This window comes from Choloepus didactylus, chromosome 10 (genome assembly GCF_015220235.1).
Source record: "Choloepus didactylus isolate mChoDid1 chromosome 10, mChoDid1.pri, whole genome shotgun sequence".
NCBI lineage: Eukaryota > Metazoa > Chordata > Mammalia > Pilosa > Megalonychidae > Choloepus > Choloepus didactylus.
The window spans coordinates 47939191-48213622 of NC_051316.1; the positions used below are offsets into that span (position 1 = coordinate 47939191).

At 40.3% G+C, this 274432-nt stretch overlaps 3 protein-coding genes and 2 pseudogenes across 3 annotated transcripts; 2 read left to right on the top strand and 3 right to left on the bottom strand.

The window, feature by feature from the left end:
* Positions 1-5883: 5883 nt before the first annotated feature.
* LOC119545580 lies at positions 5884-10239 on the bottom strand (annotated as a pseudogene).
* A 6387-nt stretch (positions 10240-16626) lies between these two features.
* Positions 16627-21290, top strand: TMEM252 (transmembrane protein 252). Its single transcript, XM_037851237.1, has 2 exons — positions 16627-16957; positions 19290-21290. The coding sequence occupies exons 1-2, from the start codon at positions 16680-16682 to the stop codon at positions 19522-19524; spliced, it is 513 nt and encodes a 170-aa protein (XP_037707165.1). The 5' UTR covers positions 16627-16679; the 3' UTR covers positions 19525-21290.
* A 3359-nt stretch (positions 21291-24649) lies between these two features.
* On the bottom strand, positions 24650-193101 carry PGM5 (phosphoglucomutase 5). Its single transcript, XM_037798108.1, has 11 exons — positions 192397-193101; positions 171301-171463; positions 166560-166706; positions 163686-163811; positions 160300-160490; positions 159535-159689; positions 88601-88716; positions 73935-74070; positions 69625-69808; positions 52992-53126; positions 24650-26117 (listed from the first exon to the last, which is right to left on the bottom strand). Exons 1-11 carry the CDS (start codon positions 192655-192657, stop codon positions 26028-26030), a joined length of 1704 nt encoding a protein of 567 aa, XP_037654036.1. The 5' UTR covers positions 192658-193101; the 3' UTR covers positions 24650-26027.
* A 27713-nt stretch (positions 193102-220814) lies between these two features.
* LOC119505459 lies at positions 220815-221723 on the top strand (annotated as a pseudogene).
* A 37324-nt stretch (positions 221724-259047) lies between these two features.
* LOC119545183 (forkhead box protein D4-like 1) lies at positions 259048-260358 on the bottom strand. Its single transcript, XM_037850752.1, has one exon. The coding sequence runs from the start codon at positions 260356-260358 to the stop codon at positions 259048-259050; it is 1311 nt and encodes a 436-aa protein (XP_037706680.1).
* Positions 260359-274432: the final 14074 nt, after the last annotated feature.

A 274432-nucleotide genomic window follows, 5' to 3' on the forward strand; every position in this document is an offset into this window, starting at 1 on the left:
GCAAGTCCAAACCTCCCAGAATATTTCCAATAGTGATACTCCATTTTCAGGAAATCAGGTGTCCTTTTAAAAATAGAAAATCAAAATTGGCCAACAAAGTTGTTTAAATAAATAGCTTACATACAGTTTCCTTCATTTATCTGTTCAAACACTAATGATTGTGCCACAGCAGTACACCAGACCCTGGGCTTCATCAAGGTGAAGAGGCAAGGCAGATACAAACTTTGCCTTGATGTATTATATATGGTCTGGAATATAGACATTAGAACAAATAATTACAGTTGTGTTGTATGTTATGCTAGAAGGACCTAACCTTATTTAGGAATCAAGGGAAGTCACCCTAAGGAGGTAATAGACTTCGGTGAATAAGGGAGAGTTGGATACAAGAAGAGATAAGGAAAGAAGAGAGTTCATGGTAAGAAAACCATGTCCAAAAACCAAAACATGACAAATTATGGCCTAAATGGAAAACTTAAAGCAGTCTTAGGTGGGAGGCAATGAGATGTAGGCAGGGAGATGGTCAGGGACCAGTTATACAGGGCCTTTCAGGCCAGGTTACTGACTTGTGGTTTTACATTTAGGGAAGTGACATGATTAATAGATCCCTCTGCCTGCAGAGAGAATGGCTAGAAAAGGGGGAAGAGATGGCATAGAAAGGCAAGTTAGGAAGCAAATGCCCTTGGTGAGAAGAGAAATGACAGTCACTTGGATCAGAGTGGTAGCATGTAATGGAGAGCAGTGAAAATATTTGGAAGGTATTTAGGAATAAAATATACAAGACCTGGAGACAGAAAATGTTAGGTGTGAAGGAGAGGAAAGAGTCAAGAATGATGCCCAGGGTTCTAGCTTGCCTAGTTGGATAGATGTGGTGACTTTTTCTAATGCAGTAAATACAGGAGGAGGAGGTTTGGAATAGCAGTGGGACAAAGAAAGGCTTGAAAGGGACGATAGTGTGCCTAGCTCTGATTTTGAACTGCTCTAAAATTTCTGACTGGACATGTCAAATAGGCAGCTGAAGATAAGGGCTTGGAACTGATAAAGAGATAAAGATTTGAGAGTCATAGAAATAAATGGGACCATATATACCTGTGGCACTCAAACTTTTCTGATGAAGATCTATAATAAGAAAGATATTTTACATAATATACACACACTCAGAACAGAAACAAAAGCTATCCAGGTCAATTCTTACCCTTATCGTGTGTGATGTTCTATGATGCTCTGCACTTTTTCAATGCTCATAACAACCGTCTATGTTGATTTAATAATCTTAAATAATAAATTGCTATTTATAGTTTGAAAAGTTTAATTTAGAGAATACAAAACCAGAAGAAAAGAAGGTCCAAAATAGTGCCCTAAGGTATTACATAACTTAGGGAGTAAACTAGAGGAGTTGTGCCTACAATAAAAGACAGAAGGGAACCGACAGAGATGCGTGAAAAGGACCCAAGGGCCAGCAAGGTCTCTCCTTATACTTAAAAAAAAAATACATCACCTCTGAGGATCATATCCTCACAAAATAACATCCAAAGCCAAGAAAGGGCAGGCCTTCCCCTTGGGCCCCTTTAAAAGAGCAAGGGTGTTCTTCCTAAAGGCCTCCAACAACTTTCCCTTTTATCTCACTGACCAATGTTCATCAGACACCATCCAAACCAATCACTGGCAAAAGGAACAGAATTATCTTGGTTATTATGGGTTAATTAACATTCTCACCCAGAGTGACTGCAAAGTGGTTACTCTCCTTAAGCAAACGTGAAACCCTGAACATCAGGGCTGGAAAAGCAAGGAAGGGGCTCCGAGAAACTGTTTCCTAGACTCCTTTCTACTTAAAGAGCAGGAGAGGGACCATCACCACTGGGACCTCTTGGGAGCTGCTTAGAGGTACAAAATTTCACACACCACCCAGACTCACTGAATCAGAACCTGCTTGTTCATGAGATCTCCACTGATTCATACTGACATACAGATGGAGAAGCACTGGCCTGGACCACCAGCAGCGTATGCCATACTGCCTTACATTGCCCTTTTCTCTATCCTCTTCCTGTCTCACTTATTATTCTGTCACAAAGCCCAGAGTGCCAAACATGCTTTGCAAGGTTTTTCTTAACTTACTCTAACAGGTCTTTTTATTTTCTGCAGAAGGAGGCAGAACAGGGTTTTAGTATAAACTCAGCAACCTTCCAGTTGTGACCATCCTGGGCCTTTTGTATTCTCCCTTCAGATCTCTAGTTCCTACATGGACTGTCTAGACCAGAGCCAACTTAATGTCACTTGGTTGCTGTAAAGTTCTATATTCTTTAACAGCCCTAGGAAGGCTTTTGCTTATTGTTTTTAGTATAGCCCTTTTCACCAAGTCCACAAGACTGCAATCGCTATATCAGGAGTTCTACATGCAGGGACTATGAGGTAATTCTCTCCCCCACATCCCAAGCAAATATCAAGCAATGGGCCAAGCTCTCATTTAGTGTGTTCTCTCCAGTGTTGGAGGCTCTGAGACTCTAAGAGATGCACGGAGGGCCTAGAAAAGTTTCAGAGAAGAACAAAAAATTAGCTAACAGATTGGAAGACCAAATCTAGGAGGAAATGTCAAAGGAATTAATATATCTTAGATTGGAGAATTAAACAGGAAGAATCAGATGATGTATTTTGAGCTTCACCCAGCAGATCTATTTGAATTTCTTTTCTCTCTTTCTTTAAAAAAAAAATCAGGTGTGGGTACTAAGAAAATTTGATAATCATGAAAAGATAAACATATAATGCCTTTCTTAGCTTTCTTCCTACACAGTCATTCATTCATTAACATTTATTGATTGCTCTCTACACAGTAGGTACTCTGTGCTCTGACAGTCTTGTCATTTTATTCTAATTGGCATGAGAACATATTTTTCTAAGAAACGTATATATTTCAAGATAGAACACTAACGTATTTGAGAAATCTCTGATATAGTTCTGGAAAAGGTACTGGAATGTGGCAAACTCAATATAAAAGGCACTGCTTCCTTATATGGCTTTCAAACTTCTATGGTGTGTCCCCAAATGACTTTTACAGTCTCTTATTTCATCACTTGCCTCAACCCATCTGCCTTTCCTGTCCTATCACTCTACCCGTTTTTGCCTAAACATGCCATACCCTTTCATGAGAATCCCTTATTCTGAATGCTTTCTCCTAAAATATCCTTCCGCACTTAGAAACCTGTCAAGTTTTTAAGGTTCAACTGTAATTTCCTCTGCAAAGGCTTTTGTGATCTGATCATTTAAAATTAATCATTCTTTCTTCCGTGCTCCTATAAAATGATGCTTACACAGCAATTTAGGACTTACTCTCTCTTGTGTTGCTTGTTTGTATGTCTCCTGGTAAGTTTTCTAAGTCCAAGGCTATGCCTTATTCTTTGTGCTCCCCCAGAACTTAGCTTCATGCCTGATGACGGAGAATTTAATGCTGTTCACCAAATATTTCTGGCTTTGAGAGTCTTCTGTGCCTAGAATAGACTGGCCCCTTTGGGTGATTGGGGACAAGTGACCAATTATTGCTAATGAGCATAAGCCAAGTGATATGTAACATTTTGGGGCCAAAATTTTATTTGTCAATGCAAGACCCTTCAGCATCATCTTTTCTCTCTGCTACTATGACTTGTTCCAGATAACAGCTATTACCTCAGCTGGGTCGTAAAGTGAGGATAATGACAACATACAGCAGAGCCCCAGCTGATCCCTAATGGACACACAGAATGAACAAGAAATAAAGTGATGTTATTTAAAGCCACTGAGAGCTGGAGTTGTTTGCTACAAAGCAAAGCCTAGTCTACCCTGATTGACACACTTGGCAAATGGTGGGTACTCAGTCAATACTGTTAAGTCTATTATTTTTTAATTTAAATTCATTAGACTAGATTTAGGGCTGTGCCCCTGGGATTGTGGGTAAGGACAGCCCAGAGGGGACCCTTGAGACCAAATGAAGGTTATAAAAAAATTCCTTTAGAAGCAGCAATTAATAATGTTATCATCAATTATAAATTCAGGATGTAAAATTGCCAACCTTTAACTCAGCAGTCAAGAGAGGCACTGTGATGTCAGACAAAGAGTGTAGGATCAAGAGGCAGTTAGCTGTGGGTTTGCAAACTGGCTCTAGATGACCTTGGGAAGGTCACTGATCCTCTCAGAACTCAGAGTCTTCCAATCTCAACTGGGGATTATAATATCTACCCTGTAAAATTGTTGAGAAAATTAAAGATAGTAAATGAAAAGTACCTGGCACATGGTGGTACTCATAAATTATTATGAAGATTTATTTAGATGTATTGTTCACCTCAGACCAGCTAAAATGTGAGAAATGTGATGTTCTAGTTTGCTAATGCTGCCGCAATGCAAAATACCAGAAATAGATTGGCTTTTATAAAAGGGGGTTTATTTGGTTACACAGTTACAGTCTTAAGGCCATAAAGTGTCCAAGGTAACACAACAGCAATTGGGTACCTTCACTGGAGGACGGCCAATGGCATCTGGAAAACCTCTGTTAGATAGGAAGGCACGTGGCTGGCATCTGCTCCAAAGTTCTGCTTTCCAAATGGCTTTCTCTCAGGAAGTTCCTCTCTAGGCTGCAGTTCCTCAAAAATGTCACTCTTACTTGCACTTGGGGTATTTGTCCTCTCTCAGCTTCTCCGGAGCAAGAGTTTGCTTTCAACAGCCGTCTTCAAACTGTCTCTCATCTGCAGCTCCTGTGCTTTCTTCAAAGTGTCCCTCTTGGCTGAAGCTCCTCTTCAAAACATCACTCACAGCTGCACTGCGTTCCCTCTGCCCGTCAGCTCATTTATATGGCTCCACTGATCAAGGCCCACCCTGAATGGGTGGGGCCATGCCTCTATGGAAATATTTCATCAGTGTTGGGTGGGTCACAACTCCATGGAAATCTAATCAGCACCAAAACGTCTGCCCCACAAGACTGCGTCAAAGAATATGGCTTTTTCTGGGGGACATAATACATTCAAACTGGCACATGTGAGAAACTATATTTCACTTTAAACCAAGGTACTCACTGCTACCCTTTCCTATAAATCAGAAGCCCTTTGTCCCCTCCATCCTTCTTTCGCCCATTTTTCAAAATTAAATAAATAAATTTGTGCCCCTGTTGGTTTTTTTAAAAAATCTTATGAGACCACTATATGTGAAAATATAATAATTTACATTTAAATCCTACTTTCTCATTCAGAGAAAGGAATACTGTTAATGAATTAAGAGCCCGCACGCACACACACACCAGTGCTAGAGAACACTGAAACACATTAAATAAACAGATTCATTGAAAACAGGAAAAAGAAAAAAATAAGACCCAGGATTTGTCTTTCTGCTTTTATGGATAGAAAATGGGAATCATATGATTTTGAGGCACTCAAATTTACTTTTTAAAAATGAGTCTGGGTTTAAGAAATTTTTAGAGGATGATAAATCTCCTATGTGAATTTAATGCTGTACTGTGCCTTTGTGTTTGGATTTCAAACAACACCTTTAAGAAAAGGTTTCTAATAATTTTAACATCATGCTATCCTGATAGTTGATGATTACTGCCATGGTGTGTTCACGCACTTGATTACACTTCTGGCTGTGAAGAGACATAACTTCAGTTCCTCTTCTGAAAGAGAGAAAGTGACTTGTTTTCTGAGGCAGTAAATAGCAACTTGGGTAGATCAATACCATCTTTATACTCTTATTAAACCTGGAACTTAGAAACACATCCTCTCAGAAATATTTTATACATATTGCAGTATGTGTTGACAGGAACATTGGGTTCCAAAAATAGGTTCTTGTTTCTAGAGCTTTAATAAGAGGGAGGAAAATGGCAACATCCATATATCCCAACCTAATTAAGGATTCACTTCCGTAATAGCAGCCAAAAAGTAGGTGAGAGGATGAAAATCAAAAGATGGGATTTTTTTATACAGTCTTCTCGTCTCCCCAAATCAACTTCTCCTGGCTTCACTACCCAACTCCTAAGTCTCTGTCTTGGTCCTCACCTAATCAACTGAAAAAAAAAAAAAAAAACAGATTGAATCAGGAACACTTATAGAGCTACTACATGCCAGACATTTCATTTTAGGTCTTAAGGATCTAAAAAGCCAACATTTTCTGTCTTCAACAACCTTATCATTTAGTGGGAAAGAAATAAAAGAAAAATAATAATTATTCTCCAGTATTATGAATCCCATAAAATGCTTACAAAATATGCAATCATTAAAAATATTATTTTCAAAAAGTATTTGTGGACCTAGTAAAAAAAAGCCAAACTACAAAACTATGTATACAGTGAGATCCTAATTTTGCACATTATATCCACTCACTCTTTATACAGTTAGGAAAACATTTGGGATCAAATTGGCAGAAAGCACATACCCATCTGCTTCCTCTTCTTCCCTTAATTCTACTGAAACGCCAAACAAGAAAAATTACATTCAGAGATCTGAAACGTTGAAGAGTTCCTGCAACACGGAATTGGATTAACAGAGAAATAAAAGCAGAAAGAAAAAAGAAGCCAAAAGATACCAACTGCAAAGGTAAGAGAGTTTGGTACACTAAAGTTCCAGAGGTACTTGAAGCACAGGGTTAACCAATACAGTGGGGGGAGGAGACCTTGTCAATAATTATCTGGTCAATAAATTAGAGGACTGCATCATGAATTGCTGGGCCTGTCACAGTCCTCTTGTCTCCCTCATATGCTGAAGTTCTGGCAATATGACTTTTGGTTTTAACATGGTGTTTGCTCCATGTAAAAAGTCTCAGTAATTGCTTTAAACAGCTGTTAGGTAAATGAGTCAAAGATGGCCTCTGTGTAGTGGCTTAACTACTGAAAATTGGCTCAGCTTTGCTAAGAGATGCTTCTGTACTGCTTGGTCCCCACCCCACCCCCTACCCCCACTTCCCCTGGAATGGACCTCCTCAGTTAGCAGGTATCCTCATGGAACAGGCCTAAGGCTTTCACACTGTTGGTGGGTGCTACCTGGTGGGAACCAGTTAATCTTCCCCATCATTCGGGTGGTAAATGCCCTGTAGTACATGCTGAGTCAAGGCATAGAAGGTCTAAGATCTGTCACAGCTGACTTAATTAAAGGAGTACTGATTCCTGCCACTCGCCTTTCAATTCCCTGGTATGGCCTGTGCTCAAAGCTGCTACTAAGGAGAGGAGGCTAACTGTAGACTACAGAGAGGTAAACAAGACAGTTCCCTTTATAAAAGCACCTCTGCCAAGCATCATCACCTTAAAGGATGATGCTCAAAACAACATGGGGAGAGGGTTTGTAGTTACAGATTTGGCTAGCATGTTCTGTTTAGTTAAAATTTCACAGGAGAGTCGAGCACAATTTACCTTCACCTTTGAGGGCCAATAGTACACACCCTTCCCCAGCTGCCTACAGGGTACTTCAATAGCCCTGCAATTGCACATGGGCTTTGCTGACAGGACCTGATGCCTGCCCTGCACTTCCACCAGCAACTCGGCAAGGGTATTCTACTGAGGACATCCTAGCCTAGATAAACAAAAGGAGGCTGTTACTTTGGCTCTCCTACTAGTGCCTAGGGACGAGACTTACAATTAGAAGTTTCCACCATCTCCAAATTTTGTTTCCTGGAGCCTCTGGACCAAATGGACAGGTAAACACCTACCCATGGGCTTTTGGTATAAGAAGTTCCCAGATAAGCCCAAATTCACCACTAAGGAGCCAACTCCCAGCAGTAAACTGGACACTTACAAATACTGAAGCCCTTACTGGAAGAGAGAAATTACCCCATGAACTGAGTTGCCTTTTATGCCCTGGGGAATAGAAAAGGTTCCCTGTAAAACTGGTTTGGCAACAAAGATCTCCTTATTAAAATGGAAATGGTATCTACAGGACTGAGCAAAATCTGGCCCTATTGGAGAATGGAAAATTCCGTGAGGAAATAGCCACATACCCTACCACTGAGGTTAATTTGCCAACCCCCTCAGAAATGCCTCCACCTCTTGCTCAAGGAGAACCGGAAGGAGGATGGTCAGCACTTTCTAAACAAGAAAAGCAATGGTCTGTCTTTACCAATGGAGCGAGCATAGGGTATAAGAGAGCCAGACAATGGACAGCAGCAGCCTAGCACATCTATTCAAACCCTTCAATTCCCTATGAGGAATAAGTCAAAGTGCCCAGTGGACTGAGCTGCATGTGATACTTCCAGCAGTAAAGGGGGGAAGGGTGGCACTGCTGGCATCTGCTGTTAAATATCATACAACGCACAGGGCAGTCCCCACAACAAAGAATCATCTAGCTCCAAATGTCAATAGGGCTAAGGCTGAGAAACCCTGAGCTAGTGGAAGCCCCTTTAAGTTGGCTCCTATATCTCTTAGGCATAACCCCAAGAGTCTTTGCCAGCGTCCTTCCTTTTTGGTTAGATCTTAAGTCCCAGGTTCTAGGTCTCCTGTCTGAGACCTACAATCAGCCATTTTTGCCAAGATACTTCATTTCTTTTGGTGGGAAATATTATCTAGAGACCACAATCTGGGTACTATAAGTGCTCATTGCTACTGGGTTGTCACTGCTTTTAAAAGCCTTTTCAGGACTAATTTATATCAGAAGTAGCAAAATAACTAATGAATTCATAATGATGTTTAATTCAAATTGAAGTTTATACAGATTTTTCTTTGATTTTATTTGCATCTCCTCTTACGCTGAAAATCTTGGTCCATACTGACATTAACATGCTCAGTTTATTTTACAGTAATGGTTTGAAAATAATAGCCAATATTATTACTAACAATAAGATGACTGATTTTTTTTTTTAGAATTTACTTGTAGTTTTTTTTAAACCTTAGATCCTCCCCACTAAGACAAAATATTGCATCTTAATTTTAGTTAACATAATTTTTTTCTTTATGGTATGACACCAACTTGTTGGAGAGTTAGGTTCCTTTCCTTTGTTTTTTCAAATGGCTTTTTCTGTTTAATTTTGTTATGCAAAAACATGTACAGGACTCTAATAAAACTTTTTAAGCATTTATCACAACCTTTTAATTTTATAATTAACATTAAAAACTCTCTCAATAAAAGCAACCCAATATTTTCAATTGATCATGTGAAAGATATTTAGGAGCCATCTTGCATCCATTTTTGTTTCACACCTCACATGCAATCCGTCAGCCCATCTGCCATCAACGTCTTCAGTATCTCCAAAATCAGACCAGTTGTTTCTCACCATTCGCAATGCTAGCATCCTGGTCCAAACCACCATTATTTTCACATATACTGTTGTAGTAGCTTTTAATCTTTTTTTTTTTTTCCTGATACCACTCTACATAACAAGGAAAGCTATCCTTTAGAAATATACAATGGATCATGTCACTGCTTTGCTCAAACCCCCCCAATATCTTCCATCTCTCTAGAAATAAAAGTCAAAGTCTTGATAATGAGCTGCACAACAGAACTATTTTTAAAAGGCACATTCAGTAAAGTCTACCTTCCAACTCGGTCTCTTTTACCGTTGCCTCTGTTTCGTTTTTGAAAACAGAGGCACGAACATTGTCCCCCACCCCCCCTTTTTTTTTCAGCTGACACCCGTCACTTTATTAGTGGAAGGACTCACCTTGGTCTGGGAGTGGAAAGGCTGGGAAGGACAGAACCAGCACCGTCTTGGGGAATCTTCCCGGGTATTAGTCCCATGCACACTTAGAGGAAACACCGTCATCGATGAAACGCCCACCTCCCACACACACACCTCACTGAAGGACAGCGCTGCGACAGGGGCGCCGTATGCACAGCTGGGGCCCTGAGACAGCAGGGCCTCTGTGTCGGCTCAATGTCCACGGTTGGGAATCGGCCACTGAACCTGCACTGAGCACATTGTCGGGGCAACCAAGAACCTCTCGAAATTCCAGGCGACGTCGTGGCGGCACACGGGAAGACAGGTGATGAGCTTGGGGTGTGTCGTGAGGCAGGGGCATCTTCGCTGGACGCGGGCAACACTGCCCGCTGGAAGGCCAAGAGCTAGTGTGCCTGTGCGCCATTCACCTCACACAGCTGGAAGAGCGTGAAGTTGGGCCTGCACCCGCCTCCCGGTGCAACGGATTTGGGAGAACTCAGCATCTCTTTGTTCTTGGCAGACTCCTGAAGCCCGAACTGGTTGTGCGGGAAGCCGAGCACAACCAGACCCAGGGGCCCGAGGCGCCGCGGCATCTCAGAGCGACGCCAGACCCATGATGCACAGCCCCCTTCTTCAGCAGCGCAGCAAGCCCAGAATCACAGCTTATTACCTTCCGGGTCAGATGATGCACCGAAAAAGGCGGGGAGCTCCCCGGCGCCGGGGTGAACTCCCCGAGTGGAGCGGCGTGCGTGACGCACGTGACGTGCGTGGTGCACGCGATGCGCGTGGTACCGAGGCGTGAAAGTCTGAGTGGTGCCGGGTGAACCTTGGAAACAGAGCCGCTCTTCTGTTCATCTTTCTACGCTGCGAACACTGTTTTAATTTTGCCTTTTATCAGTATGTCTTGGGGCTCATTGAATATAGACATTGTAAAATAATACGGTACTCATTCCTTTTTGCAGTTTTATAACATTGTTATGTGGGTGTGCCTTTGTTTTTTCAATTGGTTCCTTAGTCAGGGAGATTTTAGTATATCCAGTCTTTTATTACAAATAGTGCTGTCACAATGAATAGTTCTGTGCATATATAATTTTGTACTTTTGCCAGTGTCTCTTTGGAATAGATTTCCAGAAGTGTTATTGCTGGTTCAGAAGGGAAATGCAAATGTAATTTTGAGAGATTTCATATTCCCACGGGCAACACATGAGAGTACCTTTTCCCTACAACCTTGCCAACAGACTTGTCATAACTTTTGTCAGACTTTTAGATATTTGCCAGTTTTGTTGATGATAAATTGTATTTTAGTGTAATTTTAATTGTTGTTTCTGTTTACAATGATGTTGAACATCTTTTCATTATTTAAGGGCTATTAACATTGTTTCTATCATTTAACTGTTCATATCTTTTGTTTATTTTAATATTAGGTAAAAATATTTATTATTTGGAAATGAATGACAATGGAAGCTTGCCATCAAAACCTGTGGGATTTGAGTCAAAGTGACACAATAGAAGAAAATGTGTATCCCTAATTGTATTTATTAAAAAACAATTAAGATTGAAAATAAATTAGGCATTCTTTCTGAAGATACTAGAAAAAGAATGATAAAAACAACCTTTAAAAGTAGACTGAAGGACTTACTAAAGATAAAAGGAGAAGTTGACAAAATATACGACTAATAAAGCAAAACAAAACCATTAAAAATGCACAAAGGCCTGAATAGTAAACCAAAACCTGGCTCTTGGAAAAGACTAGTACATGAGCCTGTAGCTTTGAAAAGACTTAAGAGTGCTTTGGCTGGTGTGCTCCAGAAAAAGGAGTAAAAACACTCATAACAATGCTAAGAATTGGAAAGGTAACAGACCTAGAGTCAGAGGTTATTTAAAAACTGAATACTACATATGTATATTCGAAGCAAGAAAATTGGTAGGTAAATAGATGGAATGTTTTCTAGGAAATTTTAAATTACAAAAATGGATTCAAAATGAAAAGAAAACCTTAATTAGAAGAATTTGAAAAATAATCAAAATTTACCCATAAAAAATGGTGCTAAGGATGTTTTGCTTCTGCTTAGGATGCAGAAACCTGGAAAGGGCATTGCTGTCACTCTAAAACAAGAAAAATCCTGAAAATTACAAAACCATAACTTTTCCTGAGTTCATCAGAGACTAACCAAGTAGTCTGAAATCTAAGGAAAGACAAGTCCCTCCAAGAAAGCTGGGAAATAGCTACTGGCTCAACTGTGACGGCATAGGCAGAAGCAGGTAAGAAGAATTTAGCTAAAATTTGTGATGAATTGTTAAATGCCAAATGTAGGCAAACATGAGAGTTGCAGACACTGGGCAGTTTGCACTCTCTTCTAGGCTTTTCTGCATGACCTCCACCAAGAATTAATGAGAAAGATTGGAGTCAGGTTGGAGTCAGAACGACGAAGCCTCCTTGGTAGAGGTGGCCCAGGCGTGGAAGAGGGGATGGCTGCTGCTACGGGAAAGTGTCAGAACGCCACCAGGACCCTGTTAAGCAGCTGGGGTAAGGTCAGCAAACCCTGTTGTCCCAGGTCACAGGTGAAACCCCTTGAGCTAGGAAGAGGGCAAAAAAAAAAAATCCCTTTACTTCTAGGCTAGAGTCAAGAAACCATCAGGAGCCTGGACCATTACAGGCCACTAGTGCTGGGGGAGTGGGAGGCCCACTGAGAAAGCCCCCACACTCCAAGACCCAGGATTTCAGGGCCTGCCTAACACTGAGGTGGCCCAGGGCAACAGAGAAACCCCTTGCCTCCACCACCCAGCTAGCAAGCATCAAGTAACAAGCAATAGCCACCTGTAGCTGAGGTAAAGAAGAGAATGTGAAGCAAGAGACCTTGTAAGGTGAAAGTACACAGTGAAGGCCTGAAGCTGAGGGTGGAGGACCAACATTGAGATAAACCCTCCAACCTTCACCCTAAACACAGATTAACAGTAGTGCACCCAAGATAACCATAGTAATGACAAAACCCAAACTCGGTTCCAATTCCCACTGGACTGACTCAGTCCTTCTCACTGAAGGCTGAACACTGGAAGACGAGTGCTGTTTCCAGGCATAAATGCTAGTTATCTCAGTCTCTACTGTCCTACCCAAGATATCTGGCATTCATTCAAAATGAGATGCAAAAGAGTTCGGAGAAAAAGAGCCTCCAGTAGATTTGTGAGTTCTTCCAAATCTTTCTGGAACATGTAATTGTGCTATCATTTAAGCTATTCAAGAGTATTAAAAATGGGAGTCAGGGGTGGAGAGAAGATCAATATTAATGAAAATTTCATGAGGTAGGACACGGAATCCACTTCGGAAATTAAGACAAAATTTTGCCCCAACCCGAGGCTTCCACTGTAATCAGAAGTGACCACAGGAATATGTTTCAGTTTTCCAAGGGTCCACAAAGAAATTAAATCTGTTCTGGCTTGTTTGTGTATTAAAACAGAAGGTGAGCCTTCTCTAGAACAGAATCTGTCTTCTTGTATGATCCATAAACATGACCCAATTTCCTCAGCAAAACTTTACTTACAGAAACAGGCAGCCAGCCCAAGAGCTGCAGTTTGCCAATTTAATTTTTTACAACATGGCTTTAAAATATTTATCTAGATTACTAAGATTCTTGGCACCCCCTTAAATTCTGCACTCCAGCTGAGTGCCTCCTGGGCTCCAGCCTGGCCGTGGCCTTGCTCAGAGTCCTCGGGCCTGGACACTTACTGGGTTCCTTCCAGAATGAGTGTGAGCCCTGCCTGTTGCTCTAACATTGCCCTATCCTATATGGCCCTGTATCTTCTGAGGAGCTATTTGTTGTCTGCCAACCCAACATTGCTTTCATTTACATCTCCCTGAGTGAGGGAAGGGCAAAGGAGAGGTGGGAGGAAAAGCTCAAAAGCTAAGGAAACGAGGAAGGAGGAGGAAGTGGCCATGCTCAGTGAACCCTCAAGTGTGAAAGGCTAATCCAGAAATCACTCACTGATCACCACCGTGAAATCAGCCTGGGGTGACATCTGTTACGCATGTAACTCACCTTCTCCACCTCTTGCTTCCTACAGCGAAGTGACCTGAAGTCTGGCCACTCTGCTTCAGACCTTGGCCCTATGCCTCTCGTATGCCAAAGCCTCTGCACACCATTAGCTTCCTTCCAAAGTCCCCATCTACTTCTCATTCAGACCAAAACGTGTTTCCTGTTTTCAAGAGAAGGGTATTGGCCCGTGCTCCCAGTAAACAAAAACTCGAGTGCATAGGGCTGTCAGAATTTCTGAGGTATTTACTTATTGCACAGACCAGTTTGAAAGAGAAGTGAGGCTTCAGGGGGCTCTGACGTGAGCAGGAAGGCCGATTGGAACTCAGTGTTCAGAACAGCCTCCTTGGATCTGTTATGCTCAAAGGAATAGAGTGTTGAAAAAGTGATTATGCTTTAAGATAGTTTGGCTGTCACCCAAATAAAACGTTAATACCTCCTGCCAACAAGTCAGACACTTTTGCTGATGCTGAAATTTTAAGACTAAATTTTAAAAAGCTGGTTTAAAAGTAAGGCATCATTTTCTAAGTGTTTCTCTTGTAAAGGGGATGGGAGTCAGGTAGGAAGGCTTTGGCTTGGCTTCCACTGGGTCCCGTAACTTTTCTCTGTATAGAGTGTGGGCATCTGTCCATCCTCACCACCACCCCCTACTGAGGATGCCCATCTTCCCATCAGTTAACCCCACTTTTAAATGGAGTCAATATTATTGGCCCCTTGCTCCCGTAATCCGGGATGGGTAGTGGCAAGATGGGAAAGAAAAGAAGAGTTGGCTTGGAGTGCAGGCAAGCCCAGCCAGAGGTCAAAGTTCTCTTGAAATTGACCCTTTAAGGCCACTTCTTGGTGTTTGACTGGCTCTTTATTGGTTTCCTTTTTATTTTTCCCCAGTTCTGAGTATTTGGCTTGCTTTTCTGTTATTATAACTGCTGTTTTGCCTGGGTTTCTGCCCTTCAAGTCTGATGAAAAACAGGGAGTTCTTCCTCCACGTCTGTGCTCTCTTACCATCACTGAAACAAGCAGACGTCTCCTTTCATCTTTTTCCCTGAAATATTTTTACTGCTAGTAATAATGGGAAGAGAGGAGATGCCATAACACAAATAGCTGGGAAACCATAAGTAATAAGACTTTTGTAAAACTATAGGTCATTTTCAAGAGAGCAAAGGGAATGATGCTTATAGAGCAGTATACATGTGGTTCAGAACTGAAGCAGTGTCATGGGGGAAAATCACAATTATTTAGTAATTTATATATTTAATGATAATAAACACAAACATAAAAACAACTTCAAAATAAATCTTTCAGTAATATTTCTTAATTTTCGTGAAGGAGATACATGGTTCCCAGGAGTACTCCTTTGTATTTCCATATACCTTTTTTTCCTTTCCCATCTATTCCCTTCATATACTGCAAATTCTCCTGTACCTTTCTCCTTGGTGCCCCACCCCACCACAAATAAACTCCTTAAGTACCCCTAAGCTCAGAAAAATCTTCCTTCTCTCTCTATTATTCCACTCTTGCTGCTCATTATTTTATATAAATTTTATGTAAAGTAACTGAGTCCTTCCATCCTCCTGTCCCCTCCTGGATCTTGGTCTTTCCTACAGAGAAAGACAGACAGAAAGATAGAAAGAAAGAAAGAAAGAAAGAAAGAAAGAAAGAAAGAAAGAAAGAAAGAAAGAAAGAAAGAAAGAAGGTGGGGGGAAGGAAGGAAGGAAAGAAAGAAAGAAAAGCACTGGTCTGGAATGATAGGATGCTCCTCAAAAGGTGGTGGAGGGAAAGAAGCTATTTTGGCAAACTGTGAGGTACTGATGATAGTCATCTTTTCTTTGAACTGAGGAAGGGAAAGCATAGAGTTACTTACTTGTTCATACTGTAGTGTGATCACAGGAACTAGACCTGATCTTTCATAACCTCTAGTTTAATTCACACCCTGGTTTTGGTCCAAAACAAAAATACTGAACTTCATGGGTGAGCAGTTCTCACTGAGAGTGCCAGACCTCCTTAACCTAATACTTCGCAATAGTTCTGGGGCTCCACTATTTACCTGTTTTTGGCACCCACCTCCCAATTGAGAGCAGAGAATCCTTTCAATTGGGAATCCTGAGTTTTCCACAGCTTTCTGGAATTATAGAAGTAATAATAATAACAATAATGATGATGATTATATCTGACTTTGGGGACTGCTCTTTGATTGAATGCCTGTGGCCTTGCTTGCGGGCAGGAAGGGTATGACCTGGTTCACGTATTTTTGTTGAACCAAGAATGGTGACCCATAGTTGAACAATAAGCAAAAATATTTATCCTATGTGTTCACGAGAACACCTGGGATCACATCATTTAGGACCCAACAATGGGAAAGATTCAATCCCAGAATCAGAAGTCATCAGTATCATTATCTTTAATAACCTTCCCTAGAAATTTTCAAGGCTCTTTTATAACCTATCTCTCCAGCACTCTCCTTCCCCTCCTGCTGAAGCTCATCTTCTTGTCGATACCAAAGAAGGAATCAGGAGTTCATCTCATGGAGCTTTCCCTTGGAACTTGTGCAATCTCATAGTTGAGGGGAATAAGGGAGATACATTAAGGGAGGCAAGACAAAAATGTTAAAAACCTTAAAGAAATGCCCTTTTAGTACGGAAAAAGAAAAAGGAAAGGACTCCTTGCCAAACCACAGAGAAGACAGCTGTTCAAGGAATGCTAGTTTCTCTAGCTTTTAGTGGGGTTTAAGAGACCCCCTTTCAACCAAAGGATGGGGGACCTCCCGTCAAATAACTAGGATCAGCCAGAGGGCATATCCTGCTGAGAAGAGCAAAACAGCTACAAGAAGCCACTTCTTCTTGTAGTAGACAATGCTGTGTTTTTAGGTTAATCCTCTGAGGATATTACAGTTATTTCCAATGGTTAATGAATAGCCTCTAAGTGCCTGCTTCATTTAATTGTCCAAAGGCCAGTTGGTCCCAGAGCATATAAAGCTCTGAGATGGCTAATGAAAGCATTCTCCCCAAGCAAGCAGGGAAGCAGGGGATTGGCAAGGTCAACGAGCTGGGTTCTAAAGGAGCAGGGATGCAGAACAGAACTGGCCTGGTTCTCTGTGCCCTTGCTCTCCTGATGGGTTTCCTGGTAATCTGCCTGGGGGCCTTCTTCATTTCCTCAGGCTCGATGTTCAACTGTCAGAGGAACCTGATAGTGGCCTATTTGCTTCTGCCTCTAGGGTTTGTGATCCTTTTGAGTGGAATTTTCTGGAGCACCTACAGCCAGGCAAGTGAAAGCAAAGGGTTGTTCAGCCACGTGCTCCGACAACACCTTGCTCATGGGGACCTGGCCTTGGCCACAGTGGACAGGTATGTGCTGAGCAGCCAGTGGGACTGAGAAAGGCTGGGAATGGGGCTGAGTCGTGGAAAGGCTGAATGCCTTCTAATTCCACTATGGGGCAACTTTTATGTCCCAGGGCTGTTTATCTAGAACTGATGCTTTATTATCAGGATATTACTCTGGGATAATACCAGAGAGTTCCTCTGGCAAAACCATGAAGTAATGGTATTTATCTCAGAGAAACCATTTCCTCCCCCCTGGCAAAAACCCACCTAAGCCAATGTAAGGCCCAACTCTAAAGTGCTTTTGTTATAACATGGGAGCTGTCATTAATTAGAGGTTGGCATTAATTAGATGGTTAGTTATTTCCCACAACCTGGTTACTAGATTATAAGGAAAGCAGGTCCAAGATCAAATGCTGCCACATGTAACAAATTAGCTAGCAGGCAGAAAATCAGCCCTGCACCCAGCTTTCTGTCCTTTTAGGTGTTCTCATCACACTTTGCATGAAAGATTCACTTGAGCAAGGTGAGAATATTCTTAGTTAACCTAATGGTCAGTGTCAGGCAATCTCCTAATTCTTGGCTGAACACAGGACCATTAAGGGCTAAAACCTCAGGTATCATCCGTAAGGTACAAGCTACTAGACTCCATAAATTCTTTGACCCACTTTATGAAAGAGTAGGGAGTGTCCAAAATATTTTAGCTGCTCCACATATTTTGAATAAAAGTAATTCTACCCATTACTGTCCATTTTTTACCTGCATTATGCTAATTAATAAGATACTAATTATAACAACTGAAACCCATTTCCAGTTTTATACTAACTACCAAGACCTCTGGGTTTGATGAAAAATTAAGATAACAGAAGTGATTGTAGAAGATGCTTCTAGAGCGAAGCTTTTTAAACTTTTTTTGACATAAATATTAGTTGACTGCCTTCAGAGTGTGAATTACTAATAAGACTAACCAATTGCTGATAGGTTGTAGCTTAAATTTACTCACACGTGCACAATATTATGCTATCTGTTGAAATACTTCAAAGTGAATTATGGACTTCATGACACCCCAATTTTACTGCTTTTTTCTTCTGCCTCTAATAGATGCTCAATCCACTCAGAATGGCTAGTAAGTTAGACTGGGAAGTTATATTTCCTAGAATCATTTACATTCAAAATGGGTACCCAGGTTGAGGTATCAAAACAAATGAGTCTCCAGTGTTAGAATTCAGGGCACTGCGATGTGAATGGCGGGGGGAAGGGGGATAGGGTGCAGGTTGAAAGAGTGGGGTGGGATAGGCGGCAGCCTTCCTGGAGCCTCTAAAATCATTCCAGGCAAGACCTCACCTTTCTGTCTTCAGTGCCTTTACACATGTGCCCCCTGACACAGCCCTGGCTATTGTGAGTGAAGGCTGAGATTTATGCTGTACAGTAGACAGCTCCTTCAGCTATTTGGCTTTGGGCCTGATAACATTTGGAGTGGAGCTGTGGCTACAAATGGCAGTCCCTTTTCTGTTGTGGTTACGTACCATAAACACTCCCTGTAGGCACTGGAAGGACTGACTCCATAAATACACAACTCAACCAAGCTCAACCTCCTTTCCTCACATCCACCTCATCCCAATCCCATTTATGATGGAGAAGCCAGAAGGACTTAGCAATCAGCAATGTTGGGCAAGGTTACCAATGAGTACATCAGCTCTGGCACAGGTGGCTCCTTCAGCCATGGGCCTCTTGGCACAGAAAGGTCTGTGACTGATGTCTGTGTAAAACTGTCAGTTGAAATAGTTTGAGAAAGAGTATGTATGTATGCTTTCTTTGAAACTAGCTTCTGGGACTTGAAAGAGTGGTGGGAAAGACAGACGATCACATCTGGTATAGTTCAGGGATCTGCATGCAGTTGGTTTTCATTCATTATCTTGCTGGCTGTGAGGATCTTAGACAGAGTTCAGTTGATTAGAAAATGATGTTTGTGAATGGGGACAAGGATGTGAATGGACTAACTAACTGGGTAGGGAAAAGTTCCACAGTCAAGATCCCTCTGTCTTCTAACCCTGACAAGGACTTCACACCCAAAGTCCTTGGTCCCATGAGTGAAAGAGCAAAAGAGAGGGAACAGTTTAGACTAACTGGGAAAAACAGGACTAGAGGCATGCATCCTGTGGTTGTTAAGAGTTCTGCCAGAAAAACAGCACATTAAAAAAAAAAAAATGGTGATTCAGGGAAGAAGCACATCTGTCTCAACATTAATGTTTCTGAACACTTTAACTTAGCACATGAGTTGAGAAAGACAGACATATGCCTCTTTGGCATTAACCATTTAAATAACACATGTATGTTTGTGATGAACTTTGTCCCCCAGGCCAGATTTTTACCCTCCAGCTTATGAAGAGAGCCTTGATGCTGAAAAACAGACCTGCCCTGCAGGGGGACAGGCCTCTGATATTCCTCCACCCCTGTACACAGAGATGGACCTTGAATTCAGAGATGAAAATGAGACCCAACCAGAGGCTCCACCATCCTACAGAGCATCTGTGACTGACAGGGCAGCCACAGCAACGTCTGAGGCTCCTGAGAGGTCAAGCCAAGAATGCTGAGGGCAGGAAACACTCTCAGCACTTGTGACACACCCTCACGGGAATCAGCTGCTAATAATAAACTCAGTCAAGGGACTGTGGGAAAGAAACCATGTCAGTGACCTGCACCGGACCTCGCCTAGGGGATGCTCAGAAGAGGCCAGGGTAGGCTGGGGCCTTGGAAGAGTGTGGTCAGCACTGAGTGTGAGCATTTCGGAGGATCCCACCACGCCCAGCCAGGAGGAGCCTTTGGACTGCAGAGGCGTTGGTGGTGAGCGCTGGGCTCCACAGAGCTGCTTTCTGCTGTCATTCAACTCCGCACCCATCACCTCTGCCCCAAACAGGGAGGCATATATGCTTCATTTACTGTACTTAATAATTACAGGAAAGTACACTGGAAATGAAGGGTCATTGTCGTTTAAATTTTGCATTGCTCAGTGTCTTCACAGTTGGTTTCATAGTTTTGCCCATTTGCCATTTATCAAAGTGACACAGTAATTCATATCCTGGGAGATTTGCTCTTGGAATCCATGAATTTTATTTTATTTTGATTACATCTTTTTTTTTTTTAATCTCTATTTGAAAGGAAAGTGGCTGTAATATTTGCTTTCAAAATTGTTCAAATACAAAATTTTAAATGAGTATTTTTAAATGGACCCTCATACGAGCACATATAGTAAGATTTCTTATAGACCTAAATTGAATAGACAATATACTTAGGAATTCATAATACACAGAATTCAGAAAAAAGAATTTGAACTACCACAAAGATAGCAGTGAATTAGAATTTGATATAAATCTTGAAAAGTTTTTAATATATCTTCTAAATCTTTTTGAAAGATAGGAGACTAGAGTGAAGTACCTTGATCACTGGTAGGAAATTCTTTGTGTCTCAAAATACAGAGGCATACATTTTTAGACTTAGGACATTTATTTTAAAATCCAATGATTACTCCTCAGCTTCATTTCTCTGGGCCTCAGTTTCCTCTTCCATCAAGTGAGGAGTTTATGCTAGGATTAATATTTAACATTTATGGAATGCTTTTTACATGTCAAGCACTGTACTTTTTATGCAGTTTGTTATTTAACCCTCATTCCATCCCAAAGAGTTATTCCCATTTTACAGATACATAAAACAGAGACTTTGGGAAGTTAGTAAACTTGTTCAGTATCACAAAGTTGTTTCCAGGAGGAATAAGAAGGGTCCAGAGTGGGAGAGCAGCCCTTGGTGAATGGGCACAGGAAGTGCCCAGCACAGTCAGAGGGAAGCATACAGATCCTTCAGGAAGGAAAGAAGGAAGAGGGTTGTCAAGATGTGATGAGGGCACCAAGGGACTCTGTGACCTCCTCTTTTCTGAAATTGCTGGAGTGCACAGATTAAATGTGTCCTGCCAAATAAGCAGGAAACCACATGAGAGGAAATCCTGATCTCTTCACACAACGCATGAATTTGAGAATCTGTGATTTGAATGAGTGTCAAGGACGTGACTGGATCAGAAGGTCACTCATCGTCACCTAGTAGCAAGCTGACCATTGATTGGCAAGGCAATTTATTATTCCTCTTTTGTCATCTCTTTCTATCCCTCTACCAAGAGGTTTATCCTGAAACTTTCCTTGGGGCCAGAGCACATTCACCCACCTGAACAAGTTGCATCGCTGCGGTGGTCGTCCAGAGTTTGCATTTGTAATAGATGTTTTTTCCAACTACTGGTGACATATAAAACAAATGTTAATTTTAGTTTACATAGGAAATTGTTTTCATCCCTTTCCCACAATAAATTTTGTACTTAAACTTTCTTTCTTCTTTTTCTTTTTTCTCTCTTTTTTTTTTTTTTTTTTGGTATCAGAAAAACATCACTAGAGGAACATAAGTCAATGTTTTATTCTCATGTGAAACCAACACACCATCCAGATAAATAAGTCTTTTTTTTTTTTTTGCAAACCCAAACATTGTTGATTCAGAAAATAAGCTGGTTAATTTTTTAAAAGAAATATTAATAGGCCCTTACTGATTATTTTTAACGTATGTGCTCTCAATCAAGCATCAAGAGCATGGGTCCTACCCAAAACAAATCCTACTTCTGAGTAGCCCAGCAATTAATACCCCCTGAGCAAGTCAGATAAAAGTGTCCTGTGGTGGTTGATAAATAACACATTGGTCACCTTCTGGAGGATTCACCCAGGGGTAATAGACATTGTATCTCTTCTCCCTCCTCGAGTTTATGATAAAATTAATGGTGATGGATTGGGAGCCATAATTTTGTGAATATTAGGGAGAACACTTAGAATAAGAAAAAGTGGAAAAGGTGGAAACCTCCATTGCCTAGTCTTAAGCAGCCTCTTCTCTCAAATGTGGCCGGTAGGCACACATGTCAAAGGGGAAGAGTTCTCAGACATACTGGCTCTCTGATATTTTAATCTTATAATACCCTCAGAGTAGCGAGTTTAAATACTCAAATCCCCCCACCTCCCAAAAGATCAGCATAAGGTGAATTATAGAGTAAATTATGCTGCATCTTTTCAAGTTCTGAAATGCAGTGTGTACATTTTTTAGCCCTCCACTCAAAAACTCACAAGTGCTTTTACTGACCCACACATCTATCCTTCAAGATTCTACTTGATCACATTGTCTTTGGTGAGTAATCTCCCCAGCCCACCTATGATTCAGGGCATATACTAGATTGTAAAAGACATGGGAAGATAATGAGGACATGGATTTACAATCCATATTTTCACCATATTCTATAAAGTTCCATGACGACCTAGTCTCATTCACACCCTAAGTGGGCTGTCAACTGCAGGAGCTATTTCCACTGATAAGGACTCCAGCTGGTTGGAATGGAACAGGCATTTTGCTAAGCTCTGCTGTCTCAGATAATCTCTTGCTGTTTATAACTGCTGATGGGCCAAAGACTGATTTACTTGTGGTTACATCACTTCCAAAGGCACACAGTTTCTCAGATCCTTCTCTACTCAGGAATGGACATCTCCTCAAAGCAAGTGTCTGGGGTTTCAGTGTCCACATGCTTTGTAAGCACCTGGTGCAGAATCCAGCAACAGAATGGAGTCATCCTGTTAAGTCACTACCAGTTGCCACATGTCCTTTTCAAGTTCCCATACCTGCCATGACTGATGAATCTTGCTGCCACAGTAAGTCCGGGCCTCACTCTGACCCACAGGTGACCAATGAGAAGTCACCACATCATTAACACTGTCACTGCCTGTACTATCTGCAGAGAACACTGGCTCCTTGCAGTCAACTCTTTGCTCAGTGGTGCCACCATGGAACTGTGCATTAATCTGGAGGCTTCCTGTGCAGAAAGCCTTTATAGCATATCCAAGAAATTCAGGTTGCAATGCCATGCAATACTATTTGTCCCACTAATACTATGGATGTAGGCTGCACCTCCAGCCAGGTGCACCTCTGAACACCTGTCAGACTTGACTGGTGATCTCATTTTAATAATGTCCACCTCCCATTTTCAATGACTGCCAATGAACTCAAGAATCAATGGGCAAGGCAAAACAACTTTCTGCCTGACACCTAGTAGGATGTTTAGCATCCTTGGTCCCCTACCACTAAATGCAATTAGTCCTTCCTGGCAGATTTGCACACACATTTCCAAACACCCAATGGGTGTGTGATGGTATTGCATTATATATTACAGCTTGTCATTTTCCTGGAGACTCATGATGTAGTGAATGAGCCCCTCAATATTAGCAGATCACAAAAGTGGCCTTGACAGTTGCCACACTCTATCCACAACCTCTTCTATAACTGATTTCTGTGGTCCCCACAAAATCTTGGACCTCTCAAGTCATTTATCCTTAAGAAAGACTAGTAGCTGGAGTTCCATCTTTAAAAACATAAAGAGCATCATGTGGAGAAGAGCAACTTCCTGTCTTTCACTTTTCCTTAAAATAAGGCAAGACGACAAACATACATAGTTCAACAAGGAAAACTTGGATTTTATGTAAGGCAGAAATAACACCTTGGCAAAACGAATTTGAGAAGGCTGAGAGGGAAGCTGTGTCGTAGAGCCACTGAAGCTGAGAAACAACTCGACAAAAATAGGTGGCTTTGCAGCTGCTTCTTTTCATAGATGGGCCCAAGTGTTCACCCTGCCTGATATTTACAGCCTTATATTCACTTCCATCCCTCCTCCCCCCCATCCAAGCTAACCTCTCAGTAGACCCAAAACAATCCACCTCTCCAGTCATCCTTGCTCTCAACAACTAGTCTTTATTCTTGCTATATTCACCCCTGGTGAAATTATATAAATGGTTACAAATACCATGGATCTCCACTCTTTGGGAGATCCCTCACCTGGCTAGTGTCCTGCCATCAATGAATCAATTGCTTCTCTCCGTGCATTTCCACAGCACGTTGCTTGTGACCCACCACCACATTTATGTCTACCTGATTTTGTGAATGTTTCTCATGCCTCCATTCCCAAATTATAAACCCATAAGAGGAGGAATAATATTTTATATATTTCCCTACAGCTTCTTCTAAAACAGAACTCTGCATAGAGAAGTTACTCAACTAATGTTTGCTGAGTGAATGAATAATGGATAGATGATGTGATGGATGAATACATACCTGGGCTGCTGGACCCACATGATTCCATACTAGAATGAAGAAACAATTTTTAAACAAGGAGTCATTTACATTTTAACTTAAAAATTAGAGATAGTTAAAAATTCAGCAACTTGAGAAAAAATATTTTCATACCTAGAGCTGATTATACCTGAGAATGCAGCTGATTGTCCAGACCATAGCAGAGTTATTTAATGAATGAATAGCTGTGATGTTGTTATGGGACCTCCACTTTAAAGATGATGACAACAAAAACTATAGGACAAATTTTATTCTGGTTCTTTAGAAGCTCATAACTGTTCCTTTAGAATCTTAGCTCAAAGTCACTCTCATTATTTTGAAATGAAGACAGTTATGATGAAAGACTAATTTTTGCTGAGGCCTAAAGGCAGTTTTGAGTGATTCACCTTTCCTGTTCCATTTATTTAATGATTGCCCCAGCCCTTGCAAATGTTCTGAAAGGTATATTCATCAGAATAGGTGAGGATTACTGGAGTTTCTCAAATGGTAAAACAAACAAATAAGCAAAAACCCACAACCCTTAGATAGGTTGAAATAAGGAATTTCTTTTTATTGGCTACTAAATGTCCTAGCAAGTTTCTGACAGAAGCATGGATAGAAAAAAGAAACAAATAACTTACTGGGAACATTTCTTTGCTTGCACTAACCTGGACTGCAGCAATAACTCATTGCTTAACGGTCAAAGTATACCGAGTCATCTCCGCAAATGGCACGATACGATACGTGAATGTGCTGTTCCCAAGGAAGCAAAACATATGCAAACAGCTCCCATGCACCAAGCGATCTGGTTGAAGACAGGCAGAGGCTGCTAGAGCTGCAATATCCTTTTCCCAGGCAAGGAAAGCCATTTGTGACTTTGCTTTCCAGCAGGGGTCCCCATGCTTCCCTCCACTTCACCAGGTCGACAACTGTACCACCAGAAATATGGTACGGTCACTTCATTTTCTCCTTTTACATTACATTCACTCCTTTTACAGCCATGACAAATAATATCTGAACTAGGTCGAAATAAGTAAATTAAAATAGACCCTTACTGGGAGAGTCAAAGAGCTAGTGCACACGGTGGCATTCTGTCTTCCCAGGAGGAATTCATACAAAGTCATGCGTCAATCTGTGGGATGTAATCAAGGAAGGTCCTAAAGAATTTAAAGCATTCGTTTGCAGAGCCCTGTCAAGAAACTGCCTCCTACCTATGTAAGGAATAGCCGAACCTGAAGGAATGCAGCCTACTTAATCATATCATTAAAATAATATTATTTACAAGATCAAAGAGCAAAGCACCCTTTGATATGTTTTGTTGGAAGTGTGCCATTGTGAATTGTAGGAAGCTTTAGAAGATGTGAGAGAAAGTGGCACGGGGTGGAAGGGAATGGGGTAGGGAAGGCTGGGGAGGGTGGGCCATCAGGATTACTACAATTTCCCCCCGTCGTAGAACAAACCAGACCTAGGGTGAAAAGCTAAATCCTCCTCCAAGCTCTGGAGTGTCTTCTGCTTGCCCAGGGACACCTGGAGCTTTGGGTCAGTTTAATTCTGGTACCACTCTCTCCTCTCATTATTTCAGAACCTCTCTCATGTGGCACCAATGATGCACAGATGTTAGGATGAGTTTCCTAGCCCACTTACCCCTTTTCACAAGAGGAGTTTCCTTTATGTGACACAATAAAGATATCAAAAGATAGTGCAGCTTTAACAGACAACTAAAGACCCTGTTACATTTGGAGGAACTGGCCCAAACCAAAATGAGCCAGATACTTTTTTTTCCCCACCCACGCCCCTCCAACAGCAAAATATCTTTTGTTTTTTTCCAAAGTCATAAAAGGCACAAACAGGTAGCAAGAAGGTATCAGTGAAGCGTCTCCCGCCGGTGCTCTCTTTTGGCCCTGCTGAGTGATCTTTCTGCCATTCAAGTGATGACAGTGGGTCCCCTCCGGCCAGTTCTCTCATGAATCTGGGAAATCTTCAGCGCAATGGCTATGAGAGGGCTCAGCACTGCCTAGAAAAGGAGGAAGAAACTGTGAACAACTCAAGTCAGTTACAGGAGGGGGCACTAGGATGGGTGTCTAGTACAAGCATCTGAATTCAAATTCCGATTGGCTGCTTTGGGGCAGAGTCATCACAGGCTGGACACCTTCTCCCTTGGACCTTTATTCTGTCCTCCGTAAGTGAGATTGGAGTGGGCAGGAGGGGGAGGTTGGGAAGGAGAAGATGATCTCCAAAGTCTCATCCAACCCAAGAAGAATAAAAAAAATCAACAATCCAACATGCTTTTCATGAACAGAGCATTGTGAATTAAGTTCAGAAAACCCTATAAAGTCTTCTGCTACACCCATCCACCCACCCATGCTTGCAACTTGAGGATAAAAGCTTTCCTCCTTCTTAAGACCATGAGTCTGAAGAACACACAGTCTTGCTGTTTCAGAAGAGACAGGTCAGCTCTGATCATTTATTCCCATCATGTAACACTGTGTCTCATGTGGCAACTAGTGCTCCTAAGAGAAAATGGAGGGGTTTAGAGGCCCAGGGAACAGATTCTTGGAAGAGCAAAGGACGTGAAGAGGAGTAAGAAACACTCCTTATCTTTTAGCTGCTTGTAATTCATGGGAGTAAAGCGCTGTTTTCCAAAATGTGGAGTGCATACCACTTAAGATGATTTTAATTGGTATGGGAGATTATTTTACTTATAAAATAGTGATAAAGTCAGTCCACTTTCTATTCTTCTTTAACCCTTCTGATTTCATCAAGGAGAAACTGTTTGCTGTCATTCTTTAACACATTAATCAAGACAGGGCATGCCTCCAAGAGTTATCTTAGATAGAATGTAACACTGCATTGTTTTCATTGAGTTTACTTTTATAGCAAACATATTTATCAAGTGATACTGTTTTTTCCAAGTAGAGCACTGAAACAAGCTTTCTATTACAAATAAATAGATTTAAGTAAAAACAAAGTGAGTCAATCGAAAGAAAAATATTAATAGAGCAATTCTGATAGAGAAAATAAGTGTGGGAAATACTGCAGTAAAGGAGGAAACAAGGATCCCATAATTCAAAAAAATAAAAATAAAAATAAAACCCATGTTTTTTGGGGGGAAGAGTGATTCTGTTATTTGCAATCCTAACCTGTTACTGAAAGATATAGGAAAGAAGGGAGTGCATGCATTCCAAGTCGAACAAGAGCACAAGAAAATGCATAGAGTACAAGAAAGCCCAAGGAATCAGGTTGTCCTAAGTGGATTTTTTTTTTTTTTTTTTTAATCATCATTTTATTGAGATATATTCACATACCACGCAGTCATACAAAACAAATTGTACTTTCGATTGTTTACAGTACCATTACATAGTTGTACATTCATCACCTAAATCAATCCCTGACACCTTCATTAGCACAGACACAAAAATAACAAGAATAATAATTAGAGTGAAAAAGAGCAATTGAAGTAAAAAAGAACACTGGGTACCTTTGTCTGTTTGTTTCCTTCCCCTACTTTTCTACACATCCATCCATAAACTAGACAAAGTGGTGTTTGGTCCTTATGGCTTTCCCAATCCCATTGTCACCCCTCATAAGCTACATTTTTATACAACTGTCTTCGAGATTCATGGGTTCTGGGTTGTAGTTTGATAGTTTCAGGTATCCACCACCAGCTACCCCAATTCTTTAGAACCTAAAAAGGGTTGTCTAAAGTGTGCATAAGAGTGCCCACCAGAGTGACCTCTCGGCTCCTTTTGGAATCTCTCTGCCACTGAAGCTTATTTCATTTCCTTTCACATCCCCCTTTTGGTCAAGAAGATGTTCTCCGTCCCACGGTGCCAGGTCTACATTCCTCCCTGGGAGTCATATTCCACGTTGCCAGGGAGATTCACTTCCCTGGGTGTCTGATCCCACGTAGGGGGGAGGGCAGTGATTTCACCTTTCAAGTTGGCTTAGCCAGAGAGAGAGGGCCACATCTGAGCAACAAAGAGGCATTCAGGAGGAGACTCTTAGGCACAAATACAGGGAGGCCTAGCCTCTCCTTTGCAGCAACCGTCTTCCCAAGGGTAAAACTTATGGTAGAGGGCTCAACCCATCAAACCACCAGTCCCCTATGTCTGTGGTCATGTTAGCAACCATGGAGGTGGGGTAGGCGAATACCCCTGCATTCTCCACAGGCTCCTCAAGGGGGCACTACATCCTAAGTGGATTTTAGCGACAGGAAAGTCCTGAGAGACAAGTGCATCATAAGCTTTGTTTGGAGGGACCTAAATGCTGGAGTAAGGTGTAAGGATTCATTAAATGATGGGGAGATGCTGAAGTTTTTTGAGCTGAAAGGTAGCACTATTGAAGCTGTACTTTGGAAAGATTATTCTGGCAGCAGGTCCAGTAATTTAATCCAGTAATAATGAAATGTATTAAATTATTAGATTCTATGACTATGATTAGATTGGAGAAGTTCAGATGTAATCTTGGAGTCTAGAAGTGAGATGAAAATCTAGGGCTATTTTGCAACTGCACAAGCAAGTAGTGCTTTCCTCTGTTTTCTGCATCCATGAACTTGGTATATAAAAAACAGTTTTCTTTTCCTTTTAATGACCTAGTTGGTTCCAGGAAAAATTTCATGTTGGCAAGGAGAAGGGAGTCACCTCTCTTTGGTACTTATTTTATAGAAAAAAATTACATAATATACATATATGAATACATGAAAATATATTCATATTCAATTCATTAAACAAATATTAATAGGCTCTTATTGGGAGTCAAGCACATACAATAAGGCCTACTTCTAATTTTTTCTTGATTCTGATGTTTAAGGAAAAGTAGGTATGACATGATAATTTGTTGAGATATAATTTTCGTTTGTTCTCATTGTGGTTTTTCTTCCCTAATTCCAAGAGGTCTTTTGTGGTCCCTTGCCTCAGAGGAGGTTTTTGTGGCAAGGTGGAAAGCCAAATTCTCTGTAGACCAATCCTTCTTGGCTTTTATATTCCAAAATCTGGAGGTCTTTGAGGGGATTATGTTAAGGAGAGGTAGAAACAGTGTGTGGGTGGCAGATCTCCCAGCACTGGGAAGGAGGTGGAGATCTGTGTCCCTCAGAAAAGTAGCAAGACCTCAGAAGGCAAAGGCTTGCAACTTACCTTGGAGGCTGGACCCCGAAACATGAGACTCTCAGACTGAGGCAAGAGCCCAGAGCTTACCTGGCACAGAAGTCATGGAGCTTCTGCCTTCCGAGGACCAAAAGGGTTTGGGAAGAAGGATATCAGTAATGACCACCATGGATTAAGGAGCACTAGCGAGGTCCTTCCACCCGTTTCCAGGCACCGCAGAACTTCCTTAGATTTTTATACGACCCTAGGGAGTTCTTGGGAGAGGTCCCCCAAAGTTCCTGAGACTGAATTTTTTACCAGCCTCATGGAACAGGAGCTCCAAGTCATGTTTATTTTAAAGATAAAGAAGTAAGGTATTTTTTCTAGCCTGAGTGTGAAAAGTAAAGTATATAGGTACCAGAATGCTCACTCCATGGGGGCAGGGGCTGTCTGCCTTCTTTGGGGCTTAGAAAAGTGCCTACTACTTAGGAGGTATGCGATAAACATTCAATAAATATTTGTGGAATAAATGTTTACTATTATCAGTTTGATGAAAAGAAAATGAAGAGATTTCTGTGGACATTCATGAAGGACATTCTGGGCACATAGAAGGGTCAGCAATACTGAATTTTCACTGTCATGTTTTCCTTTAGAACTCGTAGCCTTGGTGCATGTTTAGCCCAAGAACATTTCTCTCATATCAGCAACTATGTGTAATTGGGGAGAAAGAGGGAGAGAGAGAGATAGGAAGAGAGAAGGGAGAGAGAGAGATAGGAAGAGAGAAGGGGGAGAGAGTGTGGGAGAGAGAGCGAGAGAGTCAGAGGGTGAGAGAGACAAAGAGACACACAGAGAGAGATTGCTTTTCCTGAGGCAACTGGAGAGACCCTTGGAATGTGGAATAAGATGAAGGGTTAAAAACTATAAGCCTCCAGATGTGAAATAGCTGGGGTGGAACAGGAAGCACCAAGTTTGAGAAGTGGAGAGGAACATGAGACAATCTAGTTTGATTCCTTCCTGCCACAGATGAAGAGACTGAAGTCCAGAGAGAAGACATGATTGGCCTAAGGTCATCTATTTGTTTAGTGGCTGAGCAGGGATAAGAATATCGTGATTCTTCATCTACTGCTCATTCCATCATCTAATTCTGAATATAAAACCTGTGAGTGACAAGGAAAAATGAGTCCAAAGGAAGCCGTGGGAGACATTGTGGGACAGGACCAACAAGTCACCCTCACTGACCACAAACAGGTAGACAGACAGTGGGAGAAGAGACGTTCCTGGCTTTGTGAAGGTATTCACAGTTTCAAGTTGACTATTAGGGAATAAAGAGAATAAATCAATAGAGACTTTAATCAATTATATTAGGAATGAAGAATCTAGGATCTTATTTCTAAAGTCCAAGGTTCTCGAAGTACTTGGCATAGCTTTTCTACAGTCAAGAGTAGGAGGCAGAGAAAGCTTAGCTTGCTCCAAACCAAGTCAGCGAAGTTTCGATTCAACATTATCATTATTATTATTAAGTTCTTCCGCCACCTGTGGGGTTTTATGAATGTTTGCTGTTATCTTGAGTTGTAAAGCATACCACACTGCAGAGGAAATGGGAGCCTGTCTCTATTTAAAAATTTACATTTTGTTTATCATGGATCATTTGCTTTAATTTTGACTTTTAAAAATATTACATTACAATATTTATCTTGATTATTGAAATTGCTGGCACCCCCTTAAATTTTGCACCTGGCTAGCCTCACCCTAGTCCAGCCCTATTTTAGGTATTAACTTGTTCATATCCCTGCAAGAAGAGAGAGGGTTTCTCTTTTCACTTTTTTCTCATCTTCCCTCTTGCCTTATGTTTTTTAAAAATCCATTTTTATATAAATTAGAACCATCAAAACAAAATAAAGCAAAGCAAAAAAACACAAACAAACTGAACTTCTGACCCTGACTGGTAAGACACAGGAGAGGTGTAAATGCTCTGAACACCACAAGACTCCGAGTAAATAGTAAACTGATTTTTGGGGGAGAAAAACTAAACACTAACTGGAAAAACAATCACTTATTAAGTGAAATTTGTCAGAACTTGTGCAGGAAACCCAGAACTTGGCTGGTCTCTCCAAAGGGCGTGCATTAGTAGGACCAGGGAAGTGTGTGAGTGTGTGTGTGCATGTGTACACTTGGGGGGTGTGAGAGTGGGAGTGGGAGATGGGTGGGTGAGGGTAGGGACAACAGTACTTGTCATCATTCATGTGTTAGGACAGGTAATACGACCCAGAGAATACAGATCATCCAACAGTGAGAAATATGGACATTCTGGCATCTGTAATACAGGAATTCATAACAAATGTCATTTTCTCTTGGTCCTTAGGGGTAACTTGCATCAGCACTCCCACTTTGGGTAAATCCCACTGGACCCAGAATGGCTTCCTTTCTCTTACTAATGGTTTCATTCAAACATTCTTTTTTAGTCAGTATGCTCTTTGCTTAGTCTAAGGCAGTGATTCTCAAACTTGAGGATGCATCATTATCTCCTGGAGGGCATGTTAAAAGACAGAGTTCTGGGACCCACTCCCAAAGTTTCTGATTCAGTGGGTTTGGGGTGGGGCCCAAGAATTTGTATTTCTAACAAGTTCCCAGGTGATGTTGACATTGAGGTCTAGAGACCACAGTGAGACTCACTGCTCTAAGTCCACTAGAACACCGTGCCTGTCAGATCCATTGCTTCTGTTAAAGGCTTGGTTGACCTGTTTGAGTTACAGAATCCCACACCCTGGCCATAGCTGACTGGATAAGGAAAGGATCCCTAACCTAGAGGCAGCCAATCTGTGGGCTGGCCAGCAGCCCATGATATAGCCTCGGCAAAAACTTGTATCAGCAGATTAGGTTCTTTCTCTAAGGGATTGAACTGATAAGTAATGAAACAACAAGGCAGTTAGGAGTGGAAGCTAAGTTAACCATGAAGTTATAATTAATTAACCACACGTTCATAAGCATCATGGCAGTCCAAGTATAAGAAAGCAGAAACTCTGACAAAGATGATGAAAAATTGTAAGAAAGCAAGAAAAAATCAGAAGAAAGAAAAAGAAGCAGAGGGGAATAATAAAAGAGTTGGTAGAAGAAAATGGCAGTAATTTCTAAAGTAAAGATCCATTAACTCCTGCCATTAAGCAGCCACCAGGAGCTGGAAAATTTCATTCTAGGACTAGTCTCTGTGAGACCTGGTCCTAGGGCAGCACCAACTCTTGGATTTCTTGAGCTAGTTTTGGTCTGTGTGTGCCCCAAAATAAATTAAAAAAATAAAAATAAACAAAAGAAAAGAAAATCATGTTAATAAAATACATATACCCAGTGTGTTTTTCTTGGATCATTTTAAAAAGTCATCATCATCCAGCTTTCTACCACCAGTAACAGCCTTTTTCTTTCTTACAAAACTAAATGTCTTACAAACCATAATTATTTACTTCCTCTCCAAACCAGCTTCCAGAGGCACCTTCCCCTTCCTGCTACTAGCAGATCCCAACCATCTCTCCACTGTTTGGCTGGAAGTGCTGTTTGGTGATTCTTTCTCCCTCTCCTCCATAGCCAAGCAGTTGCCAAGTCCTCTGATCATATGTCTACAATGGCTCCCCATCCACCCTCTCTTCCCCATCCCTGTTGCTCCTTCTAAATTCAGTGCCCTGCCACCCCTGGCTTGCAGGGTCCAGAAGGGCTTCTTTTCGAAATGTACTTGATCACGTGAAAACCAGATATGGAAGTCTCTGACAGCTTCAGATAGGTCATGGTCAGCTACTCTCTCTCAGCATGGCTGCCAAGGCCTCTGATGTTTGGGTTTTACCCCTGTGGAAGGCAGAGCAATGAAACCCCAGAGATAACAAGTCCTAATCCCTGGAACCTATAAATGTTACCTTATTTGGAGTAGAGGTTCTTTGCAGATGTAATTAAATCAAAGATCTTGAGATGGGGAGGTGATCCTGGATTCTCCAGGCGGGCCGTAAACACAACCAAAAGGATCCTTGTGAGAAGGAGGCAGAGGGAGATCACACACACTCACTCACTCACACGCACACATGTCGATATGAAGAGGCAGAGATAGGAGTTGTGTGGCCATGGGCCAAGGAATGCTGGCAGCCACCAGGAGCTGGCAGGGGCAAGGAGCGGAGTCTCCTGTGGAGCCCCTGGGGGAGACAACCCTGCCAATACCTTGACTTGGGCATAGTGAAACAGATTTCAGATTTCTGGCTTCCAGAACTGTGAGAGAATCCATTTCTGTTGGCTTAAGCCACCCAGATTGTGCTAATTTGTTACAGCAACCAGAGGACAGGAATGCACCCTCCCTTTCCATTCGAACTCAGCAACTCCCTGCCCTTGCACCTCTCACCTGCCATCACTTAGCCTGAGGCAGCCCACACGCTCTCTATTACACCTCCCCATACCTGTTCTTTCAGCTTTGAAGGATGTTGGAATCCCTCCCATCCTTCAAGGCCTCCTTCATTTAGTCTCCATGAGACCCCCTTCCCCACCCAGACAGGATCTCTCCATTCTCAGAGCCCCCTGCTTGCATTTCTGCTGATTCCAATGCTTTGTCTTGAATTAAGGGAATTTGGGGGGTAATGTTCTCTTCCTCCACCACATCTCAACCAAACTCTGAGCTACTGGAAAGCAACATTGCTCCTAAATATCTTTGTTTCCCTCACAGAATGTGCTCTGTCCATAGAATATGCTTAAAATAATAATTGGTGGGTTTGGAAGGTTATGTAGCGGGGTGTTTAATACAGTGGGTAAATCTACTGAGAAACGACTTTGATCGCTGCACCAGCTTCATCTGGAAGAGTCATCTAAATTCATCAGGAGGAGAGGAAACTATCCACCCACCCTCCACCTGCCCACCCTGCAATGCAAGAGAGAGTCTAGGCTTTTGTGTTTCTTAGGCCAGGACCCTCTTTATCTGCCTGGGAAGAGTTAATAAAAACTTGGATGTTTCTGGTGGAGCCACTAAGTGCTAGTGTGGAGAAAGGGCTGGGGTAAAGGCTTCCTACTTCCAGAGTTTACAAGAAGGAAAGCTGCCCAATCCAGAATTGCATTGAAGAGAAAAGGACTGTTGTGGGAAACTGAGTCTTCCATGTTGCCTGAGGCATATCTGGGGTGGTGGCTTAGAATGCTGAGCCGCAGGCCTCCATAGAATGCCATGCAGGCCCGCCCTGTGGAGATGTAAGTCTTGTGACTATGATGACGATATACACCTGATGTAAGTCTTGTGCCTATGATGACGACGCTTCTGTAAACACCTGATGTAAATGCACCTGATGTGAACATAGGTATCTGGTGGGCTCTCCCGAGCCTGAGGATCTTTAGCATATGCACATGATCTGCTCTAATAAATAGCTGGAGCAACTCAGCATTATCGTCCACTTAGCCCAAGAGGCAAGTGGGCCCTCTGCTCCCTTGATGCTTAACTTTGTGTCTGTGTTTCATTCCTGCGTTGCCCTGTCAGCAATAGACTGTGAGTTCTGGAAGTGGATGGAACACAAGACTCCGTGGATGCAATGCTGCTGAGGAGGGAGGTCCCCGAAAAAGGATGGCCTGTGGGCAGTGGCAAGGACTCCTGGGGAAAAGACCCTGCTGCACCTGCCCAGAGCAGCCCACCAGACAGAAGGTGGGGATCAACACTCAACGTGGCATCGCTGGGCAGCGAGGAACACCAGCATGACGGTGACCACGGAGACCTGTGTTCTTCCCTGGGGCAGCACTAGCCCTCTGCTTCCCTTCTACCCCTCTGGGCTGTCTCAGATGATATGGAAAAGGGGAAGCAGCCCCAAATGACCACTGCTGAATTTCCTGCCAATTCAGACAGGTGGCCACTGAACTAGAGATAGTTTGATTCATACAGTACAGAAATGTGACGTTTTTCTGCATCCCAGGGGTCATGGAGCAATTCATACCTGTTAGGATTATAAACGCGGAGACATCCTCTGACTTCATTTTCAGCCCATCGCAGTGTTGGAGAAAGTTTCTGATTACACTGCCCTTCAAATCCTGGACACTAATGCCATATAACAGAGAGAATCAGCACGAGTATCTGTGTAGTCAGGGATGCTTCATTAAGGCGATGGTGTGGGGGGGAATCCAGGCCCAGCTCCTCTCACCACACCAGGACTCCTTTGTCTTCTTGGGGAAGGGGGCCTTTGTCTTCTCACAAAGCAGCTGCCCACTAGCCTTGTCCTGTCCCTTCCACTGAGGGGGCCTTTTTTCAGGTTTCACAAAGGTGCCCTACAGGCTAGATGCTGTCCTAATTCCAGTAGCTCAGAATTTAGGTGACAAAAAAAAAAAATGACTAGTTATTTTAAATCCATTTGGGAAGTATATAGAAGGGAAATTATTACTGAAAACAAAATAAAATACATTCTTCCTAATAAAAATATAAGGAAAATGCTGAACACTTTTTCCTCATTATTATAATACCTACAACCTGGCTGTAACTTTAATCCCCTTTTCATGTAATAAATCTACCAATCTATCTTGATCCAAAATGGGCCAAAGATTAACCAAAATATACAATGTGAAAAATGACTATAGATAAATTTCATTTCAGAGCCCAAAACCAAGAAAAGGAATTTATCTTGTCAATATCAGAAATTAGGCCTCCACAAAATCTGTTTCGAGCGGGGCAAGTAGTGGGAGATGGAAACACTCCAAGACATAAGTAGATGAAACACTCTTAAAGAAGTTCAATCAAAACAAAAAGCAGTGTTTTGAGAACGCAATGACATGCCCAACAGAAACCAGACTAGCCAGGCAGGACTGGCCTTCTCAACTACCTTCCTCACTTTTGCAATTGATTTGGGGCTTTAAGAGATGAAGGCTGGCATTTAGACTGCAAATCCAAAATAAAATAAGAGTCATGAAGCCTCTTTTCCTATTTTGTCAAAAGTGAGCTTTGTTTGGCTCCACATGCAGAAGAATGGTGTGGGATGAAGAGGGGAGAGTGAACGCTGGCAAAAAATCTGCAGGCGCAGCCGAAAGGCATTAGGCAGGATCTGTGTCTCTTTCACTGTCTCGCAGCATAAGTACAAACCAAGGAGCAATATGTTTACAGTTTAAACTTAATTGAACTGCTTCCCTGCTCACTGCCTCCCCCTTTCCTCTCTTCTCTTTTCCTAACCCTCTTCTGCCACCAAAAACTTTGCATATTCTGAACTCAATTAAAAGGGAAAGAATGTGTCACAGTTTTAAAACATGGCCACAAATTCTTGGCACTCTTCCCCTTGAGAAGTGGGGACTAATCCTCCTTCCCTTGAACCTGAGTGGACTTGTGAACATGATGCCTTGTGACTTCTGAGACTAGGTCACAAAAGGCCCTGCAGCTTTCTGCTAGGGCTTGAGCAGCCAGTAATAAATCTGGCTCCTCCAAGGCCAGAAGGCACTGGAAGTGTGAATGAAGAGGCCTCCAGAGGGTTCCAGCTACAGCCATTTGAGTCACGTCCAGGCGTTCCAAACTTCCCAGCTGAGACCCCAGATCTCAGGGAGCAGGGGCAAGCCATCTCACAGTGCCACGTCTGAATCCTTGACCCAGAGGATCCAGAAGCATGGCAGAATCGTCTACTAGTATTTCTATGTCTCAGGATGCCACCAGGTTTTGAGATGGTTAAACAACAGATGACCAGAACAAAAGGTAATCAGTCTAAACAGTACCTTGGACTGACGTATTGCTTGTCCATTCATTAGGTGGGGAAAGAACTTAGGAACTAAGTGATATGGAAGACATATAGTATGCTGTATGTTAGTTGACTGTACGAATCAGATGGTCCTAGGTTTAATTCTACCTCCAGCATTTACTTGGACAAGGTTCTTAACCTCTCTGTGTTTCATTTTAAAAATCAGGATGCTAATAATAGTTCCTACCTCATAGGGTTGTTGTGAATACAAAATGAGAGAATACATAAAGAGCACTTAGCAAAGTGCCTGTCACATATTAAACGCTCAATCAATGGTCAGCATTTATATTATTATTATTTAATGCTCCCACTCAATTTTAAATCATGATGTTTTCATTGCCTGATTATTTACAGGCATCAGAGCAACTCTCAAGACATCATATCTGTTTGGCTGGCTCTCTTCCCTATGGACCAGCAATTGGAATCCCGATCTGAAGGCCATATCCCATCTGTCCATAAATTGCCACTAAGCCACAAGGCAGAGCTGCTTTAGCAAATTTGTATTAATGAGCAGAGGACAAGGGATCTTTTTCACATCATCACATGGCAGGGGGTCTTCTCTCTCGAGGCATTCCACAGCTGACAACAGTGTTCAGGAACAAGCTGGCATGGTTGTTCCCAGGCAGGCAGATGTAGAAGCAGCATGGCCCTCAGCAGCGCGCCCAGCCCTGCTTGCATGGCTCCATCACCAAACACTGCCAGGAGGCCTCACCCTGGCAAATATACAGCTTGCCATATGAAAATCAAATATGTTCCCGCTGCTGCCTGAGCAGCCTTGGAAGCCAGAAAATGTTGTTTCCTGGCTGGGTTTAGGTTGCAAGCAATAGATTTGGCTCCATAGCAAGAAAGATAATTGATTTACTGGCTTGCAAAAGTCTTGAGAGGAGGAAATGCCTCCTCTGGCCCTTTTCAGTGGTTTGTTCCTTGGGCTCTGGAGTCATGATTGTTCTTCAGCAATTTTTAAGAGCTGACACTTACTGAGTACCTACTCAGTGCTGTTGGTTCATTTACCTTTACAATAGCCTATGAGGTAGGTGCTATTATCCCCATTTTGCAGATGAGGAAACTGAGGCTCAGAGTCATACACCTGGTGAGCACAGAGCTGAGCTCTGAACCCACTCTGTGCTGCCTTCTTGTTTCAGCTCTCATTCTATGAACAAGCGTCCTTCTCATGGTGTATTCAGTGCCACTTTTCTCTCATTTTTATGCTTTTTGTTGATTTCTCTGAGTAAAATGACCTCCAAATGTAATGCTGAAGTGCTGTCTCATGATCCTAAGTGCAAGAAGGCTGTGATACGTTTGATAAGCTTCATTCAGGCATGTTATAGTGCTGTGGCCATACATTCAATGCTAATAAGTCAACATTATATACTAAATAAGGTGTCTGTGAACAGAGCACACATGAAACAAGGTTACATATTGACCAGCTGGCAAAAGTGCGACCACAGACTTGAAGGAAACTAACCTCTCTCCTAGGAGCATATTTCATTGTCAGAGGAGCCTTTACAGAACATAACCACCCCAAGCCATGCAAACTGACCATGTGTCCACTAAGTCCGGTATGCTCAGTATTTTGTTCAAATATTCTATATTCTTACTGATTTTTTTTTGTCTGCTTGTTCTAATAATTTCTGAGAGGGCTTTTAAAGTATTCTAGGGTGATTGTGGATTTCTCTATTTCTTCTTGTAGTTTCCTCAAATTTTGCTTTATAAATTTAAAATTGTTATAAGTTCCTGAGGAATTAAACGTTTTACCATTTTGAAGTGTCCCTCTAGATCCCTATTAATGCTTTTGAGCTTAAAGTTTACTTTATCTGAAACTAATAGAGATAGTTTTTTGGTTATTTTTATATTATTACATATGTATATTTTATATATATTGTATTATTTATATTATCTTTCCCCTTTTTTATTTTCAAACTTTCTGTGTTTTTATGTTTAATATAATGAGCTTTACTTATAATGAGCCTATATATACACACACATATAGACTTCTCTAGACAATCTAGATTTTTCTTTGTCTTTTCTCTGGAGCCTTTAGTTTATTTACATTTATACTCAATGATGCTTTTTAAAAGAATCTTCCATGTATTTATTTCAGCTTTTTCCTTTTCAGAGGGAGGATTCGTTTGAATCACTCAGTCCACCATTATCAGAAGCCTACCGCACACAGTTTGGTTTTTTAAAAAACAATTTTCCTGCCAATACTTAAAATCAAATTTCATATAAAAATTCAGATATCTTGCTTCTTTTAAAAGGAACTCTGGCAATCCCAGGCTCATACACTACCAGGCTCATACACTCCCAGGCTCTCTTGTCTTACTCCAGCCCTGATCTAGGATTCATCGCCAGTCTCAGCAGGTATCTGAATTTGCTACCTCTCAACAAGCAGTCATGGGGTACAAGCAGTGAAATAATTTCAATATTAACGAACACACATTTAAATTTTCGTTTTTTCTGAAATAAAGCTCCTCGCTATAAGAAGCTTATAGACTGCTGGAGAGGGCTGGCACATTTCCATAAGAAGCCCAGATACTTTCTGGGAGGGAAACAACTGAGACCCTCCCCAACCCCTAGTCTCCAAGATTCAAACTGTAAGTAGGGACTAAGCTGACCATAACCAAGCCACAGACTATAATGAAGGAACTGGCTCCGCTCCACCTGGGGGTACACCGAGCCTGGCAAAGGAGCCACACCAGAGAGCCCACGATCAGAAATGCTGAGCCCCAGGCTCATTTAGGCAGAGAGAGCCCCTGGCTGAGTGGATCCCTGAGAATATGGGCTCTTCCCCCTCCCACCTTGAGGGACAGTCAAGGCCTACGCAGGGATCTTCAGTGGCCAGGCTGAAGGTCCAGGCCCACCGTTTCCCTTCAGCCTGTGTTGGGGCCAACCCGGGGCTGCTGCTTCTTTGGGAAGGAGTTAACAGCCTCTCTGTGCTCCCCACAACTGCCACCCCACAGCTTATATGATGCAATCAGTTCCTGGCAGTATTTTGGCATTCTAGAGGGCACAGCCTTATAATTCCTTTGGAAAGAATTTGAGGATATAAAAGGGAATTGGAGGTCTGAACAAGTTTCAAACTGCTATGGAATTGTGGGGCTCGACGATGGGCTGGGGTGCGTTAACTATATGACAGACTGAAGACAAGCAACAAGTTACTCCTATTTCTTCTTCATCAGCATATTTTTTTTTACATATAGAATAGCATGGTAGTTAAGACCAGGGTCTCTGGGGCCAAAGTCTAGATTCAAATAGCAACTATAATACTATAGAAGCAGTAGATTATTCCAATTCTCAGGGCGAAAGTTTCCTCATTTTTAAAACATGAATAGATAGCACAAGCAACTATTGATTGGATTGTGTTGAGAATTAGAACACACATAAAACACATAACATTGTACCTAGCCCACATACAGGCAAGCAGGTGATGCATGCTAATTAACATCATTATTAGGATTATTCCTGAAGTAGGACAGTAGGGGGGGTGGGGGGAGCGGGTGGACCAGCATTCTAGCCCCAACAGGCTGACCTTTGGTAGACAGACAAAAACCCCTCTGGCTTCAGCTTCCTTGCCTCAAAATGGAATTCATGTTATCCTTTCTGATGGAACAGATCGAGAGCATCAGAGTGTTCTCAGTTCAAGTGAAAGATACCCAAAGATGCTCAAATCAGAGGCAACATTTCTCTGAGTCAGTAACCACTCTTAGACCCTGAAGAGCTGACTGCCTTTTTGTTTGTGTGCACTCGGGCCCCATACATCAGCCAGAGGGAAGACGATCAGATTGCTGTTGGACAAGACAATGGTGAAAGCAGAAGGAACAGATATCACAGCATTTGGAACACATTCCTTAAGGGTGCATCGGATTCTAAAGCAGTTAGGCTGCCACATTCAGCAGGAACAGCAGAGAAGCAAATTGGAAAGAAAGAGAAGTGGCTGCTGTGACGGTTGTGAGAGAGAAGACTGGTCATTAACACCAGGTACTAAAAAGAGAGAAATGAGCCCTCTAAATGAGGAGAGATTCTTCCCTGCAATATAAAGACTATTGATGGGATTTGGGGGCTAAGATACATTTTATGAGAGCAATGAATGAGAGGGTCTTCCATGTTGACAAAGGAACATGTTTTTTTGTGGTCTTTGTTTTTAAGATTCAGCCATGTAACCATTAAGTATTTTAAATAATTGACTTTTTCCTAGTAATTGAAGTTGTGCTAGACTGTCTACCCAGAATTTTAGCACGGCCTGGTGTCTTGGTAAAATCTAAATAGAACTTTTTTGTTTTTTAACTTCATCCACAGAGGTTATTTTGAACCTCTTGGCTTGACTAGTATAACTGTGTGAAGAAAACATCGTCTAACACTGCTGAGTTGATACTGAGGTAGGTTTCTATGGAAATGCAGAGTGAAACTGATTTTGTTTCTTTTTGTTAATTGATCTGAGAAGCAGGAGCAGGCCTTCAAGACATTTGTCTGAATTATTTTCTGCATTTTTTGTGTGATTTCCAGAAGAGGGAAGGAATGGCAGAGGCTGCCGCCCCCCCACACCCACACCCCCATAAATGCTTCCTGGTGGCTTGGTATTGGAGGGATTTGTCTGAAAGGATAGTCAATCCTGCTAAGTGGAGATGGAAACAAAACATCAAACTTTAATGTGCATAAAATCACGTGTGGATCTTGTTAAACTGTGGATTCTGATTCAGTAGAACTGGGATGGAGTCAGAGATTCTGCATTTCTAAGAAGCAATCAAGCAATGACGATGCTGTCCAGGAACTACCCATTGTATAGCAGGTGTTTAAAGTCCTGTTAGAATCAGCATAAAATATACCTGCTTTTTTAAACCTCTTATCTTACCCAGTAAAAGGACAGTGAATTCATAACGGATGCAAATTATAAGGACAATTAGTATGAAATACATACTATACTCATATAAGTCCAGGACAGTATCTTAATTCACCAATATAGAACTGCCCAGGTGGTCAAAGACAGTATAGAATGTACAGCTGGAAGATCTTAGTAAATCACCAAGATATCTCAGCTCTCATTGAACACCACGCTGACCATCCTAGAATGTAACTAAAAACAAACAAACCAACACAGAGCAACAACAGACTTGTGGTTTTCTAGGGGATGTGGGCCTTCCTTGGGGAGTGGGTTTGAGGATCACTGATAAAGCATCTCAAATGCAAAGGCACCTTGTTTCCAACTCCTGGGAGGCCCTTTCACATCAGAATTCAATGCCAGGCACTCCCTGCCTGCTGAAATGGTACACATGTTTCCCATACATTTTTAGTATTCACCAAGGCTCTCTCTCATACTTTTCTTTTTCCCTCCATTTATTCACAGTTCTTCCTTAGCATTTTTCCTTCTGTTCCAGCATAGTTATAGTGCTGCTCATCTGAAAACCATTTGTAAGCAACTGCTTTAAATAGAAGAAAGAATGAATCCTCCTCCAAGAAACCCAAAACCTGAAAAATGAATTTAATTCCCTGAATACAAACATACTCTGAGACATATTCCTTTCATCTTTTAGTGCAATCAAAAGCTAAGAGAGAAGTTCAATTGCAGAAGGCCAATCTTGGAGACTTCCATTGGTATTTCATATTTTTTTCCTAAAACTTTATAATTCATTTATGGGTATAAACACAAACATGAATTCGAATGTAATTTTACCTTTTACAAAAGTTATTGTTTATCCAAACCTATTTTGCTGTACGCTTTATTGAATTAATTGGAAACTGTGCCTAATATGCTATATTTAACCTCAAAGGCAGGGGTCCACTGCTTTCCACTGCCAAATCCTCCTACCGCCTGTTTTTTTTTTTTGTTTTCTTTTTTGTATAGGCAGTGAATTAAGACTGGGTTTTACCTTGGTAAAAAGTTGGAAAAAAATCAGAAGAATATTTTGTGATATGTGAAAATTATATGAAATTCAAATTTCAATGTCCATAAATAAAGTTTTATTGGAACACTCATTTGCTTATAGGTTGTCTGTGGCTGCTTTAATGTTATAACAGCAGTTGAGGGGTTGCAGCACAGATCGTATGGCTTGCAAAGCCTTAACTATTTACTATCTGGCCCTTTCCTGCAAAAAAAAAAAAAAAAAAACCACAAAAACCTTCCTGACTCCTGTTCTAAGAGATCCATTTCTGTGTTGAACACTTTGAAGGCAGCAAGCTCGTGACCAGAAATGAAGAATCCAGAAATCCTTTCTTAACGAACCCACCCTTCATCTCACACCCACTTTAGTCTCCAAATCGTTTATCTCTGGTAAATGAGCTGGGAACAACCAACAAACTGTACATCGTCTTAGGTAAGAGAGCATCACTGAGCAACCCCAACCCACTACCTCCTGCTCCAAGCCAGGAGGGCAGAAATTTGTTCCCTGAGCTCCACGGATTAATGACTCATGGACTCCAAAGGATAGGAGGAGTGAGAGAAGGAGGGCAGAATGGAGAGACAGGTAGAGGATCTCACCTTTGTTTTTTAATCTTTTTTAAAAGAGTATGGTATATCTAAAACACCATGTCACAGGGGCCCTGACAGCTTCAATAAGACCTAGGTCTTTAGAAGCTGCCAGTTCTCTTGGGACATCTCCCAAGAATCCAGTTGGCTCTCTGAGAAGTCAATGGGAGAAGAACTGACAAGACAGGTTATCTTCATTATAAAACAAGCTGCTAATTATTCTAAGAATCTTTGATCCTCGTGTGATCAGGAAACTGATCTACACTGTCATCAGTGAAAATAATGGCAAGGACAAAAATATTAATTACAACTATTATTTGTTGAGTATGTATTTATGTACCAGGCATTGTGCAAAACACTTCATATGATTTACTTCATTTAATCATTACAAAAATCCTACGAAACAAAAAGTATTTTTAGCCTCATTTTACTGATAAACCAATTGAAGCTTAGAGAAATTAAGTGGCCCAAGATCACAGAAAACTAGAAATTGGCTAGACTGGGGCTCAAAACCAAGGATGTCTGATTCCAAAGCCCAACCTTTTTTTTTTTTTTTTTTTTTTCCTAAGTATCTATAAAGTTTTTTTTTAATTAAATTCAGTTTTATTGAAATACATTCACACACCATACAATCATCCATGGTATACAATCCACTGTCCACAGTATGATAACATAGTTATGCGTTCATCACCACAATCTCTGAACATTTTCCTTACATCAGAAAGAACCAGAACAAGAATAAAAAATAAAAGTGAAGAATGAACACCCAAATCATCCCCCCATCCCACACCATTTGTCCTTTAGTTTTTATCCCTATTTTTCTACTCATCCATACACTAGATAAAGGGGGTGTGATCCACAAGGTCTTCACAATCACACTGTCACCCCTTGTAATCTACATTATTATATAATTGTCTTCAGGAGTCCAGACTGCTGGGTTGGAGTTTGGTAGTTTCAGGTATTTACTTCTAGCTATTCCAATACATTAAAACCTAAGAGGTGTTATCTATATAGTGCATAAGAATGTCCACCAGAGTGACCTCTGGACTCCTTTTGAAATCTCTCAGCCACTGAAACTATTTCGTCTCATTTTGCATCCCCCTTTTGGTCAAGAAGACACTCTCAGTCCCACGATGCCGGGTCCACATTCATCCCTGGGAGTCATATCCTGCATTGCCAGGGAGATTTACAACCCTGGGAGTCGGGTCCCACGTAGCAAAGCCCAACCTTTTAAGTAGGAAGCCATTCTTCCTTGATAGTACGTGGAAAAAAAAAAAAACTCTCAGTGCCCCCAAACACTTTGAGCAACCTGAAAAATTGACAATGATTTTGTCTTTCCTCATCTACTTCCCATCCCCATATCATGAAGTTTGGTGTACAAAGGTGCCAACATACCAAACAATGACTCGCATGGTGATTTCTACCAACAATGCTCAGAAATGAAACAAACAAAAAAAGAAGCATAAAACAAGAACTTCATGAATTTTTCATTGCTTTCCCTCCCTGCAAAGGCCTAAGCATTGGTGGGAGACAAACAGGGTGCGAACCTCCTCACCTGCATCTGGAACTGGGTTTCTCATTCTGAGATAAGGGATCTAAGAGCAGACAGGAGAGCTCAACCAGCCACATTCCCCACCTTGGCTGTGCAGATCCTGTGTTCCCTATACGAGAGAAGCTTGACTCTGGTGGGAGGTCAGACAAGATCTCCTCCAGATGCTTGTCGATTGCATGTGTTCGTCCAGAACTTCCTTCTGAAGGTCACAGCCAACCTTCAGAATCACCATCAGTATATATCTGCCGAGATACACTTTTATTTAAAACAAGTCAAGTGATTTACTCTGTGTGAAAAAAAAAAAAGGGCACAAAGAAAGCCCAAATTACCAGCCCGTGAAGCTTGGGTTGCTTTTTGCTGAAAGGCATGGAAACCTGGTTGCACTGCGCATCTGGGCTGTAATGAAGAGGATGCTGGGAAAGCCAGATTGTGCTGGGCACAGCTTGTCAAACCCATTCATCTGGCAAGAGGAGTTACGACCAGTGACCCTCTGTTCCTGAGTGCCTAGTGCAAATTCATTCATGCTCGCTTTTCAGGCTGAGTAAACAAGATCCAGCAAAACTCAGTGATTCGTGGATATAAACAGTGCTGGGTTAACCAATGGCAAGTTAATCAAGTGTTTAGGACAAAGCAAAGCAAAGGTACAATATATATGTCAGAATTCAATCTTTTCAGAAAATCACTGAAATAGCATTGTAAGAAAAAATAAAAATTTTGCTGGATTCCTTACCTTTATTTGTAAGGCTAATTTTGTTTTAATTTTCAATAACACATGGGGAAGTGGGAGGTGAAATATAAGTTTTTCAGGGTTTAGAATCTCTAAACCTTAATCCAGCCTGACCCAAAGCCAGGATCAAGGCACGACTTTCAGCTCTTCAATCAGTGTTCTGCTTCTTATGGCCACTAAGAACTTATCCTCTTGGGATAAGTTGTCAGCGACAAGGTATTCTTATAAGATTTGGAAGAAGGGTCTTTTTTGTATATTCTACAACAAGGGCAATTTGAGGTGGGCTCTGTCAGCAGCACTGGCGTGAGTGGTTTGCAGTGAGGGCCACACACTTCCCCACAAACCCTAGAGACTGCACAATTTAGGTGGATGGGTGGGGACCCTCCTGAAGGATGCCCATTGTCACCAGCACTCTAAACAGCCCTGGTCTGCAGTAGGTACTGGCCCCTTGTAGACACCTGCCAAGTCCCAGTCCCGGGGAGTTTTCACACACCTAGATAACCATCCCAGGAAACACTCTGAGTTCAGGGAAAACAACCCACAGGAATGGCAGAGAGTGAGTCCTGATTTCAATATCTAAGCAAGAACAGAAGGACTGTTTGTCCCTTTGCTTGTTTTTTGTTTTTTTTTTTTTTCTTCCAGGAGGTAATTCACCTAAATGAGTAGAAATATAGAAACCCTATACATCTTTGCTTCTTTTCCCAGGTTTAATTCTGCTCCAAGAGACTCTGATTTATAAAAACACAGCTGTACTAAATTCCTTTCTACACCACTAGAGGGAAATCTAACCCACCTGACCAGAACTTGTTTCTTTTCCTTTCCTTTTTTTCTTGCTTTTAATAACCACAGAATCAGATTTCCAGGCTGAAGAACACGGTGAGATGTTATCCTGCTTGGTCCTTTCCACTCTTGCCCATACTTAAAATTTACTTGAATCTCTTTGGTCACAGAACTTGTGGAAAAGCACAAACCAGCTATCCTAACCAGGCAGGAGCCTTCACAGTTGAGAAATTGTTCCAACAGTCTATCTGAATCCCTTCCAGTTCAGCTTGAGTTTATTTCCTCAAATTACATATTCATTAGTTACGCACAACAGCTGGTCCTCGTTCTCTGCAACATATTATTCTTTATATTCCCAAAGACCTTTGGGTCATACCTCTCTTCCAAGCAAAATGAGCCAGCCCCTTCAACTTGGCCCATGGAGTGTATCTCCCAACCCCTTCACCAACCCATTAAACTCCATCTACATCATTCCGCCCTCCCCACATAGCTCCAAATTGCAGCATCTATGGACACAATACAGACTAAACTTGGAGAAGAAAAAATAAAATGAAGTTTTCTCTCATGCTTTACCTTGTGCATATGGGTATTTATATAATACTGTGAAGGTTTCCTTTTTAAATAACAATGTAATGTTTCTGATATATATTTATCTAGTATGATTCCAAAATCATGTTCCATTATATTGTTATTTATAGAGAAAAAGATTCTAATTTTGTCATTCCTGAGTGAATGTCCACTTGTGTCATTTCTGAACTCCATTGTCTCAACTCCTTCCACATCACATATATTATTTCTGTTTCTAATTTTATCCTTCATGTTTTTGACCACTCACTCCAGATTCCCTATTTATTATAAAACATAGCTAGTACGTATTTAGAACATTATTGTTTAAAAATTTTAATAATGTTTTTAAACCTTATTTATTGCTAATTCAAATTAAGGAATAGGAAACTGGTTGTTTTTAAAGCACTCAACCATCCACTTTTATAAGTAACACTAAACTGAGGCTCTAGATGCCAAATTGGACTGATGAATAGGTAAAAATAAATTCTCTCTCCTCTATTCCTCAAGTGTTAGCATGGACAGTGTGGATTTTGTAATAAGAAAGACCTGGTTTGAACTCCCAATCCAGAAAGGATCTCCTCCAGCCCTGGATCTGACTCTCTCTCCCACTCAGTTTCCTTATCCATAAACACAGAACAATAATTTACCCCAGGTGCCACTGTGAAGATGAACGAAATAGAGCATATGTCAAAAGTACCTAGAACAGTGCCTGGCACATTGTACGTACCTTAAAAATGGCAAATGATTTCATTCAAATCCTCGATCATAGAAGGAAACCTGATGGTACCACCAAGGTTCATACTGAGGACAGAATATTTTAGTTTCTTGTGTGATATCAACAGGATGAGATATTCCAAAGTAGTCAACACTCAATGTTTCATTCATTGAGCAATATTGTATTGAGCATTTAGTCTATGCCAGGTGCTAGTTTGTGCATTGGGGATGCAGCAATAAACCAAACTAGCAATGTCCCCAAACTCTTGGTGCTTTCATTCTACTGAGTGGAGACAATTTAAAAATATATATATATGTGAGATGGGGATAAATACTCTGGAGAAAATAAAGTCAGTCTTGGGAGATAGGAAGTCCCTGGGTGGTGGGGGCTATTCCATACAGGGTGGCCAGGGAAGCCCTCTCTGAGTAGCGAGAGACATGCCATACAGATATCTGAGGAAAAGCATTCCAGGCAGAGGGAAGAGAAATTGTAAACACCTTGATGCAGGAGTGTTCTTGGCATGGTCATAGAGCAAGGAGGTGACAAAGGCTGGAGTGGAGGGAGACACAGGGAGAAAGGCAGGAGAGGAGGGTGCCATGTCCAGTAGGGTGATCAAGGCCACGGTAAGGGTTTTGGCATTTCTCTCAGTGAGACGGGGAGCCACTGGAGGATTTCAGCAGAGCAATGAGGTGATCTGACAGGATTTACAAGAATCACTCTGATTGCTGTGTTGAGAATGAAGTGAAGGGGTAGGGGGAAGAATGGGTAAGAGTGGACAGAAGGACAGCAGTTAAGGGACTACTGCAATTATCTGGAGGAAACAATGATGGCTAGGCCCTGCTTGGAGGTGGTGAGCTGTGGTCAGATTCTGGATGTGTTTTGAAGGTCACATTGAGAGAGTTTGCTGTTGAATTGAATGTGAGTTATAAGAGGAGAAAAAGAAAGGGATCAAGCATGATCTCTAGGTTTCTGGCCTAACCAACCAGAAGGATGGAACTGCCATTTACTGAGATGCAGAAGACACTGAAGGAAACACTGAGATGCAGGGTGTTTTATTTGGGGAGGGTGGGGGGTGGGGGATGGCTGGAGTTCCATTTTGCATATGCTAAGTTGGAGATGCCTGTAAGGTATTCAAGTGGAGGTATCCAATAGGCAACCAGAGATACAAGTCTGGAGGAGAGAGGTCCATTCTTGGAAAGGCACTAACAACATGTGTGGCCCATTCTACGGTCCTAAAGCATCCAAGGTTCTGCTGTTAGGAATTCACAGTTCATCTGACTCCTTGCTACTCAAAGTGTGGCCTCTGGACCAGCAGCACAGCATCACCTGGGAGACTGTTAAAAATGCAGAGTCTCTGGCCTTCCTCAGAACAGAATCAGATTCTGCATTTTAACAAGATTCACCAGGTGATTCGTATGCACATTAAAGTTTGAGAAGCAGTCCTCTAATTCAGTGGTTCTCAGCCCAGGCTGCAGATCAGAGGCATATGGGGAGCTTGGTAAAAATATCCTTACCTGGCCTGGTTCCCAGAGATTCTAATTTAACTTGTCTTGGATGGAGGCTGTTCCTTCTTTGGTTTGCATTGCTAGTGCTCTTGGAAACTCATCTCTAAAGAGATGCTAATTTCTAAGATAAGAGGAAGGTGTATAACTACAGTGACCATATGCCCTGGTTTCTTGGGAACAGTCCCAATATCTTTATTAATAGTGCCCCCTCTCACTTTCAAAAGTATCCTGGCTTGGATGATAAATTATATGTTCTCCCTAAATAAAACAAAGTATGGCTCTGTACTTTACATTTCTGGGATATAAAGATATAATAATAGGTAGAGCAAAATGACTTACGACCTTTGGTTTTGACAGGTGAATCAAATATAGAGGGACTTCTGGAGCTTAGTTATTAGTCCTTAAAGTTTTCTAGGCACAGCTTATCAAAAATACACACATAAATCCCAACTGCAAATCAGACTTCCCCCATGGATTAGGGTAGAGTGGGGCACAGTGAAAGGACCAAGGCCAACTGTGGATTAGCCAAAAACTGATTATCAGTCTGTGATTATCCTAGCTCTAGTCAAAATCCTCTCTTTCCTTTTCCTTTTGGATTTTTTATTGTTCATTAGCTACTCCACCCAAGGGTTCAAAGAGATAAGGAGCAAAAAGTGACAAAAAGTTAATTTAGCATCCCTAATAAATCTGGTGGGAAAGAAAATGGAAACAATCTGACTGTTTTTGCTTACCTGTGAATTTAAATCCTCTTGGCTCATCTCTTTCCAAATTATTACCAGCTGGGTTGAGGTCTCATCAACGGTCTACTGATTGCCAGTGAAATTAAAATAATCTGTATTTTAAAACTATGCATTCTTCAGAAAGAGGACTTCAGAAACGTTCCTTCCTGATTTACCAAGGAAACAGAGGGAGGATAGATAGGCCCCTCTCACCTCATCAAGGTCCTCCCTACCTCCCTCACCCCCTTTCCACTTGATCACACCAACACACTTGGCTCAAATGGATAGACATTTTTTTAAAAAATTGTTTTTTTATGTAGGTAAGAGCTACAAGACAAATCACAGTTACACCAAAGGACCCATATAGAAAATCTTCACACAGGAGTAGAGATGTGTGTGCATATAGACGGCATAACATGTTCTCCTAGTTTCAGAATGAGGGTAGCTGTGAACACTTCTACAGGGCAACCACAGTATAAATGATCAAAATGTGTTCTGTTCACAAGTGCTTAAAATGTCTGGAAAAGAAACTATCAGTATGCAAAGTAAAATAACCAGATGTTGATAAACCAGTTGAATGGGACTCTCTAGTCCTTTTGCAAAATAATCTGAACATAGATGGGTATTGAGATAGGACAGGCAAGACATTAAAAAATACCTGCTCAATTGGAATGAGATTATCAAAGGATTCTCTGCAAATTAAAGAAGTAGTTTAATGTGTACTTTAAACGTATGTGTGTGTGTGTGTGTGTGTGTGTGTGTAGGGGAAGGGTAGGTGTTTGTTCTCTGCCTTCTGGACTGGGAATTAGAACAAGCTAAAAGGGAGGAAGGGGTTCTCTTTGCGGATGAGAGCAACACAGGCAGCTCTCTCCCCAACAGCCCCCACAGCTTGAGGCAAAGGCCTTATCTTTGATCTCTGTTAACAGTTAACCAAAGACTTTTCCTTCCTGAGTTGTCAGGAGGCAGAAGCAGGTGGCCCTGGAGAGCAGCGCTGTGAGGAGGGGAGTGCTCAGACTTAAAGGCCTAGCTCAGTAGTAATTGAGGCAAGTAGACCTGTGGAGAGAATCTTCTTCCCTTTTCGTAGGTGTTTAGATTTCATTTAAAATCTTACATCTTATTTCCATCCTGACTTAAATGTGTTATGCAATAGGGCTTGAGTTGATGAGTCAGTAATGTACAGTATTTTAATAAGGAGTTCTATTTCAATATAAAATATTTAACCAGAGTATGTGCTAAATACTCTGAGGCCCAGCTCACCTGGTCTTGCTTATGATTAGAAAGGGAGGGAATCTCAGCAACCAGAAGAGCAACCGTTCAACCTGGCAAACTCTTTAAACTAACAAGACAGGAAATATGTAGCAACAGGGTCTAAAACATACCTCAATTTTTTTTTCTTTACCCAGAAATTGAAGCATATACTTGACACCCAAGCCTCTAACAGCAGACCTATGGAGGTTCTTGGCTTTGAAGGAAGCCTGAGAAATAAATGGTACCACTTTGCTTTTGCGGACCACCTCACAGAGAGACTCATGTGTGTATAGGATTCTTATAATACACCTGAGGGTCTGGACCTTATACTCCTGCGGTCAATGTGGTAGGAAATTAATAAGCAAATATCGTGACCATTTAACCTGTGCAAATAGGGAAAAGAATGCTGAGGACAAACAGCCTCGAGTTGGAGTGAGTCAGGTTTGCTGAGGCCAGAAATATCATTCCTCGCCCTGTGTGTAGCTCTGGACTTCCAGGCCCTTCTTTAATCTCCCTTCCCAACATGAGAGTAAGCAGTGTTTCATATGGAAAGAGAGTGTAAGCCTCTAATTCCTGCATGGTTTGGTGCTATCTTGGGTGAAATGTCCTCACTCACAAATTGTGCTGGTGAAGTGTGGCCCATGCCACATGGACTGCCTGGGAGCCCGGGAGGGAAGGCTGAGGACTATCTGACAGCAAGCTCCTGCCCCTCATACTCCCGACAACCTAGAGACCCACCCTCAGCCTCCCAGGCCTCTATTTCCCCATCTGGGGTGATTTTACTCCAGGCAGCTCTTCTGGTTATGGAGTAAGATGTCAGGAGCTGCAGCAGTATTTTTATCAAGTTCTTTGAGACTCTCCAAAGGAAGACACCATGAAAAACCAGGAAACTACTGACAAAGAAAGAAAACTCTCTGGTTTCTTATTATACCCAGCGCACAACTATGAGATATTATAACTGGAAATTCTGAGCAACTCTGAAATGAGAAACAGTGAGTACTTCTCCACCCCTCTACTTTTCCCCAAAAGAAGCACTGCAGAGGAAACCAATGTTTTCATCTCAAGGAATCAATTCATCAAGAACCCTACTTCAAACCCAGATTTAGGTAAAAACCAAGGACACAGAGGCAGCCAGCTCTGTAGCATGACAGTGGGTCCTTTAGGAAATTTAGGAATGGGGAAGCTTATGGTTGTGATATGTTTATTAATTTCTGAGATCTTAATTAGCTTTATTGTTGAAAACATGAGGGGCTTTGCCAAACACAGCTCAACTAGCCTTGTCAGTCTCCTCCTTTTTTAACCTTAAATTTGGTCCAGCTATAGCACCTCCTGTCATGATGGGCTCTGCAGCAATCTCAGGAAAGAAGGAAGCCCAGAGTAGCATTGCTAGTGGCACCTCCATGGCTACAGTCCCATCCAGTTTTCCAGTCCCCTGGAGATTCATAATTTGCATGGACATATTTAAGGCTCTGAGGAGTTTGAATAACTTAACTCTGTTTAACTCAAAATGCCTCAACCTGTCTGTACAAAGTAACTTTTCTTGATGTCACAAGCTGATTAACACACTGCAGAACAATCAAGAGAGGCAATGGTTTGGGAAATGCTGGTCTAAAATCATAGTTACTAGAGTGCATTTTTTCTGTTTCAACCACTGCAGTGAATGGATTAAATTTTCCCAGAGTCACACGAAGCTTGTCCTTCAGCTGGAGGTATCAACCTGCCTTTCCAGAAAGTAAATTCATCCCCACTGAAGGTCCACAGGAGCTCTCTAAATTGCCAAGAATGACAAGACACACAGAAGTGAGAGAGCACAGCTCTGCTTTAGTACCTGTGGCTCCTGGTCATGCCCACTGGGATCCCTCTCGTAGCTCTCTGCGTACAGCCTGACGGTGGCCCGCACCCCACTGGACGAACTGAGTCGGAAGATGAGCCGTGATGCATCTGAGAAAATGATCCTCAGACCCTGCAACCAAAAACATCCAGAGAGATTGGTGAACAAATGAATTCACAGGTAAAATTAACACCTACCATGAGAATCAGCATGTTTCTATTATCTAAAAGCAATCAGTGTCATTACAATATATAAATGGCTCTGGACACTCACCCAAATAGGACCATAGTGAACCAAGAAGCTACTTAAGGTTATCCATTTGTCTCTTTCTTCTATTTCCATGGCCTGTGGTTAACATCGGGGGAAGGTTAGGAGGAAAACTATGAACAGATGCTCAAGCTAGCTCGCTTTGGTAATGTGGGAATCAGAGAGAGGTGGAGGTAACAACGATGTACTGACATTTAATAATTGTCCATGGGGCCAGAGTTCAACTTTTATAAATCTGCTGGACACAATGGAATAGGCAATTTATCAATACAGTAGGACAAATGACTCGTGTTAATGATACCCCCACATGATGTTAGACTTTGCTTTGTGTGCATCTTCTCTTTGTTTCTTTCCTCATATTCCTTTGATAAGAATGGAACCCTATGATGAAGTGCTGAGGGCTGGAGCCTCAGCTGGGTGCAGAGGGTTCCTGAGTCCATCCTCATCCTCCTGGCTCTCTCCTTCCTTCACTCGTAAGACCAGGCCACCAGATGGTATGGGGCAGAGCTGTGGCCTCACTCAGTGCTGCCCAGGATTCATTCTCCTCTCTTCATTCCTTTCTGGCTCAGAGCATCCCGACTCTCTTTGTATTAGTTGCAGGGATATTTTAAAAGTATGTCTACAAGATCATACTGTGACCTTCTGTTGAAGGAAATTTGTTCTTATAGGGCAACTGATAAAGTAATTGTTTATAAATAAGCATTTGGCAGGGGTCAGGGGAAGGTACAAAATAACATGTCTGGTCATTTGTTACTTCTGAAAAAATAGAAGCGACTTTGATACCAGACAGTTTCTCTAAGCAATTTACCCTTGAAACTTCTTTGGCCTTGAATCCTGCCATTGTTGAGAATGTCCCTTGTTGAAAATATATTATACCTGCTGTGTAAATCTGACTGCCAATTCCTCCCCCCACCTCAATATGGTGATATCTGCTGTAGGGGCACTATGATTCAATCTGAGAGGTTTTCTTTTTCTTAAGTGTTGTAGGCATATTTTGTTCCAACCCCCAAACAAAAAGTTTTAATCTCTCTTGGAGGGGACCAATGTCTGCACAATTTGTTTTTTTGTGTTTTTTTTTTTTAAAAAGGGAGCCATCAACCTTACTGGCAACCAATAACTCCATGATACTGGCTTTGTAAACAGGATGATGTTTTCCAGTATTCATTCCTGGGCAAGCATTTTAGAGGAGCTCTTCTGGGCTCAGCCATAGGCATATAAAGATAAAGACACATTACTTGCCTTCCATAAGCCTGGAGTCATCTATTACAATGAACAGAATCTGTTTTCTTAGCAACTTATGCTGCTGGAGAAGTGAATAGTTAACAAAATTCCAGGAGAATGCACTAATAATTTACAATCTGGAAAGTACTGTATACCAAACTCGGAAAGTGTTGTATACCAAACTATGTTCAAACTGACAATGAAGCCCAAAAGGTTCCATCAATGTGTTCACTGCCATGTTTTTAAAAACTCTGTTGAAGCTGTTAACTATAGTTAGCCTACATTCCTACTGTCACTATATATGGAGCACACAAGTATGTAACTCATTGCTCAGGATCATGTGTTATCCATAAATTGGTTAAAGAACTAAGACTGAGGCCCTATTCCACCTCTTGTTACAGATTTCAAATCACTTGGGGCCTTCTCTTCTAATGTTATCGAAGACCTCCCAGACTCAACCTTTAAGGTGGCTCCCATTATACGACTGACCTTCTGGATTAGTTTATGACCATTGGGAGGCACTTAAGAATTCAGGTCATAGCAAACCATCAGCATATGTTGTCTGCTCATAACCAAGCCTTTTTACAGTGAAATCATGTTAATTTTTCCTGAGGGTAGCCATGATATCTTTGGCTGTACTACATGCTGCCTCATAAAAGATTATAGAATCTACTTCTCAAAGCCTGGAATTGATTTTGCACTTGAAAAGATGATAAAGGAGTGAATAGCACACATCATCCTATTGGAAGTAATCCAGAAATGTAGTTTCTCTTTCCTGGGGAAGAAACCATGAAGCCTTAACAGAGAATCCACATTGCTTTGCAAGTCCATATCAGGGAAGGAGCATCACAATTCTCCTTCTGCACATGGCATGAAAGGTTTTTAGACCCAGCTCAGTGCTGTACTGCAACAATCCCAGCTCCATGTCTGTGGAGTGTCATCATGATATTGAATAGCTATACCAGATTGCTTTGGGGTCTGAATGTTTCTCAAATGGTATCTGTAGAATTTGCAACCCAAACATGAGTCATGATCAATCAAACCATGAAGCTAAAGTCACAACTGACCAAGACTTGCCAAATTTCTAATTGCTCCTTAATTTCAACAAAGAATGTAAAAAATATACGTTGCTTTTTTTTTTATTTTTTTACGGTAAACCAGGAGTTGCAAACTATAGTCCACAGGCCAAATTTGGCCTGTTGTTTGTTTTCCTTGAAATCAAGTTTTATTGGAACGCAGTCATGCCCATTCACTTTTGTATTGTCTGTGGCTGCTTTTGCTCTTAACAGTAGAGTTGACTAGGTGTGAAGGAAGACCCACTGGCCCACAAAACTAAAATATTTACTAGTAATTGGCCCTTTACCGAACAAGTTTGTTGACCCCTGGTATAAACCATCCTTTTGTCCACAACATAGAATATTTACTTTTCAGGCCTGCACCAGAAAACAGAAAACATAACCATTTGCCTTATCAAAAGCCCACTAGAGAGAAATTAAGTTTATGAATACTGTTATAAGGGTGTCCAACCTTTCCGCTCGCCTCAGTATTCCAGGTTCCAGGCTTAGAGTCATCTGGATGACGCCTGGACCAAATGAACTTACATCTAACCATCCTCTTCCAACAGAAATGAATATATTACATTTCAATTTCGTTTTATGTCCTTGTTTTTATTGCAGGGTGCTACAAGGCATAACCTTACAAAATTCATCTTCATAGTTACTATAAGAATATTGTTGGGGATTATGTGTCCCAGTACGAAGCCCCACATGAGACATTTACTCAAGAGCCAAGAGTTAGGAAAGCCTTTCCTTCTCTTAGGAACTGGTATTTAATTTTCTCTCTGGCAATAAGAACTTTGTAATTAACCATATTTCCCTTTACAATATGATTTCCAGGACACTTAATGCCAAATTTGAGGTTCAGCCCAAGTGGACTATTATGACTTGTAAAACTGTGAATTTTTCCCTTCTGTTCTTAACTCTCTACTTTTATTTATGTTTTCTCTAGTCTTCCTTTCTGTTTTTTATTTATATTTTAACAACTTCATTATGTGGTTTTTGCTGCCATAAATTCTTTTGAAGAAACAAGGCCTAGTGCAAATGAATAAGTCTCCATCACAGCCTTAACCCTAAAGTGTTGGAATTACTGTGTTAATTCTTTGGCTCCTTCATTAGCCTACACCCTCTGAGAGGGCAGAGCCTTATATACCTGGCTCACCATTTCATCCACATTGCCTGGGATAATGCCTGGTACACGATAGGTCCTCCATAAATACTCACTGAATGAATAAACTCTTGTCACATTGCCAACAACTGGAGCCAGTGCTCTGGAATCACCACTGAAGCTGTCTCTGAAGTCCTCCCTCAGGACTTTAACAAAATTTAACAAAGACTCAGGCTAAATGAAAATACACTCACCTTCTTCATCTGTGAACCAGGCTAACACAATCACCTTGAAGGGTAGTTGAGCAAGATAAAAATATTAAATAGACATCACTGGGAGCATCAACATTACAAAGCTACTCTAAGCATCCCTCCTTTTTAGAACAGGATCAGTTTGAGCTAAAAATGATGGGTTGAACCATGGTGGGTTCCTGTCCCCAGCTGTGTGATCTTGGGCAAATCATTCACCCATTAATTTGCAACCTGCACATTGGAATCAGATGGGGATCTTTAAAAAGCAGTGGTACCTGGCTCTCACACCAGACACTGTGATTTTAATTGGGATAAAGTGTGACTTGGCCATAGGGATTGTCAAAGCTCTCCAGGTGATTCTAATGTACAGCCAAATTTTGGGGACCACTGCATTAGCTTCATTTCTCTAGCCCTTGCTTGCCTCATCTATAAAGTGCCTGTACTGGACTTCATGGTCAGTCATAAGAAGATCCCTGACAGGGTTAAGGTTTCACAATACACTCAGATTGGGGTCTCAGGAGGTACAAAACAGGATCTAATAAAACCTCATTCTGCAGCTGAGCCCTGACAGCTTCTTCCTAGTGCCTTGTTAGCAACAGAACCATTAGAAGGGCCTCCTCTTGAGCCACCCAACGCTAACTGTTTCTAGCACAATCTTCCAAGGAATCTCTGAAGCAACTGTGAAGGAATCCATGAGCTCTCCCTAGCCACAGCAGCAATGGTAGCTGGAATGCCCAGGATGACACAACATCCACAGGCTCAGGAAAGGGCAAATGATGCCCTCCTCCATTAGAAGACAATGGTATTATGGGGAGAGGGGCATCCAAAGGGCACTTCAGTTCCACCCTAGCATTCGTCTTCCCTTTGAGTGCCTGTAAGTGTATGCCTCAATGAAGGGGTGGGGTTTTGCCCATCTTAACTTTGTCCTAGTGAAGAATGTTTGTAAAAGGACTGTGTATCCCCTGCCTGTTTACAGCCATTTCCACACAGAAGCTCTGCGATTTGCTTCCAGTTATCACCTTAGCATTTCTTTTTCTGCCCAGATCTGCCCCCACTTTGGTTTACTATTCATGAAGAGTCAGTGTGGTGAAAATAGCTGGTGGTCTTGAGTAAGTCACGTAAGCTCTCTAAGACCTCAAAAGCAGATAAAAAATAATATAGCCTAACTTATTAGATTGTTACGTGCCTCAGATCAGAAAATGCAGGCGAAAAGTACTTTGAAATTTACAAATCACCATATAAAAGTAGTTATTATTCTTATGTTAAACTTTTAATGAAAACAGTGCTATGGTCTAGATTTTCTGAAAGATTGCTAAATAAACCTTAACACCAATGGGTTGTGTTGTGATGGCACACACTTTTTTTAAAATTTTTTAATGCAATTTTATTGAGATATACTCACATACCATATAATCCATCCAAATTATACAATCAATGGGACACAGTACCATCATATAGTTGTACATTCATCGCCACAATCAATTTTCGAGCATTTTCATTACTCCAAAATAAAGAAAAAAATGAAAAATAAAAAAAAGAAATAAAAAGAATACCCAAATCATCCCTTACCCCTTATCCCCCCTATTATTTATATATACTTTTGTCATTATTTTATTACTCATCTCCCCATACACTGGTTAAAGAGTGTCTCAGTCACCAGGTTTTCACTATCACATAGTCACACAATAAAAACTATACAGTTATATAATTATCTTAAAGAATCAAGTCTACTGGATTACCATTCAACAGATTCAGGTATTTCCTTCTAGCTATTCTAAGATACTAGGAACTAAAAAGGAATATCTATATAATGTGTAAGAATAACCTCCAGATTGACCTCTCAACTCTTATTTGAGATCTCTCAGGCACTGAAACTTTGTTTCATTTCTCTTCCCCCTTTTGGTCAAGATGGCATCCTCAATCCCAGCACACATTTATTTTTAAATTAGGAAGAACTGAAAGTAATTTTAAGAACTTTATCATGCCTTCTGAAATCACTGCCTAACTCATGCATATGTTACAGCCATTAATCTTCTCCCTACCTTCAGCTGAACTGGGTTCTTTGGCAACAAAATATTCATTCAAAGTTGGTCAACTTACATCCTTAACTTCCTTAAGGAAGGACCTTAGGGTAATCCAGGCCATTTCCTCCTTTTACTAAAAAGAAAGGGGAAATTAAAAAAACTTGTTCATGGTAAGGTAACTAGTAAATGATGGACCTTATACATCAGTCTAGGTTTCTGACTCCAGGCTTATAATTATATGTTGGATTGTTTCTCATGCAAAATGTCTGAAGACTATCTCATATATCTGTATGGTCCCCCAAACTGGCACAATGCCTTATGCAGAGTAGGTACCTGATAACTGTTTGCTAAATGAAGGTTGAATTTTTAAAAAGCCCTTGTGCAAATCAATGCAGGGAAATCTGCAAGTTGCTAAATGCACGCAGAGCTGCCAGATGTTAGCTTGGAGACTCTAGGACACGTTGGAGCCAGGCGAGAAAGGAGGAACTGTACATTACCAACAGTTATTTGGCAGCATTTGACCTAGTGAAATACCGACTGAGGATGGATGCCAGGGAAAGCAGCATACGGCCCTGAAATCTGGTACAATGTTGCATATACTGTTGCTTGGCTACTCCAGGCACGTGAACCTGGAGACAGGACTGACTCAGAGACAGTGCCGGCCTAACTCAGATGTTATCCCCCACAGGAAATCCCAACAATCTATCTGGAAAGCTTCAAGGTGAAAATATTGCCATGCAACATCTGACTCATATTTTATAGAAGACAGCATGCAGGCTATAAAGCAAGAGACTTGGATTGAACGGACATATCTCTCCATGAAAAAATATTACCTAGAGTTACCCATTTTTCTTTGTTTAAGTCATAAAGGTAGCTGCAAGCATGAGTTCAGAAGCAGTTGTGTAGAACAGAAACTAGTCCGTATGGTGTCCTTTACTGAATTACAAAAAGAAGCCCCTCTGGATGGACACATGACAGAAAAGCATCCTTCCTCCTGGCCAGCCTGGACTTCAGCTTTTCCTCCCCATTCGGCTCGGTGTCTTTGTGCAGTGTGCCATCTGCACAGCCATTCTCAGCCGCCCTGATCTAGTGAGCCTTCCTCACACAACCTTTCTTACAACCAACCAGGCCCCTTAGGGGCCAACATTTGCAAAGAGCAATCTGGGGAAATCAAGGTTAATTAACTTTTAAAATGCTCTTTTAAGGTACTCATCTAGCAAAAAACCCACATTAGCTGTTACTCATCACAGTCCAACTATCAACTGTCGGACAGTGGAGCCAGGTCACATACATTGTATTTCCCCCATTTCTTTGGCCAAAATGACTACCTATCCCTGTTGGCACAACACTACTCTCAGTTCTGGGGCATTTTGGATTCAGACACACTTTAACCAGACCAAGGTAGCTTTCTCCCTTGGTTCCTGCAATAGTCGGCAGTCTTCTCCTTTTATATTTATGCTTCTTGGTGACAGTCACTCTCCTGGCTATATCCAGACCTCAGTGTTTTGGTAGGAAGTAACCGTGATGCCATTGCAGAATGCACAAGTTCTTCCTATGCATCTTAGCAGGATTCTACTACCAACATTTTACAAGATAGTCCTGATACGATCAATGTGTGTCAGGAAAAGGTAATTCATTATAACTGAATTCTAATTAACCAGGATCAGGGGAGTGAGAACTTCCCAATTAACCAAAAACACTTTGTTCTTCACTGTTTTTAAGTCAAGCACAGTATTCAAGGTGTGCTGCCAAGAGTCATATTTAGTGTAACAAACAGCCCAACTATCTTTATGGACCACAAGGAACAGTATGTAGAATGGGCACTGACATTCAGAATCCCCATGATGGGTACAGTGAGATCCCACTGAGAATGCTATTGCCTGTAGGAAATTCCAGGTAACTATATCACTGCATTTGACTGGAGAACAGCATGTAGTTCTACAAGGAGATTTCACCTGGGCCAGCTCCTACTCACTTTTCAGGGCACAGTGTAAGTATATCGCCTGCCCATGGAGAGTTTCCCAGAGCCCTAGACTAGGTTATCTCCCCTTGCTATGCACTCCCAAATTGGTTCTTTTTTTCTAATACAATCCAATAAACTCTGTTATAATTATAAATTTAATGTCAGTTTGCCTTCCGTGCCAGACTGTAAGCAAAGGACAGGAACCACGACTGTCCCGTATGCCACCGTCTCCTCTGTATCCAGCAAGGGGACCAGCATATAGTAGGTGTTCGCTAAGTATTCAAGAAATGAGCAAATACACAAATGAACCAAACTTCCTTTACCATGTTGTATTAAGGTAGGGAAGGAACTTATGTTTACTACTGGCATCTTTTCAACATCAGAATTTGCAACAGAAAAGGGATTTTTTTTTAAAATCCAGATTTAATCACAATATAAATGTAAGGATAATGCTCCATTCCCTAAGCATTTCTGTTAATCGATGGATGTAGGAGGACTATTTAGAAGGTACCAACTTGCAGAATTACCCAAATTCCATACATAGGTAGTCTAATCAGTATGGCTGAAATGATTTCTCAAATTCTACTTCTAGATGCACAAACCACACTCCAGCAAATCGCACATTACAGGGAAGACGATAAACTGTTGCTAATACTGCAGTCTCTCAGTCTGATTAGAAGGTGGTAGAGTTGAAATTTGAAGGCTTTATCCTAACCAGTTAACTCTGACAGAGAAGAACTCAGTGGCGGGGACTCCATTCAAAGCTGCTCTTGATGAGGCCGGAGTACCCGCCTCTGAATTTGCTGGCCAGGGGCTGGTTGCACCAAGATATATATTAAAGCACCACATGCTGGGGCTAAAATATGACTTCAAGGTCACCAACTCACTTTTTAAAAAACTATTTCTAAATGCTGAAATTAAAAGCCTGCGTATTAAAATAACTCTAAAAGCAAACTGACTTGAGAAGCAGTCTTCAAAGTAAGCTTTTCCTCTGAAAAATCTCAAATGGTTCTTATTTCCAGACTGAGGACAACATCAAAATGTTTCCACACAGCCTGCATAACTGGAAGAGGTATTAACATGCTCAGGGTTAGCCTGACATAATCAAACTGGATTTGGTTTTCCACATCAGCTAACTGGTATGCCTTTATTTACATCAGGTTTTTTAATATCAGCTAAACCACTACTTGCAAATGACTTCAGCAGTGGTAGAATTTCATGATTTTTGAGCTTGTTAATATTTAATAGAAATGCAGGAAGTGGACAAGTCAAAAAATGATACTCGCTGCTTAAATTTTGCTTCTGAAGCATGAAGACTACTTGTTTCAAAGCTAACTTTCAAAATATGGGGAACAGCTTGGGATTGATGCCCACAACTGTGGCAATATGCCGTCTCTCTGGGCTGGCGCCATTTCCGCCATATTGTCCTGCATTCAAAGCATTAGGATTCGTGCATTCCTTCTACTGAAGCTCAGGGAGAATCACTGTGGGTGTTGAGTGGGGATCTAGACTGCAGGCTATAAATAGGAGATGGGGAGGGGATAATGGTAAGAGATCACCTGGGCGCTGACAAGGTTTCTTGTGATATTGGTGACCAAGAGAAGACAGAGGGGGCCAACCCAGAACTCAGAGGCCTTAACAGTGCCAGGCTGGCTGGAGACTCCCCACGTTTGCACAGTGAAGTCACTCTTGAGGAAGAAGTGGGCCATCCTCAGGTCTTAGGGAGCCACCTAACCCTCCCTCATCTTAACCATCTCTTCACAAGGCACAAGTTGGGAACCTCTCAAATTAGTAAGCCATTTGGTAAAACTGCACCCCTATTCACATAGGAGCTATTGGCTTATTTTCCCCACTCATATTTAAGGAAGCCAGCATCCATCCTCAGGTGACTAGGTTCCACCTGGAATAAGCTGTAACATACCCTCATGGGAAGACAGAAGGAAGAACTGCAGCTGTGAACCACGCCTCATTAAATTGCTGTTTCTCAATCAAACAGGGTCTCTCTTGGGCCCTGTCTAATGGAAGGCACACATCAACATTTCTCTTGTCACCCAAGGCCACAAAAATATGAGGAACATGGAGGTGGGCACAGTAAGTCCATGAGATCTGAGAGGCCACAGTCGTGCAGAGGCTGCTGGGAATTCACACCAGGGACTTCCTTCTCACTCCCTGAATGACCCCACAGGGTCTCAGAGGCAGGACAGACTGCACTGAACATTTCCGCGGGAATGGGGTTGGCGGGGGAGGGCTTATCACCAGAACAGGATTTTAATTTCATTTTGGATGGAGAAGCATTTCTGCCTTACCTCTAGGGATGTATGTGAAACAGCTTTTTTTTCCCATGGCCTGTTTACTGACTCCAACCCCAAATCAAGGACAAAAAGGAGCCTGAGTTACCTAAAAAAAACCTTTTCCTTTTTGAAACAGAGTGGGCAGGGGAGGGACAGAAGGAGGGAGTGGAGAAATGAAAACTTAAATCAATTCACAGATGCCTCAGAAACTGAAGAGGCCTTCTCATATCTTCACATAACATGCTGTAAAGTTCTATGCTTTTTCCCTGCTCTTCTTATCACATGTGGCTCATTAAATGCCACAATCTTTTCCAAGGATGTTTTTTAACATAATCAGTTTTAGTCAGCCATTTACTAGTGTTTATTAATCAGCAAACTAACCCAAAAGCAAGTAGAAGAAAAGAAATAACGATTAAAGCAGAAATAAATGAGCTGTAGAACAAACAAAACAAAACAGTAGAGAGAATAAATAAAACAAAAAGTTGGTTATTTGAGAAGATCAACAAGATAGACAAACCATTAGCTAGACTGACAAAGTCAAAAAGAGAAAAGACCCCCCCCCCAAAAAAAAACAAAATCAGAAATGAGAGGGGGGATATTACTGTGGATCCTGAAGAAATTTTAAAAATCATAAGAATATATACTATGAATAACTGTATGCCAACAAACTAGACAACTTAGAGGAAACGGATAATTTCCTGGAAATACATGAACAACTTAGACTGATCCAAGAAGAAACAGCAGATCTCAACAAACCAATCACAAGTAAAGAGATCCAATCAGTCATCAAAAAGCTTCCAACAAAGAAAAGCCCAGGGCCAGATGGCTTCACAGGAGAATTTTAAGAAACTTTCCAAAACGAACTGACACCATTACTGCTCAAACACTTTCAAAAAATTGAAGAAAAAGGAACACTACCTAACTCATTTTATGAAGCTAACATCACTCTGATACCAAAACCAGATAAAGACCCTACCAGAAAGGAAAACTACAGACCAATCTCCCTAATGAATATAGATGCAAAAATTCTCAACAAAATACTTGCAAATTGAATCCAAAGGTGCATTAAAAGAATCATACACCACGACCAAGTGTGGTACCTTCCAGGCATGAAAGGGTGGTTCAACATAAGAAAAGCAATCAACGTAATATAACACATTAACAGATCAAAAGGGAAAAATCAAATGATCATCTTAGTAGACACGGAAAAAGCATCCAAGAAAATTCAGCATCTTTTTTGATAAAAATACATCAAAAGGTAGGTATTGAAGGAAACTTCATCAATATGATAAAGGGCATATACAAAAAACCCACAGCCAGCATAGTACTCAACAGTGAGAGACTGAAAACCTTCCCCCTAAGATTGGAAACAAGACAAGGATGCCCACTGTCACCACTATTATTCAACCTTTTGCTAGAAGTTCTAGCCAGAGAAATTCAGCAAGACAAAGAAAATGAATCCAAATTGGAAAGGAAGAAGTAAAACTGTCATTATTTGCAGATGACATGATCTTATATTTGGAAAATCCTGAGAAATCAATGACAAAGCTAGTTGAGCTAAAAAACAAATTCAGCAAAATGGCAGGATACAAGATTAATGTGCCAAAGTCAGTAATGTTCCTATACACTAGCAATGACCTAACTGAAGAGGTGATCAAGAAAAAAAATTCTATTCACAATGGCAACTAAAAAAAATCAAGTACCTAGGAATAAACTTAACCAATGATGTAAAAGATCTCTACACAGAAAATTACAAGACTTTACTAAAAGAAATCAAAGAGGACCTAAATAGGTGGAAAGATGTTCCATGTTCATGGATAAGAAGGCTAAATGTTAAGATGTCAATTCTACTCAAACTGATCTACAGATTCAATGCAATTCCAATCAAAATTCCAACAACCTATTTTGCAGACTTGGAAAACCTAGTTATAAAATTTATTTAGAAGGGAAAGGGGCCTTGAATTGCCAAAAAACATTCTGAAAAAGAAGAACAAAGTGGGAGGCCTTACACTTTCTGATTTTAAAGCCTACTATAAAGCCACAGTGGTCAAAACAGCATGGTACTGGCACAAAGACAGACATATTGATCAATGGAATTGAATTGAGAGTTCGGAAATAGACCCCAGATCTATGGTCAACTGATTTTTGATAAGGCCCCAAATCACTGATCTGGGAGAGAACAGTCTCTTCATTAAGTGGGGCTGGGAGAACTGGATGTCCATATCCAAAGAATAAAAGAAGATCGCCACCTCACACCCTATACAAAAATTAACTCAAAGTGGATCAAAGACCTTAAAATAAGAGATGGTACAATAAAACTTCTAGAAGATAATATAGGGAAACGTCTTCAAGACCTAGCAATAGGAGGTAGCTTCTTATACCTTATACCCAAAGCATAAGCAATGAAAGAAAAAATAGATAAATGGGAACTCCTCAAAATCAACAGCTTCTGCGCCTCAAAGGACTTTGTCAAAAAGGTGAAAAGGCAGTCAACTCAATGGGAGAAAATATTCAGAAACTATATGTGTGATAAGAAACTGATATCCAGCATACATAAAGAAATCCTACAACTCAATAACAAAAGAACAAACAACCCAATTATAAAATGGGCAAAAAGATATGAATAGGCATTTTTCCAAAGAGGAAATGCATATGGCTAAAAAGCACATGAAAATATGTTAATTTTCCCTAGGTATTAGAGAAATGCAAATCAAAACCGCAATGAGAGATCATTTCACACCAATAAGAATAGCTGCCATTAAACAAATAGGAAACTACAAATGCTGGAGGATGTGGAGAAATTGGAACTCTTATTCATTGCTGGTGGGAATGTACAACAGTACAGCCACTGTGGAAGACGGTTTGGCAGTTCCTCAGAAAACTAAATAGTGAGTTACCCTAAAATCAGTCTATTTCACTTCTCAGTATACACCCAGCAGATCTGAAAACAATGATATGAACAGACATTTGCACACCGATGTTCATAGTGGTATTGTTCACAATTGCCAAGAGATGGAAACAATCCAATGTCCATCAACAGATGAGTGGATAAACAAAATGTGATATATACATACAATGGAATACTATGCAGCAGTAAGAAGGAAAAGCAAGGTCTTGAAATACATGACAACATGGATGAATCTTGAAAACATAATGCTGAGTGAAATAAGCCAGACACAAAAGGAGAGATACTGTATGTTATCACTAATATGAACTCCGTGAATGATGTAAAATCAGTATCTTATAATGTAGAATATAAGGGACCTAGATATAGACAGAAGCTAGTGAAGGGGGAATGATGACCTATTATGTACAGATATGTTAAGGAGGGTGAACTTAAATGTACGGGAATGGACAGGGGTGGCAATAGTTCATTAATGGGATTATAAGTATCAGTGCTGCATTGAAGGTGAACATGATTGAAAGTGTTGTTTAAAGGCATGTATCCCACAGATTAGCACTACAAATATAAATAAGTGCTTGCATGTTCAACTTCTAAGGTATGACATTGGTACAAAGAATTAACAATAGAATTATATTTGGAAAAAACTACCTGTTGCGTATTACAGACTATATTTAATATGAATACCTTACCAGTACTACATAATACCAGGGATAAATAATTAGGGTCTGATAAGAGCTTTGGGTGTTTGAGATTCTGATAATTGTTTAAAATTGAGAGTGATGATGATTGTAAAACTAAGTGAAGATAATGTGAGACATCGATTGTTTATCTTGAACAAACTATATGTTATGTGAAATTACGAACCCCGTACTTAATAAGTCAAGCCCTTGATCTTGAGTCTTGCTCTAGTGAAACATATAGCTATAAAGGGAAGGTTAAGCCTACCTATAATTATGTGTAAGAGTAACCACCAGAGAACCTCTTTTGTTTCTCAGAGGTGGCCTTTCTCTCTCTAAGTCCAACATGGCAAATAAATTCATTACCCTCCCCCCTACATGGGACATGACTCCCAGGGGAGTGAATTTCCCTGGCAATGTGGGACATGACTCCCAGGAATGAGCCTGGCCCTGGTATCGAGGGATTGAGAATGCCTTTTTTGACCAAAAGGGGTAAAAGAAAGGTAACAAAAGAAGGTTTCAGTGGCTAAGAGACTTCAAACAGAGTTGAGAGGCTATTCTGGAGGTTACTCTTATGCAAGCTCCAGCTAGATATTCCAGATACCCACAGTACGCCAAGCCCTGATCAACAGTAGTCCTGAAAATACTAAAAAATATCTCAGGTCCCTATCTGAGACTCTGTAAAAATTTCACTCACTAAGTTTATTTTTCAGAAACTTAAATCCTCCAGAATGATCCTATGCCAGATAAGTCCCAAAACCCAGAGGCAATAGCCTCTCCAAGATCATCAGCCAGATGCATTCCCATTCCCCATAATGTTGACACCCCTTTTCAATATGAAAAAGTTAGGGTGGTTGCTGCCCAGATATCCCTGAAGATTGAGAAAGTGATCAAATGAGAGAGAGGGGTATAGCAATAGACAAGATAGGATTTCACAAAGGATTGAAAATATGGAATCTTCATATATATATATATTTTTTTTTTTTAGTTTCTAGGATACTAGAATGGCTAGAAGGAAATAACTGACATGGTGGAACTGTAACCCATAACATGCTTTGAAATTTGCTCTGTAGCTAGTTGTTAAATTGTACTTTGAAATTTATCACATTTCTGTATATGTGTTATATTTCACAATAAGGAAATAACTGAAATTGTGGAACTGTAACGCTATAAGATTCTTTGAAATTTGCTGACTACTTGTCAAATCGTAGTTTGAAAGTTATCACTTTTCTGTATTTATGTTATATTTCACCATAAAAAATGTAAAACAAAATTTTAAAACAAACAAACAATAAATTCTACAGCAACAAAAACAAAACATAACTTGTATTTGGGAAAAGCTTGTTCTGAGGGCCCCACGTAAAATGGGAGAGGGAATGTGGTACAAAACCAGAAAAGATGTATCCAGGGCATAGCATAAGAGCTCAGATGCCACATATGAGCCCGCCACTGCATATTTCCAGGGGAGTCACTGGTATTATTTCAGAGAAAATTCAACCCAAACTACAAGAATGCATCTGGAGTGAAACAAAACACATCCCCCCCAAAAATGTATTGTGCACTCCCCAGGTAAAGGATAGCTAAGAACTTTGTGCGTCTTATTCCATTCCATTTCTAAAACAAGTCTGTGAGATCAGTATTTTACAGATGAGGAAGGAAGTGTCACTCAAAGAAAATAAACAACTTCCCCCAAATCACAAAATTACTAAGTGGCAGGGGTTGGATTTGATTCCAGATCTTACAACTTCTTAGAAGCTATTTTCTTTACTACCCGGTAACTTTCCAAAGTAAGGCTGCAGTCAATTGGTCAGGCCACAGAAGCCTCTCTATAACGAATGCCTGAAATTTTGATAGAAATGAAAGATCACCATAAAACTCAGCAGACCAGATAGAGGATACTAAGAGAGTAACAAAAGGGCACTGGGCTTAGCAACATGTGCAAGGGAAGGGAACTTAGAACAAGGAGTATATATGAAATATTAGCCAAAATGAAAATAGCAGTAACTACTATTGTGTCTAGTCCGAAAGACCTGCAACTTCTGACCTGTTTTGTTGTCTGTATGTGATGAAGAATGTATAAGAAGATAAGAATTTAGGGATTTTAGAATGGAATGTCTCTTAACATTACTCAGGTGTCTTATTTAGACAGTAAGTGTTAAAAATGTGCTCCCAAGGAGATCATTATTTGCATGGCCAATAAATAAACACAACCAAAAGGAAAATGAATTGCAAAAATAATTTTTAAAACAATTGTAATCATTTTCAAGTTAATTCACAAAAATCAGGCTGAAATTGAAGATGCGGTTGATACTGTCACTTATCTATGGTAATAATTCTCAACCATCAATCTTCCTTTTGAGTTTTGGGGCAAATTTTCCAACTGTCTCCTCCCCTACCATGAGTGTTAAACCCATATAACTAAGTTCATGTAATTCCACAATGACATAAGGTAATAGAAGATAAAATCATCTGGACCTGAGGGTCCTACACACAGCAATCTTTTGCTTTTGGAAGCTTTTATGAATCTGTCACAAATAGTGACCACTACATCAGAGAGCCTGCATGCTGCAAACATCTTAGAAGGACATGTTGGGTCTACAGCTATTTGAGGTATTGGCCCAACAGTTAACAAGTGGAGAGAATACTGGACAGTCAGGGTCCTGTGCTCTAATCCACCGTCTGCCACTAACTAGCTAGGTGAGTTGGTTAGTTAGCCCTCAATAAGGGATGTTCATTCTCCTGGGTGTAGGGTTCTCATTTGTAAAACCAGGATCCCAGAAAAGATCATCCCTAAAGTCCTCTTCAACACTATGACTCTTTGACCCTGGCTCTGCCTGATAACCTGTTTTGGGATTCTCAAGTAAATACCTGTTTCTTGGTCACAGCACCATCCACAGGGTCCACGTATTCAAAGCTGTCTGTCTTGGCCACACTGTAGACGTTGCTCCCCACAGCAAACTGCTGGCCGATGAAGGACTTGTCTGTGATCAAGGTCTCCAGGTCCCTCATGATGTAATATGTTGTCTTAGGCTCCAGCCCCTCATAGTCAAACCTGGTGAGGAGGGAAGGCAAAGAAAAACCAAAAACCCATGTGGAGAAGGCAATTTAACCACTGGTTTTGTTTTCATGGAAGGACTATACAGAAAAGCACCTCCAACTAGTCTCCCCTCTTCTACTTGGTCCTTGCAATCCATTCCCCATGCTGCAGCCAAAGTGATCTTTTAAAATTCCAATGGCTGCCCATCAAGTTGAGAACAAAAACTCAAAACCCTAACCCCAGTCTACAAAGCACTTCAGGATCTGACTCTGCCCAACTCCTCAACTTGACTTTGTTCCACTTCCCCCTTGCTCACCATGCTTCAGATACATTGGTCTCCTCTCAGCCCTTTCTTGCCTCTGGGCCTTTCCCCTTGCTGTTTGTGGTATACTCTTCCCCCAGCTATTCAAAAAGCTAGCTCATTTTCTTGCAGTTTTCAAACTGAGAGTCGCCTCCAGAAAGTGGCCTTTTATGACCATCCATCAAAGTAGCCTGCCTCTGTCATATCACACACTCACCCTTTCTATTTCCTTTTGCAGTTATCCCAATTTATATTTACCTTGTCTGTTTATTTGCTTACTTATCTATCGTCTGTGTTTGCCCACCAGAATGTAAGGAGGGCAAGAGACCTTGCCTGTCTTGTTCACTGCTCCTCTGGTTCACAGCAAGTATTTTGTAAACAGAGTGTGTACTGGGTTGAATTCTTGTCCACTAGAAACCTCATAATGGGACCTTATTTGGAAATATTTAGAGCTGTAATTAAGGATCTTGAGAAGCAATTGCCCTGTATTTAGAGTGGGCCTTAGAGGAGAGAACCCAAAGAGGCACACATGTGATGACAGGGGAGAGACTAGGGTTGTGCTCTCATGAGCCAAGGAACACCCAGGACAACTAGAAGCTGGAAGAGATAAGGAAGGATTTTTTCCCTAGAGACTTCAGAGAGTAGGGCCTCAATGACACCTTAATCTTGGACTTATAGCCTCTAGAGTTAAGAGAGAATAAATTACTGTCATTTTAAGCCAACCAGTTTGTGGGACTTTGTTACAGCACCTGAGGAAGCTAAAACAGAGTGGAATGGAGGACTGAAGGGAGGAAAGAAAGAGAAAGGAAAGACAAAGGAATCAAGCAAGGTAGGTGCTGAGAGAAGGAGGAAGGGAGTCCAACGTACCCCAAAACTCTCTTGGAAACTTGAGCAAATGTCACCTTTGTACCATTTTTAAAAATCCTTGTAGCCAAAAGCATCAAAGGTAACAATGGTGCTGGGAGGTGATCAGAGCTTTGGAATCAGGCTGGGTCCGTTTGAAGCTAGGTTTTGTACAAGCTTACCCTTACCTGCTCTCAACCTGATTCCTAATCTGTGAAAAGAAACAGAGACTAAAAATTGTATTGATTTCATCTGTTGTTGTTGGGTTCAAATGACTCAATGCATACTGAATAGTTGGCACAGTTAGTGCCAGACTGCATGGCTTAAAAACAGTTCACCATTTTTATTCTTGAAACTACCATCAAGAAACTGCAGGATCTTTCCCAAGGTCTGATAATCATGATCAAGACCTAATGGTACACTAGGAGGGTCTGTTTAAGGAGGAAGCCCCGGGAGGGGCACATGGATGGGGAGAGATCGCATGTTTGGGCTTCCTGTAGTGTAGAGGAAGTATGTGTGCTCTTAGAGTGAACTGAAAGAAGGAAGCTCTGAATACTAGTGAGTATATTTTACCACCCAAGATCTTTTATGTTTTCCAGTAAATGTAAGGGGTTTAGTAAAAATGGAGAACAAGGAATAATACCATGTCTGATGATGGCTTTTCTGCATCTCTAGTCCTTTCTTTTATGCTCTACCTCCTACACAGGTGTCTCTTCCCAAGCCGCAGAAACAAAACACCAGGTAACTCCCTCAGAACATCCTTTCTTGGCAATGTATGTGTTCTAAGTCACATTCTCTTTTAAGATACTCATTTGGGAATGGTAAAGATCCACCCAAGCAGAAAGGGGCAGGAGGATGGATTAAGGGAGTCCACTAGAGGATGTAGAAGCATTGAAAGACTCAGGTTGAGAAAATCCACTGATATGATGGATTATGTTCAATCTATGAGTGAAAGACATCAGACACCTTGCACAAATGCTCAGCCTGAACACAAGCAGGTCCTAGCATGACCTTCCCCACAGTAACCCAAACTCTACTGCCAATCACCACCAGGAAACTGCCAATATCAGCCACCACCTCCACCACCATCCTTTCAAAGGAAGAAGCCTTTAGATGAAGAATTCCTTCTGAGGCCCACTCAGGTGAGGAAAATGGTCTGGGAGATTTTCTTAGATACAACTTCAGGCTCAGTGCCAGTTGAACTGCAATTGTTATATTATCCCCTCCCTACCCAGCAAATTGTCGGACCAGAAATCACTTTATTTCACAAGCACCCTTCAATTTGCCATTTGTTGGGAGGTGAAGGAAATGTTTACTTTTCATTCTACCTATTCCCTCCTTCCTTTTTCTTATCTCTGTGATCCTTTTGGACAGAAACCCAAAACACAATTTAATGTATTATAAGAATTTAAATTTCCACTGCATACTATTCTCTGATACAGAATTTGTTTTTTAAAAAAGTAATTATCATGTAAGCTCTTGGCCTAAAAAAATGAACTATGTTATAAATACACTTATCATAACAACCTTTCTTCATAACATCATTTCTTCAAAACACTGGCAGAAACCTGGATAACCATTCCATAAATGATGAGGAACATGTCCATGTCTGAAAGAGATCTCACTAAGCCAGGAGCTGGCAATCGTAATATATTTTATCAGGTTGTACCTTGGGGAACAGCTTCATGCAAAAGAAGGATTTGATGTGCCAATTAGCTCTTGGTATGCCAAAAAAGCGCACAAGAATCAGGGCTTGTTGGCACATGTTAGAAACTCTAATGAGTAAAACAAGTTCCCGCCTGCCTTGAGAGTCCTTATTTTCTGATACACTGAATAACCTGAGGTGGTTTGCAGGTTGTCATCACATCCCCAGCCTTCTTACTAAACAGGGAACTGAGAATATCGAGAATATCACGCGTTGTCTACATTTTCCAGAGCTTTGCAGACTCTTTGATTTTAATGAGTTCTAAACACAGGCTTCCTATTCTCTGATGTTTATCTAAGTAAATGACATCTTAAGAGAAGAAACAATCACCCTTTAAGGGAAGTCTAAAGCTCTCTTTCTGCTCTCCACGCTCTTGAAACACAACTGAACGTCCAAACTATTCATAAGCAAAGCAAAATGAGCCAGAATCTCTCTGTTTTTAAGACACAGAGAACCTCAGAGACTGTTCCAGGATTCTCTCATCCCACCTCCAAGTGAACAGCCTTCCCTCCCACCCCTGCCCCCAAACCATGGCTTGGTGCTGGGTAAGCCTATGCGGCAGACCTTGGCACACATTCGTAGCAGGCAGCCATGCAGCCCGAAGACTTTTGCCCCACTTACTTCAACAACAGGAAAGCGATGGAGACCCCCAACCCTAAGCTCTTATCTGCTGACCCTTTCCCCTGCTCCTTCAAGGGTAACATTCCCCTTTTCTGTACCTCATTTCATGGGAACAAAATCTTTAGCAAAAAACTGGGGCTTCTGAAACCACCTGACTATTTCAGACGGCACCAGCTCAGATACCTTGGACATTGTTCAGACCGCCAGTGGAGAGGTAGGACAAAGGCAGAGGAAAGGTTACAAATGAACTCCATCCCTGCCATCTTCAGCAGTGTCTCTGCCCCTCCTTCCTTGAGAAATTTGGGAGTGGGGGAGCAAACAAGGAAAGCCTTGTTTCACTGCACAATTCTCATAGGCACCACATTTACTAGAGGATTTTTCATGGCTCTGAGGTTCAGGTTCCCTTTGGGGACGGCTGCCCACCTTGCAGGACTGATGAAAGGATTACACTGGGAAGTCACTAGAGGAGAGTAAACCCCTCCCCTCCAAGTGTGGTAGCTCTTGATAATGCTGCCATCCCCCTATCAGGAGTTATCCAGCTCCAGCCTCTGTGTGTCTCTAAGATCTTCTTAAAGATTCCTCCTTTGTAAGGTTCCAGTCCACCAGCTTTAGAAACCTTCTCTAAGAGTAGTTGCCCATGGCCATACGGAGACCCTTGCTCTTCTCCTCACCTGCAATAGTAATGGCGGCCAAATTTGGCCCAGTGATCTCGGACAATCTCCTCTACACTCTGCTTCCGGGCAGCGATAATGGAGAGCCAGACCAAGACAGCCCAGAGGCCATCTTTCTCTCGGAGGTGATCAGAGCCTAAGGGAAAAAGAAACATTTTGCTGAGAATTTATTTCTGGCAGGGAAAGTAAAAGATAAATGAATGAAGAAGAGCAATTAGCAGTCGAGTTTTGTTGGATATATTTATTCATTGTGTTACATATATGCCCCATAATATATTTGCATTTCTGAAAATATGCAATTGAAATTCAAATAAAATAAAATAATATTACCAAATGAGATCAATCCTCCTTAAAAAGCCAAGGTGACATCATATTTGCCCAGTGGTATCATTCACTCATTCATTTATTCAATAACTATTTGGTGAGCCTCTATAATGGGTCAAGCATTATACTAGCTTGAATTCAAGTAGGTGGAGATCGGCAACAGAAAAGTAGACAAATATGAGAATAAGACACATCAAATGAGGACAAGTGCTATGAAGAAAATAAACCTGGGTGATAATGTCACAGAGCGTGACAGAAGCAAAGGCTGCTTTACCTAAAGTAGTCAGGTTCAGCCCCACTGAGGGGCAGACATCATAGCTGACATCTCAGAAGAGGGAGCTAGCCATGCCAAGATCTGGGGACAAAGCATTCCAAGCCAAGGAAGAAGTGCAAAGGTCCCGAGGCAGGAAAGAGCTGGGAAGCAAAATCCTACAGCTATTTATACAGATAGAATTAGAGGTTGTTCCCATTGCGGCATTCACACAAATCAAGAGTGCAGTCTGAACAGGTAGCTTCCTGAGCAGTAAGAACATGATGTGGTAGAGGAAAATAAAGGGCATGTTAAGAGCCCTTTAAAGCATCTGTTTATTGGCCCATGGTAAGCTTTCCCTGAAGTGAATAAGGCTCTGAATGCAAAGGAATGTGTTGTAGTGAGAAAAACACGGTGTCATAGAAAAAGGATTTAGAACTAGAGCTCAAAACCAAACTGAGCTACTTCCCAGGTATGGGAGACGTTTTTAAACTTTCTGGGTCTCAGCTTCTCATCTGTGAAATGGGGACCCCATTGTCAATCTCCCCGGGTTGTCATATCAATTTAATCAAATTAAGACAGCAAGCTCTAGAGTCAGATTGCTCATGTTCAAATCCTGGCTCAGCCACTTAACTTTGTGTGATTTGCAGTCCTCATTGGTAACACAGGAACAGTAGTTGCCCCTAGCCCACGGGGTGACTGTTAGGATTAAGTGACTAACTATACCTATTTAGAACAGTGACTGGGAGATCACAGGCTGTTGTTGTTGATTTTGTTAGTGATTTAAATAAAGCACCAAGCCTAGTGCTGATTTCTCAAAAAATGCTTTGAGGCAAATTGCTCCGTTATTTGTGAAATTTTATCCTCTTACTCTAGCAATAGCAATGTCTCGAGAAAGATGAGCAGGGGGTGGACCATTTCTTCTTGCAAGGGGCAATGAGAATGGGCAATATATAGGAACTGGCATACTCATGGGCTTCAGGGCTATATCCATTCCGACAATCGACAAGGGAGACCCTTGTTGTGTAGACCATTGTATTTAGAGTGTTCATACATAATCAACAAGGGGACCCCTGTAACAGAGCTGTTTAAACCTTGAAAATGGGCTGGAAAGCAATGCTTTAACTAATTCACTAAAGTACCTTTGACAACTTCTCACTGAAGCTATGGCCATTTACTCTCCCGGCTACATTTATAGGGTTAAATGTTAACGGATTTTCCTCAAGGAAGAAAGCATACAACCCTGAGGGGGAGTAAAAACACTTAAATCAAAAGGAAAAAGGCTCAAGACAGCATCTCTTCCTACACCCTGATAAATGGCCTGCTGAGGACACTTTTAGATGGATGGTTGAGGCTGCCCCTTGGTTAAGAGGGCCCCGGGCATTAATCACTACATCTTGGAGTGAGGAGTCTCATCCATCCAACTCTCTGTACCGCTACAAAAATGGAAGAGGTTTGGAAGACTAGGTTAGCTCCATGGCCAAGTGCCAGAAAAACAAGTCTAGGAAACCCTGCCCAGTGGATAATTTCAAAACCTTTTGTCCTTTTATAGCTGAAAAAAGGGTCATTTTTATTTACTGGCTAGAGCAAAATACCCTTTTGTTCTAAACCATGGGCTTTGCAGACCTTGGATCTCCAGATGGATTACATTACCTGGAAATAGATGCTGTTAAGCCTGTGAGATAAGATGTAATAATTTAGCAATAGCAAGACATAAAATTCTCTTAGCTGGATCAAAAAATATATATTTCTTTTTAACTCCCCCCAACCTTCTCCACCAGCCTTTGTAGCCAACTGCATAGTAAATTGCGAGTTGGCTTGGATACCCTTCGCCTACAAGTTAAACATTTGCCAAGACACATAAGGGGCGGGATGATCAAGTAAAATTAACTGTGCTCTTTATAGCCCTTTGACGCTGGGATAAAGACATTCATGATGTGGCAGTTACACAGATATTTCTATCGGATGATCAGAGTGCTTTGAAGGGAGTTTGGGGGATACTACTCTTTTAAAAACAACTCCATTAGGCAAACGAACTATAATACCATATCATTGACAGATAAATTAAACAAAAAATGCAGAAAACACAAAAGTATAAAATGGTTTTTTAAAACCACACTATAAACAGAGTAAAACTGGAGGAGAAAAATATTGACTCTATATAGGACAGAGCCTAATAGACTTTATATATAAAAATGCTTTTATAAGTAAATAAGAAAAAGAGGAACAACACCCCAATAGAAAATTGTGTGAAAAATATTAATAGTCAATAAACATTTGAAAGAATATTCAACCTCACCATGGTTAAAAAAAAAAAAGTCTGTTAAAATGGGATGCCATTTGAGGCCTGTCAAATTGGCAAAGGTTGGTAACAGGGAGAGAGAATACATACTACTGGCAAAGTTCCAGTGTAAAAATGTGTACAGTTGGTAGGATAATTTGTCAATAATGATCAAGTCTTTAAAATTTGCCCAGTGTCTGACCCAGCTATTCTTCTTCTTAACCTTTAGCCATAGGACATTTACTGAAATAGCTCAGAGAAGAAGGAAGAACTGGAAAAATAATGTTGTTTGACAATAGAGTAATTACGGAAAATCCATACAAAAGCGTGTTGTGTAGATAAGCTTATTCAAGACAAGTCTTGAATAAGAATCCTAAATTACACAGAAATGTGTTCATCCAATTTCAGTAAATAGAAAAAAACTGTTTACCAAAATTCAATGTATTTTTGTAGGAAAATACATATACATATGTAGATACGTGTATACACAGGAAAACAATAGAAGGATATACATCAAACCATTAACAATGGTCATTTCTGATATGGTAGAAGTGCAGGTTTTTCTTCTTTTTCCTTGACAGTATTTCCTATACTATATATCCCATAATATGTATTTTTATAATAAGAAAAACAATTTTTTGAAGTTGTCACTAGTGTGGAGAAATTCACATTTGAAAACATGAAATGCCATTTACCACAAGCTGGTTACCATATTAAAGAGATCAATACCACCTATGAGTAGGTGATAACTTTGAACCATTGATTACACCTTTTCCTATGTTCAGCAATAGCTTTTTAGAACACTGAGTTTGACTATAATCTGCTTGGGACTCAGTCTTGGGATGCAGGTCAGGGTTGTCCCTTAAGGCTTCAGGATCTGGCAGGAAGTGTGGATGGAGAAGAGGGTAGCTGTGGAGCTAGGAGCATTGGCCCTGGGGGAGGCTGGGGTGGGGTGGGATTCCCTCACCCCTCAGGGAGGCCCCTCAAGCCAGGACAAGGCTTCAGGTCCACACCAAGGGTCCCATAGCCATTTATACTGTATCTGACTGAGTGTGGAGAGGGGCTCACCCAGCCAGTTCACCCTCTTTCCTCCCAGGCAAAATCCCAACCAGTACTCTGTAAAGAATAAAATAGTTGTTTTAAAATAGAAGCAAGTAAGTAGCTCTTTTACTTCCTCTTTTCATATATTTATACCTGCCTCGCCTTTAGAACACGAAAGCCTAGGAAAAAAATTCTTCTACTGTAACGTTTATACCTATTATTTCTAGTTCATCTTTTGAAGGTGGCTTCCTACGGGTCTCCGGCAGCAGAGCCAGAGCTCGCCACCTGGTTCAGGATATGGCAAAGAGAACTTACCCACATTCCTAAAGCTGGTCAGTGGCACACCTTGCCTTTCTCCATCCAGCCCAGCACAGAGCACACTCAGCCTTTCTCTAGCAGACCTGAGAAGCTGTCGTACCCACCCGCACACCTGAAGGATGATGTTCACCTTGCGCCTGACCACAGCTGCAAGAAAAACTGGTACCAAAAAAAGGGGACTATTTTTTCTCATCTCACCATTCTCCATCCACCCAAATTCAACTTTGATCGAATTTTCTCAAGCTTTAAAATCAAGTTACTTTAGCTAGCACATCAATAAGTGTATTGGCTTCACAAAAGAACAGGGAAAAATAAGGAAAGCACTCAATCAACTCAAAGGAATTTTCTTCAAATGGAAATCCCAGTGTGGACAAATCAACTCAATAAAGCATCACACACATTGCTAGCAGATCGAGTCATCACAGCTGAAACTCGAATGAGGAAATTCTGTATTTGCCCATTAGGAAAATATAAATAACATTTCACCTGTTGCCAACTCCAAATTGTAACACAAGACAGTGATTCTCAACCCAGACTGCACATTAGACTCACCTAAGAACATATAAAAACACCATGCTCAGCTCCCCCCACCCTCTCCCCGGACCAATAAAATAAAGATCTCTGGGAATGGGGCCCAAGTATAAGTGTTTTTGTTGTTGCTGTTGTTTTTAACTCCTCCAGCAATTCTCATGAGCAGCCAGGGTTGAGAACCCTGCTCTAGAAGAAGGGCGCACCGCATCGTCCTGCGTTTGGGGCAGAATCTTTGGGGTAGTGAATCAACCTCTGTCTCTTGTTGCTCAAACTTGGCACTTAAGGAAAGTGGCCTCTGACCTCTGGTTCAGTGGAGGCCACTGTCCTCGCTCATAGGAAGTGTCTTACTGGAGTCAGTTTCAGTAGCCTGGTTTCTCCCAGCCCTTTTTGTCCGCAGAGTGCGTGAGGACTTGACCAAATTAGGGTGACCAACTTCTTCCGGTTTGCCCAGGTTTTTCCCAGTTTTAGCACTCAGAGTCCCACATTCCAAGAAAACCAGAATGGTTGGTCCTGGGAAAACCAGAATGGTTGGTCACCCAATCAAAAAGCTACTAAAAGAGACCCCTGATCTGTGCATGTTCAGCAAATGCCTTAGCACACACATTTCCTCAACTAATCATGATTGAGCAGGGCACCAGGCACTATGCTCAACACTTTAAATATCTATTATCTCATCTAGTTCTCACAATTTAATATCCTCTTTTTTACAGATAGAGATTGAGGTTAGGTCATTTATATGAGGTCAGTTTGGCTCCAAAATCTATGGACATACCCGCTTCTGGAGTAGCCCGGTCGAGGGGGCAGTCCTCAGGAGTTGCACGAAGCAGGTAAAATGTTTCGCACAATTGGAGCTGCCCTTCTGAAGGTCTGAGTAATGAATTTGCACTTCTTTCTTCTAACACTAAAAAACTCAGGAAAAGCTGTAAAGTTTCTCTTTACTTCTCCTTCCATGTCAGTTCTTTTACTTTTTCACTTACAAATGAAATTCTGATTCATTTGCAGTGAAATTTTTCCCATGCCCTCTTTGCATCTACTCAAGCTAAAAAGTCTTGTAAAATAGTGGAGCAGTGAGGTAAAATGTGTGAGGAACCCCTTTCAACCGAATTTGAGTTTTGACAACATGCTGTAGAATAGTGATGAATATTTTTGTCACTTTTCAAATCACTTATTCAGCTCCTTAACATCTAGCCAAAAAGCACATCTCACTGAAAGACCATCACCTTTCTGCACTTAAAAATAAATGCTCTTAAATGTAGGGAATTGTCATCAATGGAAGAACAAAGCTATCTGGCATATGGGCAGAGCCAGCTGTGAGCTCAGAACAGTTAGACGGCAGCAAGTAATACAAGTAGCTCATCCCACTGAATAATACTACATAACAATAAATTTAATGATAAATACAACAATACCAGTAAATAGTATTTGACCCAAAATGGTGCAGGGCTTCTCACTACTACCCTGACCATAGCAACAACCTGTAAGCTCTGTGAGGGAGGGCCTGGTCTGAAATCACTTGCCAGTCTATCTCAGGCCTAGCTCATAGAAGATGCACAGGAAACCTTTGTTGACTGATAAGTGAATGATTGAATGTACCTCCAGTATGCAGTTTGATGAAATTCATCAGATTTGCTTCTCATTAAAAATATCTGGCTAGCTAGAAGCAACCTGAATGTTACATTGGAAAAAAGTTTACAGGTCATCCGGTCAAGCAGGCTCATCTTACACTTGAGGAAATTGAGGCCCAGAGAAGTTAAGCGATTTGTCTAAAGTCATTCAACCACTAGAGGAAGAATCAAGATAGGAGCCAGATCTGTCAACTCCTGGTGCTGTGCTGTTTGCATGACACCATGCTCCCAATTCCCCCGTCATTCATTCCATTCCCACCCAAAACAACAACCAGAAGGTGGGTAATGACGACCATACCTTAAACATCTGCAGCAGAGAGATCGGGTTTGAATCTTGACTCTGCCAAAGTAACCTTGGCCAGCACCTTGACCTTCCTTCATAAGCCTCAGTTTCCTTATCTGTAAAGTGTGATCATAACAGTCCCTTCCTCGTTTCCTTATTGAGAGATCAGTGAAATCACATATAGGAGGTGCTAATAAGCATGGCTCCTATCACTTTGGAGGTGCTCAATAATGAATACATATTAGCAAGATTTTATTAACGCATGCCCCGAGGCAATCAAACCTCCCATTCCCCAGAGGAGGGGAAAGCATTAACGAGAATGAGCTGGCAGCAGCGACCCTTCTCCAGTACCACTGCACCACTGGGTAGGGGGATCTCCTAAATCATAGACTCCATCCCATTTCCTTGCCATCCATGGCTGATATGATCAAAACAACTCTCTAAAAATTGTTCCTTGACAGGTCATAAGCTGAACCAGAAATCTCTCCAGAGGGTTTAAGACATATTCCACAGGGGTGGGTCTCCCCATAGTTGTTGCCCTCTGCTCTCAATGGGGCTATTTAGCAACTAGCAATCTCCAACCGAGGGTGCAGGATGGGAAGCTTCAAAGAGTAATTTTAGGCATTGCATCTAAATTCCAAGAGGCAGGCCTCCTTGTTAAAAGTCTCTTAGTAGTCACTGTGAAAAAAAACCTTAGTTGGTTTGGAATTCAATGTGTCTAAGGCCCATAATTCCCCAGGACTCCCAGCCCCAAATGCACTGGTAAGTGCAGGCATGGCTCAGGGGCCCCATTCCTTCCCTTCCACTCCATGCTCAGCTGTCAAACAACACCCCCTCTTGCCACTGCTCATCAGTTTGGAGGATGAACTGAAGGGTTGATGGGACTGGTACCGTGGAGACTCCAAGGAAAGGATCATATGTGATGGAGACAGTCTTCCCACTCCAGGTGGGAACTATTTCCCAGCACAGGGGTTGATAGTTTATAGAGGGTCCTGAAGGGAGTTTCAGTTTTCAGACTTTACAAGGGGCCTCTTGGGGGTGTCATCTCTGAGTTCTGGCCCGGCATAGATTGAGCTGCATGTGTGCACACAGTCTGCTTCACAGAGACTTCTCTCCCGGCGCTGATAATGCTGTCATCACCACCTCCTCACCCCACATCTGCATCCCAGACAGATTTACACCAACTGGCCACAAATAAGAAAAAGAAATGTGGTGTAACCTCAGTCATCAGAAATTCACAGCTCCAGAGTTGATAATGATCAAGCAATGGACTAAAGCTTTCCTTATTTTGCCTTTTAAAAATATGTAATATTAAATAAGGTGATTGCATAAATGAGGCAGTTAAACCTGCTTCACATTTGTATAACAGAACTACTATGAACTCAATCCTGAGTTAAGATGTACATAGTTCATGAGTGAAATATAAATGAAGGAAGAGGCACAGTCACTATGCCTGGAAGAGTTATAAATCATATAACTGTTGGGGGAAATAAAATGTTCATTCACAAAGTAACTAAAGGATAAGTCAATAATATACATGATAAGATAATAGGGTACAGAATGTCTATACTAAGGACAGCAAGAATTTAGTATATAAAAAGGTCATTAAAGCTGGAACCTAGTCCACTTTTGGACAGGGCTATTTCCAAGTTATTGTCAGCAACCACAGATGTAGAAGGAAAAACACCAAGTCAACACAACACAGCTAATAGCACATACTTTAAGCCTGTTTATTAACCCAAGTTTTGGGAGGGGAGAGTCTCTCCCTAGAAGCACTTTGTTAGCCATTAATTTGTGCTGGTTATTATAGGATGATTGAAAATATAAAAATTCAATTTTTAAAATTTTATATAATTCTGATTTTATCATGTTATGGTTTGCTAAAGTTACCATTATGCAAACTACCAGAAATGGATTGGCTTTTACAAGGGGATTTATTAGGTTACAAATTTACAGTTCTAAGGCCAAGAAAATGTCCAAATTAAGGCATCAACAAGAGGATACCTTCACTGAAGAAAGTCCAATAGCATCCCGAACACCTCTGCAGGCCGTAAAGGCACGTGGCTGGAGTCTGCTGGTCCTTTGCCTCCAGGTTCTGGTTTCAAAATGGCTTTCTCCAAAATATTCTAGTCCTGTCTCTCTTAGATTCTCTCTCTCTCAGCTCCTGTGCATTCTTGCTTATTCTCCCAGGGCGTTTCTCTCTAAGCATCTGGTGGTCCTCTCTTAGCTTCTCCAGGGCAAACTCTGGGCTTCATCTCTTAGCTTAGCATCTCCAAACATCCTTCTGTCTATATCTCCAAACATCTCCAAGCATCTGGGTCTGTGTCAGCTCTTAGCTTCTCCCAGGGGCAAACTCTGAATTACGTATCATAGCTTTTCTCTAAAATGTCTCTCTCAGCTTCTCTGAGCTCTTTCTCTCTGTGAGCTCTCTTAAAGGACTCCAGTGATCTAATTAAGACCCATCCTAAATGGGTGGGGTCACATCTCCATGGAAATGATTTAATCTAAAGGTCTCACCCACAGTTGGGTGCGTCACATCTCCACAGAAATAACCTAATCAAAAGGTCCCACCCACAATAAGTCTGCATCCAAAAGACTGGACTAAAAGAACATGGCCTTTCCTGGGGTACATAACAGTTTCAAACTGGCACATACCATAATTTAGAACGTCTCTCCCTTCCTCCTTCCAACTGGTCTATATTTGTGTGGTTTCGTTTTGTTGAATCCTCCTGAATCTTGAAATACCCAAATGCCCAGATCTCCAGATATACGTCCACTCAAGAATGATGAAAATATAACTGCTAGTAATGCAATGAAGAAATACCAAAATGGAAATCAATCCTTCCTTTCTGCTTGCCTTCCTGTCTTCCAGCCCTCCTTCCTTCCTTCTTCCCACCTGTCCTTTCATCCATCTTTCCATTCTTCCATCCATAGGACCTACCATATATCAAATAAATAGAGCTGAACAAGATAGACATGGCCCCTGTCCTCAAGACAGTTACAATAACTATAAGGCAAGCAGAGGAATCCAACAAACTTTAGCAAGATCCTCAAGAGTTCCTATGACATGGAACACATACATACTGTATGTCTTTTTCTCCATCTAGAGACTAGGAAGATGTGAAAACAGCTAAATTCAAGAGCATCAAGCTGTAGTGCGGAGTTCGCAGTATACATTTTTTCACAGTCGAAAAATTTATTGTAACAATGATGGACAAGTCATGTTAGTGCCAGGAAATGAATACAAAAGGCTTAGCAATGTGCCAGCACATAGTAAGTGCTCATTAAAAAAAAAAAAGGCTATTGCTATTGTGAAAAATTCAATATAGGGTGCTTTCTCAGAAACAATAAAAATTACCTTGTATTGCCTGATTTTATTTGGCCAATTTATATATGTATTGACATTAGTTCAAAAAACACAAAATAAAATTAACAGTAATGCTAAAGATAGTGGTCAAGCTTGAGGCTCTTCCAGGCATTTACAGTAGAACAATTCCTCAGTGTTAGACTAAAGGGAATTCATACAGGCCCCAAATGGTAAGACTTTAGAAACCAATGACAATGATGGAAACCAGTAGAACATCTTCAACAAAGGCCAAAAAACCTTCAAAGTTTGGGGTTTTTTAGATCTTAGTTTTAGTATTTTAGGACATCCCCATTGTGTATGGGAACCAACCCAGCTTCTTTTAAATTTGGAACTTTAGAGAAGTTCCCAGAATGCCCTCTAGATTAACAATTTTCTTCTATTTAAATCTGAGGCTTCACAAAATGCTCTCCCTCCTACCATAAAGCAGTTTTCCTCTGTCCTTCCCAGGAACTGGGTGAGTACTGGTCCTAGCAGAAAAGCTGATTTGGCTTCGTAAATAACCTTGATTCTTTGACAGAGCAATAAATAAAGATTTCCTGTTTTTCTGGACCTGGAGCTTTCCATAAAAGAGAAGCCTCTACCGGCTTTGTTACCTTGGCAAGTTCTGGGAGCTCAGGATTCTGGCAAGGGAAATTTTCACTTACACGTATCTTGCTTCTCTTGGACCTAGCCTTGGGCAAAGGCTTGGCAATCTTGAGCCTGAGGCAGATCCATATTTTCAAGCTTTCTTGGCATGCAACCATGCATTCCTGGTTGCTACACAGCTCCCTGCCCAAGGGACATTGCCCATTTGAGAAAACCTTGAATAAATTGTAAAAGCTTCTCCCCTGCTCAGGGCTAGAATCTTTCCAATCTCTCCACATTCTCCTCCCATGAATAGCTCATTTGATCCTGAAAACCACATCCCGAGGTAGATAAGGAGCTATAAGGACCAGCTGACATTTCCAAGTTGGAACTGAGGGTCAGAGAAGTGGAGTAGCTAGTCGGTAAATGGTGGGGGAGGATCTTGAGTGTGCACTGTCAGCCTCATGTTCTCGGGCCTCTATAATCCCCTGGCCAAATTTCATGTGGCATCTCAGGCACACTCCTGATTCAGAACAAAAATACCAATTCTCTCTGAAGCAATGTTTCCTATTCCTGGCTGCACATCAGAATCACATGAAGATACTCATTTAACACGCAGATTCTCAGGCCCCACCCTCCCAGGGATTCAAAGTAGGGTTAGGGTAGACAATCTGTCATTTTAGCAAATTACCCAGGCGATTCTGACACAGCCAGCTCAAAGTCTCTCCAAGAACTGGCAGTAAGGAAGCCAGAACCAAAGCAGAACGAAGCCACTTTCCACTCTTCTTCTTTCAACATTGAGTAGTTCCAGGACCTTCAGGCATTCTACTGAAACTAACAATTATTTACAGCTGAGTGCTTGAGAGACTGAATTAGCCATTGCTTTCCATCAGGAAGACTGGCCCAGTGGAAAGTGGCAGACCCTTTCAAGCAAGAGGCCTGTCTTAGTTCCCCTGTAATTTAATTCAAATGAATGCCTTTTCTAAGGCTCTTGGGCCCTGGGCAAACAAGGCAAAACTTAACTATTTCTTGGGCTCAGGGGCTTCATCTGTCAAACCAAGCTAATGTCACCATAACCTGCAGAACAGTGGAGGAGGCAACACCTATAAGTTCCTACCCTGTGCTAAAAATCTCTTGCTCCCTTAGAAAGGAAAGTCATAGACAAATAAAAGCGTGGCAGGGTTTTAAAAGCCCCATTCAGTCCAGCCTATTTGTTGCAACCATCTTAACTGTCAGAAAGCAAACCTTGCTAAAAAGTGTCTGGAAACTGTTCCTCTTGTGCACATGACTTCCTATTTCCAGTTGAATCCATCTTAACATCTAAGCTGGGCAGAAAAGGGATTTTAAAAATTGGTCCCTCCTCATCCTTATTTCCAGCACTGTTTCTTGATACTTTTCCTCCTCTACTCTATGCTATACGTCAAAAGCCAGCAAACCCTGGTCCTAGGGTCAAATCTGGAGCTCTGTCTACTTTTGTAAGTAAAGTTTGCCCATTTGTTTACATATTGTCGATGGCTGCTTTTGTGCTACAATGGCAGAGTTGAGTAATTGTGACAGAGACCATCTGTGGCCTTGTGGCTCAAAAAGCCTAAAATATTTACTATCTGACCCTTTGCAAGGTTTTGCTGTTCCCTGCTATAGACCAGTCTTTTTCAAAACTTTTGACCATAGCCCACAGTAGACACATTTTACAGTGAGACCTAGTATACACATAAATACATGTATGCATATTTGTATGAACATATAAATTATTCAAAACTATATTTATCCTTACTAAATACAATGTTCTCTGTTACTTTCTAGATAGACCATTACATTTTTAAAACACTATTCATAACATTAATCTCATGATGCAAAATGAGTCTCAATCCATATTTGGAAAAACACTGCTCAAGACAAACTGAACAACAAACAGCTACTCACAACAAATGTCTCCTGCTCTCCCACCTCTATTCCTTTCCTGACATTGCTCCATCTGTCTGGTGAGTCCTCCCCTTTCATCTCTCTCTGGGTGCAAATCCTTCCCATTCTTTAAGTACCAGTTCAACTTCCAGATCTTTCATAAAGTCTGCTCTGAATATCCAGTCCATCCTTTCCTCAACTCCCATAACATATGTTTTTTCTCTATTGTGGTACTGCAAGGTGTCTACTTTGTAGAACATCTTTCTTATAATGTACCCTAAATGATTCGGAGGTTTCCTAAGGATGTGATCTTAAGTATTTTGTATTCTACATACCATTTAATACAATGCCTTGTACTCTGTAAGTATGAATAAATATTTAAGTTAAAGTAAGAAAATATTTATTACTATGGGTGTAATACTGATTATACATGTAATATTTTGCCCCTTTAATTAAAAAGACTATAAATAAATGGCATACTGTAAGAAGTCAATAAATGTTAATGAAGAGCAAGAAAGAGGGAGAGATTGCCTAGCCCTCACAATTTCCATTCTACAAAGATCTGTGTTATTTTAATAACCAATGGGAAGAATTACTATTCACAAAATAATTCCTGGTTCTTTGAGCCATGGCCACTGCTTTAGACACAGCAAACACCAAAGGGAGGAAACTTCTATTTGTTAGGGTACGTCAGTCTAGGCTGTCCTAAGTAGAGCTGCCACCCACACATCCTGAGTTCAGACAGCAGAACCTGGGAAAGGTTGCTAGGATCTCTTTGCCCAAAGAAGCAAAGCTGTGTCCCATCCCTCCTGGACTGCTCATGGTAATGCTGCTAGGGGCTAAAGTGCTTGTAAGAGGAGAAACTATCCCTGGAAGAACTTCCTTCATGACCCAGAATGTCCTAAAATGCTGTCATTATGACCATTTATAGCAACTTTACTGCAACCTGTTTAATCATGACCAAATAAGCCTTATTCTCAGGAATGCAGGGATAATTTGTATCCACAAAGCAATCATGATGTTTCATTATGTACACACAAAAAAAGAGAAAATATATATTAATAGATCACTGTATTCTGACAAGACACCTGATAAATCCATTAGCCATTTCTAATAAAACCTTGAGTGTATGGGAACAACAAAAAAAAACCTACTTAAACATGATAAATATTTTACCAATATAAAAAAGAAACCATCAGTAGATGGCAAAATATTGAAGTCATTTCCTTTAAAATCATGAACTATCACCATGATTATTCAATATTATTTTAAAGGTTGTACAGAATGCAATAAAATTAAAAATAAAATAATGGGTATAAATACTGGAAAAGAAAACATAAAAATCTTTTTAATCATAGATTATATGACTATATTGTTTTAATATCTAGTTTTATTTTTGAAAGCTAATATAATTAATAATAAAGTGTCCTAAGGTGGTTATAAACAAGAGAAAAAGCATATTTATCAATAGCTTCTCTTTATATAAGCACTAAACCAGTTAGAACAGAAAACAAGGACAGAAACATCAAAATCAAGACTATTCAAAACTCTACATAACTCAGTTTCTTCAATAGGCATGCAGGAGGTGGACATTATATACAGAGGAATAAAGAATTACAGCAAACTTCTCAGAAACCCTGCAAGCCAGGAGACAATACAGCGGCATCTTTAAAGTACTGAATGAAGGAAATATATTTAGCATTTGGGCATTATATTGGTACCCTGATTATATTTTTTCTAAAATGCCTTTATCTTTTAAAGATTCATATTGAATTAATACTCACAAATAAAGTGATAAGTTATAGGGGAAATAGTTTAAAATAATTAGAGACGAACACTCCCCTGTTGAGTGAAGTAGAGATAAAATAAGATTGACCATGATTTGACAATGGTCAAAACTGGGTGATGGGTATATGGGGATTCAATATATCCTCTCTACTCATAAGTTTTAAAAATTCCCATAATAAAAAATGTTTTAAAGAAAAAGTAATTTTTAAAAAGGAAGAAGAAAAAATGGACAGAAGAAGTGAGAGTATCATAGAACATATTCCATTAGGTTTCTCTGATTTTTTGACTCTTAGTCTTTAATTCAGAGAAGTCCACAAGTCTCCAAAATGGAGACATGGAGAACCACAGGGGCCTGGCCCCACCATCCACCCCATCAACTTGACAAAGCCTACCAGTGCCAAAGCTCTCTTCTCCACACAGAGAGCACCGTCCCGAATCCATAAGATTTGAGAAGAATCTCCATCCAGCTGGGGTCTCATAAACAGGGACCTTCATTGATTTGGCCACCCTGAAAAATGAAATTTGAGACAATAGTTAACTGATAAATACCTCCTTTCCCTTCTTTTCTCAACACAGAAGGAAGTCTTTGGTAACTATTAATTCCATAAGTGGATTCCAGAATATCCTAAACAGAGTTGACAGCTTTCAGGATGTCAAGCCCTAAGGTAGAGAATGTGAAATAGTTTATCCCAATGGTTCTCAGTTTTGCTTTTCCCATAATACAGAAGATATTAAATTACCATATATAATATTTTCACATTTATGTTTCTCTCTTACAAATTTTTCTTATCTTTGGGGATAAGGTTCTACTTGGGAATCTCAGAATCTAAATTAAGATGATATTTTAATACAGCCAGTTTGCAATGTTGGTTGACATACACATATCCTATGAATCGGCAATTCAACTTTTAGAAATCACTAGTGACCTGTGGTGGGCACTGTGGTGCACTGCTCAGATTCAAAGTGCCCCCTTCCTTAAGTCCCCCACATACATACGTATTAGAACCAGCTCACTCATTCTCCCAGCTACTGGGAATGTGTGTGGCTGAGTGCTCACAGATGTGTCCTCCTCTCCTTCCTTGCATTTATCCTCTGCCAAACAGAGATGTCTCACTCCAAATCATGCTCCCTTCCCTTGGTCATTCCACATCCAATTATTGGCTAATGAGGGATGTATAAAGGTCTGGCCCCTTACCCTAAGTTGGTACAACTCTAAAAGGCCATCTCAGCTCCACAGCTCTCCATAGGTTGGCTGAGGTCTTTGTTGTGACTGCACTGCAGCTCAACTTCTGTCTATCCAATTCTCCTTCCTCATTACCCTGTAAGTGTTGATCTTGAAGGCAGGAAGAAATAAACTGCCTGCTAGCAAACCTCTCTCAGAGCTCTTTCCTGGGAAATCTGGCCTGTGATATTAATCAGCAGAGTGTGTACACAAGCTTGCATAAGAATAATAATACCACTATTTGTAATAATCAAGACAACTCAAATGTCCTTCAAAGTAGAAGACACAAATAATTTGTGATATATATAATGAAATACCATAAATTACATTGAAGAAACTATTGCTACATGCAACAACGTGAATGAATCTCACACATACACTATTGAGTAAAAAAAGCCAGTAACAAAGGAATATATACTCTTCCTTCTAGATAAAATTCAAAAACAGCCTAAACTAATCAATGCCATCAAAATTCAGACTCAGAGGCTCAGGGAGGTCAAGTACTTTGTTCAAGGTCTCACAGAGGTAAGAGGCACAGCTGGACTTTGAAACCAGGTCTGCTTAATTTCTACCCATGTTCTATCCATTCCACTACACCATACTGTCCCCTAAATGTTCTAGTGCTTCAAGAGGCAAGAGATCACAAATATCTGCTGGGGAATAAGCTGTTACATAGACATTGGCCTGAAGAGTTTAATCTTAATGATTTCATCACCACATGCAAGCAACGAAATGATAAAGACACCAAATGCCTGCCACCAGCACGGTTGAGTTCTTTCAAAGCTGTGAGTGTGGAAGGTGGACACGTAGAGGGACCAGTGAGGATGTCAGTGGAGAAGAAAGATGTGCACAGGATAAAGAACACATTGTAACAACAATTTTTTCAGGTTTAATTCTGGCCTGCTGTAGGAAAAGTATCTGGAAACCCTTGCCACGGGAGAATGAATACTTCCCTTTCTATAAAACCCTAACATAATGAATGTGCTCGAGATCTTAGAAAATGATGTTCTGAGTCTTTTTCATGTATGCTCTGAAAGTAAGCACCTTTAAATGTTTGGTTGTTACTTCCAAGTTTCCATTTTCTCCTACTTTCAATGTTTTAAGAAAGATATACAATCATGCTTCATTCCTAGTAGAAACAATGAGAAAACCACCCTTCCCCTCCCAAATTGTAGAGCAAAGTTAAATTTTCAGGCTCTTAATTTCATGGTCAAAAGCTCAAGGAAGTAGGAATAAATCACCCACAAGCCTTCCAGGGGCAGTGCATAGTAAGTCCTTGGTCAAAATTAATTTAGCAAATATGAGTGCCTATGATTACCAAATAGAATGTGCAATGTGGGGCAGGGGTGAGGGTGAGAGAGGGAAATGGGTGTGGAGACAGGGATGTATATTCTCTGGTCAAAACATTCTTGTAGGTTTAAAGCCAAGTTCACAGGTCTGAAGGGAGGGGAAAGGATTTCCCCAGTTCCCACCCTTCCAAATTAATCACTGTCAAGAGGTCATCAGGCTGAAGGCGGTGGCTGGATTTTAAAGGACCGGATACTTTTATAGCTACGAGCTGCAGTTGCAGCTATGCAAGCTAAGATAACAATACAGGTAATTAAATTCCAGGATCCTCAGCAAGAGTTGATTGTATCCTAGGGTCAGAAAGGAATTCCCCTCCCTCTTCCCTCTCCTGAACTTGGGAATCCATCCCAAACACGGCATTCAGCAGATGCCATGCTCTAAACCGGCTTTCGGCAGGAGGCTCCTAGGAAGTCTTTGAAACCCTCTGTACAAAAGCTTAAATTGAAGCTTCTCATTGCTCAGAGTGTGCACTCCTCTCCCTGACTGCTGCTACCATGTGTTGGAGACAAATATGACAACTCAGTTTATAGTAAAGGCCAGAGTATAAAGGAAAAGAAAGAAAATTAACCTGGTTCACAATTTTCCGGCAAATGTGAGTGAGTCTTGGTAGCTAAAAGAACATGCTGGATACAAACTCCTCAGTTTGGAGCTGAAAGCCTCCAAAAATATGGCTTCAGGTTGGAAATAACCTCAAACTAGCTTTCCAAATTTCCCCCAAACTACTCCCTACATGTTCCATGCGCCTAACAAACTGGACTATTTCCTGTTTTCCAAATACGCCCTTGTGCTTTGTTGTTGTTGTCATTATTGTCGTTATTGTTTACCTCTGAAACCTTCTTTATGGATTGATCTTACTTTCCAATCTCTGACAAAATACTTCATGGCTTCAAGACATATTCTAAATGTTTCACCATCATGAAGCCAGTGGCAAGACTGCTGGCTGGTCAACAAATCCATCTCTTTGCAGGCACACAGACTGCACTTCCCAAACCCCCTTGCAGTTAGCTATAGCCCACTGACTGCATGCTATCCAATGGGATTTGAGTGGAAATCATGTACACCCTCTCAGACCTGGCTACAAGAACTTCCCCTCCTCCACGTTCTTCCTTTTGCCAGCTTGATGTGAACAAGCCCAGCAATCTTAGAAGCCAGGTGTTTGATGAAGGCTGACCCACAAGATGGAAGGCTCTGGATCTCTGAATCACTGTTTAGAGCCAAGGCAACCACAAATCAGGAACATCTGCTTTTGATTTTTGGTGACTGAGAAATCATCTTTTGTTTTGTTGGAGCAATTATACATTTTGGGATTAGTTTTTCAACAGCAGCTAGCATTACCTTGACAAATTCAATCCTTTCCTCATGCCTGCAATCAATTCAGAGTGACACTTCCTGCCACTATATTTCCTATCACTTAGTATGGACTTTTACTGTGATTTTCATGTTCATGTTGTTTTTGTATGCATTGTGTACCTCCTTCACACTTCCTGTCCACACTGACATCTCCACTGCCAATGTGTTATAAGTTCTTCTAGGATGGGGGGGACTGCACCTTACATATCTTTATAGCTCCTTCAGTATCTAGGATAATAATACAGTGCCTTGCCAGATTTGCCACTCAATTGTTTGAACTCAGTTGACTAATAACTATTATTTAAAGGATGTTGTTGGATAGTAGGGGCCTTGTTCCAGTTTGCTAATACTGCCATCATGCAAAATACCAGAAATGGATTAGCTTTTATAAAGGGGGTTTATTTGGTTACAAATTTACAAATCTACAGTCTGAAGGCCACGAAAATGTCCAAATTAAGGCATCAACACAAGTGTACCTTCACCAAAGGAAAGCCAACGGTGTCCAGAAAACCTCTGTTAATGGGGAAGACATGTGGCTGGCATCTGTTGATCCCAGGTTGTATTCCAGCTCCTCTTTCAGCTCCCGTGCATTCTTCAAAATGTTGCTCTTGGGGTGTTTTGTCCTCTCTTAGCTTCTCTGGAGCAAATTCTGGGCTAGTATCTCCAAGGCGTCAGCAAAAGTCTGCTTTCAACAGCCATCTCCAAAATGTCTCTCTCAGCTTCAGCACTGAGCTCCTTCTGTCTGAGCTCTTATAGGGCTCCAGTGATTTAATTAAGACCCATGCTGAAGGGGTGGGGCCACACTTTCATGGAAATAATTCGATCAGAGTTTTCACCTACACTTGGGTGGGTCACATCTCCATGGAAACAACCTAATCCAAAGTTTCCAACCTAACCAAGACTAAACAAATTTGCTCCCACAAGATTGCATTAAAGAACATGGCTTTTTCTAGGTATTTTCCAGATATTTTTTCTAGATATTTTTAAATATATCAAAACTGGCACATGCTTAAATATCTGATGATATTTTCTCCTTGTAGCGTTCTTAAAAATAGAATTAAGTTCATTTCTGCATGTTTTCTTTAAATCGGTCATTTTGAGCAAAGATGATTTCGCCAGGTATTAATTAATGGGGCTATCAGGATGAGACAAAGGTATTTCATGGAAATAATGGTCTTATATAATTAGGGCAGTGACCAAATGAAAATTAAGGATTTGAGGAACAGAAGAACATACTATTTCTACTTCACCGGTCTGTGATCACCCTGTTTTCAAAATGATCAAATGGGATTATAGAAACAAAAACATCCTAAAACGCCCTGATCACTAAGGGTAGGGTGCTGGCATATTCATCTTTGTGCCTCTAGCATCCAGCAAAGTGCCTGGCACATAGTTGGTGTTCAGATAGTTATTGAACCTAATTATAAAGTACAAAATCATTATATGTGATGATACTCTACAGGAATATCAACGGTTATTAATGACTCTCCTTGTGCTTGAAAGAGAATAGCTCACCAATGACTGACTATATTAAGTGCATGAGGCATGCCCAGCTGCCCTGGGAATCCTATGTCAAGAAAGATTTAAAGAAAGCAAGATACAGGTACCTCTTCCTTTGTTCTATTTTCAAAGGTCCACTATCTTGAGAGCCAGCTGGACCCATGGTCTTATTTTCTACACACTGACTTGGAAATAGTGTTTGTATTACATATACCCAACAAAGGACTTATATACAGTTTATATTTTAAAACTGCTAAAAAATAAATTTTAAAAGACATAAAAAAATAGACATAAGCATCAAACAGGCATTTTACAAAGAAGATATCCAAATGACCAATTAGCATGGTTCACCATCATTAGAGATCAGAGAAACGCAAATGAAAACCACAATGAGATTTCACTACATACCCACAAGAATAGCTGAAAAGCGTGGTATTACCAAGTACCAGTGAAGATGTGGAACTCACATGTACTGCTAAAGGAATGGAAATTAGTACAAATTGTGGTATATTTATTCAGTGTGGTATATTCTGACAAAGGAATACCATACATAGCACAACAAAAGTGAACAAATACCATTATATAGAATGATTTGAATGAATCCCACAAACATAACACTGAGTGAAAGAAGCCAGGCACAAAAAGATATACACTGTACAATTCCATTTATATAAAGCTCAGAAACAGGCAACACTAAAGTCTTTGGGGACAGAAGTCAAGATAGTGGTTATCTCTGGGGAGGAGAGGGTTAGCGACTAGAATGGGGTCAAGGGGCTCCCAGGGTACTGTTCTGTTTCTTGATCCAGGTGGTAGTTACATGGGTGTGTTCATTTTGTGAAAATTCTTTGAGCTACACACTTATGAGTTGTGCCTTTTCTGTATGTACATTATACTTGAATTAAAAGTTTATTTAAAAGAAAAAGCCCTCTGCAGTATTTATGACTAAGTGCATATTTGAATTCGCCACGTTTACATAATCTCAAGAAACATACTACTGAGGATGGAGTTTAATAGCATCCTGGATATGCTGGTTAATGTCTAGCAGACATTTAACAAAACAGCCTCCAAATTAGTCCTCTCTCAACATTTTCACTGCTTGGCACATCACTGAGTCTACTCCCAGATTCCTTCTTTGATGTCTGCACTGCTGGCTGGGGCTACTCCAAGGTGAAAGGCTTTATATGAGCTTGCACTTGAAAAGTCATGCTAAAGAAGCCTACCCAGCTCATAAATATAATTTGGCTGAGTTTGGCTAAGCCTCATTTTCTAACAGCTATCTTAAAGTCTACTCTTAAACCCATTTTTTGGATGGAATAACTCCTAAACCATGAGCCTGTCATCAAAGGTGATTACCAAAATTTAAGTTCAACCATATTTATAAACTTTTGGAGATAGCTGCTTGATTCTGGGGTTTGTGTTATCTCAGCCTGGTATGAACCTCAAAATTCACATGTTAAATAACGCATCCTTTCCTGTCTTATCAAGGCGATTGCAAGGAGCAAATAGGATAGAGTGTAATGAAATAAAAGTGCTCTAACAACTGCAGAATGCCCTATAGACTTATAACGTCATCACTGTTCTTGGTATTGGACATTTTGCTTAACCTAAAGGGAACTGAATATATCATTTGAAGAATCTTTTAAAAGAAAAAGCAAAGGATAACTGCATGTCTCCTGGTCCCTGTAAACACCTAGATTTCAGATAATTATAAAACAAAGGTGGACAACAAAACCAGGGGCCTTAGCTGCTTTATTTAGAAGCACCTGTACTTTAATTTTAAGTAGGCATCATGGGGAAAAATAGAGGGCCCTTTCCAATTAGCTTTCAAATTTTGTTGGCAACATAAGATAGGCAGATTTATGAGGATCCTGACTTAACTTTAAAAAAAAAATTGGTTTTAGGAAATTGCACATCCAAGAGAAAAATATATAAAACTGAAACAATCACACGTGCACTTTCTTAAACTAGTAAATAATCTGGAACCCAGGGTCTAGAGAATTAACAAGTGGCTATGTTTACAATCTTGATACTTGAGCACTTTGATGTAAACTATTCCTGGATCCAATTATTTTAAAACAAGAATTGCTGAGGGCCTAGAGCTGGGGAATTTTAAGTCCCAAGTGTTCCAGCTAAACTCAGAGATAGTCAAGAGATAATTGTCAGCTGTCCTTCAGATTCCTGCGAGATTACTCCCAGAATAGCAAAAAGTGAATCATCTTCTTGTCTTTTTGTTTTACGTTGTGTTTTTTGAGCTATCGTATCCCTTATAGAAGCTTGAAAAGACCAAGCTTATATAACACAAAGAAATATTCAGAAACAATTCATTTACTCCTACAGGCTAAAAGTTATAAGTAAGAATCGATGTTGCAGCACCAATCCAGCAGACAAAACATTTCACAAAAACAAGGCATCTTCTGTTTCTTAAAACCTTTTCACTTTGTTTTCTCTTCTAGGTCCAATCAGCAAGTTTTCAGGGAAGATATTATAGAAATTTCTTTGAGCCTATGTGGTAGGACAGGAGGGAAGGGACACCTGGGCTTTAGAAATTAAGTACATAAAACACAGCGACTGCAAATGGGAATTCACTCTAAAGGAAGGAGGAAGCTCAGAGAAAACTAGTATTTGTATGATGCTGCATCACCACTATATGGGTAACACCATGAGGAAAAGGCATACATTGAAGTATCATAACATTAGCAGGTTTCCCAAAGTAAACATCTGTTCCTTGTTCTGGTGTTTCATTATGAATTCAGATACAGCAGAGCCACAGGGACTTCTATGTTTATCCCCAGGATTCTATGAGTCTCTGACCACTAACATGGTTTATTTAATTTTTCAGTCTAAAATTTGACAGAAGAATATTGGCAATCTACCCCCATGGGTAATCTAGAGTAAGACTTTGGGAGGGAAAAAAAAAGAAAAAGAAAAAAAAAAGGAGGGACAATATTCTATAAATTGGGTCTAAATACAAGGGAAAGATTGATAAATTTAATCATATTTAAAATTATTAAAATTTCTATTTGTCAAAGACACCAAAATAAAAAAATGGTAAGCCATAAATTGAGAGAAGATCTATACAACATCTAAAACAGAAGGATTAATAGCCAATCTAAATTAAAAAGTCCTGTAAACCAATTAAGAAAACCTCAAATGACCCAAGCAACTCACTGAGGATGAAGACTGACCGGCCAATAGAAAAATATACACTAAATCAGGGAAATTAAAATGAAAATAACAGCCAGATACATGTTCACACCAATCACGTTAGCAAAAGAAAAAAAAAGCCAAAATACCCTAATAACACCAAGTGTTAGTGGTAGCGTCATGGGAAAATGGAAACTCAAATATTGATGGTAGGATTGTAAAAATTTAGAGAGCAATTTGAGAATTCCTAGTACCCTATGACCTAGCAAGCTCACCTTTCATTATCTATTCAAGAGAAACTGGCACATATGTGCACAAAGAGACATGGTTCAAGGATGTCTATTACAGCACAATTTTTGAAAGACAAGTAGAACAAAATCAGAAGCAACATAATTGTCCATCAGTAGGGGAACAGACAAGCTGTGGTTTATTTATACAGTAGTAAATAAGCATGGTTCAAGAGTTCCAAAGTGTAGAATGCAAAAGTCACAAAGAAGAAATTGAATATGTATTTTTGTCTTGCAATATTATCTTAGGACCCTGCTATTCCAGTTACGGTTTCTTTCCATCATGAGTATAAATTGAAAACCTAGTGGTACATCTCTCCTGCTTTCTATGAAAATATTTCAAACATTTGCAACTCTGCAGAATTAATGGGAAGAGTACAGATAGAGGAAGACACCCAACACCAACTGGCTCAGAGCATGAAGGAACCTGCCACACAGATGTCTCCGGAGCCATGGCAGAACCTCCATAATCTGCCCTGGTCCACAGCTGTATCTCTGCAGGCAGAAGGCAAGGACCTGTGCACTAGCTGTAGTCAGCAGTAATTAATTGTCAGGACTTCCCATTTACATGGATAACAAAAACTTTTTTTTTTAAATTAAGAGACGGTATTTTGCGTACTATGAGCATTTCCCCCTTCATTTCTGCAGCGAACTTTTTCAGCAATATCAAGTAGCAGAACCCTCCAGTTCTGCATATGGTTCTTAATTGAGAATGTCATTTTAAACTCCCTTTAGGATGTCCCTGGTTCTCTGACAATAGGAAGAAGCAGCACATGAGATTCTAGTCCGACGTGCCCTGAGTAGAGACACATGCAAACCTTCAGGTTCCCCAGTGTTCACTTGGGGAATGCAAGCAGCAGCTGGTCCATGCTATTCTCGGAATTCCACCTGAATTCCAAATTCCACCTGAATTCCAAATTGCATTGCATCATGGAGCTCTGATGTGCCACCTAACAGATGGTCCAGGTTGCTGTTTTCTGTGAAGCCAGATCAAGTCAGCAGGCAGCTATCTTTAAATGGGCTCTGAGAAAACTAGCATTCTGAGGGAGGCAGAGGCAGCCCCCATACTTGAAAGGCACCACATTTAAGATTTAAGAATGCAATGACTTGAGTAAACAAAACCAACCATCTAAAACTCTATCTTCCCCAGGATTTCCTTTCATTGCTCAGGATTGGGGTTGATTTTACCAACAAGGATAAGGAAAGAGCATGCCACATTAATTCTGCTCTAACATTAATTTATCTTAAAAAAAAAAACCTTTTCAGTTTAATGAGACACAGTTAGGAGGAAAGAGACTATATAAAAAGTTGATGTCCTCTTGCGAGGGTGAGAGTTTTACAGGAATAGGGGAAGCTGAGTGCACGGGAAGGGTAGGTAAATATACACTGCCCATGGAATCAAGGCCAAATGCCTTCCTGAGAATGAGAAGATGGATGCCGAATTTCTGTCTGCCTGACTTCCCATTCCAGCTCCACCACTTCCTGGCTATGAGACCTTGCCCAACTTACTTACATTTGATAAGCCCATCTTGTTTACCTGTGAATTGGAATAACAACATGACCCCTTATTGACAGAGGACTAAATGGAACGATGCCTGGAAAGCCCTGAACATCCAGAGCTTTCCATGGATGTCAGCCACAGCTACAGTATTACTTCCTCTCCTGCTGCTGCTTCCTGCCTCACACCCTTTATTTTGGCCACAACAAACTACTAATTTGATAAGTACCTTAAAAGCCCCATGCAGCTTCATGTACAGGTTCTTGCAGAGTCCACTTAAGTGGCATGACTATTTGTATCAGCTAGAGTCCCAACAGGAATAGATGGCACACTCAAATTAAGTAGTTAGAGGAGGGTTTAATACAGGAACCATTTGTACAAGCGTGGGCAGTGGGGAGAGAAACCACAATGGATAGGACATCAGGGCTGCAGTTTTCCTGCCCCTAAATTCCTGGAATCCAGAGCAGGGAAAGCTGCATGGAGTGGGCTGTCTGGCAGGAGACGTGGCCTTCAGAAGAGGGATGTTGCCAACTCATGGCAATCTTATAGGGAGAGAAATAAATACCTCAACTACATTCTCCTCCCTCTGTCTGATATCTGCAGTGCTCCTGGTTTTCCACACCTCAATCCAGAGGGAGAGGAAGCCTGTTGATATTGGCCATAGAGGCACAGAAAGCAGGTAGGAGAAAAGGTAGGTGATAATGATAAAGCCAGCCTCTCTTTACCTTTGCAGGACATCTCAGAATTAACTTCAAGGAGAGGGCAGAGTACACATTTCTCACATTTACATGGAGCACCTCATGAGGCAGATGTTCCAGGTATCACATGTTGAAAACACTGGTTAAGAAGAACCCAGCAATGTATTCTGTTACTATGGCAGGGGCTTGATTCAAAGGAGCTGGCTCCCATTGCACATGTTTGAATAGCAAAGGAGAAGGAATATATCATATACTCTTAATATATATCAAGGATTCTCAATAAGATGCCTTACCCAAAGAGACTCGAGAAACCCTATGGAAGCAAAGACACCTGCTTCTGGTCCCAGATAGCAAGAAGCTCTGAGCTCAGCAGAGGGGACAGCCCAGCCTTAGGGTCTGAACTGCCCTAGCCTAGTGGGGACATCCAGGGCTATGGCCAAAGTGGTGTGGCTGACAGCAAGGTTCTTCGGGATCTGAATGAGCCATGCTCTCTTCCCCTGAGCAGTCTGGCCCTGGGGTTCAGCCCCTGGGAAGGTGGTGGAGGAAGAGGAGGGAGGTGGGAAAACCAGCTGTTTGCATTCAGGGTGAGCCATCAGTGAGGCTGCAGCTGAGCTGGATCCTCTCTCAGAGAACCTAGCCATTCTCTGGGGGACGGAGACCAAAATAGGTTGGCGAGAACACACAGTTCCTGAGATTAATTGGAGAAGCAGAGACTCCCCAGGGAAAGAAAAAGGCCACTCAACTGCCCACTTCCCCCTTCTCTGGAGATGGAGGCACAGACTGTGTTCATCTGTGTGGATTCACTGTGTGGAGCTGCTGCTGGGTCTTGTGGGGGCTAAGGAGAAACTTCATCACAGAGGAAGGGCAGGGAGTTTTATTTTGAGAACTGGCTGCCAGAAACCACACTGGTCTACTGAAGGTAGAAGGGTAGAGGGCAGGCTAGCAAAGCAAAGAGGAGGATACTGTAGCTTCTGGACTTTGAGAACCACTGCAGAGACACAGGCTTGTGTTCCCATTAAGTCAGGGTCCCACAGCCTACAGAGAGTGAGTGAAGTCTGCTGGGCCCTGGGAAGTGGATGGAGCAGGAGACCTACTTTCCACATCAGCCAATGGCTGCAGCCCCACAGTGCCTCAGGTGCTAAAGGTGCTGCTTCTTCAAGACCCAATGTCCAGCTACTGTAGCACACTGATTTTCACAGAACACTTTAATGCCTTCTGCTGAAATATTGTCACAATATTGACAATAATACAAATCTAGGATGTCTCAGAGTGAATATTACCCCCTTACACAGTGCACACTCTGTGCAATTGTACGCAGTGGCTGTCCATCAGTCTCACCTAAATTTGGCAGAGTAGAAACTGGCAGGAGGTGGACCACCCCTTCCCCAGATGGTCACATGACTGGGGTGGACCTAAAAGCTTTTCAGTCTTCGAACTGTTGACACATCTTTGAATGGCACATTTCATTTTTGTTCCTACTGTGTGCCCTGTTCAATAGCATTCAGTGTTGGTTAACGCTGTATGTGAGTGTATGTGTGTGTGTATGGTATGTAGTCTTTCCAAATGAGAAAACACATCCTACAAATTATTTTCAAGTGTTATGTTGATTTCTTGAATACTAAATGTAACAATAAAGTGACAACATGTTGCATTTTGTATAATTTAACTGTCAATCATTTTGATGTTGCAGGTTTCTTTTCTTCATTTTGCAGCTAAAAAATTTTTTCGGGTCTCCAATATTTTTGTAGGTCCATGAATATCATAGGACTAGGCATGGGACTGAGAGTGTCAATGGATACAATGACCCCAGTGCATGTGAGTGTGTATATATATATGAATGTGTATGTGTGTGCATGTCTGTAGGTTTGTGTACAGATGCGTATTTGTGTGCATGTCTGTAGGTTTGTGCACAGGCGCATGTGTATGGGTGTGGTGTGCATGTGTTGGGGGCAAGGGAGGGGTGCTATAACTCTTGTCAGAACACTAGGCAGCCTCTTGCACAATAAGGTTTCAGGGAGAGTGCTCCATCTTCTCCTTACTCTACTCCACCACATCCTATACTATACTTATTTCCAGAAAGCCCTACAAATTTATTTCTGAACATTCCATCCCAGAATTCTTGTAGCCAGCTCACATTTTCTCTGCCAATATCTAATGTAGTTAATTACACCCATCTGGAATACCACATATGGACATATGCATTCCCAGCACACCAACCTAGCACTGGGCTATTATTGACTGGGCTATTATGACTGAATCTCTCCAAAAGTCTCACAACAATGCTCCAAGGCTCAGGAAAAAAAAGAGTTGTTCATCTCTAACAAATTTCCTAGCTAGATGAAATAAGACAGTCAGGTTATTTTTTTCTTCATGACACCAAATGTGCATATTCAATCCAAAATAAAAGTAGCAAAATGACTTCATATGATGTAAACGTTTATAACTTTACAATGAGATTGCATCTATGGAGTTCCCTGGACCTTCAAGGCCTCACCTAGCACACAAACTTGGATAAGGTTGTCCTCTTCTTTTGTCTAGTTGGAAAACATTCTACGTTTTCCAGGGTAGATGGTGGTGTTTATTTTTTCTGCCTCTCAAAAGAGGCTCATGCTTCCCTCTCACCCTTTCTCCATTGTGAGAATCACCTGGGGTACTCATTAAAGATACACATTCCTAGCCCCTCCACTATAATATTCTGATTTACTAGGTCTTGGTTAGGGCCCAAGTTTCTGTATTTGTAACAAGGAACTCCAAGTGATTCTTACTTCCAGAAGGGTCTGTGAAATACCAGATTAGGACAAACTATATGTAAATGACAATGATCAGTTACCTATGCACACTTAATATCTGAATTTTGGTACACATATTGCATGATGGTTTAAGAAGTCCTCAGAGGATATTACCTGATTGGGGATCCAGATTTACATTTAACATCAGTGGTTGAATAGATTTGAACCTATGGTGTGTGACTATGGACTATGCCAGTCAAACCCTGGCAGGCTGAGATCCAGCTCTTGCTTCGCCATAGAATTGCTCTCAAACGTCAGCAGAGCAACTGTCCCCTGCCCCTGCCCACCAAAATCCGTAAGCATCGCACTGGCTTTGAAATGTGACAGGCCTGGGTTCAAAGAGCAGCTCTTCCACATTTAATTCTATGACCCTTATAGAATAGTCACCCATGCTGTCTTATCCTCAGTTTCTAGATCTAAGAAATTGGAATAATAACAAGACTTGCTACTTAGAGGAGTTGTTTTTACTTCTTTGCTTAATTTTCATTTGATGCTTTAGGGAGAGTTTGGAACAAGCCTGGGCTTCTTGGGTGGACAAAGCTGGGTTCAAATCCTGGCTCAACCTCTCACTCTCTTTGTGACCTTGACCAACTCACTTCATTTCTCTGTGCCTTTTCTCTTTTGCAGAGATGGTGGTGGTTGTGACACATGGTAAACACTCCATAACTGCAATTGCAATTTAACAAGTGGAAATCCTCACACTGGCTGGGGAAAGCAGGTGTTTTGAGGGCTTCAAAGAAAAGCAACCTACCCTTTGGTGAGAGCCTGCAAGTGGGGCCAAAAAGCGGTTTTGCATCTGCGTGATGACAGTGTGGGATCAAGAGCTGACCACTGCCCTGCTCCTCCCCAGCAGCACCAATGGGGCTATGCAACTCCTGGAAGGTGCTGTGGGTCAGCTGTTGGGGATTGAATCCTGTCCCCTACAAAGGACATGTTCAGATCCCCAGTCCTGTGGGTTTGAATCCATTTGTACATAGGACCGTTGAAGATGTTATTAGGTAAGATGTATCCAAACTGAATGGGGGTGGGCCTTAGTTCAACAAGGGTTAAATTCTTAAAAGGAAATTGGACACAGAGGGGAAAGCCACAGGGATCAGCCAGAACCTGGAAGTCAATGGAACCCAGAATAGAATGAAGAAGATGCCACCATGTGCATTGCCATGTGATGGAAAAGCCAAGGACCAAGAGTCATTTGCAGCCAGCTCAAGAATGTCACAGCCTTTGCAGAAGAAAGCATTGCCCTGCTAAGCTTGATTTTGGACTTCAAACCTCAAAACCATGAATCAATGTATTCCTATTGTTTAAGCCACTCCATTGTGTGGTATTCGTTTTAGGAACTGAGAAACTAAAACATAAGCTGAAAGGACTAAGTTTCAAACTCTATGATCTTGGGGGTCCTAGAAGAGGGCACCCACAGCTGAGCTTAGCATTGAGGGAAAGGGTCGGTCCTCTTTTGAAGAAATACTCCCCAATTTTACCTTCAAGAGATCCCAAAAGGCAATACCCAGACAAGCCACGTTTTTCACCCTCTACGACTCAGTGTTCTGCTTCCCTCACTTCAGCTAGCTCTTAGTTGTCCTTTAAGACTCAACTTGGACACCACCCCTTCTGATAGTAATAGTAATAATAATTATATCTAACATTCCCAAAGAATTTTTTAATGTGCTAAACAATTTAAATGAATTTTATCACATTCATTTTCCCCATGTTTGATGAGACCATTGAGCCTCGGTGAGTTCAGGTAACTTGCCTAAGGTCTCACAGCTACTAAGAAGCTCTGTAGTTCAAAGCCAGATCTCTCTGACCAGAGACCTCACTGTACAGAATGAATGCTACAGTGCAGACAAGACTAATCTGAAATCTAAGGCAGTGGTCACCTTGCCATAGCCATCATAATAATTTATAACAGGGAGAGCAGTGTCCAAGGGAACATCTGGGTGTGTAAGTTATGAGGTTTCTACTAAAAGTCAGAAGGCCAAGCTGTGAGATGGGGTTTTAATGAAAACTAGGATGCCGGCAGTGTTAAGCAGCAAGCTTGGTCCTCTGAGGTTTTCCTCCCTCGAGTTGGGTGCCAGCAAGCCCCTGTGATTTATGCTTCCGAGTCACACAGCGCTTGCAGGCACTAATTCTGCAGTAGCGAAAAAAATGGATGGACTGCCTTGGGGTGTTATCCCTGCACGCACTACGTTCCCTTAAAAGGCCTCAAGTGTATACACAGTTCTGACACAAGGGCAGAGCTAAATAACGGCTGGGTCTCTCTTCCCCCTTACATGGTCAAGTATTAAAATGGCACTCTCCCCTTCTAATTTATGAAGCAAAGGAGGAATCTTGATCAGGAGAAGTGGGGCTGTTTCAACAGAGAGAAAATATAAAACTCATCTTACTGGCAAATGACTTACAAGACCAAGTGGAACAGAATGCACAATTGCTGAGTTTGTTTGTTTTTTTTAACCCTGAAGAATAAACACTTTTGTTGCTTTCTCAAATATAAATATTGCATGAAACCAAAGAATATGCAGAACTCCCCACAAGTATCAGAAAAAGTGGAAAACAAAGAATAAAAACCTTTACACTTTTTAACCTTTATAAATTTACCCCATCCTTACCCTAGTCTGGTTCCCCATTACACACATACACAAACATAGACAAACATACAAACACAACCAATCAAGCATCAGAAGATGAAGGACAATCTCCTTTTAAACACAACACAGAAATAGGATGGAGAACCACTCAGCTACAAAGAATTCTTATCTGTTAAGGGGCTCAACTACATTTTTAGAGGCTATAAACAAAGTTTTCTCTTCTGATCTCTATCCTAACATTGGAACCAATAAAGATGAGAGGGTTTATCAAATGAGAATGTATGGGAAAGCACTTTGTACACTGTAAATCATATACTACCTAGTTATCTCAAACAATGTGATCATGTCTTCCTAGAATTATTTTGTAAATAATTTATTTTTATTTAATTCACAAATGGATTTCTTGGATGTAACCAAGTATAAGTTATGTAATTATTTTCAACTATTTTCACCCTTGTTATGATTTGCTTTCATTTGGTCAGGACTCTGAATTTATTTGGAGTACATGCTGGGCCAAATGATTAGACTCTTTTATCCTGCCTTAAAGAGCTAAAATCTCTTGGATGTCCAGTATATGTTTTAGTGGCTCATTGTATAAGCTAGTGGATGGAGAAAGCTTCAGGCATTTTACACAAATGAAACATATTCCTTTACCATTTAAAAATTACATGTATGCAAAGAGCACCTTTATGTGAAACCGGATACTTGATAAAATCACTTGGAGAGCCCTAGATGGAGGATACAAATGATAACAGTAAAGAAAATGTGTGACACTTCCATCAAAGTAAACTCTCAAAATGAGATGTGTTTAATGTGAAAATTTAGCCTGGAGGTTCAAACTTCTTAAATCCAGAAATTTACTAGTCAGACCCTGCAGACCCCAAATGTATGTCCTAACCTGAAGAGTTTCTATTTAAGATCCTCAAATAACTCAAACAATAAGGAAAACTCTCAAGGTACTCATGGAGACTCTGTACCCCACAGCTTTATTGAATGTCTACTTCTGAGGCAGCAAGGGTGAGCGGGCGTGAAGAGAGAATGCAGGATCCCTGGGTACTGGGTTCCAATTCACATGCAATGGAGCCCCTGGCTACCTAAGCACCCACTGTATTCTGAGAATCATTCCACTAACTAGAGGACCTAGGAGAGAGCTTTAGAGAGGAATGAAAAGAAGGATTCCCGGTTGTTCAATGTTAAACGTTTTTAAATGCCTGCAGCTCCAACTAAGGGGTTCCCTTCTAGGGATTGAGAGGCTAAGAGCGGGTGTATGGGTTTGTAGCTTGACCACCCCAGATCAGAATTACCTGGCAATCTTGTTTAAAATGCAGATTCCTGGGCTCCACTCAGAACTATTAAATCAGAATTTCTGGAAATAGGGCACTGGAATTTGCATTTTAACAAATCCCTCTCCTTCCACCCCACCCCTAGAAGATTCTTATGAATTCTAAAGCTTAAAAACCACTGCTACAAGCACCACAAAAATTCATGTTGAATACAATGCAGTCCTATTACCCAGTTCAGGAATATAGTCATGGCCCTATCCCCAAGGTATACTTCTCTTAGGATCTATAGCAGAAAGGAATCTTTGGGGATAGTTGGTCCAACCTCTTCATTCTTTATATGAGGAAAAGAGATCCAGGTGGAGTAAATGATCTGCTCCAGGATCTTATTGGCAGCTTATGGCAGAGCCCTGCAAGTCTAGTTCCTAGATTATTGCTTTTTCTTGCTTTTTCCACATCCCTTCCAGCACCTCACCCAGTCCTATTCACCCACCCATCCTAGGTTGTTTTGTTTAAGGTGTAGAATAACCTACCATGGTGGTCTGAAACTATTGTTTTTGCTTGTCCACTTTGGTTTTCTTTTGCAGCACTACCTCCTTCTCCCCTTGCATGCCACTGAAATTGATTTCCCCCTCCCCTGAGCAAAGAGTGGGCATGTGACTCAACCTAGTCACATCAATTGCTGAATTTTGAGTGGAGCGAAAATGGGGAAAATGTTTGAGCTACTTCCTTGATCCAGAAGGCAATTCCCTAAAGAGACTGTTCATATCTCATTGCTGCCACCCAGCTTCCTATTATTTTTGAGACCAGTTTTTTCCCTTAGTTCTGAGAGGCACCCCTTTTCTGTTCATTACATTCCTTTTAAGTAACCTAAAATTGGTCTTATTACTTGCAACCTAAGAACCCTAATTGACCATAGCTTCCTTTTCCCAAAACTAAAATTTGCAAGCATTTGATTTAATCCTATGGAAAGGAACGTTGGGGTGTATCTCCCTTTTGGAAGTAGAGAGGATGTGGGACTTTGTAGTTGGATGGGTAGGGTAGAGGCAGTGCTGAAAAATCAAAGCTCCACCCATACCCATCATTATACTCATTCCGAATAACCCAGAATTTCTGCCTTTGATCCTGAAACACCCCATCCCCAAATGAAAAATCTAAAGATACTATCTGTGTAGCAGAAACTAGAAATATTCATGAACCCACAGCTACAAAGTGATCCAAATGACTCTTCTAAGCAGTGCACACAATCTCCTCAAGCTCCAGTGCCAAGAAGTTATTGGGCTCTGCCACTGTGGCACAAGTAGACAAATTCTCCTCATTGTCAGTTTGAGTTTTATCTCTAATGTCCTCTCCCCAGGGCAGCACCAGGGGTCCCTCACATACGGTATATCTGTGTGCAATTTCTACATAATAGGAGCAAGACTCAGTTACTGTAAAGCCATAAGTGCCTTTAAGAGGTCTTTCTACCAAGACTCATATTGCTCTTTTCTTACAAAGCTACACAAATCTTTATGTTTTCTGTTTGACTTGGCAGCATGGAGAACTTTCAAATGCTCTACTGCTCTTGCTTTGAAATGACTGCCTGTTTTCTGCTGTAGCTAATTTGCTGTTTACAGTGAGACTCTCAGTGAGTCTCTAAAATAAGTGCTAATTTCTTGGAGGGGAGTTCCAAACTCAGTTGTTTAAGAGGCCTCCCATTGGGTAGTTGCTCCAGAGCAGTGATACACACCCAGATAGTACATCAGCATCTAGAGGGAGGCTTAACATGTATTTTAATTTTAAAAATTAACCTACAGTAAAATTGACTTTGTGTATTCTCTTCTAGGAATTTTGACTTAAGTATCAATTAATGTTATTGTCACCACAATAGGGATACAGAAATTTCTATCACCCCCAAAAATCTCCCTTGTGCTATCCCTTTGTAGTCATACCACTACCATCCCCCTACCTCCACCACTAACTCCTAGAAACCACTGCTGTACTTTCAATCACTATAGTTTTGTGCTTTTGAGCATAAGATAAATAGAATCATACAATATGTGACCTTTTGAGACAGGCTTATTTTTTATTTTTTTTTTATTTTGAAATAAATTCAAAGTTATAGGAACAGTTGCAAAAACAATACTAACCCCATACAAAGAATTCCATCATACCCTGACCCCCGTCCCCAGATAGCTCAATCCACCAACCTTAACATACTGTCAAATCACTATTTCTTTCCCTCCCTATCTATCATCCATCATCTATTGCTCTGCCTTCTGAACATATGAGAGCAAGCTGCACACATCCTTGAACATACACTATAACCCACATATGCACTACGAAGTACAAGAGATTCAACAATGATACAAAGCTTACATTCTATATTTCCTTTACCTTATGTCTCAACTGTGTCCCTTTGAGCCACCTGTCCTCTATCCTCCAATCCCTTCCAAGTTCATCCTTGGCATTCAATCATCATCTATTTAGACTTTTTTTTTCAGTTGTGGAAACATATATACCGCCTAAATCTTCCCATTCCACCCCCTCCCTAGCCTTCCATTAGTGGGATTAATCACATTTAGAATGTTGTAATGCTCTTTCCCACCATCCATTACTAGAAATTTCCCCTCACCTCAAACAGCAACTCCACACTCATTTCTTAACTCCCCATTGCCCCTTTCCCCATTTCTCTTAACCGAAACTCCACATTTCATCTCTATGGTTATATTCTCTGATAATTTCTTTGTGTTTGCTGTGGGGCTTAAAATTAACCTCTTAAATCCATATCAATCTTGTTTTTTTTTTTTTTTGATACCACCTTCATTTCAATAGGACACATAAACTATGTTCCTATACTCCTCCATTTCCCCACCTTTATATAGCTGTCTAAAATTACATATTTTACACTGAGTTCAAAACCACTGATTTGTCACTAGAGTTCGTGTAATTTATATCATGTAGGAAGTAAATAGTGGAGTTACAGTTCAAAAATTATTGACTTCTATTTGTATTCCATTGTGGTTGGAGAATGTGCTTTGAGTATATTCAATTTTTTTTTTTTTTAATTTCTTGAGGCTTGTTTTATGTCCCAGCTTATGGTTCCTTCTGGAGAAAGATCCGTGATAACTAGAGAAAAATGAGTGTCCTGGTGATCTGTGATGTAAGGTACTCTATATGTCTGTTAAAATTCTCTATATCTCTTTCTCCTTTCTTTGCTTCTCTGTTGGTAGGGCTCCCTTTAGAATCTGAAGTAGGGCAGGTCTTTTATTGGCAAAGTCTCTCAGCATTTGTTTGTCTGTGAAAAATTTAAGCTCTCCCTCGAATTTGAAGGAGAGTTTTACTGGATAAAGTATTCTTGGTTGGAAGTTTTTCTCTCTCAGAATTTTAAATATGTCATGCCACTGCCTTCTTGCCTCCATGGTGGCTGCTGAGTGGTCACAACTTAGTCTTATGTTGTTTCCTTTGTATGTGGTGAATTGCTTTTCTCTTGCTGCTTTCAGAACTTGCTCCTTCTCTTCAGTATTTGAGACTCTGATCAGAATATGTCTCGGAGTGGGTTTATTTGGATTTATTCTATTTGGAGTTCGCTGGGCATTTATGCTTTGTGTATTTATATTGCATAGAAGGTTGGGGAAGTTTTCCCCAACAATTTCTTTGAATACTCTTTCTAGACCTTTACCCTTCTCTTCCCCTTCTGGGACACCAATGAGTCTTAAGTTTGGATGTTTTATTTTATCTATCATATCCCTGAGATCCATTTCGATTTTTTTCTCCATTCTTTCTTTTGTTCTTTCATTTTCTGTTCTGTGGACTTCTAGGACACTGAGACATGTTCAACTTCCTCTAATCTTGTATTGTGAATATCCAGAGTCTTTTTAATTTGGCCAACAGTGTCTTCTATTTCCATAAGATCTTCTACTTTTTTATTTACTCTTGCAATGTCTTCTTTATGCTCTTCTAGGGTCTTCTTTATGTTGCTTATATCCTGGGCCATGGTCTTCTTGATGTCCTTTAAATCCTTTGCCATGTTTTCGTTCCTCAATTGTAGTTCTTTGATTAATTTTGCTAAGTACTGTGCTTCTTCTGATATTTTGATTTGGGAGTCTGGAGTTGGATTCTCCATATCGTCTGGTTTTATCATATGCATTAAGATTTTCTGTTGTTTTTGGCCTCTTGACATTTGCTTTGCTTGATAGTGTTCTTTCAAGTTGTAAAAAAAAAAGATACCAATCTAATTTTTCAGAAACACAGTTTCTTGGTGTACACTTTCTCTAACTAACCAGCAGATGGCATCTGCAAGTCACCTATATCCCTCAAGTCAGTTCTCCTCAACTCTGTCTCTGTGGTGTGTGGGGAAATGATTCTTGTGGGGTTCAGTTGGAGAACTCAGTTTGGGTGTGTTGCTGGAGCCGTCTGCCCTGAATGTGGGGCGTGTGTACGGGTGGCCAGAGAGGAAGGGCAGCTTTAATTTTCAAATCCCCCAGGTTCCCGGAGATTCAAGGCCGCCACAAGAGTCTAAGCCTTCATTTCAGTTTTGCCCCAGATTTTCTGTCACTGACCCACATACCACTGGCATTGACATAGCATCCCTGGGTTTTCCAAGTGGGCCCCCCCTTCTCAGCTGTGATCTTCCAGGACCTCTGTGCATGTCATCCCTCAAGCTAAGCCCCAGGCTGCCAGGCCGTGCAGGGAGGCTGTCTGCCTGATGCAAAGATTAGCCTATAATTCTTGACTGGTGTAAGTTCTGAATGAAAGGCAGGCAGTAAAGCTGGGCCCCACCCCTTTCCTCTTAGAGAAGATGGATGCCTTAGGGGGAAGTCATTAGCATTTCAGTGGTCTCTCTCTGCCTGTGCCACACCCTTGTCTGGGTCACAGAACTGGGAACTCAAAATGGCCAAGGCTTTCTCCACTGAGTTGAAAAAGGATCAGAGCTAGCCCAAGGAGAACCTCCAGCTTTCCAAGGTTAGTCATCACCCAAAGCCTCTGTCTACTTGTTGGGGATTCACACCTCTTAGTGAGCAGTTCACACTCGCTAATTAAAACCCCAGTTGGAGCTCAGCTGAGCTATATTCGCTCGCTGGAAGAAAGCTTCTCTCTGGCACCATGAGGCTTTGTAGCTCAGGCTATGGGGGAGGGGTCTCCCAATTTGGATCCTCAGTTCTTACTTACAGATTTTGTGCTGTGATCTCGGGCATTCCTCCCAAATCAGGTTGGTGTATGATGATTGGACGTTCACGTCTGTCCTCCTGCAGTTATTCTGGATTGTATACTAGTTGTTTCTGGTTTTTTTTTAGTTGTTCCAGGGGGACTACTTAGCTTCCACTCCTCTCTATGCTGCCATCTTAGATCTCTGAGACAGGCTTATTTTATTCACTATAAGGTCCTTGAGATTCATCCAAGTTGTTTCATGTATCAGTAGTTCCTTTTTATTGCTGAGTAATATTCCATTGTATGGATGTACCAGTTTCTTTATCCACTCACCCACTGAAGGGCATTGGGTTGATTCCGGTTTGGGGCTACTGTAAAGAGAGCTGCTATAAATATTTGCATACAGGGTTTATGTTAATATAAGCCTTTATTTCTCTATTGTAAATACATAGGACTGAGATTGCTGGGTCATATGCTAAGTATGTTTCGCTTTCTATGCTGTTTTGCAGACTGGCTGTAAGTACCATTTTGTGTTCCCACAGGCAGTGTATGAGAGCTCCAGAAGATCTTCATTCTCTTCAGCATTTGATATTTTTCATCTTAGCCATTCTAACATCTGTGTAGAGATATCTCGTCATGGTTTTCATTTGTATTTCCTAATGATTAATGATGTTGAACATCTTTTTATATGCTTATTTGCCATCCATATATCCTCATTAGTGAAGCACATGTTTGAGACTTTTGCCCATTTCAGCTGAATTGCTGTTCTAACTGTATCAACATGTTGAAAGACTATACTTTCTCATATGAACAGCTTTTGCACATATGTCAAAAATCATTTGGCTGTATTTGTTTAGGTCTATTTCTGAACTTTTTTTTCTATTCCATTAATCTATATGTCTATCTCTTTGCCAATACTGCATTGCTCTGTAGCTTTATAGTAAATCTTAAAATTGGAAAGTATGATTCCTCCAAATTTATTCTTCTTTTCCAAAATTCTTTTGCCTATTTTAGTTCCTTTGCCTTTTGATAAATATATCTACCAAAATCCTGTGGGAATCTTTACTGGAATTGAATTAAATCTATAGATCAGTTTGAAGATAAATGACATTGCTACTATGTTGAGTCTTCCAATCCATGAAGATGGTATGTCTTGCTATTTAGGTCTTTTTTTTTTTATTTTTTTTACTCAGTGTTTTACAGTTTTTAGCATACAAATCCTTTATATGTTTTATTAGACTTATACCTAAGTGTTTCATTTTTTGAAATTTAAAACAAATTGTTTTTACTTTTGGTTTCCAACTGATCATTGATAATATATAGAAATACAGTTGATTTTTGTGTGTTGATTTTTTATCCTCTGGCTTTGCTTGAGTGTTGATAATTTGTGATTTTCAAGGAATTGGCCCATTTTCTCTAAGTTGTTGAATTTATGCATGAAGGTTGTTTGCATTACTTCCTAACTATTCTTTTAATCTTCAGTAAGAGGTGTAGTGATCTCCTTCTTTCATTCCTGATATTGATAATTTGTATCTTCTCTCTTTTTCAATTTGTCAGTCCTGCTGGAGGTGTATCAATTTTATTGGACTTTTCAAAGAATCAGTTTTTGGTTTCATTGATTTCCTTTATTGTTTTTCTGTTTTAAAAATCATTGATTTCTGCTGTTATCTTTTTTAGTTTCTTTCTTTTGCTTTCTTTTAATTTATTTTGTGCTTCTCTTTCTAGTTTCTTAAATTGGAAACATAAATTATTAATTTGAAACATTTCTGCTGTTCTAATGTAAGCATTTAATGCTATAAGTTTCCCTCTAAGCACTGATTTATCTGCATCCCACAAATTTTTATGTGTTGTATTTTCATTTTCATATAGTTCAAAATATTTCCTAATTTCCATGAGAATTTTCTCTTTGATCCATGGATTATTTAGAAGTGTGCTGTTTAACTTCCAAATGTTAGGAGATTTTTCTGTTATCTTTCTGTTATTATTTTTAGTCTAATTCCATTATGGTTGTATTTTGCAGGATTTTAATTCTTTTAAATTTTCTCAAGTTTTGTTTTTCATTTTTTTAATTAGAGCAGTTATAGGTTTATAGAAAAATAATGTAGAAAGTATAGATTTCCATGATATGGTCATCTTTGGTGAATGTTCCATGTGCACTTGAAAAAAATATGTATTCTGCTTTTGTTGGAGTGTTCTATAAATGTCAATTAGATTCAGTTAGTTGATGGTGGTGTTCGGTGCTTCTATATCCTTACTGATTTTTGTCTATTTGTTCTATCAGTTTGTGAGAGAGGAATGTTGATGTCTCCAACTATAATTACGGATTTATCTATTTTTCCCTTCAGTTCTGTCCATTTTTACTTCTTGTACTCTGAAGCTCTATTATTAGGGGCATGTGCCAGTTTGGCTGTATTATGTCTCCCAAAACACCATGTTATTTAATGCAATCTTGTGGGGGCAGAGGTATTAGTGTTGATTGGGTTGGAATCTTTGGATTAGGTTGTCTTCATGGAGATGTGACCCACCCAACTGTGGGTAATATCTCTGAATAGATTATTTCCATGGAGATATGGCCCCACCCATTGATTTAATCACTGGAGTCATATAAAAGAGCTCAGTCAGAAGGAGTTTGGTGCTGCAGCCAAGAGAGACACATTGAAGAACACACAGGAACTGAGAGAGGAGCTGGAACACAACTTGGGATCAGCAGATGCCAGCCACGTGCCTTCCCAGCTAACAAGAGGTGTGCCAGACGTCATTGGCCTTCCTTCGGTAAAGGTATACTTGTGTTAATGCCTTCATTTGGACATTTTCATGCCTTTCAGACTGTAACTTTGTAATCAAATAAGCCCCCTTTATAAAAGCCAATCCATTTCTGGTATTTTACTTAATGGCAGCATTAGCAACCTGGATCAGGGCATATACATTTAGGACTGTTATGTCTTTTTAGTAAATTGGTACTTTTACCTTTATGTAATGTTCCTTCTTATTCCTTGTAATTTCTTTGGTTATGAAGTCTACTTTGATATAAATATTGACATTCTAGCTCTCTTTTAATTAGTGTTTCCATGGTATATCTTTTCCAATTATTTTACTTTTAACCTATCTATATCATTACATTTGAAGTCAGTTTCTTGTAGACAGCATATGGGGTTCAGTCATATTTTTTATTCATTCTCACATTCTCTATCTTTTAATTGGTGTGTTTAGACCATTTATGTGTAATGCAATTATTGATATGTTTGAATTAATGATTTATCATTTAATTATGTCTGCTCTGTTTCTCTGTTTTTTGTTTCCCTGGTACTCTTTACTTCCATAGTCTCAGGAGATTTAAAATTCTTTTGTATTTCATTTTAATTTATTGTGCTTTTTTTCCTATATCTCTTTGCATAATTTTAAGTGATTTCCCTCCAAAATATACATACTTAACTTTGCATGAACTTTTTTAAAATTAATATTTTACCATTCCAAGTGGAATGTAGAAATTTTACCACCATATCAGTCCCTTTATCCTCCCTGCATTATTCGTAGTTACCTTATATATTACATCTGCACACATTGAAAGCCCCACCAAATGATGTCTGTGCTGGTTTGTGTATATTATGTCCCCCAGAAAAAGCCATATTCTTTGGTGCAATCTTGTGGGGGCAGATGTATTAGTGTGGATTAGGATGGAACCTATTGGTTCAGTGTTTCCATGGAGATACAACCCACCCAACTGTGGGTGATAGCTCTGACTGGATAATTTCCATGTCCAGTCATGGGTGGGCCTTGATTAGTTTACTAGAGCCTTATATAAGCTCAGACATAAGTAGCTCACAGTTGTAGATGAGACAGACATTTTGAAGATGGCCGTTGGAAGCTGATACAGACATTGGGGAGAATGCCATTTTGAAATACAACCTGGAAGCAAGCAGACACCAGCCATGTGCCTTCCCAGCTAATAGAGGTTTTCTGGATGCCAATGGCCTTTCTCAAGTGAAGGTACCCAACTGTTGATGTTTTACCTTGCACACTTCATGGCCTTCAGACTATGACTTTGTAACCAAATAAACTCCCTTTATAAAAGCCAATCCATTTCTGGTATTTTGCGTAATGGCAGCATTAGCAAACTGGAACAATGTCATAATTTTTGCTTTCTTCAAGTCCAAAGACATTTTTTAAAGAACTCAAGAAGATAAAAATGGTCTATTTACCCAGATATTTACCATTTCTGTTGCTCTTTCTTTATTCCTGATGTTCCAAGTTTCATTCTGGCATCATTTCCCTTCTGTCCGAAAAACTTTCTCTAGCAATTATTTTAGAACAGACCTGCCAGCAATTTTCCCTCATCTGAGAACATCTCTATTACATATTCATTTCTGAAGCATAATTTTACTAGATATCAAATTCTGGGTTGACTGTACTTTTCTTTCAGCACCTCAAAAATGTTTCACTTTCCTCTGGCCTACATTGTTTCATTAAAATCTGCAATCATTTGAATAGTCATTTCCCTATAAGCAATGCATCATTTTTTTCTCTCTGGTTTCAAGACTTTTTCTTTGTACTTAGCTTTTAGTAGTTTAACTAGGACATATGTGGGAATGGATTTCTTTGGGCTTATCTTATATTCTTTGGGATTTGCTGAACTTTCTGAATATGTAGATTTATGTCTTTCTGCAAATTTGGAAAGTTTTCAGTCATTATTTCTTCAGATCTTTTCCCTGTACCATATGCATTCTCCTCTCTTTCAGGAACTTCTGTGATGAGACTTTTGGCTTTACAAAGTCCCTAAGGCTCTGTGCATTTTTAAAATGCCTCTTATTTCTTTTGTTGAGATTGGATAATTTCTCTTGATCTTTCTTCAAGTCCAATAACGCTATCCTTAGTCATCTCCATTCTGCTATTGTGCCATCCATTGAGTGGTATAATTCAGTTATTGCATTTTTAATTCTAAAATTTCTATTTGGTTCTTCTTTATAACTTCTATCTATTTGCTGTCACTTTTTAACTCTTCATTTGTTTCCAGAGTGCTCAACTTTATTTGTTGCAGTATTCTAGCTACTTTAATGTATTTGTCATTTATGGGCGAGTGTTGATTGTCTTTTTTCCATGGAAGTTGAGCCTTTTGTGATTCTTTGTATGCTGAGTAACTTTGGACTATATTCTGGACATTTTGAATATGATATTATGAGATCTATGTCTTCTTTCAATCACACAAAAATGTCAATATTTTTCTTTAAGCAGGGAATTGATTCAGTTGGTTTCAGGTTGTCAGTTCTGACTAGCCTTTTGTGAGTTTGGTTCCAATATAATTTCGGTTTACAAATACTTTGCAGTACACTTCAGTCCTCAAAGTCTATGTGCTGTTTAGGGTCAAATCCATGCATACGCAGCTCAAGGGTGAGCCCAGTAAGTCATAAATAACTTTAAAGGTTGTTTTCCCTATTTTCACCCTCTCCTTCATCTCCCTGATACTTTCCAGCTTCCCTTGGGCTCTTTTTGGTACTCTAACCAAAAAGCTGGTGCTTTATTTACTCCATTTTGCCCCACATTTTCCAGGTTTGCTCCTTAGGATCAAGTAGCAGGACAGAGAAGAAAAAAAGCAAGGGTGTTTTCACCACCGTCTTGGAACCACAGCTTCTTCAATTGAAGAGAAAGGTTTTCCTCACTCAGAGTTTCAGGATCCTATTGCCACTATCATAGGATTGTTTGGGAGCACAAAAGTATGGAGAAAAGAAAGAGAAAAAAGGAATAAGGAAAAACAGGGGACTTCCTCACATGCATACTCTCTTTACTATTAGCCAGAACTAAAAGACCCCTCGTGAAGTTCTTTACATCTGTGCTGATGCCCACTCCCAGGTTTCAGGCTGCACTGAGCTCAGGCTAGGAGACACTGAACACAAAAAAAGATAAAACCATAACCAGCTCCTTGGTACTTTAAATTGTGGTCTTCATCCCCAATATATCTGCTACTATTTACTTTTCAGAGTTTAAAAAGCTGTTCCATGCATCTTGTCCAGACTCTATAGCTGCATTAAGTGGAAGAGACAGGGTTGATGAAGTGTGCTTATTCCATCTAACTCAAAATCAGAACCAAGAGGAAAGCTTTTAAAACATTCAGATTCCCTGATGCCACACAAATCTAATGAATCTTAAAGGGGAGTTGGGAAGGGGGAAATCAAAATGTATATTTGTGGAAATGACCACAAGAGATGGATATACATCTGCCTTGAGAGCCATTTTCAGAATTTGGACTAAGATGACCTGAAGATGCTCAGATTCTACCCCAGATTGTTCTCATAATGACTAAAGTTTAAGAACTCTGGATTCTTAAGCCGAAGTTGTAAACTCAAATGCTTCCATCGGCCAGGCCAATAATGTGTGGGTAAAGCAGCCAGTTGGATATATAAAACCAGGTAATGATGGGGACTCTGGTGGAATAAAAAGTCTATGTCTGGCGGAAACAGATTTCATTCAAATCCAGCCAATTATTGTTATGGGGCATGTAGGCCTAGTCATGCCAGATCAACAACAATCTGGATTTTTCTGTGAAATCTCTCAATTTTAGATGTTAGCAAAAACTCAAAAACAAAACTGCAGAGCAACAGGTTGCTATTTCTGGTCTAGAGAGAAACTGGTAGAATTTCTATAAAGTAATTTGGGAACGTGTGTGTGTGTGTGTGCAAGCACGCACAATAAGTGTTTGTATGTGCATTCTTTTGAAAAAAAAATGTCTGTCCTTAAGATAACATGAGACCCTCTACATGTAGCAAAACTATTTGCTGTTGGAAACTTTGTGGTGCAGCAGTATGTGTAAAATATATAACCCCCTTTGGAAAGAGATTATTCACCAACTTGGAGGTTGGTTGCCCATGTACTTGGCTGTGAGGCATTACTAGAAACACCTTTCACTTTAAGGTATACAATTTCATGAAGGTTGTCAATCTTCCTTTTCCTCACTAACAATATTTTTTATCAAAGCCGATTCCTCCAACAAGAACTCAGAGAAAATGAAACAAGGGGAGATTATTAGTAAAAGAACATCTCAAAAAGTATAATTAATCTATCTTATCAAGAATTTTTAGTTTGCAGGTCACTGAAGGGTATGTGTTATGTCTCACTTGGTTTTAATTTCAAAGTAATGTGAGCTGATGGGCAAAATGAGGTGAAATGTTTGCTACAAACACATTTTCATATACAAAACCATTCTTAATTACTATCAATAATGGAAAATCAGGAGTTAGCTGTGCATAAATTAAAGCCATACTTTTCTATTTTAGTCAAGCAATTCATTTAACACAGATGAATTTATAGTTAGTTCCAACTCACTTAGCTGATGAGTCCACAGTGCCACAAAATCCTAAGATAAACACCTGGATGGGTCAGGAAATACAACAGAATGCATGGTACAAAGCAAAAAACTTGAGCTGGAGTAAGATAAACCTGGATCTGAATTCCAACATCATAGCTTATTAGATCACGACCTTCAGCCTTGGTTTCTTCATCTGTAAAGTATGGTTAATAACGAAAGTTCTTAACTCAGCTTTTCTGGTTGCAAGGAACAAAATCTCACCTCAAGTTACCCCAAATAATAGTGTAGTATTTTATGGGATGAGGTGGTTTGTAAGAATACACGAGAATGAGGACACAGGAATTTCAATCACAAGGCCAAGCCTTAAAAGGGATCCATGAACACTGAACAACTGGGTCTCAGAAAGAGAAAAAAAGCATACGTTGTCCAGAATCCAAGGAGCGTATATGGCTCATCATTCTGCTTGTCAACACCTTGACCTAGCTGTTCCTTCTCACATGCTTCCTCATCTTCTATTCCATGTTTACTTATTTTTCTTTATTTTTCAGGTTCCGCTTTCTTATTCTCTGGCTTACCTTTAACTTCTACTCACTCATTACCATTCTGACCCTAGCAGCTTCCCTCTACCTCATGATCTCAAAGCTTCTACTCCTGCTGATTCTTACCTGGGTCTTCTGTATTCAAATTACTAAGTTCAAGATTATTTTTTTCTTTTAAGTATCCATAAGCGCAGTAATTCCCTGCTTGGGCATAGCTTGTTGTTCCTTCTCAAAGATCACTGACCAGTCTGTGAAAAGGCCATTTGAGCTGACCTGCTCTGTTGTGGCTCAAAGTTGCAGTTTTGCTAGAGGGTAGGGAGAGGGAGGTACATTACATAATACAAAAATAGGCAAGGGCTTGGCAGAACTAGTTCCTTTAGAAAGTATGAGGATGTCGGTACCGGCATTGACGTTTCTGGCACAACGTGTCCTACGTATATCCAACATCCATGCATCTGACTTCACAGGCAAATGTGTGTTAAATGCATTGTGAATTCACCAAGTACTAACTGAGCACCTATTATGGGAGCTGCACAATGCTAGGTACAGGGAACGTAATACTAACAAGCCAGACATGGCCCTTGCTCCTATGGAGTTTATAATCTAGTGGAGGAGACATTTAGATATATAAACAAATCAGAAATTTCACTCCTAAGTATATACCCAAGAGAAATGTAAAACAAAAACTTGGACGTGAATATTCACAGAAGCATTATTCATAACAGCCAAAAGGCAGAAACAACCCATATGTTCATAACACGTAGTTAAATAAAATGTGCTTTACATATAATGGAATATTATTCCATAAAAAGGAATGACTACTGATCCATGCTGCATCATGGATGAACCTGATACCATTATTGCTAAGTGAAGGAAGCCAGTCACAAAAGACCACATATTATATGATTCCATTCATATGAAATCCAGAAGGGAATCTATACACACAGGAAGTGCATTGTGGTTGCTCAGGGCTGAGGATGGGGGAATAGGATGGTAATAGGTAAAGAGTATACATTTCTTTTTGAGGTGATAAAAATTGTGTAAAATTGACTGTGTGGATGGTTGCATGAATCCGAGAATATATTAAAAAACCACAGAACTGTACAATTTAAATGGATGAATTGTATGGTATGTGAATTGTATCTCAATAAAGTTGATAAAAAAATTTTAATTTTAAAAAATAAAAAAATATAAGCAGAAAAGTAAACAAAATAAATGTATATGTGCTATAAAAGAAACAAGAAGCTGAGAGAAAGAATAAAAGGGAAGGACTCTCCTGCAGGTAGAGTGGTCCAGGAAAGCCTCTCTAAGAAGGCAACATGGAAGCCAAGAACTAAAGGAAGAATAGGATCCAACTATGGAACGAGTAGAGGGAAGGGCATTCCAGAAAGAAAACCGTTTGTGCAAAGGCCGGGAGGCAGGAAAGGACTTAGCAGAAGTATGGCCACCCCTTTCTCTTCCACTCAGAAAAGCATATCAGGATGCAAGTAAGAGTGATGTTAAGATACAGAAAATTTTTAATTAATGCCAATTTCTGAAAAAAGCAAATTAATACCATACTTTTAATCTTTACCTGTAAGCAGAAATAATTTATTTGCAATGCTCTACTTGCTCTGATTAGGAGCCAATATCACCAATAGATAAAAATTCTAACACTAGTTTTTACGTTTGTCTAACTATCACACAAAATTATTTATATATAATTTTTTGCAAGATAGGCCCAAAAGTATCCTAACAATGCAAAATTCTAAACCATACCTACATTGGTTTGAAATGATCTCAAATCTGTACCTTGATATTTTCTGTGTTAAACCAGGAGTACTGTTTCCTTGAGGGACTCGGAAACTCTTAGGAATCTTCATAGAGGCTGGTTCCAGTCATCTGCAGACTGGTTTAATTCCCTACAGTACAGAGCAACAGCCCTATCGCTGTACCTTTCCCCATCTTCTGGCCCCAAGCCATCAATAAGCATAAAGTTGAAAGAAACCATACCCAAATCTTTCCCAACCTCTTCATTTTATTTATGTGTTTGATTTTCACCAGGTTCAGTGGTCAAAATTTAGCCTTTAAATGAAAGATCCTATCACATGAGTGCTATATCTGACTTGGAACACAATCAAAACAAAAACAGAAATTTGTTCATTGAACAACAACCTGTCAAAGCACTGGGAAAACACATAAAAGTGTGCATAAACATGCAGGCATCAAACTGATTTGAACTGGACAAAAAAAACAAACCCTGGCCTAAACGGGAATTTATTCAGTAGCTTCTCTCAGCTTTCAAAAAGCCCTGAGAGAAAAATTCACAGTTTGAATACCTCATAAGAATCTTCCAGTGGGTTTAAAGATGCGTTTATTAATCAAAGCTAAATTAGAAGGAATTTAATTTAGCTCTGCTGTCAGCAATCTTTCAAAGAGCAGATATTCAAATTAATTTGGGACAGCCCTAAATAATTCTCTGAATTTGGGCAACATCAATTTGTAAATGTAAAGATTCATGGAACAATGGAGCTCAGATATATAATGTGCTCACTTCCCTCATCTCACAAAGAAGACACATAGAAGTGAAGAAGGAACCTGCCCAAGATGCTAAGTAACAGCAGAACCCAGATAGATAGCATGCTTTTGGGTGCAAATGTGATTTTTTTCGTTGTTTGAAGGGAGGGATGGTTATTTATTTGGCAACATCAATTAAAATTTTGAAAACACACTCTCTTTGATTCAGAAATTAGTTTTAGGAATCAATGCTATAGAAGTATTAGTACAAGAATGCAAAAATAATACACAGCAATATATTCACTGCACAATTGTTTGTGGAGTGAGAAAGGAGAAGTAACCTACATGTCCAACAATAGGGAAATTATTGAATACAAGATTCCATCATCATGCAATGGAATAAAACAGCGGCTAAAAAGAAAGAATATGGTATATTTAAATGCATTGACATGGAAAGATATTCACGGCAAACTGTAAAGTGAAAAAAGCAAGTTTTAGATCAAAGAGTAAGTATGATCTCATTTTTTTGGTTTAAAAAAACAAATTAAAAATGTATGTGTGTGTGTATGTATATAATGGGAATGCTGGAGGAGTAGAGAACAAGGGGGAAGGGGCTCCATTAGGATGGGAGAGGCCGGTTTCATTGGGGGGAAAGCACAGGAAATTGTTGACAGTGATTTGTATGGAGAGAGAGATTTTTAAAAACAAGAAGGGACATAACAAAAAGATCTGCACAAGAATAATAAAATAACCTAAGTTTCCTGAGGCATGCTTCAAGGGAGAAAGTCTCCTGATCTGCAAACAGCTCACACGTGAGCGGTGGGAACTGTCCAAGGGTGTATGGGATGGGGAGACTCTAACTCTGCAGTGAGCTCCATAAGCCAGCCCCTCCTCCAGTCTTTGATGTGGGAGAATGATCTTCTCTCCATTTTATATAAAGGGCTATTCAAATCCAAGTTTCAAGCTCCCCAGTACTCCCTTTCGACCTGCTGCCTTTAGAGGGAAATTCTGGAAAACTGCAGCAGAGAGTCCTTGTAAACCCATCCTCCTCATGAAATGGATAGACTCACTCCTAACAATGTTTCTTGTCTCTCTAGATAAAAGATAATTCTAGAAGAAGAGTGCAAATTTACCAGCTGAGGTTTTCTGAGCACACACACTACTGCCATGGGCTTGAGAACTGCAGAGAGATTGCCTCTTTTGGAAAGCTTAGCATAAGCTAAGCCAGGCAAGAGCTTTAATAGCTGCATTAAATCCTTGTGTTCTTTTTAAAACTGCTCTTATGACAGAGACTGAATTTATTATGATTTGAGTATTCCTGGCCTTACTCTGAACCCCTTGATGCTCTGGTTCCCCAATAAAGATGATTTTGTCTTTGCCTTCTCAGCTTCTCCCCTTTGCCTACCCTCTAAAGAGACAATCTTGCAAACTTGATTCCTAGTTTTCTGTGATACAGAATCAAGAAAATAGGAAGAAAGAGGTGGGACTAGAAAGACAGAATCCAAGAGGTGAAAGGAAAAGTGGAAAGTGTTGGGAAGTAGTGGGAAAGAGAGTGGAAAGTAAAGGCTCTGGGTGGGCTCCAGCAATGAGGAAGTGGAAGGGCAGGGTAATGAGAATCTTAGGCAAGATGGCTAGGATCTGTAAATCTGGGGTCCTTCAATGTGTTTTCAGAGCTGCAAGTAAAATTTAGAATCACTTTTCATTTACTTTTTTTTTTTTAATTTGAACGTCACACAGTCCTGGGACTAGGTCATATAAGGCCCTAGGATTTATTCAGGTTATAGTACATTCCAGGGGAAAAGACAGGTATGATAATGATAAAAGTATCTTTGGAAGATACCAAGGTATAAAAGTGGCTGCTGAGGACTTTTATTCAGAAAATTTAAATAGTTGATGCATATGATATTTGATCATTCTAACTTCAAAGGATGAATAACTTACATTAAAAGAAAGAAATAAGTGGAATAAAACACCTTCTAATTAGAAAAGAACAGTCACCTGAGAGCTTTCAAACTCTCTGTCTGTTTTTATTTATTCATGATCATAAAAGTGACAAAATACGGAAAACCCAAGTACATCCTCTTAGAGGTATGGGAAAGGAAATCTGGGGCTTCCTGCAATAGTAAAAAGTTGAAGCCATTTTACACGTGGGGGAAAAATGGCTGCAAGACTCCCAGTTAGAAACCATATCCAAGGAAATCTGATTCCAGAGAAGTTGATGGGTGAGTTAAATGTCCTCAGGTCTGGAGAAAATCCAGACTAACTTAGAAAATAAGAAAATGTGAAATCAATGAGGGAAGTGGAAGGTTTTATATAAATGATTTATTTTTTGTGTTAGTGATATAATAGAATGAATTACAAACAATGATAGCATCTTCAAGTAGAGTTTATTTTAATAGAATAAACATTCTAGAAAGGAAAAGCATGAAAGGCATTTATTCTGTTATCCATGAGACGCTGAGCTCTTTAGGCTCCAAAGCCATAGTTCACATCTATCCAAATGCAGGCTTATGAACTGGGAAATAAAAACAAAACAAAACTGCCACTCTAGAGCTGGACTGGAAAGCTCAATCTCTAGAATGATGACAAACATCCCATGGTTACATTTCAAAACAGTAAAGAGATAAGGAAACCATATATTTCCGAAAATATTTCTTTTTGAGAGCCATTTCAACAACATAGGCTTATTTTTTAGAGTTTCTACATATCAAAGAACATACCCCAAGATAGCAACAGAATTTTAAAAATTAGATTTTGCCTTACAAATAAACTCCAAAAGGTATTAAAACAATAAAGCAAATAACCAACCTCAGATACCCAGATACTGTTCCTTCTCCAAGCAATGCAAAAACTGAGTCTTATTCAAGATCACTGGGATTCTTCCCTGCCCAAGAGGACTGTGAAGTTCAGGTCCATAAATGGTTGTTTTTCAAAGGATTTGTGTGGAATATGAGACAAAAGGAAACTATCTTAAATTGTAACAGATTATCTCTAAGAAAGATTTCTGTACAGTAATAGCTATTAAACTTCAGGATGGAGGCCTGACAGAAACTGTGACCTGTTCTCCATTTGATGGACACATAGGATGAAGGTTCTTTAATCCAAGACAGTGCAACTGGAAAGAACCAATGAAAAATTATACATCAGGGAAAATTTATACCACATGTTACATGATTTCATTCCAAAATGTACTTGTTTCATTTGCCTTCCAAAAACACTGACAAAGGCTGTTGTCAGGCAGTAAGTTTTATCTTTTGCAGGATACAAGAGCAACAAACCCTCCTTCTTGAAGAGACAGCATTAACTGGGAGTTTGGATTGACTCTTTGATATCAGTTTGTGTTTTATGAACTTTGGGCTTAGCGGTAAGTACAGTTAAACATCACTACACTGCTTTAGCGTCTGGATTGATTTTTTGTGTTGGTCAGTTGTTTGGTTGATTGGTCGAGCAATTGATTTTTTTTTTTAACATTTGATTGTCTTCACTGCTCTTGAAGATAAGAAAACAATAAACTTTCCACAGAGGCATGCATCTAGTTTATTTAGAACTCTGTCCCAAACCAGAGGCAGAGTATTAATATTTTAATTACGATTTTATTATCTTATGGTAATAATGATAGCTAATGCATACTAAAAGTTTACTTTGTGCTAAAAACTATACTAAATGTTTAGGGTGTTAACTCATGTAATTCCTATAACAAGACTGGTTATAAGACCCCTTATAAATAGGGGCTATTATTGGAACACACACTATCAGTCCTCCACCCATATCCCTTGGACGAATGGAAAAGCCCAAAGACAATTTATCATCTCCTTTTTGCTGATGAGGAAAGAAAAAGACAGAAAGGTTAGAAGATTTGTCCAGCATCACCAAATAGTAAGCGACAGAGTGGGCATTTGAAGCCACACTGACCCATCAGTATCACCCCTCTAGTTATGTGGCAATGATCCGGCACATGAAATCAGAGTAATGGGGGAGGACGCACTTCTCCAAAACACAAATACTCATGGAAATTCCATAAGTTTCATCAGCCATATGTGCACATACAATTGCAGAATGTGAAAGATAGAGAGCAACTTTCAGGGAAATCTGGGTTTCCTGCGGCTGCTTTAAATTAATATTACGAATCAACATTAAGAAATGAGAATCACAGAGCAGTTTCCTCCAACAGGCACTCCTGGAAATCCTGATTCCATGCAGAATCACAAACTTCGGATATATATTTCCATATTCCTGACAAGTTATTAGCTTACAGCTGAAATGCAAGATGTGATCTTGGCTCAGGGGGAAAAGGCTTAACATGCCTGCCTGAAAGCCAGTCAACAGAGGCAAAAAAAGAAAACATATACAAGTGCTTTTGAAATAGGAGCTGAAATGAAAAACTCTGAAATCAGAGTTTGCTCATCAATATAAATTTGGAGTAATGACATCTATAGTTGATCAAAAATAAATCAAACACCTCCCAAACATCTAGCTATAGGTGTGCATATGAAATTGCAACCAATATCTCATGCAAGATAACTAAGCAACGTCCATCTTTCAGTTGACATTTAAAGCTTGCACATCATTAATACGCTATCTGAAACAGAAATTCCCCTCTGTCCCAGTTACGTGGCAGTCTTGGGCAGATGATACCTTTCTGGTCAAATTAAAACAAATAAGAAATATTACCAAATTTAGTTTCATCTGTTTGTAAATTCAAGTGCATTTATTTTTACTAAACTGGCCAGATGATTGTTCCACAATGCATACAAAAAAATGGACAATTTTTAGTCAAATTTGGGAAGGTCTTTTAACAGAGCATTGTAAAAGTAAAGCTGCAGCATTTTAAAACATAAAGAGAATTCCAAGTCATTGCTCAATAGTATGATATCCAACATAAAACAATTTGGGATCTTGAAAAACTTGTCAGAGTTCTCTGAAGACTTCCACAGAAACAACAGTAATTATAAATCTAGAGCAGAGCTGCCTTCTGACAATCTTTGCCCTCAGAGTTCAAGTTAAGCCAGCACTACAAGAAGCTTCATAGTAGACCTAAGATTGGCTTCTTGCCAGCCTTCAATAAATTACATACGCTCCCAAGGAATTGGTTGCAAAATAACTCAGAGTCTGAGGCCAACGAAAACTTTCTACACCCCTTTTTAGGACTATTTGCTCAATTTCTTCTCCCTTTATCAAAGTTTTCCAGCAACAGGCAAGCCGATGCATATAATGTTAAAACACGGATTTATTCATACACAAGTCAAAAGCTCAGAACTCGGATCTTTTCTGAGTTGGCCAGAGACCCTCCCCACCCCCACCCCACAGTGTCCATGCCACAGCAGGTGGCCTATTTGGCTCCATAGGATCAAACCAGGATATTCTGCTCTGGAGCAGATTTGGAAATCCTCCCCATCCCCGCTGGGTCAAGGAACTCTGTTTTCAAATTTTGGCTCTTATGACAGAGCCTGGGGTTCTTTGACACAGGATATGGTTATCAAACAACATAGTATAGGCCCCCTCTGTCATCACCATCTCTAACAAGACCTTTTTACAGAATGACAGATATCAGTGGGTAGGTGATTAAAATATGCCAGCAGAGCAAGGACCTTCCCTGAAATCACATTACATGGGTCATGCCAGCTCCACACTTTAACAGCTTCTCAAGGAATCTGCAAAGATTAAAAATGAAGGTCTTTCACTGCCAGTGAGGGCCCTGCTTGCTAGGGTGGTAGGCCTTGTGCATCTCATTTGTCTCTCTATCTTGTTTCTAACACCAATGCTGGCATTTTTCATAACTTTATGATGAATGTAAGGAGCCTGGCCCGTATTTGACATCTGCTTATTTATTTCCATTTAACAATCACTCGAGTTCTTATAACAGGCCAAGCCATGCTAGGATTCAAAGATGACCGAGACACAGTCCTGCCCCGGAAGAACTTGCAGACTAGTGCAAGGCCTCGCAGTCGAGTGGTTTTGATGGGGCCTAAGTTGGAAGTATGGTGACCAAAATGTGGATTCTGAGGCTTCCTGACTACCTTCAAGAGGGCATTTAAGCACTCAGTGACGTTTTAGGAAAGCTACCAAAGGGAGGGGCATTTGGATGCAGGGAAAAACTCAAGAGACAGGATGCATTAAAAATGTTCATTCACTTTGACTCAGTAATCTCTTCCCTGGAACTAGTCCCAGGGAAACTGGTCAAAAAAAAAAAAAAAAAAAAAAGTCTAAATGTGCAAAGATGTTTGTGACTGCACTATTATAATAAGGAACAACTGTAGATCATTTAAATGTCCATCAGTAAGGAAAAAGCTAGCAAATTGTAGCACATCCATTTGTATATGGTACTGTGACTGGAAACATATCCTAAATGAACAAAGAGCAGAAAGTACCTAAAAATAATTACAACTATGGGTAAGACTCTTTTACATATTCTCTTACTGGGTACTCACAACCACCCTGGAAAATGGGTAGGATGATCATGACATCCTCATTTAATGCACAAGGAATTGAGATTTGGGGAGGAAAAGGGACTTGTCCAAAGTCAGAGTAGAAAACTTAAAACACATAAAAGACATCTAATCCCAAATTCCTTCTTTCCATTACACTACTTTGCTCCAGAGAATGAAAACAGCTGCTGGGCTAGTATAGGTAAAACTTTTGCTAGTTTTTAATCATCAATATGCTTCTTTAAATAATTTAAAGTGCCTTTAAGAAATTTGATCTTGAAAAGATGGCTAGAGTAGCATAGAGGAGTTTCACCACCAAATAACAACAATAAGCTTAGCTGAGAACACAGAAGGTATTTCTTTTTGTCTAAAACTGAAAGTCAGGAAAATGTGAATCCTAGTCTGCTTTCAATGCAAATTCATTTTGGTCCCCATTTTAGAAAGCCTGTTTGGATGTCCCTTGTCACTTCTGAGTTCTGAGTTTACTTACAGTGAAAGTGAAAACTTGGTATTATTTATCAATAAATGTTAATTAGGTATTATCACACTGTTTTATCAAAGAACACAATTGCTTCATGCCTCCACATGCTGAGCAGAAAATCATTTACCCAAAATGTTCAGCACCTGACATATTCTGGATTAAAGATATTTCTGGAATTTAGGTATCTTAATTCCAAGATAAGACAATGCTTAAGAAAGGATTTGATCCAAGCCCGACATCCTCTAAGAGCACTCTCTTTGTTTTTCTTTCCATTATGTACATTAAGGAATAGGATATAAAAATACATATTTGTAAACTTTCAAGTCCACTTCCTCCAAAATGCATAGACAACTGAGAGTCTCTGCAGCTCCCCATTACCAGCAATAGCACCTTAAGTCTCCATTACTCAAACCCTCACCACCTGCTCCTGTTTGCATGTGAATTGGATGGTTATGACATCACCAACCAGATGGGACATTTTCACCATGATTCTTGCCTGTCAGCAAATCCTTTTCAATTATTCCACAATATAATGTTTAAATGGAATGTTATTTAAGATATCTTTTTAAAATAACTTAGTGTTTGGATGTTTCTACTATGTCGTCAAGAGAGTTGCCTCTCTTGTCTTCTTGCTCTTTTTCCCCTCACTCTGATAGTTTTGATAACTCTGGCTTGTTCCTTGTCTTTTTGCCTAGCAATGGGGAAAAAAAGGAGGATAAGGTGACCTAAAGCAGAAAGAGCATAAGGATAAATCCTTCATAAGACCTCCCATTTAATTCTCTAATTAATTATTTACTTGAAATAAGAAATTTCATTTTTAAAATGCAAATGAATAGCTAAAGGGTTACACCTAATTTGCCTTAGTAGAAATTTGTTTAATCACACAATTATTTTAACTTCAGATAAAGGAGGAAGAAGGTCAATTTTGGACATTAAAAGACAGGTCTGAGTGGGGAGAACAACTTGAAATCATAGTGTCAGAAATTGGAAGGGGTCTTTAAAATCATATAATTCAACATCCTCCCTAATATAAAATTCCTCCTCTGAAATCTATGACAATGGAGGCAACTAGATCTGCAGGGTTTCAGAGCTTTCTGTTTGAGGATGTCCATTTCATTCACTGCAGAGCAGCATTAATTCTTATTTCTTCAAGTTTCTCTCATACAGAGTCAAAGTTTGTCACTCCCTAAAACTTCTATTATTTCTGCCTTTTGACTAAATACAGAACAAACCCATTGCTTTTCCACATGATAGTTCTGGTTAGGATTTCCCCAAGTGGTTTCCAAGGGATCTTAGTGCCCTAAGAGTTGTTAAAAGGTGCACCTGGGTTGGGATTCTTGGATCAAATAAGTTTGGGAAATAATACATTCTTTAGCCCTCTGTTGGAGAATCACAACAACGTGCTAAAGTCTGTGAAAAGCTAAGACATTAAGAAACCTCTTTTATCTTTATTTCATCTTTTTCGAATCTTATTTTGTCTGTGGATCCCTCCACCTTGTTTTGGCACAACCAGTAACGTTTCTCATAAGTAGTGTTGCATTTGTGGCAAAAGCAAAGCTGAGGCTTTTCTTTCCTACGCTAAACATTCTCAGGCTTGTCAACAATTGCTTTTAAGAAAAATTTCCAGACTTCGCCATCCTTACTCATCATGAGGTCGGGGGTGTCTGAAGGGGAAAGGTGGAGAAGCGGGAGAGAGGAGCAGGATTCCAAAATGAAGTTAGAAGAGCAACGGCAGCAGATGGTGTCCATTGCTTTGTCAAGGGTCATGGTGTGGAGTCATGTGTACATCAGCCTTTTCCCACTGAAAATACTATGGTGTCGTTTTTGAGGGCTTTCTCTTATTATTCATGGAATGCCGAGGGGATTTCAAGGTCCTTCAGCCCCCAAAAGAGAGAGAGACTGACTTTGTGCTCTTTGTGTATTGTTTCCCAAAGGGCTGCTACTCCATGGGAGGAAAAGTGACCTGCCTGAAATTGATATCACCTCCCTCTATCATCCTGTATACAAATTCTGACATTGCAAACCCCTTCAGTCCTGCTCCTTAGGATGCTCTAAAAAGCTTTGCCACCATAGGACATTTACTCTTTCAAATTCACATAATTGTGTGTTCTTTTATATTTTTCCCTTGCAGAATGCTCTTCTCATATTACTTATTTTCCCATTATTCTGTTAATTGATTTTATTTCCTTTAATTATCTTGTCTACATGTTTGCCTTTCTAGTCTATTTAAAGTAGAAGATGGAGCATCACAGCTCGGAAAGAATATCGAAGATCAGTTGTGCTACCAAAAGGGAGGGAGATGGGGGCTTTAGATCCTCCCCCAAAGTCTACTCCAGTCTCTCCCAACAACATAAATATAAAATAAAATATACATATTATATAAATAAGTAATTAAAAATATTAAAAATAAAAACAAAATAATCTTTAAAAATTTTATTAGAGAAGTTGTGGGTAACAGAACAATCATGCATAAAATACAATATTCCCATTTACCACCCTATTATTAACACCTTGCATTGGTGTGGAACACTTGTTAAAATTGATGAAAGCACATTTTTATCATTGGACTAATAACATAGTCCATGGTTTAAGTTTGGATTCACTGTGTTGTGCAGTTCCATGGATTTTTTAAAAACTTTTTATTCTAGCAACATTATACAATCTAAAATTTCCTCTTTTATACACATTCAAATATACAATTCAATGCGGTTAATTACATTCACAATGTGCCACCATCGCCATCATCCATTGCCATAATATGCCATCATCCCAAATAGAAACTCTCTATATTTTAAGCCTTAACTCCCTATCCTATCCCCATCCCATCCCCTGGTAACCCATGTTCTAGATTCTGACTCTATGAGTTTACTTATTCTGATTATTTCATATCTGAAATATTTGTTCTTTTGCATCTGGCTTACTTCACTCAACATGATGTCTTCTAGGGTCACCCTCACCCAAAAGAACTGAAAGCAGAGTCTCAAACAGATATTTGCACACCAATGTTCATAGTGGCCTTATTCACAATCGCCAAAAGATGGAAGCAACCCAAGTGTCCATCAACCAATGAATGGAAAAACAAAATGTGGTATATAAACACAATGGAATATTATTCAGCAGTAAAAATGAACAAAGTTCTGATACATGTGGCAAAACAGACAAAATGTTTTTCTAAAAAAAGTAAAATAAAAACAGAGTACTTGCTATGAAAATGGAGTTTCAGGGCAATTCCTTCAGCCCTCTTTTGAAAAGATTGTGACACCAAAACCCCTCTATCTAGAAATTCTGGGTGTCAACATGGATGAATATCATCTGAGTCCTATATACGGAAAGTTACATGTCATTTTACCCCAAGTGGTCTGTCCAAAAGCTGTTTTAGCATCCATAAACAGATCTGACATTCAAGCCTCAAACAATCCCCTTGACCTTAAAAAAAAAGCTTATCAATAAGTTAAGATCGATAACCTCATACCTTTTAATTCAACAGAATTAAAGGCCAAACCACTTCTCTGAAGTTACTACAAGTAGCTGTACTCTCTTAAAGGCTACCTCAAACTTCTATGACAGCTACGCCTGGACATACCAGAGCTAAGAACCCTCTGTATTCACCCCAACTACCTAGAGAGGAATTGGACGTAGCCACATGCACTCTGGCATGGAGTTCCTGCCAAACGTGTAACAGTCTAATAAATTTGCTATCCAAGCTTCAATGTGGTTTGGGCTCACATAAAGCCTACTACCCCTCTCTCCATATGTTTTCTGTAGGTGTTTATACCTGCTCATACAGCTTTAAATACCATCCATATGCTGAAGATTGCCAAAACTCTAAACATGAATGCTCTCCAGGCTCATATATTAAACCGACTACTTGACATCACCACTTGGCTGTCTAATAGGTACCCCACACTTAACATGTCTGAAATGGAATGCTTGGTTTCCTCTACAAGTTCTCTCTCTCCTAATCTTCTCCATAATAGAAATGGCAACATCCTCTACCCAGTCTCTCAATGGGACTTTTAACCACTTTGAATTATTTTGTTTCAGGCATGTCATTTATAAATAGCAGAAAGTTAAAAAAATGTGAACTCTATTCTGAGAGACTTTGTATTTTACTATTTTAAATCACATTTGTAATCACAGACACATTCATAGATACACTCAAGTGTATGTACTTTCTGTTCTTTTTATTACTTTGCTGATTCTACGACTTTAGGGATTCAATTTCATTGCTTTTATTTTCTGCAGTGATTTGGGAGGAATACCCTCCATTCTTAAATTATAGTTGTAGTTTATTCATTCAGCACATATTTGTTGAATGCTTATTATATGCAGATATTGGGCTACCTGCTTCAAGTCTCAAATCAATTTATAATCTGAATACAATGTTTTAAAATAAGGTTAAAGTAATTCTACAATAAAAGGTTGGTGTTTGCATCCCAAAGTAATTTGGACAGAGAATAAAAATATATATGCAGAGCCCCCCTGAGAAGCTGGGGGGAAATGCAGACGTGTTGGGCTTCCTCACCTGGATTGTTGCTGTTGTTCTCACAAACATTGAGGTCTGGTGGTTTGATACGCTGAGCCCTCTATCACGTGTCTTGCCCTTATGAAGCTCCTTACTGCAAAGGAGAGGCTAAACCTGCTTATAGTTGTGCCTAAGAGTCTCCCCCTCTTTGTTGCTCAGATGTGGCCTCTCTCTCTAGCTAAGCCAACTTGGCAGGTGAACTCACTGCCCTCCCCTCTACATGGGATCTGACACCCAGGGGAGTAAATCTCCCTGGCAGCGCAGGATATGACTCCCAGGGGTGAACCTGGACCTGACATCACGGGATTGAGAACATCTTCTTGACCAAAATGGGGGTGCAAAATGAAACAAAGTTTCAGTGGCTGAGAGATTCCAAATGGAGCCGAGAGGTCACTCTGGTGGGCATTCTCATGCACTATATAGATAACCCTTTTTAGGTTTTAATGCATTGGAATAGCTAGAAGTAAATACCTGAAACTATCAAACTGCAACCCAGTAGCCTTGACTCTTGAAGACAATTGTACAGCAATGTAGCTTACAAGGGGTGACAGTGTGATTGTGAAAACCTTGTGGATCACACTCCCTTTATCCTGTGTATGGATGGATGAATAGAAAAATGGGGACAAAAACCTAAATGAAAAATAGGGTGGTGGGGATGATTTGGGAGTTCTTTTTTACTTTTATTTTTTTATTCTTATTTTAACTTTTTCTGGAACAAGGAAAATGTTCAAAAAATAGATTGGGATGATGAATGTACAACTGTTTGATGGTACTGTGAACAATTGATTGTACACTTTGGATGACAGCATGATATGTGAATATATCTCAAAATCGAGTTAAAAAATGTTGGTGTTTTGTTAATTTACTCAACAGCCTTATACTGCTCATTTCCATTCATAACATGGATAACGTAAACCAAGTTAAAATTCATCGCTTAACTCTTAGACTTGTTCTGAACCTCAATACAGATATTCTTAAGTCTTTCAACACATGTAACTGAAATGTTAAGATCTGAGGGTAAAAAGGCAAATGTGGAGCAATGACACCTCTAATTATTTGACTAACTTTCTAAGATCCAAAGAATTCTTAACATACTGTTCCAACTGTCTTTTAGAATTGGAACATCCATTAATCAGAGAGCACAACACAGTACATTTAAAACCATCCCTAACTCCTCCATAATTGAGAACTTGGGAAATGGCATTCTATTCTTATTCAAATAAGACAACTCAAATAAGTTCCAATAGTTCATATAAGATAACACATACAGTAAAACTCAGAATTAATCATATATAAATGTAATATTAGTGAACCCATATTTGGTTGTGCAGTCTCTCATGATGGTTTCTGTAAAAGCAAGTTTGAGTTTCTATTTCATTCATGTTTATTGCATGATGATAATGATCTTACCTCGTTTTATAGCTGCAAGCTGGGACCTGACAAACTCAGGCACTAAAAACACCTGGTCAGTTATTCTAAGTTTTAAAAAAGGTTATAGTGAGAAAGGCTTTTGTTACCCCAACTTTTAAAAATCTCCTCCAGAATACTGGTTGCAAAACTTTGCTAAATCCCTTATTTGAATTAATTCCTCAAGCACCTCACATTTGCTAAACATCCACTTGAAATCCTATATTGTCTTTCTTCGCTGGTAATCATGTCTTAATCTCAGTATCTAAGTAAGCATCTTTTATCAGTCAAGGTCCATGAGGAAAGCAGAATCAGCTTGAGGTTTTTCAAACAGATGCAATTTAATATGGACAATCAGTTACCCAGGTGATGGAAGAGCTAAGAAGTTAAACAGAAGACAGGGAGGCCATCTGCAGATTAGCAACCCCAGGACGCTGCCACCACCTCCAGGACTGGAGGGACAATAAGAGGAGCTCAGGTCTAGAACTATCCAGCAGGAGCTAGCACAAGAGCTGGGCTGAGAGAGGAAGTTGGCGCAAGGCAGGGAGCTTAGGGAATATCATTCCCTGAGGTACAGAACAGAGCAGGGGAAGGGCAGGGAATGGATCTGAGTGCACAAGTGACAACTGACTGGCACACATCTAATCTCATACTTGTCCCACTTTATATTATATACCCTGACTTGGACACATGCACACACATGTGCTTACACACTTCCCACACACACAAACAAAACCACACACTTATCACATTATTCATTGATCTATCTTGCCTTTCAGAGAAGAAACCATCCATGGGCAAAACATGGATCTCAAGTTAGTATTACTTCTTTCAAAGCTTCTATGATCATCATAGTACTGTATATTTATATAACACTTTACTGTTAAATAGCACATTCACATTCATCCATGTATTTTTATTTTAGTTTTCACAATTGCCACGAGGCACTTCATGTATGACCAACCTTGTTTTACAAATGGTAAAACCCAAAGAGGTTAAGTTTCCTAACTAATGCATAGCAGAATTCAAGTCCCAAGTCCTGGATGCTTCAGGCACCAAGCCCAGAACTCTTCATGCTACCTGAGGAAAGTTCGTGGGATACGGAGCAAGAACTCCAGGCTCACGGTCACCACATTAGCCACAGGCTAATAAATGAGGCTATACTAAATTAATCACAGGCAACAGTTACCTCACTTAATAACCTTATGCTTCAAGTTACCCATTCAAAGAAAAAACATCACAGCAATAATTTGTATCGCACATTACTGCTTACAAAGTGCCTCCCTATTTCCCTGGACATATTATTGCTGAAATACATTGTGACAAATGCCCTGTATCTGAACTCATGTATTGTGAGTGAATAAGCTCAAAGTTCATGAGACCATTTTTGTATTCCGGATATGAACCTAGTGACCTACTGCATGAATTCGAAGGGACTGGTTTACTCAAGATAGCAGTTAGAGAGTTTTCTTCAGATGTGACCTGTTTCTATTTTCTCTACTCATAAAATCACAAATAACAACACAGGTCTGACACTATTTGGGACACATCACACCTCAGAGGTTTGCCACCGTGAGTAACATTGCTCCAGGCTCTGCAGCGCCCCAGAATGAGGTTCTGCCAGCCACCCATATAGCAGGAAGGGCTGACCCTGTTAAATAGCTGGGATTCCTCCCAGTCTATATTTGCCTGAAGTGCTTGATGGTAACTTGATTCGATCTGCAAGCAGTGACAGCTCCCAAGCCCAGGGTCAAGGCACTTTCCCCACATTTGGCAAGCATCCTTGGGCAGGACTCAGATCAAAGGCTGCCACGCCATTCAGTAGGGAGCATTCATGGCCTGGATGGAATCTGATTTTAACAGTCTTCTAGCAGCATCAGCGCTCATTCTGCAGAATGGGGAGGAGAGGGATTTCTCAACAATGCCGGGCCTTGACAGAGTCCTACTAAGAGGAAAAGAGGCCATTGCAAAAGAGACACAAAGCCTGCCCTAGAAAAGACACCCAAAATTCTCTCATTTCTACCAAGAAAATGTTCTGTTTGAGCTCTTGAGACTATGCAGAGGGTAAGATTCCATATGGGTGACTGACATTTCCAGACTGAGCATTAATGTTAAGTAAAAAGAGCAACTATACACTCATTCCCATGAAATGCTTCTAAGCAGAGCTAAGTGTTCAAGGAGATGATTTGCAGAAGAGCTGTAGGAATCCTCCCAGTTGCTTCCTCTCCCGGCACCCCTCACGCTAGGGTTCTCCCACCTCAGCTCTCTAATGCCCCAGCTCCGTCTGATGCAATACCCACTGAGCACAGCCAAGTTTTCCCAGGCATATGTCTACCCATGACAAACTCGTCCCGACCAGGGTGCCCTACTGATTCTAGGCACCATGGCGGGTGCTGAAAATGGAAGAACAAAGCTAAGGGCTGGGAGCTAATCATTCAACCTCTTTGTGCTTTGCTGTTTTGACCATAAAATGCCCAGTGATGTGGACTCCGCACATTTACTGAAAATTACCAACTACCATGAAGATTTAAAACTTAAAAAAAAAAAAAAAAAAAAATTCAAGATATGCTATCTTCTGTTCATCTTTTCCTTCTCAGCTGAATGTATACTGTGGTGCTTATTTCTACATTTATACATGGGGGGGGAGCACCTGGTAAAGTATTAAGTAAAAGTTACAACCATTGTAAAACAGGCCACCTGATCCTTACCACATTCTCTTTTTTCAATCAGCTATAAAGATCCCATGGCCTGGTTCCTCGCACAGTATCCTTTAATCCTCTGAACTTCCTCTCCCAATACTTCCTTCTTCCCATCGACTCTGAGAGGGAGGCTTGGGGGTGGTATGAATAGGTTTAGGCTGGCAATTTGGCTGGAGGGTCCTAAAGGGAAGGAAAGGAATCTTGCCAGGGTGCTGCAATGTCCCTGCTCCCAACACAGGCAACTGATAAAACTGACTCCCCTGGGTTCAGACGGGATTAAGTGAGGTGCCACCCCCTGCGTGGTACAGCGAGGTTAAGAGCAGTGAGTTATCTTGCCAGAGAGCGGCAGCTGCTCCCACCACCAGAAAGCAAGGCAAGATAAACAGGAGAAGCCAGTGCCCTTCCGAGGTGGCGACTACAGAGATGAAGTTTTCTTCTTTCTGCACACAAAGCCCCTTTCTCTTATCGCCTTTTCAGTTTAGGACAAGCTATCAGTGACAGGGTATGATTTACCAAGCGCCTTCTCTCTCACACCCTTAACTCCACAGGATGTTAGCTAAAAGGTCTGCGAGCTAAAAATACCACTTGTCACTAAAGCTGAGCACAGGGACAGAGTTGGGTTCAGAGCCCAGGATTCCTTTGTCTAAGCCAAAGGCAGAGTGGGAGGCCACAGACACCCTCTGAGGAAAATTCTCAGGGGACTCCATCTTCTGTGTTCACAGAGGTAAATGAGAAAGACATCCTGGTTGATTGGCACAATTAAATGCGGCACTTTGGTTTGGTAGGCAGATATATAAGAGGTTGCTGGTAGAATGACCCCTGTAGTTCAAATAAGCTTGAAATGCTTTGGTCAAACTTAGCAAGCAAAAGAAATGGGATCATGCTACCAGGTGATTCTAAGAAGACAGTAATACAGGGATATGATAGCAAAGACAAAGTGGAGAGAATGGCCCTCACTAACCCAAAGAAGAAAAGCTCTGATTCTTGTCAGGACAGAAACAGGTAAAACACAAAGGGAAGATCAAAGGCAGAAGAATTCAGTTCCCTTCTCCCTGGTGGCATCTGAGAGGGCTTTTGCAATTGTGGATCTCAAGTGAAATGTAAACAAAGCCGGGAATAGTTATTCTAATACTAGGGTTTCCATAACACAGAAAGAGAAATGAAAGTAACTCAAGAAACCAGTGGCATGTTGGACCAGTGGCATGTTGGACCAGTGGCATGTTAGTCCAACTGAGGCAGAGCTAAGAAACGCTTCCTGACCTCCACTAAGGCCTGGCATAGGCTATCAAATCCCAGGAAATTTGGGGGACACATAAGAGGAAGATCTTTCATGACAACCGGGAAAAGAAGTTAGGCATCAGCAGCTATAGCTGAAAGTAAGTAGTTTTTGAAGACAGGTGTTTAGGTAGAACATACCAGCATTTATATGCTTTCTAGCCTCTTCCTGCTTGATTATTTGTGTAATTTACTATTTTCCAGCACTAATTTCACTTACTACAACTCTGTGGTTTAAAATGCCCGTCCTATATTTAGGATTTTGCCATGGCTGGTGAAAAAGAGGATACACAACTCAATGTCCCATGAAACAGATCATCCTGGATGATTGATCAAAATTTTCCATGAATGGAGATACAACACAAGCATTCCACGCGATCCCCCACGGCCCAAGGGGGCATACTCCCTGTTCTCTGACCCTTATAGATTCTTCCACAAGGTCTCCAGGGTTTGGCAGGGATGCAAGGTGTGAATTAAGAGCTTCATAGGGACTTACCACATGCACTTCTCAGCAGGATCAGCCTCAAACCAATGAAGGGTCAATGAAGGTCAATGAAGGGACCTCCAAATAGAGTTCTGTCATAGTGACTAACCGTACTTTAACAAGCAAACCCTATTTCATGGGAACTGCTGCTAATCCTAACTTTAAAGTCCTGCCTACTTGTGCAGTCTAACTGCAGGCAGTCGTAAAACTAACCAGCAGATCTCTGTCAGATTAAGAGGTTAGTGTACTGATCCTGTCTTGGTTATCTTATCAGGATGAGAGAATTTAGCAGGCACATGGCATACTCATTTGACCTGAGCTTGCCTGGTCTTCATACCTCCCATCAGTTTTGGATCCTGGCTTTCCAGCCAACCTGTAGAACTCCATTAGGAAAGAATGACTCTGTCAACATTCAGAGCTAAGGAGGAAATAGCATTTCTGAGATAAAATTCCTGTTGTGGCAGATGCATATTTCATTAGCTTTATCAAGTCTCTTTCCTCAACAGAGTTCCTCAGCAGTACATTTCATAAAATAACAAAATCACACCTAATCATGAAATCCAGAAACATCCCTTTGAGACTTCCTGCTTAAAGGAGATGGGATAAAGACCTGGAACTGGGCACATTTCTGAGCTATCCCACTGAAATTGTGTAAAGTTTCCCTGTGTGCCTTAATTTTCTCATAACTTATTTCTTCTAAGTCAGGCAAAAATAATTGGATCTGCATATTCAGGGAAAATTGTTGGGGCTTAAAAATATCTCAACACCAAATGAGAAGAAAGAGAACAAATACACCTTATTTTCTTATGTCTTTTTTTTGGGGGGGGGTCCTCAGGAACAGATCTTGAAACAAAGATTCAAGTGCAAGTATTTTATTGGGGCTGGGGAGTGTGAAGAGAATGCAGGTAGGAGAATAGGGAAGTAAGACAAGAAAGGTGAAAAAGCTAATAAAGGTTGCATTCTCAACAAACTACCCCAGTGGGTGAGTGACTGGAGCCTAATCTCGTGTGAGCACCTGAGAGCCCGTGTAAAGCACATGCCCCAGGAGCTGGGGGATTCATATGCCAGCTCTCCTTAGGCATTGGTAGGGATGCTCCCAGGGAGTGCCAATTCCTACCGGACTGAATGGAGGCAATAGAAGTAGCTCCAGCTGCCAGAGAGTGACCTCAGGCAAAGAAATGCAGGGGCTGCAGTTGGAAGTCCAGCCAACGTGCATTAGGACAGCAAAGGCATATGGTAGCAGGTGGGCCACTGAAGCTTCTGCTCCATTCCACAGCTGTCAACCCGACAAAACACAGAGTTGGAAGCAGACGTAGCATCTAGGAAACCTTTCACTGGTGCAGAAATCCCATCAGAGCTATTTCATAAGTTCTTGTGTGGACTCCCTTTGACACAAAGCACTTCACCTAATATTAATTTTCTCTTACTATTTTGTTCCTCTCTTTGGATGACAAAAAGACATTAGATAGCCAATAATCAGAGCATTTGTAGATAGAATTCCTCAAATCCTACATCTTTCCATAAGCATGGCTAATTTATTTCAGATCCAATAAAGAATTTAGAATTTGGACATCATTCAATACACACCAGCCCACATCTGAATTTAGTCATTTAAAATCTCAACAACCATGCTGACTTTTTCTGCAATCATTTCTAGGTCTCAGAAAACACCATTTCTGTTCTGAAAAAGGATAAGACTAATTCAATTAAGTTTAATTCAATGAAATTTATCTATATAAATGTATGTCTGTATGTAAATTTATTTATGGGTACTATGTCAAAATTACCATTTAAAGTACTGAAAAAATACAAATCCCACTTTAACAAGTTAATAACCAAGAGTGAGGTAGACATGTACAAAAATATTATAAACAAGGCATATGCTATAATTACTAAGAGCATAAACAGACTCCTCTACAGCAGCAAAGAGGAAGCAATAAGTTCCACTGGGGGAAAATGGAGGAAATTTTGTGGACAGATGACATCTGAGTTGTACGTAAGCCAAATTAGCTGCTGTCCCTAACAACAACCTCACTATCCAAGGCCACAAGCTTCAGCCTAGCTCCTATGGTTAAGGGAACTCCTCTAGACTTCCAGGCTGTGCTCTAAGTTCCCCCTGATTTTGGTCAGGTGTCCCCAGCTCCCATTCCAGTGAGTTCCCTTGCTGGCCTTCACCTTGCGGGATGCCTGCCTGACAGCCTTTGGCTTCAAGGTCTCCCTGAACACTGCATCTCAGAACATCTACTTTTTCCTCTCTCTGAGGCCTGTGGGCACATCTCACCCTGCCCAGGACTCAGCACATTTCCTTAGTGCTTCAAAATCCTCTCTGGCCTAGGTATCCCACCTGCAGATGAGAAACGACTGGACACTGGCCAGTAAGTAAGAGGACAGGAAGCCAGACAGACTTAGCAAGGAATGTGGTAAGGACCATTGAAGAAGTGGCTCCCCATCTCATGAAGGATCAGGTCCCAGTACATAAAATACATGCCCCACTTTATCCAGCCCCCTGTCTAGTTTTCCAGCATCATTACCTACCATGACCCCTGCAGCAAATGCTGCAGAAGGATCACATTTGCCAGTCTCCTCATATGTTTTGATAATTCAAGCCTAAAACCATTTTATTGATTGCTGTCCTCTGCCTGGCATGTCTATTCAATTCTCCTACCTGTCCAGCAGACCAACCCCTATTTTACAAACCTTCTATTCAAGCATCAACACACTCTCCAAATGGCTCCTCCTCTCTGAAGCCTTCTCTGCCCAGTACCCTCCAATCCTAAGTGAAGTTGATTCCTCACTCCTGTGTCATCAATGTACCTGGTAGCCGCTACTTCCATAATTATTGGTTTACTTGTCTGAACCTAGGACATGAGATTCTCAATGGCAGAGAGTATGTCCTACCATTTCCTTCCGGACCTCCTGTCCATAATTTGGACATACCTGGCCCAAAGCGGTACAGACACTAGACTGACCAGGGCAGAGGATTTTGGTAAAGATTAAGGAAATGAATTTGTCCACATTAGGTGAGGCCGATATTTGGAGCACATATGCATCCAAGTCACTAGGTAGGACACAGGAGGAAGAGAGGAGAAAGTAACCAATAAAAGAAATCTTTTTATTTTCTTTCATTTGGACCCACTGCCAGGGTGAGCAAAAAAGAATCCAGAAGCTCCTGGATTTATCTCACCTGGTGATCTGATTGGCCCCTACTGATATAATACATGGCCTTGCCAATGTCCTGTGATTGATAAACTTATCCTACACCAGACGGGTGAAAAAGGACTCATTTTTATCTGATTTTATCTGAATGTGACTGTGTGGGTTTTTTCCTTTAGGACATTAGCTCCTAGATCTCTTTATAGACACATATGTCCTATGACATATGGATACCCGAATATCCAAAATGATAGTAGAGATAAAGTGAGCTCGGTACTACGAATCTACACTTCACATTTTATTAGCAGTGTATATTTCTAAATGATTAGTATCAATAGATGCACTAATATAATAAGAATGCTTTGAATATTCCAAAAGCAAATTTTAATCATAAATACCAACTATACTCTTTCAAATAATGAAACATGAAGCAATTTCCCTACAAATCAATTCCTCAATGCTCAAGTAACAGCAGTTTTAATTAATTCTAGGTAAGTGATTCTGAAAAGAAAGGGAGGAGTTAGACAAACCCTTAAGGGGTAATAATCTCCAAGGATGTGTGAATGAATGAGTGTGTGTGTGTGTGCTTGCACACTTGTTTCCCAGATATTTTGATACCTTGGGAAGAATTCTTCCCCAATGAGGAGACACCACCACAGGGAGCCATTCTGACTCATGAGAGAAGATGTGGTAAAATGAAGGTTGAAAAGTCTACAATCTTAAATGAAACACAGGATGGAAATGTGTGGTAGAGAAAACATAAAGGGAAAGAGAAAGAGAGAGAGAGAGAGGGAGAGATGGGTTGAGAAGGAAAATGTTTCCCCTTTAAATAGAGAACTAGCCCCATGGTACTCTCAAATGGTGCTGCTTGTTATGTCCATATTTTGACAAATGGGACCACATTGTGCTGCCTGTCTAAACAGCCCGATCTCAGGCCAAGCCCTGGGCTTGAGAACTGGAACCCACACAGTAACAGGAGGTTTCCTACCACATTGACCTTGTTGATCTTGGAGTGGATTAAAGCAGGTGTTTCCTGTCAAACTGTGAATCTCTCCCCAAAGAACACACCAGCGTCCTCAGTGTCCTCCACTTCTTCAAGCTACACATAATACCAGGGGCCTCTATGGAATTGGATTTCTCCTTAACCTCATTGTTCCATCTGTTATGTCAGTTTTCCCTAAACAACTTAACACACTCTAGAATACTCTATTCTTCTCATAAATTGAATATGGCACATAGACCTATAAAAAGAGTAACCTATTAAGAAAATGGCCCCTGCAGTCATTTGGAGGAAATCTAATTTCTGATCTGTGGCTGCTATGACCAGCTGATGCTGATGGCTTCAAAATACCTAACACTGTTGAAGGTGGGCTGGGGTCCAGTGAGTGAGTCCTGAAAAGATCCAGAAAGTCCAATGGAAAATGGGTCCCACCGACAAAAGATAATTTCATCAACTAAGGAAAATCCAGCCACTTGTGGGGAAAATTTGGCAACTCTTTAACTGTGCACCCTTTCCTATTTTAGGAAGTAGAGAACACTGAGTAAAGGGAATGCAGGAAATACAAGTGTGTGATATTTATCACAATCAAACTGGAAATATCTATGTAAACCCCATAGCACTCAACTCAGATGCCATGAGGCATTATACGTGTAAGGTTCATTTCCAGAGGCCAGAAATGTTCTGAGTTAGGGACAACATTTTTGCAGCAAACAAAATTGAAGATTTTGATGAGAAAGAAAAAACTTAAGAGGATTACAGTACTTAGTAAAAAGTATCTAATATTCATTGAGTGCTGATACTGTGATAATCACTTTACTTGCATCGTCCCATTAAGCTGCACACCACCTGACAAGCTTGAGTACTTTAGTTTGTATTTTCATTTTAAAGAAAAGAAAATAGGCACAAGTTAGGTAACTTACTGACATTTACATAGCTAGTAATGGTGGATCTGCACTTGAACTCAGATCTTTGTGAATCCAAAGCCTATGCTCTTTACCACCATACTGTAGCACTCTGTTACAATGGATGGTATCCCCCAGAATGTTTTCACCTTTTCTAACCCAATTCACCCTTCTTACCACACTAAAAATTACTATGGTCAAGGCACTATACTCAGATTAAAAACAAAGAAGAGGAAGATTCAGTCTCTGTTTTCAAGGAGATCATTCAAGGGCAATCAGTGATCAACTTTCATAATCTAAGATAAGAAAGTCCTATCACAGCCACATGTCCTGATCCTCCCAGGCCAACATACATGGTTTCCTCTCAGCATTCTCATTGCCTCTATAATAGCATTTCTCACCCTGTATTGCAAGTGTGCCTCCAGATATCTCTCTCTCTCACTAAACTGTAAATTTTTTTAGGGTAGGCATGAGCTTTACTTCGTAAATATAGTACTATTTAACCTAGATAAGGTATCCAATAAATATTTACTGACAAGTACATGGACAAATTATAAAAAAAAAAGTGATGTCAAGGGCAATGGCATTTTCAGGGAAATATCCATAATTATAGAATGTCCTTTAATGGTGGGCAAATAATTTAAATGAATTGGCAGATACTGATAGTAACCAATCCAAAGTCATTCCCACCATTTTCCTCATTAATAGAATCACGACTTGATTTGGGTATGCACTTTCAGCAAAGGTGACCGTATTCCAGCATAGAACAAATACCGTGCTGAAGTGTTCTGGAAAAGTGCTTCTTGACTTTAAAAAGACACAAATACAAAAGGCAGTCCCTTTTCTTCAATAGGATAATGTCATATGTGGAGGGAACAGCTAGAAAGGCTGGAGCCTCTCCACAAGGAAAGCTCACTGAGGACAAAGAGCGCAGCATGAGAAAACAGAACCTGGTGCTAAGGTGATGAATGAATCACCTCTGGAGCTTCCTCCCTCTAGATGCTTTGATACCTGAGATACACATTTCCTTTACTGTTCTCTTATTTGGAGTTCAGTTTTCCGTTACTTGCAACTGAAAGCCACCTTGCTTCCTAAAAGTTCGCAAATCCATGTAGGTATGTATGACCCCACAGGTAAGGACTGGTTTTATCTCAGTGGGTTTCTCTCTCTCTCTCTCTCTCTCCCTCTCAGCATCAACTTCCTTATTTGTAAAATGGGAGAAATAATACTTTCCTCATTTGGCTGTCTGTCACTCTATCTTATAGCTTAGAATCTCTTCTCTGATAGATACTCCTCCTCCGCCTCCTCCTCCTCCTCATCATCATCATCAAATATCATCATCCTAAATACTTTAGTCTAAAGAAAAGAAAAAAATTTCAAGTCAAAAAGTGAAGGAAATAATATCTTATACCTAGATAGATGACAGTACTCTAGACAAAATGCTTAGCACATCATCTAAACCTACGGCAGAACTGCTAATTATGCTTTTACAATCATTCTCCCATTCTTTCTTAATTACAAACACACACACACGCACACACACACACACCTGATTTTTAGCTAGGCACAAGGCTATTCAGAATGAAAACTCCATTTCCCAGCCTTCCTTGAAGCTAGGTGTGGCCATGTAATTAAATACTGGCCAATTGGATATAAGCAAAAGTATTAACTGCCAGCTTGTGTTAACATCCTTAAAAGACAGATAGTGTATGCCCTCTGCCCTTCTTTAGCCTCTTCTTCAGGCACTGCCTAAAATCCAGACACGGTGGCTGGCACTCCTGCTATCTTGAGTCATGAGGGCAAGGGTTACACTCAAGGGAGGCTGAGCTATGAGCTAGAAGGAATACGGGTCCCTGAGGACTTTGTAGAAAAGAGCCACTGTACCAGGCCTGACAGCTTCAGTTTTACATGGGGAGAGTGAGGCTTTGAGAAGTGATGGGCATCAGTGGTAAATCAAATGCACCACTGTACTCCCATCTCCCTTTCTGTTTTTATCCACTGCATCTCCATGAGCTCTCCCTCTAGCCAACCCTAGCCTGGCTCAATATCATGCCCAGCCAGGGCCACAACCCAGCCTCTGGTCTCAGACCTAATCCCAGAAGTGAGCCCTCAAATGGAAGTTTCCTCTACAAACCCAAAGGGCCTAGTCCCAATCAACTCTCCACTGCCTCAAATTTCTAACGTTCCGGCATCCACCACCTTTGATGAGATTCATGTAAAGAAACCCAAACTTCCACCAACCCCCAAATTTCTTTCTAGTGCACCAGAGGAATTTGCCAATAGGCTTTGCAGATAAAGGAACTGCAGAGGATCTCAGCAAATTCTTTAGTCACCATAAAAGCAGGAAATAACCATTATAACAATAAACTGGGGTTGAGATGTTAACTGTCAAGAAAGGAAGATAGTGTTATAATAGTAACAAAGAAAGCCACTTTCTCAAATCTCTTCTCCATCTTCTCGTCATCATCACTCCCACACGTGGTATATTACAGAGCATTTCATTTGGTCATGGTGTTTTTCTCTTATTTTACTTTTTTGGCTTTGGGCTGAACTACTAAGAAGATTATAAAATAGTCATAATACGCACACAAATCACATTATGTGTTTAAATGGGACATATGTGCATTGCAAAGTCAAAAACCCATCATCAGAATTAGTGGTAGGAAAAGCATCTTGAGTCTGTGTGGGGCAAAGGGGCTTTTAGACAGCATACAGACAGAAGAAAATATGTTTTTAAAAGGCAAATACCCTATATTTTCCCAGAGAGGCAATATTTCTGAAGAGGTGGGCTTCCTGGATTCAAGATGCAGTCTATGGTAGCAGCCGATAAAGGAAACAAAGAGCTTCTAGTTTGTTAACAACTCTGCAGGATATTAATAAAAAGACAAGAATCAATATAGTATGAGCTCACTTACATGAAATACCTAGAATAAGTAAATTCAGAGAGACAGAAAGTAGATTACAGTTTACCAGGGGTCTGAGGGTAAGAGGAATAGGGAGTTGTTTAATGGGTACAGAGTTTCTGTTTGAGGTAATGAAAAAGTTTGAGCAATGGATATTGGTGATGGTAGCATGATATTGTTAATGTAACTAATATCACTGAATTGTAAACCTGAAAGTAGTTAAAAAGGGAATTTTGAGTTGTGTACAAGTTAATACAATAAATTTAGAAAAAAAAAAGGCAATGGATATATTCCTGTGTCTCTAAATGAAAGGTTTAATATAAACATAAAAAAAGAGCTAAAGAAAATTAACAATCATTCCTTACAGGGTAGTCTGAAAAACTACAAAATACAGATACTTGATGTTCACACAGCAGTCTTCTAAAAGCTCTGTTGTATCATGAAATGTGAGGCACCCAAGGAGCAGTGCCCAAACTTGATTATCTAATAGGGGCAAGGGCTCTAAAGGTGGCCACAGGCTAAGGTTTTAGTCCCACTCCCTTGGTGTGGAAGAATGGGTGACTAATCACAGTAATCTACTGCAGAACCTTCAGAGTTTGTCTATAAAAGAACATCATCATGATAGTAACAGCAAGTCTTCACTGAGCTCTTGCTGCGGACTAGCCCTGCTCTCAGCACTGTCCACATATTGCCTCATTTAATCCTCACTGAGAGAGGTGCTACCATCTAGCAGAAGACTCTGAGACGTTAGGCAACCAGGCGAAGGTCACAGAGCCAGAGAGCAGAGGAGGCAGAATTCAAACACAGGCAGCAGTCTTCTCTCCCTCCCTCCTTCCCTCCTTCCCTCCCTCACTCTCTTCCTTCTTCCTACCCACCTCCACCCGTATACATAGGTAGTAGAATCCGAGTAGAGAGAGCAAGTGCATGCAGGATGCGATGCCATCATGATTTGAAAACACTCCCCAGGTCTCTCCTTGAGATTCAGGTTGACGTCAGGGACCACTCCGAAACTAGAACTCAGTACTTAATAAGTTGCATTGACGGTGAAGTCTGATGGAAGAAGAAGGGACAGCGAAGGAAAGAGGGGCCCCTGCAGTGATGTCCAGAACCTAGCAGCATGCCTGCCACAGAGTAGGGGTGTATCTGTTGTTTCTTGAAAAACCACAAAGTGGGTGTTTGGTAAGGACAGAAGGAGAGGATGAAAGAAGGGAAGGTAGGGAAGGAGAAAGGAAGAAATGAAGAGGGATAGCAGGAAGGAAAGGGGGAGAGAGGGAAGGAGGGAGGAAGGAGTGGAGAGGAGAAGATGTGAAAGGACAGATAAGTACGTGAGCATATAAAGACAGGATCATAGGTAAGTGCCACCATTTTTATTCTACTGCCATTGTCAGTTATTGGCGAGCAGCAGAAGGATTTGCAGGGGTATGAGGAGGTAACAAGAACAGGGGCATCTTGAATTCTTAACTAAGTCCCAAATTCCCCCTAAAGGAATGAGATGAATTCCCCCTCCACCTCAGGGCAGTCATCCCACTCACACCCATTTGCCATCTACTGGGTTCCAAGTTACTGCAGTTTACTCCAGTAAAGAAAAAATAAAGATCTTGCTTTGGAAAACAACTTCATCTATTCTCAGTCATTTGGTTTGGGACAGCATGACCAACTCCAAGCTCCATAAAATGAGGGGGAGGTGGTTTAACTGAGAAGACCAAGAAGACCAAACGTCTATCCCATCCTCCATGGCCCCAGAGAACAGACAGGTCAGAAATGATACAAACCCTACCAAAGTCCTCAAAAACAGGGTGGTTTGTAGGGTTTGAGGTCTTGAAATCTTTCAGACACTTACTACACCAAGGGGAAAGCTTTGAGAGTCAGAGGCAGGGAACCTGAGAAAAAAGGTGACACATTCCAAGGCAGAGCAGAGAGGGAGTGAATATCCAGGTCAAATGATAGAAGCATTTGAGCTGCTGGATCCAAGTTCACCTGAGGCCAACTCTACTTGAGTGATATGGTCCAACACATTCCTTTTATTTCTTAGAATGCATTTTAGCTAGTTTGCTTTCATCGGCAGAACAAAGATCCAGTCTGATACAATCTCTCTGAGTCCTGGATGAAGATACAGGCACCAATTCACCAAAGTATCTTCCTCCATGTTGGAATATAAACCGGTGATGCAATCTGGGGGTCTAAAAGAGGTTGGAATTCCAAATGATAAATTTAAACCTCACACTGGAACCTGATCAGGGACGGGATGAATGGATTCCCAGGTCTGGACTCAACCCTCACCTGTGTAAGGCATATAGACAGGGGTTGACAAGATTTCCATGTTTTTCTAAGCACCAGATACCCAACTGCTAACTCACTATTTACTAAAGGAACCCATTAGATAAATAATCGCTATTTTTTACTTTCTAATCATCCGTGTTGTCTGTCTCAGATTATCAACTCTTAGAGAGAAGGAATTGTACCTGCTTAACCCACTTTACACAGAATGTGAAAGAGAAAAGCTGAAACCTGACCCACCCCTTTTGGTGCTGCTCTTGCCACATCAAGCAGATCCTGAGGCAAGGTGTTCACGCCTTACCTTACCTTGAACTCCAGTCAACATTTTCCTGGAAGTCTTAAATTAATGCCAGGATCTGCTTCTTCCAGAGCTTTACTAAAGAGCAGAGATGTTCAAGGTCAAAATTGCAAGATGTCCTAATGTCCTAGGTTTGAAATTAATTATGCTTATCTGATTACATCTACCACCCTTTGGGCAATATAGGTTCTCCCCTGCACCAACCTGCACAGGTAACTTTTACGCAAGTACAATCAGATCTTTTTCTGTTCTCAACAAGGAAAAGAAAAGAGATTACAAGATTTAGAGTCAGATGATCTGATCTTGACTGCTTCTTTTGTAAGTTTCACCTTGGCAAGTTAATCTCTCAACATGGAATTTTTTTCTATAAATAAAATTTAGATAATAGTACTTGCCTCAAATACTTCTGAGGGTATGAGAGGAAATCAGACAAGACCCTGCAAGAGTTCACTGCAAATAAAACGCATTCTTTTCTTATTCTTTACTAAGAAGGCAAAATCTGTGGCAGCGACTTGATTCACTCTGTGCATCTCTCTGAGATACTTTCCTCAGCCTAATGGGCAAAGTGAAATCAATGACACTTAGCATCATTTAAGCAGTCTTCCAGCAGACCCAGCTTACCACTTTGGGATGTTGGGGTTTAAAATTGATTTTAAAGCTTTTTTCTTTTTGGGGGGAGAGTTACAAAATATATTTCAAAATATGAAGCAACATAAAAAAGGACACGCTCTTTCACTCCAGAAGTATCTTCAGGCTATGATTTCATATCCTTATTCTCCTTCATTTAAAGGTGTTGTTAAAGCCACGTTTCCCTAGTCACTTGACAAAGCATATAGTTCAGAGATAGGCTGAGCTAGCTTATCTTCCTTACATCATTTATGCCACCAATAAATTTGACTAATGCCCTTGAAAGCTTAAAACCTCCAACTCTAAACCTAAGTTAAGTCTTTTCCATTGAAGACAAGATTGCTGGTGTTATGTTGATGCTCTGGCTCACTACAGAGAAGAAATCAGTGACAACGATTCCAAGGGACCACTTGACTCACCTAAACCAGCCAACGCTGACTGGTGGTCTAGCAAGTACAAGCCAACATCATGGAAACTAGAGTCAAAGACAGTTCCGACTACTGACTTCAATCATAAAGGAAAATCCAAGGGAGGTATACTGTTTCATTTTTAAATAAACAGCGTTTGAATATTTTATCAACTTTCTCCAGTTATAATTCACATAAAATAAAATCATCTATTTTAAGTGTACAATTCCATGAATCTTGACAAGCATGTATAGTTTTATAATTACTACCACAGCCAAGAGATAGCACATCTTAAGTAGTGAAAATGTTCCCTCATACCTCCTTGAAGTGATCAATGGGGCTGATTTTTAAGTTGGACAAATATTTTAAGACACAGAAAAAAAGGTGGAAGGTTATTTAATCAAGCAGACCTTCAAAAATACAAAATGGAGGTTAAAACTAAAGGTAGACCATAAAATCAATGATCCCATTGGAGAGCAACTGAATGCCTCTCCACATATACCAATTAGACCATTTTACACATGCTCCAAACCTAATGGCATTGAAGTCCCTGCTTAAAATGGTCCTTAATCCCCAACCACACAGAGTGGTGTTAAAGGACCTCTTTCAGCACTGGCTGAATCCACCAAGGGTCCCAGTATATTGCCAAAGCAAGGGGGACAAGTCAGTGAAAAAACTAAGAATAAGAAGCTGTTCATCCTTTACAATGACAATGCCCTTCCACAGACAGAATCAAAGCATGGCAGAGTCCTTGCAAATACAGCAGGCAGGGGAGAGCTGACTTCTATAACGGTTTGTCTTTCCATTGGCATGTTTGAGTGACGATGATAATATATTTTGGAACTCAGGTCACTTAATGCTCATCCAACAGTGTTTTTATGACCAACTTAGCAGAAACTGAAGATGGTTCTGAATAATTAAACAAAAGATGGTTTGGCCAACATTCCCCAAGATTTTGCAGCTTCTAGCCTTAAATGTTAGCAATTTATTCATCCCACTCTAGCCAGTCAATTCCTAAAAGCAGGCATGAAATCATTTCCACCATAGTCACCAGTTCTTAGAAGCAGCAAATAATAGACTAGAATCATACCTTACATCCTTTCCAGTAGGTGAACATAAAAACTGCAGAGAAAGGCTAAGCCAAGCATCCCTTAGTTGTTCTAGGAATGAACCCATCATTCATCCTATTTACCAGGGCAAGAAGTAAACAATACTGAGCTTAAGTTCAGTCTGTGGTCAGTTTTATATCTATCGACTAGGAAATAACCGGTAAATGATTGCTTCCTTTTTCTCACTTTGATTAAGTTATGTGTGCTAAGGGTTTCAATACTAAAAATCTGACTCACCACAATCTCATCTAAATGTAAATGAAAACCATAAATCAGGCACAGTTTTATTACACCCAAAGAAGATCATGGAATTATGCATCATCCATTTTCTTCTTGTCATTCAGGTATAATTTCCTTGCAACTAGGTAGTAGCATCACCAAATTTATCTCTGTACAAAAGTCAGAGTAAGTCTGTCAGTCATTCATAGCAGTTAACTTTCCCAATTATGTGATTAGGTTTGTAGAGCTTTGATTACTTTATCTCCAAAATAAAGTGTCCACAGAGAAGAAATCTCATTCATTTTTTTGATAAATGTTTATTGAGAACCTACTCTGTGCTAAGCATTGGATAAAATATTTGCTCATGAGACAATTATGTTAAAGGGAACCATGAAGCACAAGAACTGAACTCTGCTTTGGGATGGAAGAGAAGGTGATGTTTGACTCAGCCTTAAAATATAAATAAGATATTATCTTACTTATGAACACAGAACAAAATGGGATGGCATTTCAAGGAAAGAGAGAAGAATGTGCAAAGGCATGAAAAATGAGCGACTATAAGTTTGGGAAACCACAAACAGTGCAACCTGTCTAGAGGGTAGGGTCAAAATGTAGATGGGAAAGAGATGTTTATAGTCAGGAGATGGGATCTCATTCTGCAGGCATCTGAAGCCATCAACAGATTGTAAGCAAGGAGACAGATGCCTGGTTTTCTGCTTCAGAACAACTAAACCCACTCTGGGGTGGTCCAGAGTATGGAATGAAGAAGAGCAAGTCTGGTGGCAGAGAGACCGTTTCATTGACTATTGCAATAGGCCAAGCAAAAAATTATGAGAAACTGAACTAGGAAAATAAAAGTGAGGATGAAGAGGAAAGAAAGATTCAGCAAACATTTGAAGGATTTTTCCAACAGGACCCAGTGACTAATGGTGCATCAAGGAGCAGAAAGAGGTAGAAGCCTAGGATTATTTCAAGGTGATTCACCCCAACAGTAAACACAAGAAGAAGAGCAATTTTTAGAGAAAGCCAGAAAGGTTGTGATTTACACATGTTAAATTTCAGTTGTCTATAAGAGTGTTGTCTGGTGACAGCAGTTTGGATATAGAACTCAGGAGCAAAATTTTGTCTGAAGAAACAATATGAAAATTAGAAGTTATCTATAGTGTATACAGTTGACAAGGGCCTAGTATCTAGAAAATGCAAGGAACTTCTGCAAAACCACCATTTAAAAAAAGAGCAGGAATCCGAAGTAGAAAAGTTGGCAAGGGACAGGAACAAGCAATTAATAGAAGAGGAAATGCAAAGGTCCCTGAAGCATAAGCAGAGATGCACGGACTCATTAATAATAAGAGAAATTAAAAAACAGCCATAGTATATTTAAATAGCATGGCATAGCACTCTATAGCTATTTAACTGGAAAAGATAGAAAGCTAGATAGCACCAAGCATTGGCCTGGACATAAGGATGTAGGAACTTCTGGGGAAGTTGAGTAATGAAGCCATTCTGGAGAGCAATCTAATAGTTATTTGGTCAAATTATATCAAATTCAGTATAGTCACTCTCTCTGACCCCACAATTCTGCCCCTGATACATGTCTCAAAGAAATGCTCACACAAATCCAAAGGGGGATTGTGCACATTATTTGTTGTGGCAGGAAGTAGGAGTCAGCATGAGTGTCCATTACTGAGGAAGAAAGGGGGGCAAACATCACACCGTGGACTACTATGCAACACAGTTAGCAGTCACACACTAGATGTACTGACAGCAACTGAAAGGATCTTAAAACATGTCTTAGTGGGAAAAAGCAAGAAACCAAATGCAATCTATTACACAGTACCAGTCATAATATCAACACAAAAAGGATACCCAATAAACACATTTGGTGGTTGTCTATGGTGGAGAAGGCAATGGAAGAAAGGAGAAGTATATTAATTTTAAAAAACATGACAAGAAAAAGTAGGTCTTCTGTTGGATCAATTATGAAAGGATTTTTCAATGATGTGTATTATTAACTCAACCCTCTACACCTGAGGTCCAAAACAGGGGGGAAGGGATGAGTGAGAGATAAGGAAGTAGATTGGCCATCATGCTGATTATTTTCTTCTTGACCCCTTCCATCCTGGTGTTCCCATTTCATTCAAGGTCCTTCTCTGCCCTATTTTCTGCCCTAAGAGGCCAAACTTCACAGACTGTGTCACCTAGGCTCTCTTTCCTTCTGGCCTCTAGTTGAGTTTGGTCAATAGGAGGCACAAGCAGGAGGCAGGAGGGTGGGAGAAGAGAGAGGCTGGGGTACTTCTATCACCCTGACAAGTTCAGCTCCTGTCTATTGGCCCATCTTTCACAACTCCAGCCCTCATCAAGCTGTGACTACTCTGATGCCTCCTCTGACCCTACAGCTTCCTGCTATTGCTAGTCTCTGGGTGCCTCCCCATAGCTTCTTGATTCCTTTGGTTTCCTTAACCTTGCCCATAGCTGTGTACACGACTGTCATTCACTTCTCTTTAGTAAACACCTCTTGAGTGTGCCATCTGTTTCTTCCCTCACCCTGAATGAATCAGCTTTGGAGAGTTTCAGAGCAATAATGAGCATGATAAAGGGTTTTTTCCTTTTCTTTTCTTTCTTTTTTTATGACCAGAGAAACTCGAATGTGTTTCTCTGTTGAGGAAATATCATTCCCATCACTCTTTAGCAGAAGCTATAAATATGAAATTGTAAGCCATTGATATTAGCTCACATCACCATCTCCTCCATTACTGTCATCTATCATGACTGATCTTGGAGACAAAATAGCACAGATCTAAAGGACACAGAAGGGACCAAGGTCATCATAGATCAGTAGATGCTTACATACTTGCAGGATTAACACTGTCTAGATTCCATCAACAGAATATGTTCAAGATAAAGTGACAGTACATATTTTAGATTGGGGGTTGGCAACAAATAGCTGTAGACTACATTCTGACCAATAAATACTTTCACATGTGTTATGAGCCATTTCTAATCCCAGCATCATAGCCAGGTCCAGATGAATATTTCATAACCTCCTCAGAGAGTCCTTCCCTGGCTACCCCATCCAAGCAGGATATTCCATACCTACTAATTATTCTCCATTGCCACACTCAGTTCACTTACCCCCAGCATGTGTTACAGTTATTTATATATTTGTTTCTTTACTTGCTTACTGTGTGTCTTCACCATGAAAATGTAAGCTCCACCAGAGCAGGAGACTATGAGTCCATGATTTAGTAGCCCCTTTATAAATACTTCTTGACTGAGTAAATGGTGAACAGGGGTGGCACAAAAAGCAAGCAAAGGGTAGAATATGGCCTATTTCCTATATTCATGGATGGTGACCTTATCTGGCCTTCCATATGGTCAAAATGTACTTTTCAGATCTGGCTCCCTTGCAATGTATTCAAGGATACCAGTTCTGTTTAAATCTGTAAATATTTCCAGTGAGTAAGGCTCAAGTCTGTGTGTGTTTGCCTTGTTTTGCACAGCATTTGGCACAGCCCCAAGCACAGATGGGGCCTTCATAAATATTATTGAAGGATGATGACACAGGGGAATATTTAATACCTCTGCGTGAGATGGAGATGGACCTCAGGCCACAAATATACTTTAAATGTGCTTCACTTCTCAAATCATTTGAATTAAAATGTCTTCAGCAACACAGACTCATCTGAAACCACAAACCAGACACATTTGGAATGACAAAGCCCCAAAAGAATGCCAATTTTTAAGGCCGAAACTGTAGTATTCCAGGGTAAATGGAATCCTTGTTCTAGTGACACTGTAAGAGTAGAAATTAAAGACACTGCAAGTCTTCTCTTGGGGAACAACAATTATCTGTGAACAATGAAAGTTTGTCTGAATAATTCATCAGTTTCAAGGTTGCGGGGCCCCCTTGTTCTGGAATCCCAGGAGTTTTGGTAACTGTGCCATCTAATGTGTCTCAATTACTCTAATGTGTCTGGCATTTATGGGCACATACCTACGAATTTATTAACTAAAAAAATAATAACTTAATATGGGGAACACACTGTCAAGATCAAAACTTTAAAATTGTATTTATTTCACCTAGGATGAAGAAGTTTAGGAAGTGTCCATCATGAATCCACCTGGGAGCTACATAACAGATCAAATACCCAAAACAAATCACCACATCAGAGCCCCACAGAATTCTGAATCCCAATAGCAAGCATGAATAATCCTTTTAAATGGTCACTTACATATCAGAACAGCTCCTTTGTAAAATTTCTAAGCAAGGCCTCTGGTTTCTAACTGAAACAGAGATTTATTGGGAAGGCGGGGATAAAGTGAAATCAAGAACTACTGGGAAATTTCCACGAGAAAATAGGACAAATGGTTTTTGTTGTCAGAATGAAAGTGGCCACTCCTGGCCAGGGTTTGCAAAGTTGCTGGCTACCCTACAGAAGAATTGGGCAATCTTCTCAACTGGTTTCTCAGGGACCATATGATCAAATTGTCGTTACTGGGCAGATGAAGTAGTAAACAAAATCAGAAGACCTACTTTCAAATCCTGGGTCCATTTCTTATTAGCTGTGTGACCCTGCACAAGTCGCTTAACCTCTCTGATCATCGGTTCACCATTTTTAATACGGAGAAAGTAAACCTACCCTAATTGCCTTGCAAAATTATTGCAAAGATCAAGTAAGATCACATGTATGAAGAACTAAAATAATATTCTGTATAAACAACAGGTATTATTATTAAATACACTCTCATTTTAAATAACTTACACAGAACTCAGAATCCTATACAAATCTGAGTTCTCAATTTCTAGAGATGGTCCTATTTTTGCTTTGTTCTCTACAGTTTTAATGAAAATTTTTTTGGAAAAGAAGGATAAAAGTAAAGGCAAATGGGAAGAACCATGGAATCATACACCCTACTCTTCAGTGCTACCAGGCAAGAATTGTAAAGGGAGACTGGTTCATCATCATTGCCTTGATACCAGTATCACCTGAGGGACAGAAATAAAGTGAGGAGTGTCCAAAAGGTATGTCACAGGGTAGAAGATCAATTTACAACAATCAGTTGTATTTCTAATTACTGGCAGAGAACAACTGGAAAATGAAATTTATGAAACTATCCAGTTACAATCCCATCAAAATACACAAAATAGTCAGGAAAAAAATTAGCAAAAATTGTGAGAAGTCTATACTCAAAACTACAAAACATTAGTGTGAGAAATTAAAGGAAACCAAAATGCATGGGGAGCTATACAACACTCATGGATTGGAAGACTTAAAATTATTAAAATGAATTCACCCCAAAATGATCTACAGACTCAATACAATCCAAGTCATTATCCCAGCAGTCTTCTGTTATAAATTGACAAGTTGATTCTAAGATTTATATGGAAATATAAAGAAAGAAAGAAAAAGTGTTGAAGGACTCATTTGATTCCAAGGTTTACCATAAAATTTCAGTAATAGAGACAATGTATTATTGGCATAAAGATAGACAAATAGATGAATGGAACAGAATAGAATAGAGTCCTGAAATAGACCCACAAATACATGGTCAACTAATTTTTAACAAAAGCACCAAGGAGAAAGGAAATTCAGAACAATTGGAAAGGGGGTAAAAAGTGAACCCCAATTCCTAATTCACACCACACACAAAAAATTAATTCAAAATCAACCACAGACTTAACTGTAAAAAACTACTGCAAAGACACTAGAAGAAAATATAGGAAAAAAATCTTTCTGACCTTGGAATAGGCAAAGATTTCTTATAGAAGACAAAAAAGTATCTATTAACCATACAGGAAAATGCTAACAAACTGAACTTCATCAAAATTTTAAAATTCTGCTCATCAAAAAAACACCGATAAGGAAATGAAAAGGTAAGCAACAGACAGTAAGAAAATTTTGCAATACATATATGTGATAAAGGACTTCTATCCAGAATATATAAATAATTCCTACAAATCAATAACAAAAAGAAAAATAGCCCAATTTTAAAAATGAGATTTGAACAGACACATTCCAAAAGAAGGCATACAAATGGTCAATAAATACATTAAAAGGAGTTCAACATCATGAGTCATTAGAATGATGCAAATCTAAACCACAATGAAATAATATCTCATGCCCACTAGAATTGCTAAAATTAAGGGGAAAAAACTGACAACACCAAATGTTGGTGAGGCTATGAAGAAACTGGAACTCTCACAGATTGCAAACAAGAGTGTAAAATGGAAAACAGTTTGGCAGTTTCTTACAAAATTAAGCATACACCTACCCTATCTATGACCAGCATTCTGCTTCTAGATATTGATCCAGGAGAAATTAAGACATAGCCACAGGAAGACTTGTATACAAATGTTCCTAGCCATGTAATTCGTAATAGCTAATAACTAGAAAGAACTCAAATGTCTATCAATAGGAGCATGGATAAATAAATTGTGATATAATCATACATTGGTATACTATACAACAGTAAAAAAGAAACAAATTACTTACATATGCAACTACATAGAAGGATAAAAAATATTATATTGAATTGGGAAAAGGCAGTCACAAACAAGCACATAGTATAAATTCCATTTATGTGAAGTTCCAGATTAGGCAAAACTAATATATGGTGACAGAAATTAGGATGACGGTTTCCTATGTAGCGTTGCAATTGACTGGAAGGAGGCACAGGGGAAACTTCTGGGATGATGAATGTGGTATATCCGAATCTGGGTGGTAGTATATATATTTATCAAAACTCATCACATTGTACTCTTAAAATCTCTGCATCTCACTGTATGCAAATGTTACCTCATAAATGAATAAATGGATGGATGGATGGATGGATGGATGGATGGATAAATAAACAAACAAACCACACAAATCCAGAAGATGGGACACTCCTCAAGACAACCGGCAGCTCATCAGTTCTCTTCAAAAATCTTTGTCATTAGGTAAAAGAGAAAAGAAATGGATTGTGCTAGACTACAAATGACTTAAGGAACCAACAACCAGATGTGATGTGTGGCCTTGAATGGGATACTGCTTTGGGAGAACCATCCATAAAAGACATTTTGGGGACACAAGGGAAATTTGAATATGATCTTGGTCTTATGGAAAAGAAAAAGTAGGTTACAAAGCAGTATGTACCATCTGATCTCTTTTTGGCATTTAAGAAAAGGCAAATATGCATTTTCCGTATTATAAAAAGAAATCCAGTAGGGAATATACATTTACCTATTGGCAAAGGTAACTCAGAGAGGAAGGTCTTAATTTTCTATTTTTGTTTGTATTTTCTAATTTTCTACAAATGCATATGTAGTGCTTCTGTAATAATATAAGTTGTTCGAAAATATTACTCTCTGAAATCCAGTTTTATAAGACAAGTTAAAATATAGTAAGCGTGGTCAGGGTAAAGAGAGAGAAACCCCTATGAAGTAAATCCCCTAAGGGTTGGGCACTTCCATGCACTACCTCATTTCATTCTCACAACCAACCTATGAGGTATCATTCCTATATTGAGAGAGCAAATAAAAGTACCAGCTAGCATTTGAACACACTATAACCTGACTCCAAAACCCATGCTCTTTCCACCTCATTTGCTTATACTTTCAGATTTATTACATTTTATTTACTTAACATTGATAAAGCACTTACTATGTGCCAGGCTAAATGTTTTACGTGAATTACTCATCCATACCTCATCACAATCCATGTGAAGATGGATACTATTATTATTCCCATTTTACAGATAAGAAAATTGAGGTACAGAGATCAAATAAGTCTCCAAAGTACCCAAAGCTAATAAGAGGCAGAAGCAAGGATCAAACTCAGGCCACCTATTCTAGAACACATGCTGCTACCTACTATACTATACCATGTTTCTAAGCTCCTGTGCTGTCAAGAATTATTGACAGCCACAGATGAAGTGGGCACGAACATCGGAGGCTTACTGTGGAGTTTTTCAGTGAGAACAGACCTGCTTACCTGTCCAGGGCTGTGCTGGTGGGCATACTCCTCCCAAACCCTCGGATCCCCATCTGACGGAAATAAGGAATGCAAGAGAGGTTGGCAGCAATGATGGCCAGGGAGTCCGAAGGGCTCACAAAGAAGCCATTTTGGCCTAGGATCATGTAACGGTCCTGTGGGAAGGAATGTGTGAAAAAAATTAGACAGAGGCATCTGCTATGGGCAGCCCATTCCTGAGATCATCAGAAACCACTTTACTGCCACTCTATATTTATACAACTTGAACAACTTGAATAAGGCCAAAGACAGCCTGGGAAACCTTTTAAATCTCCAAATCTTGCAAGATCCAGAGTCTTGACATCACTAGGAATGTGTCCCGAGGTCCCACCTGTTGAAATATGGGAGACCACCTCACTTCAGTAGCCTCCATAACTCTTAATTCCTTCTTTCCCCAAGCATAAGGGAGAATGGGGCTTATTGCTGAAACAGCTGGTTACTTAATAAGGTGCTTCCAACCAAACCAGCTGTAAATAAAGATTTACTGAATAAATGTTTTGGGGAGAAAAAAACCTCTGTATTATACAATGCTAATCTGGAACAAATAAAGGAATTGTTATTTAATTGCAATATTTAGAAATTAAACAGAAAAGCAGATGCAGAAACAGTTAGGGTTTGTATACCCCACATATGCTAGCACTAGACATCTTCATTAGTTCTCCAGTTTTGGATGCTTGGCTCATTATAAGATAAAAGGATCAGAAGGCAGAAAACTGTCCTACTTACTCCATCAGCATCAAATGCAGCTCCAAATCCATATTCCCCTCCTTTCATCGCTTCCAGAAGTGTTGTTGCATATGTCAGGTTTGGGTCAGGATGCTGCCCCCCAAAGTCTTCCAAGGGAACACAGTTTATTGCAGAATTTGCTGGGGCCCCCAGCTCATCACACAGGACTTTTCTCACATAGGGTCCCATCACTAAAAAACAAAAACAAAAACAAAAACACAGCAATGTGAAACCTTTGCAGAACCTCCAAAGGTGTTCTATTCTGATTAGAACAAGAAAAGCTACTTATAGCCCAGAAGAAAAAATAAATTCTATAGGTTTTTCCAAAGTATAACACAGAATAATATTTACTACAACTATATTTATTGAGCACCAACTATGGGCCATGTACCATGCTTGGCATAATGAAGATGTATGCAATAATTCAGTTTCATGAGATTTTACTCCCAAAACTTTTCTAAAATGTTGCCAGAGTGACACAAACAGATATCTGCATGCCATTGTTCATGGCAGCATTATTCACAATTGCCAAGAGATGGAAACAACCCAAATGTCCTTCAACAGATGAGTGGATAAATAAAATGTGGTATATATACACAATGGAATACTACGCGGCTATAAAAAGGAACGATGTCGTGAAACATATGACAAAATGGATGAAACTCAAAGCCATAATGCTGAGCAAAATAAGCCAGGCACAAAAAAAGAAATATTATATGCTACCACTAATGTGAACATTGAAAAATGTAAAACAAATGGTTTATATTGTAGAATGCAGGGGAACTAGCGATAGAGAGCAATTAAGGAAGGGGGAACTATAACCCAATAAGAACAGATATGCTATCATGGGTAAATTTAACGTTCTGGGAATGAACAGGAATGACTATGGTCTGTTAATTTCTGATGGGTATGGTAGGAACAAGTTCACAAAAATGCTGCGATATTAGGTTATTTTATTGGGGTAGAGTAGGCACATGTTGGAAGTAAAGTAGTTATCTTAGGTTAGTTGTCTTTTTCTTACTCCCTTGTTATGGTTTGTTTGAAACGTTTTTTTAATTGTATGGTTTTTTATTTTTTATTTTTTGATATAGTTGATTTAAAAAACAAGAGTTAATTAAAAAACAAAACACAATGAAAAAAATGTGCAGCGCCCCCTTCAGGAGCTGGTGGAGAATGCAGGGGTGTTGGGCTTCCCACCTCGATGGTTGCTGATGTGCTCACAGACATATGGGACTGATGGTTTGACAGGCTGAGCCCTCTACCACAGGACTTGCCCTTGGGAAGACTGTTGCTGCAAAGGAGAGGCTAGGCCTCCCTATAATTGTGCCTAAGAGCCTCCTCCCGAATGCCTCTTTGCTGCTCAGATGTGGCCCTCTAAGCCAACTTGGCAGGTGAAATCACTGCCCTCCCTCCTACATGGGATCTGACACCCAGGGGAGTGAATCTCCCTGGCAACATGGTATATGACTCCCAGGGAGGAATCTAGACCCGGCATCGTGGGATGGAGAACATCTTCTTGACCAAAAGGGGGATGTGAAAGGAAATGAAATAAGCTTCAGCGGCAGAGAGATTCCAAAAGGAGCCGAGAGGTCACTCTGGTGGGCACTCTTACACATAATATAGACAACCCCTTTTATGTTCTAATGAATTGGAATAGCGAGCAGTAAATGCCTGAAACTATCAAACTACAACCCAGAACCCATGAATCCTGAAGACGATTGTATAAAAATATAGCTTATGAGGGGTGACAATGTGATTGGGAAAGCCATATGGATCACACTCCCCTTTGTCTAGTTTATGGATGGATGATTAGAAAAATGGGGGAAGAAAAAAAATAAAGGCACCGAATGTTCTTTTTTACTTTAATTGTTCTTTTTCACTTTAATTTTTATTCTTATTATTTTTGTATGTGTGGTAATGAAAATGTCAAAAATTAATTTTGGTGATGAATGCACAACTATATAATGGTACTGTAAACAACTGAATGCATGCTTTGTTTTGTATGACTGCATGGTATGTGAATATATCTCAATAAAAATGAATTAAATGTTGCCAGAAAGATATCAACTACTTAACAATGATTCACTGTCCCTTGCTTTTTATATATAAAAGCTTTAGCAGAATATATGCAAAAGCCCTAAAAGGTTCTAGCAATGAACTTTGTCTCAGAAACTTTTTAATTCTCCAAGTGTATAATCAAACACTGTAAACCACTCAAACATATAAAACTAAACACATTTTACAAAATAAATGTTATGAAGTAGAGTTTTCCAGTTCAGCGCACATTTATGGAGTGACTAACATGGAAGCCCTATGTTAGGAGCTATGAGGATCATCAAGAGACACTAAAGCACTCTTGATTTAGTAGTGGGATGAATAAAATCTACAGGTGAGTAACTGTAATGGCAAGACCAAAAGACAGGTGCCATTCAATACATATTTATGAAATAATTAGAACTAATGGTGTAAAAGAAGGAACAAACACAGGTAAGGCTTCAAGGAACAGGCAGTATTTCTGCGGGGACTTGAAGGAAGAACATAAATTTGACAGGGATGAAAAATGGGCAGGCCATCCAAATGGAGGCAACACTATGAGAAAGGGAATGGAGCCTGTGGTAGAACATACGGCACATTGGGGCCAGTGTGTAATCCTGTTCAGCTACAATGTATGTAAAATAGTGATTTCCATTTATTTTCCACCAATACAACAGAAACCTCAAATAGTAGACATCTCTTGATTTTGTCTGCTCAGCATCCATTCCTCCTTTCTCTAGCATCAGTATTTTGGCAGAATGTAAACACTGGATACTGATCTTACCAAAATGATTAGATAGTTAGATAAGGGAAGTGTGCTTGGATTTCGTTGATGGAGAGGGTGGAAAGAGAGCTAAGACCTCATCTTCCATAGTACAAAGTCAATAATGCCCAAAACTGAAAAAATCAACAAGAAGCAGTATAATTCATGGTATTTAGCGAAAGGGAGAAAAATACCAAAAGAAACAATAAAAAGGTTAGAAATGGTTGCCTCTGGAAAGTGGAAAACTGGGGAAGGAGTTTGAGATGGATTTTTTTTATAATAAACTTTAAACTATTTGGTTAAACTACGTGCCTGTACTGTAATCAAAATAAAAGACTTTTTTAAATGACTACAGTTTAACTCTATCTACTCTACACACTCTAACAGGTATAGCTTCAAACTTACTTGCTCAGCCTTTGTCTTTATTTACATCAAAAAAGAGAAATTAGAACATTCCAAATGTCTGAACTGACACATGTTGTATGAATGTCTATGAATCCAAGCTTCCTCATGATCCCAGAAACCCAGTGTGTGTACAGGTCTCCTTAACACTTCTTGCCCACCAATTGGTAGAAGACCATGAGCTTACCTCCATGCATGGCGTCAACACGGATCTTCAGTTGGCTGGACCCAGTCAGCAGACTCTTGATGGCATTAAAATCAAAGATGGAACGAAGGAGGTTGAGATAGATATCCACTGGGTCCACGATTTCCACTAAGGATAGGAAGACAAAGGGGAGTGTTGATGATTGCACCCATGAAGGGTACTTTGAAGCCCCCAAAAATCATGATCTTGAGAGCAGGAAATTCTGATCACAATCCATGAGTTAAATGAAAGCCAAATGTCCATTTATAGACAAAAATCACACATTAAGCTACAATCAAGATGCTGTAAACTTTTTAGATGATCAATGGCTATAAATAATATTGTTATAAAATCTTCTTTGCAAATGAAAAATCAGTGATAAGAAGAATTAAATTAAAAACACAGCCTGTTGTTCCTATGCCCCCTACTTTCTGCCACATCCCTCCCCCAAAAAATACACACATCTGAATGCTAAGAAATAGGCTAACACACTCAGATAACTCTCCTATGGAAGTTAGCCAAGGCCTATGGGCGTTGGCCAAGGCACGACTCAGCTAGTGTGAAGTAAATCAAGGACTGGCCTCAGCGGTGACCCCTATTTTCCACATCCATTGTGTCCCCAGATAAAAATATGGAATTGGTGATGAAGGATACATCCCTGAAATTGCATGAAGTCTCTTGCATGCCCAACTTTGTACCCAATTTCAGATTGAATGCCAAATATCTGGAAATCCTCTGTAAACACAAATGCTCTCTAGTGTCCTGCACCACCCAATGACTAGGAATCCAAAACAAGTAGTTTCCATTTATTTAACAGATACATAAAACCCAGAATACATTATATTTTCCAAACTTGGCAATCAGTGCATAATTAATACTCAGAAAGTACTTTCCTTAGAAGTTGTAAATATTTAGCCTTCAAGGCACTAAAATTTTGTCTGGGAACACTGCTTTTCAAATTCATAGGTAAATTTTGAAGCTTATTATATTGGTTTTCAATTTTTAAAAAAATTCATAAAATTCATATTACATTGGAACTTTGAAATAGTTAAACCTGCACTGAAGATATTACCAACAACCTGCAGTAATTTTCAGTAAATCCAGGTGTAATATTTAAATAATGAGATTTTAATATATAAAACTGTCCCTCATCTGGTCAAATACACATCTAAAAATATTTTTCTTTGCAGTTAAAGCAATGCAGTATGTGTGTCCATTCAAAGGTAACAGAATTATTTTTTTTTGAAAAACTGATAGTTTTTAAATATCTTTTATACGAAGAGGATAACAACAAATAACACATTACCAAAGAGTAACAGAGAACAAAAGAGCAGGTAGAAGTCGGTGAAAATTAAAAGTTCACCTCAATTCATTCTCTTGATACTTTAAGGTGTTCTGCCAAGGACTGAATGGCTTCTAATTACTGAAGAATTGCTTAGCCCTTGAAACAGCAAGAATACAGCACATAAATTACCCCAAATGATTATATCCAAACTCTTCTTTGGAGCCAGGAAATGCTTCACCCACCTCCTAGTAGTGGTAGCATTTTAGAAAACTCTTCACACTAGGAAATATGGCTGCAACAATGGACTTGAATCAGAGCTCACCAAAGAGATCTCTTGGATAATTACAAGAGTTGTGAAGATATCAAAAATAAAAAATAAATGTAACTTCCTCTGGATGGCAATACCTTATTTTTCTTATACATCTTATTATCCATCTTCCCAAACATGGAATAAAGCATATTTAATTCATTTCATTTACTATAACATATTCCTTGCTTTTATTTATCAAGTTGTATGTGTGTGCGTATGCATGCACTCTCCCAATGAGATTAATAAAAGCAGGCACTAATGCATCCAGTTAGTATTACATGGCTTTCAATAAATGTCTGCTGATGACCTAAGCAACCATTTGACTCAAAACCTTTCAAGGAAAATGTGGTAGCACTGGCCCAACACTATGACTCCTGAGTGGTTCATTTTAAGTTTTTCCTTGACCCTAACATACCATGTGGCCATGAACCAGGTATTTCATCTTTTTAGGGAAGTTAAATTATTTGTAGAATAAGGGTATTATCTTAAAACAAACTGTATTTAAACTTATAGAAGCAACAAAGGAGTAAAAACTAGTTGATTGCTACTTGTGTACTTTCTAAGAAAAAGCAACAGGATAAAATAGAGGGGTGAGAAAAAAGATGTTCACACACAGTATAAATGCAGTTGTTATATGGTTCAAAATTACTCTGTAAAATAAAAAGCTATGTCCTGAGTACCTCAGCAGTTTTACTCAGTCAACAATATAGTATAATATTTTTGGCACTTTTAATCTGGTTCTTTAATTTCTTAACCACTTTGCCTAAAGACACTTGATATTTACTGTCATAAGATCTCCTAACACAGTGATTGGAATAGAGCAGATGATCCGTAATTGTGCATTGAATTAAACTGAACTACATGATTCTGGCTTAGAAAATAAACTCCTGTCTTCTATGGGGAATTTTAATAACCCCAGTTACAAAGTTGTGGTTATTCTTAACTATCTAAGGTATTCCAGCATCTTCACCTTAATTGCTTAGAAAAGCAAAGACACGTTCTGGCAATTTATAGCCTATTCCTGGAACACATTAGAGGATCAGAGAAATTTTCCTACATTAATAGAGTTTGGAAAGTAATTTTTGAATGTTTCCAGGTCTTGAATATCTTTGGCTGCTCTCATCTCTCTTTGCACCACCTTCAGATTACACCTATTTAGCAAGAGTCACCCTGAGATTGTTAATTCAGTCATTTTCATGAGTGCACTCCTCTGTGGAGAACACAGTCACCCCATCCACAGAGTTATTCTGGCTTCTTCTTCAAAACATAACCTTTCTATTACCTCTGAAAGGTTTGAATTTGTTTTCCAGGTCAAATTCTTGTCTTCCTAGTCGGGAAAGGTCGATTCGAAGATCAGGGCATATGGCATATTCCTCAATTGTTTTGCTGATTTGATAGATTTTGTCCGAAACAACATCTGGTGCAGGACCTAAAATTTGAAAATAATGAATCACAAAAAATAATTTTTTTAAGTCTCAGGAATTTCAATCAAAGAAGTGTTATCTCTTTCTCATCCAGGCTATAGAAACACTAATTTGTTCCCTTAACAATGGACAACGGTTCACAGCTCAATCAGCCTCCAAGTTTCTTGTGTTGTGTTCATTCACTCCGGAGGAAATTTGGTCAGTATCACCTGTTCTATGTAGATTAATAACCCATGTGTTTCTTTATTTGTTTTAAACCACTTTTAAGCAATGATGCATCTTCCCTAAAAATAGTTTCACACCTGCCAGGGAGACTCAGTCATGTAATCAGCTTTATTCAGAATATGAGACACAAACAGGATATGCATTTGACAGAAGTGAGGGATTCCAGATTTAAACCATAGCTTCCCAAGTGCACTCAGAGAAAGAAAATTTGATTTCTATTTCCATCTCTGCTGCCTAATTAGTGTGTAAGCTTAACAGGTTAAATTATTTCTCCAACTCAAATATACTCTCTAGCCACTCCTTTCTTTTTTGACATTTCTTCACAAGGCCAAGTGACCATTAAATACTAATAGACTTTAACTGAATTGAACACAAAACCCAAGAGTTGTCCTCTTTCAGTTTTTCTTTTTTTAATAAAAACATTGTATATCTTAATACAAGCCACCTTAGATACATTTCAGAACAGTTTAAGAACCAAATAAATAAGCAAATATACTGAAAGATCTAGAATAGAAATAATGATAGTTGATTAGATAGATAGATTTGTGCATGAATCTCACTCCCCAACTTAACTTCCAACTAACAGAATTCTCTTGATTTCCTTTATATCTCACTCCTTAGAGCTGAGCCATCTAATACAATAACCACTAGCACATATGGCTATTGAGCCCTTGAAATGCAGCTAGTCAAATTTAAATGTATATTAGTGTAAAATAAAAAACAAATTTTGAAGTTAGAAAAAAACGCAATATATTCAAATGATAATATTTTTGATATATTAGTGTAATAGAATATATTATTAATTTCCCCTGTTTCTTTTCCCTTTTTTATGTAGAAAATTTTAAATTATATATGTGACTCACAGTATATTTCTACTGGAAGTACTGTTACAGATTCCCAATAAATGCTCAATAAATATATAAAAAGGAACACAATAGTTTCATTCCAGTCAATGGAAGAGAAGAGGGCTTAGTAGATAACACCCACAATTTTCTAGTCATATACAAAAAGTAAAGACCCAAAGAAATAAGTATAGTCCTTCTCCTCACTCCTCACCATTTTTTTACCCTTTGCAAAACTTAAAAAGCAAGTAAAGTCTTGTTTAGTTTTTGCATTTTTAAAATACTTGCCAGATTAAAGAATGCATGAATATACCCCTTATCTCCAGGTAACACACTATGTTCTTTGGCTGTGTCCATCATCTAAAAGAAAAAATAGAAAGCCAAAGTACACTGGTTTCCAAAAGTAAAACAATTTCTAGCAAGCGAGAGATTTTTCTATGATGTCACTCAACCATCCACACTGATAACCTCAGAGTTTGACAACCTCTGAATTCCTTGACAACTCTCAAGATCTCTGACATCTTCAACTCCAATGACTCTTCTCTCCATTCTACTTTAGTCACTGCCTGGCACAGTCACATCTTGAATAGTACTGTCTTTTGAAATCCTTCTTTTGAAAATATCCAATTTTAAGTTTCTTCGGCCCACGAATTCCTTATCTTCCACCTACCATACCCTACAGCTACTGAACCTGCTTCTCCTTCTGATTCTGCTGCCTGGCTTCACTTGATGAATCCCAAGCCATCAGTCTATTCCAGTTTCATGGCCTCTTATCTCACACAGGACCCTATGACCCATCATTTGAGCAATGCCTTTGTAGCATGACAAACACAAGTTTATTGAAAACTTACATGTACTGCATTTCACATTTTATATGTAATTTCTCACTTAGTACTCACGAAAAGCAGATGGAGTAAGAATTATTATTATCCTCATTGTCCAAATAGGGAAACTAAAGTTGGAAGAGGTGAAGTAACTTAACCAAGGTCACATCACTAGCAATTGACCTAGGCTGGATTTGAATCCTAATAGTCTGATGTCAGTACAGACAATCCTCTACTACTGACCCTCTCATCATCCTGTTATACCCACACTGCCATTCCCCAAACCCAGGATATCACCATCATCTGCTCCCACTGCTGCCATTCCCAGGCTCCCATGCAGTGCTGGAGGTAGTCACGGATTGCACAAATTAGCTCCCCTTTAGAATGAGGCTGCTTAACTTTACCTCGGTCCCCACAACTTTTCAAGAGTCCTTAGCAAATTTCCCACAGTATCTTTTACAAAACATTTCCATTTATCCCAAATCTCTTTTGCATTCTTGTCCCATTATCCTTGGCAGGCAACCCTCTTACATTTTATGAAGAGATATAGGCAACTATTTGCCAAACTTCCATTCTGCACTCCATAAAGTTGCTTTGCCTTCTTGCTCAGAAGTCCTGATCACTCCCTGGAATGTAGATTCTAAATCAGCTCAGTTTATTAACTGTGTGACATCAATCAAGTTATTAGCCACTTAATTCCTTAATTACCTTGCCAATTTTTATGTAAATGAGATAATGTGGGCAAAGTGCTGTGTATGGTGTCTGACACATACCAAGTATTTTTAAAAATCTGTATTTTTATTATTGATTCCATTTTTTCTTACCACTAGCTTCTTCTCTGTGAGTTAAAAACATGCTCAGACTGGCCTTACGCTCTAAACATATTGAAAAAGGAACATAGCTCCAAACATGCCCCATTTCCTTGGATGTGCCTACTAATTCGATAGACACTTAGTCTTTCAACTCTCTCCATCAGATGTGTCTGAAGGACACAATTGGAAGGTGTGAATACCTGAACTTCAGAAGAAGCATGTTAAGGTAAAACTCACCCTTCTTTGAGGAGTAACAAACCAACTGAATCTTTCTATGCCATTAGGAATACTAGTTTCATTAATAATCTCAAGACATGCAAACATAAAGAATTAAATGTCAGAGAAAGAACTTTCAAAAGCTTAGTTAAAAGCTACGTGATAAGTTCAACCCCGACTCTCTCCATTCAGAGTATGACTGAGCAAGTTGCATAACCTCCTTTGATTTAGTCTACAAAATAAGTATATAAATAATACCTTCTCCCTTATTCCTCACAGGATATCATAGACTGAGATGCTATTGGGAGACAGACAATCAGATACTAATTTTAAATGCTTACTTGAAATCCATTATTTAGTTTAGCAGATTATATATTACATTTTCTCTACAAATTATTGTTTTCTGAGCGCATACAATTTTCCACGTTATCAGTGTATAAAATACCTGAAAACTGCAAATTTTTTCTGAAATGTTCAGTAAATAATTCCAGTAGCTGCTGCAAGACTATATGTAGGACCTATATGTGCTTTAGAGTACAGCAGCTCTCCTTCAAGCACACATTCAAAGACAGGACTCTTCATACAGTGAGGTTTTTTTTCAACACTTAACATGAATAAAACTTCTTGTTTGGATAATGAAGAAAATGTCCGCAAGGAAGAGGAGATTAATATACTTTCCCTTCAGAATGCTCTATTTTGCCCAGGATAAGGAATAACTCGTAACAGCAACTATTGGTTAAAATTCAGCTCCCGCCCACATGCACACAAAGACCTGGTGTACTAGATTTGTAGAGTTTTAAAAGACTGAACAAGCAAATGCAATGCGTGGTTCTGGAATGAATCCTGGTTTGAACAAAATAGCTGTAAATATTTTGGGGATAATGGGAAAATTGGACTAGAGATAAGGTTTTAGATGATATTAGAGAATTGATGCTATTTTTATTAGATGTGATAATATAGTTACGCAGTAAGAGGCTTTCTTTTTCAGAGATGCATACAGAAAAATTTAGATGAGAAATGTCTTGATGCTGTAATTTACTTTAAAATTCTTCAGAAAATAAAGAAGATAAGTAAAATAGCAAAGCAAGGCAATGGATACATTGGTGTCCATTTATTATTCTCTTTACTTTGATACATATTCAATGATTTAAAAAAAAATTTACCCCTATGAACATACCCACCTCACTAGGACCTCCAAACTTCTGTGAATATAAGAAAAAAAAGTGAAATAATTCTATGCATTTCATGAAAGAAAGTCAACAAGATAGGATACAGAGAACATAAAATGTAAGCTAAATATCATTTGTTTGACCCTGTCCAGACTTGTGACCTTGAGCAAGCTCAGGGAGGGCTTCAGTTTGTTCATCTGTAAAGCAAGAGGAACGGTCTAAATGAACCCGAGGGTATGTTCCAATTTTGAACCCAGAGTCCATCTACAGATGAGTATCAATTATTTAATTGTTTCAGGGTGCTGAAGAGTATAAGGGACTAAGAGACCAAATGGGATTGAGATCCCTTTATGCCACATTCTGGTCATATCACCATGGACAGTTTGCTGGATTTCTCTGAACCACCATTTCTTCTCCGCCTCATTTTGCCACCATCAGAGGTTATTGCAATACTATGATAATGTAAAAGGAAAGAAATCCTGATTATTAAGGCACATTCTGAACCACATACCTCCATTGGCAACATTAAACTTCACTCCAAATTCTCCCCCTGGTCCTCCAGGGCAGTGGCTGGCCGTTAGGATGATTCCACCAGCTGCTTTGATCTTCCGGATGATGCAGGAAACAGCAGGGGTCGACAAGATGCCATTCTGTCCAATAATCAGTCGCCCAATCTGGAATAACCAGGAAAAAAATTGACCCAGTTGCATGCGGTTGAAGGTGTTTCAATTCCTAACTGCCCTAGACTCTGTTAAAACACAGTACAACCACATGGAAAAAGGACCTGGGTGGGTTTGATATTAGGGGAGAGTGGGAAGAGAGTCTCGAGTTTTTTCAAAACCATTTGTGGCAGTCACATCTGGGGCAGTCAGTTATTACCCTGTAAATAGGATTTGCTCACTGACTTTCAGTAGTTTGAAATGGCTGCTTTTGATGACCAAGGGGTTAGCCTGAACCACACAAGAGATTTGGTACTGACTTAGAAAGTGTGCATGTGAACATGCTAGAAATTACAAGAAAAAAGAAATGGATAGTTTTTCAGCTTCAGCCCTTTCCTCAGCCTCTGCATAAGCACACACAGCAAAGGACCTGATTTACCACAACCACATCATTAGTGGGTATAATTTAACTGTACTCTGGGTAACAAGGCTCCTAAAGGCAGGAATGCCATGTCTTCCACTAAGTGACAGCATGTGCTGAGGACTTCAGAGAAACTGCCCGGTCACGCTAAGCAGAGGTCTGCAGGCCATCCATGGGAGTGTCCACATTCATTCTACAGCTAGAAAACGGACTTTTAAAGAAGAAAACAACACAGTCCTGTACTACTCAATATACTTTGCCTGAAGTGTTTTGGTTTTAAAATAAAGCCCAATATCATCCAGTGGTTCTCAAATTTTGCTACAAATTAGAATCACTTATGAAACTTGTGAAAATAACAATATTCAGATAGCATTCAGGTAAATTAAAACTTGGACTCTCTGGGGTTGGGAGCCATGCATTAGCCATTTTTAAAGCTCTACAGGTGATTCTAGTTACAGAACTGGTGATCAAACCTTGTTGCTACTCAAAGGACCTGCAGCATGAGTATCACTGGTGGGCTTGGTAAAACTGCAGACCTCCAAGGCCTCCCCAGTAAGAATCTACATTTTAACAAGATCTCCCCTCTCCCCAGGTAATTCATTTGTTTTAAAAGCACTGCTCTAGACCACAAGCCAAGGCAAGCTTGAGCACCCAGCTCAACTTCAAAGTTACCCTGAAACCTACTATATATATCCTTGCAGGAGGGAAGTCACTGAGCAAATCTGAGAATGAGAGAAGCAACAGAAAAAGTATTTATATATAATTTTTATATACATATAAAAAGCAGAAACCAGAAATCCAAGAGCAAAGCAGTCTTGGGACAATTTAGTACAGAACTACCCACATACAACAGCCCTGGAGTACTTATTTGCTAGTCGGGGAGACAGATTATAAAAAATAAACCTAACAATAATAAATAGTTACTAGTTGGGATAGAGGGTAGGAAGGAAATAGCAGTGTGTTGTGATAGAGAATAATGGGGTGTCCATTTTAATAACAATATCAATAATAGCTAAGGGAGTTTGGATTTTATTCAAAGTATTATGTCAATCTATTGAAGGGTTTTAAACAGGAGAAGTGACCTGATAACACTTAACATTTTAAAAGATCACTGGCTGAGCAGCCCAAATGATCCTTTTAAAAATCAAGTTATATCACATCACCAAAACATTTCAATAGCTTTCCTCTCCCCACCCGCCTCCACCCAAGGTAAAGCCAGTCTTCATCCCAGTCTACAAGGCCCTCCACGATCTGATCTCATCACCCACTATTCTCCAGCTCCTTCCCTCTGCTCCAGACACACTGGCTGGCTTGCTAACCATTTAACACACCATGCATCTTCCTGCCTCAGGGTCTTAGCATTTGCTTTTTCCTCTTCTCAGAACACTCTTACCCAGGTGTTCACATACCTGCTCCTCATGCCCTTTGGTTTCTATTCCAATGTCACCTAATGAGAGACAGCACCCTATTGTTCCCTAGTTCCTTGACCCTGCTTAAATCTATCACATAATCACCACCTAATACAATACATACTATTTGTTTATTTCCCTACTACATATAAACTCCAAAGACTACACCCCACTGCTACATCCTGAGATCCTAAAAATTACCTGGCATATAGTAAGTATATAAATATTTATTGAATTAAGAAACTGAATGAATGATGTGGAAAATGCATTGGAGGGTGACAAGAGTAGAAGGAGGAAGATCAGATGGTAGGCTATGACAATAGAGTTGAGTGTTGACAATGTCTTGGACTAGGCCAGAGTCACTAGAAATGAAGAGAAGTGACTGGATGTGAGACATATTTTTAAAAGGAGAATAAACAGAATGTGCAGATGGAATGAAATGTGAGAGAGAAGAGCTATGGTAGCCAGCCTCCAAGATGGCCCCCAGTGATCCTTGCCTCCCAGTACTTACACCTTTGTGTAGCCCCTCCTATACTGAATAGGGCTCATCCGTGTGCTCAATTAATACTGCAGAAGTGCTTGTGTGCAGCTTCCAAGAGAGACCATAAATGGCATTGCCACCTCTACCTTACTCTTTTGGATTCCTTGTTGTAGAGGAGATCAGCCACCATCATGCAGACACTCAAGGAGTCCATGTGGAGAGGAAATGAGGCCTCCTGCCAACAGCAAGCACCAGCTTGGCAGCCCTGGGAGCCAGCCACCTTCAACGTGGATCCTCCAGCTCCAGTCCAAGCCTGCACATGACTAAGCTCCACCAATATGGGACAGCAGCCTCACATGAGACTCCAAGCCAGAGTACCCCAACTCCTGTCCCACAGAAACTGTGAGAGACAATATATATGTGTTGTTGTAAGCCCCTCCGTTTTGTGGGAATTTCTTACACAGCAATAAATAATACAGAAATAGCAAGGAAAGGAAGGAGTCAAGAATAACCCCAAGCCTTTTGCCTTCGGTAACATGATGCATGATGGTGCCATTTGTTAAGACAGAAAAGGCACAGGACAATAATTACACTCATTATATTATCCAGAGCCATGACAAACTATGTTCCATATGCTCTTGTTAAATTTTATTTATTCATTCAACTCACCTTATTGAGTATCAACTATGAAACAGGCACTATAAAAAAATACTGCAATTCTTCAGGATAGACCACTTGGGTCAGAAAGCAAGTCTCAATAAATTTAAAAATATTGATACTATACAGAACATTTTCTCAGATCATAATGGAATGGAGTTGGAAATAAATAACAGGTGGAAGGCCAGAAAGTTCACAAATATATGGAGGCTGAGCAACACACTCTTAAACAACCAGTGGCTCAAGGAAGAAATTACAACAGAAATTAGTAAATATCTCAAGGCAAATGACAATGAAAACACAACATATCAAAACTTATGGGATGCAGCAAAGGTGGTGCTGAGAGGGAAATTTATTGCCCTAAATGCCTATATTAAAAAAGAAGAAAGTGCAAAAATTGAGGAATTAACTGTTCATCTGGAGGAACTGGAGAAAGAACAGCAAGCTAACCCCAAAGCAAACAGAAGGAAAGAAATAACAAAGATCAGAGCAGAAATAAATGAAATCGAGAACATGAAAACAATAGGGAGAATCAACAAAACCAGAAGCTAGTTCTTTAAAATCAATAAAATCAATGGATCCTTAGCTAGGCTAACAAAAAAGAAAGAGTATTCACAATTTGCAGTGGATTGAGGTAGCATAAGGATACATCAACTGACGAACAGAATGGTGAACTCTGGTGTATGCATACAGTAGAATACTGAGAAGGAATGAAGTTGAGAGGCACGTAACTATGCGGATGGATCTTGAGGACAACATTTTGAGTGAAATAAGCCAGAAATGAAAAGACAAACATTATAACACCTCACTAATATGGATTAACTATAATGTGCAAACTCTTAAGTATTACATCTTAGGGCACAGGTTATGAGGGGAAGGCTTCCGGTAAAGGTCCCTAGATTGTAAGCTCTTACAGCAGTCACATTTATTCCTAAATTGTAATGGTTATCTCTAAATTCTGAAATGCTGGGCTCTTTGTGTATAAACTGGTCTGTTCCTAGAACTTCGAGTATCTGTGTGACACCTGAGATTCAAAGTTAGAGTTTGGCAGCTATGAATGCCAGTATTATCCCATACAGCAACTGTTAAAAAAGCTGAAAAGGAGTTCAGAATTCAATTAGAGATACAAATGAAGCAGATCTGGTTAGGACTAAGGCAAGTCAGACTAAATGGTAAAGGACAATATTGACTGTGTTTTAAAATTTCAACTTCTGTGTGAGACCAAAGGAAGATATGCTTATTTGGGGCAAAATCTATACTTTCTGTAGCACACCAGATAATTTAACTTGTAAGGTCAGTTTACTCAAACACCATAATTACGTGGAAATTTGAATAGGGAGTGAGATCTAGTTGGTTTGTACAGGTTAGTGTGAAATACCGATGTATCCAAAGTAATTTGGGCAGAGAGAAGAAATGAATTTGCAAAGCCCCTATGAGGGACTGGTGGAAAATGAGAAAATGTAAACTTACCAACCTGGGGAATTACTGATATTCTCACAAGCACTGGGGACTACCAGTTTAGAAGGCTGAGCCCTTGATCTTGGGGCTTGCGCTTATGAAGCTTGTTACTGCAAAGGAGGGACCAAGCCTACTTGTAATTGTGCCTAAGAGTCACCCCCAGAGAACCTCTTTTGTTGCTCAGATATGGCCTCTTTCTCTAGGCCAACTCAGCAGGTAAACTCACTGCCCTCCCCCCTAAGTGGGACATGACTCCCAGGGGTGTAAATCTCCCTAGCAACGTGGGACATGACTCCCAGGGATAATAAGCCTGGACCCGGCATTGTGGGATTAAGAAAGTATTCTTGACCAAAACAGGGGAAGAAAAAGGAAACAAGATAAAGTTTCAGTGGCTGAAGGATTTCAAATAGAGTCGAGAAGTCACTCTAAGATTCAATACTCAGAGTTTGCACATTATAGTTAAACCGTACTAGGTATTATGTTTGTCTTTTTGTTTCTGGCTTATTTCACTCAAAATGTTGTCCTCAAGATTCATCCACCTAGTTATATGCCTCACAACTTCATTCCTTCTCAGTATTCTATTGTATGCATACACCAGAGCTCACCATTCTGTTCGTCAATTGATGTATCCTATGCTACCTCAATCCATTGCAAATTGTGAATACTGCCACCATAAACACCAGTGTGCAATTATTCTTATGCCTTATATAGATATCCCTTTTAAGTTTTTAGTGTACTGGTATAGCTAGAAGGAAACACCTGAAACTGTTGTAGCAGCCTTGATTCTTGAAGACACTTGTATAACTATGTAGCTTACACAGTGTGATAGTGCAGTTGTGAAAATCTTGTGGCTCACACTCCCTTTATCCAGTGTATGGACAGATGAGTAGAAAAATGGGAACAAAAAGTAAATGAATAATAGGGGGATGGGGGATGGGATTTTTTGGCTGTACTTCTTTACTTGTATTTTTATTCTTGTTTTAATTTTTAATTTTTTATTTTATGTTTTGGAGTAATGAAAATGTTCAAATATTGATCTGGGTGATGAATGCGCAACTATGTGATGGTACTATGAACAACTAATGGCACAGTATGGATGACTGTAGGGTTTGTGAATAGATCCCAATGAAACTGAATTTTTAAAAACTGGTAAAATTCAAATAAGGTTTAAAGTTTGGTTAATAGTATTACATTAATGTTAATTTCCTGGACTTTTATAATTTTGATGTTTATATAAGATACTAAAATTAAGGGAAGCTGGATGAAGGGTATATAGAAACTGTACTATCTTCGCAACTTTTCTGTAAATCTAAATTATTCCAAAATAAAATTTAAAAAACAACAACAAAAATAATTGCAGATACAGCAATGAATAAAATGTAGTTACTTCTCTTAAGGAATAAGACTGTAGTTTCAAGAATCTGAAGAATATTTGTAACTTTTGTTCATAGTTTTCTCTTATTTTTCAGAATTATTATCAAAGAAATAACCTTCAAAAGGGGAAAAGTGTATATATAGCTATCTTCTACAGTGATATTTATTAAAAGTGAGAAATTAAATACAATCTAAGTTAATGTCTAATCATGAAGAATGGGTTAAATAAGTATAATATACTGACTTATGGAATTCTATCCAGCCATTTTAAAGGATAATTACGAAGACTGTGTAACTGCAACAGACTTGGTTAGAAGTTCACAAAAATTTATGATCTCCCTTCCATAGCAGATCTGCTGCTAAGAAGCAGCTGCCCAACCAGGGGCTACATTTTCTTGCTCACCCTTCCATCTGGTTGTGGCCATGTGAGTACTTTTCACATTGAGAGATATACACTTGTGTTACTTCTGGGCTAAGGATGTTGAGGATGTTAAGAAACAGATATGTGTTCTCCATACTTATTTTCCCTTCCACAGGCTGAATCAAGGTGACCAGAAAACTCTACCAGATGCCAAAGCCACAAGATGGAAGGAACGTGGGTCCCTGCTTGCTGGGTAGACAGGAGTCTTTGCCTACTAGAAACACCCTCATGGACTGCCATGTGAATGAGAAATAATTTTCTATTGTTTTTAAAGGCAACAGAAATTGCCTACATTTCAGGTTTACAACAACCTGCATTTTCTGACTTGGTAGGGTAGGCACAAAGACAATGGTTTCATGCAAAATCAAAAATGCAGAATACAAAATTACGTCCATGTAACCACACAACGTAAAATTATATACACTTTGGGGCAAGAAATACAGAAATAAATGTGTACAGTTTATTTAAGTAGGGGAGATTATAAATTTGTTATCTTATTAAATTTCCATTATTCCTTTTAGTAAAAGGGTAATATATACTGTTTAAGAAGGTAAATACACTTGAGTAAGAATTCAACCCTATTTTAGTCACAATTGGAGGACTAACAGAATTTTAAATTCTAGTTATCTGCAAATTTTACCTACATAGACCTGCTCAGTAATGTACCAACACCAGAAAAATGAGGTAGTGCTGGACCCAGTATGTGAATTGAGGGGATGGTTGTCTGCGGGGTGATATGCTTGCATGCAGAAGGAGAGGCGAGGGATGGAGCTTCTAAGGAAGACGTGAAAAAACTGTTAACCATCTCTCTCCCAATTAGCCCAAGAAAAATGTCATCAGAAACGGGATGGCTTTAAAGATCTAGTAATTGATTTTTTTTTTTTTTAAAGCAACTTTTGGAGGCCCTGTGATATAAAGTGAAAGCACTCAACTTGAGTTAAAAGTCCGAGATAGGAGTTTTGGCTCCACTCCTTTATTCTGACCTAGAGCAGATCACTGAAATCTTCTGAACTTCACCGACTTCATCTGCAAAGTTAAGGGGATACAGGCCTATGAAAATTCACTTGAGATTATATGAAAGAGAACTCTTGGTAAATCAAATATTATACTTATTATGCTGTTGCTTTCCCCAAATCCCATCCCCCCACAACCCCAGCTTTTAAAATCCATTTTTAAAAATCAACTTATCCCTTTTCCTACCATTTCACTTTCTGAAAAAGTTCTAGAAATTCTACCCTCTGTCAATGTAGCAGACTGCATTAGTGCAAGGCAAAGATGGTCCACTTGCATAATTGGCTTTGGTTTTGTTTACAGCATTGGAGCAGACAACATCTGACTTCTATTCCTGAGTGAAATCCTGACTGCAGCCTGGGGAGGTCCAAGCTGTGGCGTTCTGCTGCCCTCTTGCTAACTGTCCTGGAGGGGGCACTGCCCTCATTGCCAACTCCTAGAATGCATGGTCCAACTTTGGCTGGAGGAAGGGGAACCCTAGCCAGCCCTACAGAAGATGCACTCATCTTGGTGACTTTGCCACCATTGAGGAACACTTCCATAAGTTCCCTCTTGGAAAGAGGGACAACCTGAGTCCACTTTCACTTACACAGATGAGATCCCAAGATCCAACATATAAATACTATCACACGCTCCCACAGACACATCTGTAAGGCACATGCTTTCTCAGCCACACGGATACGTAGACAGACATGGAATGAAGTTGTTCCTTCCCACTCTAGATGGTGGAAGAGGCAGAGAGGCAGTGGGGAGCAGTGTGCAGTTATCATTTCCCATGACGATAATTGATGATCTCTCAGTATCTGTTCTTCTAATGTGATGCCAGTGCCTTCCACAAAACTTTACACCTCGCCTAGACTGTATAATTATTTTCTCCTCCCAGGAATAGACACAGCAGGCACCAAGGAAATGACTACATCCCTCCACATACCATAGACAGGTGTCCTGAGAAAGAGAAAATTTTATTACATAAAGCTTTCTCCCCAGCACTTCCTTTCCTTCTATAGGATGTCATACACAACTAACTTTTTTTCAAAGACTTCTGTTGGCTCCTTTCTTCGTCAGGGTTCCAGAAACCACACATCTAAATTAGATTTAGTATGACTTCAGTTTCTAATTAGCTCATAATATAGTCCTAAAGAGCAGAGATTTACAATTGAAACACTTAAACTAGAAAATCAGACTAGTTTCAGAATTTTGACCACCAAATACGTTCTTCCTCCAGTAACATAACACTAATAAAATGAGTATTTTTTATGTCTGAATTCTGTTAAGCCTTCCCCTTTTGACTCCCATTTAGCTTTTAAATAAATCATTTTTTATAAAAAGGGATTCAGAAGAGAGAAAAGAAAAAGCAAGCATGACATTCCTCAGTGTCCTCTTCTCACTGTGTCAGATCCTTGCAATTCCCAAAGTGAATAGAGTAAGTGAAGAGAGCAGTAAACAGAAACTTCCTTGATGGTTTAGTGAGACGAAGAATCCTACAGGACCACAGAGCCACCATCACCTCCCTCTATGAAGTGCTATGGAAAGGTACATATACAAAATTGCCCATTTCCTGTCTTTTTCATTGCCAAAAAAAAAAAAAAAAAAGACCCATGAAGGAAGCTGAAAGCCAAGCCGCCACGGATGGAGGGATTCAATCTCTCAGCCTCAGCTGTCAGAGAAGAGTGCCAGCCCTTAAGTAGTACTGCACATGAGTATGCAGGACATTGCTAAGTGGAATTTTGAGAAATAACAAGCTCCAGGCATGGATGCAGTTATCCAAACACCAAGGGACTTCTCCATTTGCACATGGATAACTGTGCCGTTATGTGCTTTGTTACATGGAAGCCAGATGGGAGCCCCAGAGCTCATCCTCAACATCCTGCACCCCTGGCCGTCTTTAAACACACTCAGGGGCTGGAGGAAGGGACGTGAGTCCATTAGACCCAAACCAAGATGGATTTCCTAACATCTGAACAAGTGCAGAAAAGTAACAATTGTCTAGAAGTTTGGCCCAAGTTCTGTTCCCCAACCAGTCCACCAACACTCACGGTTTCATTTAGAAGGAACTCTAGTTTTCCTCGGCTGCAAAATGGGGGTGGTCAACATAGAACTTGCATCCCTCCTGGTAATTAGGTAATTCAGTGTCTAGAAGGTGCTCTGGAGTCTATCTTAAGGTGTAGGGCCTGGTTCACTTAGAAATTGAGAGAGAGAGAGAAAGAGGGAGCAATCCACTTGCTGCCAGTTTATGAAAGGATCACCCCCAGTGGCTATTGGGAAAAGAACTGCAAATGTCCACTGAATCTACCTGGTCAAGAAAGCAGAGCTGAGTGCCCTGAGACAAGCTGAGATTTTGATGTCTGTCCAGAAAGGGTTTAAAAACTGACTTTGCCACCTACTGGCTTTGTGACTTTGAGCAAGATCCTGATCCCTCTGTACTTGTGTTCATTATCTAAAAGATAGCAATCTTACCTCACATGATGGAGGGTGAAAGAAGGCAGCATAGCAATGCTCCAGCTCACAAGATCCAGCACCCAAGAAGCTCTCATTACATTTCACTTGCCATCTTTCCTGTTACCACTTACTAACTGCAATTGATTGAATTTTTGTGGTTGTTATTTATTTTACTAACCTAAATACAAAACACTTTTTGAACATTTAGGAATTATACTTAAGTAAGAAGAAAATGAAAATCATCCATAATCCTACCACCTAGAAATAACCACCATTAACATTTCTGTGTGTATCTTTTATATGTATCTCTATCTCTGTTTCTCTGTCCCTGTTTCATTTACGTATTTATATATTTTTACAAAAGGGATTATTTTATAGTCTACATCATTTCTTTAATATATCTAGTTCCTCTCTCTGGTCCATCTTTTCATGTCATTGAATATTCTTTCACAATACAATTTTAATGGCTGTATAATCTTCCATTATTTAAATGTACCATCATATATAAACAAATAGAAAAGTGTTCTTTTACCTCAAGTTTTTATAGGTGCAACCAAAAAATGTTTGAGGACTATAGAAAAAAGAAACTAAATGTTGTTTACCAAAAATTAAACACATATAGCCTATTAGTTGTAACATGAATGTATAACACAATGTATTTTCTCTTTAACCAGCAAACCTGCTCACTAAGGAAGTGCTGATCAGACCATGTCTCCATCCTTGCCCTGGCCTGGATCTTCTTTTATTGCTCCCATCGATGCCTCTGACTTGCACTACCCACTGTAGGTCCCATGCTGGCTGGCTGCCTTCTAGTTACCAGTGTTGCTGAGCAGACTGCAGAAGCTGTCCTTGCACAATAGGTTTCTCCCTAGAATCATAGTTCTTAGTACTTACACTGTTATTGTCATTTCTGTTCCCAATTGCTGCTTAATAAAGGCAAACAATTCACAATTCTAAGGAGCATTTCCTCCTGAATCACTCTCTTCAAATGGGAATCACTTTAAGCAGTTGCACTGGGAGGAATTTGTTACAGGGGAGGGTTCATCTTTGGAGCCCTGTAGCCTTAAAAATAATACTCCCCTAGCTCTTTTCCCTATTGTTGTTTCTTGCTATTGGTCCATCCAACTCCCACACAAATTCTATTAATTAGCATAGAAACATAGATCATTTGGGGACATTTAATCACCTCCTTCACCCTATGCAGACTTCAAACATTTCTGGCACCTGGGATTCTGTTCTACTCTCTTCTTAAATATATCCAGGGATGATCTATCTTGATCTGTTCCCAGGGCAGGGGTTGTCGAGGATTGAGTCATGCCAAGTCCCACCTCCTGGTCCTGTGAATGTGAACCCATCTGAGAATACGACATTTGAGGATGTTATTAGTTAAGGTTTGCCAGACTGAAAGAGTGTGGACCTTAATCCAATATGGCTGAAGTCCTAATAAGCAAAGTGAATTGGACAAAGGGAAGAAGTCTCTTGGAGCATCCAGAAGCTAGAAGTCAACAGAACCCATGGCAGAAGAAGCTGCCATGAGCATTGCCACATGTTCCAGTTTGCTAATGCTGCCATTATGCAAGATACCAGAAATGGATTGGCTTTCATAAAGGGGGGTTATTTGGTTACAAATTTTTAATCTGAAGGCCATGAAAATGTCCAAATGAAGGTATCAATACGAGTATACCTTCACTGAAGGAAGGCCAACAGCGTCCAGAAAACCTCTGTTACCTGGGAAGGCACGTGGCTGGCATCTGCTGATCCCAGGTTGTGTTCCAGCTCTACCTTCAGCTCCTGAGCATTCTTCAAAATGTTGCCCTTGGAGTGTTTTGTCCTCTCTTAGCTTCTCTGGAGTAAACACTGGGCTAGTGTCTCCAAAGAGTCAGCAAAAATGTGCTTTCAGCGGCCATCTCCAAAATGTCTCTCTGAGCTGCTCTGAGGTCCTTCTGTTTGTGAACTCTTTTATAGGACTCCAGTGATTAAATCAAGACCCACCCTGAATGGGTGGGGTCCATATCTCCATGGAAATTATCCAATCAAACATTTCACTCACAGTTGTTGAGTCACATCTCCATGGAAACACTCAATCAAATGATTCCAACCTAATCAACACTAATACATCTGCCCCTACAAGATTGCATTAAAAAACAAAGCATTTTGGGTGACATAATACATTCAAACCAGCACACCATGTAACAGAAAAGCCAAGGAACTCCAAAGATTACCAGCCAGCCAGAAGATACCAACCCCAGGAGGAAGCAACCCTTCTAGCTTCTGAAACTGTGAGCCAATAAATTCCTGTTGTTAAGCCAGCCCACCGTATGGTATTTGTTTTAGCAGCTAGGAAACTAAGACGGGGGTAAAAGAGTGTCCTGAACACACAAGCCACTTGATAAACTGTCTGAATGCTTAAGAACATTTTCCATCTGGCACTTTTATAGGTAGACAGATGTGTATCTCTATCTATCTATATTGATATTAAAAAAAAAAAACAACTCAGTCTCTTTGAAGCTATGTGTTTTCTCTGAGTAGTTACAATCAATTAAAATACCTTTATATGGATTTTTAAATAAATTCCATCAGACCAATTTCTGTCTAGTTTAGAAATAATAACTGCACATTTGCTAAATGCCCCCACCTCAGAACTAAAGACCTCTGGCAATCATACATTTACAACTTGGCAAGATTAAACAATTTACCGTTATTTATGAGAGTAAAGCTGGATCTTCTGTATTATATTCCACATTAGCATCTCTCACTTTACATTTGGGAGATCCTGTCCAAAAAAAGATCTGGCCTCCTAACCAAACACACACAGGACTGCAGAACAGGCACTCTGACAAACAATCTGACAAAATATTTTAAAGCATCTCTAGCACACACAGCTGTGCATTTTCAGACTATTCAGCAGATTAGCATGGAGCCTCTCAGCCTCTGCTTGGTCTGCTCCTCACAGCAATCACTCAGATGGCCTGTCCAGTAGGCCTGAAAATCCTCGTGAAATGAGCAGATAATGATCTGGACTCAGTGCGGGCAATGGGGTAGGGGTAGGGGCATCTGCTTTTAACACATCCTAAGCCTCAAATGGTTAAAGGTGGGAAAGAATGGCATCAACTCAGCTAATTCTTAACTGGAAATTATGTACAGGCCAGGCAAAAGTAGTCTTTTACATTGAGTTAAAGTCGTATGCCAGAGCAGCTGCTGTGACCACAAGTACCTTGCCAGAGTGTGTGTGTGTGTGTGTGTGTGTGTGTGTGCCTGTGCATGAGTGTGTGTGTGTGTGTGTGTGCGTGCTGGAAGGCTGGAGAGGATTGTGACCTCAGCAGCCACCACCCAAGTCTTAGCCATCAGCATGGACGAATGCCAAGTCAAGACGTGGCATTACCAAACAATTGTGATCACCACATCAACAGGCACCTTCTGGTTAGAAAAGTTATTAAGACTAAAAAATATACACACACATGTCCTTCTTCATTTATTTTAATCAGCGCAAAATATTTTGGCAATAATTGTGATATAAGGATAAATAAAATAATAATCCATTACCACATTCAATCCTCCCAGCAATCCCGGGAGATGTGAAGGACAAAGTACTATGACTTTCCCTATTTTTATGAGGAAACAAACTCCGGGAAGCTGGTTGACTTCCTCAAGGTCACAGAAGTTGCAAATGGTAGAACCATGATTCAAATATAGATCTTCTCCTTTTTTCTTCATTATTCTGTACTGATGTGTTTTAATTAAGAAAGCAATGCACGTACATGTATGATTTTTTTAACAAAGAGTAGCAAATTAAGTAAAAAGTGAAATCTTTTTCCTTCCCACCACCATACACACACACACACACACACACCAGACACATCTACTGTTAACTGGAGTTTATTCTTCCAATCCTATTTTCCATGACTGTATCATGTATACAAAAGTGGGATCTTGCTATATGTGATCTACCAATTGTCCTTTTTCATGTAACAAGCTATCATTAACATCTTTATCATATCACATGTAGAGCCATCTCCTTTCTCTATAGATTTTAAGGTATACATTGTGTGGTTGTGTCATAAATTACGTATCTGTTTTATACATTATAGATTGTTTCCCAGTTTTACTTTAACAAAATGCTTTTGTGAGCATTCTTGTACAAAGATATGTGCAAAGCTGTACTAGAAAATCTACAGGATACATTTTTAGATTAAGGGCTTCAGGGGTTATCAGACAAGTATTCTATTAATCTGGATATATAATGCCAAATTGCCTAACCAAAAAGTGGTAACAATTTAACTTCCACCAGCAGTGTACAAATGTGACAAATACTATGGGTATTTCCCATTTCTTTAAATAGATAGGCTGTTTTTATTCATATTTCTTTAATTATTAATAAGGTTGATCATTTTTTCATGTATTTGTTGTTGACGTTTCTATTTGAATTTTCTTGTTGATTTGGAAGCACTTTTATATATTGTGGATATGAACCATTTGTTATAAAACTCTCCTCAGAGTATTTTGAGGGGTCTTTTGCCAAACAGAATAAACTCTGGTATTCTGATTTCAAATTCCTTTCTCTTTCCATTAGAAATCCCTAACTAGAAAACTAGATACCCCTAGCTAGAAAAATAGAAATCTTATTAAAGGAAAACAATAGAAAGGTAATAATTATATATTATATCTGAACAAAATATCTGTTAGTAGAGACTTTCAGAAAGAGATAGAAAGTCAAAACTTCTATAACATTAGGCCAAGAAAAAAAAATTGGGGGCGGGGGGGGTGTCTTGAATGTTTCCTGAAAATTTTCTCTTCTTACAGATATGGACAACATCACTTCAAAAGTTGACTCCACTAAAAATTATGATGAAGAACATTTAAAGACTCAGAAAATGTAGATTTTAAAGTCTCATGAATATTCAAAATACTCTCTTAGTCACAACTAAAGAGTGTCAAGTGAGATGAAAAGGCCTACAAATTTCCCTTCAGCTTTGCAAATATAAGCAATAAGAACAGATTGGCCATATCTTGAGTCTTTGAAAATTAACCTTCAAGGCTATAGGCTGACCCAAGACATTGCAGCCCCAGCTTTCTACCTCAATTTAAAATCCCTGGGAATTTAGAACTATTTTTCCTCCTATTGTTCCCAAATAAGGCTACTAAATTCTATTACAGTGCTTGTTCATGTTACTGTTATCTAACAGAATAGTGGCCAGGAGCCAAAAGATGAGGGTTAAGGTTAGTGAATTCAGTTTGGATGTTTGGACTCTTCCAATAGTGGGTTCCAACTTCTACTCCTCAAGTCTGTAGAGAAACTAGCAAACTTTCAGATCAGAGTTCTCAAAGGGCTCAAACAGAACAGATGTTTTATACAAAATTCTTAGGATACGTTTCACACACAATGCTGCTGATGTGTGTCTGCCTTTTCAATAAACATCATTATGCTTTATCACAAGATTTAATAAAGCAGCTTAGTTAAAAATGCCATCTGGGTCTCTGGACACGTTAAACAAAGCTTAAAATAACCCATCCCAGCAACTGGGAGGGCCAGCTGTTCTCAGAACCTCTTCACTAGTTTATACTTCCCCATAAAAAGAGTGAATGAAGACTCGAGGCTAAGGTGTCAAGAATGAACTGACCCACACAAGGAGATGGATGGAACCAAGGACTCCATAAAGTTTGCTATTGCTTACATACTATATTTCTCAATTCCACAATTTAGGGCTGAGGATTTGGAAAGGGAAGTAGAAAAGAGTGACTGAAGGCTCTTCAAGGTCTTCTAATGTCTCACAAAACCTGCCCTTCCTAATGTCTGGGGCAAAATAGCAGTTTATTCCATTCACCTGTTCGGTAGTAAACACTAGTAGAAAATACAGAACAATCACCTCCCAGTTCTTTTTCCCTTCTCAAGCAAGAACTAAAGCTGCTCAACCACAAATCTTCAGATCCATTCCAGGAAGGTGTGAAAGTGCAGGTTTCCTTCTCTTATCTCCTTCTTCTTTCCCTACTTCCCACTCACCAGCACATCCCAGTGTGCTTCACTTACAAATCTATATTCTTTGTCTTTCTGACCACACCAAGATTTGTTCTCCAGCTACTTCTAGTGAATGCCAAGGCAAGTGTATTCTCATTTTTTGGTGCAACCAGCTTTTCTTGGTGCTTTGGGATCAAATACAACCTGGACATCTCCCTAGAGGGCACTCCCATGCACACCACTGCACCTCAGCATCACCTCTAAAAATTTTCACAGGACATGGAAAAGCCCTTAAATTCTGTAAGCTGCTCTGAATGTTGATATCGTTTGCATCGCTGATCATCATATGGCCAGTAAAGCAGATGGCTAATCAACAAATGGATTTCCTCTTGGCTAAAACTTGCAACAGACCTACAAGTTGTTTGCCAAATATTCATTCTACATGTTTTATTCAACATTTACGTCAAATTACAGTTATCTGAGACGTAGTCGGTGGGCCATAATAATTCTGTACATTTCTTAGTGCTGTGATATTACAAAGTGTTTTCATGTGCAATGCTCCATTGAATTCCAAGAATAATTCAGGGATGCAGTCATACCCAATTTATAGATGTGGTAACAAAAGGTTTCAAGGCTTGTCAAGAGGCTGAGGCATTTGTCCTGCAACTTGTATGGCCGAGCTAGGAAAAGAACGTGGGCCTTCCAGCTGCTGCTGAAGTGCTTTCTCTACCATGCCTCATTGTGTAAGGATGAAGTCAAAACAGTGATTATCTGTATGAGGAAATCTGGTTTGGGTTTGCAGATGGGTATTGAGTTATATTTGGTGATCTATCTTTATTTAACCTATGGTTGCCTTTGGTTGTGACAGTCTGGTTCCATTAAAATAAAAACAGATTTTTAAGTGCTAAGTTATAGAGTTGTGCTGTCCAGTATGGTGGCTACTAGCCATAATGTCTATTTAAATTTAAATTAATTAGAATTAAAATTCAGTTTTTTCTGTTGCCCAAGATATATTTCAAGTGTTCAACAGTCACATGTGGGTAGTGGCTAGGACAGTGGAGATTCTAGAACACTTATTTCCATAATCACAGAAAGTTCTAATGGGCAGTGCTGTTACAGAGTGCCATCTCCAGAGAAAGAAGACATTAGAAAAAGTCAGAAAATTTTTTTCAGGCAGACATAATGCTGTTATCTGTTCAATATTAAAGATTTTAGAACAAAGAGGAGCAATTAAAGAGATGTGCTCATAGCCAAAGGTGAATCCACCCAGAAAAGGGCAAAGCCATTCTTATAGCCATTATGTTGCATTTAGGTCATGAACTCTTTTAAAAACCATTGTTTACAAACTAATCTTAATCACAATTCAGTTAAATAATAATATATACTCCTTGCACTTAGCAGTTATTTTATCTTTTGCTCTATATAGTATGGTGCAGCTTGTATCTTTAAAATGGAATTAAAATCACTTTTCAAAAATTTTCAGGTAAGTTCATATAAGACACATAAAAACTGGAAAAATAGGTAAAAAGTACTGTGTCTTCTCATGTATTCACTAATCCATTCAACTGAGCATATGAAAGTCCAAGAGTCTATAGTGATATTCAAGAAAGAAACAAATAAAACAAAATTAATTTGTCACCATTGGAGGTGGCTATTCCACCAAACCTTACTCTGAAAGTTTATAATTTTAAAAAAGAGAGAATTAAACATATATTCTGCCATTCCAGAAGAAACTGTAATTCAGAGTAACCAAATAGCCTGTCACGAGGGAAAGCCTTCTTTATAGAAAAATACCAGCTAACACATGTAAACGAAATTAGAGATTTAGAGAATCACCATTTTGAAACCCCTAAAGAAACGGTCCTTGCCTGAGTGGCAAGGATCACTAATAGATGCAAAAACAACTGGGAAAAGGTTGATAATGAACTGAATATTCATTCACATGCTACCAAAGCTCACCCCACAGACTACTGGCAAATGATGGTGGATACAAGCAGTTACCACCTTAACACTGTGCAGTTGATGGTGGGACAACCAGGGATTGTGTTTCCTAATATGATGCAATATGCACACACAGCATCACCTATAAAGTATTCTTGTAAAAAGAAATGCTGAACCTGAATCTAATTAAGCCTTTAGAATTAATTTCCAGCTCACAAGAAAAGCAGGGGATAGCAGGAAAAGTTAAACAATACCATGAAGAAGCAATCAGAAAAACTGCTACAGGACAGCTGACTTGGTCTATCCAATAAGTCAGTGTCATAAAAAATAAACAGGGGAGTGCTTTCTAGATTAAGGGAGACCTAAGAGAAGTAATCAAATGCAGCGTTTTTTGATTAAATGAAACAAGTTTGAACAAATCAGATATATAAGAAATTTCATAATAATTGGGGAAATATGAATGTGGACTTGGTAACAATATAAAGAAGCCATTCTTACATTGTTTAGGATGATAATGATACTTGATTATATAGAAAAAATGTTCTTTTTTTTAGCAGTCCATACTGAAAAATTTAGGGGTAAAATGTCATTTTCTTTAAAATACTGTAAAATACTTCAGTCAAAACAATAGAATGAAACAAATATAGCAAAATGTTAACAACTCAGGGTGTGGCCATGTGGATGCCATTAATCTATTTTCCCTGTGTATCTGAAAGTTTGAAAATTTTCTAATTTTGTGAAAAACATTTTTTAAATCCCAAATTGTATTGGTATATACTTGAGAATCTGTTTCAAACTTCATTAGTAATTAAAACATAAGTAGTTGTTTAGTTTATCATTCTAGAAATCCCATACTTCTCCTCCAGCAATTATAAAATCAAAGAACTGAAGTTGTTTATAGAAAATTGCTTTTAAAAATTAGCTTTTTCAATCAAAATCAAGATTTTCAAATAGAGAATACAGATTCAAGTCTACTCAAAGAGAACAAGTTCCAGTTTTCTACTATTTTTCTAACCTGTTTGTAAATATTCAATAGAAAATCCAAAAAAGGGCAAAGCATTTGAAATTGAAGTTCATCATTCCTACATGTAACTCAGCAGGGCAGGTGAGGAGACACGTGCATTCCCATCAATTTTCAAGTATTCAAGACCTATTTTGCTTACAGTTATCCAGACCCTTTAGTCCCTCTCTCCTGTAGCTGGCCGTCAGACTAGTAACTTCTCTTTAGCACAAACCCCCAAGAAGGTAAATAGAAAGAGGAAAAGATTTGTTAAAGCTGGATGCTTGAAATTTTGATTGATGTCCACCATTCCCCCTATCCATGCCCACTACCCTTAAAGGTAGACTTCTGGATTAAGACACAGATTCTGTGAGAATTTTAATTTGTTACTCTGTCCTTCATCACAAGGGCAAAGTTAACTATTGAACACTATTATCTCCTTAAAAAACAGTTCACTCTTTTAAAGTTAATGAAATGTGTTTATAAGGGAAGACCCATTGAAATAAGATGAAGGAGAATCCTTATGACAGTGTTCCAAGAAATAGTACAGCATAATAATAATTTGTCCATACAAATACATTGCAAATACATGTAGCTTCAAAATTATCCTGACCCGTGATAAACGTTGACAGGCCATTTTTCTCTCTCCCTGGAAAAACTGGCTCAAGGAGGAGTATGAAAGCTGCCATAGCTCTCCCAAGGCTCATTGTGCTCCATCATTCCACGAGAATAGCTTTGTCAGACAACAGTAAAAGACCATTTGTCAACCTCTCTCCAACTCCCAGATTCAAGCCAACTTTCATCAATCCCAAGTGAGAAGCCAGAGAGAAATTCAAGTCCTGTATCTCCACCATCAATATTTGCTGGGGTCAGAAGTCACAATTTCCATCCATCCCAGCCCTGTTTCTCCCAATTGCTTTTGGTCATTTTTTTTTTAATCCTCTTTGCCCATCCCAGAAACACCGAGAAGGGGAAATTATAGTGGACAAGAGTAATGCATGCACAATCCTAATGATTATTTTTAAAGTAAGAAATGAGAAAATAAAACAGAGGTTGGGAACAAGGGAGGAAAGCCAAATTCCAGATAACTACTACTTTCACTTTTTGAAATGTTTACATTCATTCATATATCTTCAAAGGAGTTCTCCCTTAAAGGAAAGTTCTATGTTAGTGGTTCTGACTACATTAACAAGGCTGAAATTACTTTTTTAGGCAATATTCCCCACAGATACTTCAGAGATCCCTGAAGTTAGGTGACACTCTTATAGGGGTCCTTCAGATGCCGCAGGACTTGGGAAGGAGGAAACAGGGGTGTATGGATGCACCAAAAGGTGCCCCTAGTTGTGTGTGTGTCGGTGGGGGGGGGGGGGTTAAGGGAGAGTAGGGGGTGGCAGGGAGAGGAGAAAAACCCCAGGTCTGAGTATTCAGATTGCAAAAGTAGACAGCAGAGGTCATGGGAGAAGGGAGAGGAAATGAGGGTAAAAACTGAAAGGGAGGAGAGGCAGGACATTGTCAAATGCCAAAAGGCACTTTAGAGAGAAGTTGGGGGTTGTTGCTTTAAGAAAGGCATGCTGCAAATCTCATTTCAGATATTTAGAGACATGCCTCCAGGGAATTGGGAGCCCAGACTATATAACATCAAACATATTGATTTCCATCCCATCCATAACCTGGTCAAATTAAAAAAATAATTCCCCTGTGTTAAGCAACTAATGATAATGATATTGAAAACCTTCAATGTCCACTCTGGCCAAATATGTCAGGGATCAACATTGCAGGGTGTGTGTTTGTTCTGAGACGACCCACTGCTAAATTTGGGGGAAGAAGATAATTGCAAAACAGGGCACAGAAAGAAAAAGGGGAAGGGGGAGGGGGAGGGGAAGAAGGGGGAGGAAGAAGAAGAAGAAGGAGAAGGACAAGAAGAAGAAGAAGAAGAAAAGAATAATAATAATAATGTTCGGAGCCTTTGAAAGAAGTCTGTGTGGAGAGGGAGGATAGTGAAAGCGGTTGGACGAAACATTTAAAACGGGGAGCTGCCATGGAATGGAAAGGGATGAGAAAGTGAACTTCTAAAAGAAGTTCTGCTGTACGTGAGCAGACTCAGGGAAGAATTCGGGGAGATAGGTAGGTTCAGGAGGTCCGGAGGAGCCTAAAGAAGGTCGGGGAGCCCCTAAGGATTTTCGGGGCAGTGGGTGCTGATATCGCCCGGGTCTCCGGGATGCGCCAGGGAGGATGCCCAGAATAGCAGCGGTGGGACGCTGGAGAAAGAGGAGCTGGGAGAGTGGCAAAGCCCGGGAGACTCTCTGAGACAGGCAGGCAGGAGGAGAGCTGGAGAGAGCGTCGCGGCGGGTCGGGACAAGAAAGGGGGCTCCAGGTCACTCACCCCGTTGGCCGCAGCCATCTGCACCACGACCTCGGTGGCCGTCCTGCTGAAGTACCTGCCATCGCTGCCCACCACCATGGTGCAGCCCTGGCGGTCGCGCAGGTCGATGGACGACAGCACGCTCTGGATGAAGTTGGGCAGGTAGTTGCGCTGGCCCTCGAAGAGGCCGGTGGGCCGCCGCAGCCCGCCGCCGCCGGTCGGCCTCTGGTCCTCGTAGGGTGCGGTGGGCACCGTCAGCACCGGGATGGGGCTCCCCTCCATGGCGCCTCCTGGCCGGTCCTGCCGCGGATCCCCGGGAGCCAGAGGGGATCTGCACCCGCCGGGGCCCCCCACTAGCCTGGCCGCGCGCCCGGACTCCGCCTCGCCCGGGGCCCCCTCCCAGCCGGCCCGCGGCCCGCGCGCCCGGCGCTCTGCGCCCTCCCGCGGCACACTGCGTTCCTTGCTCTCTGCGCGTCCTCTCTTTGCCCCAGAAGAGTTTGGCCGCTGCCTTTCAAGAAAGTTTTTCTCCTGCTCAAATTCCTCTGCAGCCGGATGGCCCAAGGTGCCCTCAGTTTTTTTTCCCAGCTGAATCCCCTTTCGGGGTGTCCCAAAGCCCGGTCCCAGCGTCAGCCACCCCAACCACGCGAAGCCTTCTCCTGCACCTAGCCCAAGCCTGCCCGGGGCGGTCTCTCCTCTCTGAGGCACACCCTCCGCTAGAAAATGGCCTGGGTGTGGTGAGAATTTGAGCCCCAGCCCCTCTCCTCTCCCACTGGCAGCCCTCTCTCCCTGTCTGCCTAGGAGTGAACAGTCTACAAGCACAAGATTTTCTTTTGAACAAGGACAGGGAAGGAGTTGGGAGGGGGCTGAAAGCTTTTGCCATCAGCGAACAGCTCCAGCCAAAAATAACCCTGGAAAGGCGAGCTGAGAATTGTTATCTTCTGCCAGCGCTGAAATTGGAGGCTGGGGCTGTGTGTGTGTGTGTGTGTGTGTGTGTGTGTGTGTGTGTGTACATCCTACCACTACCATTTGTTGCAGGGAATCACATACTGTCAGGCCCTTCAACCCAGCAGGATCCACACTTCCCCAGCCTCTCTGAAGGCGGCACTTTTCAATATGGAAGTGTTTGTTAGTTGTGGTGGTGACAACAGCAACACTGAATATTTCCTTATTCTTCTAGTCCTTGTCACCCTCCCTAACCCAGCTCCTGCTTAAAAACAGATTTTGTCCCACATTGTACTTGTCCACACTATTGAACTCTTACCAGAATTAATCACTCTCAATAGGAGAAGAATAATGCTCTTTTTAAAGTCCTACCTGGAATGAATGCACGCACCCACGTCTACAAAGAACTTTTGAATGCATCTTCTCATTCTACCGGGACTAGAGATTTTCTCCATTCTCTTCATAAAATGCACCTAAAATCTGAAACAAGAAATACTCCCAAAGAAAATGGGGGTAAACTAAAAGATAAAACACCAAGAAAGAATAAACAATTCCTATTTTTGCTTCTCTCTCCTTTAACCCTCAAGGGTTTTTGTACCCAGTAAGACTATTTACTAGCCTGAAATCTCCTGCTTCTCCTCACCCAAATATTGTCCACTTCCTCAGACAAAACTTAACTTGCTGCAAGGTTATAAAGTGTTTGATTATAGTAAGATAACAGATTAACAACTCAGACTTGTATACTTTTTTGCTGATAAAAGGCTTTGCATTTCTTGTTTCTTTGGAGGCACAAAACAACTAAAGGTAAGAATGACGTTCATATCATGCTCATTTTATAAATGAGAAGATGGAGGCTTTCTGTAAGGTCAAGGAAGTGGCCAAGATGGCACATGCAGTCAATCAGAACTCTTGTATTGCACCCCCACCCCACCCCCGCCACATTTTATTAATTTCACTGAAGTGTAATTGGGAAACCACTGAAACCACCAGCTGAAGACTGCTGGAATTTTTTAGCCATTCTCTTAAACAGTAAAGAATGTTCTTTTGCTTCTACTCTCTCCCTGACTTCTGAGAGCCTATCCCCCATACAGTTTCTAACTCTAATTGGTATATCTGAGAGTGTTGGTTTAGCACCAAATAGAACCATTCCAAGAAGATTGGATGGTATCAGTCCTTTGCCCCAGCAGAGACAAGGACACAGTCCGCAAGCCTCAGAGATGACCAAAATGCCTCCAGGACTCCATCTCTCCACATGCAGCTCCTGCCTCCCCCTTTACATCACCGTTATCTCCTCCCACAGCTCAGAGCCTTCCACAGGGCTGGGGACAAGGCACTGACATACTAAATTTTGCAGTTCTACTACCCAAGACGAAAGCCTCTATTTCCAAAATTCCCTAACACTCTGATTGGTCCAACTTGAGTCATGGCTCTAGCCACATACCCAAAATCTCATGGTGATTTGAGAAAACTGTTCCTCCAAAGTAGGGGGTGCTAGTCCCCAAAGGGAGAAGAGAGGGGCAACCAAACAGTAATCCTCCACCACACACTTGACACTTTCACTGATCATGTCATTCAAAAATTCAAAAACAATTTTTCTTTTCTCCTAATTCATAAAGCACTTTGTATTACTCAAAAGGAATGTAGCACGTACTGACGTGGGTTTCTATGCATCTTCTCTTGTCCAGCTGTGTATGACCTTGGAACAATTTCTTCAGTTCACCTCACTGTGTGTCCTCACTGTGAAATAAGGATAATTATAACCCCTAGCTCATTAATTGCTGGGAGAATTAAAGTATTTAGCACAGTGCTTGACAAAAGAAAGGTATTAAATAAATGTTCGCTGTTTAATTGATTGCCATTATTAACAAGAACCATGGCTCAAATCTTGGTAGGCCACCAATGTACCCAAAGGATCTTTGGTCACAGGTGATACTCTGTAAAGGTTGGCTCAATTATCTATGGTTCTTGACAACAGAAACTCAATACATATGGAGTAAGTAGACCTTGTAACCTACAGAAAGGGTTTAATATCTAAAGAAATCTCTTCAAAGTTGCTCCTAAATTTGATCAAGTTAATTTCTATGACTATATCACAGTGATGGAGAAAGAAAACCAAGAGGGCCCCATAGATTAATAAACAAACAAAACCTAAAAACCTCACCCATGGTTGCTCACTATTAAAAGTGAAGGTTAGATTAGATTAGTGTTTCCCACCTGTTTTCCCTAGAACTTTAGTGCTTCCCAAATGCTGCATAAAGCAAGAGTTTTAAAAACCCTGCTCCCGCTGCCCTGCTCTTGGAGCTTTATAATGAACATTTTCATATTAAAAGCTCTGAGAAGGCCTGCCAAAAAAGATACCAGTTTTAACTTAGTTTAACCTGATGTTTCCCAATGTATATGCACATGACCAATTTGCTTAGGGAAACAGAATAGGACTAGCTTTGTATCCACAGCTGGCAATCGCTCCCTGCACTCCTTGTATGTCCTCAGTGGGCTAGGTCAGGAATAAACCCATTTCCCAAATTCCAAAGGGCCAGTCGCCCCTTTGTGCTGAGCTCAGAGCGTCTCTGCAGCATGGGTCACAGTAGATGGTAGCTCTGTTAGCCTAGAGATGGCTCTCAGCCTTACCTGGGCTTTCAGGGAAAGGCATCTCACTGAGAATTCTCAGCATGAAACAGGAGCAACTGATATATCCTTCCTTCCCCTTGGGACTTCCTTGCTCTCGAGAATATGTCAAAGATCATCTTCATGAAGAGAACATACTCACTGGCTCAGCTGGACCAGTGTTTCTCAAAAAGAGTTACCGGGGGTAAAATAAGTGTTGAAACACTTTATACCTTACCTTCTTCATTTGGCTTCACAAAGCACATTAGGATATCAAAGGTTCTGTGAAGTCACAGAAAAAAAAAAATATTTAACTTTATTTAACCCAGCATTTACAGATTTTATTTGACCTTGGGGCCCTATTCCAAAAACACCTATTAACAGGTCAAATGCATTAATATTCCATGAAATACTTTAATGTCTGGGGTATCTCCCAGCAACATCAATCTGTGATTCTGTTATATACTATGGATTATTAAAAGTTTAATTTCTATCAGGTTTCCGTTTAGAAACTTGAGTGATTTTGAGACTTAAAATGAATTCACTATATACATGCATTTTATTTTTAATGTTTTCTTCTTCCATACTTCCCCAACACCCACACCCATCCCCTGGCTGGCATTAAAGCACATATCTCCTAGGCCCACGGTAGCTATATACTCCTACTGCGTCAATGAGTGCTAAAGACATGCTGTTGAGTAGTCACTGAGTCTAAGACCAAAAGAAATACCAAAAGTACAGAACAAGAGGCAGAGAAGCAAGTGGGGAAATGTCACAGGGTACTAAGGAAGGGCTAGTTCCCCTTCTAATCTGCCCCAAAATCTTCTGGTTTGATCAGGGGCAGGGGGAACAACAGTCAATTATATATATTTCAAACAACTCCTAAAATACCACCTTTCACTAAGCCTTCTGTTCCCCAACAAACAAAATAATAGTCATTCAAACAGAACGTTCTGCTTCTCTAATTTCTCCACTGAACAGCAAATGAATGAACTTCCAAGTAACACAAAGGTGTGAGTAATGTGTTATCTGGTAAATGTTTGTGCACTTGTCTCTGTGTCCTTATATCTCAGGTTTCAACTCTGTTTTTCACCTTCACCAGCAACTACCCATGTGGCCCTGGACAAATTGCTTACCCTCTCTAAACCTCAGTTTCTGCATCTGTAAAATGGATGTAATAACCCTACCTCATAGGGTTGATAAAAGTATTTAAAGAGTTGTTATGTGAAAATCGCGTAGTGCAGTGCCTGGCATATAACAAGGGCTTAATAAATATTTGATGCAATTATTATGATTATTTATTACTATTACTAAAGTAATTATGCTACTATAACATTATACTACACTATACATACTTATTATGTATAATTATTATTATTCTATCAGGTTGTACTGTCTTTAAAGACAGTCATGGGCTGTGTCTGTTTAACCTTTTTGGCACATTATCTAGCACATTATCACATGCAAATTAGTGAATAGTGTTGTTAAGGATGAAAAAATTATTTTGATGACTCCTTAATACTTTGTAATTAACTGTGAAAAGAAGCCATCAGCCCAACAACCTGAAAAAAAATTCCAGTTACTCTGGAGTTTGGTTTTGGAGGTAGCCTCAGAATGCCCGGGAATGTTGAAGTGCTGTTACCAAATCTTCTGAGGCCAGCACAAGAAGATGATGTGAAAAAATAATTCAAGTGTGATTTCCTGGCTTCTACTTTTCTGGCCCCAGCTTTGAAAAGCATTTCATATTGATTAACTAACCAGTGAGTGTAATTAACAGCACTGAATTATGTGTGTGATTGTTGAAAAGGGAAGTTTAAAGTCATGTATGTCACTAGAAGGAAACCTAGAGGATAAAACATGGGACTGTATAGCAAAATGAACCCTGTGGTGGATGATAACTGTGATTAACAGCACAAATATAAAAATGTTCTTTTGTTGACTAGAACAAATGTATGCTACTATTACAAGGAATTAATAATAGAGTGATATATGGAAAAATGTACATATTGCAAACTGTGGACCAAAATTAACAGTAATATCTTAATATTCTTTCATCAACAGTAACAAATGTCCCACACCAATACTAGGGGTAAACAAAAGGAGGAAATAAAGGGGTATGAGATGTTTTGGGTTTTCTTTTATATTTTTATTTTATCTTATTGTTTTTTGGAGTAACGAAAATATTCTAAAATTGATTGTGGTGATGATCACATAACTATGTGATGATATTGGGAGCCACTGATTGTACACTTTGGATGGATTATATAGCGTGTGAATATATCTCAATAAAACTGCAAAAAAAAAAAAAACCCACAAAACTATGTTCTCTGGAAAGCAAAAGATTTCAATTTAATTCAGTTTTACTGAAAAATGATAGGCCTCTGATCTGCCAAAGATGAAGAATGAATTTCCAGGTTTCTCCCACACTACCTGGAAACATCAGTAATACACAATAACAGATTATAAGAAAACAGAAATATTCTAATCCAATTTCTTTAATTTATAAGTCAGAAGTTTACTTTTCTAGAGTAATCTCTATCCTTTTTTAAATAACTGAACTTTGTTTCTAAAGGCTTCAATTAAGAAGGAAATGTATTTTCCATATTTAATATAAATTATATTCCATTAATCATTTGCAATCTTAGCCTACATGGAATTTTTCTTTGGTGGTTTTTATGTTTGGGTTTTAGGAGGGACCCCAAATATATGGCTAATCTCTGTATAAATATTTTAACATTCCTATGTAAAGAAGTTTTTTAAAAGCTATTTTATATCCATCTGTGTCATGGAGCTGAATAGCAAATACATACTTACAAGCCAGTATTCTTGCCTTATGGATGCATTTTTTTCAGCTGTGAAGTCTGGGTGAATTTGCCTGACTGATACTAAAATACTATGTCACCAGAAACAGTCAATTTTATGAACGATGCCATCCTCATGTTCTGCGAGCCTGGCCCAGCCCCAGCTCAGGTTTTCCTTACTCAGCTGCCCAAGGCTACCAGGAACCATGATCCCCTGCAATTCTATGTGCCCTGCCTGACCAATTTTCCCCATCAGATCACAGGTAACTGAGGGCACACTACTTTGAAAATTTACCCAAGCTAATGAAGGGACAATGTACACAACACACTGCATTTTTAAACATTTGTTACAATTGATAATAGCACATTTGTATAATTGTATTATTAATTATAGTCCATGGTTTACCTTAGAATCAACTATTAGTGTGGTGTAGTTCCATCAATTTTATTTTATGTTTTCATTGTTATCATATATACAGTCAAATATTTCCCCTCTTGATTACATTCAGATATATATTTCAGTGCTGTTAATTACGTTCACAATATTGTGCTGCCATCACCACCACCCATTACCAAAACAACTCCATCATTTCAAATAGGAATGCCGTAAATTTTAAGCTTTAACTTCCCATTTCCCACCTCTACCCCATCCCCTGGTAACCTGCATTCTGGATTCTGACTCTATGAGTTTGCTTATTCTAATTGTTTCAAATCAGTGTGATCATACAATATTTGTCCTTTTGTGTCTGGCTTATTTCAATCCACGTATCTTCAAGGTTCATCATGTAGCATGTATCAGGACTTCATTCCTTTTTATGGCTGAATTATATTCTATTTTATGTGTATATAACACATTTTGTCCATTCATCGGTTGATAGACACTTGGCTTGCTTCCATCATTTGCCAATTGTGAATAATGCCGCTATGAACATCAGTGTGAAAATATCTGTTCACATACCTGCTTTCAATTCTTAGGGGTATGTACCTAGTGGTAGGATTCCCGGGTCATGTGGTAGTTTTATGCTTAGCTTTCTGAGGGACTCCTGAACTGTCTTCCACAGCAGCTACACCATTTCACATTGCCACCAGCAGTGAATGAGTGTTCTTATTTCTCCACATCCACTCCAACACTTGTTATTTTTCATTTTTTTTTAATAGCAGTCATTCTAATGGATGTGAAATGGTATCTCATTGTGGTTTTGATTTGCCTAATAGCTATTCCCTAATAGCTAGTGATGTTGAACATCTTTTCATGTACTTTCTGGCCATTTGTAAATCTTCTTTGAGGAGATGTCTATTCAAGTCTTTTGTCCATTTTTCAATTGGATTGTTTGCCCTTCTGTTGTTAAGTTGAAGGATTTCTTTACATATTCTGGGTATTAAACCCTTATTAGATATGTGGTTTTCAAGTATTTTCTTCCATTGGGTAGGGTTTAGTTTTACTTTCATGATAAAGTCCTATGAGGAATAAATTTTTTTAATTTTGATGAGGTCCCATTTATCCACTTTTTTCTTTTGTTGCTTATACTTTGGGGGGTAAAATCTAAGAAACTATTGCATAACACAAAGTCCTGAAGATGCTATCTTATGTTTTCTTCTAGGCATTTGATAATTCTGGCTCTATTATTTAGGTCTTTGATCCATTTGGGGTTGATTTTTTTTATAAGGTGTGAGGTAGGGGTCCTCCTTTTTTTGCAAATGGAGATTCAGGTTTTCCAGCATCATTTGCTGAAGCAACTGTTCTTTCCCAGTTGAGTGGTCTTTTGCCCCCTTGGCAAATATCAGTTGACCATAAATGTGAGGGTTGATTTTTGAACTCTCAATTCTATTCCATTGATCTACATGTCTATCCTTATGCCAGTATCATGTTGTTTTGGTTACTGTGGTTTTATAAGTTTTAAGATCAGGAAGTGTGAGTCTTCCAAATTCATTCTTCTTTTCCAAGACGGCTTTCACTAGTTGAGGCCCCTTATCTTTCCAAATAATTTGATGACTGACTTTTCCATTTCTGTCAAGAAGGTTGTTTGAATTTTGATTGAGGTTGCATTGAATCTATAAATTGCTTTGGATAGGACTGACATCCTAATGATATTTAGTCTTCCAGTCCATGATGTTCTTCCATTTATTTAGGCCTTCTTTGATTTTGTTTAGCCATGTTTTGTAGTTTTCTGTGTGCAAGTCCTTTACATGTTTGGTTAAACTTATTCCTTGATATTTGATTTTTTAGTTGCTTTTGTGAATTGAAGTTTTTATTGATTTCTTCTTCTGATTGTTCATTGCTTGTGTAAAGAAACATTACTGATTTTGGGGTGTTGATCATGTACTCCGCCACTTTGCTGAATTCATTCATTAGCTCTAGGAGCTTTGTTGTGGACCTTTCAGGATTTTCTGTTATATAGGATCATGCTATCTGCAAATAGGGAAAGTTTTACTTTTTCCTATCTAATTTGGATGTTTTTTGTTTATTTTACTTGTCTAATAGGCTGGCTAGAACTTCCAGTATAATGTTGAATAACAGTGGTGACAGTAGGCATCCTTGTCTTGTTCCTAATCTTAGACAGAAACCTTTCAGTTGTTTACCACTAAGTAGGATGTTAACTGGGCTCTTCATATATGCCCTTTATCATGTTAAGGAAGTTTCCTCCTATTCTTGGTATTCTAAGTGTTTTGATCAAGAAGGGCTGCTGGATTTTGTCAAATGCCTTTTCTGCATCAATTGAGATGATCATGTTTTTTTTTTTCCTTTACTGTGCTAATGTGATGTATTACAGTAATTGATTTGCTTATGTTGAATCACTCTTGCATACCAAGGATAAATCCCACTTGAAATTCTTTTAATATGCTTTTGGATTCAGTTTTCCAGCATTTTGTTGAGGAGTTTTGCATCTATATTCATAAGAGATATTGGTCTGTATTTTTCTTTCCTTGTGGGGTCTTTATCCGGCTTTGGTATGAGGGTGATGTTTTCCTTGTAGAATGAATTAGGGAGTGTTTACTCTTCAATTTTCAGGAAGACTTTGAGCAGAATTGGAGTTAAGTCTTCTTGCAATGTTTGGTAGAATTCCCCTGTGAAGTCATCTGTTCCTAGGTTTTTCTTTTTTGGGAGATTTCTGATTGCTGATTCAATTTCTTTACTAGTAATTGGTTTGTTAAGATATTCTATTTCTTCTTGAATCAATGGAGGTAGTTTGTGTGTTTCTAAGAATTGTCCATTTCATCTAGATTATCTATATTATATTGGTAATGGCATCCTCTTATAGTCCTTTTTATTTCAGCAGGGTCAGTAGTAATATCTCTTTTTCATTTCAGATTTCATTATTTGTATCCTCTTCTTTTTTTTCTTTGTCAATCTAGCTAAAAGTTTGTCAATTTTATTGATCTGTCCAAGGAACCAATATTTGGTTTTATCAATTCTCACTATTGTTTTTTGTTTGTTTGTTTCCTAAAGTATTCATCTCCACTCTAATCTTTGTTATTACCTTCCTTCTGCTTGCTTTGGGTTTAGTTTGTTCTTATTTTTCTAGTTCTTCCAGTTTTGAGGTTAGGTATCTGATTTGAAGTCTTCCTTCTTTTTTAATGAAAGCAGTTAGAGCTGTAAACTTCTCTCTCAGCACTGCCTTCACTACATCCCTTAAGTTTTGGCATTCTGTATTTCATTTTCAATTGCGTCAAGATATTTCCTAATTTCATTTCTGATTTCCTCTTTAACCCATTGGTTGTTTAACAGTATGTTGTTTAATTTCCACATATTTGTGAATTTTCCATTTCTCCTTCTGCTATTGATTTCTAGCTTCATTCTGTTGTGGTCAGATAATATACGTTGTATGATTTCAATATTTTTTAATTTATTGAGACTTGTTTTGTGACCTAACATATGGTCTATCCTGGAGGATTAACTATAAGCACTTGAGAAGAATGTGTATTCTGCTTTTTTGAGCAAAGTGTTCTATATATGCCTGTAGGTCTAGGTGGTTTGGAATATCATTCAAGTCTTGTATTTTCTTATTAATCTTCTGACTAGATGTTCTATCTATTATTAAAAGTGGTGTATTAAACTCTCCTCCTACTAATGTAGAACCATCAATTTCTCCCTTCAAATCCGTTAGTATTTGTTTCATATATTTTGGTATTCTATGGTTAGGGGCATATATATTTATAATTGTTGCCTCTTCTGGTTGAATTTTCCCCTTTGTTAGTATATGGTGACCTTCTTTGTCCCTCATAATGGTTTTTTACTAAAGTCTATTTTATCTGATATTAGTATACCTTCCCTAGCTCTCTTTTTGTTACTACTTGCTTGGTATAATTTTTTTCCATACTTTCACCCTCAAACTACTTGTATCTTTGAATTTTAAAGTGAGTGTCTTGCAAAACACCATATAGTTGGGTCATAGTTTTTATCCATTTTGCCAATCTCTGCCTTTTGATTGGAGAGTTTAATCCATTTACATTTAAAGTTACTACTGATAGTGCAGGACTTTCTTCTGCCATTTTGATATTTAGCCTTTGTATATCTTATAACTTTTTTGTCCCTCAGTTCTTCCATTAATGCCTATTTTTATATTTATTTGATTTTTTTTTTGTATCATACCATATTGAATGTCTTCTCTTTTCTATCTAGATATACTTTAATCTGTTTCCCTTGTGGTTATCATGGGGTTAAAATTTAACATCCTAAATATATAACAAACTGTGCCAGTTTGAATGTATTATGTCCCCCAAAAGCCATATTCTTTGATGTACTCTTATGTGGGCAGAGGTTATCAGTGTTGATTAGATTGTAATTATTTGAGTGTTTCTTTGGAATGCGCCCCACCCAGCTGTGGGTGATGACTCTGATTGGATAATTTCCATGGAGGTGTTGCTTCGCCCATTCAGGGTGGGTGCACCTTGAGTCTCTGGAGCCATATAAATGAGCTGAGGGACAGAGGGAACTCAGAGCAGCTGAGAGTGATGTTTTGAAGAGGAGCTACAGCCAAGAGGGACACTTTGAAGAAAGCACAGGCGCTGCAGATGAGAGAGTTTGAAAACAGCCATTGAAAGCAGACTCTTGCTCCAGAGAAGCTGAAAGAGGACAAATATCCCAAGTGCAACTAAGAGTGACATTTTTGAGGAACTGCAGCCTAGAGAGGAACACCCTGGGAGAAAGCCATTTTGAAACCAGAACTTTGGAGCAGACACCAGCCACGTGCTTTCCCAGCTAACAGAGGTTTTCCGGACACCATTGGTCATCCTCCAGTGAAGGTACCTGATTGCTGATGTGTTACCTTGGACACTTTATGGCCTTAAGACTGTAACTGTGTAACCAAATAAACCCCCTTTTATAAAAGCCAATTCTTCTCTGGTGTTTTGCATTCTGGCAGCATTAGCAAACTAGAACACAAACATATTTGGTATAACACCAATTTAACTCCAATAGCAGACACATATACTTTTCCTTTCCTTATACCCCTCTGCCTCCCATCTTTTTTCTTGTACTTGTTATTACTTATATCTTTGTACATCACATGTGCAAATCCATAGATTTATCATTACTTTTCTGCATTTTCATTTTAGCACCTGAAGGAAGTAAGAAGTGGAGTTACATACCAAAAAGTACACTACAATAATACTGGCACTTATAATTACAAAATGGTTACCTTTTCCACAGGTCTTTATTTCTTGATTCATGTCTTTTGCTGAGTTTGGGAAGTTCTCATCATTATTTCTTTGAATATTCCTTCTCCCTCTTTCTCTCTTCTCCTTCTAGGATTCCCATAATACATATCTTGGTATGCTTGATGATGTTGCAGACGTGTTTTAGGCTATTTTCACATTTTATAATTCTTTTTTCTTTCTGCTCTTCAGCCTTACTCATTTTAAGTGTCTTTCTTCGAGTTCACTGATTCTTTCTTCTGTCAGCTCTAATCTGCTTTTGAACATCTCCTGGGAATTTTTTCATTTCAGTTATTGTGGTCTTCAACTCCACTAGTTCTTTTTGGTTCCTTTTTAAAATTTCTATCTCTTTACTAAGATCTCATATTGCTCATTCCTTGTTTTCCTAATATTCTTTAGTTCTTTCTTTGTATTTTCCTTCATTTCCTTGATCATTTTTAAGATCATTTTTTTAAGGGCTCTGTTCAGTGTGTCCACATCCTAGTCTTCATTGGTAGTTTCTGGATTTTTATCCCCTCCCACTGGATGTGCCCTCATTTCCTATTTCTTTTTCTGTCTTGTACTCCTGATGCACATCGTACATTTTAATATTTTAAAACTTTAACCCTGGGGTTTATTCCCTGAGATATCTGTTTCTTGATTTTGTAAACAGCTCATGATAAGACAGAGATTTTCTTGAGCTTCAGTCCTTATATCAGGAAGGTCTCTTTCTGGGCCTCTGTCTTGTCCTCAGCCTTTTTTTTTTTTTTTTTTTTTCCTAGTTTTTTTTTTTTTAATTGAGATATAGTCACGTACCATGTAGTCATACAAAACAGAGTACATTCAATTGTCTACAGTACCATTATATACTTGTGCATTCATCACCAAAATCAATTTTTGACATTGTCATTACCACACACATAGAAATAATAAGAATAAAAATTAAAGTGAAAAAGAACAATTAAAGTAAAAAAGAACACTGGGTGCCTTTTTTTTCCTTCCCCCATTTTTCTGCTCATCCATCCATAAACTAGACAAAGGGGAATGTGGTCCATATGGCTTTCCCAATCACATTGTTACCCCTCATAAGCTACATTTTTATATAATTGTCTTCAAGATTCATGGGTTCTGGGTTGTAGTTTGATAGTTTCAGGTATTTACTGCTAGCTATACCAGTTCATTAGGACCTAAAGAGGGTTGTCTATATTGTGTGTAAAAGTGCCCACCAGAGTGAGCTCTCGGCTCCTTTTGGAATCTCTCTGCCACTGAAGCTTATTTCATTTCCTTTCATTTCCCCCTTTTGGTCAAGAAGATGTTCTCCATCCTATGATGCCAGGTCTGGATTCCTCCCCGGGAGTCATATTCCACATTGCCAGGGATATTTACTCCCCTGGGTGTCAGATCCCACGTAGGGGGAGGGCAATGATTTCACCTGCCAAGTTGGCTTAGCTAGAAAGAGAGGGCCACATCTGAGCAACAAAGAGGCTTTTGGGAGGAGGCTCTTACTGTCCTCAGCTTTTGCTTGTTAGTTGTCTTGGAGTTTCCCTGTTTACATGAGTTTGGTCGTCCTCTCTGCTTCTTAGTTAGGAGACAGATTTCCCTCTCCTGGGTGTTTGAAGCTGACAAGCCTTTGCCCCAGATTGTCTGCCTCTATAGTTTCTTACACTCCTTTCATTGTCTCAAGCTGCTTTTGCCTGGGGGGCAAATTATGGGAGGAAGGCCATGCTGGACAGGACCACCATGGGGGCACAGACCAACTCCAAAGTGCTGTGGGGATGGGGCCAGGAAGGGTGCCAAGAGCTTCTTCTATGGCTTTCCAAAGCTCATCTTTCCTGCCTGCCAAGGAAATGCAGCTAACTGCCCCCCACAGCCATGAGGAAGCACAGTGTCTTGAAATCTTCTCTTCCTTAGTTTCTGTCCAGGGTAGGTTAAAACAATGGATGCCCTCAGAGCTGGGATCCCAGCCATCCAAAGTCGCTAAATCAAAAGCTATGATCAGTGATTGGCCACGCCCACCTCTGGTCCTAAGGAAAAGGATTATTACTTCCCCTTCTGTCACCAGAGAGCTAGCCAGGTGCTGGACCCCAAGGAAGCCTGTCTCAAGACTGTGCGATGGGCAACAGTAGCCACTGCAGAGAGAGCTATTTATTACTCTTTGCTATAATTTATCAGCCTCTTCCTCTAGCTCTTTCCTGGATGCTGTACAGTGTTCCTCTCGCTACCAGTTTCAAAACAGTTTGTTTCAGACAGTTCCTGCCTGTTCTTTTGGAAAGACTAAGTCCCTGAGCTCACTACTCTGCATCTTCCCATAATCCTGACAACATACTGCATTTTAAGCCAGGGTTACAGTCAAGAGTGGTGCCAATCATCAGGGTTTCATGGGCTAAAATATGGCTATGAACTCCAAAGGGAAACCCATGAGCATCTTCATCATTTGCTTTGGCATTTTAATTCCCAGTGTTTCTAATATTTCCCCTGAAACCAGAAAGTTAGAAAGTTATTTCCTAGTAAGACGGTCACTTTTCATTGCCATATAATCCATTTTCCCAACTTCCAGTAGAAGCCAAAACCGACCCGGAGATTCTCACCATAGTGGCACTCAATGTATCTGTGCTCTTCTTGACGGGTGTGAGTTATTCAGTGCATAATGAGTGAGAATAGCTCAGAGCTCAACAATAATGCCTCTTCACTAACCTACCAGGTATCCAACATAGCATGTTATTCCCTTTCACTGTTTCCAAAACTGACAGATATTAATCATTGAGATTGGGATGAGAAATATAATTCCTGAGATTCTCAAATTATAAATTATTCTGTATTTTTCATAACACTTTACTTTGTGTTTAAAAATGAATGGCCATCAATTATTGTAATAGTCCCTAGATTGTAAGCTCTTACAACAGTTAACTCTATCCCTGAATTGTAATGCCTATCTCTAAACTTTGAGATGCTGATCCCTTAGTGTATAACCTGATTGGTCTCTGGAACAATGCTATCTCTGAGACACCTGAAACTCAGAACTAGAGCTCAACAGATATGAATGTCAGTATTAGTGCATACAGCCACTGTTAAAAAAAAAAAAAGCTGAAAAAGAGCCCAGACTTCAATTAGTGATATGAATGAAGCAGGTCTGGTTAAGACCAGGGCAAGCCAGGCCAAAGGGTAAAGGTCAAAACTGACTGTGTTTTAAAACTTCAACTTTCATATGAGACCAAGGGAAGAGATATCTATTTGGTACAGGATCTAAATTTTCTAAATGGTACAATTCTACAGTCGGTTTGTTCAAACACCACAATTGCATGGAACTTTGAATAGGAAGTGAGATATGGTAGGTTAGTATAGGCTGGAGTGAAATAGTGACACATCCCAGAGTAATTGGGGCAGATAATAAAAAATATATTTACAGCCTCCCCCTCCCCAGCCCCAAGGATCTGGGGGAATGTGCAGAAGTGCTGGACTTTTGGACTTCCTCACCTGGACTGGTGTTGATGTTGTCACAAACATTGGGACTGGTGGTTTGATGTGCTGAGCCCTCAACCATGGGACATGCCCTTATGAAGCTCATTACTGCAAAGGAGAGGCTAAACTTGCATATAATTGTGCCTAAGAGTCTCCCCCTGAGTACCTCTTTGTTGCTCAGATGTGGCCCTCTCTCCCTCTAACTGAGCCACCTCAACAGGTGAACTCGCTGCCCTTCCCTCTACGTGGGACCCGACTCCCAGGTGTGTAAATCTCCCTGGCAATGTAGAATATGATTCCCGGAGATGAATGTGGACCCGGCATCGTGGGACTGAGAGTATCTTCTTGACCAAAAGGGGGATGCAAAATGAGACAAAATAGTTTCAGTGGCTGAGAGATTTCAAATGGAGTCGAGAGGTCACTCTGCTGGACATTCTTATGCACTATATAGATAACACCTCTTAGGTTTTAATGTATTGGAATAGCTAGAAGTAAATACCTGAAACTACCAAATTCCAACCCAGCAGTCTGGCTCCTGAAGACAATTATATAATACTGTAGATTACAAGGGGTGACAGTGTGATTGTGAAGACCCTGTGGATCACACCCCGTTTATCTAGTGTATGGATGAGTAGAAAAATGGGGATAAAAACTAAAGGACAAATGGTGTGGGATGGGACTTATGATTTGGGTGTTCTTTTTTCACTTTTATTTTTTATTCTTGTTCTGGTTCTTTCTGATGTAAGAAAAATGTTCAGAGATAGGTTGTGGTGATGAACGCATAACTATGTTATCATACTGTGGATAGTTGATTGTATACCATGGATGATTGTATTGTGTGTGAATGTATTTCAATAAAACTGAATTTAATTAAAAAAAATGAGTGGCCATAATAATCATTTTTCTGTGATAGGATTATATAAAATGTTTCAATGATTTTGTGCTTAAAAGAAGATATAATAAATATGGAATTATCATATGACCCAGCAATTCCACTCATAGATATATAACCAAAGAAACTGATACCCAAAGAAAAGTATCAAACAGATACTTGGGCACCAGTGTTCAAAGTCACATTATTCACAATTGCCAAAATGTGGAAACAACCCAAGCATCCATCAACGGATGAATAGATAAACAAAATGTAGGATAAACAGACAATGGAATATTATTTGGCTGTAAGAAGGAATGAAGTTTGGAGAAATGCTGCAATATGGATGAACCTTGAAAAAATTATGCTGAGTGAAATAAGCAAGGTACATAAGAACAAATACTGTATGGTTTCACTGATATAAAATATCTAGAAATAACAAATTCTTAGAGACAAAAAGATTAGAGGTTACTAGGAGACGAGGGAGTGAGGGGAGGGACAGTTGTTATTTGGTGGTTACAGAAAAGTTTGTAAATTTTGGAAAAAAAATAAGATATAATAATAAATGCCTGGTTTATTATTATCATGAACCAATACATTGTGAAAAGGTTAACCAATATATTGTGAAAAGATTATAAGATCCAACAACATGTAAAAATGATCTCTATCTGACATAGACATAAGATAATAGAAAATAAAATAAATGAACATTTACACAAAATAAATGCCAAATAAAAATCATGTAAAAATTAAAATGCCACAAGTATTTAATATTTAAAAGCTATTCTTTAAATGAAAATTTTAAACCCACAAAGCATCAACTTTCTCTCCAACAGGATTCAAATAACGTAATATTCAGATCTCCCGGTGAGGTTAACAGCCCTACACAGAAGCAAATGTCAATACTGCCAATGTAAGGACTTTATTTTACTTCCCAAACTTGTTTTTTCCTCAGAACACATCCACTGGATTTGTAAACAACCTACTATTCCTATAAAATTAATATTTATTTATAAGAATGACTCACTGTTAGTGAGACAGGGCCGTGAACACACACACAGAGCCACAGAGTCAAGCAGCCCTGACTGATGCTTCTCTCCTAGCCATTCCTGTCCTGGTTCCCAGAAATATCAACCCTGAGCTTCAATTCTGTGGGTCAGTGTTCCCTGCTCTTGCTTTTGACCTGCAGTTAGTGGATTTCTTCAAACAGTAACATCTCTATATTGACTGTTAAGGTTTAATTCTTGCAGGAGAATTATAAAACTTCTTCCCATATTCCTCATTTCTCTGCTGATTTTTCTCAGAATTCAGAATTTGGAAAAATTATATAAATTTTCCCCCAAAAATGTCAGGAAGGAATTCCCAAATAAAAACACTCTTCCCTTTGTTCCTTTTCAGAAGACATCACAAATAAAGATTTCCCTCTCTTCCCAAAATTTTCTCTGCTTACCTATGGTTGTCACCCCTTCAGATGCCCAGCTCAGTTTCCCTTCTGCTGGGAATGGCCTCAATACCATGGGGTGGGCGCATAGTGGCTCTGTCCTTACCACATCACGCTGCATTCTTGATAGGTATCTAATCCAGGGAAGGATGCCTGGTCCAACTGATTTGCCCTCGAACTTGCCCTAACTTTGTTCTCCTGTGTTCGGCCCTTTATCTGCTCTCAGAAAAGTTCAGCCAATCTGAGTTGTTTTTCAGTATGATGGTGAATATTGATTTGGCCTCTTCATCAAACATTCTCATCTGGCTCTTTTTATGATCAAGGACACACATTACCAGGCAGAGTGTGGGTAGTTAGTTCTCCCACACAGGAATGGGAAGGTTCTGAGTTACCCAGGATCACCTGCTTTAATACCAGCCAAATTTATATCCCTAGTCCTGAAAAGTCCCACAAGCCTAAAGTTTTGATATATGAAAGCCTTTAATATGGCAGCTTCCAACTGTTTGACGTGAAAGTCTGCCAAGTAAGAGGTATTAAGAAGCAAGAAAACCTGTATGTGGACTCAGTGACAATGAAGCAAAACTTATTTATGTCTGAAAAAGATGTTAGGAGTTTCATTCAAGTTCCATTGGAACCAGAGAATTAATAGTAAGTTTATATACTGTTCATATAAACTTAAAGTTTATATCCAACAACAAAATAACAAGATGGAGGTAAAGAATTGGGTGGTTTATGGGAATCCTGTATTTCATGCATGATTCTCTAATTCAAAAAAAAAAAAAAAAAAAAAAAAAGATGGAGGGAAAGTAGAGATGAGGCCTTACCTTAGAAAGGGCTGGTGATTGGCTCAATATGGCATAAAATATTTGTTCCTGAGCCAAATAGTTGCCTGATAACTTGGAAAATGTTTACACAACCAGAATAATCATTCATCATTTAGGAAAATGTGCTGTTGTATGAGTCTTATGGCTTAGCCCTCTATAATTGCAAGGAAAGACATTTTCATCCCAAGTGAGTTGTTTTGTTTGTCTTGGCCTGTTGTTCTACAATCAACTGCCTCTAAATAAAGTGTTAAAGTGCATAAACTCTCTCTTTCTCTGTCTTTCCCATTCTTCCCATAGGGTTTCAGTTGCACAAAGTCCACCCATTAACAATCCTTTCTGCTGAAATCTGGCTCTCCAAGGAAGAGTATCCAGAAACATAAAACATGGATCTGGGAGATTCTTCCTACTAGAATTGCTGCTTTAGCTTAACTTGAAAAAGCCCCCACCCAGTTCCTAATGACAAACATCTGAACCACCAGGTCTTCCACAAGCAAGACCGCATTTATGCTGCCTGCTCACTGTATTCTACATGCAGCCTGCAGATCGCTCACAGGGAAGTGGATCCTGCTAGGAGAGCAACATTCCACCAAACCCTGATTTAGGGAGACATTTCCCCCACCAGATGGAACTCCTCCACTTCTTCTGTGTAAAGATCTAATTCATCTTGCTGAATCTCCTGTTTTAAAAGTCTGATTCATTTCACCAAAAATGTGACAGAAGGAAACTAAGTAACCCAGGCCTCCCCTGCCAGATTGCCCCAGACCAAAGCTATTTCATTTTAATTCTGGAAAAGTGGTCCAAATATGCTGTGCTGGGGGTGCCAGCCCAGCACCCTCATCTTACTAGTGCCATAGAAACCACTGAGATCAGTGGAGGAAAAATAACTTTATCAATTACATCAACCACTAACCTCACTCCTCCATGAAAAGTAATAACAACAAACCCAGTGTCTCTTTTTCTTATGAAATAATGCACTGCACAATACAGGGTGTCACAGTTTGAAAATGTGACAAATTTCTCTAAGCAGTGAGCTATGTATTTGCATTGTATTACCTTCCCAGAGTCAGGGTTATGAGGCTCAGCTGTCCTTTGGTGTTCTGGGATGAGGGAGAAGGTAGACATTCCCTCCAGAAGACAGTGACTTGGGCAAGGAGCCCATGAGAAAAAAGAAATAAATCCGTTTGCTAATTATAAAAATAATACACACATACATGCCTCTATAGATACATATATACATATTTTAAAAAACACTTATGACTTTCATACATTTAATCAGCCCATAATGGTCCCTCCTGGCTAAAGTTCTTTCTCATTTTTCCTACATAATTCTGGGTGCCACTTCTGACTTCTTTTGCATATAAATGGTCAATTCACATTCTGTAATTTGCAGTCCCTCCTCCCATTTGTCCCACATGCCCTCCATTTATGCCATCACCAGACACAACTGCTGAGCATCCTCAAACCCACCAGCTTCTCATTTAGTTTTGAGCAGACAGACAGGGCCCAATAACCAGCACTGCATATCCATATGCTTTAATTTTTCACCCCAGCTGAGAGAAATCTCAGGAGAGTGACTAGGCGACAGAGCTGTCTCCGTGCATCTCAGTAGGACTGTCATATGAAGAAGGGAGTTTATTTTACTTATCAAAAGGAAAAACCCTTTTAATACCAGTTCATCCTCTGAGTGCCCTTAAATTACCGATTGGACATTCACATGAAGAAAACGGTTGAAGAGCACCACTTACAGGAAGAGTTGATGTTTACAACAGAGCTGGACCCGTGGCTGCCAAGAAAGGCAGCAAGCTGGAGCCTGCTCGACAGCCTCCCCCACCTTTCCGGGTCTCTGCAAAAGATTGTGACAGTGACGGGAAGCCAGTGCAATTAGTTTGTCATCATTTGACAGATGCGAGCGAGTACTGGGGAGGAAATGTTACCGTCACGCTGTGCTGAGCAATAAGCAAACGACTCCCAACTGAGACAAGCGATTTTCATCAGACAGACTCCAGTGCCTAGAGAGCAGAGGGAATCCTGCATTACATCTGGTGTATATAAACACGGCATTTTTTCTTTTGTAATCAAGACTCCTCTTCAAAAAAAAATCAAACAAATCCAGACTTTAGGAACTGCCTTTTCCAACTTCAAACTAGCTTGCTTTCAGGGTCTCCAGGTAAAAAAGAAATACAGCACAGAGACGCTTTCTCCTTAGGGATTATACACAGATTTGCCTCAGTCTCTTTTCCACGTAGAGCAGAGAGCAACAAAGCCATCAGATGTCCATCCTCCCTTTGGCTCCTTCTTTGTTATAGATAAATCTTAGCTCTCTCTCCAGATGGCAGGTTACAGGCTAGGAAGGCTTGCCTCGATGGGTCTTCCTTAGGTCTATACAACAGACAAGCCCCAGTGGAGACATTTAAGCAATTATTGCTGTACTTCAAATCCCCAAAAATAATGCAGAGTTATTTGTTTGTCTGTTTGTACACATGTGTTGGTGAAAGAAAAGGAGCATTAAATTACCCTTTTTATTTCATCTTGTGTAAATTCATCCTTGACTCCACCGTTCACTTTGCCTGGGGAGACCCAGTTGAGGGCACATTTGCAACAGCTTTGACCTCCTCAAATCAAAGAGAAAAACTGGCATTATTATAAGGTTATTTTGTTTTGTTTTTATTTTTAATACACACATTTCTCCAAGAGGTGTAATCAGGTAAGGTCATGAAACCCTGGTTGGGCAATATTACTACGTATCATGCAATTCTTAAAATTCAGTGTCTACACTTTTAATAAGCCCTCCATGCCTCCCTGTGTATTTGCCTAGACAGCCCTTCTCAAATTTAAAATCATAAAACCAAGATGTTATCCCTGAAGGGAGTTTAGTGACTACCAATCCTGTAATCTAATGGGTGAGGACTCTGAAGCCCAGTGTTTAAGTAACTTGTTTCTAACATCTTAACTAAGAAGGGAAGTGACCAGCTGGCAATACCACTCATGTCCAAAGGGCAGAGGCACAAGACCACAAGGCGCCACTGAATTGTGCTTCACTCCTGCATCCTTATTTAGGAATCTTGGGAAATCCTTCTTTTGAATCATTCAGTGTCTTCTCTGGCTCATCAAGCTTGGTCCTCGTGGGCTCTGACAAGGCATCCCGGCATCGTACTACACAAAGGCTGTTGAGCTGGTTCAAGAAATAAGCATAGGCACAAAAATCCAGCTCCTTTCCCTGTGTCCTGTAAACTTGGCCCATCAGAAGTTATCAGAATTGAACCTTTTGATAACTCCTGATTTCAATCTGTACCATAAACATATCGTGTTAGGGCAGTTTTCCTCATTATTGGTGAGCAAGATGTTCTTTTCTCCAATTTTTACAATGAAATATTAAATTAAAAAGTGCCGAGTTGTTTATATCATGACTTTTTCACCTCCTGCAATAATTTTTTTGTGGACATAAGTGATTTTTTTTGGTCTCTCCCTTCACCAGTGCCTCCAAAAGTATCTAAAACCAAGTATTGTAGGTACTCAATAAATGTTTTTTTAATAAAGATTCCAGCAACCCAGTGCATGAATATGCCAAAAATGATCTAACATATAATCTGATTCAGTCAACTCAAAAGCAAGGACTACTTTTTTTTTTTTTTTTGGCATTTGCTTTTTTAGTATTTCTCAGATTTGAGTCATTCTCAAATTGCCTTCATAATTTTGCTCTGTCACCTACCTCTACTATTTAATATCTTTTTTAATTGGCTCATGTTTTTAAACTTAAATACATATATTTATTTAAGAGGAAGCTTGATCACTACTTTACATTGAAAGCCAGTATTATTTATTCTAAAGTTGTCATAACAATAAATTTAAAACTATTAAAATGCTTAAGATTTTGTCCACATACTCTCTTAAATTCATGTGGCATGTGCACACACTTTGGAAACAAATCTGCATTACTCACTCAATTCTCTCAACATCTCTATAAGGCTGAATTATGTGCCCCAGAAAGATACACTCAAGTCCTAACCCCTGGTCCCATGAATACGATCTTATCTGCAAATAGGGCCTTAGGAGATGTGATTAGTTAAGATGAAGTCAAACTGGATGAGGGTGGCCCTAATCCAATAGGACTGATGTCCTTATAAAATGAAACTTGGACATAGAGACAGACAGACACAGGGGAGCCTGCCATGGGAAAACACAGACAGAGCAGGAAGTGCTACAGCTGCAAGACAAGGGGTGGCAAGGATTGTGGGCAAACCACTTAGAAGCTAGAAGAGGTGAAGAAAGGTTCTCTTCTACAGGTTTCAGAGGAAGCACGGCCCTGCTGACACCTTGATGTCAGACTTCCATCCTCCAGAACTGTGAAATAAAAATTTTTCTTGTTTTAAGCCACCAAGTATGTGGTACTAAGCCCCAAAAATAGTCATGGCAGAACCCAGGTCTACTCTCTGCTAGACTCAGGCTCTTTCCTCTATTTTCTAAGTGTGGTTGGCAAATCAGAAGCAACAGCATGCCCTGGAAGCTTGTTAGAAATGCCGAGGCTCAGGCCTCACCCCAGGAGTGTTCAATCAGAATCTGAATTTTAACAGGATCCCAGGTGAGTCGTGAGCACATTCACATTTGAGAAGCCCTGGTCTGGATCGATGGAGATGTGAAAAATGCTGGTGCCTGAGTCCCCGCCCCCAGAGATTCGGATTTAAGTGTCTGGGATGTGACCTGGGCCAAGGAGGGTTTGAAAAACTCCCCAGCTGATTCCAATGTACAGCCCATTTAAGAAGCAGAAATCTAGCGCAGTGGTTCTCAAATGTTAGCTACATCAGAAGCACATGGGGCTTGTTAAACCATGGATGGCTGGCTCCCTCCCTCAGAGATTCCGATTCAGTCCATCTGGGGCAGGGCCTGAGACTCTGCATCTCTAACAAGTTCCAGGTGAGGCTGATGTTGTTGGTCTAGGACCACATTTTGAGAATCACTGCTAGATGAACCATAAAAGATCAAAGCCCAAACTCAGTTTAAGAACTTTTCTAGGCCTATTTGCAAGCTATAGTTGAAGCAAGGGGAAAACAAACTTAATTATAAAATATTTAAATATTTCATCTGTGCTCCCCTGTATTCATATTTCTATCAATACAAAAACCCCAAGAGGTAGTTCCCCAGCTTGCTTATTTTAGCCCTCATAAAGTTTTTTTCCACCAGAACAAGGTCTGAACATTAATTGTAAAAATATCCTGGGATACAGTCCTGGAGAAGTCCAAACACAGTCAGCCGCAGGGTTCCAGCCCAGGTAAAACAGGCAGGTTGTACCCACAGCTGTGGGTGTGAAGGCGCCCCCCCACCCCACCCCCGGAGTTCTGGGCAGTTGTACCCATGGCTGTCCATGTGAGGGCGCCCCCTGGAGGGCTGGGCAGGTGTGGCCCTGGTTCTGACAATAGGCGGAAACCCTCTGCAAGTCGCCCCAAACTGCTCTGAGTCGTATCTTGCATTAAAGTTTTCTGCCTTTGCATTGGATTGATTATACAAGAAAAGAGAAATGACCAACAACCAGATAATTCCTCTCTTTTATAAACTACACTCCTCAATTCACAGCACATCATAAATCTGTGTAAAGCCCTGCTCTTGTTTTGCTTTATCTTTTTTCTCTTATCTCTGATAACCCTCACCAGCCCCCCATCTCAAAGACAACCTCTCTAATATGTTGTGTATATGTCACATATGCATTTATCTCTGTAAAAATAGGTAGGGTTGTTGGGGGGAGGGAGGGGGTTAAGTTACATAATGGCATCATATTACACATATATTTTTATCTCTGCACTCAACACCACACTTTGAAGACCTTCCTGGGTTCTGTACATGCAAGATGCCCATTACATTTTTCTTACTGAGAACTTGTTTTTGCACATCTGTTTCTCACACTTATAGGACTAAGCAGGACTGTTTGCTGAAGTCAATCTGACCCCAGATGCATTTATCCCTCTTTTAGGACTGTAACTAATTCCTTTCTGCTCCATTTGGCCATGCTCACTAGCTGGCATCACAGGTGTCTTTTTTAAGAAGAAAAAAGATCTTGTGTCTTGGCTTCCTGGCAGTCTCTTTTTGGCTCTTTTTCATGAAATTCACACCAAAAAGTACAGCGATGGACTCCAAGAGAAAAGTCTCTTGATCATCTTTAATTTATCCTTGCTTAAACAAGATAAAACCAGCCTATGGAAAAGTGTTTTAAAAGTAAGGAAAGTTATCTCGATCGTGGATTACAGAAAGTTTCAGACCCAATGAAACAATAGTTCAATTGCTTATCTGAGAGTACCCTGCCCTGTCTCGTCTTACTCCTTTTGCAGATGTAAGTAATAAATCCAAAGCCAAATTCTCTCTCCCAAGAGGTGAACTCCCACCAACATCCATGAGGAGGGAATTTGGTTCATATGGTAACACTTAATTAAAATATATAATTTCCACATGTTCATGGGAGATAAAAAGACTGCTTCTTTGGGCATATTTCCAGCCACAACCTTTCAAAATATGTGAAACTGTATTTCTTCATCAACTATACTGTACAAAATGAAAATGTAAGATACCAAGATTTAACAGGTAAATAATATTTTCGTAGGGCTCAAGATTCTGAAATCAGTACTTCACAAATTTGTAGTAATAAGATACTAAAAACGGCTACCGTGTATTGTTTACAATGTTGCAGGCACTGTACCAAGCACTATTTTGTGTTTTCCCATTTAATCCTCACAACCCTATGACATAGAATTTATTACCCCTGATTTAAGATGAGAGACTTAAGACTCAAAAATAAAATAAAAGGAAAACTTTAATCCCTTTTATGCAAGAGTAGCTCCCACCAAACCAAAAATATCATCTCGTGTCTCCCCTTTCCTAAAGAAACAATCTTTAATTTGTTTCTCCATCAAAAACCCATCCTCCCTCTCCTTGCCACCTTCAGCCAACATCGGGAACGCTATCTGTGCTCACTGCCTCCCTTCTCCCCTCCATTCCCTGCAGTCCTGTGGGGGTGCCCCTCACAGCAGTGAAACTGACACATGATAAAAAAATGTTAGGTATCAATATTGTTGTTATTAGCATCATCACTGGATTTATTTTTCTATCCCTGTAGCTCCAGTCATAGCAAGAAGTGACATAATGGTTCTCAAAACAAATGGAAGCAGACCTGGCAATCTTTTAATGACTGCAAAGGCAGCTCTAAATCACACATTAGAAAAATTGACATTAGGGGCAGGGCAGGATGTGGACACTGAATTTGCATATAACTTTCCATGAGATTTTTTTAAAAATATTGATTGTTGATAACAGAGAATGTGGTAGGTGGGAGCTGGTGGAGATGGAAGGAGGGCTCAAGATGATCACAGAGAGTTGAATCCTTGGTGTCACTGTTGGCAAAACAAGGACAAAATATCAATGACTAGTACCAGTCACCTGGCCTTATGCATCATACTGTCAAACAGATCATGCTCCACTTGTCCCAGAAAGCTGTCTGTATGTCCCTCAGGTCCCTCCCCCTTTCCCTAAGTCTGGGAGTTAACCCAAGGGGCTTCCTGGTACTCTGTACCTTAAGTTCAGGAGGGGGCAGCAGAATCACAGACTGGTAGGTAGATTTCGCTATTGAATTCCATTCCCCAGGAGAGAGCAAGGGCTTGCAGGAGAGACACAAGTAAATAAGTCCCTAAGGTGAAGGCTATAGCATTAAATTGTGATTGACCCTTTCTTCTAGATCTGAATCTTTGTTCATTTCTCCTACCAATTTTACTGTGACAAATATAAGAACTTGCATCCTGCTACGTCTGTGAATATCTGACCATTTTTTCCCCATACCCATGAATCTAACATTCTTTGTTACTGGCAAAGCCCCATTTCTTGCAACTCATTAGCTACTTTTCTACTCTTGTCCCTCCCCTAATCCACCATGCCCACATCTTTTCATCTGCCTTGCCATCTATATTTCACAATATAGCATCCTCATTCTCTATATATATAATTTCTCATAGGATAGGTCTTGAAGAAATAGAAGGATCTTTGTTGTTTTCTTGTGTTTTTTTTAATTTCACAAACTTTTTTTGACCATTTATACTTTATATTCATATTACCCTTATGTCTTGGATATGTATAGCAACTAAAGTGACTGAAGATATAATTCCTTCAACTGCATACAGCATTTTAGTACAGAAGATTTAGAGCATTAATGGGGAATGAAGACCTCGAGTTCCTTTTGAAGTCTACCCTTTTAATTGGATTCGCTCATTGATCAATGCATTGGCCTCCTCTTGACTTTACAGAGGACACTTTAATGGCCAAATATGGTCTCTGGTTTTCACAACTGTAATTTGTTTCCTTTTTCCAAAACTCAAACAGAACAATAAAAAAGTACAAGAAAGTTGATGAAGCAATATTACTTTAACAAGCATCTAGAGAAGAACCAAGAGTGAATTAAAAAACTGGATAGGGTAAACAATACCTGATAAAATTTGGGGTGACTATGATGCCATAAATAACTTTTATTCTAGGGAAATAATACACATTTCATTCTTCAACACTTGAAAAAATTACAATGATCTAAGAAGCAAGCTTCCTTAATTTGGTAATAATTTGCTTTCTTGGGAACTTTAATATTTGAGTTTTCTTCCAACCGAAGAGGTAATTCTCACATGGGAAAATTATGTCCATGAAACCTTGCTTCCCATTTCTTACTAGGCTGTAAGGTTATGCAGTAGCTAGGGGATACTGAGAAGAAGAAAGGTGCATAAATACTCAAAACAGCTTAGAAATAAATGGAAAGGGCTGAAGTGACCTCATGGCTTCAGGAGGGGAAACTCATTAGCTTCCTTCTCTCTGTAGGAGCATTTAGGGTGTTAGCTTGTACAGTGTCTTAGTTTTCCGGGCTGCTATGACAAATACCACACAATGGGTTGGCTCAAACAATGGGAACTTATTGGCTTATGGTTTCAGGGACCAGGAATACAAATCAAGGAGTTGGGTAGAAGGCTTGCTTCCTCCCGGGGTCAGTAGTGTTCTGGTTGCCCACAATCGTTGGGTTCCTTGGCTTTCCATCACATGGCAGTTTCCTCCCCTTTCTCTTCCAGGTTCCACTGATTTCCAGCTTCTGGCTCCTCCCTATCACTTTCTCTTGCTATGTCTGAATTTCTTCTGCTTATAAGGGGATCCAGTAATCCAGATTAAGACCCACCCTCATCTGGGCCACATCTTAACTAAAATAACATCTTTAAGAGATCCTATTTACGAGTTCACACCCACGGGGACACAAGTTAAGATTAAGAACAAGTGCTTGTTCATAATTCAACCTACCTCACACTGGCTCTGAGGTTGGAGGGGATGTTAACAGCATCAACTCACCTGACTGGAAGGAAGTCATTTGAACAGCAAACCCCTTTGGTGCCTGGATTCATGGCTCTCATTCTCTTACCTGCCCCAGTGTTCTTCTGCATGAGCCTCCTTCTTCCTGTCTTCTTTTTTCCACTATTCATTTTTAAAATATTGATTGAGACCTACTATGGGCCAGACAGTTTTGTAGACTCTGGAAATACATCAGTAAGCAGACAGATTCTTGAGCTCATGGATTTTACATTCTAAAGAGAAAGATAGACAATAAGAAGGACAAAGCAGAGTAAGTGGGAGGGAAGACGTACTACTTTGCACTATGGAAGCCAGAGAAGGCCTCTCTGATAAGGTAGCATCTGAGCAGAGATGCGAAGAAAGTAAAGGAGTGTGCTATTTATATATCTAAGAAAAGAGCATTGAACAGCCACAACATCAGGAGCAAGAGCGGCAGCAGCGGCCTCCCCCACCCCTATCCTCACAGTCACTTCCCGTCCCTGGGGGCGGGGAGAGGGGGAGGCGGCAGCAATGGTAGTAGCAGAGGCTGGACTAAACAGGTCACCCGCAGGTATTTTATGCATGGGGTTTGTAAGGAAGGAGATAACTGTCGCTACTCACATGACCTCTCTGACAGTCCATATGGTGTAGTGTGCAAGTATTTTCAGCGAGGATACTGTATTTACGGAGACCGCTGCAGATATGAACATAGCAAGCCATTGAAACAGGAACAACTGCTGCAGATCTGACTGCAAAATCATTTCTTGCTGCTTCCTCAAGTCTCTCATCAGTAGTTGGACCACTTGTTGAAATGAGTGTGGGTGAAGCTGAGTCAAGAAATTCAAACTTTACAACTATAGGAGCAGGCACAGAAGACTGGGTGAATGCCATTGAGTTTGTTCCTGGGCAACCCTACTGTGGCCATATTAGGTTCTCAGTTACCTTATAGTTCATATATCCGCCTTATCCATTTTGGACCTTTACTACCCTCTTAAACATTTTTAGCTGTCCCTTCCTGCACTGAAGCACCCCTGCAGGGCTCAGTGACCAAGGAAGAATCAGAGAAAGAGCAAACCGCTGTGGAAACAAAGAAGCAGCTTTGCCCCTATGCTGCAGTGGGAGAGTGCCGATCTGGGAAGAACTGTGTTATCTCCATGGAGATTCATGTGATATGTGTAGGTCCTACATCCAATGGATGCTGCCCGGAGATCACAACATATAAAATCTTGCATTGAGGCCCATGAGAAGGACAAGAGCTCTCATTTGCTATCCAGCACAGTAAGGACATGGTTTGTGGGATCTGCATGGAGGTTGTCTATGAGAAAGCCAGCCCCAGTGAAAGCTGCTTTGGAATTCTCTCCAACTGCATCCACACCTAGTGTCTCAAGTGTATTTGCAAGTGCAGGAGTGCTAAGCAATTTGAGAGCAAGATCATAAAGTGAGACTCCTCCCCAATCTTCATTTGTGCTTTCTATTTTGGGGAAGAAGTTAGTATCTTGTGCCAGCTTTCAACCAGATGGACCGCATTTAAACACATGCATTTTATCTTGAAACTGGGGTATTCTAATTGGGATTTCTTCTTTGTATTTCAGCTAGCTTCTAGGTTAGTTGGTATATCTACTTTTATTTGAATGAGGAAACCCTATGTATCAGTTAATAGAATCTTCATGCTTTTTATGAGAAGATTGTGTTTAATGGATTAGCCAGTTTAGGCTCAGTGAACAAACTCACTTACCTTTGAATGTATGTTTCCTGATGTTTTACATTTTCCACTTTCCTATTCCATCCATTAAGCTAGCCAATGATCCACTGTTCTAGTTTGCTTAATGCTGCAGAATGCAAAACACCAGAGATGGATAGGCTTTTATAAAACGGGGGTTTATTTCGCTACACAGTTACAGTCTTAAGGCCACAAAGCGTCCAAGGTAACACGTCAGCAATCGGGTACCTTCACCGGAGGATGGCCAATGGCGTCTGGAAAACCTCTGCTAGCTAGGAAGGCAGCTGGCGTCTGCTCCAAAGCTCTGGCCTCAAAACGGCTTTCTCCCAGGACATTCCTCTCTAGCAAGCTTGCGCCTCTTCAAAACATCACCCACAGCTGCACTCAGTCAGTTCCCTCTCTCTGAGTCAGCTCATTTATATAGCTCCACTGATCAAGGCCCACCCCGAGTGGGCGGGGCCACACCTCCATGGGAACATCTCATCAAAATCATTACCCACAGCTGGGTGGGGCACATTCCAAGCAAATCTAACCAGCACCAAACGTCTACCCTGCAAGACTACAAAGACAATGGCATTTGGGGGACACAATACATTCAAACCGGCACATTCCACCCCCTGGACCCCAAAATGACATTATCTTTCCAAACACAAAATTCATTCATTCCATCACAATATCACAAAAACTTAAATCATTTCAGTAACAAAAGTTAAGTACAAGATCCCATCAAGATCAATTATAGGCATGGCCAGTCCTAAGGCATAATTTTCCTTTAGCTGTGGATCTGTGAACCTAGAACAAGTTATGTGCTCCCAATATACAAAGGACAGACATTCATAGGATAAACATTTCCATTGCCATAAGGAGAAACAGTAAGGAAAACAGGGTTAACAGGAGCAAAACAGTTCCTAAAACCCACAGGACAAACTCCATTAGATTTCAAAGTCCAAGAGTCATTTACAGAACAATGTTGCATCCTTGGGGCTTGAAAGAGCGGGAGCCTAACCCTTCCCAAGGGCCTTTTTGGCAGCTGTTTCCTCTCCAAATGCTTGGGTGAGTGCTCCAACATATCCACACATTGGGGAGATCACCTTCTCGGCCCCACCCTCCTCAAACATCGGGGCAGCTCCCAGATTCCCTTCCATCTCCGGGGCACACGCTCAACCCCTTCAGAACAGTGTGGTGGCAGCCAGGCTCTCCCCAATTCCCTGGGAATGTGCTCCGCCCTCTTTGGGACCTCAGATGGCAAAACTCTTCCAGAGCATCGAGGTGGAAAGCCCGCCCTCAACCTCCAGGGCAAACTCACCCTTTCCATGCATGTGGGCTGCTCCGCTCTCCCAGCCCGAGACCTCCTGACTCCAGACCTCAACCTCCATGGCTCTGTCTTTGAAGAGATTTTTCCTTTAATTTTTTCCTTGTCTGTCTCCTCCAGTCCAGACTGGCAATGGCTCTGTCTATAAAGATCTCGCAAAAATTCTGTTGGCTTTGCATGAAGCACACAGGGGTCAAAGCCATTAGACAATAGGACTTTCTACAAATCCTTTCTGGATAATTCCATCTCCAATCTTGGCTTGTACTGAAATGGCGGCTGGGTTCCGTGTTTGGTTATATCCTCACACTGGGCTGTAGCTTCTGGGATTCCACCCCCTGGAAGCTCGTAATTTTCCAAGCGATCAGCTTCTGGTCTCTTTGAACCCAAGAGTTCAGTTCTAAGTTTATCTCTCTTTGCTCGCATTTTACTATAAGCTGCAAGGAGAAGCCAGGGTACCTCCTCCACATGTATTCTGGAGATCTCCTCAGCTAAGTATTCCAGGTTGTCACTTTCAAAGTCTTCCTTCCATCTGACACCAGGACTCAATTTTGCCAAATTCTCTGCCACTTTAAAATAAGGATCACCTTTCTTCCAATTCACAACAACACATTGATCATCTCTGTTCAAGGCCTTGTCAGAAGTATCTTTAGAGTCCATATTTCCACAAACAGTCTCTTTAAAGCAGTTTTGGCCTTTTCTATCAAGCTCCCCACAACTCTTCCAGAAACTCCCCATTATCCATTTAAAAAGCCGTTCCAACATGTTTGGAATTTGCAAACTCAGCAGCAAAAGCAGCCCACTTCTCCGGTACCAAAATCTGTTCTAGTTTGCTAATGCTGCAGAATGCAAAACACCAGAGATGGATAGGCTTTTATAAAACGGGGGTTTATTTTGCTACACAGTTACAGTCTTAAGGCCACAAAGCGTCCAAGGTAACACGTCAGCAATCGGGTACCTTCACCGGAGGATGGCCAATGGCGTCCGGAAAACCTCTGCTAGCTAGGAAGGCAGCTGGCGTCTGCTCCAAAGCTCTGGCCTCAAAACGGCTTTCTCCCAGGACATTCCTCTCTAGCAAGCTTGCTCCTCTTCAAAACATCACCCACAGCTGCACTCAGTCAGTTCCCTCTCTCTGAGTCAGCTCATTTATATAGCTCCACTGATCAAGGCCCACCCCGAGTGGGTGGGGCCACGCCTCCATGGGAACATCTCATCAAAGTCATTACCCACAGCTGGGTGGGGCACATTCCAAGCAAATCTAACCAGCACCAAACATCTACCCCGCAAGACTACAAAGACAATGGCATTTGGGGGACACAATACATTCAAACCGGCACATCCACCATCCTTTAAAGATTGTTCTCATAACTGAACAAAACTACGTAATCTAGACAGAGCAAAGTTACAAAAAATAGATTTATTTAAACAAAAAAAAAGAGAGAAAGAAAGAAAAGAGCATTTCAGGCAAAGGGAATGGCATAGGCAAAAGCCCTGATGGAGAAGTGAGTTTGGCAAGAATGAACAATAAGGATGGCTTAGAACACATAAGAGAGAGTGTGTTAAGAGGTAAGATTCCCGGTGCCCTCTAACTGGCCCAGAGAGGTTGTGCCCTCCACCACCCAGCCCAGCCATCCTAAAATATATCTATGCTAGGGATTTGTCCCCTAAATTTTCTATTCATCATCATTTACCTATTCTCGTATCCTACCCTAGAAAGCAGTAAGTTCTGGCTTTCTCCCAATAATTACTAGCCCTTCTCTTCCCCAGAATGTAAGACCAGTGAGCACAGTGAATTTGTTTATTCTCTACTGTATGCTTAGCTCCTATTTCAGGGCTGGAAACCAAGTAGGCCCTCAAATAATTATTGCATGAGTAAACCAGGAAACCTAGCTATGCTATGGAAATGAGAAAGCTGATCCTCTTAGAGACAGAGACCTAAATTCTAGATGTGGTGGCACCAAAGCAGAAAGGAAATGACCTCTACAAATCATTCACATCTCTGAGCCTCGATTTCCCCACATATAAAAGATTTGGATTAGAAATGAGGATGGCAAAAACCTGCTGCAGGTACAACCATGCATCCGCTCCCATGCTCGTTAGACTCTTTAATGGACCATGACCCTCTTTCTTTCTAGACAAGACCTCAGAGTCCTTAACACAATGTGCTCTTGGTGGCCACAAACAATTGCTCAGAGATGACTCTCACAATGGTCTATTTACTATCCCTGGACTAGAAGATTTTTAAGTTTACTTTCAGCTATGACATACTATGATTTAAATATAAGCAAGTCTACTTGTGTGGCCACATGGAAGCACATGTTGCTGCAAACTCATCTGGTGAGATATCCCAGAAATCATTCTTCTCAGGGCAAAGTTGCTTCTATGGTAACACTTGCTTGAATTCAATGTTAGCTCTTTTTGGGTTCTTTCAAAGGCTGCCAGGGTTGATCCTTTGAGTGAGCTGTGTTGTGGCTCCCCCAAATTCCATCTAATAGATGCTCAGACTCCACAAATACACCAGCCCTACGGCTTTAAATTGGTCTGGCCTGACTTTCAGCTTTTGAAACATTCTGTAACTTCTGGCCAATAAGAATGAGTTTCTATGGTCCCAGCTTTGGTAATGGTCTCCTAGATCCCCATCTCTTTGGCTTCATCCCTCCTCAGGCTGCCCTTCCTGACATATTCCTGGCCTATTCTTGACCTCTTTCTGTGTCTCCTATCTAGGCTTCCTCACCTCCTATACTTGATCTGATTTGGACCCTCCTCTTTCCTACAATGTACACTCTCCCCTCAGAATATGCCATCCTATAGCCATTCCAGATAACAAGCCCCATCCAGTCTGTCCTGGAGTCAGGACACCTACTTCATGGCGGGCCCATGAGACTGGCATCTCTGCTGAAGAAGAGAAATACACAAATAACCAGATACAGAGCAGGCTCATGAAAGATGAGCAAAGTTCTAAGGAGAAACATGGGGGGTTAAACACATCTCTTTGTCTCACCTTTCTCCCAAAACTCCTAAAGGGATTTTTAAAAACACTGTAAACCCATAAGGATAAAGAAAACTGGAGATTCATCTGCAGAGGAGCGAAGTCAACAAAATTTTGGAAGCTAAAAACGGATGTGCAGTAATTGTCCCAGGCAACCAACCAGGGAAGACAAACTAAAAGAGGGCTTTATTACATGGATCTTGTAATAGGGACTTATAAACACTATTGCAAACTGTCTTCAACTGGACATTTGTAAAAGTTACAGAAATATTGTTCAGATAACTGTCCCTATGGAACTTCCCTTTTACCTGTTCTACCAAAATGTCTTGATGTCATCATCAACCACTTTATAATATTTTCCTGACTCTGTATCTCACGAAAGTGGTGCATCGGTGTGACTAAAGGGCTTTAAACCACCTTAAACTCTAGTGACCAAAGTGCCAAATAAATACACCATTGAAGTAAAAATGATGTGCTTACTATGCAAGCACACCTCCAAGACAACTCTCTTATCCTCTTCTCCTTCACATCAAATCACTGCCCTAAGAGCCTCTCTCTTCTCTACAAATACTGGAGGGGCCACTGGGGTCTCAGCTATTGATTCTTATTACTCTTCCTCAAGATAGCATTCCCTTACTCCTTGAAAATCATATCCTTATGCCCACTCTGAAGCACTATACATTCATTCAATATTTTTTGCCCTGGACCTGGCTTAGAAGTTATACCTCAAGATCCCTGTCTCAGTCTCTAGTGGCCGTTGCCATGGGAAGGGTGTCTGGTAATACCCTTCAGGCTGGCTCTCAGTATAAGAGGAGAGCTGAACATTAATGCTTATGCCTGTGAAGACTTTTCTGGAGTTATATCTGAGATAACATGGTCAGGGATATGCCTGCTAAGATATAATTTCGCATAAAGAGAGTTTAGGGACTCTAGAAGCCTGGATAGTTGATATATCATTATATAATCCAGTTTTCCTCAAACACTCATGGCCTTAAAAGAGTCTCTGGTGAGTGCTTGATTGCCCATCAGAGGACCTAAAATGCTCCTGAGGATGCTGCTGACTAAGCAAGAAACTGTGAACATTATACAGCGATATAGAAGTCAGAACTTACACATTGTGGTGAAAGCCTAGACTCCAATTTGTACTGAACTAGCCAGAGTTTATGCTGCATGGCATAATAAATAGTGAGAGTTCTGAATTACCGCATATGGATTTGAAGCCCAAATCTACAAATTACAAGCTATGTGACTGTGGAGCAAGTTGTGATATGCTCTATCCTGAGAACATAAGCCCAGGCACAAAAGAGACTCTCACAAACGGTCCAGAAGAGCGGGGGAAAAGATCCCACCATGGTTGGTTCCTTGGAGAAGCCAACTGCTTTGTCTTGCAGACAAGAGACCAATTATGGCTGGTCTCCTGAGATGGCCAACTGCTCAGCAGCTCTGCAAGCCTTGCTTCACATCGGAAATCAGGGACACCTGCACTGCCTGAGTTCTGGGCTTCTATACAGTCTAGGGAGGTGGGACCTTCCTATGAGCAACCTTTATGCCCTGGCAAGCAGCTGGGTCTTGTTAAGATGTAACATCTCCTGCAGCAGCCTGCAATCTGTCACCAAACAGAAACATAACAAACACCTGCACATAAGCAAGCAAGAGGGGCAAAGGAGGGGAGTGGGCGAGGGTTGAGAGATGGCCGCTGAGTATGTCTGTGACTTCCCAGTGACCTTGCTTTAATCTTTCTGGACCTCAGTTTCCTCAGCTGCAAAATGGAGATGATAACAATGCCTACTTCCATGGTGGTGTCAATAATTTAAATAATACAAGCAAAAATTTTGGGTCCAATGCCAATTACACAGTAGCCCCCTCAGTAAGTGGTTGGTATTGTTTTTCTTCTCACTTGAGCAAAGGGTCATTTCACTTCCACATGGAAGTGAGTCTCGGGGGCAGCTATGGGAGGGCCAGCTCTTCCTCAAAAAGTAGCTTAAAATCTTCTCACACATTTGGATAATTATTTGATTTAGTTGAGGCCGCACAATTCTGGGTCCCATAACAGAGAAAAGGCAAAAAGAGTAATAGGGCAGGTGTTACCAATCAGCAGAGTCTAGGCTTTCTTAGGAGACTGATATTTAATGGGACCAACCTGGATGAATTCCATGTAAAATGTGCTCTGTTGGAAGAGAGAAACTAGTGAATCTCAATCCTGGCTACACATTAGAATCACTTGGGATTCTTTTCATGGGTTTTAAAAAAAACCAAAACCCAAACAGCATATTGAAAATGCTTATAATGAAGTTCAGTATCAGAATAATTTTTAAAGCTCCCCAGTGAATCTACAGGGAAGCCAGGATTAAAAACCACTAGACTAAAAACTTTTTTTAAGTTATTTAAAAGGTCTATGGGATGGATTATAGGGATTTACTCATTTAAATACAAATTTCTTCCAAACACAATCACCTGATCCTAGCATAGCTGCTGCAAAATAAACTTTCTAACAAGTAGATAACAATCTAATGCAAGAGCCTTTAGGCCAAAGTCAGGAAGACAGAGGTCCCAGGAAGCAGCAGGATGCACCCAGCAGTTGCCTCAAATTACCTGTGGATGTTAAGGCCAAAGGAAGGAGACAACTCCAAGCCCAAGCCCAAAAGAAAAGGTGGGTCTGGGTTTGGAGAAGCAGGTTAGCTAAGGCTCCAAAAAGGAGATGGAGCAGACACAAATAGAAAACCTGGAAATAGAACAGAGGCTAGTTTAACACCAAGACATTAAAATGTAAAGTAGGGTGTCAGAGAATGACCCTGTGGACAGCACATGCAGGCCACGGCTTCCTTCACCTGCAGCCTGGAGTATTCTTCTGGTAGGCTTCCTCTGGATACTAGCACTTTGAACAGATAATAACACCATGAAATTTATTTTTAATTTGCTGGTTGTGGTGGTCACCTTTCTTCTAAGCACAGGGTAAAAATGCACTTCTCTATCCCCTTTGAAGTGAGGTGTGGCCATGTGCTTTGATTTGGCCAATAAAATGTGAATAAAAGTGACCTGGGCATTCCCATGGAAGCTTTAAAAGCCACTGTACAATTTATTAACCCCTTTTCTGCTTCAGTAATCATGGAAGCCCACATCAAGATGGAACTCCTACCAGTATGGATTGCTGATTAAGGATCCCCCCCATGTTAGAGCAAAAAATTAAACTTTTGTTGTGTTAAACCACAGATATTTGGAGGTTGTTTATTACCTTAACATAATTAGTCTCTACTGACCGGGTACACTATGGCTTGAGAATATGAATGGAATTCCTCTAGTTCATAGTTCTACAATCTTGGTATAAATGGCATTTTACATTGGATAATTCTTTGTTATAGAGGCTGTCCTGTGCATTATAGGACATTTAGCAGCATCCCTGGCCTCTTCCTACTAGATACCAGTAGCACCCCCTCCCCAGTTATAACAATCAAAAATGTCTCCAAACATTGCCAAATGTTCCCTGGAGACTAAATTGCCCTTGTTGAGAACCACTGCTCTAGCTGTAGCAGCAACTCATGCAAATTTATGTTGAAAAACACTGGGTTAGGGCTCAGCCCTGTTTTATTCCATTCAGAGTTAAAAATCTCACCTCTCCTAAAATGGATTCTATTCCATCTAATTTTAGGCCAGGATCTACACCACATAAAACAGTGTGATCCAGAAAGAGCTCCTGCTTATGGAATCAAAACCAATGTGATATGAATAAACCCTGTGAAAATTCTCAACATTGTTTTTTAAGCTGTTCCAGTTTGCTAAAGCTGCCATTACGCAAAATACAAGAATTGGATTGGCTTTTATAAAGGGGATTTATTAAGTAACAATTTACAATTCTAAGGCCATAAAAGTGTTCAAACTAAGGCATCTACAAGAGGATACCTTCACTGAAGAACGGCCAATGGTGTCCAGAACACCTCTGTTAGCTGGAAAGGTGTGTGGCTGGTGTCTGCTGGTCCTTTGCTCCCAGGTCGTGTTTCAAAATGACTTTTTCCAAAATGTGGGCTCCTCTCTCTCAACTCCTATGTGTCCTTGCTTCTTTCTTCCAGGGTGTTTCTTTAAGCATCTGGGGGTCCTCGCATAGCTTCTCCAGGGCAAACTCTGGGCTTTATCTCTTAGTTTAGCATCTCCAAACGTACCTCTGTCTGCATCTCCAAGCATCTCTGAGCATCTCTGTTGGCTCCTGCTCCTGTCTCTTGCCCTGAGCCTCTTAAAGGACTCCAGTGATCTAATTAAGACCCACCTTAAATGGGCAGAGTCCACACCTCCACAGAAATAATGTAACCAAAAGGTTTCACCCACCCTTGAGTGAGTCACATCTCCATGGAAACAATCTAATCAAAATGCACCCCCCTCCCCCATCAGAAGACTTATAAGTCTGCCCGTACAACTTTGCATTAATGAACATGGCTTTTCTGGGGGAAATATATCCAAACTGGCACATAAGTTCTCCCCTCTGCTCAATTTGAAAGTATTATTCCTAAAACCTCCTGGTTCCTTATGCAAACTACAAGGTTGGAAGCCCAGTCTTGAAATTTGTTAAACTCAAAGAATGGGGAGAGGTGGGGCAAGAAGGCAGACTGGTGAGCTGTATGTTTTAGTTACTCCTCCAGGAAAGTAGGTAGAAAGCCAGGAACTGCGTGGACTGGACACCACAGAGCAATCTGACTTTGGGCATACTTCATACAACACTCATGAAAACGTGGAACTGCTGAGATCAGCGAAATCTCTAAGTTTTTGCAGCCAGGGGACCTGCGCCCCTCCCAGCCAGGCTCAGTCCCGGGGGAGGAGGGGCTGTCAGCTCTGGGAAGGAGAAGGGAGAACTGCAGTGGCTGCCCTTATCGGAAACTCATTCTACTGATTCAAACTCCAACCATAGATAGACTGACACCAGACACCAGAGAATCTGAGAGCAGCCAGCCCAGCAGAGAGGAGACAGGCACAGAAAAAAAACAACACGAAAAACTCCAAAATAAAAGCTGAGGATTTTTGGAGTTCTGGTGAACATAGAAAGGGGAAGGGCCCTGAGGCGCATATGCAAATCCCGAAGAAAAGCTGATCTCTCTGCCCTGTGGACCTTTCCTTAATGGCCCTGGTTGCTTTGTCTCTTAGCATTTCAATAACCCATTAGATCTCTGAGGAGGGCCCGTTTTTTTTTTTTGTTTTTTTTTTTAATCCTTTTTTCTTTTTCTAAAATAATTACACTAAGAAGCCCAATACAGAAAGCTTCAAAGCCTTGCTATGTGGGCAGGTCAAGTCAACAGCAGAACTAGGAGAGCTCTGAGACAAAAGGAAATAATCCAGTGGCTGAGAAAATTCACTAAACACCACAACTTCCCAAGAAAAGGGGGGTGTCCGCTCACAGCCATCATCCTGGTGGACAGGAAACACTCCTGCCCATCGCCAGCCCCATAGCCCAGAACTGCCCCAGACAACCCAGTGTGACGGAAGTGCTTCAAATAACAGGCACACACCACAAAACTGGGCGTGGACATTAGCCTTCCCTGCAACCTCAGCTGATTGCCCCAGAGTTGGGAAGGTAGAGCAGTGTGAATTAACAAAGCCCCATTCAGCCATCATTTCAGCAGACTGTGAGCCTCCCTACATAGCCCACCAGCCCAGAACTGACCTGGGGGGACGGCACTCACCTGTGACATAGCACAGTCATCCCTCAACAGAGGACCCGGGGTGCACGGCCTGGAAGAGGGGCCCACTTGCAAATCTCAGGAGCCATACGCCAATACCAAGGACTTGTGGGTCAGTGGCAGAGACAAACTGTGGCAGGACTGAACTGAAGGATTAGACTACTGCAGCAGCTTTAAAACTCTAGGATCACCAGGGAGATTTGATTGTTAGAGCCACCCCCCCCTCCCTGACTGCCCAGAAACACACCCCATATACAGGGCAGGCAACACCAACTACACACGCAAGCTTGGTACACCAATTGGACCCCACAAGACTCACTCCCCCACTCACCAAAAAGGCTAAGCAGGGGAGAACTGGCTTGTGGAGAACAGGTGGCTCGTGGACGCCACCTGCTGGTTAGTTAGAGAAAGTGTACTCCACGAAGCTGTAGATCTGATAAATTAGAGATAAGGACTTCAATTGGTCTACAAATCCTAAAAGAACCCTATCAAGTTCAGCAAATGCCACGAGGCCAAAAACAACAGAAAATTATAAAGCATATGAAAAAAACCAGACGATATGGATAACCCAAGCCCAAGCACCCAAATCAAAAGACCAGAAGAGACACAGCACCTAGAGCAGCTACTCAAAGAACTAAAGATGAACAATGAGACCATAGTACGGGAGATAAAGGAAATCAAGAAGACCCTAGAAGAGCATAAAGAAGACATTGCAAGACTAAATAAAAAAATGGATGATCTTATGGAAATTAAAGAAACTGTTGACCAAATTAAAAAGATTCTGGACACTCATAGTACAAGACTAGAGGAAGTTGAACAACGAATCAGTGACCTGGAAGATGACAGAATGTAAAATGAAAGCATAAAAGAAAGAATGGGGGGAAAAAAATTGAAAAAATCGAAATGGACCTCAGGGATATGATAGATAATATGAAACGTCCAAATATATCTGGGCAACCTCAGCTGATTGCCCCAGAGTTGGGAAGGTAGAGCAGTGTGAATTAACAAAGCCCCATTCAGCCAGAAGGGGAAGAAAAGGGTAAAGGTCTAGGAAGAGCATTCAAAGAAATTGTTGGGGAAAACTTCCCAAATCTTCTAAACAACATAAATACACAAATCATAAATGCTCAGCGAACTCCAAATAGAATAAATCCAAATAAACCCACTCCGAGACATATACTGATCACACTATCAAACACAGAAGAGAAGGAGCAAGTTCTGAAAGCAGCAAGAGAAAAGCAATTCACCACATACAAAGGAAACAGCATAAGACTAAGTAGTGACTACTCAGCAGCCACCATGGAGGCAAGAAGGCAGTGGCACGATATATTTAAAATTCTGAGTGAGAAAAATTTCCAGCCACGAATACTATATCCAGCAAAGCTCTCCTTCAAATTTGAGGGAGAGCTTAAATTTTTCACAGACAAACAAATGCTGAGAGAATTTGCTGACAAGAGACCTGCCCTACTGGAGATACTCAAGGGAGCCCTACAGACAGAGAAACAAAGACAGGACAGAGAGACTTGGAGAAAGGTTCAGTACTAAAGAGATTTGGTATGGGTACAATAAAGGATATTAATAGACAGAGGGGAAAAATATGACAACCATAAACCAAAGGATAAGATGGCTGATTCAAGAAATGCCTTCACGGTTATAACGTTGAATGTAAATGGATTAAACTCCCCAATTAAAAGATATAGATTCGCAGAATGGATCAAAAAAAATGAACCATCAATATGTTGCATACAAGAGACTCATCTTAGACACAGGAACACAAAGAAACTGAAAGTGAAAGGATGGAAAAAAATATTTCATGCAAGCTACAGCCAAAAGAAAGCAGGTGTAGCAATATTAATCTCAGATAAAATAGACTTCAAATGCAGGGATGTTTTGAGAGACAAAGAAGGCCACTACGTACTAATAAAAGGGGCAATTCAGCAAGAAGAAATAACAATCGTAAATGTCTATGCACCCAACCAAGGTGCCACAAAATACATGAGAGAAACACTGGCAAAACTAAAGGAAGCAATTGATGTTTCCACAATAATTCTGGGAGACTTCAACACATCACTCTCTCCTATAGATAGATCAACCAGACAGAAGACCAATAAGGAAATTGAAAACCTAAACAATCCGATAAATGAATTAGATTTAACAGACATATACAGGACATTACATCCCAAATCACCAGGATACACATCCTTTTCTAGTGCTCATGGAACTTTCTCCAGAATAGATCATATGCTGGGACATAAAACAAGCCTCAATAAATTTAAAAAGATTGAAATTATTCAAAGCACATTCTCTGACCACAATGGAATAGAACTAGAAGTCAATAACCATCAGAGACTTAGAAAATTCACAAATACCTGGAGGTTAAACAACACACTCCTAAACAATCAGTGGGTTAAAGAAGAAATAGCAAGAGAAATTGCTAAATATATAGAGACGAATGAAAATGAGAACACAACATACCAAAACCTATGGGATGCAGCAAAAGCAGTGCTAAGGGGGAAATTTATAGCAATAAATGCATATATTAAAAAGGAAGAAAGAGCCAAAATCAAAGAACTAATGGATCAACTGAAGAAGCTAGAAAATGAACAGCAAACCAATCCTAAACCAAGTACAAGAAAAGAAATAACAAGGATTAAAGCAGAAATAAATGACATAGAGAACAAAAAAACAATAGAGAGGATAAATATCACCAAAAGTTGGTTCTTTGAGAAGATCAACAAAATTGACAAGCCCCTAGCTAGACTGACAAAATCAAAAAGAGAGAAGACCCATATAAACAAAATAATGAATGAAAAGGTGACATAACTGCAGATCCTGAAGAAATTAAAAAAATTATAAGAGGATACTATGAACAACTGTATGGCAACAAACTGGATAATGTAGAGGAAATGGACAATTTCCTGGAAACATATGAACAACCTAGACTGACCAGAGAAGAAATAGAAGACCTCAACCAACCCATCACAAGCAAAGAGATCCAATCAGTCATCAAAAATCTTCCCACAAATAAATGCCCAGGGCCAGATGGCTTCACAGGGGAATTCTACCAAACTTTCCAAAAAGAACTGACACCAATCTTACTCAAACTCTTTCAAAACATTGAAGAAAATGGAACACTACCTAACTCATTTTATGAAGCTAACATCAATCTAATACCAAAACCAGGCAAAGATGTTACAAAAAAGGAAAACTACCGGCCAATCTCCCTAATGAATATAGATGCAAAAATCCTCAACAAAATACTTGCAAATCGAATCCAAAGACACATTAAAAAAATCATACACCATGACCAAGTGGGGTTTATTCCAGGCATGCAAGGATGGTTCAACATAAGAAAATCAATCAATGTATTACAACGCATTAACAAGTCAAAAGGGAAAAATCAATTGATCATCTCAATAGATGCTGAAAAAGCATTTGACAAAATCCAACATCCCTTTTTGATAAAAACACTTCAAAAGGTAGGAATTGAAGGAAACTTCCTCAACATGATAAAGAACATATATGAAAAACCCACAGCCAGCATAGTACTCAATGGAGAGAGACTGAAAGCCTTCCCTCTAAGATCAGGAACAAGACAAGGATGCCCGCTATCACCACTGTTATTCAACATTGTGCTGGAAGTGCTAGCCAGGGCAATCCGGCAAGACAAAGAAATAAAAGGCATCCAAATTGGAAAAGAAGAAGTAAAACTGTCATTGTTTGCAGACGATATGATCTTATATCTAGAAAACCCTGAGAAATCGACGATACAGCTACTAGAGCTAATAAACAAATTTAGCAAAGTAGCGGGATACAAGGTTAATGCACATAAGTCAGTAATGTTTCTATATGCTAGAAATGAACAAACTGACGAGACACTCAAGAAAAAGATACCATTTTCAATAGCAACTAAAAAAATCAAGTACCTAGGAATAAACTTAACCAAAGATGTAAAAGACCTATACAAAGAAAACTACATAACTCTACTAAAAGAAATAGAAGGGGACCTTAAAAGATGGAAAAATAGTCCATGTTCATGGATAGGAAGGCTAAATGTCATTAAGATGTCAATTCTACCCAAACTCATCTACAGATTCAATGCAATCCCAATCAAAATTCCAACAACCTACTTTGCAGACTTGGAAAAGCTAGTTATCAAATTTATTTGGAAAGGGAAGATGCCTCGAATTGCTAAAGACACTCTAAAAAAGAAAAACGAAGTGGGAGGACTTACACTCCCTGACTTTGAAGCTTATTATAAAGCCACAGTTACCAAAACAGCATGGTACTGGCACAAAGATAGACATATAGATCAATGGAATCGAATTGAGAATTCGGAGATAGACCCTCAGATCTATGGCCGACTGATCTTTGATAAGGCCCCCAAAGTCACTGAACTGAGTCATAATGGTCTTTTCAACAAATGGGGCTGGGAGAGTTGGATATCCATATCCAAAAGAATGAAAGAGGACCCCTACCTCACCCCCTACACAAAAATTAACTCAAAATGGACCAAAGATCTCAATATAAAAGAAAGTACCATAAAACTCCTAGAAGATAATGTAGGAAAACATCTTCAAGACCTTGTATTAGGCGGCCACTTCCTAGACTTTACACCCAAAGCACAAGCAACAAAAGAGAAAATAGATAAATGGGAACTCCTCAAGCTTAGAAGTTTCTGCACCTCAAAGGAATTTCTCAAAAAGGTAAAGAGGCAGCCAACTCAATGGGAAAAAATTTTTGGAAACCATGTATCTGACAAAAGACTGATATCTTGCATATATAAAGAAATCCTACAACTCAATGACAATAGTACAGTCGGCCCAATTATAAAATGGGCAAAAGATATGAAAAGACAGTTCTCTGAAGAGGAAATACAAATGGCCAAGAAACACATGAAAAAATGTTCAGCTTCACTAGCTATTAGAGAGATGCAAATTAAGACCACAATGAGATACCATCTAACACCGGTTAGAATGGCTGCCATTAAACAAACAGGAAACTACAAATGCTGGAGGGGATGTGGAGAAATTGGAACTCTTATTCACTGTTGGTGGGACTTTATAATGGTTCAGCCACTCTGGAAGTCAGTCTGGCAGTTCCTTAGAAAACTAGATATAGAGTTACCATTCGATCCAGCGATTGCACTTCTCGGTATATACCCGGAAGATCGGAAAGCAGTGACACGAACAGATATCTGCACGCCAATGTTCATAGCAGCATTATTCACAATTGCCAAAAGATGGAAACAACCCAAATGTCCTTCAACAGATGAGTGGATAAATAAAATGTGGTATATACACACGATGGAATACTACGCGGCAGTAAGAAGGAACGATCTCTTGAAACATATGACAACATGGATGAACCTTGAAGACATAATGCTGAGCGAAATAAGCCAGGCACAAAAAGAGAAATATTATATGCTACCACTAATGTGAACTTTGAAAAATATAAAACAAATGGCTTTTAATGTATAATGTAGGGGAACTAGCAATAGAGAGCAATTAAGGAAGGGGGAACAATAATCCAAGAAGAACAGATAAGCTATTTAACGTTTTGGGGATGCCCAGGAATGACTATGGTCTGTTAATTTCTGATAGATATAGTAGGAGCAAGTTCACAGAAATGTTGCTATATTAGGTAACTTTCTTGGGGTAAAGTAGGAACATGTTGGAAGTTAAGCAGTTATCTTAGGTTAGTTGTCTTTTCCTTACTCCCTTGTTATGGTCTCTTTGAAATGTTCTTTTATTGTATGTTTGTTTTCTTTTTAACTTTTTTTTTTCATACAGTTGATTTAAAAAAGAAGGGAAAGTTAAAAAAAAAAAAAAAAAAAAAAACAAGGAAAAAAAAAAAGATGCAGTGCCCCCTTGAGGAGCCTGTGGAGAATGCAGGGGTATTCGCCTACCCCACCTCCATGGTTGCTAACATGACCACAGGCATAGGGGACTGGTGGTTTGATGGGTTGAGCCCTCTACCACAGGTTTTACCCTTGGGAAGACGGTTGCTGCAAAGGAGAGGCTAGGCCTCCCTATGGTTGTGCCTAAGAGCCTCCTCCTGAATGCCTCTTTGTTGCTCAGATGTGGCCCTGTCTCTCTAGCTAAGCCAACTTGAAAGGTGAAATCACTGCCCTCCCCCCTACGTGGGATCAGACACCCAGGGGAGTGAATCTCCCTGGCAACGTGGAATATGACTCCCGGGGAGGAATGTAGACCTAGCATCGTGGGACGGAGAACATCTTCTTGACCAAAAGGGGGATGTGAAAGGAAATGAAATAAGCTTCAGTCGCAGAGAGAATCCAAAAGGAGCCGAGAGGTCACTCTGGTGGGCACTCTTACGCACACTTTAGACAACCCTTCTTAGGTTCTAAAGAATTGGGGTAGCTGGTGGTGGATACCTGAAACTATCAAACTACAACCCAGAACCCATGAATCTCGAAGACAGTTGTATAAAAATGTAGCTTATGAGGGGTGACAAGGGGATTGGGAAAGCCATAAGGACCACACTCCACTTTGTCTAGTTTATGGATGGATGAGTAGAAAAATAGGGGAAGGAAACAAACAGACAAAGGTACCCAGTGTTCTTTTTTACTTCAATTGCTCTTTTTCACTCTAATTATTATTCTTGTTATTCTTGTGTGTGTGCTAATGAAGGTGTCAGGGATTGATTTGGGTGATGAATGTACAACTATGTAATGGTACTGTGAACAATCGAAAGTACGATTTGTTTTGTTTGACTGCGTGCTATATGAATATATCTCAATAAAATGAAGATTAAAAAAAAAAAAAAAAAAAAAAAGACATAATGCTGAGCAAAATAAGCCAGGCACAAAAAGAGAGAGATTGTATGTTACCACTAATGTGAATTCTGTGAAAAATGTACAATGTTTTATACTGTAGAATGTAGGGGACCTAGAGATACCAATTAGTGGAGGGGGAATGATAATCTAATAAGAACAGATAAACTATGGAGGGTAATCTCAATGTTATGGGAATGTTCAGGAATGATTATGGTTTGTAAACTTTCTTGGATATAGTAAGATCATGTTGGAAGCAATAGAGTTATTTTAGGTTTTTTTTTTCTCTTATTCCTTTGTTTTCTTAGGGGTTGTTAATTTTCTTGGGGTATGGTAGGAACATGTTGGAAGCAATGTAGTTATTTTAGATTATTTGTTTTTCTTACTCCTCTGTTTGGACATGGTTTATTAATTTTCTTGGGGTATGGTAGGAACATATTGGAAGCAAAGTAATTATTTTAGGTTATTTGTTTTCCTTAATCCATTGCTTTGTTTGAAATGTGGGGATTTTTGGTTGTTGTTTGCCTGTTTGTTTTTAATTTTTTGATAAACAAAGTTAAAAAATTGAAAAAAAATCAGTAGAAAAATGGGAGTAAAAACTAAATGACAAATAGGGTGGGATGGGGGGATGGTTTGGGTATTCTCTTTTCACTTTTATTTTTTATTCTTATTCTGATTCTTTCTGATGTAAGGAAAATGTTCAGAAATAGATTGTGGTAATGAACGCATAACTATATGATCATACTGTGAACAGTTGATTGTATACCATGGATGACTGTATGGTTTGTGAATATATTTCTATAAAACTGAATTAAAAAAAAATAATAATAAAAAATAAAAAAAAAAAAAAAGAATGGGGAGAGTTGAGGGACTACCCAGCAGGTTTGTGAATCTGTAATTTGGAAACTGTTCATGGTTTTCCCTTCTTGAAGAGGAGGCAGATTATACTTTGAGTTCATCTTGAGGAGTACACCCCTGAGGAATAAATTAGAGCAAACACAAGGGCCCAAAGGGTTATTGGCTCTCCCCTGGATGAACTGAATTCCATGCTGCCACTGAAAAAGCAGAGGACTTCTTGTATCCCCCCACCACCACCCTGCCTGAGTTATTGCAGAGGAACCTCTTTATATCCCAAAATTGGGGCCACGTTCTATCCCTCAGTCCTTTTGTCTGTAATGAGCCTCCATGTTGTCACATATTGGACAATTGCATCGAGGGCAACATTACTGCTGAGTCAAGACTCCATCTCAAAGTCAGGGGCTGTCTCACTTGACTGCAGACAAGGCTTCTCTCTCTGGCCTTCAAGGACATTCTCCAGGTTGTGACTGAAACTGCTCCCCCAGAGCCTCTTAATAGGCATGAGCAGACTTTCCTCCTCCCCTTAGTTCCCATGGCCAGAATCCTTAACTAATCCCCTACCCACAAAGTAGGGCTAGTTTCACAAGCTGTTATTTCAGCTGCTCACTTGAACATCTGCTATTGATTTATTTGCCGAACACCTCCAATATGCACAGAGCTGCATTGTCACGCTCCATCTCACTCAACTCCTTGCCCCTCCACCCTCAAACATATCTGCATCTGCACACACCTGTCCCACCCCCAATTCTGTCCACAGTTGATCCATCCACCTGCGTTTCAGACCCCAGCCCCTCGGGAGCTTGCACTATCAATTACTGGCTCTCAGTCCTGAATCTTTAACCTCTCCATCCCAAGGGCTCTTTCATTTATTCAACAAAGTAACATGATTAAGCCTCTCCTATCATGAAAAAATCCTGTCTTTAACTCCCTCTCCCTCTGCAGCTTCTCAAAGCAGTCTATTATCTTTCCTGACACTTATTTATTCCTAAGGTCACCACAATTTTCCTTCTGGCTTCAAGATTCTTCCTCATGTGACCTGCTAGAGTTGCTAAAGCCAGTCTCTTTTATATCTGACCTCTCGGGAGCACATGTTAGTCCTCTATTTCTTGTTGCAAAGCTCTTCTCTTTCTGCATCCGTAACATCACTGGCCCTGGGTTTCCTTCCTGCATCCTCAGCCTCCTTCCCCACCTCCTCTTCACACAGCCACCTATCAAGCAGTGGCATCCCTGGGTTCACCCCAACTCTCTTCTCACTCTAGTCACACTCTGCTGCATCTCCTCCAAATACCAGCTCACCTACCATCTACTGCTAATGGCGCCCAAATCTCTCTCTCCAGCCCAAACCTCTCTCCCGAGTTCTGGTTTTAAATGTCCTACTGCCTCCCAGACATTTCTACCTGGAATTTTTACAAGCACCTCAATACTACATGGCTAAAGTAGAAGTCATCATCTAGCACCCCTTCCCAAATAAGTCTGCTTCTCCTCCTATAACTCTCATGTCCATGAGAGACTCCACATCCACACAGGGGCCAGCCACTTCAGCCTTTTCCTGGGCCACTCTCACTGCACCCCACCCCAAAGGACCCCACCCCAGAGGATTTGGGGAATCCCTCCCTCTTCTCCATCCCTGCTGCTGCTGCTACTGCTTTAGCACAGTCTCTCACCACCTCTCATGATGGGCAGATAGCCTCACCAAATCCTACTTAATGCTGCTCCAGGAGAGCTTTTTTAGACCACTCTTGTGTCACTTCCCTGCTTCCAATGCTCCAGCAACTCCTGGCTGCCTGCAGAACAATATCTTTGGCACATCGGAACTTGGAATAACAAGGCTTCTTAGCACCTGGCCCTCAGGATATTGGAAGGAAAGGGTTCTGGATTCTACTCCAGGCTCTACCACATATGGGCTGTGTTACCTTGGGCAAGGTGATTAACTTCTCTGTGCCTCAGATTCCTTAACTGTAAAATGGGGATATAATAGTACTTACCTCATAGGGTCCTTGTAAAGATTAAAATGAGCTAACGTGTTTAAACCACCCATGAACTGTGCCCAGCACATGGTAAGTGGAACTAAATATTAACTGCTATCACTATAATTATTACATTTCTCCCCTCATTTCCTACCAGCTCCACAGGTAAGTTGTTCTCCGGTCAATCAGAATCACTCTCTGGATACACTCTGTGCTCCCCCTGCTCTTGGCCTTGACACATACTGCTTGTAATGTTTTTCCCCTCCCACCCCTTACCCTGAGTACCCAGTGAACATTCTTCAAGACTCATCTCCTCTGTGAAGGTGCCCTAACCAGCCCTCTGCTGGAGTTGGGGAGGCTCTCCTTGTGGCCTCCTGAGTTCCTCATGCTCTCCTCCAGTAAAACACAGATCACATTGCATTGTCTCTTTGTCAAGTCCTTTAGGAAAGACTTTACCTCACTGATCTTACAATACTAGCAGCTGGCACTCAGCCGAACAGAGAAAGCAGTCTCAAATCAGACTTATAGAATTAAGTAATGGATTACTTAAGAACAGAACAGAGACGGGATACAAACATATTCTAGTGTGCCAGGGACAGTCTCGGCATAGGCCATGGTCCCAAGGTAATTATTAATGGCACCCTCTTTCACCCTAAAAAGTGTCTCCATTTGGGTAATAAATTATACAGCCACTGTAGCTATGAGACTTGTGATTCTCACCCTATCCCAACCCAATGTTCCCTTTGTTTAGCAAATATTTTGGAATTCTCTACTTTACTATCCTCAAATGGAATTGATATATAATAGAAACTGCCAATGATATAATTCCCAAATAATCAATATGACTCTCTAAGTGGAATGCTAAATGGAAAGTAAAAGATATTTTAAAGAAAAATAACTTAAAATTATAGGTATTTTAATGTATAAATGCTTGGGAAAGTGACACTTCTGGTTAAGATGGAATAATAGAGACCAAACTTACCCTCTTGCCTGAAACAACTAAACAACTGGACAGAATATATGAAATGATCTTCAAGACATTGGACATCATGCAACAAAGGACAGTGACCACTGAGAGATGGGAAACAAGTGAGGTGGGCCCTACAACTGCCCCAGTTTACTGTCTGCAGGAGTTTCCAGCAACAGCACAGAAAGGGGGGCTGCAGACAGAACCCAGAGATCTCTTTCAGTTGGGAAGACAGAGCTGGGAGTCTGGGAAGGCGGAGGCAGCCAGAAGTCACAGAGCAGAGAACTGAAGGAAGAGAGCACTGCGAAGAGTCAGAGCTCCATAGATCTGCAGAGCACCCACCCCTGAGCCCCCAGTTTTCAGCAGAGTACTGATCAGAGCATGTATGTGAAAAAACTACCTGAGGCTGGAAGAGAGAACCATCCAAAAGGATTAAAGGGAACAGTACCCCGTGCTCTCACAGTGCTGGGATTATGCCTGATCCCAACTGTCAGAGTGGAAAACTCATAATTCACAGGGTATTGGGTAGAGGACTTGGAGGGTTTTGCCTCAGTTAGTGAGGCAAAATATTCTTAGACTAAATGCTGCTCTTACCACCTACCAAAGCTTAAAAGCAAGATGTGAAAGGACCAACTCCTTCCAAGTAACTTAACTGCAGCCCAGAACAAAGCTCAAGAATATTTTTAGGGACACAAAAATATCCAGCACTCAAAAGTTCTCAATGTCTTCCATCCAATCAAAAATGATCAGGCATGTGTAAAGAAGCAAGAAAATATGACAAATGATGAAAAAATTAATCAATCAAAACCAGCCCAGACAGATGAGTAATGCCATAAAGACAAATAAATAATGGGGGGAAATAAGAGGTATGGGATGTTTGGGGTGTTCTTTTTTACTTTTATTTTTTTATGTTTAGCATTTTTTGGAGTAATGAAAATGTTCTAAAATTGTGGTGCCGAATGCACAAATACATGATGATACTATGAGCCACTGATTGTATACTTCAGATGGATTATATGTTGCATGAACATATCTCAATAAAACCACATTTAAAACAAACAAAAAAAACCCAGCCCAGAATGGTGGGGATGGTAGCACAACATTATGAACACAATTAACAGCACTGAAATATGTATCGGAATGTGATTAGAGGGAGAAATGATGGACTGCATATATGGTAACAGAATAACATGTTTTGAAAAATCCATGGAACTACACTAGACAACAGTGAACCCTAAGTTAAACCATGGACTTTAATTATTAGTACAATTATAAATATGTGCTATCATCAATTGTAACAAATGTTCCACACCAGTGTAAGGTGATGTTGGTAAGGTAGTATATGAGAATCCTGTATTTTATGCATGATTGTTCTATAAACCCACAACTTCTCTAATAAAGAAAAAAAAATTTTTTAAAGTCCAGAAATGGCACAGATGATAGAATTAGAAGACAAGTACATTAAAAATTATTGTAACTATTTATCTTAGGTTTCAGAAACTAGGGTAAGCTGAACATTTTAACTAGAGACAAGAAAGACAGAAAAAAGGACTAAAATTGAACTTCTAGAAATGAAATTTATAATGTATGCAATGAAAAATATACTGGTCAGATTAATAACAGATTAGACACTGCAGAATAAGAGACTGGTAAATTTTAAAACATTATCAGTAGAAATTTTAATCTAAATGAAACATACAAAAAAATACTGAAAATAAAAACAGAGCATTAGCGAGGTGTGGGACAAACTTTAAGTGCCTAATATGTGAAGTCCCTGGTGGGGAGTAGGGACAGAAAAAATACTTATGGAAATAATGGTTGAATTTTTGCCAAATGTTCAGGCAAGAATAACCTAGAAGACAATGAAGCAATCAGATGCTTACATTTAAATGTAAAATCACCATGAAAGTGACACTACAAAGGCAGACCATTACAGGAGGTGTTACACTGGTGGTTCAAATACCAGCGTCGTACTCAATCTTCTTCCTTGTGTGGGACTGTCTGGCATATTTCATGATGGTAGCCACGCCCATAGCTCACCCAATAAATGTCAATAATGACTCCCAATCATTGTGACCAAAGCCAAAAATCAGTCCCTAGAGTGCAATGTCACTCTTTGAGGCTCATTAGTCTGGAATAGACCACGGCTCAGCACACTGTGGCCTGCCCATGGTCTGCATGCGTGTGACCTGTGAGCCAAGAGTGGTTTTTACATTTTTAAAAAATTATGAAGAAGGAAAAGAGAAGAGGAGGAGGAGGAGAAAGGAGAGGAAGAGGAAGAAGGAAAAGGAGGAAGAGGAGAAGGAGAAGCAGGAAAAGAAACAGCAGCAGAAGCAGCAGCAGCAGAGGAAGAGGAGGAAGAAGGAAGAAATGAAGGGGAGGAAAAGGAGGTGTTTCAGTTTGCTAAAGCAGCCAGAATGCAATATACCAGAAATGGGTTGACTTTTACAATAAGGATTTATTACTTACAGGTTACAATTTTAAGGCCGTGAAAATGTCCAAATTAAGGCATCAACAGGACATTGCCTTCTCTGAAGAAAGGCCACTGGCATCTGGGACTCCTCTGTCACATGGCCAGGCACACAGTGATGTCTGTTGGCCCTTCTCTTCCAGGTTTCATTGCTTTCAGCCTCTGGCTTCAGTGCCATCCTCTCTATTTTCTGTGTGTCCTCTCTCAGCTCCTCCAGGGGCTTTTCCTCTAAACTTCTCTGGGGATTTTTTCTGTCTTTTATCCTTGTGCCAGTTGGGAAATTTTATATTCTTTAATGCAATACAGTGGGGCCATACTTAGTAGTCTTGATTAGGATGTGGCTTTTGATTAGGTTGTATCCATGGAGATATGACTGACCCAACTGTAGGAGAGACATTTTGATTAGATAGTTCCATGGAGGTGTGGCTCCACCCATTCAGGGTGGGTCTTAATTAGATCACTGGAGTACTTTAAGAGGAACAGAAGCGAACAGAGATGCTGAGAGATGCTTAAAGATACAGACAGAAGGACATTTTGGAAATGCTAAGCTAAGAGATGAAGCCCAGAGTTTGCCCCAGATAAGCTAAGAGAGGACTCCCAGATGCATAGAGAGAAATGCCCCAGGAGAACCCAGCAGAGATCTCAGAGAAGCTAAGAAAGACAGAAGGCCAAAGACATTTTGGAGCAAGTCATTTTGAAACCAGAACCTGGGAGCAAAGGACCAGCAGATGCCGGCCACATGCCTTCTCAGCTGACAGAGGTGTTCCGGACACCAATGGCCTTTCTTCAGTGAACGCATCCTCTTGTTGATGCCTTAGTTTGGACACTCGTATGGTCTTAGAACTTAGAAATTTATAACCTAATTGTCAGATCCCAGAAAAAGAGTCTAACATATAGAAGGAATTTCTGACCCAGGGGCCCCGTAGCTTATCTCATAGAAACCAGATGTGCCATAAAGTACGGGTTGAAGGCTGTTAGAAACTCCAGTCAGGGTGGTGCCTCAAACCCCAAAAGGCGGATAAGGCAAGATCAGATATGTCTATAAGATGAACGACCACTAGCATGTGGAAAAGCCTGCTCCCTCCAAATAAATAATGCAGCTGTGCTTCAAAGAAGACTAGTGCATAAGAACCCTAGCAACAAATCAGCTCAGAAGTTGATAAGCCCTCACCCAATCAAGGCACAGGACACCACTCAGCAGATACCCTTCCCTCTCAACGCGGTTTTTTCCTTTAAAAAATGCAGCTCTCAGAAAGAGAGCCGGAGCCATTTTCTTTCTTTTCTCTGGCTCCCACCTGCTTTCTTTCTCTAATAAATCTTAAAGTTTCTACTTAAAACTTTGACTCAGTGCATTGTGTAGATTCTTAAACAACTCCAACCTGACACTAATAAATCACCTTTATAAAAGCCAATCCATTTCTGATATTTTGCATAATGGCAGCATTAACAAACCAGAACAATCCTCTTATAAAGGATTTCAGTAAAAGGATTAAGACCCACCTTGAATGAGATGGGTCACATCTCAACTGGAACAACCTAGTCAAAAGGTCACGCCCTCATTAGGTTTACACCACAAGAACGGGTTAAAAGAACATGATTTTTTCTGGGATACATAACAGCTTCAAACCAGGGTCACGTCCTCTCCTTTCTCTTCTGGTTCCATTGACTTCCTGCTCCAAGCTCCTTCTCATGGCTTTCTCTGACCATCTGAATTTCCCCAGCTTTAAAGGACTTCTGGAATCCATTTAAGACCCTTCCTCATTCAGCTGGACCACACCTTCACTGAAAAGGACACCTTCAAGAGAATCTACTTACAATGGGGTCTCACCCACAGAAATGCAGATGAAGAATGCATTTTGGGAGTACATAATTGTCACAACCGACCTTAGCCCTAGGACCAAGAACACTCCAGGCAAGGAGTTCAGATATGAGTTTAACAAGACTGACTTACAGGAGTTATGAATCCATGGTGGCGGTGGGCTGGGAGAGATGAAAGTTAGCGCTCTGCAAAAGCTGGGGGTGCCAGGGAGTGGTTTATAAGGGTTAGGACAAGGAGGGTGTGAAAACAGTTTCAGCAGGGTCTTGTGACACAGAGGTGTGGAGCTCTGTTATCAACAGTAATCAGGGGAGGGGAGTTTCAATGTTTTGTTAACAATACATTTTTTCCTCCCCTGGGGAGGTCTGATGACTTTCTTTTAATGCAATTTTATTGAGATATATTCAAATACCATACAATCATCCAGCTTGTACAATCAGTTGTTCACAGTATCATCATATAGTTGTGCACTCAACACCACAATCAATTCTTTTTATCATTTTCATTACTCCAAGAAATAAAAATGAAAATAAGAATAAAAATAAAAGTACAAAAGAGCACCCAAAACATCTCATACACCTTCCCCCCTACCCCATTATTCATTCACTTTTTGTCCCCACTTTTTCTACTCATCTATCCATACACTGGATAAAGGGAGCATGAGCTACAATGTTTTCACAATCACACACTGCATAAGCTATGTAGTTATACAATCGTCTTCAAGAATCAAGGATACTGGATTGCAGTTCAACGGTTTCAGGTATTTCCTTGTAGCTACTCTAATACACTAATAACTAAAAACGGGATATCTATAAAATGCCTAAGAATAACCTCCAGAATGACCTCTCAACTCCACTTGAAATCTCTCACCCACTTTATTTTGTTTCATCTCTCTTCCCTCTTTTGGTCAAGGAGGCTTTCTCAATCCCACGATGCCAGGTGCACGCTCATCTCTGGGAGTCATGTCCCATGTTGCCAGGAGATGTATATCCCTAGGGGTCATGTCCCATGTAGTGGGGAGGGCAGCAAGTTCACCTGCAGTGTTGGCTCCCAGAGAGAGGCCATGGGTCTGATGACCTTTAACATCTGTGGGTAAAGCAGTAGGTGGCTACGTGAAATCACAATGGAGGGGAGGGGGCCTGGGCCTGGGCCTGGGCCCCCACAATAACTCAACCTACCATATCTTCCAATGGTAGGGAGATGGAAAGAGATAACTTGGGGGTGACAAACTGTCTCATTTACCTGGACTGTCCTGGTTTTGGCACCAAAAGTCTTGTGTCCCAGGAAACCTCTCAGTGTTGGGCACACCAGGATATCTGATTACCCTAGATATGCAAGGGAAGCACACAGTTCTTATGTTACTGGTTTTATTGTGTGCTCCAGCATTGGCACTGTTGCATCTGACAGGTGTTGAAAGCTGACCCCCTCTCTCTCATGGATTCTTTGGTGTATTCCTCAGAAACAACCCCTCAGTTGTCGGAAATCACTCACCTGCAGTTCTCCTGAGTGGGCAAATGAATTTCTATTTCAGCTGGTCATTTATAACTCCTTCCACAGGTATGTCTGGCAGTCTGCCTCCAGCTTCTTTCTGCTGATGTCCCCTTATCCCTCCAGGTGGCTTTCTTGGACAGGCTCTTGCTGAGGCTCACTTGTGTTTCTTGAGAAACAGTCAGATATCCTTGCAAAGATCCAGTGACGCAACAGAACTTCTTTCTTCTTCTGCAGTCAGAGCAGCCAGCCAGCCAGTCACGTCTCACATTTTAGGTATCTGATCACGAGTCCTTTCTCTTTTGCCTGCTAACTCTTCAACCTTTAGGACTCTGCTTAGGTGTCTCTTCCTCCAGGAAGTCCTCCCCCATTGCTGCCTTTCCCTCCTACATACTCTCATAACACTCTGGCTTTACACCAGCCAGCCTGGCTTTTCAGCAACACTTAGCACACAAGCCTGTAGTTGCCTGCTTCCTTGTCTGTAACCTCCACTGGACTCCACGCCCCTGGAAAGTGGACACTGCGTCTGTCTTGTTCATCACTGTATCCCTTCCTCCTAGCCCAGTACTTAGCATACAGTAATTGCTCAATAAGTATTTTCTGGGTGAACAAATGAAAAATAAATCTCCACATCAAATGAAAACTAAGTTGGGCAGAAATGAAGCAGCTAATTCATATGGGAGAAAGATGCTCCTGTTATTTTACATACGCTAATTCTAATTTTAGAGATGTTGTGGTTATTTTCATGTCATTCTGCTGGACTTCAATGGTGGGAAAGGGCAATTCTCTATGCTAGCAGGGAGTGCCCTCCCCAAGGGTCCCTATGTCATCCCTGGGAAGTGATGGTGCACACAGCTTGTTGCTCACACCAGAAGGCTGAACTAACTAGCAGGAGAGCTGCGCTGGGAACTTTCTGGCAGGGGAGAATCAGCATGCTCTGCCTACCACCTATGAGTGGCAGGAAATAAAGGATGCCCACCATGAGAAGACAAGAAAGAAGGATGTCAGCTAAGATTCCACCAGTCCTTAGGGCCACAACGTAACTATTATCATCGTTAAATAATAGCTGGCATTTATAGAGCATTTAGCACATGCCAGGCTAAAGTACTTCACATGTATTATTTTCAGGTCATTTCCATAATGACTCGATAATGTGAAATCTATAATTAACCCCATGGTGTAGACGAGGAACTTGAGGCTTTGAGAAGTTAAGTCACAGAGCTGGTAAGAGGAAGAACTGAAATGCAAATCCATACAGATTTAATCCAGAAACCCCTCTTAACCCCTATGTTACACTCCCTCACTATCCTTGGAAATTGGACTACCCGCTGAGAAAACATAAGAGTCTATGTTTTATTTTAACAAATAAAAGCTGTTTCCTTTCAGAAAGTATTTAAATAGTTTTAATCCCAGGATTAAAGTTTCAAAGTTATTGTTGCTTGCTGATGTAAAATACATACATTAAAATATATTTGTATATTTATATGCAGACACAATTTACATTATCACATTGTTTAAATGGTGAATGCAGTGAAGCAGGAAATACAAATTAATTTACAAACCAAAAATACCCAACAATATTATATAAAACATCAGCTGGTTACCATACAGTTATTAAGTGGTTAAGAAGTATGTTCTATTAATTGGATTATTACAACATGCAACTCCATCTTTACCTAAAATCTCTATTTGTTCTCGGTGAATAATACTTCCTAAACAATAAATTTCGTAGTTTGAATAATATATAGGCCCACATAAACTTACATCTGTGGCCAACATATGTACCACCCTTTCACAAACTAGTGTTAACGATATAAAAGATTCCAATTAATTTACTAACATATTTTTAATGCTTTTTTTATTGTGACCTTTAACATATATACACAATAGTGATAACTTTCAAAGTGTGATTTAACAAATAGTTAGAGAACAAATTTCAAAGAATGTCATGGATCACAGTTTCACAACTTCAGCTATTTCCATTATTGTAAAATACACCATTGTAAACAGCCTGTGAGGGCTTTGCCAGTCCAGAGGCCAAAGAAGACACCGGGCATTTTCTCATACATGAACTTTTATTTAGGGCTTGCTTACAAGGTGAGAAGTCGTGAAGAGATCATCACAGCTCTCTCATGCGGGCGGGCATCACATTTGCAGGGAAGTCGACGACTGTGCACTTAAAGAAGCAACTAGCGGGTTATGAGGGTTTAAGACAAAGACATTCCTAAGGGTGGGAAAGCACAGATGCAGGAACAGGGTCCTGTGACATGGAGGTGATGCTGGAAGGAGAGGAGAATTATAGGATGGGGCTTTGTAGATAACCACAAGAGTGACAACATTTGGGAGCCAGGAAGCAAGTAAACTAGATTAACATTTGATGATGGGAGGTCTGGGGTACATTTACATCTTGCTCTTTTGTGAGACCATGAGTTTTTCACCTCCTGCTTACTTCCCGTTTCACATTTTAAAGTTACATTTTAACGTTATACTCTTTTCTCTTTACTGGTTTACAGAGATGATAGGTTAAACACTAGCTGCCCAGGTCACCCAGACTGCTGTACTACGATAAGTTCATGTTTTGCTCAGGCCAAGGGCTGCTACAACCATACATACAGAAAAGTGTTAATTTTTGATGTACAGCTCAAGCAGTTATATAGGTAATTTCAAAAACTGTTATGGGCTACAGTTCCACAGTTTCAGTTCTTTCCTTATTATGAAATATAGGGTATATACAGAAAAGTGAAGACTTCCAAAGCACAATTCAACAAGTAGCTATGGAGCAAATTTCAAAGAATGTTGTAGGTTACAGTTTCACCATGTCATTTACCTCCTTCCAGCTATTCCAACACCCCAGCATCTAAAACTATATATATACATTTATATAAAGTTTCAGTATTCATAGACCTTTGTTAAATCTTATCTTGTTTGTTACTACCCCTTCGTCTCACTGAATCTCTTTCTCCATCTTCAGGGATGTCTAGGCAGTGAACACCCTTACTTCATATTGAAAGGAGGTGTTGACAGTATGGGGAAGGGGGCCACCTCTGACTGTTGTTCTTAAAGAGGCTGTTGCCTCTGGGTTTTAGGGCTTGTCTGGCATAGGAAACACTCTGGTGGATTTAAGTTTCTGAGAGATAAAACTTAATGAGTGAATCTTTTATAGAATTTCAGGTAGGGACCTAGGTATTTAAGGACTACTTTTGGTGGGCATAGCGTACTGTGGACATTAGAGATGTCTAGCTAGAGCTTGCATAAGAGAAACCTCCAGGATAGCCTCTCTACTCTGTTTGGGATCTCGCAGCCACTGTGGCCTCAGCTTGTACCTTTTTTTCCCCCTTTTGGTCAAGTAGGCATTTTCAATCCCTCGCCACCAGGGCCAGGCTCATTCCTGGGAATCATATTCCACATCACCAGAGAGATTCATTCCCCTGGGAGTCATGTCCATTGTGGGGGGGTGGGTGGAAGTTAATGAATTTATTTGCTGTGTTGGGCTTAGAGACAGAACAGCCACATCTGAGCAACAAAAGAGGCTCCCTGGAGGTGCCTCTTAGGCACAATTATAGGAAGGCTCAGCCTCCCATTTCAACCCTAAGTTTCACAAGAGCAAGCCTCAAGTTGAGGGCTGATTAAGTAGTGGGTTGCTAATTTCACTTAATATATGTTCTATCCCAAGATAAACGGTTTCTTACATTATCTTCACTTAGTTGTACAATAATCATCACTATCAACTTTAAACAATTACTGTAACATATACATCCCAGAGCTCTTATCAGCTGCTAATTATTCATCCCTAGTATACTAATACATTTTTATACTAATATATTTTTAATGTATCTTTGCTGGGAATTGTTTGAGATATACAGATGAATACGACTCAGTATCTACTTCCCAGTGCTTTCAAATAGTGGGGGAGACAGACATTTGTACAAAGAACTGCAGAATGAGACAAATGAAATAAAAGAAGTCCAAAGTAAAAAGGAAAAACAGAAATAGAAATTTATTTAGTGTTTGCATACTAATCAAAGCAATAAAGAGCCCAAAAGTTAGCTACTTTCAATTTTTATTACCTTATTTCTTATATTGAAGTGAACCTTTCTAATTTCTTTCATATCTGAATCTCTTTAATTTAGGGTTATACTAAATGAATTTTCTTTTCAGGAGCACAGAATTTGTGCTATTCTCCTTACTCTGTTCACACTGAATGTTACTACAATTTAGATTTAACAATCTGAAATACAAAACAACTTAAAACATAAAACTTTGAAATACAAAATGTCTTTGGATCTTTGACTAAAATTTTAAAAGTACAAAGAGCTTTATTCTTGCCAAAATAAGACTATATTTTAATTTTTAGATGAAATATTTGATTGGTAATTTTATATTTCTATGAATACATGGAAAATAATAGAGTGTGTTTTTAAAAGATGTCAAAATAGGTTATATTTACATTTAGGAAAATTTTACATAACCTTTCCCAGACCCATGCTTGTCCTAATAAAAATTTACTGTCTTAACAGTTTACTCTTCAAGATAGCTTGACTATTCTCTCTCTATAAACAATATTATTTACTAACATTCAAAATATCTAAATAAATAACTTTATCCATGGGAATAGCTTACCATAAAAATGCTATCATCAGAAAAATCCAGAATATCAAATTCTTCAGGACAGACAGTTCAATTTCTTCAACATTTCAAGAAAAAAAAGAGAGAGAGTCAATGAGACCAAAAGAGCTATCAGAGACATATGAACCAAATGCAATGTGTGACCCTTATTTGGATTCTGATTCCAGCAAACCAACTAAACAAATTCACTTTTTTGACAATTGAGGATATTTAAATGTTGCCTAGAAAAAACGATGCTATTAATGCATGCTTTTTAGTTGTGATAATGGTATTGCAGTCATGTTGTTGGTGTTCTTATATTTCAGAGAAATATTTTTTTAAGTTTTTGGATAAAATAATAGAATACCTGAGATTTAGTTCAAAAGAATCCAGTGGGTAGAGGCTTCGCAGGGGTAAAGACTAAATAAGGTTGGCCTAGCTGATGGGTACATAGAATTTAATTATACCAATCTCTCTAATTTTGTATAGGTTTGGAAGTTTCTATCACTAAAAAAGAGGTTTTAAAATTAAAGGGTAAAAAAAATGTTGCTTAAAATTTGGCACATCATGGCTGAACAGATACCTTGGATAACATACTAATAATCACCTTAATTTTAAGAACTACTGGTTTTAAATGTGGCTTTAAATATAGATATAGTCATGGATAGAAAAATTACAGTATCTGATAAAAAGGAAATCTCCTGTGGTTAATTTAATCTCAATGTTCTCTTTCCCGGGATTTGAGAATAGAAACTGTCTGGCTTGCTGAATAAATCACAACTGTCCCAAAATAGTCTTAATTACTGATTTCAATAAACACATTCCTGCATTCTAAGAACAAATCAAAAATGAAGTTTACATTCAGGCATTTTTTTTATAAGCATATATTTTAACATGTAAACCTTGATGTTAATGGAGTTGAACAACAAGAAACTGATTCTCAAAACATTTTCCTTTTTCCAACAACTAATTTCTCCTCCTTTGGTTGGGGGGGGGGAGATCAAAAATTTATTATTAGCTATCATTTATTTAAGTTCTTCTTAAAACCCATTTAAATTACTATAACACAGATATGAAAAAACTAAGCTATTAATACTAAATAATTTTGTAAAAATTAAAGGAAGGTGAAATTAGCAATTAGAAATGATTGCTATTTAGACAAGAATCACATAGTAAAGTGGGAAGAAATTTCTGAACATTCTTCCTAAATCCTAAGGGGTGGGAGCTCGTGAGGTTTATGAATCCGGTCCTGTTAGTTGCTTGGAACATTGCGTTTTGATTCTGTTCTTTTTCTCTTGGTTTCTGTTGTTTCTCATAATTTCTACCGTCTCTTATTGAAACTGGGATAAAATGAAAGGAGCAGAAGCGCCTGATTTAGGCAGACAGGAGCTGATAGATTCCTGCATCATTAGCTACACTCCCACCAATGAGAAGGTACCACAAAAGGCAGCATACTTGTTGGATACCGGGTGCACACAGGCTCAGGGCGCGGGAAATGTTACCGCCATGCAGATGGCGCCTGCGCAGTCCTCCGCCATACATGAAAGTCCCTCCTCCCCCCGACCCGCAGAAGTTCTCTCCCACCCCGCAGGGGCCCGCTCCTCAATTCCAGTCCCGTAGAGGCTGGCCGTGACCCGGACCTTCTGACCCGAGGGCTGACCCTTTTCCCAGCCCTGCTCCCCTTCATTGCCTCTCGGTCCCTCACCCCAGATCTGTGCCTCCCAGGTCCTTGGACACACCGCGACGCTCCCATGCTGTCCAGATGGAGCGCCGGGAGCGGGTGCTAGCGCGGGGTCCAGGTCCCGCACAAGAAGTCCGGCTTCGCCCCGCAGTGCTGCAGGGCGCTACCCACTCCCCGCCCCCGTCGAGCGAGGGCCACAGGGCAGCTGCGGCGGCGTTTGCGATACCCGGGGCGGCCACGTCGAGGGGTGTCTCCATTCTCGGGGACCACAAAGTGAAAGAGAATGAAAACGATGTTGGGGAGGAAAACACACAGAACTCTTTTGATTCCTCTCTGGCGATCTTTTAAGTGGAATCCTGTAGTGCGGCGCGGCCCAGGACGTGGGGAGGTCCTGTCCTGGGCCATCACCTTTCCAGGGCTCCATAGAAACGCTGGTTAGGGAAATTCAGACCCGGCGGGGCTGGGGTGCTGATGGCGCGCAGCCATCGGCTTGTCCGGATCTCGCCGAGAGAAAGGCGCTTCCTGGCCTGGAGCCGGAAGGATTAAGGGCCCCGGCTCGCGTCCAGCCTCGGCCTCGGTGACCCGCAGAAGGCCCGGGTAGGAACAGTCCGCGGGAGCGCGAGAGTTTGGAAGTTCAGAAACCAGTCAAGTGCCCCTGCCACTGCCTGAGGGATTTCGGACAAGTGTCTTAACCTCTCTGAGTTGCAAATTTCTTACCTTTGTCATGGGGATTTGCGGGGACTGAGCTTGTGCCTCGACTTACCAGGCCTGGGCCAGGGGACTTGATATCACCCCCTGGGGAGGGTAGTAGGTACGGGCGTGAGTGCCCTCTGCAGCCCCCCCGAGCCTGAGGAGCGAGGTCAAGGCAGCTCCCTTTTCCTCACCCAAAATGCCACTGGCAGGGGAGGCTTGCCGGAGGAAACCGCCTTTCTCCCAACTGCCCTTTCCCCACTTCCTTATCTTACCCACTCGCTCCCGGGTGCCAAGGCCACTCCTGCCACCGCCAGTGCGCATGCACCGTGGCCAGAACAACCCCCGCCCGCTGCAACGGCTCCTGAATCCTCTCAGAACCAATCCTAGCCCCTCTCCCTTCAGTATTGCCATTTTAGGCTACTTCACCTCCTTTCCAGCCCTGCCCCTCTTACCAGCCTATATAACCTGTAATCACCCCTGAATAAATCTCTTTGGCGCATACCCCTACTGGATGAAGAGTGTTTTTGTCCTTATCGCCGCCCTCCTTGCACGCCTCTCGCCGAGGACCCTGGCCAACGTCCTCCGCCTCGCCCTCGCCTCCGGGAAAGAGCCCCCGCCGCCGGTACCCTTTAAGCAGCCCCGAGAGCTGAGGGCTCGGCTACCGGCCGCCACTCCCCCTAGAAGCAGTAACCCCGACCGCAGGGATTCCATAGTGTCTTCGTTGAGTGCCGTGAGGTTTCAAGGGGAATCAAGTGCTTGGCATACAGTCAGCAGAGGGTATCTGTTAGCCGCTATTGTTACTATGGAAATTATAACCATTATTTATTATTCTTATTAGCTAGTACGAACGGCGCGAAAGGGGCTTTTTCACTGTTTCCCTTATGCCCTGCCCCAGCCTCTTCGCGATCCCAGCCCCTCGCACTCCGCTCCAGCCCTTCGGCTCCGTTCCCTGGGCAGCTCCGGGCGCACTCACAGGACTGACCTCCAGGACAGGAGCCCAAGGGTCCAAGACGCCTCCTGTTCCGAAGGCGTCAACTCCGTGCAACTCCGAAGCCACGCGCCCGGCGTGCCAGGATTTAAAACGGACCTGCGTTCCTTATTTCACCGGGTGCGGGGAGAGGGTGGTGGGGCGAGGCCATCCCTGAGCCTGACAGAACCCGCGGCCCGGGGAGCGCCCGGGTTGCCCCTGCGCAGAATCAGTGGGACCCGGCCTGGAGCGCCGCGCGGAGAAGGAGACGCTCTAACGACGCACCCTCTGCACAATTCCGCTTTTCCTAACCCGGGCGGGCTGCGAGTCCATCAAAACGCGCCGTACGCGACGGCCAGACCAGCAGAAAGGGCCTAATAAACACTCGTCGTTACTGTTGGGTTTGCAGTAGAAGCACCAGGCGCCCGTCAGTTCAGCGAACTGTACGGTGGAACCCCGCGTGGGCCCCGCGCGAAGGCCCGAACTGTCCTCGCTGTCGCGGCGCTGCGAACCAGGCGGATTCGGAGCGCCACGTTCGATTGGAGAACAACGTTTAGTTTACTCTGCCACTGAATTGATGTCTTTTCGAAAATTCATGGTTCTGTATGGTTTCGTTAAGTAAAAATTAGGAGCTTGAGGGCCGGCGCGTGTTGTGCTGATCCAGGCTACAGCGAAGGAACGGAAGAAAAATCGGCGTCTCCTGGGGGGTGCGGAGGACGCCGGGAGAGCCTCGCAGGCGTCGGCTATGGGCTCAGCCGCCCGCCGTACGAAGTTTGTTGACTGAACAATGAATGAATGTAGGCCTGAAGACGATTTCGCACAAAGGGCAATGGAGTGTAGAAGTGTGGACGGCCAAGAACTTGGCAGGAAATAGGCCCCGCCTTTGTTCTGGATAAATTCTTAGGGCTGCCCTAGACCTGTAGAATTTACCAAAAGAATTTTAACGTTGGGTATTGAGGGTGTGACACTGAGATTCCGAAGCCCCTGCTGTGTTCACGATTGGGCAAAGCCTGAGGACAGGGAAAAGGAGGTGTCTGGGTCTCCGTGGCCGGAGGTTAGTGATCTGTGCGGGTAATTGCAAGTGACTCGAGTGAAGGCTGCATGCCAGGGGGGAGGTAGAATCGGAAGCTCGCGTTCTGGTTTGTAAACTTTGGAAGTCAAAGGTCGGGCTTGGGAACCTCCCAGAATGTCCCCGGAACTGCGCAGTTACAAGCCGGAAGAAGGCAGGGATCGCACGCAGGGCGTGCTAATGATAGGATATGAAAGTTTTTTGGGGGATGGACAGGAGGAGCCAGAGTAAAAACCTATCAATTAAACGGCTGTAAAGATGTGTGTCTCCAAGTTTTCCCTCCCTCGCGTAAGGTGAAATTCACAGCTGGGGATGGGGGAAGTGGCTTTTCTCACAGAGAGTGACTTTCCAAAAAAACAGTATGGAATGCGATTCTTTTTAAACATGAACCCCACTCAGAACAAGGAGAGAGGACGGGTCTCTAAAAATTTGCTTTTGGGGGGTGGGGAGTGAATAGATTTGTCAATGAGCATCCCGGTCTTGTTTTCCTTCAACGTGGTCACCTGAAGCCAAGTAACAGTTACAGTTGCAGAAACCTCTGCGAAATAAACTCCTTTAAGGGGAAAAAAGCTCTTTCTGTTCTAAAGTGAAGGTATGGAAGTTCCTAGAAGAAGGCAATTGCCTGGAGAGAGAATTTTAAACGTTGGAAATGTGCAAGATGGGAAAGCTTCATTTAATATTTCCCTTTGCTTCTCTTTTCTCTGGGTCCTAGTTTCAAAAATTGTTTGTTTTTTAATTACCTTTTCTCCGAGTAAATGTTGGCCACTACATTCCAAATTGATCTCAAATGTCCTCCAGTTACTCAAGAGAAATGTCAACATCTTCAGAAAGATGGAAAATAAATGGAGAAAACATATATTCTCAAGTTCATTTTCTTTTAGCGGTTACTCATATTTTAAAAGCCAGGACTTTCTCAAACATTTGGAATTATTTTACCATATAGAAAATGATTTGTTTCCAAACTCCCTAATGAATCTGAATTGTAAAAAATAAAGTGTTTAATTGGTAGGAAAGTATAATTTTTAAAGGCAGTTCCATTTAGATAACGAATCATAGGAAGTAATCGAAAATAAACGATGTGGTATAGGGATTTATCGCGTTTATTACGTTGCTAGGATTCGTTCTAATACCTCTCCATAGAAGACGTCACGCCAGATACGCAAATAAGAAATAAATGCTCTGAAATTAAACATTCTACTTATAGTGCATAACAATTTCAGGAAGTCACGGAGGGTGTAAGCATTTTGCACTTGAGACTAATACTTGCAGTTCTAGAGAGTGAAAAGGGGGAAACTTGTATTTTCTTTGTTTTTCTTTGAACACCAGAACAAATACCCCACTCACGTTCGTAGTTCTGGCGAAATGTGTAAATTGGAAAAGCCGTGGAGGCCACAACTGGAGGTGGGAAAAGAAAAGGCGAGACTCGACACCGTCGTAAGTTTATGTGCAGCTGTCCTGAAGTGAAAGGAATTCAACTTTTCGTTTGTAAACATTTTACAGCGAACAGAATTCAGCGATTGCTCCACTGCGAGATTTAGATGTACCCACCTAGTCTGGGCTCCACTGCGAGATTTAGATGTACCCACCTAGTCTGGGCTGTGCAAGGTGGAGTGCGGAAACGAAAGAGGCAAGGAGAGCGGGATCCTCCTGGTTCCGCCCTCTGGCCTGCCTACAGGTGCGCTCCGCGGCAGGATATGTGTGTGGGCGCTAATCAAAAAGCCGGCGAGGTCCCCTCTCCGCTCGAAGGTGCCGCCGGCGACATTAACCTGGAGCCTTCTATCCCGGGTTGACACCCCAGTAGCGCCGCGGCAGCGGACGGGCGCCGGCCCCGCAGCGCACTTTTGCAGTCCTCCTGCTGCTGCTGCTGCTGCTGCTGCTGCAAAATCGTCCGTGCGGTGGCGGAGGCGGTAGACACATGTAGCAGGGGGACACCGGCTTGGGGATGCAACAGGCACGACGGGCGCTGCAGCAGGTGGCAGTAGCCCCATGGAGCCGAGGGCAGACTCTGCGCTACCCCTGTACCCCCTCCCTTGACCCCTTGCATGATGCTCTCGATGCTGAAGGAGGTGCATCCACCTCCCAGCCGCGACGCAGGTCCCTTGCCCTCCTCCCACCGCTGGAAGTCCAGCGGGGCTCGCAGCGGCGGGAGGGCGGTGGAGATCTCCAGGTCCGCACCTTCTGCTTTTCTTCGAGTCTCAGTGGAGGCGGGGGCCGAGAGCAGAAGATAGCGAAGAGGATGCGGGTGCAGCAGAGCGCACTGGCCGCTGCCAGTAGCGGCGGCCGGGAAGGCCCGCGGAACAGGTCGAGGTAAGGCCGGCGGCCGAAGCAGAAGGCCAGGGTGGGGGCTCTGCAGGGCTGCCGGCCCGGCAGAAAGGGGAAAGGGGTGGTGCAGGTGGGCGCCTGGAGGCGGGGGGCGGCGCTTGAAGCGCTTCCTGCGCCGGAGGAAGCTGCCGTTATCGAACATGTCCTGGGAGGCGGGGTCCAGGCTCCAGTAGTTGCCCTTGCCGGGATGACCTGGCTCGCGGGGGATCTTAACGAAGCAGTCGTTGAGCGAGAGATTGTGGCGGATGCTGTTCTGCCAAGCCGGGAACTTGCGGCGGTAGTAGGGGAAGCGGCCGCTGATGAAAGCGCAGATGCCACTGAGAGTGAGGCGCTTGTGCGGACTCTGAAGGATGGCCATGGTGATGAGCGCAATGTAAGAGTAGGGGGGCTTCGCCGGCTGCGGGGTGTCCCCATAAGCCGCCGCAGACCCCGCGGATGCCCTGAAGCTGGTGCCAAATTCGGAGGGGTCGCTCGGGATGCCATCGCCCTGGGTGTGCTCTTGGAGAACCCCCTGCGGCCCGGGTTGGTTCAGCTCCTCTAGGAACTGCTGGTTCCCCTCGCGCTCCTCGTCTTCGTCTTCCTCCTCCTCCTCTTCATCTTCCTCCTGTCCCAGGATATCAATCTCACCGTTTTCCCCGTCGGAGCCCCGGAGGCTGCGCGGTTGCGTGGAGCGAAGTTGCTCGGTTCTTGGCAAGTTCATGGAGGAACGGGTCCTGGAGACGCAAGGGGTGGTGACGGCCGCTTCCCTGGCTTGGGATGGGGATGGGCTGGAAGCCTTATCTAAAAGTGTTCCAAGAAGCAGGAACACTCGTGGTTGCCCTTTTAAGTGTCTTCTTCTACTTGTTTCTCTTCTTTTCCAACACCATGCGGCAAAGAAGCACTTTACCTTTTATTAAGGCGTCATCGAGTCCCTTCCCGCGTGGTGGATTCCCCCCTTTATACCCCTTCTTTTCCTACTTCGCAGAGGTCCCACTCCCTCCGGACGCAGTCCAATGATGAGGGTGGGCTGCGCAAACACCGCACACGGGAAGGGCTCTCAGTTCCATCCACCACCAAGGAAGATGCTCCACACGTCTCAGGCTCAGCCAGCCAATCGGGAAGCGGCCTTGTTAACGCTTTTTTAAAACCGCAAAAATAAAAAGAAGATAGGAAAAAAAAAACATACTCAACAATCTATGGCCACCTCCGTATGCAGGTCTCGCTCCGGGAGGACAGAATTTGGGTAGGAGTGGGAAGGCACTGAAATGTTCACGGTGTTTGTAAAAGACTGTGTAACAGGAAAAGTAGGTTTTCGTGTTTCATAGCTGGTTAATCGCCCATTTTCATTGGTGGATTCTGTCCTCATCCAGACTGATAAGCTGAACTATTTTTAATGCTTTGACTGTATCTCTGAGCTCAGAGGCGTGTTGCTTTGTCCCTACCACCCTCCACCCCAGATCCCCAAAATGCTCTCCCTGACACGTTTTCGAAAAAGCTGAAAGGTCTTGACATTAAGTTGTGGAAGTTCAGGGGAGGAAAGGCAGGAGAGCTAACTAGGAGTCCCCTTACAGCAACGATTCTTAACTTTTAGAATATTTAACCACAGTAAGAAATACATTTGAACTATGGTCTTGCACATACACAGACATGTATGACTAAAATGGGTTTCACAAAATATTGATAATCCCTGATAAGTCCTTTTTTAAAAAAAAAACTAAATTGATTTTGCTACATAGTAAGTTTCAAAACTCATGTTTTCACAAAATGGCCCCACAACTTGAAGGGATGTGTTCAATCTGTGGGAGGTTTTCTTTTATTCTCCCTTCTTTTCAGAAAAGCCAATATTAAGCACTTTTTCTATAATAATAAATAATAAAGCCTGAAACTAAATGATGCAAAGGAGGAGCTGCAGTGTCAATGTCTTTTAATCACTAGATCATCATTAATTATCTACAGTGGAGAGAAGTGGTATGACACAAGTAGCTTTGCGTAACACACTTACCTGACATCTGTGGAAATAACCAGATTTTTAGATTGGATTCATTTAAATTAGCCCAGAGACTAAAGTAGCAATATAGTGGAATATAATTTAATGTTTATTATATAGAGATCTCATGCTAAAAGACTATAAATACATATTTATAGTTTAAAGTCCACCTGCTTTTGAAAAGGGTCTGAGATGGCATCTAATAAAAATGCAGTAGTAATAAAAGGATATTGTATTTGGTATTGATTGTCACATGGTAAATCTACCGTTAGTATTTGTAAAATGACAATCCATTTTTGGTAAGAAATCAGAAGCCAGCCAGAAGGGCAAAAAATAATTCTCTTAAAGCAGTGAGGGCTTTCAGGATAAAATTTGGAAAACAGTTTTGTGTGCATGTGTGTATGTGTTTTAAGCCTTATCATCCTGAGGTTTTTACATTCTGTGTGTCCCCAGGTGTATGCAACTTGAAGTAGGACAAGTTACAGGTTTTTATCCTAATGGATGTGTGTCTGAATCCCAAATTTACCAATTACTTCTTGTGTGAGCTACTAAAATTAAGCTCCAGGAAGGCTGGGACAGGTGTTTTATCCAATCTCATATTCCCAGGTGCCTACCCCTCTGCCGCCTGCAGGGCACATTTTTCCATCAGCACAGGAACCTCCCATTACCTGGGAAATGAAGTATTGTTAGTTTTCCTAGAGTCAACTTCTCTGGGGATTTGGGTATTTAAAAATGAAAAGACAGAAAGTAAGGAAGTATTCACAGCAAAACAAACAACAACAACAAAAACATATTGACGGGTTTGTCAAAGGAGCACAGGAGCCAACTGAGAGAGCTTCTGATGGCCAAAGCTGGAACAATTTGAGAAACAAAATAAAAAACATAGTACTTGATTATAACACAAAATATAAAATAAGTACCTGTGAGTCCATATTGATAAAACTAAATGAATGAAGTTCATTTATCAATGAATGAATAAAACTAAATGAAGTTTTAAATGATAAAACTAAATGAATGAATGGGGGAGACAAATCTCCCATGTAGAAGAATTCCAAATAAATCATGTAGATATTCCACACTAAAGGAGGGGAGCATAACTTCCCACTCCTTAAAGGTGAGCTATGCATAGTGTCTTCAAAATAATACATTGGGAAGTAGGAAAAAAGTAACTTTTCAGTGGAAAAACATAATTACTATCTCAGCCAGGTGATCAAGGTTAATATAAACAACCATGAATCATCTTGATAGCAGGTACACTTGCTATGATGGGATGAAAATGGAACTTAACTTCCTCCCCCAAACCTATAACCTCAGATTAATCATGAGAAAAATTCCAATAGAGGACCATCCTACAGTACAAATGACCAGTACTTCTCAATACTGTCAAGGCCATCCAAAACAAGGAAAGTCTGAAAACTGTTGCAGCCAAGAGGAGCCTAAAGAACAGAAAAAAATACATTAGGTAAAAACTAAGGAAACCTGAATAAACTATGGAATTTAGTTAATAATAAAAATGTTTCATTATCAGTTCATTATTTAAAACAAATGTACCATAATATTGTAAGATGTTAATAATAGGGGAAACAAGGTGTGGGAACTCCCTGTATTATCATTTTGTCTGTAAAACTAAAACTGTTCTAAAAAATACAGTCTATTAATAATATAAAAAATTAAACATGGGAGGAGGGGGATGAAGAGAACCTAAATAGCCCCAAAGTGGAAACAACCCAAATGTCCATCAAGTGATGAGTCAATAAACAAAATGTGGGCATACTATTTGGCAATAAAAAGGAATGAAGTACTGATATATGCTACAATATGGATGAAACTTGAAACATGTTAAGTGAAAAAAACTAGTTACAATAGACCACATATTGTAGGATTCCATTTATATGAAATGTCCAGAACAGGCAAATCTAGAGATAGAAACTTTATTAGGGGTTCCCAAGGACTAGGGGGAGGGAAGAATGGGCAGGGACTGCTAATGGATACAGGGTTCCTTTTTAGGGTGATGAAAATGTTCTAAAATTGGATAGTGGTGATTTTTCCTACTTCACACCCTAAAAATTAAAGGCAATTTAGTCATCAATAGAGGTAAAGGTAAGTCTATTAATTCTAATATTAAGACTAATTCTGAGAAAAAAAATCTAGCATATCTTTCTTTCTCATAAAAGTATGGCAAGTTACTAGACATTCAAAAGCAGAATTCACTTCTTTCAACATCACCCTCACTAATGTATGTCATATTTCGTTCTGGGAAAACAATTCAAAGCAATCTAAAAATCCATTTTTCCACCTACACTAGGTAATCCAAAGGAAACAATTTTTAAATATGTAGAAAGCAACAAAGCCCATTAATTACAATGTTTTGATCATCATTGCTTTAAAAGCTTTTTAACCTTATTTGTTGATTATTCTTTTTGAAATCCATGATCTAGGAATTACAGACACTAGAAAGACATTTGGCTTTTTCTCAAATCCTACCCATAAGTCTAGAAGACTAAAAATACTTTATTTCTGATTGCAGCAAACCTCCAAAAAAAGAACCCTGGGTAGCAAGGAAGGAAGACAATTAAAAACCCATCAAGTTCAGAGTCTACTTAGCCTAACAAGAAAAAGGAAGTGTGTTATTTGACAGGTATTTAACCAAGCTGACCCTTTCCATCACCCTGTCTTTCCTCACACCCTGTGCTGACACTTCCTACAGCTTATCTCAAAGTCAGTACCAATTTTCTTGTCCCTTTCATTTACAGAACAAAGGTCCATTTGTTTTCATAGGGTAGGCAGAAACTTGAATTTTGTATCAAACCTTGCTGGAAAAGTGAAATTAACATTTGGTGAGACTATCCATGGTGCTTTAAATTTTAATCCCAGGAGCAATCCAGAGAGATTTACTTTGTTATCTCTATTTTATGAATAAGGAAGCAGAGGCTCAGAGAGATTAGTACTTTACCTTATTTCACTCAGTTAGACTATAAAGTTTTAGATGAACTATGCATGCCTAATTTTTTTTCACTATTAATATTATAATGTTGATTTTTCCGTGCAAATCTTATCTAGCAATACTGCACAATAATGGCACATTATTTTTTGCACTATAAACTATAATCTTTTTTTTTTAATTCAGTTTTATTGAAATATATTCACAAACCATACAGTCATCCATGGTATACAATCAACTGTTCACAGTATGATCATATAGTTATGCATTCATCACCACAATCTATTTCTGAACATTTTCCTTACATCAGAAAGAATCAGAATAAGAATAAAAATAAAAGTGAAAAGAGAATACCCAAACCATCCCCCCATCCCACCCTATTTGTCATTTAGTTTTTACTCCCATTTTTCTACTGATTTTTTTTCAATTTTTTAACTTTGTTTATCAAAAAATTAAAAACAAACAGGCAAACAACAACCAAAAAAACCCCACAACATTTCAAACAAAGCAATGGATTAAGGAAAACAAATAACCTAAAATAACTACTTTGCTTCCAATATGTTCCTACCATACCCCAAGAAAATTAATAAACCATGTCCAAACAGAGGAGTAAGAAAAACAAATAATCTAAAATAACTACATTGCTTCCAACATGTTCCTACCATACCCCAAGAAAATTAACAACCCCTAAGAAAACAAAGGAATAAGAGAAAAAAGAAACCTAAAATAACTCTATTGCTTCCAACATGATCTTACTATATCCAAGAAAGTTTACAAACCATACTCATTCCTGAGCATTCCCATAACATTGAGATTACCCTCCATAGTTTATCTGTTCTTATTAGATTATCATTCCCCCTCCACTAATTGGTATCTCTAGGTCCCCTACATTCTACAGTATAAAACATTGTACATTTTTCACAGAATTCACATTAGTGGTAACATACAATCTCTCTCTTTTTGTGCCTGGCTTATTTTGCTCAGCATTATGTCTTTTTTTTTTTTTTTTTTTTTAAATCTTCATTTTATTGAGATATATTCATATACCACGCAGTCATACAAAACAAATCGTACTTTCAATTGTTCACAGTACCATTACATAGTTGTACATTCATCACACAAATCAATCCCTGACACCTTCATTAGTACACACACAAGAATAACAAGAATAATAATTAGAGTGAAAAAGAGCAATTGAAGTAAAAAAGAACACTGGGTACCTTTGTCTGTTTGTTTCCTTCCCCTATTTTTCTACTCATCCATCCATAAACTAGACAAAGTGGAGTGTGGTCCTTATGGCTTTCCCAATCCCCTTGTCACCCCTCATAAGCTACATTTTTATACAACTGTCTTCGAGATTCATGGGTTCTGGGTTGTAGTTTGATAGTTTCAGGTATCCACCACCAGCTACCCCAATTCTTTAGAACCTAAGAAGGGTTGTCTAAAGTGTGCGTAAGAGTGCCCACCAGAGTGACCTCTCGGCTCCTTTTGGATTCTCTCTGCGACTGAAGCTTATTTCATTTCCTTTCACATCCCCCTTTTGGTCAAGAAGATGTTCTCCGTCCCACGATGCCGGGTCTACATTCCTCCCCGGGAGTCATATTCCACGTTGCCAGGGAGATTCACTCCCCTGGGTGTCTGATCCCACATAGTGGGGAGGGCAGTGATTTCACCTTTCAAGTTGGCTTAGCTAGAGAGAGAGGGCCACATCTGAGCAACAAAGAGGCATTCGGGAGGAGGCTCTTAGGCACAACCATAGGGAGGCCTAGCCTCTCCTTTGCAGCAACCGTCTTCCCAAGGGTAAAACCTGTGGTAGAGGGCTCAACCCATCAAACCACCAGTCCCCTATGCCTGTGGTCATGTTAGCAACCATGGAGGTGGGGTAGGCGAATACCCCTGCATTCTCCACAGGCTCCTCAAGGGGGCACTGCATCTTTTTTTTTTCCCTTTTTTTTTTTTTTTTAACTTTCCCTTCTTTTTTAAATCAACTGTATGAAAAAAAGTTAAAAAGAAAACAAACATACAATAAAAGAACATTTCAAAGAGACCATAACAAAGGAGTAAGGAAAAGACAACTAACCTAAGATAACTGCTTAACTTCCAACATGTTCCTACTTTACCCCAAGAAAGTTACCTAATATAACAACATTTCTGTGAACTTGCTCCTACTATATCCATCAGAAATTAACAGACCATAGTCATTCCTGGGCATCCCCAGAAGGTTAAATAGCTTATCTGTTCTTCTTGGATTATTGTTCCCCCTTCCTTAATTGCTCTCTATTGCTAGTTCCCCTACATTCTACATTATAAGCCATTTGTTTTACATTTTTCAAAGTTCACATTAGTGGTAGCATATAATATTTCTCTTTTTGTGTCTGGCTTATTTCGCTTAGCATTATGTCTTCAAGGTTCATCCATGTTGTCATATGTTTCACGAGATCATTCCTTCTTACCGCCGCGTAGTATTCCATCGTGTGTATATACCACATTTTATTTATCCACTCATCTGTTGAAGGACATTTGGGTTGTTTCCATCTCTTGGCAATTGTGAATAATGCTGCTATGAACATTGGCGTGCAGATATCTGTTCGTGTCACTGCTTTCCGATCTTCCGGTGCAATCGCTGGATCGAATGGTAACTCTCTATCTAGTTTTCTAAGGAACTGCCAGACTGACTTCCAGAGTGGCTGAACCATTATACAGTCCCACCAACAGTGAATAAGAGTTCCAATTTCTCCACATCCCCTCCAGCATTTGTAGTTTCCTGTTTGTTTAATGGCAGCCATTCTAACCGGTGTTAGATGGTATCTCATTGTGGTCTTAATTTGCATCTCTCTAATAGCTAGTGAAGCTGAACATTTTTTCATGTGTTTCTTGGCCATTTGTATTTCCTCTTCAGAGAACTGTCTTTTCATATCTTTTGCCCATTTTATAATTGGGCCGACTGTACTATTGTCATTGAGTTGTAGGATTTCTTTATATATGCAAGATATCAGTCTTTTGTCAGATACATGGTTTCCAAAAATTTTTTCCCATTGAGTTGGCTGCCTCTTTACCTTTTTGAGAAATTCCTTTGAGGTGCAGAAACTTCTAAGCTTGAGGAGTTCCCATTTATCTATTTTCTCTTTTGTTGCTTGTGCTTTGGGTGTAAAGTCTAGGAAGTGGCCGCCTAATACAAGGTCTTGAAGATGTTTTCCTACATTATCTTCTAGGAGTTTTATGGTACTTTCTTTTATATTGAGATCTTTGGTCCATTTTGAGTTAATTTTTGTGTAGGGGGTGAGGTAGGGGTCCTCTTTCATTCTTTTGGATATGGATATCCAACTCTCCCAGCCCCATTTGTTGAAAAGACCATTATGACTCAGTTCAGTGACTTTGGGGGCCTTATCAAAGATCAGTCGGCCATAGATCTGAGGGTCTATCTCCGAATTCTCAATTCGATTCCATTGATCTATATGTCTATCTTTGTGCCAGTACCATGCTGTTTTGGCAACTGTGGCTTTATAATAAGCTTCAAAGTCAGGGAGTGTAAGTCCTCCCACTTCGTTTTTCTTTTTTAGAGTGTCTTTAGCAATTCGAGGCATCTTCCCTTTCCAAATAAATTTGATAACTAGCTTTTCCAAGTCTGCAAAGTAGGTTGTTGGAATTTTGATTGGGATTGCATTGAATCTGTATATGAGTTTGGGTAGAATTGACATCTTAATGACATTTAGTCTTCCTATCCATGAACATGGAATATTTTTCCATCTTTTAAGGTCCCCTTCTATTTCTTTTAGTAGAGTTATGTAGTTTTCTTTGTATAGGTCTTTTACATCTTTGGTTAAGTTTATTCCTAGGTACTTGATTTTTTTAGTTGCTATTGAAAATGGTATCTTTTTCTTGAGTGTCTCGTCAGTTTGTTCATTTCTAGCATATAGAAACATTACTGACTTATGTGCATTCACCTTGTATCCCGCTACTTTGCTAAATTTGTTTATTAGCTCTAGTAGCTGTATCGTCGTTTTCTCAGGGTTTTCTAGATATAAGATCATATCATCTGCAAACAATGACAGTTTTACTTCTTCTTTTCCAATTTGGATGCCTTTTATTTCTTTGTCTTGCCAGATTGCCCTGGCTAGCACTTCCAGCACAATGTTGAATAACAGTGGTGATAGTGGGCATCCTTGTCTTGTTCCTGATCTTAGAGGGAAGGCTTTCAGTCTCTCACCATTGAGTACTATGCTGGCTGTGGGTTTTTCATATATGCTCTTTATCATGTTGAGGAAGTTTCCTTCAATTCCTACCTTTTGAAGTGTTTTTATCAAAAAGGGATGTTGGATTTTGTCAAATGCTTTTTCAGCATCTATTGAGATGATCAATTGATTTTTCCCTTTTGACTTGTTAATGTGTTGTAATACATTGATTGATTTTCTTATGTTGAACCATCCTTGCATGCCTGGAATAAACCCCACTTGGTCATGGTGTATGATTTTTTTAATGTGTCTTTGGATTCGATTTGCAAGTATTTTGTTGAGGATTTTTGCATCTATATTCATTAGGGAGATTGGCCGGTAGTTTTCCTTTTTTGTAACATCTTTGCCTGGTTTTGGTATTAGATTGATGTTAGCTTCATAAAATGAGTTAGGTAGTGTTCCATTTTCTTCAATGTTTTGAAAGAGTTTGAGTAAGATTGGTGTCAGTTCTTTCTGGAAAGTTTGGTAGAATTCCCCTGTGAAGCCATCTGGCCCTGGGCATTTATTTGTGGGAAGATTTTTGATGACTGATTGGATCTCTTTGCTTGTGGTGGGTTGGTTGAGATCTTCTATTTCTTCTCTGGTCAGTCTAGGTTGTTCATATGTTTCCAGGAAATTGTCCATTTCCTCTACATTATCCAGTTTGTTGCCATACAGTTGTTCATAGTATCCTCTTATAATTTTTTTAATTTCTTCAGGATCTGCAGTTATGTCACCTTTTTCATTCATTATTTTGTTTATATGGGTCTTCTCTCTTTTTGATTTTGTCAGTCTAGCTAGGGGCTTGTCAATCTTGTTGATCTTCTCAAAGAGCCAACTTTCGGTGATATTTATCCTCTCTATTGTTTTTTTGTTCTCTATGTCATTTATTTCTGCTTTAATCCTTGTTATTTCTTTTCTTGTACTTGGTTTAGGATTGGTTTGCTGTTCATTTTCTAGCTTCTTCAGTTGATCCATTAGTTCTTTGATTTTGGCTCTTTCTTCCTTTTTAATATATGCGTTTAGTGCTATAAATTTCCTCCTTATCACTGCTTTTGCTGCATCCCATAGGTTTTGGTATGTTGTGTTCTCATTTTCATTCGTCTCTATATATTTAGCAATTTCTCTTGCTATTTCCTCTTTAACCCACTGATTGTTTAGGAGTGTGTTGTTTAACCTCCAGGTATTTGTGAATTTTCTAAGTCTCTGATGGTTATTGACTTCTAATTGTATTCCATTGTGGTCAGAGAATGTGCTTTGAATAATTTCAATCTTTTTAAATTTATTGAGGCTTGTTTTATGTCCCAGCAGATGATCTATTCTGGAGAAAGTTCCATGAGCACTAGAAAAGGATGTGTATCCTGGTGATTTGGGATGTAATGTCCTGTATATGTCTGTTAAATCTAATTCATTTATCAGATTGTTTAGGTTTACAATTTCCTTATTGGTCTTCTGTCTGGTTGATCTATCTATAGGAGAGAGTGATATGTTGAAGTCTCCCACAATTATTGTGGAAACATCAATTGCTTCCTTTAGTTTTGCCAGTGTTTCTCTCATGTATTTTGTGGCACCTTGGTTGGGTGCATAGACATTTACGATTGTTATTTCTTCTTGCTGAATTGCCCCTTTTATTAGTACGTAGTGGCCTTCTTTGTCTCTCAAAACATCCCTGCATTTGAAGTCTATTTTATCTGAGATTAATATTGCTACACCTGCTTTCTTTTGGCTGTAGCTTGCATGAAATATTTTTTTCCATCCTTTCACTTTCAGTTTCTTTGTGTCCCTGTGTCTAAGATGAGTCTCTTGTATGCAACATATTGATGGTTCATTTTTTTTGATCCATTCTGCGAATCTATATCTTTTAATTGGGGAGTTTAATCCATTTACATTCAACGTTATAACCGTGAAGGCATTTCTTGAATCCACCATCTTATCCTTTGGTTTATGTTTGTCATATTTTTCCCCTCTGTCTATTAATATCCTTTATTGTACCCATACCGAATCTCTTTATTACTGAACCTTTCTCCAAGTCTCTCTGTCCTTTCTTTGTTTCTCTGTCTGTAGGGCTCCCTTGAGTATCTCCAGTAGGGCAGGTCTCTTGTTAGCAAATTCTCTCAGCATTTGTTTGTCTGTGAAAAATTTAAGCTCTCCCTCAAATTTGAAGGAGAGCTTTGCTGGATAAAGTATTCTTGGCTGGAAATTTTTCTCACTCAGAATTTTAAATATATCGTGCCACTGCCTTCTTGCCTCCATGGTGGCTGCTGAGTAGTCACTACTTAGTCTTATGCTGTTTCCTTTGTATGTGGTGAATTGCTTTTCTCTTGCTGCTTTCAGAACTTGCTCCTTCTCTTCTGTGTTTGATAGTGTGATCAGTATATGTCTTGGAGTGGGTTTATTTGGATTTATTCTATTTGGAGTTCGCTGAGCATTTATGATTTGTGTATTTATGTTGTTTAGAAGATTTGGGAAGTTTTCCCCAACAATTTCTTTGAATACTCTTCCTAGACCTTTACCCTTTTTTTCCCCTTCTGGGACACCAATGAGTCTTATATTTGGACGTTTCATATTATCTATCATATCCCTGAGGTCCATTTCGATTTTTTCAATTTTTTTCCCCATTCTTTCTTTTATGCTTTCATTTTCCATTCTGTCATCTTCGAGGTCACTGATTCGTTGTTCAACTTCCTCTAGTCTTGTACTATGAGTGTCCAGAATCTTTTTAATTTGGTCAACAGTTTCTTTAATTTCCATAAGATCATCCATTTTTTTATTTAGTCTTGCAATGTCTTCTTTATGCTCTTCTAGGGTCTTCTTGATTTCCTTTATCTCCCGTACTATGGTCTCATTGTTCATCTTTAGTTCTTTGAGTAGCTGCTCTAGGTGCTGTGTGTCTTCTGGTCTTTTGATTTGGGTGCTTGGGCTTGGGTTATCCGTATCGTCTGGTTTTTTCATATGCTTTATAATTTTCTGTTGTTTTTGGCCTCGTGGCATTTGCTGAACTTGATAGGGTTCTTTTAGGATTTGTAGACCAATTGAAGTCCTTATCTCTAATTTATCAGATCTACAGCTTCGTGGAGTACTGTTTCTCTAACTAACCAGCAGGTGGCGTCCACGAGCCACCTGTTCTCCACAAGCCAGTTCTCCCCTGCTTAGCCTTTTTGGTGAGTGGGGGAGTGAGTCATGTGGGGTCCAATTGGTGTACCAAGCTTGCGTGTGTAGTTGGTGTTGCCCGCCCTGTATATGGGGCGTGTTTCTGGGCAGTCAGGGAGGGGGGGGTGGCTCTATCAATCAAATCTCCCTGGTGATCCTAGAGTTTTAAAGCTGCTGCAATAGTCTAATCCTTCAGTTCAGTCCTGCCACAGTTTGTCTCTGCCACTGACCCACAAGTCCTTGGTATTGGCGTATGGCTCCTGAGACTTGCAAGTGGGCCCCTCTTCCAGGCCGTGCACCCCGGGTCCTCTGTTGAGGGATGACTGTGCTATGTCACAGGTGAGTGCCATCCCCCCAGGGCAGTTCTGGGCTGCTGGGCTATGTAGGGAGGCTCCCAGTCTGCTAAAATGATGGCTGAATGGGGCTTTGTTAATTCACACTGCTCTACCTTCCCAACTCTGGGACAATCAGCTGAGGCTGCAGGGAAGGCTAATGTCCACGCCCAGTTTTGTGGTGTGTGCCTGTTATTTGAAGCACTTCCGTCACACTGGGTTGTCTGGGGCAGTTCTGGGCTATGGGGCTGGCGATGGGCAGGAGTGTTTCCTGTCCACCAAGATGATGGCTGTGAGCGGACACCCCCCTTTTTTTGGGAAGTTGTGGTGTTTAGTGAATTTTCTCAGCCACTGGATTATTGCGTTTTGTCTCGGAGCTCTCCTAGTTCTGTTCTTGACTTGACCTGCCGAAATAGCAAGTCTTTGAAGCTTTCTGTATTGGGCTTCTTAGAGTAATTGTTTTAGAAAAACAAAAAAGGATTAAAAAAAAAAACAAAAAACAAAAAAAAAACGGGCCCTCCTCAGAGATCTAATGGGTTATTGAAATGCTAAGAGACAAAGCAACCAGGGCCATTAAGGAAAGGTCCACAGGGCAGAGAGATCAGCTTTTCTTCGGGATTTGCATATGCGCCTCAGGGCCCTTCCCCTTTCTATGTTCACCAGAACTCCAAAAATCCTCAGCTTTTATTTTGGAGTTTTTCGTGTTGTTTTTTTTCTATGCCTGTCTCCTCTCTGCTGGGCTGGCTGCTCTCAGATTCTCTGGTGTCTGGTCTCAGTCTATCTATGGTTGGAGTTTGAATCAGTAGAATGAGTTTCCGATAAGGGCTTCCACTGCAGTTCTCCCTTCTCCTTCCCGGAGCTGACAGCCCCTCCTCCCCCGGGACTGAGCCTGGCAGGGAGGGGCGCGGGTCCCCTGGCCGCAAAAACTTACAGATTTCGCTGATCTCAGCAGTTCCACGTTTTCATGAGTGTTGTATGAAGTATGCCCAAAGTCAGATTGCTCTGTGGTGTCCAATCCACGCAGTTCCTGGCTTTCTACCTACTTTCCTGGAGGAGTAACTATAACATACAGCTCACCAGACTGCCATCTTGCCCCCAACTATATTCTTTTGAGGCTATCTATGGCCAAGTCCCAAAGTTTCCAAAAGGAGATTAAACTATGGCTCTCATCATAGGATAATACTTCACTTTGGGAAAAATTAGAATGAAGAATAGGACAATACCCTTAAAAGAATACATAAACATTAAAATATAATATAAAATCCAAATTAAAACAGTGAGATGCCATTTCCATCCAGATTGGCAAAAGCTAAGATGTGTTAGCTAGGTTTGGGAAAATGGGTACTTTCATACAGTACTCTATAAAGGCAAAAGAAAAAAAGGTCTAGTCATCTGGAAGGCAATTTGTCTATTAAAATTTTAAATGTGCATACTCTTATGCATCTATTTTAGAGAAACATTCACACATTAGAACAGAAAGGCATGGACTATGATGTTCCCTGCAGCATTGTTTGCAGTTTCAGAAAACAGGGTACAACTTAATTGGATCTTCTGCCAGAGTAATCACATCACTTAGCCTGCTTAAAACCCTTCAATGGCTTCCCAATACATGCATTACTCTGTCCTAGAAGGAGTAACAAAATCTGGCCCCTGCTCACAACTCCAATTTCCTCTTAAACCCTCACTTCCTACTCTTCTTCTCGTTCTTCAACTGGCTATGCTGCTTCCCACCCAAAGGGCCTCTGCACTACCCACTCCCTGTGGAGACCCTGTTCCCTACTTTACATGAATGGCACCCAGCACTTAAAACAATATCTAGGCAAATAGGAAGCTCTCAATAAATGTCTTTTAAAATTAATGTAGTCTATGCTATACCATGACATTTCTGTGCAGTAGATGAAGAATAAGACAGATTTATATGGACTGTCATGGAAAGATCTAAGACTAAGTTCAGACTGACAAAAAAACAGTGGCATTATAACATATTAAAAATACACGTTACAAAAATAAACCTCGGGAAGTGGGGCAAGATGGTGGAGTGGTGAGGTGTATGTTTTAGTTACTCCTCCAGGGCAGTAGGTTGAAAGCCAGGACTGGACACCACAGAGCAATCTGACTTTGGGCATACTTCATACAACACTCATGAACACGTGGAACTGCTGAGATCAGTGAAA

What these genes read in the sequence shown, in the direction of transcription:
- TMEM252 (XM_037851237.1), top strand. Translation starts at nt 16,680, where the DNA reads ATGCAGAACAGAACTGGCCTGGTTCTCTGTGCCCTTGCTCTCCTGATG. An exon ending in GCCTTGGCCACAGTGGACAG is followed by an intron (nt 16,958 to 19,289) that starts GTATGTGCTGAG and finishes TTTGTCCCCCAG; the next exon opens with GCCAGATTTTTACCCTCCAG.
- LOC119545183 (XM_037850752.1), bottom strand. Translation starts at nt 260,358, where the DNA reads ATGAACTTGCCAAGAACCGAGCAACTTCGCTCCACGCAACCGCGCAGC.
- PGM5 (XM_037798108.1), bottom strand. Translation starts at nt 192,657, where the DNA reads ATGGAGGGGAGCCCCATCCCGGTGCTGACGGTGCCCACCGCACCCTAC. An exon ending in CAAATTCAAACCTTTCAGAG is followed by an intron (nt 163,812 to 166,559) that starts GTAATAGAAAGG and finishes TCCTATCCTTAG; the next exon opens with TGGAAATCGTGGACCCAGTG. An exon ending in ACCAGCACAGCCCTGGACAG is followed by an intron (nt 88,717 to 159,534) that starts GTAAGCAGGTCT and finishes TTCATTTTTCAG; the next exon opens with GGTGGCCAAATCAATGAAGG.